The 288,358-nt window shown below is 36.2% G+C and overlaps 1 protein-coding gene across 14 annotated transcripts; it reads left to right on the forward strand.

Annotated features, from left to right (window-relative positions):
• The first annotated feature begins 66,019 nt into the window (after positions 1 to 66,019).
• SLC16A7 (solute carrier family 16 member 7) lies at positions 66,020 to 240,359 on the forward strand. 14 transcript variants are annotated; one of them, XM_059936371.1, is made up of 8 exons: positions 66,021 to 66,419; positions 110,197 to 110,335; positions 122,515 to 122,612; positions 167,329 to 167,460; positions 174,646 to 174,892; positions 220,233 to 220,376; positions 223,952 to 224,770; positions 230,699 to 240,359. In XM_059936371.1, the coding sequence occupies exons 5-8, from the start codon at positions 174,676 to 174,678 to the stop codon at positions 230,983 to 230,985; spliced, it is 1,467 nt and encodes a 488-aa protein (XP_059792354.1). In that variant the 5' UTR covers positions 66,021 to 66,419; positions 110,197 to 110,335; positions 122,515 to 122,612; positions 167,329 to 167,460; positions 174,646 to 174,675; the 3' UTR covers positions 230,986 to 240,359. The 14 variants fall into 14 exon arrangements, with proteins under 14 accessions (XP_059792363.1, XP_059792354.1, XP_059792352.1 ...); XM_059936369.1 differs by having other exon boundaries at positions 66,021 to 66,414; XM_059936368.1 differs by lacking the exon at positions 66,021 to 66,419 and adding an exon at positions 103,422 to 103,580.
• The last annotated feature ends 47,999 nt before the right edge of the window (positions 240,360 to 288,358 follow it).

A 288,358-nucleotide genomic window follows, 5' to 3' on the forward strand; every position in this document is an offset into this window, starting at 1 on the left:
GATCATCAATCTTCCCACTTTCTGTACCCTTCCCATTATTATATGAATAGGCTCTACTATGTTCTGTCTAAAAGTGTCCTTCCCCAATCCCCAATCTCCAAATTTTACCCGATTCCCTATACACTTTTACTGTCAAGATTTTCAGAAGTAGAATAGGCCTGAAAACTGTCCATTGGGTTGGACCATATGGAGAGCACTTCACTCCTCATCTTGTCAGCCCTCTCTGAAACCCCCGACAAAACTGCCCATCCCATCCTGGAAATTCTAGCTGTTTTTTGTTTCCATGACACCATCACTGTTCTAATTTCTTTTCTATTTCTCTGGCTTCTCCAGCTCAGTCTCACTTCCTCACTCCTTTCCTGCTTAACTTTGTTTCTCATTCTACACTGTCTCCTTATGGGAGCGCCTTGATGGCCATGGATTAAAATACCATCTTTGTGCTCAAAAAGACCACATGTATATATTTTCTTCCAAGTTCTCCCTTCTGTATTGCTACCTGCTCCTCTGTAGTGTTCCTTTTCTCATATGGCCCTCTATCCTCTCCTCATCCAGTTGCTGAAGAGAGAGAATTAGGAATCATTTTCAACATAGCTTTGTCCTGATGTCCTCGCTCATCCAGTATGAAGCTCAGATGATTCTAAATCCAAATTTATTTTTTAAAGTACTCTCCATTTCTACATCTCTGTTGCCACTCTCAGTTGGTCTTATCCAACCTTTCTCATTTGAACTACTCCATAACCAAGCTGGCCTATGTACACAACACTCAGAATAATCTTTTAAAATGTAAATTGTACTCTCTTTTTCCATCTACATTTTAACAGTGAAAAATTGCCCCAAATCTTTTATTTTACCATCAAAGGCCTCAGTGATCTGGTCACTGATTCCAACATCATATTGTACTACTCACATCTTGTCCTCTATGCTGGCCACACTGTCCTTCTTTCAGTTCCTAAAGGACCAATTCTTTTCTGCCTCATAGACTTTCTCATGGTATTCCCTCTACTGGAATGCTTTTCCTCTCACTCTTGACTTTGCTAATCTTCCTCATACTTTATATCTTAGCTCAAATGTCATTTCTCTGGATAAGCCCTCTTTGAGTACCAAATTTAAATTACATTTCTCCTGCTATTTTTTTCTCTTGTAGCATTTATCACAAATTATAGTATAAGTCAATTTATCTCTTTGTCTCTTAAACTAGTCTGTGAATTCCATGGGGGCAGACCCAAAGCATACTTTTTTCCACCTCATATCTAATCCCTTGTAGCCATTTAATACATAAATAAATAAATGTATGAATAAATGTGTTTATCAGCAAGTTACCTAACCTCTTTGTGTCTCACCTGTGAAGTTGATGTAAGAATTTCTTCCTTATCATTTTGTTTTATTAACCAATAGAGCAAATCTTACTATATAGCATGAGTTTGTTTCAAAAAAGTATTGCTTTCTCTGTCCCATCTTCTGCCCCATCCAAGCCAGCAGCTGGACTTCCCACATAGTGGAAAGTTTGATGTAACTAGATTTAATTTGTTTATTTTCCAGTCATTACCTGTGTAACTCTGGTAAAGTTATTTAACATCTTTGAGCCTGTTCTCTCATCCATAAAGCTGATATGATAATACCTATCTCCAAAAGATTGTGGTTAAGGTTATATTCAATGATATGTACAAAGCATCCAGTACGCAGACATTCCATAGATGTAAGTTCCCAGTTCCTAAATACCCAAGATACCATATATAGTGTAATTTCCCAAGATTTTCATCCAAATCCCCATCGATTTTTCACATGTTTAAGCTCAAATGTTATTTTAGAAGGCAAATAAACCTGAGAAGTGTGTCAAATCTCTTTCTTCAGAAGGCACATGAAGCACCTGGGGAGCTTACTCAAAATGCAAATTCCAGGGCCCCCACTCACTGACATTTGATTCAAAAGACCAGGAGCAAACCCAGGAATCTGCATGTTGATAAAGCCAACAAGGTGAATCATGTTCCATTAACTTCATTCTGAAGACCAGTTTTATAATGCATCTAAGTCTGGGACATAGAAATATTTTCAACCCTCCAAGTGTTTGAGTTTGCTAAAAGTGACAAATGAGCGGACGCTTCCTCAACGTGCACATTTATTTCATTAAGAGTTGAGGGTTTATTCATGCTGCTTTATGAAATGAACTTAGCGTTAAACTTAGGAGAAATAGAGCAATTCCCTTCCCAAAGGCACCTCGCATCAGGCTATAAATAGGCCTTCTAAGTTGTACATGAATCTTAACCCCTATACCTGTACTTACTCTCTAGGAAGTCTACCTACCAATGAGAAGAGTGATATTATAGATTTATATGTTTCAGAAATAATACATTTCCTGAAAAAAAATCTACTAGTTCTCATAAGACCGACGTGTAAGCTTATATTTTATAAAGGATATACATTAGAATAAGCATTACTACATAGTAATCATGGGATATAAAAATACCAAGAACAAGAAATGAAAGAGTGATGTAGATAAACATTTTATGTAACTTAAAAAAAATTCGGACTTCACTGGTGGCACAGTGGTTAAGAATCTGCCTGCCACTGCGGGGGACACAGGTTCGAGCCCTGGTCTGGGAAGATCTCACATGCTGCGGAGCAACTAAGCCCGTGCGCCACAATTACTGAGCCTGTGCTCTAGAGCCCGCGAGCCACAACTACTGAGCCCGCGAGCCGCAACTATTGAAGCCCGCGCGCCTAGAGCCCCTGCTCCACAACAAGAGAAGCCACTGCAATGAGAAGCCTGTGCACCTCAATGAAGAGTATCCCCCGCTTGCCGCAACTACAGAAAAGCCCATGCACAGCAATGAAGACCTAACACAGCCAAAAAAATAATAATAAAAATTTTTTTTTAAAATTCAAGAAAGTCACAAACATCTCTTTATAAATCAATGCCAAACCACCACCTTATTTTTTTTAATGATTGATATTAAACATTTTAAATATCAAATACTTCATAGGTAAAAGTCATTTAGTTGTCTCTTTTTAAAACCAAAAATGAAAAAGAAAATTGAATATCAAGTTACTATAGGCATAAAAACCTATTAAGACTATAAGAAATAACACCCAGATGCCATATGCATGCAACAAACATCCCAGAGTTGCTTTGGCTTTTTTATAAATATATGATTGATTTTTGCTTACTCCATAAAATATTTTTAAAAAGATGATTAAAGTGCATAAATGTATAATACTTACATTGATAAGTATAAATTTAGTCTGTAAGACATGAAAGATGAAATCTATATGTTTTATAGGGATCTATATATTCTATAGGGATGTTTTTCTCCAGATAGGTGGAATAGTGTTCTGATTTTTGCATTTATAACTAACATGACTCAAAGACATGTTGTCTTTGATTCTTGAAGTGTCAGAAAAAATATTTTAACCTCTGGAAGTTGTCTTAGATTCTTGCTTCTTGCTGCTGAAACTAAGGCAAATTTTCTCTCATGTAATTTAGAGAAACTGAAAAGTAAGGCTGAAAAGAATCCTGGTCCTTGAAGGGCCTGCTCCTTTCCATGTCTGACTTTAGAAGTCTATCTGTCCTTTAGGATCCAATAGAAAGGTTTCCTCCTATGAAATCAACCCAGTCAAAAGTATTTCTGAACACCTTTAACAATTTTTTTTTAACACAAATGCCAATGCATTGCCCTAAATATTCTAAATCACCCTTGCTCTATCACAGACCATATCAAATTGGTCACCAAACCCCAAATCTCAAAAAGATCTCATCTATCTATTCTCCACTTGCCATTCTCACTGGTGTGACCTTTGCGCCAACACTCTCTACTGACCTCCTGAAATAATGCACCCATCTCTTACACACCCCTAGGCTCTTGGTCTCTCGTATTGTGTATTCTGTCTTAACACTGCAGTCATCTTAAACTATACTAAAATATAAAAATGGACACAACATCTAGTCTTCATGGTCCAGCCCATGCTGCATCCATCTTCTCATGTGCTAACATACACCAATCTACTTTCTCATCTCACAAAGCTCCTTGCCTCCCAGGACACCCACTCAAGGTATTGTTTATTTTTGCTTTTTTATGAATGACTTTGCATATTATATTTTCTCTCCCTCAAATGACAGTATTTATTTTATTTATCATCTATCCTGCAACTCCCTTGGGAAGTTCCAATGAATATTTCAAAAGAATATTCCGGCATAACGGATAGCAGGAACAAAGAACCTTAAAAAATGAACTTAGTATCTTCAGAGTTATTACAAAAAGGAGGCTGGTAAGGCTGAAGTAGAGTGAGCATGAAATGAGAAGAGGAGGGAGAGGGGCTGAAATAATAGCTGAGATTTGAAGATATATAGTTTTGGAGATCATTATTTTATTTTTCTATTCTGTAAAATAACAAGAAGGAGTTGGAGGGTTTAAAACAGGGAAGTGATGTTATCTAACATAGATTTTAAAAATCACTTAAATTCTGTGTGGAGAATAGATTGTAAGAAACATAGGGAGTTGTCAGTGAGGAAAAGGGAGAAATCAACGAATATTTATAATTTATACTCTTCATCAGTATCACACTGCAGAAAGACATATGTAGACAGGAGTCAGTTAGTTATTCAGTGCAATGATATTAAGTGCTTACAATGAATGAGAGTCTGTGCTTGGGGGAAAGAGTGTTTAACTTGGAGTTGGAGAGGTATGATTCAACTCCTGGCTCCACCGCTTGCAAGCTATGTGACCCTCGGAAAATTATATAACCTCTGAAAGCCTGAGTGTCATCACCTACAAAATAGATGCAGATTCGATGAGGATTAAATGGACAGATTTAGCACACTGCCGGGCACATGATAATTATTTTGCTAATTTAGTGTAGTAGAACTACACTAAATCAGTGGCAGTTGGACATTTTATCAGTTTTTAGGAATGCTTCAAGATGCAACAAACTCAATGAAATTACTGCTCTTCTCAGCATACATTTAACATCCTTGGTTCTATAGAAAAGATCAAGAATCATGACTTGCTCTTCATTTTCATTTTCCTTGGGGATTTTTGTCATTTTTTGACTATGACACATTAAAACAAAGGAAAGAAGTTCTTCTGTTTCATGCTGGTTGAGGATAAATATATGCAAATAGAATTGAATTTGATGTACCAAATTTCCACATAAATTAGACTTCAATTTTACCATGATATTCTTTCTAATATCATAGAATTGGAGCATGGAGAAAGAACTAATAATACACTGCCACAAATGTCTTTTTATTACAATTTTATACAGCTCAATAGTGGGACTTGTCCAGAAAATTTTATAATTTTTCATATAAAACATAACTGGTAGTATTCCAGAAAATACATATTCCTCTTTTTGATAAAACTATACTTGAAATGAAAACATTTTAGAAGTATAAACTTTACTGTAGGATGTTCATTTTGCATATTAATAATTTACATGTAAAAAGAGTTGCTTATTCTAGAAGAAAAAAAGATAATTTTCTGTTAATTTTTGAAGAAAAATAATGTCTACAAATAAATGCCAAAATTTTAAGACCAAGAAACAATTATGGAAGCTCTAGTTACAAGCTTTGTAAGAAATTAACTAAAAATGAAGGAAAGGGCGTTGTTCCCTTGGCCTATCTCTAACCCTACCCCATGCCTTGTGCATGGAAATGGGCACCAGGCACACACATTTTGTGTTCTGAGAGGCATGTTTCCTTCCACCTGGGCTGTAGGCAGGAGCAGTGATGACCCGGGGTGGGGGGACAAAGAAATTGTAAAGTGAAGCTAGAAGTGTATGGATTCCTAAAGAAAATGAGTCTGTGAATATTTATGACCCTGAAAAGAAATGGGAAAGGAGAACATTCACTTCATTGATTATCCAAGAAAAATACAACTAGAAGAAGATATGACAGAAGTAATTTGTGGAATAGCTGAGAGAGATTTGAAGTGGCCAGATCCAGAAGAGGTGTAAGAGCACAGTGTATGGCCAGGAACAAAGGACTCAAAGATTGGAAGATTCATTGTCTCTCCCTGGTAACTCTGAGGTGAAACGCATTCTGGGACTTCAAGAAACTGTGTGACCCAGTAGTACTGTATGTCACTGTAAGACTGTAAGACAGATTATTCATTATTCCCTGGCAAATTTTGTGTGAAGAGCGCTTACAAATGTAACACTCCCAATCAAGTTGTCCAACAGAATGTGCTTTTGTTGCACAAGTATTGTTTCTATCCTACCATATGCCAAAGCTCCTATAGGTAAGAGGCACCTCCGGTAGAAAAGAAATGTGACTATAATTTTTCTTTATTAGTTATCTATTTTATACATATTAGTGTATATATGTCAATCCCAATCTCCCAATTCATCCCATGAAACGTGACTATAATTGATGCACTTGAAGAAATATTTCTGGAAGAAATATTTCCCATCATGGACCAAATATTATCTGCTATCAGTTGTAAGGGATTTGAAGATTAAAATATATCTTCTCAGTATCTTCCATTCTTTTAATGAGTTTGAGAAATAATGCAAAAAATTCTTGACTTTATGTTCAAAAGCCCCGATTTAGGTTTACAACAGAAAAGGTTCTGAAAGACACATGATCCAGTGGTTTGTGTGCTACCCCACACACTAAACTCAATATACCTGAATCTTTTTCAGATTATCTCTAGATTCTGTTCCATATTCTACAATTATTAGGACTTAATATATAGTCCAAGATCTGCAAATAGGTGCATCAATTTGGATTAGGCAGGTTTTGGGGGATGCAATCTTATTTTGGATAATAAAGGAAGACAACTATGGCTGACAAGAATTGAGGAATGATAGAAAATAGGTAATTATCCATGAGTGTGACATGTGTTTGGAGTGAAATAACTCAACATAATAGGGTTTCTTGATTAAAATGATGAATTCAAATATAAGTTTTGTTCTTAGTAGGTGTATGGCATTACTAAATTTACTTAAATAATTTACTTTAAATTTACTTATCATCTCAATCTTTTAAGTAACATCTGGAGAGGGAGGATTTACTGAGTTCTTTGATTGGTTTTAAATCCTCTGACATTAGGAAATATGTAAGTCTTATTCATCCCTATAGTTCCAATATCTACCAAAAACACCTGCCCAACGTTCAGCACAGTTACAGAGTCCTTAAAATGGCCTATAAAGTCTTAGATGACTTTCTCACTTTATCGCCTATTCTCTTCCTCCTTTACCATATGGGACTCTTCCTTTATCTCAAATACATCAAACTTGCCACTACCTCAAAGTCTTTTATTTGCTGTTGCCTTCTCCTGAACTCTCTTCACCCAAATATCTAACTGACTCACTTCCTTACTTCCGTTAGACACTGCTCAAATGACATAATTATCACAAGGTCTTCTCTGGAAACTGTAAAAAAGCACCTACCACATACTTTAAACTTCCTTACTCCCTATTCTTCTTACCCAGTTTTATTTTTTCATAGAGCTTTAAAATATATGGTATAGGGCTTCCGTGGTGGCGCAGTGGTTGAGAATCTGCCTGCCAATGCAGGGGACACGGGTTCGAGCCCTGGTCTGGGAAGATCCCACATGCCGCGGAGCAACTGGGCCCGTGAGCCACAGTTACTGAGCCTGCGCGTCTGGAGCCTGTGCTCTGCAACAAGAGAGGCCGCGATAGTGAGAGGCCCGCGCACCGCGATGAAGAGTGGCCCCCGCTTGCCACAACTAGAGAAAGCCCTCGCACAGAAACGAAGACCCAACACAGCCCATAAATAAATAAATAAATAAATAAATAAATAAATTTAAAAAAAATATATATATATGGTATATTATATATTTCTAGTTCATTAATTCACTGTTTACCACTGGAATATAAGATGCCAAGGCAAAGTATTCGCTAATTGATTTGTATCTATTATCACTAGTAAATGGAAAAGCCAGGATGTAAATATAAGCTTGATTGAAAAGCATGTATCTGTGTGTGTGTGTTCTGAGGTAATACAGTTTCCCGTAATTTCCTAGAGTGAAACATTTCCAATGCTTTTGTGCATTTATATCATATTGTAGCTATTTGAGCTAAAATATCACCTCTTATATATCTACACAATACTTAGAACAGTATCAAGTAATAGTTTGTATTTAGTAGTATATATTGACTGAAAGAAATTAATAAATGATTTTCTTCTGGGCCTTTTTTACAGAAATAAATTACTATTATAGTAGAATATTTCTATTTTATGATACTTCTGTGCCTTAAAATCCATTCTCTTAAAATTTCTTAAGTACTCAAGAATGATTCTTGAGAAAGAGAGACAGAGACAGCTCCAAATATCTTCAAAGGGACTTTTGAGGCTTTAGCTGAATATTCATCACTGCATATGTGTGAAGGAACTACTGAAGCTGGTAAAAGAATGACTAGAAAAGATTTGAGAGACCAATCTCTGGATATCTCACAGGGCTGAGAAGAGTTCCTGCTCCCACTAGCCATAGTGGAAAATCTCATGATTTGGGGGTATTGGGGAGAATACCCAGAAGGGTTTTGTTTCAATAGTGGGAAAAATTAGGCTTGTATGAAATGTTATTCTGGCCCTGCTTAACAAAGTTTAAAATCAACATCTGAAATTAATAATTAAACTCTTCCTGCTAGGTGAATCCCAGAAAACTGCTTAAGAGTTATTTATAAAAAATACCTTTACGCAATAAGGTAAAATTCACAATGTCTGGTCTCCAGTAAAATATTACCAGGCATGCAATGAAGCAAGAAAATGTGGCCCATATGAAGAGAAAAATCAATCCATCAAAATCAACCCAGAAATGTTGCAGATAATAGAATTAATGGAAAAGAACAATAAATCAGCTATTATACCTGGAATACATAAATGAACAGTTTATGTAGAGAGATGAAAATCAAACTTCATCTCCAGCAGACCTGTCATACAAAAATATGTAGTAGAAATTCCCTCAGCCAGAAGGAAAATGACAACAGTTGAATATCTCTATCCACACAAATGATGAGCATCAGAAATGGTAACTACATGGGTAATATAAAAGATTTTTAAATTATTATTTACATCGATTTAAAAAATTTAATGTAGAACAAAAGTAATATAACCTATGTAGAAGTGAAATGTACGACACGTATAACACAAAATCTAGAATGCGAAAAATGGAAGCATAATTTTGAAGGTTGTCATACTAAAGGGGAAGAATATAACTTGAGTGTAGGCTGTGATAAGGTAAAGATGTGAACAGTAACACTGAAGCAACCACTGAGAGAGTTAATAATCCAACCAAGGAGATTAAATTAACCTATAAACAATACTCAATCCAAAATAAGGCAAGAAAAAAAAAAGAAAATGAGAATTAAGAAAATTAAAAATAAATAGAAAACAAATAGGAAAGTGTTATAATTAAACTTAGTCTTATTAATAATCACATTAAATGTAAATGGTCTAAACACACCAATGCATAGAGCTTTTCAAAATGGATAAAAAAAAAATGAAGACCCCCACTCCATACTGCCTACAAGAGATCTTGCTTTAAATATAAAGACACAACTAGCTTGAAAGTAAAAGAATGGGAAAACATGTTAACAGTAATCAAAAGAAATCTGGAGTGTATATATTAATATTAGACAAAATGTATTTGAAAATGATATGTGAATCAGTTCATACAGACAATACAACTTCTAAATAATTATGAACCTAATAAAACACATGAAACAAAAACTTATAAAACTATAAAGAGAAATAGACATATCTATAATTTTAGTATAAAATTTCATACTCCTCTCACAATAATTGATAGAAAAAGTAGTCACAGAAATTGGTAAAGTTATAGGATATTTGAACAACATTTCAACCATTTTAACCCACTTCATATTTACTGAATGCTCCACCCAGGAAAAGTAGAATAAACATCTGTTAGAAGTGCACCAAGTACCGTAAGCTAACACATATATATGGAATCTAAAAAAAAAAAAAAAAAAAAAAAAAAATGGTTCTGAAGAACCTAGGGGCAGGACAGGAGTAAAGACGCAGACATAGAGAATGGACTTGAGGACACGGGGAGGGGGAAGGGTAAGCTGGGACGAAGTGAGAGAGTGGCATGGACATATATACACTACCAAATGTAAAACAGATAGCTAGTGGGAAGCAGCCGCATAGCACAGGGAGATCAGCTCGGTGCTTTGTGTCCACTTAGAGGGGTGGGATAGGGAGGGTGGGAGGGAGATGCAAGAGGGAGGAGATATGGGGATATATGTTTATATATAGCCGAGTCACTTTGTTATACAGCAGAAATTAACACACCATTGTAAAGCAATTATACTCCAATAAAGATGTTAAAAAAAAGAAGTACACCGAGTAAGATCATATTCTGTGCCATAAAAAGACTAAGTAAATATAAAGGCCTTCATGAAAAGCTCAAACACATATCTACCGTATGACACAGCTATTACACTCAAGTATTTACTGAAGAGAAATGGAAATGAATTTCTATACAAAGAATTGTATACAAATGCCCATAGCCATTCAGTTGTTAATAGCCCAAACTGGAAGCATCCTAAATGTCAACAACATGTAAATAGATAAATAAATTGCACTATATCATTATAATAAAATACTTTTCAGCAATAAAAAGCAATGAATTCTTGACACACACAAAAACATAGATAAATCTCAAAATAATTATGCTGAGGGAAAGAAACCAAAGAGAGTACATATTGTGTGATTCCTATTATATAAAATTCTAGAAAATACAAACTAACTAGTAGTAACAGAAAACAGATCAGTGGTTGCTTAGGGAAAAGAAATAAGGGCAGGAGGAATAAATTGCAAAGAGGCCTGAGAAACCTTTTGGGTGTGATGAATATTTCATTTTCTTGATTGTGGAGTTAGTTTTATGGCTGTACATATAAAACAAAATGTCAAACTATACACTCTAAATATGTGTAGTTTATTGCATGTCAGTTATAACTTCAATAGAGCTGTTTTAATAAAATAGCCATCTATATGACCTCCTGAAAAACATCATCGAGGTATTTGAAATTTATACACAAAAATCTAAAGAATACCATGGTCAAAAGAAAGGACCAACAAAATACAGGATCACTTATTTTCTAAAGTTGCCCCTTCATTAACTTATCCAGAAGAAACAAAAATAATGGAAGGATTTTATCATGATACTTATGAAATATTCCCTGGGAATAATTCAGGCTTACAGGAACATGCTTTCATGATTTAAACCTCTAGTGACATTAAGTGCACAGCAGAAGTAATTCATTTAATGGTTCCTCAGTGACCTAAAAGAATGAACACACCTGTCAAGCCTTCTAACCAAGTCTTATGTCAGAAGAAGTAAACTAACTGACAAAAAAAAGCTTTTCCTTTTTAATTTTCATTAACTCTCACAAAATTACAAAGGCATATGAGTCTAATGTAGTTCCAAATTTACATGAATTACATGTAGATTAACAGTGCTTATTTATTTTTTGTGAATTCCTGCATCAAATTACTTTTGTTTGGGAGTTGGATATAAATTTTGCATTTCTTGTAAGTAATTAAACATAGGTTTTCTTTTCTTAGATTACTAATGTACTTTGGATCTTTTAATACTTTGGATTTTAATCTTTTAATACTTTGGATTACTTTGGATTTTAATAAGCTTGGTGACTTTTCCTTGTTTAGCTCTCATGTGCCAAATGCTGAATTCTCTAATGGAAAGATAATTAGAAGGAAAAAAAATCCTGATGGCACCAATAAGATTTCAAACAGGTTTAATAATGCCATTCTACCAATATTCAGCATATCTTTTGCTACTATATTTTAAGATCTGTATCCTATACGTAAAGATGCCATAATTCAATAGAAAAATATGAGTAAATAGTGATTTAATGAATGTTTGTGGAACAAACTAATAAAAACATTCGACTAAAGTATAAATTTCATATTTATGGCTTAGTAGGGCAGAACTGGACTAGGTATTAAAAGGACTAAATTTTGAACCATGATTTACCCTTTATAAGTTATGTGACTGAGCAGTGCAATATGCTATTGCCATTCTTCTCAATGTCACAATCATTGTTTTAAGATTATTTCATAATATTCTGTTTCATGAATGTACCATGATTAACTTCACAACTCCCCTAATTTGGGACATTTAAGTGATATCCAAGCATTACCTCCCCCACCCATAGAGTTACAAGTAGTAATATGGTAATTAGTTTTCATAGTGGTCTGTACACAGCAATATTCTCATTTCCATAACATTCATATATCAAGATAGGCCACAAATCCCATTGACATGATAATGAGACTCATGGTCCGTCAGAAAACCAAAAGCTCCTCAAGATAGAAATTAAACAAAGCACATATGACCCAAAATGGTTCCACCTCTAATTCCCGATTCTTTCATCATCGGCCTCTCCAACACCATGCCTTTTGTTCCCTAATGGGCCATGATCTTTCATGCTTCTGTGCCTTTGCACACGTGGCATCCTCTCTCCTAGAAACCACTTCCCTACTCCTCCACTCCACGTGGCAAAATATGACTTATTTTTCAAAGTGCAGCTGAAATGTACCTTTTTGATTACTCCCCAGTTCTCCAAATTGATTTAGTTCTTCCTTCGTTTTCCTCAGTTTTTACCACTCATATAATCTTATATGCTCAATAAGACTTAGACCAGATTCTTTGAAACAATGTATGTCTAGTTCTGAAGACTCACTAGTCCTGCAGCTGAATAAAAGTCAATGATTTTAGGACTTCCCTGGTGATGCAGTGGTTAAGAATCCACCTGCCAATGCAGGGGACATGGGTTCGATCCATGGTCTGGGAAGATTCCCCCATGCCATGGAGCAACTAAGCCCGTGCACCACAACTACTGAGCCTGCACTCTAGAACCTGCGAGCCACAACTACTGAGCCCGTGTGCCACAACTACTGAAGCCTGTGAGCCTAGAGCCAGTGCTCTGCAACAAGAGAAGCCACCGTGATGAGAAACCCACGCACCACAAGGAAGAGTAGCCCCCTCTTGCTGCAACTAGAGAAAGCCCGTGCAGCAACAAAGACACAATGCAACCAAAAATAAGTAAATAAATAAAAATTTTTAAGAAATGTCAATGACTTTAAATTTAATTTAATTGGTGTAATGGACTGAATGCTTATATCTCCCTCAAAATGTATCTGTTGAAATCCTAACCAAATGATGGTATTATGAGATGGGGGCCTTTGGGAAGTGATTAAGTGGATCCTTCATGAATGAGATTAGTGCTCTTATAAAAGAATCCCAGAGAGCCCTCTCCCCCCTTCTCCCACATGAGAACACATGAGAAGATAGCCACCTATGATCCAGGAAGTGGACTCTCACCAGACACCAAATCTACCAAATCTGCTGGCTCCTTGATCTTGGACTTCCCAGCCTCCAGAACATGAAAAATAAATGTCTGTTGTTGCTTAAGCCACCCAGTCTATGAAATTTTATTATAGCAGCCCAAACAGACGTATTGGTGATTGACCCAAAAAGAAAGGAGAGGAAGAGATGAGATAAGGAGGCAAAGAAAAGTTTATTATCCTGCAGGGTGATTTGTCCTACAGGGTGGAGTCATTCACATTCCCTCCACACTAGTTCTTAGAATATTTTAATTTGTTTGTCAATGTAAAAATCTACTTTTTCAGAGCCTTAAAAAAAAAACCAAGTCAGAACTTTTTCTTCAGTGTCCACCAAATGAGCAAAAAAAAAAAAAAAACCCCGAAAACTATCCTCTAACATTGAAATCAACAGTGCAGAAATCTGGGGGTGAAAGTGAGGCTGAAGGGGGGGGACAGAGCAGGAGAGCAGAAACATGATTATAGACCACAGACAAGCTTGCCTTTTCCCATCTTCCAGGAGAATGTGAGTGTCAAGAACAAAGCCTATAATATTAGTAACTGGACTTTGGAGTATGGAGGGAGGAATAATGGGTATGATTATTAAGGCAAGCGATGACAGTTATTTCAATTAGCACAGGCACCAATAAAAACAAAATTGGAAATAAAAAGAAGACAAAATCAACATGAAATTAACAGAAGTAGCCCCTCCCACTCTTACATGTCAAGAGTGTAACCTTACTGGTTTCTGAGCTGATAAACTGTCCTCAGAGTTGTATACTTTGCTTTATAAATAGGTCTGCAGTTTAACCCAAATCTTTAGTAAAACAAGTTTTACATTTATTTTTATAATAAGCTTATTATTTGTTTCTGTCTAGAGCACCTATTTAAGAACCAAATAGATTTAAGGTTCTTAACACCTAAATGTATAAGACCCAATCTGATGACTGCAACCATACCTCAGAAAAAGCCAATTGCCCCTAATTTGGTTGATAGTTATGGAAGACCTGAAAATTGATTAGGTGCAGTTATGGAAGCCTGAAGGAGTTTCCCAGGGGAAGCCATATATCTAGATAATTTCCAAGAAACTTGAGTTTCATAAGAAATTATTACTGAAGAGTTTTGGGAACTAATGGTATTTATTATATTAACAGAAAACACATAAGCTCTATTTGTAGGTCAGAAATTAAGATGGGAAACAAGGAAGTCTGCTTCTTCTTAGAGAATCTTACAGTACAGATCTTACAAAGTACAGAAAATCTCAAGTCTGAGATTTAAATTTCTTATCTGTGTTCTAAAAAATACAGAGTCAAAGTCATATGCTGCTAGGAAAAAGTGGTCAAAATATGAACCTTAGAAAAGGAGTATTGCATATTTATGGAGAATAAATTTTATACTGTAAATTATAAATAATGTACTATAAATTTATTTAATATGATAATGTTTTAAGTACATTTATCTTTATTATGTATTACATAATACATTTTAATATAGGAAGATAATTTTTTATTTAAAGTTTGGCCATCCATCAACGATTAAAGGCTTTTTAAAAATCTGCCTTTTTGGTACATGGTTTTTTTTTTAAATCTCAAGATAATGTATCTGTAGGTCAAAAACTATCAAATATCTACAATTTTTACATGGTTTAACCCCCAAATAATAATCTAATGAATATAACTGCAAACACAATAAAAATAATTTTAGAATATATAAAAAGAAATTGCCCTCCAAGGAGGACAAAATGAGAATGTTGAGGCAGCTAAACTGAATAATTACAGAAAGCCAAAGGCCAAAATATGTTCTATATTGCATTAATATTTATAATATATTCTAAAACTGAATTGTATAGCTGAGCCCATGGGTTGCATTTTAAAGAAAGAAAGAACCTGATAAAAATCAAATTTTCAGTATTTCCTCTGCTTAGGGATTTAGTCACAAAACTGTCAATATCATCATTAAATCAGCATCAACAATATGAAACATTTGTATTTTACATATTATGTCATGAAGTGGTTCATAGTAAATCTCTCAGTGATAATGGATTCCAAAGTGTCAGATATGTTAAACATATTTTCCTCATATACTATAAAACTTATCTGCAAACATAAGAAAATTATACCATGAATTGTGTTAAAAATTGGCTAACTCGTTGTTTTATAAATCAAGTCATTCATATTATGAGAAAATAGAAATTGAATTTCAAATAATAAAAAGTATATATTTGGGGGCTTTTGGTTACATACAGTTTAAGAAGATCTTTTAACCATAAATACACAGTTTGTCTTTCACCTTACATGTTTTAATTTGAGCTAGCCACAAAGGACCTCACTTAAAATGTCCTAGGAGGGATATTCTGTTTTATTTTCACTATATTAAAGTTTTTCAAAGTTTTTCTTTTGCCATGTCTACAAGAAGGAATCCCATTACACAGCTACAGGAAGAAAGACAGGATATGAGAGAGAGGGCAAAGTAGGAAGGAGACCTTCTGAAGTCAGGTTGCTTTCATAGGCAAAATGTTCCTTCGTAGAAATAAAAATGGTGAAATTATGGTGATATGTCACATTTATCTAGCACTCAATTTTCAAAATACTTTCTGTACTCTACCTTATGTGCAGAGAGGGTTAGATGTATAGTACGTTATCAAGTATCATATGTCAACATGGCAAACGACAGACAAGGCACTGGACCGAGATACAAAACAAATAGGTAGATAAGTAGGTAAGTGATAGCGGAGATTTCTTCTAGAGCCTACACTAGGACATAAAAATTGGTTTGCCTAGAGCATGAATTAATACTATATGTTTTTATATACTATATGGCTATATGCAGTCATACACAGTTAATTTTCTATATTATGTTTTAACACTTTATACTCACATGTAACAGTTATTTTCTACCCCCAAAATTAGAGTACTCTTGGCATTAATAATTAACCAAAGCTATCTAACACAAACACATAGCATAACCTAGTCTTCATAATTAAACATTAAATCCAAAAAAATCTATTTATAATTGATTATAAAAGATTTTAAAGTTTTCCATTTATAAAATTTATCACAAATATCTTAGAATATTAAAAAATTGTACCTTAAGAGACTAACTTTAAAAATAAAATTACAATTTTTATTGTCATAGATAAGAACAAGTAAAATACTCTTTCACTCAGGAACACAGCATTTGTTTCCCAAGTTTAAAAAATAAGAATATTATTCCAATAATTTCCACATTTCATAGATTTAATTTTTTATTGTAACATTTCTGGGGAATTTGATGTGTCACAAATCTGAAAATATACACTAATTTGATAAATCAAGTTCTCGATATATTTTTCCATGATGCCCCACTGACCTTTAGAAAAGATACGTTATTTTCTTTCTAACATCTTATCTGATCTCGAGAAGAACATGAGTAAAACACAAAAAGGCTTTGCACTCTGAATCTCAAGGTGACATTTAAGACTGACATCCAGCTAGCAGAAGAAGATCTCAAAATGTTTTCCTTGTCCCATGGGGATAAGCAAATCATTAATATGAGAAGGTATCAGGCTATTAAGTGCTTTAAATGTCAACAATAAAACTTTAAAATCAGTGCAAACCCTGACAGGAAGCCAATATGAAAACTGGAGGACAAAAGTGATGTACTTTGAACAAGTAAGTAGCCTCACACTGTGTGAAAGAACTGAACCTTAGAGACTGATTTATCAAGAAATTGAAACATCAAGATGTTGAACCAGTCCAGGCTCAGTGATTATCACATTGCAGTAGTTTCAGCACCATTTACTAATCTTTGCTCTACCCAAATGATGTGCTATAGAAGATAACTAGTTCTTAATAGATTTTAATCATTTTACACTGAAACCAATGACTAGACTCAAATTAATAGTAACACTAACCTTCATCCCAGCTTACCCTTCCCACTCCCCGTGTCCTCAAGTCCATTCTCTACGTCTGCATCTTTATTCCTGTCCTGCCCCTAGGTTCTTCAGAACCATTTTTTTTTTTTTAAGATTCCATATATATGTGTTAGCATACGGTATTTGTTTTTCTCTTTCTGACTTACTTCACTCTGTATGACAGACTCTAGGCCCATCCAACTCACTACAAATAACTCAATTTCGTTTCTTTTTATGGCTGACTAATATTCCATTGTATATATGTGCCACATCTTCTTTATCCATTCATCTGTCGATGGACACTTAGGTTGCTTCCATGTCCTGGCTATTGTAAATAGAGCTGCAGTGAACATTGTGGTACATGACTCTTTTTGAATTATGGTTTTCTCAGGGTATATGCCCAGTAGTGGGACTGCTGGGTTGAGAGAGTAGCATGGACTTATATATACTACCAAATGTAAAATAGATAGCTAGTGGGAAGCAGCCGTATATAGCACAGGGAGATGGGCTCCGTGCTTTGTGACCAGCTAGAAGGGTGGGATAGGGAGGGTGGGAGGGAGACACAAGAGGGAGGGGATATGGGGGTATATGCATATGTATAGCTGATTCACTTTGTTATAAAGCAGTAACTAACACAGCATTGTAAAGCAATTATACTCCAATAAAGATGTTAAAAAAAAATAGTAACACTAACCTTTGCACAATATCTTATAGTTCACAGCATTCTTTATCAAATAGAATTCTACATAATCAAGGAATAAGGAGATTCACAATTGAAAGAATATATTTACACACTTACTTTTGTGCTATTATTATGATAATGAACTTGAAATTGTTGAATACAAATGTTAAAAAGTGAGAGTTATGTGGTTCTAAAAGTTACTCCTGGTGTGCAAAATTTATGGAGAATAGTTCCAATTCCTTTTCAATATATTATTTTCCATTTCATACCTTATGTAATCATAATAATAGAATCAATAATATTAGTAACAATAATAGCTAACACTAACTGACCATTTATTGTGAGACATGCATTGACTGATTTAATCACAATTGTTACTACCCACATTTTACAGACGAGGAAACTGAGGCAGAGACAACACGAAGTGACTAAGATTTCACAACCTGTAAATGTTAGAACTAGGATTCTGACCCCAGAAACTACTATATCACATTTGTCATATATACACACACTATTTTAATATATATGCTAAGGTATTCATATGTGTGTGTTTGTGTGTTTAACTTGAAAATCATGATATAATTGTCATATTGCAAATAGTAAAAAAAAGCAAAGTGAGAAGTAAATATAGTCTGCAAAAAATACCACCCTTTTCTGAGTGAAAAAAATCTTTTGATGCCAGTGTTCATACACAAGTGACTAATGCATACATCATTCTATTGGGCTTCGCTTTATTGCTCTTTGCAGATATTGGGTTTTTTTGTTTGTTTTTTATAAATTGAAGGTTTGCGGCAACCCTGCTTTGAGCAAGTCTGTAGGCAGCATTTGTTTCTGACTTTGTGTCTCTGTGTAACATTTTGGTAATTCTTGCAATATTCCAAACTTTTTCATTACTATTATATTTGCTATGATGATCTGTGATCAGTGATCTTTGATGTTATTACTGGAAAAAGATTAGGACTTGCTGAAGGCTCAGATGATGTAATAAAGTAGTTTTAAATTAAGGTATGTAGATTTTTTAGACATAATACTACTTAATAGACTACAATGTAATGTAAACATAAATTTATACATACTGGGAAACCAAAAAGTATGTGACTCTCTTTACTGCAATGGTCTGCAACCAAACCTGCAATATCTCCAATGGATGTCTGTATTTCAAATGTCAGTGACTGGAAAAGTAGTTCTGTGGGCTTTTTTTCTTTTCTTAAAAGAACCCTGCGGAGTGTGCTTGCATTTATTACATAGGATCGGATAACTGCAAAACACACAAAACTCCTCCAGGTGTACTTACATAAGCCTTTGTTAAAAGTAAAGGATGTGGTACAACAGAAGAACGTGCAGGCAATTGTCCAGGGCTTCCAGCCCCAGGGTCCTTTCTCAGTCACATAGAATGTACTTTGTTTTCATAGTATAAACTGCCATGTTATGTACCAAGTACCTTGATTTCAAGGGAACTCAGGGAAAATTTACTCAGGGTAGAGCTCAGGGTCTTTCATAACCTGCTACTCAGGTAAAAAGAGCCAGGCTGTGTAACCAATTAAAACAGGTACAAAACATCAATATAAATGTTTCTATACAGTGTAGACAAGCGTGCACCCGGCGCCTCCAGGAAGTTTGAACTTTTAACATCACATTACGTATCACTAATTAATACATCTCATCCTTACCTTGGCCAAGGATCAGTTGCAGATTTCCAGGCATCCACAGACATAAGTGTAAAGCTTTCCTAGTCCAGTTGTAAGATAACAAGATCTAACACAGAGCTCACTGTTGAGTGAGGCAATTTATCGAGCAAGTGCTCACAAAGTACCAGGGGCTCTCTGGACACTTAACTAAAACAATAACTTCTCTCTCTTTTGGTCCCATGTCCTGTTACAAATATATCACCCTCCTTTGGAAGGAGTGATGGCAAAATTAAGAAGTCGGTATTTACTACAGATCTAAGGGTGGGGGGAACGTCCACAGTCAAAAAAATGAATGACAAAGTGAAACCCATTAAAGAGAGGGGAAAAGTGAGAACATGGGAGAGAGCGCCCTATGCTGGGGTTGGGAGATGCAACCTCAGTGCCCCTTTTCTTTGCTTCTTAGACAGATGCAGACACAAAACTAGATGATGGGATTATCAATAGGAAGAGACAAAGCATGAGACAACCCATGTGAGCAAGCTGGAAACCGAATATTCACTTATTGCTCAGAAACGGTAACATACAATTCATGGTCTTCCAATGTGATTGGTGTCAATATAAATTACATGACAGCTCAGAAGCATAATTTTTCCTAGATGTAGAAGAGGAGTTACAAGTCAGAATGTTGTTATGGTCACTTTTTCTCTGCACTGTATGTAATAAACATGTTGCAATCACCGCAATCCCTACCTTAGGATGCTGACTATATGTTACAAATTGACTCTACGTTATTTATTTATTGCTGATGCGGTAAGCTTATTATGCATCTGATAAATATTATAACATTCCCTTTTATTTTAAAATAAATATTATAAAGTGAAATTCAAAGACAGTGAGGCTTTTTCCCCTGTCGTTAGGGCTGGGTAGCTCTATAAGTGTTCAAGCCTATTGTTCAAGAAGGTGGAGGTTGATGGAGGTGGTAGACGCATGTAGGTGGTATGCATGGAGAAACTAAAATGGAGACACACGATCCTTTAAAAAGAGTGAAATGTGCAGTCAGACTATCATCTCTACTGTTACTTATAATATGAATTATATCTTTTATAGTATATCTTCCAATGAACTTGTTATATATCTTAAAGGAAGCTGAAAGTGTTAATATCAAGATTCATACTGACCAAAAGAGCTATGATAAAAGCAGCAAACTGTCTTTACTGCTATAAAATTTCCATATCCCCATTCATATCAAACCTGAACGTGAAACAGCAGGACATCAAATTACTTTTGCCTTCCTACAGCCACTCGTGTGAAGTTTATGAAAAAGCTTGAATACTGATCATGCTACAGGGAGTGTGCAGAAATGAGTCTTCTAAAGTAGTGCTTATAATCAGTGAGCTACATCTTTTACTATCATCTGTTCATGCTGATATCTTCTTGGTAAGTAATTTTCTATTTCTGACTTTACTCATTATAGCTGGTGTTGAGAGCCCTACAAAAGTAGTCAGTGGAGGTCCAAACAGTAGGAAGTAGAAGAATGGGTAGAAAATCATCCAGGAAATGCACACGAGGGATATATATTAATAAGTAGTGGGCATCCATCCACAAAGACTGGAATATGAGGCAGAAGTCATGATCTCTCAAAAACATTAGATACTTTGGAGAAAATACCAACCTCCCTTCCCAGGTGAGCAGGAGTCAATTTGGTCTTGATCATCAGGAACAAAATCTGGGCAAGGGAGTAGATGAGGCAGGTTTGGTTGTTGTTGTTGTTGTTTGTTTTTGGGTTTTTTTTATAGTAGGTTGGAGGAAAGATGAAATGAATCATCCTGCCTGGGTCAGAGGGTCAACAACAGAGATGGACTGATATATTGAATGTGGTAGGATGGTGAGAGAACAAAACCTAGATCCCAACTGAAGGGTCTACAGCAGAACCAGACAAGTTAGTAAGGCTTTAGGAAGTACAGCGGGGGTTTAACAGAGGAAAATGTAAGTTGAAAGTTGGAGTAGGAAGACTTTATTAAGTACCTTGGATTGTAAAGTAGCTGTGAATAGAGCTGAGAGTAAGGCAAGACTGATGTCCCAGAGAAAGGGGAAAACTAATGTGGAGTTAATTACAGGAGAGGAGGCAGAGATCAAGTTACTGGAAGCACGAAATAAACTGAGACTAAAGTAAAAGAGCTACTTTTAAAATATTACTTACAGTAATATTAAGAATAGGTAAAACTAGTCACTTATACTCCACCCAATGACTCTCTGACAAATTGTTCCTGCCTTTAAGTAGCTATTTCAAAACAAGAGGAATTCCTTTAAAGATGGAGAAATTTTAGAGCACTCATTTCCAAAACAATACAGTCATTCATTGTTAAGTTGGAAAGAATTTCTTAAAGATGAATGTCTCAGATACATATGCTTGCGTCATTTCTAAATAACATAATCATATTTAGGAAATATGTTTGCCACAAGACTGAACATGAAAGTGTCTGTAATTATCTATAGATACAATATATGGAAAAAAATAAGGGACACAACCAGACTTGAAGATCCAGGAGAGTTTGTATCTGTTTTAATTGTCTTTTTACCCTGGAGTAATATTGACTTGGTACAGGTACAGTAATATTGACTTGAAAATGGTTTACCATTTTCAAAATGTTTCCCAATTTTAATGCCATTTTAAAGTTCTTCTTTTAAATATGTGGCAAGCTTGAAATTGCAAAGCCAAACTATCAATAAGAGAAGGATAAACGCCATAAGAGCCAAACTAACAAAAAAGCTATCTTTGCCATCTTGTACTTTTGTTACTGAGAAAGAGAAGATAATGTGTAAAGATCATCTGAGATGAAGACGTTAAGAAAGGGATAATTAAATGAAAGCATCTGAAATACATCTGGTAGTTCATTAAATACAGTATTCTGTTTTAAGTAAAGACATACATGATGCTCTAGAGTGGTGCTTGAGATGTGGCTACTGGAACTGAGGAAGTGAATTTTTATTTAATTTAATTTAATTTTAAATAGCTACCTATTGAACAGCATAGGTCTAGAGAAAGTAAAAGTTGATCTCTAAACAAAGAGAGGAAACATGTTGTTTTCTTCATGTAGCACTTCATTTAAAAGTTGAGAGAAAAAATTTGAAAGCATCTTACAACATGCTCAAAACTCTCAAAATAAACTGAAATTAGTAGGAAGAGTGGTTTAAGTCAAACATACATGTCAAAAAGTGAGCACTGGGGCTTCCCTGGTGGCGCAGTGGTTGAGAATCTGCCTGCCAATGCAGGGGACAAGGGTTCGAGCCCTGGTCTGGGAGGATCCCACATGCCACGGAGCAACTGGGCCCGTGAGCCACAATTACTGAGCCTGCGCGTCTGGAGCCTGTGCTCCGCAACAAGAGAGGCCGCGATGGTGAGAGGCCCGCGCACCGCGATGAAGAGTGGTCCCCACTTGCCGCAACTAGAGAAAGCCCTCGCACAGAAACGAAGACTCAACACAGTCATAAATAAATAAATAAAAGAACGTGAATTTCAAAAAAAAAAAAAAGTGAGCATTTTGCTATATACTCACATATATGGGATTATAGGAACATTTTACAGAATTGCCAAACATCAAAAGAGAGTATGAAAATTTAGAAAATATGAGATATCAACATTAACACCATTGCGTTTATTTGTAAATAGTTTTTGTGAAACACACTTGCTGATCCTAGCTCTGTTATGAAGGGCAATATCATTACACAGTGGTTTAAACGTTCCCAAAGTTACAAACTGCCCATCTAAAACCTTCAATCTTACTTGAAATTGATATCTTTATTCAAGCAACAGCTCTTGATTTTTCACTATATGCACACCTTTGTACCAGATAGTGATGGGAACGGCAAGAAAGAAAGAAAGAAAAGAAAAGGAGGGAGGGAGGGAAGGAGAAAGAAAACTAGAAGATATGGAGCATTGGTTCCAAGAAGTATTTATCATATAAGTAGGAAGCCAAAATTTACACGTCTCAAATGTTTGATGAACTCCTAAAAAATGGCATCAGTAATAAGGAAGTGATATGCAAAGTACCTGGGAGGGTTTGCAAGCTGTAGCAGTAGGAGACATAGCTTAGTGCTTAAAAAAGATGAGAAATGGGGGTGAACAAACAAACAAACAAAAAAAAACCTGGGTCTTTTAAAGCCTCAAATGCACATATATGTGTACTTCAGCATGAGTACAAACACCTATGAAACAGTCCATCCTCCATAATTTATCTTTCTATAATCTGCCTTTGACCTAAACACGAAATGGTGAAATCTGATTAGAGTTGACAGACACTGAAGTGAGAAATAGCGTGGGTTGTTATTGCTCCTTTAAGCCTTCGTTCCTTTGTTTTGTTTTTCCACTTGAAGCACAGGCAGCCAAGGTTATGTTGTGACTGAAATGCCTTTCAGTGAGCCCTCTGCCTGACAATCCCTATCACCGAAACTTTGTCTCAGATCTGAATATAAAAACCTAGGTTATTATTAGGTTGAACCATTCAAAGTTGCCAATACTCAATCATTTCTTTATCTACAAAAATGTCAGTTTCAAATATTGCAATTTATAGAATCAGTAGGTGCAATTCAAAGAATCTTGATTTTAATAATAATAATCAGAAAAACAAAATTATACATTATTGTTTCAAACAGAACATTGAAATAAAAGCAGTTTTTATTTTTGTATAACACTGTAAATTGTTCCCATTTGCAGATTTTATTATTAAAAAATAGAAAATATTCAAACATGTTCTCAATTTCTTGTCTAAGTCCTGCTTTCGTTTGTTTGTCGTATAGTTTAATACTCCCTCCTTCATAAAAGAAAGACCTCGGTTTCCTAAAAAACAAAACTAACCAGGTTCTTTGGAACTTCAGCTTTCTTAACTGGATCATCTACTCCTTAACAATATTTTTTTAAATACTGTAATACATTGTGAAGTATTATCAAATATCAGTAATTTAATAACAGAGAAAACCTTTTAGCTAAAAAATAGAGTTAAAAATATTTAAGGAGGGCTTCCCTGGTGGTGCAGTGGTTGAGAATCTGCCTGCTAATTCAGGGGACACGGGTTCGCGCCCTGGTCTGGAAGATCCCACATGCCGCAGAGCAACTAGGCCCGTGAGCCACAATTACTGAGCCTGCACGTCTGGAGCCTGTGCTCTGCAACAAGAGAGGCCACGATAGTGAGAGGCCCGCACACCGCAATGAAGAGTGGCCCCCGCTTGCCGCAACTAGAGAAAGCCCTAGCACAGAAACGAAGACCCAACATGGCAATCAATCAATCAATCAATCTTAAAAAAAAAAAATATTTAAGGAGTGGTAATGCATACATCACAAATATGAAAAAATCTTCAGGAAATATTAAATGACAAAAGCAAGGCACAGAACAGTGTATGGTTTGCTATATTTTGTGAAAGAGAAAAGAGAAAATAAAACTATATCTATAAAACTGCTAACAGCATGCACAATAAACTAATAACAGTGATAAAAAGGATGAAAGCAAGAGTGAGAGGAAAAATAATAACTGTGTATCTTTTTATATTGTTTTGATTTTTTGAACCATGTGAAGGTACTACCTACTCAAAAAATTAAATTAAATGTTAAAAAGTATATAAAATAGGCACCAATTTGCCCTTGTATTGTTTTCAAAATAAGAGTACAGCAGTTACAAAGATGCCTGGGTTTAACTATAGCAGCAATTTAGGAAAGAAATTATCAAAAATGTTAGGTAAAAGATAACTAGTATATAGTACAGCAGTTCTTAAATTTTATTGTGCATAAAATATCCCAGATGCTTTGCTAAAAAATCCATAATCTAGGGGCCTAACTCTGATTATAAATGACTATGTTTGAACTGGAGTTTAAGAACGTGCATTTTAACAAACCCTAGGTAAGGGTCATGTAAAAATTGATTGACCCTACTGTGAGTAACCTTGTTTTAATGTTAGGGTATCTAATATCTTAAAATTTTATGCTATTACAACATTAAAAGATTCTCAAATATACTAAAATAGTATTTCTGAAAATAGTAATTTCCTAACAGGCATGATTTTCCTTTTTAAATTTGATATGATTTTATTGTGTTCATTAGTTAATTTAAAAAGTTATTTGTGGGCTTCCCCGGTGGCACAGTGGTTAAGAATCCGCTTACCAATGCAGGGGACTACGGGTTCGATCCCTGGTCTGGAAAGATCCCACATGCCTCGGAGGAACTAAGCCCGGGCACCACAACTAATGAACCTGCGCTCTAGCGCCAGCTAGCCACAGCTACTGAAGCCCGCGTGCCTACAGCCCGTGCTCTGCAACAAGAGAAGCCACTGCAATGAGAAGCCTATGCACCACATAGAAGATCCAGTGCAGCCAAAAATAAATAAAACAAATAAAATTTTTGAAAAAAATGTAAAATAGTTATTTGCAAGTCCAAAGTTTTCTTTATATTTAATATTAACTGTTAATTTTATACAGTAAACCGTAAGAAGATACTAAAGAACCTTGTAGGTTTATCATTAAAAACAAAAACAAACAAACAAAAGGCTCCATATCAATTTTAGAGTGCATTTCAAGCTTTTTTAAAGTGGAGTAGTAGCTATTGTTAATCTTTGTGATCACTCATCTTCTGATCCTCATTTCTGTTTGGGAAATTCTCTACTTTGTGAGTTTTGTTGACAGGCAGAAACTACCTTTTCATACAGAAGCTGAATACTCTTTTTTTCAAAACAGTATTTAGAACCGCAACCAAACTTCACTCAGGTTCAGGGTCACAAAGACAAGAAACTGCATTGACTGCATGGCCTCCGAGTCTGGTTCTCTGGCCCTACCAGACAGTGAGCTCCCCAAAATCCCTTTAATATACTCTTTTTCTGCTTAAAAAACCAGAAATATGTTGGTTCTGATTTTTTCTTTTTTTTTTTTTTTTTTATGTCTAAGAACCCCAGCTGATACCTGTGGGCTTAGGTTTGAAAAAGCAACTGAAATATCACATAGAAGAAATAAGACTTAACAGCAGTTCATGCAAAGGAAAACTAAACATTGCTGATTTCAACTTAATACAAGTCAACAATGCTAATGTGCTTGTCCCAAAATATTCATACAGACTTGGGGAGGGAGGCAGCACTGAAAGGATAGAGACCAGGACAAGAGAAAAAATGGTAAGACTGATGCTACAGCTCTGCCCGGGCTTGTGCACATTTGGTGCAGAGTTTTAGGCTCTGGGTCCCACTTCTTAGAGAAACCTTTATAAATGTGTGTTTCCAGTGAAAGGCTTGAAAATTATATAACTGTCAAAGCAAACAGATATTTAGCAGTTTAAAGACAAGATTTGATGAAGGATATAAGAGCATCATTTTTCAATAATAATCCAGAGATTTTCCAAAGAAATTAGAAATTTAAACTGGTACCAATGGGGGTATTTTCACAGGATATTATCTCTTTGTGAGACTTACTTGACAGTTAAAGCTACATAAAGAAAGAAATAATAGAATTCAATTAAAGAAATTAATAGCAATAATAGAGGCCTAATGATAACTTCTCAGCATGTTCAAAGGACAGATGTTACCACGTAATGAAATTTACTTAATAAACCCCAAACTTAATTGTCTATTTACTTTGTCTACTTTACATTGTCTATTTCACCAGAAGATATATTTTTTACTCAAAAGCTCTTGCCACAACACTGGAAATGAAAAATAAGCTTATAAATCTTTCCCATCGTACTAGTGCTGAGGCCATGAGCAGCCACTGTCATCACAAAGTGACAAGTTCAGTCCACACAGACCATCTGTAAGTTTTTAGGATGAGGTAAAGGGTTTCTGAAATAGTCATGTAGAGTACAGTTCTGGAGGATCTATGAACAGTTTGGTACATGAGATTTCATTGGAGGAGGCAGTGTCACTATGTATAAGGTGATGGGCAGGACTCAAGAGTAGTAGGGCTTCAGCCAATGGAGAGGGCACTTGAAAGGTTATGGCTGAGTGACTCACAAAACTGAAAGTGGAAAGTGTGAAATACAAAGAGAGCTGTAATTCAGCAGCTAACGTTGGAAGCCAGCGGCACTCATTGAGATACAAAATGTTGGGATCTGCTTGTGAGTAAAGGGGTAATATGGGGCTCCGAAGATCAGTGTTGAGATCCATGACCTGGGACCTGGGTTCTGTTATCTGGACATGTGAAAAATCCAAATTCGTGGGAGGATCAGAGACTCAAAACCAGGTTTAATTCTTATGTGCTTAAGTCAAAGAGTGCTGATGAGATGAACTTCCAGAGTCACGGACACCACTGGATTCAGGAATGAGCCCAGAATTCTTACCAGCACTTATGCACTCCTTTGATGATCTCATCTAGTTCCATGATTTAAAAACTATCTCTGTGTTTATAAATGTATCTTGAGGCCTTGGATATTTAACATGTATCTCAAATGCAACATATCTAGAACTCCCAATTTCCATCTCTATAGTTCTATATATTAATTCAAATAAGAGCAACGGTTTTCCCTATAGAGAGTTCTGTATGGTTTTCCATCAGTGGCAGTACCAGAATTTCCATACAGGTGTCCCCTTGGAATAATAATCTGATTGGAAAGGGGAGGTTGGCTAGGGAATTTGGGAAAGATGTTTTAGAAGCATTGGCATTGCAAGCACACATTTTCACTCAAATTGTATGTTTATTTTAGTGAAGAGAGATTGGGGTATGATGTTGAGATGCCCCCTACCTGCACCTACCACTTTGCATACTTGAATGAATTACCATTGAACTTAAAATAAATGAAGTATTACATTTTATAGTTTCCCGGGCACTACTTGTGCTGGCCTCTTGCCTCCTTCTCTGATGTCATCTTGATCCACCATCCATCCCCTGCTTCACCTTTGCCAACTACATTCCAGCTAAAATACATGTGTTGCTCACACTAGACCTCGAATTTTTTCAGCTTTTTTAGTATTCCAAGCACATTCCTGGTTCAGGACCTTTCCACGAGCTGTTCTATCTACTTGGATTACTTTTCCTTCCACTTTTTGAATAGCTGTCTCTGCCTTGTTATTTAAGTCCATTTCATTGTCACCTCTTTCTCAGAAAATGTTTCCTAACCATCTAATCTGAACTCTCTTTTCTCCCTCATCTAATATTCAAACCTGCAATTTCTATCATATCACTTTTTTTGTTCATCCTAGCAGTTATTTATTTTTGTGTTAACTAGTGAATTTTTGTATTTCTCTATCAGAATGTAAGCTTCAAGGACAAGGAGATGGTGTATATCAGGTTTAACACTAGACTCCCAAAATCTAAAACAGTCAATAGCAGGTGTTCGATAAACATGTGTAGAAAGACTAGAAAAAGCAAAAGTAGGTAAATATGCAAAAGGACTGGTAAATCAATTTTTAAACATTAAATACAAGTTATTACAATGTTAACATTTTACTTAAAAGGAAGGGCTAAGAATTGAAACACTGTAGTGTCAGAAACCCTTTGATCTGTGTTAAAGGTAATGGGTAACTCCTGATAGTTATTTACTTGCTGACATGGTACCCATTACTTGAACATCTTTTCAGCATATCATTTCACACAGGGTAACAGTGAAGTATTTCCTGCAAATGGTTGCAGTTAAATGTCTATATATTTAGTTTCTCATTGTTATATACTATAAATCGACATTTAACTTATGATTAATCTTCCTTTGACAATAATTTTTAGTTACTAACAGATAAGGGTTTTTTCTCCACACCTTGTCAAGAAGTTAATTACACGAAAATATTTTAAATATGTAATTGGTACTTCTATTTTAACATACTTTGCTTAAATATTTTTAAGTGAAATAAGCATAATTTATCTGTGAAGAGAACTATGCTAGAATGTTTCACGAATGTTTTCATAAAATTTTGGTTTATGTGGAGGAGAGAAGATGGCGGAAGAGTAAGACGCGGAGATCACCTTCCTTCCCACAGATACAGTAGAAATACATCTACACGTGGAACTGCTCCTACAGAACACCCACTGAACGCTGGCAGAAAACGTCCGACCTCCAAAAAGGCAAGAAACTCCCCCCATACTTGGGTAGGGCAAAAGAAAAAAGAAATAACAGAGACAAAAGAATAGGGACGGCACCTGCACCAGTGGGAGGGAGCTGTGAAGGAGGAAAGATTTCCACGCACTAGGAAGCCCCTTCGCGGGCAGAGACTGCGGGTGGCAGAGGGGGGAAGCTTCGGAGCCACGGAGGAGAGAGCAGCCACAGGGGTGCGGAGGGCAAAGCGGAGAGATTCCCGCACGGAGGAGCGGTGCCGACCAGCACTCTCCAGCCCGAGAGGCTTGTCTGCTCCCCCGCCGGGGCGGGCGGGGCTGGGAGCTGAGGCTCGGGCTTCGGAGGTCGGATTGCAGGGAGAGGACTGGGGTTGGCGGTGTGAACACAGCCTGAAGGGGTTAGTGCACCACAGCTAGCCGGAAGGGAGCCCGGGAAAAAGTCTGCAGCTGCCGAAGAGGCAAGAGACTTTTTCTTCCCTCTTTGTTTCGCGGCGCACAAGGAGAGGGGATTCAGAGCGCCGCCTAAACGAACTCCAGAGAAGGGCGCGAGCCGCGGCGATCAGCGCAGACCCCACAGCAACAGGAGCACAGAGGAAAAAACGGAGAGACTCCCGCACAGAGGCTCAGCGCCGAGCAGCGCTCACCAGCCCGAGAGGCTTGTCTGCTCCTCCGCCGGGGCGGGCGGGGTTGGGAGCTGAGGCTCGGCTTCGGTCGGATCGCAGGGAGAGGACTGGGGCTGGCGGCGTGAACACAGCCTGAATGGGTTAGCGCACCACAGCTGGCTGGGAGGGAGACCGGGAAAAGGTCTGCAGCTGCCGAAGAGGCAAGAGACTTTTTCTTGCCTCTTTGTTTCGCTGCGCGCAAGGAGAGGGGATTCAGAGCGCCGCCTAAACGAACTCCAGAGAAGGGCGCGAGCCGCGGCGATCAGCGAGGACCCCAGAGATGGGCGTGAGATGCTGGGGCTGCTGCTGCCGCCTCCAAAAAGCCTGTGTGCGAGCACAGGTCACTCTCCACACCGCCCCTCCCGGGAGCCCGTGCAGCCCACCACTGCCAGCGTCCCGTGATCCGGGGACAACTTCCCCGGGAGAACGCACTGCACGCCTCAGGCTGCTGCAACGTCACGCCGGCCTCGGCCGCCGCAGGCTCGCCCCGCCTCCTCTGTACCCCTCCCTCCCCGCGGCCTGGGTGAGCCAGAGCCCCCGAAGCAGCTGCTCCTTTAACCCCGTTCTGTCTGGGCGGGGAATACAAGCCCTCAGGCGACCTACACGCAGAGGCGGGTCCAAATCCAAAGCTGAACCCCAGGAGCTGTGCGAACAGGAAGAGAAGGGGAAATCTCTCCCAGCAGCCTCAGAAGCAGCGGATTAAAACTCCACAAACAAATTGATGTGCCTGCATCTGTTGAATACCTGAATAGACAACGAATCATCCCAAATTCAGGAGGTGGACTTTGGGAGCAGGATATATTAATTTTTCCCCTTTTCCTTTTTTTTTGTGAGTGTATATGTATATGCTTCTGGGTGAGATTTTGTCTGTATAGCTTTGCTTTACAATAGCTTTATTTTACTTCACTATATTATAGCCTCTTTCTTTCTTTCTTTCTATTTTTTCTCCCTTTTACTCTGAGCCGTGTGGACGAAAGGCTCTTGGTACTCCAGCCAGGCATCAGGGCCGTGCCTCTGAGGTGGGAGAGCCAACTTCAGGACACTGGTCCACAAGAGACCTCCCAGCTCCACGTAATACCAAACGGCAAAAATCTCTCAGAGATCTCCATCTCAACATCAAGACCCAGCTTCACTCAACGACCAGCAAGCTACAGTGCTGAACACCCTATGCCAAACAACTACCAAGACAGGAACACAGTCCCATCCATTAGCAGAGAGGCTGCCTAAAATCATAATAAGGCCACAGACACCCCAAAATACACCACCAGACGTGGATGTGCCCACCAGAAAGACAAGATCCAGCCTCATCCACCAGAGCTCAGGCACTAGTTCCCTACACCAGGAAGCCTACACAACCCACTGAACCAACCTTAGCCACTGGGGACAGATACCAAAAACAACGGGAACTACGAACCTGCAGCCTGTGAAAAGGAGACCCCAAACACAGTAAGATAAGCAAAATGAGACGACAGAAAAACACACAGCAGATGAAGGAGCAGGGTCAAAACACACCAGACCTAACAAATGAAGAGGAAATAGGTAGTCTACCTGAAAAAGAATTCAGAATAATGATAGTAAGGATGATCCAAAATCTTGGAAATAGAATAGACAAAATGCAAGAAACATTTAACAAGGACGTAGAAGAACTAAAGAGGAACCAAGCAATGATGAAAAACACAATAAATGAAATTAAAAATACTCTAGATGGGATCAATAGCAGAATAACTGAGGCAGAAGAAAGGATAAGTGACCTGGAAGATAAAATGGTGGAAATAACTACTACAGAGCAGGATAAAGAAAAAAGAATGAAAAGAACTGAGGACAGTCTCAGAGACCTCTGGGACAACATTAAATGCACCAACATTCGAATTATAGGGGTCCCAGAAGAAGAAGAGAAAAAGAAAGGGACTGAGAAAATATTTGAAGAGATTATACTTGAAAACTTCCCTAATATGGGAAAGGAAATAGTTAATCAAGTCCTGGAAGCACAGAGAGTCCCATACAGGATAAACCCAAGGAGAAACACGCCAAGACACATATTAATCAAACTGTCAAAAATTAAATATAAGGAAAACATATTAAAGGCAGCAAGGGAAAAACAACAAATAACACACAAGGGAATCCCCATAAGGTTAACATCTGATCTTTCAGCAGAAACTCTGCAAGCCAGAAGGGAGTGGCAGGATATACTTAAAGTGATGAAGGAGAAAAACCTACAACCAAGATTACTCTACCCAGCAAGGATCTCATTCAGATTTGATGGAGAAATTAAAGCCTTTACAGACAAGCAAAAGCTGAGAGAGTTCAGCACCACCAAACCAGCTTTACAACAAATGCTAAAGGAACTTCTCTAGGCAAGAAACACAAGAGAAGGAAAACACCTACAATAACAAACCCAAAACATTTAAGAAAATGGGAATAGGAACATACATATCGATAATTACCTTGAATGTAAATGGACTAAATGCTCCCACGAAAAGACACAGGCTGGCTGAATGGATACAAAAACAAGACCCATATATATGCTGTCTACAAGAGACCCACTTCAGACCTAGAGACACATACAGACTGAAAGTGAGGGGATGGAAAAAGATATTCCATGCAAATGGAAATCAAAAGAAAGCTGGAGTAGCAATACTCATGTCAGACAAAATAGACTTTAAAATAAAGACTATTACAAGAGACAAAGAAGGACACTATATAATGATCAAGGGATCGATCCAAGAGGAAGGTATAACAATTGTAAATATTTATGCACCCAACATAGGAGCACCTCAATACATAAGGCAAATACTAACAGCCATAAAAGGGGAAATCGACAGCAACACAATCATAGTAGGGGACTTTAACACCCCACTTTCACCAATGGACAGATCATCCAAAATGAAAATAAATAAGGAAACACAAGCTTTAAATGATACATTAAACAACATGGACTTGATTGATATTTATAGGACATTCCACCCAAAAACAACAGAATACACATTTTTCTCAAGTGCTCATGGAACATTCTCCAGGATAGATCATATCTTGGGTCACACATCAAGCCTTGGTAAATTTAAGAAAATTGAAATCGTATCAAGTATCTTTTCCGACCACAACGCTATGAGACTAGCTATCAATTACAGGAAAAGATCTGTAAAAAATGCAAACACATGGAGGCTACACAATACATTACTTAATAACGAAGTGATTACTGAAGAAATCAAAGGGGAAATCAAAAAATACCTAGAAACAAATGACAATGGAGATACGACGACCCAAAACCTATGGGATGCAGCAAAAGCAGTGCTAAGAGGGAAGTTTATAGCAATACAAGCCTACCTCAAGAAACAGGAAACATCTCGAATAAACAACCTAACCTTGCACCTGAAGCAATTAGAGAAAGAAGAAAAAAAAAACCCCAAAGCCAGCAGAAGGAAAGAAATTATAAAGATCAGGTCAGAAATAAATGAAAAAGAAATGAAGGAAACAATAGCAAAAATCAATGAAACTAAAAGCTGGTTCTTTGAGAAGATAAACAAAATTGATAAACCATTAGCCAGACTCATCAAGAGAAAAAGGGAGAAGACTCAGATCAATAGAATTAGAAATGAAAAAGGAGAAGTAACCACTGACACTGCAGAAATACAAAAGATCATGAGAGATTACTACAAGCAACTCTATGCCAATAAAATGGACAACCTGGAAGAAATGGACAGATTCTTAGAAATGCACAAACTGCCGAGACTGAACCAGGAAGAAATAGAAAATATGAACAGACCAATCACAAGCACTGAAATTGAAACTGTGATTAAAAACCTTCCAACAAAAGCCCAGGACCAGATGGCTTCACACGTGAATTCTATCAAACATTTAGAGAAGAGCTAACACCTATCCTTCTCAAACTCTTCCAAAATATTGCAGAGGGAGGAACACTCCCAAACTCATTCTACGAGGCCACCATCACCCTGATACCAAAACCAGACAAAGATGTCACAAAGAAAGAAAACTACAGGCCAATATCACTGATGCACATAGATGCAAAAATCCTCAACAAAATACTAGCAAACAGAATCCAACAGCACATTAAAAGGATCATACACCATGATCAAGTGGGGTTTATCCCAGGAATGCAAGGATTCTTCAATATACGCAAATCAATCAATGTGATACACCATATTAACAAATTGAAGGAGAAAAACCATATGATCATCTCAATAGATGCAGAGAAAGCTTTCGACAAAATTCAACACCCATTTATGATAAAAGCCCTGCAGAAAGTAGGCATAGAGGGAACTTTCCTCAACATAATAAAGGCCATATATGACAAACCCACAGCCAACATTGTCCTCAATGGTGAAAAACTGAAACCATTTCCACTAAGATCAGGAACAAGACAAGGTTGCCCACTCTCACCACTATTATTCAACATAGTTTTGGAAGTGTTAGCCACAGCAATCAGAGAAGACAAAGAAATAAAAGGAATCCAAATCGGAAAAGAAGAAGTAAAGCTGTCACTATTTGCAGATGACATGATACTATACATAGAGAATCCTAAAGATGCTACCAGAAAACTCCTAGAGCTAATCAATGAATCTGGTAAAGTAGCAGGATACAAAATAAATGCACAGAAATCTCTTGCATTTCTATACACTAATGACGAAAAATCTGAAAGTGAAATTAAGAAAACACTCCCGTTTACCATTGCAACAAAAAGAATAAAATATCTAGGAATAAACCTACCTAAGGAGACAAAAGACCTGTATGCAGAAAATTATAAGACACTGATGAAAGAAATTAAAGATGATACAAATAGATGGAGAGATATACCATGTTCTTGGATTGGAAGAATCAACATTGTGAAAATGACTCTACTACCCAAAGCAATCTACAGATTCAATGCAATCCCTATCAAACTACTACTGGCATTTTTCACAGAACTAGGACAAAAAATTTCACAATTTGTATGGAAACACAAAAGACCCCGAATAGCCAAAGCAATCTTGAGAACGAAAAATGGAGCTGGAGGAATCAGGCTCCCTGACTTCAGACTATATTACAAATCTTCAGTAATCAAGACAGTTTGGTACTGGCACAAAAACAGAAATATAGATCAATGGAACAGGATAGAAAGCCCAGAGATAAACCCACGCACATATGGTCACCTTATCTTTGATAAAGGAGGCAAGCATATACAGTGGAGAAAAGACAGCCTCTTCAATAAGTGGTGCTGGGAAAATTGGACAGGTACATGTAAAAGTATGAAATTAGAACACTCCCTGACACCATGCACAAAAATAAACTCAAAATGGATTAAAGACCTAAGTGTAAGGGCAGACACTATCAAACTCTTAGAGGAAAACATAGGCAGAACACTCTATGACATACATCACAGCAAGATTCTTTTTGACCCAGCTCCCAGAGAAATGGAAATAAGAACACAAATAAACAAATGGGACCTAATGAAACTTAAAAGCTTTTGCACAGCAAAGGAAACCATAAACAAGACCAAAAGACAACCATCAGAATGGGAGAAAATATTTGCAAATGAAGCAACTGACAAAGGATTAATCTCCAAGATTTACAAGCAGCTCATGCAGCTCAATAACAAAAAAACCAACAACCCAATCCAAAAATGGGCAGAAGACCTAAACAGACATTTCTCCAAAGAAGATATACAGATTGCCAACAGACACATGAAAGAATGCTCAACATGATTAATCATTAGAGAAATGCAAATCAAAACTACAATGAGATATCATCTCACACCGGTCAGAATGGCCATTATCAAAAAATCTAGAAACAATAAATGCTGGAGAAGGTGTGGAGGAAAGGGAACACTCTTGCACTGTTGGTGGGAATGTAAATTGATACAGCCACTATGGAGAACAGTATGGAGGTTCCTTAAAAAACTACAAATAGAACTACCATACGACCCAGCAATCCCAATACTGGGCATATACACTGAGAAAACCATAGGTCAAAAAGAGTCATGTACCAAAATGTTCATTGCAGCTCTATTTACAATAGCCAGGACATGGAAGCAACCTAAATGTCCATCGACAGATGAATGGATAAAGAAGATGTGGCACATATATACAATGGAATATTACTCAGCCATAAAAAGAAATGAAATGGAGGTATTTGTAATGAGGTGGATGGAGTTAGAGTCTGTCATACAGAGTGAAGTAAGTCAGAAAGAGAAAAACAAATACAGTATGCTAACACATATATATGGAATCTAAGGGAAAAAAAAAAAAAAAAAAAAAGGCCACGAAGAACCTAGTGGCAAGACGGGAATAAAGACACAGACCTACTAGAGAATGGACTTGAAGATATGGGGAGGGGGTGGGGTGAGATGTGACAGGGTGAGAGAGTGTCATGGACATATATACACTACCAAATGTAAAATAGATAACTAGTGGGAAGCAGCCGCATAGCACAGGGATATCAGCTCGGTGCTTTGTGACCACCTAGAGGGGTAGGATGGGGAGGGTGGGAGGGAGGGAGATGCAAGAGGGAAGAGAAATGGGAACATATTGTATATGTATAACTGATTCACTTTGTTATAAAGCAGAAGCTAACACACCATTGTAAGGCAATTATACTTCAATAAAGATGTTTAAAAAAAAAAATACCAAAAAAAAAAAAAATTGTGGTTTATATACTAAGTTTTCTCAAAAGAAGAGTAATCATTGCCATATATTGCATTTTAAAAAATGAATATATTCAGGTGACCCCAGAAAACATGGATTATGATATAATTACACATAATATTACGGACTTAAAATTGTCCCAGGCTCATAGAAAAAGGAATATTGTTTCAAAAGGAATCCAATTCAATAGATTTTCAATACAGGGCTTTCTTATTGTCTTCACATGAGCTATTGAAGAATTCTCACTGGGAAATAAGTAGACATTAACAGAGCCTCAGCAATGAAAAATCCATTTAGACCACTTTAAATATCATAGTAGATGTTATTAGACATTTATAAAGTGAATCATGTCAACCCTCAGGAGTCCAGATTTATTTATTTTACATAATAAAAATACAACTTTCCATGAAAATTTGATGCAATATAAGAAATCGTTCCGAAAATTCAGTTTGCCTAATTTAAAAAATTCCAATTGACTTACACCTTCCAGTAGAAATATTCATAAAGTTGTCAGTTTGTGTAAGTTGCATGAGAAAGATGATATAAATTTTCAGAGAAGGCAAATTTAACATACCATTTATAACAACTTTTCTTAAAGCCATAGTCTAAATATTCTATTTCTCATATTCACATTTCTTAAAATCCAATCCTGATGAGATATGGATTAATAAGAGTTATAGCTAAATATGCTTAAAAACTATTATGTTAATTTAATTTTGATGAAAGCTAGTAAACTAGAGTTATTTTACAAAATTCAAATTCCTAAGGGATGTCCTTTTAGACTCTCTATCAAACAATAAAACACTGATCACTACATGCTAATAGACAATGTCTTAGTTCAGCGCTGGTTTGTTTAAGTATTGGGAAATAACAACCCTCCTCTTCTCTACTGTCATTTAGAGGAAAATGTCAAAATTATATAGTGAATAAATGATTTATAAAATGTTTTTCTACTGTGTACTCTCTTTAAAGGATGATAGCATTCCTGAACTAGAATTAGAAAATCTGAACTCTAGTCCCCAAATCATCTTTTAATAGATTACTCTGAATAAATAACTTTAGCTTTCTGTGCTTTCCTCTTTTTACCTATAAAATGGTGACAGCCACATTGTCCTTTTTAACTCATAAACTATTTTAATGGTAAAATAATTTTTAGGGTCAAATCATGTCTATGATTTATTAATGGAGACATGGGCACAATCCATGAAGAATTTGCTGTTTCAATGATAAAAAAGGAGAAGACATTATTTTGGATACTGGTTCAATTTTTAGCTACTTTTATTAAAATATACATACTGGCATATGTATTTTTTTGAGTGTGTATATGTTTTATTGCATAAGAGTGGATAGGTTTTAGTTCTATGTCATGCAAACTATGCATTTTGGACCACAACTTCCACATAAGACAATTTTAAAACTATACAAAATATTTGAAATACTTTCCTTAGAACATCAAAGAGCAAACAACAATAACTCTTATTGTTGACAAGTAGCAACAGACTGACAGCTATCTCCTCAATAGCAAAAAGGAAGTCAAAAGACTGGAATAATTTACCAAAATGCTGAAACCAAACATTTTCTATCTAAAAAAAAAATCTCTTTTTAGAATGAGACCTGAAATAAAGGTATTCTCACAAAAACCAAAAAGCAAAGAATTCATTACTAGCAGACTGTTAAAAGAAATTCTACCAGATGACAAGTTAGTAATGCAGAAAAAATAAAGATCACAGAAACTAATAAACATGTGAAAAAACTAAGTTAACATTGGTTTGTAAACCAATACATATGCCCACAATTTCCCATAAATAGATAATTTCTATTATCTATTTCATAATAGATATAATAAAAATAATGTTTAAATGCATCTAAAAGTATATAATGTGACATTGGCCCAGGGATACAGAAACAGATCAATACGATAGAGGATCTAGTAACAGATCCAGCGATCTATAGACACTTGGTATATGTCAAAGATGGATTTGCATAGCAGTGCAACAATAGTCCCCAGATAATTGAGCATTCATGTGGAAAAATAATATTTGACCTACTTCACATGGCTAATATTTATAGAATTAAATGTGGAAGAGAAAATAACAGACAATAAACAGTAGAAAAGAAAACAATAGACATAATAAAGGAGAATATCTTCAGGATATTAGGGCAGGGAAATACTTCTAAAACAGGACACAAAAATAAATAATACTAAATAAATGATTTATAAACTGGGTTACATTAAAATTAAGACTGTTTATCAACGGCACCATTAGGGATGTAAAAAAATGCAAATCACTTAATAAGAGAATACAGTTAACAACATATGTAATTGACAAAAGTCTTGTATCCAGAACATATAAAGAATATCTACAAATCAGTAAGAAAAAGACAACCCAGTGGAAAAATGGGAAAAATGAGGAACTGAAATTTCACAAAAGAGAATGTGTAATTGGCCATTATACATATGAAAAGGTACAACTGCATTATAAATCAGGGTAACTCAAATCTATAATGAACTATCACCTTGCAAGCACCATAATGGATGCAATGTAAATGTCTGATGATATCAAAGTGCTGGAAAGAATGTGGAGCAACAGGAATTCATACAATGCTCCTAGGAATATAAACTGGTACAACTACTTTGGAAAAAAAAAAACAAACCTGAAATTATCTCCTAAAGTTGAAAATATGCAAAGCCTAAGGCAAGCAAACCTATCCCTGTGTATTTAGCCATGGAAATTATGGGCATATGGTACATTAGGGAATAGCACCAAAAAAAAGTTAATAGCAACATTATAGGCATAAACTAAAAGTCCATTAATAGCAAAATAAATAAATATATTTTGATTCATTCATGCAATGGAATCAAGTAAAGTGAAAAAAGTGAATGGACCCGTAACATTACCAGTGAAATTATAAAAAGAATGCTGAGCAAGAGATGTTCAACACAAGCAATACACATTGTATGATTTAATCGATGTAAAGTTTTAAAACAGCAAAAACTAAATTATAGTGCTTAGGAATGCATTTTTGGGGGTGCAGAAATTATACAGCAAAACAAGGAACTGTTTACATAAAAGTCAAGAAAGGGAGGTGAAGAGTTGAAAGAGGCAAGTGGGGAACTTCTGGGGAGCTCACAATGTTCTCTTGACCTGGGTAGTTTAATTGCTGGTCACTTTTTAATAATTTGAAGCTGTATACATTTATGTTTTATGTACTTTTCTGTGTAACTTTATCACATTTAAAAAAGATAAAAATTGTAATAGAAACAGCTAAACTCTGGAAATCAAATGCTTAGACAAAAAGCTAAAATGATGTAAAGAATGAGAAAATAAGGGAAATCAAGAAATTATATGACATATATATATGACATATTTCAAAGGAGATTGATAGATCTAAAAAGGTAAATTAATGCCTTGTTTGAATAGAACATTTAAAACACCCTTAAGATGTCACAGGAAAATTGTAAGAAATGTTTTTCAAATCTCAACTTTCTGATTTAATAAACATATGGGAAGAAGACTCTGAGTGCATCCAAGAAAATTAATTTGTCTTCCACAATGAAAAGGGATTGTGAGAGGGGGTAATATAAAGAAGCTACAACTAGAGAAAAAGGGTTTATGGCATTAATATTATTTTTAATGGTAAATGCAAATTAGGATAATAAAGAATCATGCTTTTGTGATTAAGTGGTGTCTGGAGGGAAAATCTTAGACCATAAATGCGCTATCTAAAACTGACCAGAAAAAGTAAAATACATTAAATAAAATGGGCAGAGATAATGCTGTAAGAGAACAAGGAAAATTTGCACATCGTATTTTTAAAAGATAGATATATGGAATTAATACAAACTGTGTGTGGCATTTTCATCCATTTCTTCAAGAAGGAGAAAATAATTGTAACTATATACAATATTAAATTTCCTTTTACAATAAAAAGTGTGAACATTAAATGAGGATGAAAGAAGAACTGATACAGTAAAGTGAATAGTAAAGGGCTGTTAACAAGAAAATAGGCTCAAAATGGAGTTGCTTATGCTAAGCCCCAACTCACCAAACTGAGACTTAACTTAATTACAGTTTCTGTTCTCCCAGAAACAGACTGTTAAACTGTCTATCAGGAAGCACCAGATGAGCACAAGTTAGTTAATCTGCCTGATGGACCCCTTGCTGTGCCCCAAAGGAAGGCAACCTTGCAATAAGCAACCAACTTTTTTTGCATAGCATAGCTTCTTTGTTCTTGCTCCCTTCTGCCTATAGGAGTCTTTCATTTTGTACAGCTCCTCATAGCTCCTTTCTATCTGCTAGATTGGAATGCCGCCCAATTTACGAATCATTGAATAAAGCCAATAACATCTTTAAAATTTACTTAGTTGAATTTTTTAAACAGGGCCAAAGAAAAAATTTTCTTTATCTTCCAAGGAATCAACCTCTATCTTCCCCTACCTCCATGAGAATTCCTTATTTAAGGGGTTTCTGCTCCTCTGCTACTCCTTAAATGTACATCTTTTCCATGGTTCCATCCTCGAGCCTCTTCTGTTTTGTCTCTATCTGCTTTCCTCATCCTTTCTAGTGATTTAAATCACTTACATATCATTGATTCCCACAGTCCTTATTTCTTTCTGTTGTTCCACTTCCCTGCTGGATATTTCCACCCAAAGCCTCAATTTTCCATTTCCAAAAAGGAATGCATAACTTTTTTCTTAAGACAGAATTACATGCCTGATTTTGGCAAACAGCATGACTATCCATGTAGTAATCCAATTAGAAATTTTGAAAATTTCCTTAGCTCTTTTTTCCCCTTAGGAACATTTTCAACCTTCTTCTGTGCATACACAGAGATCATCATCATCACCATCAGTCTCCAAATAATTCTGTTCTCTATTATGCTGCCAAAGTTCCTTTATTAAAAGCAAGCCTGAATATATAATATAGTTGCCCACTTAACATTCTCTACAACTCCATAATTCTTCCAGTTGACAATTACAGAATTTTTGACACACCATATAACAATCTAGTTTTATACTTTGTGTACGTGTCTATCTCCACCAAACTGCAGATTCTTCAAGAACCAATCATAGGCTTCAATCCTTAGAACAATCAGTATTGAATACAATAAATATTTATGGAATGAATGCATTTTTTTGCATGGCTGCTCGCTATAAATTCAGCATGCTCTAATTATTAACCAAAGGTCCTTGGATCCCCATGGGATCCATGTATAGAATTTATGAGTCATCAAAGTTGGATCAAAAGATACATACTTAATTTTCACTAACCTCTGATGAAAGTGAGCATTGTCTTCAAACCGTAAACTACAGTAGTACCTACAGCTTTGACACTAATAAAATTGGAGATTTACTCATATCAGATATGAGTTATTACAGATATATTAAAATATCTTTAAGACCATAACAACTTTGGAATATGGCAATTATTAGATCCATGCTATACCATTCTATGTAATATGTTAACAAACACATGCACATATATTAACGTATGATGATTTTAAATATTTTGGTAAACATATTCCAAACCAATACTTTTCCTTAATAACACTATGCATTTAATTTTATTTATTTAAACCTGAAAAAGAAGGGCTCCATAGGTTTCAATAGATGCCAAATGGTTCATGACACCAAAAATGTTAAGAATCCCTATTTTAAAATGAAGTGAATAGAACACACCACTAAGAGATTTATTTTAATTCTTCTATTAGATAAGGAGTTCATCCTACTATTTAAGAAATCACTGAAGATGGACCAGCAAATCAGTTGGGGGGAAAAAAAAAGAGAACGTGAGGGTCAACAGTGCAAGTGGAAAGGAATGGCAGTCCTATCAGTGACTGAACAAGGAGACAAACAGAGGTATGAATAGAAAGAAAGGTAAAATATAGAATTAAAGTTAAAATATAAGAATTTATAATAAGAACTGAAAACTCTTGTATAATGAAAATGATTGGACATTGAGTATTTGATTAGAATATCTAAGTCTCCTGGAAAATATAAAACAAAAGACAGAAGTATTACCACAGATAATGGTTTGCTGAGATAAAAATATAAACAATTTTGAAGCACTTAAGAAGAATACAGGTGAAGACCAAGAAAAAAAATAAAAAACAAAATAAGACAAAACAAGTAAACACAGATATAATTTGTAAGTTGTGAACTTTTGCAAATTCCACGTGGAAAAGAAACTGGTTGCCAAAAAACAAATTGTAATTATATATACAGGAATATCACAGTTTATTGCGCTTTGCAAATACTGAGGTTTTGACAGTTTGAAGTTTTGTGTCAACCCTGCATTAAGCAAGTCTATCAGCACCATTTTTCTAAGAGTGTTTGCTCACTTTGTGTCTCTGTGTCACATTTTGGTTATTCGTGCAATATTTAAACTTTTTCATTATTATTATATTTGTTATGATGATCTGTGATCAGTGATCTTTGTTGTTACTATGACAATCATTCTGGTGGGAGGGGCCACAAACTGTGCTCACATAAGATGGCAAACTTAATAAATGTATGTGCTCTGACTGACCCATGGACTAGTTGTTCCCTGGCCTCTCTCCCTCTCTTCAGGCCTGTCTGTTCCCTGAGACACAACAATATTGAAATTAGGCCAGTTAATAACCTTACAATGGCCTCTAAGTGTTCAAGTGAAAGGAAGATTCTCACATCTCTCACTTTAAATCAAAAGCTAGAAATTACTAAGCTTAGTGAGGAAGGCATGTTGAAATCTGAGTAGGCTGAAAGCTGGACCTCTTGTGCCAAACAGTTAGCCAAGTTGTGAATGCAAAGGATTCATTGATCTTGGAGGAAATTAAAAGTGCTACTCCACTAAACATACAAATGATAGGAAAGCAAAACAGCCTTACTGCTATATGGAGAAAGTTTAAGTAGTCTGGGTAGAAGATCGACAACTTCAAACCATTCTCTTAAACCAAAGCCTCATCCAGAGCAAGGCCCTAACTCTCTTCCAATCTATGAAGTCTGAGAGAGGTGAGGAAGCTGCAGAGGAAAATTCTGAAGCTAGCAGAGCTCGGTTCATGAGGTTGAAGGAAAGAAGCTGCCTCCATAACATAAAAGTGCAAGATGAAGCAGCAAGTGCTTATGTAGAAGCTGCAGCAAGTTATCCAGCAGATCTAGCTAAGTTAATTAACGAAGGTAGCCACACTAACCAACATAGTTTCAATGTAGACAGAACAGCCTTATATTGGAAGAAAGATGCCATGTAGGACTTTCATAGCTAGAGAGGAAAAGTAAATGCCTGGCTTCAAAGTTTCAAAGGACAGACTGACTCTCATTAGGGGCTAATGCAGCTGGTGACTTGAAACTGAAGCCAGTGCTCATGTACCATTCTGGAAATCCTAGGGCCCTTAAGAATTATGCTAAATCTACTCTGTGCTCTGTAAATGGAACAACAAAGCCTTGGATAACAGCGCATCTGTTTACAACATGGTTTACTGAATATTTTAAGCCCACTGTTGAGACTTACTGCTCAGAAAAAAAGATTTCTTTCTAAATATTCTTGCTCATTGACAACACACCTGGTCATCCTAGAATTCTGATGGAGATGTACAATGAGATTAGTGTTGTTTTCATGCCCGTTAGCAAAACATCCATTTTGCAGCTCGTGGGTCAAGGAGCCATTTCAACTTTCAAGTAATACTGTTTAAGAAATACATTTCGTAAGGCTATAGCAACCACAGACAGTGATTCCTTTGATGGATCTGGGCAAAGTCAACTGAAAACCTTCAGGAAAAGGTTCACCATTCTAGATGCCATTAAGAACATTTATGATTCATGGGAAGAGGTCAAAATAGCAACATTAGCAACAGGAGTTTGGAAGAAGTTGATTCCAACCCTCATATGACTTTGAGGGGTTCAAGACTTCAGCAGAGGAAATAACTGCAGATCTGGTGGAAATAGTAAGAGAACTAGAATTAGAAGTGAGGCCTGAGATGTGACTGAATTGCTACAATTTCATGATAAAACTTGAACAGATGAGGAGTTGCTTATTACAGAGGAGCAAAGAAAGTGGTTTCTTGAGATGGAATATACTCCTGGTGAAGATGCTGTGAAGATTACTGAAATGACAACAAAGGATTTAGAATATTACATAAACCTAGTTGATAAAGCAGTGGCAGGGTTTGAGAGGATTGACTCCAATTCTGAAAGAAATTCTACTCTGAGTAAAATGTTTTCAAATAGCATTGCAGGACTTCCCTGGTGGTGCAGTGGTTAAGAATCTGCCTGCCAATGCAGGGGACATGGGTTCGATCCCTGGTCCAGGAAGATCCCACATGCCACGGAGCAACTAAGCCCGTGCGCCACAACTACTGAGCCTGCGTGCCACAACTACTGAAGCCTGCGCGCCTAGAGCCCGTGCTCCACAACAAGAGAAGTCACTGCAATGAGAAGCACGTGCACCACATCAAAGAGTAGGCCCTGCTCGCCACAACGAGAGAAAACCTGCACGCAGCAACGAAGACCCAACACGGCCAAAACTAAATAAATAAAATAAATAAATTTATATTTTAAAAAAACAGCATTGCATGGTACAGAGAGATCGTTCATGAAAGGAAGAGTCAGTCAATCAATGTGGCAAACTCCACTGCTGTCTTATTTTAAGAAACTGCCACGGCCACCCCACCCTTCAGCAACCACCACCCTGATCAGTCAGCAGCCATCAACTCTGAGGTAAGACCGCACCAGGAAAAATTACAACTCGCTGAAGGCTCAGATGGTGGTTAGCGTTTTTTTAGCAATAAAGTATTTTTTAATTAAGGTACATACACTGTTTTTTAGACACAATGCACACTTAATAGACATATAAGTATATGTTAACATAACTTTTATATGCACCGGGAAACCAAAAAAATCGTGTGACTTGCTTTATTGCGGTGGTCTGGAATCAAATTTGCAGTATCTCTGAGGTATGCCTGTAGTTTCCTTAAATAAAGCTGCTATTAGTTTTATGCATTTAACTAGACTTAGTAAATTAAACTTCAATTTTATTGTCAATGCTACAGAATTATTTTCAAATTTCCTGCTTTAATTTATTCACATTCAAGTATAGGTCAACCACTCTAAGCATCTGGTATTTACTCTGTTTACCAGTATCCAATGATGAAGTATTCTTGAATCTTTTTATCTCTTGGTAATATCTCTTATTACCAAGGTGAACAGAGAATGGAGAAGAGATGACAACATGGATTTACACAATGAAACAGGGGCTATTTCAAAAACACTGGGAAAATATGAGCGACTATACTAAATTATTATTTAGGGAATAGAAATATGCCACATACCATTCGTTAAAATCACAAGATATATTATGTATTATTCTGCGTCTGTCAAGCTCTGTGTTAGATACCAATGATTAAAAAAGAAAAAATGATGACACCATCAGTATCTTCATGAACCTACCATCTAGGGAGAAGGAAGAATTTAATCAAATTAACACATAGCATATAGTTTAATATGATCAGTGCTACAAGCACTATGAAGGAAAGATACATTCATGTAGGACAGGGAAAATAAACTAGTCTAGATCTGTAAGGAGACAATATTTGAGCTGAGATCTGAATGATGAGTTGGCTGGAGGATGAAGGAAGCAAACTATGCAATGAGGCAGTACAGACTCAAGACAGGAAAGAACTTGACATGGTCCAAGAAGTGAAAGATAATCAATGATGTGTACTGAGCATGAGGGAGGGGGCAAGAGGGCAAGAGGGAAGGCAGGGTATACCACATAGGACTTTATAGATAGGATAACCATATATCCCAGTTGCCTAGAATAGTCCAGGTTTAAGATAAGTAATAATTAATAATAATACTTAGTAATTAATGTTGTCCTTTTCCACTCTCCTAAGTGTCCCAGTTTGGTGACATATTATTATTCCACTTTAAATGAGTAGGGTAGGATCATGGTATCAATTAGCAACTGCACTTAGCTGATAGTATCCCTTGTCAAAAACAATAAGAGCTTAAAAAAAGATACAGGTTTAATTTTCTCTCATTTAAAAAAAAAAAAAAAAAAAAGGTACAAAGGTAGGAAGCCCTGCCCTGATCTGACAGTTATCTTCTATATTTGTGTCTCATCATTCCTAGGTAACAGCTTATCCTCATGTCATCTCATGATTCAACAAGACTTCTTAAGCCTCAGCCATCTGGTCCACATTCCAGGCAAGATAAAGGAAGAAGGAGGAAAGAACAAAAATGTCTACATCCTATTAAGGAGCCTTCACAAAAGACCCAGACTAAAAAACTTCCATTTACATTTTATTGGCAGGAATTTAATCACACAGTATCACTTAGTTGCAAGAAAGGTTAGAAATTGTAGTTTTTAGCTGAGCATATTGCTACCACACCAAATAAAATAGGGTTATGTTATTAAGGAAAATGGGGAGAATAGACATTGGGTAGGGAATTAGCCATCTGTGCAAAAGACATACTAATAGTTTAAAAAATATATATATTCTAAGTGAAATGGAAGCCATGAAGAGATTTATGCAGGGTAGTGCATAACCTGATCATAGTTTTAAAAAATCTTTTGGCTTTCATATGGAAAGTAGACCTGAGGAGGGCAAGTGTAGAAGTGTGGAGATCAGCCAGGGGATTTGAATTGACATGATGCAGAAAAATATGAAATAGAGCAAATTCTACTGGAGATAGAGAAAGTGTGTAGATTAAAGAGTGATTATGGAGGTTGACCAAGAGAAGACAATTATTTGTGGCTTATAGAACTGAATGAATAGTGTTACCATTTGAAGAAATACGGAACCTTGGAAGAGACACAGATTAGAGGCTAAAGAGTACAGGTTTAGCTCTGGACATGTGAAGTTGGAAGTGCATTTGAGATATTTAAATGGAAATATCAAGTCAGTTGTTAACATATAGGCTTAAAATAAATTGGGAAATTATTGGCATATAGATGATAACTAAACTTGCAGATATTACCAAGTTTACAGAAGAAAGGCATATATAACATGAAAAGATGGCCTAGGGACAACCATAAGCAACTACAACATCTAATTGTAGAAGATGATCTTACAAGAAGACTGAAAATATCTGGCAACAAAGTTGGAGGAAAAACAGGAGAGGGCATTGTAATGGAAGCCATGGAAGAGAGAGTTTCAAGGAGAGAGTTTACAGGTGTCACATTCTAGTGAGATATCAAATAAAACAGCTGAACAATATCCACTGGAGTTAGAAAATGAAGGTTATCAAAACTTGCTTCAGGAAAGGGGACGTGAGAAGCGAGTACACATTATCGAGGAATAATTGGAGGTGAGGTGATAGAGGTAGTAGACACGGGTAGGACAAATAACTTCTGCAAAGATTTACATTGCAAAAATGTTTAAACATTGTGTAGAGAAAAGTAGGATCTAATGAGTATCTTCCTTTGGTTCTTTTTTTAAATGGTAGAGTTTAAAGCAAGTTTAGATGCTGCTGGGAAGGATTCTATAAACAAATGGTTTATTAAATGAGCAAAACGTGATGGTACAAACAATACATTGTTTCATATTTCTTATTTCTCTCTTCAAATACACCATGTCAGTTTTACTCTCTGTGTTAAGGACATCTCAGGAATATCCCACATTTAGCCACCACTTTCAAGCATTAAGAAGTCTGATTCTGTCTTATATTAAACATCCATCTCATTCAAGTTAAAGTTTCTTCTCGTCCTTCAATGTAGGCCTATCTTTTTTGCCTGGGGACCTGCTCTGGCAAAGAAGTAATTGATCTGGTTTTCCTTCACTTACTTTTCTGCTATTTGCAATGTCAGGAGCAGAGTAGGGATTGAAGGAAAGTAGGCAGAAGTTCTACTTAGTGTTATTTAATCCAGCCCTGTGTGAACTGTTTCCTGATGTGGGCAGATGCACAGCTGACTTCTTGCTACCTTTCTTCAGCTTCCGTCTCCTGGAGGTATTTACATCGTAGAGTTTCTTAAGTGGGGTCCCTTTGAGACAACTCAAGCCCAGGTACATTCCCTGGCATCTGATTGACTTGTGGGGGATCTTATGTATCTTTGGTTTACCAAATGGTGGATGTATGGCTTCAGAAATTAGCACTCTTTCATTCTCTTCCCTGCTGTCTAAGTTTCCTTCACCAGCTTCAGCTTCAGACTCCTGCAGGCAGGAAGTAGGTACGGGTTTCACTGTTTCTAAGTTCATATACATTTCCAAGTATTTGAGAACCTACGTCCAGCCCTCCCATAAGTACTCACCAAAACTCTCATAGTGTACAATTAAAAGGTCAGAAGAGGGAAAACAAAAGTGTTCTCTAGTTTTACAAAGTCTCCCTTTAACAAACCTCCTTTTAAGTTTCTAGTCTTTCATCTAAGCTGTGGAGGCTGTGATCACTGTGTCCATTTTGTCATTTTGTAGTAAGTTCTTCACAGGTGTATCCCGTCCTGTTTTCCAGAATTCTGAGACTACTAGAAAAGTGGATTATGTCATGCTATAAAAACAGTCAAGATAGCAGAGAGAGGGCACAACAGATATATTGGACTGCCAAGAAAGTGCAGAGTGAGTGGAATGATTCCCCCTCAGAAAGCCAGGATCATTCTGTGAGGGATTAGACACGGAGGTTCATTTGTTTTTTTAATGTGGATTTTGTTCTACTGGTATCATGAGACTGTTGAATATATGGTCTGTGAACTGAAAGATTCAAATATATTCTTTAAAATGAAAATGAAACGGGGGGGGTAGTGTGTGTAGTGGGGAAGAGAGAGTGTTATGGGAATAATTTAAAGGGAGTGGTAATCCTTAATAAGACAGAGACAGTTGGAAATGAGAAGAGAAGGTAGATTCAGGAGAGATTATGGAGTTACAAATGGCAGGACCTAATGACCAGAGGAATATGAAGAAAGAAATAGGCTTAAAGGCGGTGGTAGGAAAAGGGAAATTCAGAGTTGATTTTGTTTATCACCCAAATGTTATGAATTTGAACTAGTTTTGTCATATGTGTGCTATGAATTTAGATGCAAATATTACCTCTCTGAGTCATAGAATTTTACTTTAAAATTTAAATCACTTCCATAGTGACTTGAAGGCTCTAAATTCACAAAAATTGCTAATTCCTACCTCATTTCATTTTTCTCCATGTTCAAAGGAAATTTTCTTCCTGCTTTTTAAGCTCCTGTTCAAAAAATTTTTTAAAACAAATAGACAAATAGTATGTGCCAGGCATGATTCTACTTGCTTTATAAATATTGGCTCTTCCAGTTTTCACAATTGACCCTATAAAGCAATTGTTATCACCTACATTTTGCAGATGAAGAAATCGAACCCCTACAAGACGCCCAAGATCATGCAGCTAATAAGTAGCAGAGCTTGGATTTGAATTCAAGTAGTTCATGCTTGTAATTATTGTACTGTACTCTGATACTTTTCTCTCCCACAAGAAGCCATCCTTGATTCTTTCAACCACCAGCAATTGCTCCGCCGTCCTCCCACCCCCAGCCTGAATTGCTATACTGCTTAATCTGGACTCTTATGTTGGTCGTTTCTTTCCACCTTGAGTCATAATTATTTATATAAATGTTCTAACTAGATTATATACTAAATTCTCTGAGGTAAGGACCACTTCTCATTCATCTTTGTACCTATGGCCTAAAAGAGAATAGTACTATAGCGTGCTGGGCTATAGTACAGCACAAACCCTAGAATCAGACAGATTTGAGTAGAGCGGATATTACTGAGTTGCTGTGTGACTTGAGCACAGTCCTAAAATTCACATGATTCAGTCTCCTTGTTTGCAAAATGGAGAAAAAGTCTTTCTCTTGTGTTTGTTATGAAGATTAAATAGATAATATAAACATTGCAACCTAGTTCCTGATACATAGTGAGCCCTCATGAAATACCTATTGTTTCCATTTTTATTGCACATAAACCCTCAGCAGATATTTGTCGAATTAGTGATTCTGTTTTTGAGATTACATACAGATCTGGCTGGTAAAAAACACAGAAGAGGCCTTACCTATTTTAAGTCACAGGAGAACTGTTTTAAAATTTAATTGCAATCAAGTGTTTCTACGTTCAGGCATGTTGATTAGTCATCCATTCAAGTTTTAAATTGTAAGGAACAGCTGTCAACTATTACCCAGTAGTTTATCCTTGTAAATACAAAAATTATGTTCATGAGATCATATCAGATAGGAAAGACAAAGGGGCAGTTTTGTTTCAAAATTTACCCAGAATATTGCAACATTTCCATATGTAAACAGAATAATACATCAAAACTCAAGATTAAGGCTAATTATATTTGTAATTTAGAAAATGAAAATAAGAAATATTAAGCATAATTGTTCAAATTAAATCAGTTGGGACTAAGAATGAATGGGTTCATGAGCTGTTTGTTGTTCTTAATAGCAACAAGAAAACCAAATGTTTTCTATGAAATAGTAGCGGATAATTATTTTCATCCAGCCCTGAATTACAGACTTCGTAGACTGCCCTCCTTGGATTCTTATGTGGAAACACTTAATGAAGGATGTTATGACTCAATAAGGCAAATAGTATTGCTTACTTGAACTTCTTTTCTCAGACTATGGAAAGGTACAAGAACATATGATTTCCCTAATCTCCAAGTAACACTCTCCTATTATATTTATTTCTGGCTGGCTGGGAAAATGTTATATGAACTACAAATTGTTGCTATAATGGAATTGCAAACATTGTATGTCTATATTTTTTCCTTGAAAGGGCTTCCCAAAAGAAAAGCTCTTGTATTACATTTGGTGGGGAACAGAGGCATTGCTTTAAGTGAATCTGCATACCATTTAAAATGTCGCACAGGTGGTTTCTCTCTAACCTTCTCTTTCTAATCCTTCACTTTCATTGGAAGATTTTAACAGGAAGAAAGATAATACTGATGCCTTTGCAAAGGATAAAATGCTGGAGGTGGAATAACATTAGAGATAGGGCAATCATTTTGAAGAGTATTTTAATCATCCAGGTGTAACTTGACGAAGTCTTGAATTAGGATTAGTTTCTATTATATAAAAATAAACTTTTTATCCTTTATAATTTTTCAGTTCAAGTTCTAGTAGTAAAGATGTTTCCTATTAAATGGACTTATTGTTTAATGAAGCAGTAAGCCATTTAAATCTAAAACTTATAGGAAGAAAGTAGGTGATATACTCAGAGCCACTAGAGTTGAAACATAAACTCATTTGATTTCATGAGTCCTGGAGCCTCTATGTGATTACTCAGTTCAAGTGGGGAATCTTTGAGAACCTTAAAGCAATGAACTCTGAGAAAGGAGGAGCTAGCTTGACTGATTGGAAAAGGCAGAAGATAAAGCCCCAGAGCTAGGTAATATGGAAGTGGGATTAACACATCATGTCATGCAGCAGCAGAAATGCCCCTCAGGTGAGTATAAGATGTTCCAGAAAATGCAAGGGAGCCGTTTCCTGAGGGTTTGCCCTGTTGACACTGAATTGGAATCAGCCTAAAATTCCGGGCATGATGGTGAAAGAGGATAAAGTGTCAAAAGGAAGGAAAAATGTTGCAAATTTTATCAACAAGATAAAATGAGTAAAACGCACTTGAGCTCACCTGCTCTCATGAGCACACCCAAATCACAACTAACTGCTGAACAACCATCAATAAAAAAGACTGGAACCTACAAAGAAAGATATTCTACATCCAAAAGCATAAAGAAGAAACCCAACGAGATAGTAGGAGGGGGGTGTATTTACGATATAATCAAATCCCATACCATGCAAGTGGTCGACCCACAAACTGGAGAACAATTATATCGCAGAAGCTCTCCTACAGGAGTGAGCGTTCTGAGCCCCATGTCAGGTTCCCCAGCCTGGGGGTCTGGCATTGGGAGGAGGAGCCCCCAGAGCATTTGGCTTTGAAGGCCAGTGGGGCTTGAGTGCAGGAGCTCCCCAGAGCTGGGGGAAACAGATACTCTACTCTTGGAGGGCACACACAAGGTCTCAGGGCAAAAGCAGTGACTTCACAGAAGCCTGGGCCAGACCTACCTGCTGGTCTTGGAGGGTCTCCGGGGGAGGTGGGGGGGCGGCCGTGGTTCACTGTGGGGACAATGACACTGGTGGTGGAGGAACTGGGGGAATATTCATCAGCTTGAGGTCTTCTGGAAGTCGCTATTTTGGCAACAAGGCCTATCCTCACCCAACAGCCTGTAGGCTCCAGTGCTGAGATGCCTCTTGCCAAACAACCAACAGGCAGGAACACAGCCCAACCCATCAGCTGACTGGCTGCCTAAAGACTAAAGAGCCCACAGCTGCCTCTGGACACGCCCCTAGACACGGCCCTGCCCATCAGAGGGCCAAGACTCAGTTCCACCCACTGGCCCCTCCCTCCACGAAGCCTGCACAGCATCTTAGACCAGCCTCACCCACCAGGGGGCAGACACCAGAAGCAAGAATACTACCAACCGGTAGCCTGTGGAACAAGTCCGCAAACGCAGATCAGAGTCTACCCTGGGACCAGCTGGTCCCTGGCCCTTGGGAGACGAGAGGGGAGTGCGCTGCTGGGACACATAGGACATCACTACAGAGGGCTGCTTCTCCAAGGTCAAGAAACATAACTAACCCTCCACATACATAAAAATAAAAATCGAAATCTAGACAAAATGAGACAGAAAAGGAATATGTTTCAGACGAAGGAAAAAGATAGAACCCTAGAAGAACAACTAAGTGACGTGGAGATAGGCAATCTACTGGAGAAAGAGTTCAGAATAATGATCTTACAGATGATCCTTCTCTTGGGAGAAGAATGGCTGCACAAAGCGAGAAGTTACAAGAAGTCTTTTAACAGAGTTAGAAAACATAAAGAATAACCAAAGAGAGTTGAAAAGTTTCAGAGTGAGTAAAAAATAAATAAATAAAAGAAAACAGTTAAAAAGAACAAAACCAAAACCCTAATCAGTAGTTGCCAGGGACTGGGAATGGAAGAAGTGGGTTGATGACTTGATTCTGGTGTGAGTTACAGGACTGTACACGTCTGTCAAAATTCGTAAGACTATTTACCTAAAAAGGGTAAATTTTCCTGGAGGTAAATTATACTTCATTAAACTTGAATAAAAAAAGTTAAAAACAAACATTATTCACTTGGAAAGATGAGCATGCTAGTAGAAGTAAAAAACAAAAAAATTATGTGAGTGATTTAATTCACAACAATTTTAAATTATAGCATGTGGATTAAGAGATGACCAGAGTTTCAAAAGAGGAAAGGGATGGGAAATTGTATATTAACTTGACTTTTCAATTGCTGGCTTGGTGAGACTGTGTATTCTTTATGTGCAGGAGTTTCACACAATTCTGTGTCTTGAATGTGGACCCTGAAGGCAGAAATAAAAGGAGATTGTGCCCAGTTTGCCTTTATAAACTGGTATGTCATAGGTTAGGTGCTCCAGAAGCAAATGCCACCACTGCATTTAGTGAGTAACGTGTTTATTAGAGAAGGGGAAAGGGGATAAGCAAGATTGGGTAGCAAGAAATTCAGTTGTGATGGACCCAACAAAAACTTGGCCAATTCAGCATGGAGCTCCAGAGAGAACTCAGGTGATCACCATGGACATCTATTGATCCTTCCTTAACCAAATGTGACAGTAAACAGGTAGGTCCACCAACCCCAGGCTGCCTAACATGTCTAGTGGTCCAAATGGCCGGGGCTTTCCACCCGTCCCTGCCTTGCTCAGTCTCTAGGTGCAGGTGAAGCAGTTTGCTGCAGCTGAGGCAACTCTGAAGGAACTGACACTGGGAGGCTGTCTGGTGATGGCATCCCCACAGCAAGTCGGTCTCTGAAGAGCATCTGGGTGGTATAATCATCACATCTGTCACAGTTCACCCTTTGTACCACGGGCATCTATTTCTCCATATTTGTTCAAGTAGCAGCTCCTAGTCGAGCAGGATTCTGCTGGGTCTCTCCCCTGAGGTATCTCTTAGAAGTGGGAGGTCAGTGAGACAAATGAGACAAATGACAGCCCCTCTCACAGTAGTTGGGCATGGAGCCACAACTGATATTCAATTGGAGTCTTCTCTTTACCTCAAAGACCAAGGATCCAGTGTGGGAGTTGCTCCAACTGTCCAGTGTTAAAATCCTGGATCAGAAATGACCACTGAATGAATCCATTAACTTAGTGAACTCACTATAAGCTGGATCTTGGCAATACTCCATTTATTATCTGGAGCTCACCTGTCCAAATTCTAGGAAGGGGCATGATGATACTTTGGGTCTTTAGTTGTCAACGTCCACTCATTCACTCTGTCCTTCAGTCTGCATAATATCTAGGTTTCCCCGTTCCTGCTTTCCTTTGGGGAAAGACCTGGGGAATCATTCAAATATAATTGTCATGTTGTTGCAGGGTTGTTTCTCCTAAGAACCAGCCATCTCTGTAGTCAAAGTGTTCCAGTTCTAAAAACTGGCTCAGGTCTGGAAACAGGGCAAAGACTTATGATTTTTTTTAATGGGGTGACTTCCTTCTACCTCCCCACCCAGTGATCCAACTTTGATTTCCTCTGCTGGTTCAAGATGAGTAGTGCCTTTGTCAGCTGTCCATCTATTATGCCCTTTTGTATGCCATGTTCTATGAATCATCTTAATAGCTTTCTGTGGATGAGCCCCTCTAGGATGCCAGACCAAGCTTATTAGTCATTGCAGTAGTCTTTGTATCCTGATTTTGGGTAGTTAAGCACTGCTATCTGAATTACACTGTTCTGAGGTCTTATCAGCCCCATTGTTATCAGTGAGCCAAGTTCTGTAACTGCCTTGTCTAAACTACAGAGGAGAGCCACCACTGAACATTCTAGTGATGCTGGTGCCCCTTGCACCAGCACATTCCTTATGGCCTTGTTAATTACTGTGCTCTATGGGTCTCCCTATAGAATATAATAACTGGTGAGTCTTTTGGTAGTATATAACATCTACATTCCTGCAGAGTCACTTCCCTGAGCTTTTAATGATTTCCTTCACCATCTGCCATGGAAATTCTGGCATTTCAGCTTTGCTCATCGTGATGGTTAATTCTATGTGTCAACTTGACTGGGCTATGGGAGCCAGTTGTTTGATCAACTGCCAGTCTAGATGTTGCTGTGAAAGTATTTTTTAAATGCCAAACATTTAAATCAGTAGAGTTCTTAAAATTATAGCTATCTATATCTATATCCATATCTACATCTATATATATATAGAGAGAGACATACTGCTTCTCTGGAGAACCTAACACATTCATCTGTGGGCTATTGCTTTTTCTGTATTTTTCTAGGAGACTTTCTAGTAGAAAGTTCACATCATCTCCTGGGGGTAGTTGCCAGTGTGTTAAATCCTGTATCAGGAGAAACACTGCCAAGTTAATCAACTCTTTCCTATCTAATTTTAAGTTTTGACCCCCTTGATTAAGCATTCTTAGTATCCAGTGACACAAGTACTCTACCAGCTCCACTGGCTAAGTCTTGTAGCTGCTTTGGGGGTACAGTCTTGTAATCCTTAAGATACCAGTTACTCCATACATCTAAATAATCTGATACTTCACTTTCACTAGTGCAGAGCTTCCATTGGTATGCCTTCCAACATTGCTGAAAAGTTTTAATAAATGAACCACCACATTGTTCCAGAAGCTGTCTGTGTTGGGGTCCTCCAGCCAGGTGATGAATAATGCAGCTCTAAAAGTCTGTAGTTGGGCTTCCCTGGTGGCGCAGTGGTTGAGAATCTGCCTGCCAATGCAGGGGACACGGGTTCGAGCCCTGGTCTGGGAAGATCCCACATGCCACGGAGCAGCTGGGCCTGTGAGCCACAACTACTGAGCCTGCGCGTCTGGAGCCTGTGCCCCGCAACGGGAGGGGCCGCGATAGTGAGAGGCCCGCGCACCGCGATGAAGAGCAGTCCCCGCACCGCGATGAGGAGTGGCCCCCACTTGCCGCAACTAGAGAAAGCCCTCGCACGAACCGAAGACCCAACACAGTCAAAAATAAATAAATAAATAAAATAAATAAAGTAGCTATAAGAGCACCCAAGCCCTTACATTAAAAAAAAAAAAAAAAAAATGGGTAAACGGGCAACAGTTAACCCGAAAGTTGTTTCCTATCAAATAAGTCATGTCAAATAACACCACTTAAAAAAAAAAAAAATTAAATAAATAAATAAATAAATAAAAGTCTGTAGTTAACATCTGCTTTCTCAGACCCTTCCTGGTACCAACTTTCAAAGGTTGGATTACGTAAAAGCAGATTCTGAGAAGTTTAAGGTGCAACATATTTATTAGCAGTCAACACGTAAGAAGGGAAAGGGGAATTAGCATGACTGGGCAGCAGAGGAAATCAAAATGACTGGGTTTTAGTACATCTGCCACCCTTGGTCACCAGATGCAGCCTACCCAAAACAGGAGGTGACATCAGACAATGTGACTTCCTGCAGCTAAGGCAGAACTTGAAGTTGATGACATGTGGAGGCTTCCTGCTAACCCCGCTCTCTGCATCTGGGCTGCATCTGGGGTCTAAGAAACACAACTGTGTCTACCACATGGAATTAAATTTTCAAAGGCAGGAGATAAAACAAAAAAACCCAAGGAACAAACAACAAACCACCTACCTCTTTCTCTCTATATCAGACCTGACTTTTCTAAGGAAAACTATAAGCAGGTCCATTTGTTGTTTAGTAATTTTTTACTAGCATTCTTCCACTGGTTTCCAGTTGGAGAAAGTGATAGAGAAAAAGAGCTAAGGAGGAAAGTGTGGCAGACTGCATTTTCCAAAAATGGCTGCAACAACATCTCCCACCCCACATGCTTTCCAAAAATGTATATTTGCTATTCCCCCTCTAAAGGTGGAGTCTAATACCTCTTCTCTTTTGTGGTAGGTAGAATGACTTCCCAAAGATATTCCTACTCTACCCTAGAGCCTATGAATATATGTTGTTCACAGGGCAAAAGGGAGTTTGCAAATGTAAATAAGATGATGGGCCTTAAAATAGGGATATTATCCAGGTGGGCCCAATATAATCACACACATTCTTAAAAGCAGAAAACTGCTTTTAAGAGATGGAATGAGGAGGAAGTCAGAGAGATTCAAAGCATGAGAAAGACTCTAGGCACTGTTGCCTTTTGAAGATGAAGGAGCAATGTGATGAGTAATAGAGGTGACCTTCAGAAGCTGACAGCTGCCATGGAAATGGAGACCTCAGCCCTACAACCGCAAGGATCTGAATTTTGCAGGTAACCTGAATGAGCTTGGAAACAAAATTTCCCCTAGATTGTGAGACCCAGAGCAGAGGAATCAGTCAAACGGACTCAGACTTCTGACTTACAGAATGGTGAGTTCATAAATTTGTGTTGTTTTAGGCCACTAAATTTGTGATGATTTGTTACAGCAGCAATAGAAGACTAATATTGACTTGTGACTTGCTAGTGACCAGCAGAACAAAATAGAAGAGACACTGAGTAACTTTTGAGTTTAGGTGAACCTCTACCTGGGTCTTGGAAGGCTAGCTCTCAGTAGGCTGCCTTTAGGAACACAGCAATCACACTGTAAGAATCCCAAGCCATAGGCAGAAACCATGTCTCAGTGCTTCAATAAGGAGACCCAGGAGAACCTAGCCTTTGAGTCATTCCAACCCAGAAACCATATATGTGATTGAAGATGCACCTCAATATATTAGGACCCTGTGCTCCAGTCTTTCCACTTGAAGCTACAGACATTATGGAGCAGAGACAAGCCATCCCTGTTCTACAAACAGAGTACATGGGCATAATGAAATTGTTGTTGGTTTATACCACAATTTTAAAATTTTTACACAAAAATAGTAACTGGAAAAGAAAGGAAGGGGAAAAAAATCTCTCAAATAAAAAGAGGAATAATTTTTAAAGATCCCATACCTGGAGTGAAAAAGATATACAATTCTCTCTAGAATAGTTATGAGGAGGAATTTTATTCTCAAGTTATATCTGGTTGAATGACAGAGGAAGAGAATATCTTTTTATGCTCTACTCTACAGTGGGGTCTGTAGCTCCCACATGATAAATGGTACTTCTTGCAGTTAATCTTAACTGAATAGATATTTATTTAAAGTAAGATGCCAGTGAAGTGATTAATTTTTCTATATAAAACTATTTCTGGATTTTGCAATTGTCCAATTTGTTCTTTAAAAACTGATTAAGGAGATAAACGTAAATGTCAAATCTTTTTTAATTTAATTTTTTTATTGAATGAGATTCTCTAAATTCTATAGTGTTTATAATTTTCAAAAGTTTCACACACATGATTTCATACAATCCCATAACCCCTTTTCCCCCCTACCCCTATGTTGCTTCTCCCAGCTTCCCTCTCCCCACTGGCAACCACTAGTTTCTTCTCTATATCTGTGAGTCTGCTTCTTTTTTGTTTTATTCACCAGTTCATTGTATTCTTCAGATTCCACTATTGGGTTGGCCAAAAAGTTCTTTCAGGGTTTTCTATAAGATGTTACAGGAAAACCCGAACGAACTTTTTGGCCAACCCAATATAAGTGCTATCATACAGTATTTGCCTTTTTCTGTCTGACTTATTTCACTTAGCATAATGCAAATATCAAATCTTAAGTAATATTACATTTTCTTTTCTCATTCAAATTATGTCAAATCAATTTGCTTTACTTATGTAACTTTATTTCTGAAATACTATTTCCTAAATATGTACATATTTTGCATATGATAATACCACCTTTCATTTTTGTTAAGTTTTACAATTTAGAAATCAATTCCATTTATTATATCATCTGGTTGACTCTTCTTAATAATCAAATCAAGTTTTTTATTTACAAAGAAAGTAAAATTTAAACATATTTGTGTCTTTGCCAAAGTAGTGCATTAGTAAAGTGCCCAACTAGGCCTATATCCAGTTATTCAGATGCCTAGTATCTGAAATACTAATTTCAGACATTGTATTGCTTTTTTAACACATTTTTTATTTTATGTATTAAAAATCAAACTTCATATGATAACATATGTCCACAGAAATATTTCTATTTAAATATTCATGTAAGTATTTAAATAATAAAAATAATCCAAATATCCTTCAACATGTGAATTGATAAAAAAAAATTGTGGCATTTCCACACAATACAATACTAACCAACAAGGAAAGGAAGAACTACTGATGTATACAAACAACTACATGGATGAATTAAAGATAAGTATGCAGAATAAAAGAAGCCAAATAAAAAAGAACACATATGATGTCATTCTATTTATATACCATTTTAGAGTACAGAAAACCAACTGGTCTATGATGATAAAAACCAGATTAGCAATTGCCTGGGCTTCAGGGAGGACTGAATAAAAATGGCATGAGGGAACTTTCTGGGATGATGGAAATGCTCTATATCTTGATTAGAGTGGTGATTAAATGGATATAATAATTTGTCAGAATTCACCAAACTGTACACTTAAAATGCATGCATTTTAATGTAACTTATATGTCAATAAAGTTTATTTAAAATAAAATAAAGCTGGTATATTGACAGAGAAATCCACAATTGTTGTTTGAAGTCTTTGGCATCATGAAAGAAAGCTCATTCTCCTTCATAAAGGCTTCCGAGGAAAAAACTCTACATGTCTTTTTTGAAACATGTTTCTGCATCTCTGGATAACCCTTCAACTCAATACTGTAACTAGGATAGTCTATTCCAGTTCAGATTGAAAAAAATTACGAGGAATATCATTCAAGAAAACTAATATACCAATATTTATACTCTGATTTGTACATACGTGCAAACATAATTATGGGATGGGTGTAATCATAGCATTAGTATCATAATAAGTATGAAAATTAAAGAAATAGTGTATAGTCTGCTTGAGAGAACCACTACTTACATCCAAAAAGCTTATCACAGTGCCTATCATGTAATAGTTGCTTAATAAATATGTCTAATGAATAAAACTCATGAAGATTGAATTCCATGACTCAGGACATGCATTGAGAAATGAAATTCTGGTGAATCAAGGAAAAAAAATACAAAATCAATAAACTTCAGGTGACCATCTACATTGCTAGGCTCCACCACAAACCACAGGGCTGGATTTGAAACCTACATCACATTTCATATAACAAATCTTATACAGATTATTTCTTGGGAAAAAATTTATAACAAGTGATAATTCAAGATCACAATCAACAAACTCCCAGAAAAATGAACCAACATTAAGAAATCAATTAGAATTATACAGCAAAACAGCACAAAACAAATAAGCAGTTTGAGTCAATGCCTGGCAGATGGAAATCAGCAGAAAAGCCTCTGAATGGAAGACAAAATGGCAAAATGGCTCTAACTTTAGGCAAATAAAACAAAGTAAGGGCAGTTGAAAATCTAGCTTACTGAGAAGCAGGTAGCTGAGAGTATTTTAGCCTGAAACTATCTTGTGACCTATGAGGCATTATGTAAATGCAAACAATGACTAACCCTTCAAGGACAGTCCAGGCACAGGGCAAGTTACACCAGGTTACAAGTTAAGCAGGTAACTTTATGGTCGCATTCTTATGCATCTTGATCAAAACTACTCTCCAAAGTATTTACAGTAAACAGTTATATTTGGTTAATTAGAAAAAAAACCCTCACCATACATAAATATTTTCTTCATTTGTTAACAGTATGCATAATATCTGTAAATCTTTGTGCCCTTGAAGAGCTTGAAAGTACCAGGGAGTTCTAAAAAGTGAAGCTAAAGTTAGTAGACCCACCTAAGACCACATGTACAGGAAAAGGCACTGAAACCTAGGTTCCTTGGTACCATATTCATTCATCATTCATTCATTTGATAAAATTCATTAAATATTAAATGCTTATAAGCCATTATTTACAAGACCCTGCTAGGAAAGTTTATAGTTTATTGTAAAAATTTTTAATCCAAGTTTTTAGTTTTATATGCTTTCAGAATAATTAACATATTCAGATGAAGGCATCTATAATTAGGTTTATAATTAGAATTCATTAAGCTTACTTTATGGATAACATTAAATAAATTGTAAAATTAGAAAAATACCAGTGGACAGGACTTTAAATGCAGAATCCACTGAGAGATTTTTGGAGCCTCAAGAGTCATTTCTTTTGACAAAAGACCTCTCTGGGCTCTTGTATAGTTATTGAAAGGCACCCCATACAACCATGTCCAACATGATTGTTTTCCCATTTTTTATTCTTTAAAAACTGAGACTAAGTTTGCATTCTCCACAATTCTATGGGAGGCGTCCATAGAAGAGATTTCCAAAGTAGCTGATACGGATGCACTCAAGATATAAATCGAGAAGCAGTGGAGTGATGTCTTTCATATTTTGTATATTGTATGAAACCAGGTCAGAGCAATCATATTCACAGCTGCTAGCCAGCTACAATCTCAGTCACAGTATGCTGCCACTAGATGCTGGATGGCAGGTGCACGTTCATTTTCACTCAGGCTGAGGGGAATACTGGGACATTTGGTCTTTTGTCCTTAGTTAAAACCAATCTATTGTGTGTAATTAACACACACACACATACCCCTGCTTTGGTCTCACAGAGTCTTGCCAAGAAAAGGTTGTTATATGTTAAGTTGGGGTTGTGAGGATATGTATTTTTAGCCTTGACTTAAGAACACATTAGAGCATTCTTGTAAGCTCAATGTTTCATTGGCTTGTTATGCCATTATGATTTTTAATCTTATTAAATAGCATCTTGTATTGGTCAGAATAGGCTAGGCTATGTTCTCATGACAAATTCTGAAATCTCAGTGGCTAAACACAATAACGGTTTCTTGCTCACACAGAGTCCAGTGCAAGACAAGCAGCCTTTCTTTATCTTTTAGTGACTCCATGTTCTAGTGACTCCATATGAAACATGAGGCTATTAGAGCAGGGAAAGGTGGGGAGAAAGGAGAATTACTGGTTCTTAATGCCCTTCAGCCAGAAATCACATAAGTTGCTTTCATTCATACTCTATTAGTTAGAACTTGTCACATGGCCCCAATATAACTGTAAGAGAAGCCAGGAAATGTAGTGACATGCAGATCATGGATACTATTAGTGCCAACAGCCTCTACTACATATCTGTTGCAAAAAACTCACACTGTCATCTCTTTCCTCCCTTGGGCAAACATTATTGATTACCTTATATCTACAGGAATTTGTGCTGGATGCTGGAAGATTACAGGGAGGAGTAAAAGGTCATCACTACCCTCCAACAGCCTAAAAGATAGGGGAGACAAAAGAATTACAATATTGCCATACTGTGAAGCAGAAGAAAATCCCCCAAATAGAGGCATACACCATGTACTATAGGAACATGGGAATTAATTCTTATTGAAGGAATCCTTGAAATGCTACAGAGGTGATGACATTTATGCTGGGCCTTGGAGGACATGCTTAATACAGAAAAGAGGGTGGGGAATGAGAAAAGACATAGCATGGCTGAGGAATGAAGGGGCAGAAAAACTGGAAATGAGGCTGTGGGTGTGTAATATAAGTTTGGGCTTTATTAATTTGTATGCTATGTATGTATTCACTAGTTCACTTATTTATGGAACAAGAGTTGCTGGAATATTTAGTATATTGCTATCTTTTGTTTCTCCCATTGTTATTTCACCTATGAGTAGAAATCAAGGCAGAAATTTTACCATAAAAATTTCAAGTTTTGATCACATGATTTGCTTTTCCCCTAAATTGTATTTTTTCCTCAATTTCTGAAGAATATTAAGACTGCAAGTCATAAGAGAAATTGACTGGATTTATTCCCACCTAATTCTCTTTTCAGATTCCTTTCTAAGCCAAGCAAATATTTACATAGCATACCTAGCCATAGCAACAAGGCAATTTAGAAATGAACACCCAAACACTAATACTGGGGCAGTAGATAAATTGGATCCAGAGTTTTAATCGTTGGAAAAACAAGACTTAAAAAGAAAACTTGCTACAGTTCTGATATAATACTATGGGTAGTGATGTTTAGGAGTTTGTAAATAGGTTAAATAGGCCAAGAATATGAGGCTGTGAAAAATACAGGATGAAAAAGAAATATAGGACAAAAAAGAAAAATCAAAGAGAAGGAAAAGGGAGAGTAGGGTCAAAATTCAGGAAATATATGGTCTTTCTCCTTCTTTCTGTTCTTTGAAGTAAAATAAAAATGATGTATGAATGGGAAAAACGTCAGTAACGAACACTCAAGAACATGACTTTGAAGCGTGTATCTTAATGTTGTTTCTTTTTAAAATTTAGCATTCTTTTTTGTAATGAAAATGAAGCATTTATAGTCACTGCTAGACATTCCATCATTATCAAATGTCTTATTATAGCTTATACAAGTGTCAATTTACAGATTTCTTCCTTAATATAAGTCTAAAGTTCTTCCTGGAGTTTCTGTCTTAGTTCCTTAGTTTCCAAACTACCCCACTCTCTGTAATACTGTCTTCCAAACTTTCTGATGTTACTAATAATGGCCACCATTTATTCAGCTCATATTATCTACCATAAACTTCACATATATCATTTCACCTAAATCTTCTGACAGCAATAAAAAGTTGATATTATTACTATTTTGTAACTGCAGAAACTAAAATTCAAGCCTACAGACTAGCTGTGGCAGAAGTAAGGCAATGTGAATTCAGCCAAATACTTAATTTGTTTCCAAATTTGTAAAATGTGAATAATCTGCCAGCTACAAATGGGCACTTGCCACCTACCTCTACAAGATTGAATCATGAGCTGCTTGCTGCAGCTGCTGACCTTCAACACCCCCTGAAAGGAGTTCAGGGTGGAGATCAGGAATGAGGTACTCTGTGCTCTGGGAAAAACTGGCAGAACAGGCCTTCAGATAGATATTTTCAGGAGAAGATTTTATGAGCCTGATTTTTGCATCTCCTCATATCTAGAAAAGCACTAAAATCCTTCATGGTGATGACTCCTCCTCATGACTAGCAGAAACCTTCTGCAAAAAATATGTGCTTGATTGCATGTACCCCACCTTCACCAAAATCACATATATACTGACCTTCCCCCCTGCCTCTTCGGAGCGCTTTCTCCGAGCTTTCTGAAACGCTGTTTCCTGGGCTATAGACTTCATTTTGCCCCAAATAAAACAACTCACAGCTCTCATGTTGTGCATTTTTTCCAGTCAACAAATCTAATACGGCTACTGTATTAATTGAGATAATCTATATAAGTACTTAGAACAGTGCCTGACAATGATAAGCACTTAATAAATAGTAATTATAATGAATATTATTACCAGATTGCCATTTTGATTCTTTGTCCCTTGGACTTCAAAATTCCACTTATTTCAACTAAATTATCTTGGCTTTTTAGAAATGATTTAATTTCTAGAACAAACAAGAAAAGCTTCTAAGAAGTTATATTTTTATCTAAGGTTAATGCAACATTTTATCTTTCTCACTTTTTTGGAGCAGGAAAGGGGGGTGGGTCAGTTAAATGGACAGAAAAGCTGGAATATGAATTCTCAAATATAAGCCCCCCTTTTTTTCTCCTGGATTGTTTCTTTTCCTCTAAGTAGTACTTCAACTTTAAAAACATTAGAGGAACCAATGTAAAGGTTCATTTCCAGCCCTTCTTCTTTCCAACTTCCCCCAAAACATGTTCTAGACACGGGGGAAATATAAAGGTAGAAGAAATCAAACCAAGACTGGTATTACCATTATCCCTAGCGCTATGTATTGTCAAATAACTAAATTCTATTTTGAAGAATTAAGTAATTTGAGAAACTAAAACTGAATCATTTATAAGTGACCTTCTTTCACCTCTTTCCTATTTTCAAGTTCTTGCGCTACTCCTCCACCCCCGGGGGGTAAATTTTATTTTTCCCTTAGTGTGAGGGACTTGGTTGGCAAGCCTAATCTCCAACACTGCAATCGTCCCTCCTGCCTCCCTGCCCCGGGACCCCCCAAAGACCTCCACTGAAAAAAGTCCCAGCACTTTGCCTGCAAGCTCACAATGAGACTCTTCTCTTCTCCCTGCCTTCGGCCAGGTTCCTCTCCTTTTGCATGGCTTTCCTCACCCCTAGGTTGCACCACTCCCTGCGGTATCTAAACAGAGCTACCACACACCTGGCTCCTAGGTTAGGTGCCAAAGTACTTCGGGTAAAGCGTGTCCCAACTGATCTGGAGCAACAGTTCTACCAGCCTTGCGGCTTTCTCTCAGGGTCAAAACTAAAATCTGAAGTGGAGCGCCCCGAGCCACAGAGAAAGCGTCTACAGCGTTGACAGTGGCCTGGAGCATGCTCAGTCCGCCTGGAGTCACTGGGCGGCGGCCGGCCACCACTCGCGGCCCCCGGACTCAGGCAAAGCCGCGGGCGCTCGCGGCCACCCTCCTCCTCCTCCTCCCCGCACCCCCCTCCCCCCGTCCCCCCCGCCCCTCCGCCTCCCCCCGCGGCGCGGCGCGCGCTCCCGGGCATCCACAAGGGAGCTCAGCCGCCTCGCCTGCCCTCCCCGCCGCCTCCACCTCCTCCTCTTCCACCTCCTCCGGCTGCGGCGGGCGAGGACTCGTCCGGGGACATAAATAAATAAATAATTCCATTCACCCGGTGACAGCGTGGCGAACCGGCGGCGGCCGGCGGGGGACGGATCGCTGCAGCGCCCACCCTGTGCCGGAAACCAGGTAAAGTAAGTTAACACCCCGGGAGGAAAGGAGCAGAGGACGGGGCGCCGGCGGAGAGGAAGGCGAGCGCGCATCCGTCACCCGAGCTGCCCGGGGAACCGCACGCGTGTGTGTAAATAATGGCCAACCTGTGACACGCACGCCAAAGCCGTGAGCCGGCGAGCCCTTATATAGACAAAATTCCCCCAGGCGGCTGCCGGAGGAGAGTTCTCGTCACACGAGCGCGGACCTCAGCCGGGTGCAGCCTCGGGGCGCGCGCGCGCGCGTCGGAGAGGGGGGCCAGAGGGGTCCGGGGCGGAGAGCGCTCCGCGCGCCCGCGTGCTTCCGGCCAGGCGACGCCAACGCTCCGAGCTTCTGCACAGAGGCTCTGCCGGCGCGGTGCTCCCCGCACCCCCGTCCTTGCCCCACGAGTCCCCCCGGCAGGTTCCCGCCTGGCGTGTCCCGCTTGCGCTTCTCAGCAGCACCCCGGGGTGGCCTCGGCCGCAGGAGCTGGGGGTGGGGGGGGTGGTGAGAGTGTGTGTAGGGAACATCTTCTCTTTTAGCGGATGGTGGGGGCTCGGAGAGGCTGGAAGGAGAGGACGAAATACCAGGGGGGGGGGTCCAGTTTTGTTCTTTTTCGGTCTCCAGGTAGCGTGGCGGGGGCGAGGCCAGTCGGGGGCAGAAAAGGAGTGCGACTTGACGGAGGCGGAGGAGGGTCTGCGCCTCCCGGGCTCACGCTGGGTTTCCTGCGTGAGCTGCTGCGCCGCGCTGGGGGTGCCAGGCCCGGCCAGGTAGCGCGGGAGGCTGGCGAGGCTCCTGTTTCGGGCGGATGCTGCTTGGCGGCTTCTCCCTCCACCCCCATTTTCTCCCTTACTTCCGCGAAACGGATTGCAGACTGCCTTGGCAGGGGCGGTTGTGACCAAGGCCACTTTCCGGGCAGGGCTGGAGAGGGAATTTTGTGGTCGACGTCAGGGATGTTAAAATTACACACACACACCCCCCCACACACACGAGAGGAAATGTGCGGTTTCTCTCTGCCTCTCCCTCCTGAAGTAGTTCTGAGTGGGGTAGTAGTTCGAAAGCTAATATTTCGTGTCTTTCTCCTTTCTTGGGTCTGTTAAGGGACGCAGCAGAGGAATAAAACCACGCGCAGTGATGAGGGTGATGTGAAAAAGCCTGGAAACAGTGGGCACTAGGTGCCCTTTACTGGCACCCCATGCTTTATGACTAAATCCAAACTGGGAACTCGGGAGGGCTGCAAACTTTCAACAGACACGTTGGCTTGAATGTGCTGTGTCATTGAAACCTCAAGAACTACGTGTGCATTTGGGGGAGAGTGGCTGAAAAATTAGAGCTGGGTGGTGGCCGCAGAGAATGATGATTGAACAAGGTGACCCTTATTTGGCCCTGGTGAGGCAATCCTAACTCCACTTTCTGCTTCTGACCACATTGCATTTGAAGCAGTCTAAGTCAGCTGGCCTGAATGATCTCAGTAAAAGGGGAGGATTGCCTTAAGCAACTCAGTGTGTTGCGTGACAATTCATAAAGTCAGAAATTCGTTTTTGCAAAATTCATAGCAACAGTTTGCAATTAAGTACTGCTCGCCCCACCCCCGCCCGGACTGTTTTAATAATGGTCAGCGATCTGAAATTTTAACACCTTTTTCCCAATGTCCTAGTTAGTTCACCTTCCTTTAAATGCTCAGTTTATTTCTAGACATGCATTTACTCTTCTATAATATCTGGCTGATATCTTTGGCCTTGAGCCCTCCTGAAGGGAAAGAGGGCAAAGAGACTTAAAGAAACATACTTTATCCAGAGTTATATTCCTGGTTCATGGATCTAAAGTAAAAGAAGTCTCCTGCAATTGCTTTTCATTCTATATTCATTTATCAAACATGTTTTTGAGACATTCACATGGAAAGAGGTAATTAACTTTAGAGTTAGACCTAGATTTCAAGCTCAGTTCTGCACTTTTGTAAGATTAATTATTTAACAATCTCATCCTCAGTTTTTCTTATTCATAAAATGGGATTCGTGGTATCTACCCTGAAGTGCTATGGTGAGGAATAAAGTATATGGAAAACACCTAATAAATAAACTAGCTATTTCTGAACCCCTAAAATCACCCCAGACCCTGTACTGTGGTTCCCAAGATGAAGGAGGTTGGAATTCTGCTCTCCAAAAACTCAACGTCTAGTCATCTAGGATAATCTTCCTCCTGTCCTCTTTGCCATCAGTCAGTTTCCTCTCAGTGGAAGAAGCATATGTCTCAAATAATTTGAAAGGGATGTAGCAATTTCAAGAAATTAAGATGTGCTAAAAGGCAAATTTGAGAAGGGCACCTTGCCTCAGAAACCTGTGTGTTCAGCCCCATCCATTTGCCCATTGAGAGTGACCCAGTATAAACAGGTAATGGAGGATTTTCTCTTGTTATGAGGGCAGGACATCCCTTCCCTGAAGAAGGTCTTTGCTAATGAATTGATTTCCATTTTTTTGAGAGACTGAGCAGCAAGTTTTTTCTGCACTTTGGACAGACTAATCCACTCACTCTGAGAAGCCCAAGAGTATAGTAACTGTAACAACATCTCTGTAATGCTACCATGTTCTGGGCACTGTGCTACCACTGTCTATTAACTCCTTTTATCTCCTTAACAATCTTAAGAGGTAGGTCTGTCAATATCCACATTTATAGAAGAGCAATTGAGGTACAGAGAGTTAAGAAATTTGCTCAATTTGCACAGCTGGCAAGTGGCTGAGATGGGGCAAGCACCCAGGCAGGCTGTCTGATTTTAACCACTAAGTAGTACGGCTTATGCTGCACGAAGCTGAACGAGGGCAGGGACTTTGTCGTGTTCTCTCTTCTCAGTGCAGTGCCTGGCAGGTGATAGTCCTGAACAACTGATTATAGAAAAAATGAAGCAAGGAGGGATGGGAGGAGAAACAAACAAGGGAAGAGTGAGCCTCCTTTCCCTGCCTACAACTCTAAATCTGGCAGGGAATCCCTCACGGACTCTGCCTGGGGGACAGGATAGTTGAGGATCTTCTGAAGAGTTGTTTGCCTTGTCCCGCATTATTTATTCTGTGTGAGCACACGCATAGAAATAATTCATGGTAGCTAGTGTCAGGTGTTAAATGTTTGGCGTTAAGGCTACTAGGTTGTTTTAAGGTTCACTGGCTTGTTTTTCTTAAAAGATTTTTGGGAACCTTTTGAAGAACCAAGTTTCTCAATAGATGGCATGATAGTGCTGGATTGCATAATAAGCCACTGAATGGACTCTCATTGTCTGAGAGGTCATCCTTGTTTGTCCGAGGCTTTCTCAACTATTTGGATCAAAGTGTGCAGGAAATGTGTTGGGAAACGACTGCACACTAAGTCTCAGGGAGTAATAGAATTTTTTTTTAACTGACGGAGCAAGCTTCATTTTCTCAGTTGGTCCCTTAAGTGGTGAATCCAGGGTCCTAATCTACCTACTTGGAAGATCCAGTAGTTTTTATTAACCTTTATTGAAATCCCAAATAAGTTCTTGAAAATTTTACAGGGCATTTGGGTGACAACTACAAAATGCTGGTGTAAAGATATTTTTGTTAAAAATTTTGTACACTTAGGATAGCCCCACAAAAAATGACATACTGTGTGGCTCAGATATCTGAACTGGTGATTACTGTTTGGTAATATTTGGCATTAAAACAGAAATTTTCAGTGGAAAATATCTAGTATGGGTGGTAACACAGAGAAATATTTGTTTAAATAAATAAAGATCTGTACAAAATGTTGGTATTTTTAAAAAGCAGTTAAATTAAACATGGGCTGTTTCCTCCCCTAATAACACAATGAAATGTATTCTTATTAATCATGCACACCCCTAAACAGATTCTGATTAGAGCTAATATGCAGAAGAGTTATGAATTATAAGAAGCTGCCCTACTAAATAATTTACTTGAAGACCTATTTCTTTTGGAACTAGATTAGATATGAAAAAACAGTAAAACTAAAAGGCATGCATTTGCTTGAAGAGTTTCTAAGGGATGAACTGTATTAATATTTGCCTGTTTTTGAAATTGATTCTCCAAAATTTCAGAATCTGAAGTTCTATCAATTTTTCTCAAATATACAAAAGGTGCATTCAGTGGTAAACAGCATTATGTGACAGTGTTTCTCAACAGGTGACACTATTGGCATTTTGGGCAGGGCTCCTCTACATGGATTAGGAATGCCTCTTTTATTGCAGGACATTTAGTGTGTATGGCCCCTGTCCTCCATATGCTGATAGATTCCCCTCAGTCATAATTACTGAAAATGTCCCCTGAAATACCTTTTGGAAGAATAGTACTAGATGTGATTGAAAACTGTTGGCCAATAAGATCAAATTGAGAATGTTTAAGGAAATAATCCTTGAAATGAGTGTACCTTCCAATAAGAAATTCTTTTGTTTTTTTCTTCAAAGGCTAAAAAGAGTAATCTCCTGTGAAACTACTTTGATTTAAAGGAATGAGTTCTTCCCTGTAAAGTATATTAAGTATTAATATTTCAGAATCAGGTTATAATTGGCCTCTGAGGGTCCAAATCTTCATTCGCTTCACACTGTCAACAGCCTTTAGTAAGGTTGGCCCTGCTGCTTCTTTAACTCTTCTCTTGACTTCTGTGTGCTCTTGGTGCTGTTCTTACTTCTCTGACTGCTCATTGGTGGCTTCTTCTTCGGCTTTCCTTTCATCTCCTACTCACTCAAGTATGTGTTCCTCAATTTCCGTTTGAGTTCTTCTCTTATCTGTATTTGATCCATTGGCAAAGCTCATCCTCTCTTGGCCTGTGTTTTGACCTCAGTAGGAGTAACGCCCAAGTCATTATCTTCAGCCCTGACTTTCACATAGCTCTGGGCAGCCCTTCCCAAGTACCTGCTGGACAGCTTACCTCTTCTGTGCTTCTGACACGGCTAACACCCTGTGGTCTCTTCTGAACACTGTCTTCCTTCCTTCTGTTGCCCCTGTTGCTTTTATTGGTATTAACATTCTAATCTAGAAGCTTTTGAGACCCTCAACACCCCCAGCCTTACGTCTTACAGTCAGTTGCTAAGACCTGACATCCAAAATGCTTCTTTCACCAGTTTCCTCTTTTCTGATGCTGCCACAGAGTTCAGGCACCTTTGACATACTACCTAGAATCATGTCCTAGTCTCTTAGCGGGTCTCCTCATTTCTGGTCTCTCACTGTACCAGTTAATTCTGTACGTACCACGAGATACTCTTACTGAAATACACCTCCTTTTCCTATTTGTTAATAACACTTTGTGACTCCCATTACCTAGGTCTAAGGACCAACGTTTCAATCTCTGTAATTCCAAGAAGTTTTTCCAGGCTCGTCTCCCACTGCCACCATCCTCGAGCCAAATTGAACTGTCCCCTGTGCCTCATTTATCTTCATTCTATTTCCTGACACCACACCTTTGGTCTTGCTGTTCTTTCATCTTAGAATGCTCTAGCCTCCTGCTATTTTTCATGTCTAGCTTCAACCTTCAAAGCTGAGCTTAAACACCACATTCAGATTTCCTCTGAAGCCTCTGGATAGGTAGAAGAAGCTTTTCTAAAATTTCAGTAACATTGCATTGTAATCTGTCTTGTGTGTTTTAAACATTGTATTATAGTTGCATATAGATTTGTATATCTTTGGTTTCTCTATATACTACAAATTTCTGGATGTTGGGAATAATAACATATCCATATTTACATATCCTTTAGCACTTTGGTGGATTACGGAGCTACATGGGACTTAGAGGACATTGGTTTCTGCTTTTCTTTATTGTTTCTTCAGCATTTTGAATATACCACCATCTATTTTTATTTTAAGTATGTTCACTGAGGCAGCCTGTTCTTTTAAAGACAGTTCCAGTTGTGACTGCATTCTTCTTGCTTCTACCTACGACCCTTACTCAGCTTTCCAGGGCCACACAAAATAAATCTTTTTCTGGGTTGATTGAGAGCCTGTACATACGTGGTGACAGCTCACATTCTTGCGTTTTCTCTATGAATTTAACATATTCCGTTTTTCTACCTGTTCTTTACAGGACCTGGTGAAGCTATTTTTTAAGGCCATTGTGTTTCTGGAAGCATTCAAGTTTAGGAAAGTCCATATATGTACAAAATAGTTCAAGGATGAAAATGGTTGCTTATGAATATAAATGTTTGAACCCTTGTTCATGAGCCCATTGGTCATCAATATTATCTCTTTTCAGATGAAGTCAGAAGGTGGGAAGTAAAGGCAAATAGAGGGACCCACCTTTGGAAGAACCCACTGTTACCTCAGGGCTGAACATTTTCTTTCCGTGGCCCTCAGTGTAGTGAATGAATGAATAAACCACCGAAAGGAAGGAAAGAAGGAAAATTCACTTTAAATTTTGGTTACAATTAGATATTAGCCCCTCAGTTAAAGTATTTGCCTTTGTAGATTAATGCCGTAAGAGGTAAAGCACCTAAGATGCTGTGTGTGTGTGTGTGTGTGTGTGTGTGTGTGTGTGTGTAATAAGTGAGTTTAGAGACCAAAGATGTGGCTATTAGGTAAAGCTATAGAGATCACTTTGAGGAAAAATAGCTTGCCTTTATCAAACACTTCTATGTGTCAGGCATCATTTCACATATTCATTTTACACATTTTAACTCATTTAATCCTCCAAACGTTATGAGGAAGCATTGTTTTGACCCTCATTTTACAGGTGAGGGAATTAGGGCAAGAGGTTAAGTATCTTGCCCAAGCTGTGTACATCTTGTCAGTGGAGGGATCTGGACTTGAATCTATTAACCACAATACACCTTCTCAATATTAGTATTTTAAAATATGCAGTTCTGCAGTAGATTTTAAGAGATTCTAGAGGAAGGAAGTTTGAGAAATGTTAAAAAAAAAAAAGACTAGTCAAGGATAACGAGTCTTGATCTGTTAAAACACAGTCAGCAGAATGATAAGACTTCCTTACTGTTTAAAGGAAGTATCTGGAACCAAACTAAGAGGCTTAGAAAAAATAATGACCTCTTATTGCTTGTGGACTCAGGGAGGCTGGGGAACCATTAGGGACTGAAGAAACAGTAAGTCCAGGATGTGATCCCTTTAGCACAGGTAGCAAGATGATAGGGGTGGAGTGTGCATGGGGTGGCGGGTCTCCTGTGGATACCCCAGGCTGCGGGCATCAGTGGGTATGTGAACAGAGTAGTGTCTGGAGAATTCCCATGGATGTATATATGTCAGATCTGCAGTGAAGTGGGCTTTTGAATAAAGCCTATGACGTATTTCAAGCCAGAGAATGTAATCCTTTAATAACAACTATTTATTCATCCACTGTGCTCCCAGACACCATTCTAGATGTTAGAGATGGCAAACAGGTAAGCTCCTTTTAGTCTTGAGTCCCACAGATAAAGGAACATATTCTCAAAACAAGGTTAAGCAATTTATGTCCTTCAGTCAGCTTTTTGTAGACCTCCAATGTCATCTTCACTCTGTAGTTTGTCTCAGTCTGTGGTTCTCTCTTTCCTTTTTTCTCCATCACAGTGTCACGTGGTGGATCAGAGGCTTTGCGGTTAGTTAGATAGACCTTGATGGAACTTTGACTTAGCCACATCTCAGCTGTTTAACTAAAATCAAGATATGTGAACCTTCAGAGCCCCAGTTTCCTCATTTTAAAAAATGGAAACAATAAAACCTATATCACAGGATTGTTGCTGGAGAGTAAATAAATAATGCAGGTAACTTATAAATGGTAATCATAATCATTTTGTTTTTATCTCTACCAGTATTTTTGGTGCATCTTGAGGCAGGGCCTCTTTATTCTTGAGGAATTCTCTTCTGTGCACAGGTATTTATGAATTATAATATTACTGTTCACAGCCTGAGCCCAGTAGGAGATTCATAAAACAACAACAACTCATTGACTTTACAGTAATGTGGGTCTTTCCCATATAGACAAAGCTCTGGTTTTTGGTACATATAGGAAGACAACTCAACACTGATATTGATGCTGCAAAAATATTTCAGTGCTAAATTTTTCACTTAAACACAATGTTAGTAACATCAATTGGGACTGTATCCCAAGGGCATTTTAAGATGGAACTTTCTTACCTTCCACTTAGAAGTAGCAGTGCACATAAGCACATTTAAAAGCTATGACAAAGAGAAAAACAGTAGTCATTCTATTATCACTACTTAGAGACATTTATTCATATTAAGATGCAAACTTATAGCAACATAATTATTGATACCATTTAAGTGCTTCTTATGTGTCTGATCTTTTAAAAATAGAATTTCTATTCCTCATTATTACCAAGTAAGATATATTATATTCATTTACAGGTAGAATAAAGACTCAGCAAGATGAGGCTGCCCATTACAGAACCCCAAGAGTCAATGTCTCAGTAGATGTTTCAATGTAGGTAGGACGCTAATGGCAACTAGATCTTGCTCCCATATCTTAAAATCCCATATCTTAAAATCTTTAAATCAGTAAATAATTAAGCATTGCTCCATGAAGTAATATGCACAGAGACCTGAAAAGATCATGTATAAGACATCTTTCCTGACCCCCTGAGGAGACTCTAATTTCAGAGACATTCTCTATGTGTGTACAGTTAAAGGTACAATCCAGAGTAGGATTGAGTGTCAAAATAAAATGATAAAGCAGTGATTGTCTACAGCAGAGGTTGACAAAGTATAAATAACCCTTGGGCCACATCTAGCCTGCTACCTGTTTTCATAAATTAAGTTTCTCTGGAATATAGCCACACCCATTTGTTTCTGTATTTTCTGTGGCTGATTGCCTGCTGCAGACAGAGTTGAGTAGTTGTGACTAAGTCTGCAAATCCTAAAATATTTACTATCTTTCAGTTTAGAGAAAAATACTTGTTGACCCCTGCTCTAGGATTCCAGAAGAAGGAGACTTTACTATGTAACGGAGCAATCAAAGAAGGGTTTAATGAAAGAAGTGGAAATGTTTTTAGAGCTGAGAGATGAATAGTCTTTAAGTGAAACGAGGAGATGGTCATTATAAGTGCCACAAAACTCGAGAGTAAAAGCAAAAAACACATGGATAAATACAAAAGTCTGCTGGAGTATAAGGATTATATTTCTGTATATAATTTCATATAATATTCATTTATCTATGAGTATACTTTTTGTAAGTATTCTTCTAGAACTGTGATTCTTAAACTTGATGGGACATTTGAATCAATTGGTAAAAAATAAGATTTTTTTTTTTTTACTCATTGATCTGTGATACTGAACTGTGGAAAATCACTAATCTAGAATACTTATTCATTTGCTATTTTCTGTTGAGGACAGAGAATATTTTTTTCTCAAATGGTATCTCTGCCTCCTTAAACTACATGCATGCTGGACATACATTAATAATTTTGCTAATCACTAGTTATAATAAAAATAATACTAGCTATTGAGCACACATCTAAGTGCCAGCACTATGCCAAGAGCTTTTTATACCTTCTCACATTAAAAGTTTACAGTAGCCCAATGAGGTAGATGTTATTATTCCCATTTTGCAGAAGAGAATACTAAGAATAGATGGAACAAGTGATTGCCTTTATACTACAGTACTAGTAAATAGACCCTCTTTATCTAATATCACCAAGAAATTGACTCTTAAAAAGAGAAACTTTTTTTTTAAAGTGTCTTTATTTTTTTTTAATTTATTTATTTTATTTTATTTACTTTTGTCTGCGTTGGGTCTTTGTTGCTGCGCGCGGGCTTTCTCTAGTTGTGGTGAGCGGAGTCTACTCTTCGTTGTGGTGTGCAGGCTTCTCATTATAGTGGCTTCTCTTGTTGAGGAGCATGGGCTCTAGGTGCGCGGGCTTCAGTAGTTGTGGCATGCAGGTTCAGTAGTTGTGGCTCGCGGGCTCTGGAGCGCAGGCTCAGTAGTTGTGGCTCACGGGCCTAGTTGCTTTGCAGCATGTGGGATCTTCCTGGACCCGGGCTCGAACCCGTGTCCCCTGAGTTGGCAGGCAGATTCTCAACCACTGCGCCACCAGGGAAGTCCCTAAAAAGAGACTTTTGGAGGTAGGGCATAGATAGGAATGGACTTTCAGAAATTTAAAAAAAGAGTGAATTTGCCAATTTGTTCTATTATGTGACTTCTTTTCTTTTAAAAGCATTGTGCCATATTTTTATAAAAGTTGAGTCTGCTTTCATTACAAATTATTCTACAAATTTTTATTGAACATACTGATGTTTTTTTGGACTGGAACTTTCTGTACCCTTTTTGTTTATCTTGTTTCTGTCACTTTCTGTCCATAGCTCTTAACCTTGTCTCTTAAGGTTCAGTTATTTGTAATGTCCTTCCTTTCTTCCTTCTTTTTCTGTAGTATCCCTTCCTAATATCATATAGATTCCAGTTACTTATTGCCTGGTGTCTTCAATGTAGCAATAAAATGCTTGAATGCATTTTCCTAAAGCCATGGCCTCTTTCAGAAGAAAAACAAAGAATCAATGCAACTAAATACCAGTTTCTTTTTCTGAACTTAAAAAGTGGCGGATACTGCAGGAATATTTGCATATCACTAATTGGTATGACAACATAATAAGTAGATAGGAAAAGGTGAATGATTCAGAAGAAACCTCAGGGAATATAAGAAAATGTAAGTCCATCCCCTGTGGACCACATTAGCATCTCTGTGGAGAGTCACCTGGCCGCTGTGTCCTGGGGAGAACATTAATTACACTCAGTAATGGCCTGCTACTGGAGGATTTACAGATGTCAGATCTCAAGCTCATCTAAAAATTATCTCCCTTTTTATCGTTAATTTTCTTAGTAATATGTGCTGTAATTTAAGGGAAAAAAAGCACTTCAATGAGGAAGCATGCAAATTTTTATTGCTTTAAGTTTATTTTTATAAATAACAGATTTATTACTCTATTGAGCTATCTGGGCCCATTATCTACATTTATTTTCAGATATTCCAAAAAAAGGGCCTATGTACTTCTATAGCTGTATCACCAAATTAAAAATCTTATTTTAAATGCTTAGAAACCTAATTATTACTGTTCATTGGGTTACTTCATTATTGATGAACAAAATTATTATGCATATTTGACCTATAACTTTCATTTAAGAGTGAACGTTCCATCCAACTTTTTTAGTCTATAATCTATTTTAAATTATTTCACATATTATTAGAACTCTTAGTTTACTAGCTTTTGTCTTGAAGCAGTACTACTAATGTCTCCTCAGCTATACATTCAGATATTGAGTTGTGGTCTATAAAATCTAAATTTAAAAATGTAATTTTTTGGTATTCTCTTGGTGTCCAAAGGATTTACACACTCAGATTTTTGGGATTGGGAAAGCGAAAAGAGAAGACACATATCATACTTGGCGCTGGCTGTGTGCCAGAGATAAAGCTGTGGGCGCTTTACATGTATCACCTCACATAATCCAGAAAGTCATTGTCTGACAACTTCAGCAGCCCTATAATATGGGCATCTGGCATTGTTATCACTAATTTAGAATGAAATGAAGTATCTGATATCTCAAGTAGGTTAGGTCACAAAGCTCTATTTTCAAAATCCACATTTTCCCCTGTGTTCCATGTAGCTGTCCCAGGTAGGAGTAGATTCCTCCCTCTTTGCACAAACATTTTATAGAAAAGGGAAATTGTAGGGAAGATAAAAGAGAAATACTTAGGATTCTGTCCTTCTGAAATGTGCTACTTTTTAAGAGCCATGTTTTTAAATATCAAAATCACACCTGGAAGTCTTTCACAAAAAAGCAAATGACAAAATTAAAAGGACAAGAAAAATGTTGGCAAAATTGTATTTTGTCCCTCTGCCACATTGTCTCAGTCTGTTTGGGCTGGTATGACAAAATACCACAGACTGGGTAGCTTATAAACAACAGAAATTTGTTTCTCAGCGTTCTGGAAGCTCGAAGTCAGAGGTCAGGGTGCCAGCGTGGTCGGGTGAGGGCCTGCTTCTGGGTTGCAGACTTTTAGTTGTGTCCTGGCATGGTGGAAGGGACTCTGGAGCTCTGTGGGGTCTGTATAAGAGTACTAATCCCATTCATGAGAGCTCCATCCTCATGACCTAAGCACCTTACGAAGGCCTCAACTCCTGAAACCATCACACTGGGCATTAAGATTTGATCATGAGTTTATGGGGCCGCAAGCATTCAGACCATAGCACACATACATAATCCTTCTTTCAAAAATGTCAGCTCCATGAACTGTGTATACTGGGACTGATGTTAGTGCCAATATCGAGTAGGCACAGATAACACTATTGAATTAAGGCTATGTTTAAATAAATTGGGATCCGAATATTGTTTTACTTTTTTTCTAGTACTTGATTATGCTCTTTTAAACAGGTACATTCAGCTCCAATTATACCTTAATAAGAAAAACAATTCATGACACATTTAAAAAAAAATCTTAGTAATAATTGGTTCATTAAAGTACTGTAACTTCATTATAACTTGAAATTCAGTGTAAGAGTTCCTCTTACACAGAGTCCATTTCAAAAGTCTATTTCAAAAGGACTTTTCAGAAGGAAGTCCCCCACTATAAGCAATTTAGCTCTTTACCTTAGCCTTGTTATAGGAACAGGAGCATTCAGCTGTAGCACCTTGAAGATGGTGCTGTAATGAAATCCTAGCATCATTGTTTTAAAATGTATTCCTTTTGTAGTAGAACAACTTCAAAATATATGATTGAGGTACTACATGTTTTAAAATGTGAAGCAGTTGAATTGAACGCTATGTCTTGTTTATCCAGTGTCTGATACCCTTACAATGTGAATGGGACTTTTCTTTACAGTTAAAAAAAGAATATAATTTGTTCATTGCAATTAAAATGTCCCTTCCTTGACTCCAAAAAGATATCCAATCAAGGAGGTGTGGGAAAATTTATCAGGTATTATTACCATCTACTGAACAGTATTTTATAGAACAGAGTTGATGGGGAAAACAGGAAATGCTCCATTGTTAATTGAACACTTGTATGGACAGTTTAAGAGCACAGACAACGTATTTCTTAGACAATCTATAGCATTTAAGTTGTAGTTTACCAAAATCAAGAGTCTAAGGCCAGTAATTCAAACAAAGAGAAATTATGCAACTAAGGTATTCCTGTATGCATAGGGCCTCTTCCACAACGGTGGAACTAGAGATTCAAGTTGAAAACACACAGGATTATGATCAATAATCCTATTAAGAATTATTAATTAATCCTGAACACAAACATAATATCCCCAAATAGTCTATTGGGGTTAGAAAAGTTTCTACATGGACTGTTTTAGCTCCTAAAAAGGGCCATCTTTTGTAATCAAATCATTAATGATTTCAAAGGAAGTGGTTCTGATATGCTCTTTATGTTATTAAAAGGCATCAGAATAATATAAGGTAGTTGAAGTGCAATGATTTTTTTAAATTGAAATACAGTATAGTTGATTTACAATGTTGTGTTAGTTTCAGGTGTACAGCAAAGTGATTCAGTTATATACATATATATATATATATTCTTCTGCAGATTCTTTCCATCATACCTTATTATAAGATACTGAGTATAGTTCCCTGTGCTATACTGTAGGTCCTTGTTGTTTTCCTATTTCATGTATAGCAGTGTGTATCTATTAATCCCAAACTCCTAATTTATCACCCCTCCCCCTTTGATAACTATAAGTTTGTTTTCTGAGCCTGTTTCTGTTTTGTAAATAAGTTCATTTGTATCATTTTTTTAGATTCCACATATAAGTGATATCATATATTTGTCTTTTTTTTAATAAATTTATTTATTTATTTGTTTATTTTTGGCTGCATTGGGTCTTCGTTGCTGCGTGTGGGCTTTCTCTAGTTGTGGCGAGCAGAGGCTACTCTTCTTTGTGGTACTCAGGCTTCTCATTGCGGTGGTTTCTCTTGTTGTGGAGCACGGGCTCTAGGCATGTGGGCTTCAGTAGTTGTGGCTCACAGGCACTAGAGCACAGGCTCAGTAGTTGTGGCGCACGGGCTTAGTTGCTCTGTGGCATGTGGGATCTTCCTGGACCAAGGCTTGAACCCATGTCCCCTGCATTGGCAGGCAGATTGTTAACCACTGCATCACCAGGGAAGCCCCCATATATTTGTCTTTCTCTGACTTACTTCACTTAGTATGATAATCTCTAGGCTCATTATTTAACTTTATTTCATCAGAGAATCAAACTTTGTTTTAAAAAATTGTGTATTGAGGAAACTTGCACAAGCCTCTTAGATAGCCTCATCCACCAGAGGGCAGACAGAAGAAGCAAGAAGAACTACAATCCTGCAGCCTGTGGAACAAAAACCACATTCACAGAAAGACAGACAAGATGAAAAGGGAGAGGGCTATGTACCAGATGAAGGAACAAGATAAAACCCCAGAAAAACAACTAAAAGAAGTGGAGATAGGAAATCTTCCAGAAAAAGAATTCAGAATAATGATAGTGAAGACGATCCAGGACCTCAGAAAAAGAATGGAGGCAAAGACTGAGAAGATGCAAGAAATGTTTAACAAAGATCTAGAAGAATTAAAGAACAAACAGAGGTGAACAACACAATAACTGAAATGAAAAATACACTAGAAGGAATCAATAGCAGAATAACTGAGGCAGGAGAACAGATAAGTGACCTGGAAGACGGAACGGTGGAATTCACTGCTGCAAAACAGAATAAAGAAAAAGAGAATGAAAAGAAATGAAGACAGCCTAAGAGACCTCTGGGACAACATTAAATGCAACAATGTGTGCGTTATAGGGGTCCCAGAAGGAGAAGAGAGAGAGAGAAAGGACCTGAGAAAATATTTGAAGACATTATAGTCGAAAACTTCCCTAACATGGGAAAGGAAATAACCATCCAAGTCCAGGAAGCACAGAGAGTCCCATACAGGATAAACCCAAGGAAAAACACACTGAGACACACAGTAATCAAATTGGCAAAAATTAAAGACAAGGAAAAATTATTGAAAGCAGCAAGGGAAAAACGACAAATAACATACAAGGGAACTCCCATAAGGTTAACAGCTGATTTCTCAGCAGAAACTCTACAAGCCAGAAGGGAGTGGCATGATATACTTAAAGTGATGAAAGGGAAGAACCTACCACCAAGATTACTCTAGCCAGCAACGGTCTCATTCAGATTCGATGGAGAAATCAAAAGCTTTACAGACAAGCAAAAGCTAAGAGAATTCAGCACCACCAAACCAGCTCTACAACAAATGCTAAAGGAACTTCTCTAAGTGGGAAGCACAAGAGAAGAAAAGGACCTACAAAAACAAACGCAAAACAATTAAGAAAAAGGTAATAGGAACATACATATCGATAATTACCTTAAACGTGAATGGATTAAATGCTCCAACCAAAAGACACAGGCTTGCTGAATGGACACAAAAACAAGACCCATATATATGCTGTCTACAAGAGACCCACTTCAGACCTAGGGATACATACAGACTGAAAGTGAAGGGATGGAAAAAGATATTCCATGCAAATGGAAATCAAAAGAAAGCTGGAGTACCAATACTCATATCAGATAAAATAGACTTTAAAATAAAGAATGTTACAAGAGACAAAGAAGGACACTACATAATGATCAAGGGATCAATCCAAGAAGAAGATATAACAATTATAAATATATATGCACCCAACATAGGAGCAGCCCAATACATATGGCAACTGCTAACAGCTATAAAAGAGGAAATCAACAGTAAGACAATAATAGTGGGGGACTTTAACACCTCACTTACGCCAATGGACAGATCATCCAAAATGAAAATTAATAAGGAAACACAAGCTTTAAATGACACAATAGACCAGGTAGATTTAATTGATATTTATAGGACATTCCATCCAAAAACAGCAGATAACACTTTCTTCTCAAGTGCGCACGGAACATTCTCCAGGATAGATCACACCTTGGGTCAGAAATCAAGCCTCAGTAAATTTAACAAAATTGAAATCATATCAAGCATCTTTTCTGACTACAACGCTATGAGATTAGAAATCAATTACAGGGAAAAAAACATAAAAAACACAAACACATGGAGGCTAAACAGTACGTTACTAAATAACCAAGAGATCACTGAAGAAATCAATGAGGAAATAAAAAAATACCTAGAGGCAAATGATAATGAAAACACAATGACCCAAAACCTATGGGATGCAGCTAAAGCCCTTCTAAGAGGGAAGTTTATAGCTATACAAGCCTACCTTAAGAAACAAGAAAAATCTCAAATAAACATTCTAACCCTACACCTAAAGGAACTAGAGAAGGAAGAACAAACAAAACCCAAAGTTAGCAGAAGGAAAGAAATCATAAAGATCAGAGCAGAAATAAATGAGATAGAAACACAGAAAACAATAGCAAAGATCAATAAAACTAAAAGCTGGTTCATTGAGAAGACAAAATTGATAAACCATTAGCCAGACTCATCAAGAAAAAGAGGGAGAGGATGCAAATCAATAAAATTAGAAATGAAAAAGGAGAAGTTACAACAGACACCGCAGAAATACAAAGCATCCTAAGAGACTACTACAAGGAACTCTATGCCAATAAAATGTACAACCTGGAAGAAATGGACAAATTCTTAGAAAGGTATAACCTTCCAAGACTAAACCAGGAAGAAATAGAAAATATGAACAGACCAATCTCAAGTAATGAAATTGAAACTGTGATTAAAAATCTTCCAAGAAACAAAAGTCCAGGACCAGATGGCTTCACAGGTAAATTCTATCAAACATTTAGAGAAGAGCTAACACCCATCCTTCTCAAACTCTTCCAAAAAATTGCAGAGGAAGGAACTCTCCCAAACTCATTCTATGAGGCCACCATCACCCTGATACCAAAACCAGACAAAGATACCAGAAAAAAAGAAAATTACAGACCAATATCACTGATGAATATAGAGGCAAAAATCCTCAACAAAATACTAGCAAACAGAATCCAACAACACATTAAAAGGATCATACACCATGATCAAGGATCCTTCAATATATTCAAATCAATCAATGTGATACACCATATTAACAAATTGAAGACTAAAAACCATATGATCATCTCAATAGATGCAGAAAAAGCTTTTGACAAAGTTCAACACCCATTTATGATAAAAACTCTCCAGAAAGTGGGCATAGAGAGAACCTACCTCAACATAATAAAGGCCATATACAACAAACCCACAGCAAACATCATTCTCAATGGTGAAAAACTGAAAGCATTTCCTCTGATATCAGAAACAGGACAAGGATATCCACTCTCACCACTATTATTCAACATAGTTTTGGAAGTCCTACCCACGGTAATCAGAGAAGAAATAGAAATAAAAGATTCCAAATTGGAAGAGAAGTAAAAGTGTCACTGTTTGCAGATGACGTGATACTATACATAGATAATCCTAAAGATGCCACCAGAAAACTACTAGAACTAATCAGTGAATTTGGTAAAGTTGCAGGATACAAAATTAATGCAAAGAAATCTCTTGCATTCCTATACACTAATGATGAAAAATCTGAAAGAGAAATTAAGGAAACACTCCCATTTACCATTGCAACAAAAAGAATAAAATACCTAGGAACAAACTACCTAGGGAGACAAAAGATCTGTATGCAGAAAACTGTAAGACACTGTTGAAAGAAATCAAAGATGATACTAACAGATGGAGAGATATACCATGTTCTTGGATTGGAAGAATCAATATTGTGAAAATGACAATACTACCCAAAGCAATATAGAGATTCAGTACAATCCCTATCAAATCACCAATGGCATTTTTTACAGAACTAGAACAAAAAATCTTAAAATTTGCATAGAGACACAAAAGACCCCAAATAGCCAAAGCAGTCTTGAGGGAAAAAAAACAGAGCTTGAGGAATCAGACCCCCTGACTTCAGACTATAGTACAAAGCTACAGTAATCAAGACAATATGGTACTGGCCAAAAACAGAAATATAGATCAATGGAACAGGATAGAAAGTCCAGAGATAAACCCGTGCACGTATGGTCAACTAATCTATGACAGAGGAGGCAAGGATATACAATGGTGAAAAGACAGTCTCTTCAATAAGTGGTGCTGGGAAAACTGGACAGCTACATGTAAAAGAATGAAATTAGAACACTCCCTCACACCATACACAAAAATAAACTCAAAAAGGATTAGAGACCTAAATGTAAGGCCAGGCACTATAAAACTCTTAGAGGAAAACATAGGAAGAACACTCTTTGACATAAATCACAACAAGATCTTTTTTGATCCACCTCGTAGAGTAATGGAAATAAAAACAAAAATAAACAAATGGGACCTAATGAAACTTCAAAGCTCTTGCACAGCAAAGGAAACTAGAAACAAGACGAAAACACAACCCTCAGAATGGGAGAAAATATTTGCAAACGAATCAACGGACAAAGGATTAATCTCCAAAATATATAAACAGCTCATGCAGTTCAATATTTAAAAAAAACCCAATCCAAAAATGGGCAGAAGACCTAAATAGGTATTTCTCCAAAGAAGACATACAGATGGCCAAGAAGCACATGAAAAGCTGCTCAACATCACTAATTATTAGAGAAATGCAAATCAAAACTACAAGGAGGTATCACCTCACACCAGTTAGAATGGGCATCATCAGAAAATCTACAAACAACAAATGCTGGAGAGGGTGTGGAGAAAAGGGAACCCTCTTGCATTGTTGGTGGGAATGTAAATTGATACAGCCACTATGGAGAACAGTATGGAGGTTCCTTAAAAACCTAAAAATAGAATTACCATATGACCCAGCAATCCCACTACTGGGCATATACCCAGAGAAAACAGTAATTCAAAAAGGCACATGCACCCCATTGTTCATTGCGGCACTATTTACAATAGGTAGGTCATGGAAGCAACCTAAATGCCCATCGACAGACGAATGGATAAAGAAGATGTGCTACATATATACGATGGAATATTACTCAGCCATAAAAAGGAACAAAATTGGGTCATTTGTAGAGACGTGGATGAATCTAGAGACTGTCATACAGAGTGAAGTAAGTCAGAAAGAGAAAAACAAATATCGCATTTTAACGCATATATGTGGAACCTAGAAAAATGGTACAGATGAACCGGTTTGCAGGCCAGAAATTGAGACACAGATGCAGAGAACAAACGTATGGACACCAAGGGGGGAAAGCTGCGGCAGGTGGGGGGGGTGGTGGTGTGATGAATTGGGAGATTGCGATTGATATGTATACACTGATGTGTATAAAATGGATGACTAATAAGAACCTGCTGTATAAAAAAATAAATAAAATAAAATTCAAAAAAAAATTGTATATTATTTGCTTATTCAGACGTCTCCTTTCTACATTCCTGGGAATTCTCTCAAATTCCTAGAAATCTGAAAATAAAAACATACACAACGTCATAATTTCTCAATTTGACAATGTGATTTTTGTTTCTAATATGTCAGTGATCACTAATAAAAACTTTCTTTTCCTTCGCTTGACATTGACTTTTACCTTTTTTTTTTCCCCCCCACAATCTCCTGTAGCAGTAGTTTCCTGATAGGATTGAAAAGAGGTATGTGGAGAGAAGTGTGTGCCAAGATTGGCAAGAATTCAGATGCTGCATTTGTTGCCTCTGTGAAACGGGTGCACCGTGTAGTCACATAATTGCGCCAATAATAATACCAGCGAAGTGACCAGGCATTCTTATCTTTAGTGACTGTTCCTGTTCTCGGAGTGTCACGGATGCTGTTGCCATTGCCCCAGAAATCTGCCTTTGGCATGTTGCTCAAACAGTGTCCTAAGCAACATAAAGACATTTGTGCCGCTGACATTTGTGTTTTCTGAACACCTAAGATGTGGATTTTTCTGTGAGCTTTAAAGCTCTGGAGAGTCTAAAAAGATTCGCCTCCTGGAGCCTGCTTGTTGCCTCATCCTGGACCCAGGCCTCGCTCCTGCTCCATGACTTGACTTTGTTGGATCTTGGCATTGACTCTGGCCAGCACCTAGTGACTGTCCCCTGAAATGCCCTTTGGTTTTACTGGAAGGAGGAACTACAAATAATAGTCGTGGGAACCTAACAGTTGCCAGAAGCCAGACTGACAAAGAAAACCATAAAGACCATGCAACACCATGCCTAAAGGAACTGGCTTTTAGCTTTACCACCCTGGGCCTGTAACCTTTAGCTATAAATACATAGAGTAGGGATTTCATTGTACAGCATTTTACTTGTCAGAGAACAGAGTCGGAAGCACTTATTATTTACTGAAGGTAGGAAGCACTCTGATAGTACCTAAATAACATCTTTTTATGGGAATTATCTTGTTTGCTTCTGACCAAACCATTTGATCATTTACTTTGAACAAAACTAAAAAAATTAGATGGCAGCAATAATCATTTGTCATGCAATTCAGATATTCTGGGTAGACCACTAAAAGTGTCAAATTTGTATTTATCCTCTATAAGTAAGCTCTTAGTTTTTCCTGAGTTTATTTTAAATTTTGATAGATATTTTAGTTTTTTAATGAAAAAAATTCCAACAGCTATTTTTTCATAAATATAAAAAAGAAATATTGTGAGTTGATTTTAAAGTTATCTTATTTGCCTTTTATTGTGTAAAAATTACCGTTATCTTCTTAAGACTCTGCTTGATTCTGTCCTTTAGTTATTTAAGTTGTCTCAAGTCAACTGTTAATAAGGGTAAAAAATAATGTTCAATAGACCGAGGAAGGGGAACTGGGTCACTTTTATTCTGGAGAAAAGTATAGTCCATAGAAATTAAAGGAATTTCAGCATTTACAGAATAAGCCTATTACATGGGCAGAGCTAAGCTACATGTAATGTATTTCCATATTCCTGTAACGTTCATTATTTAAAAGGTAACTAGAACTCATTTCTATTATTATACTTAATAGCATATTTTCTAGCATCATTACCCAGTTAAAAGTTATATTCTGCCTGGGAATTTACCTAAAATCAGTGAGATTTTGTAGATTTTAATTGTTATATGTTTTGGCATAAATGTATTCTTTGGCGAGGTGGCTGGCTAACTTTATTAAATAATTAATTTGATTTTTTTTTCTACTGCATAGTATTTTGAGTTAATAAGTAGGGTGAATGAAATCACTTTTTTTTTTTTTTCTAGGATTATTAGTAGGCCCTCTTCTCCGTAAAGAATGAAATAAAAAATTTAATCTGCACATGTTATTGCTCTATTCTACAAGTCTTTAGTCATGTGAATATATCACCTAAATTAGTGCACATTCATAAGATTTATAAAATGGTTTATTCTTATTCAATATATGTACACTTCTCATCCATCATTATTAATGTACTCATAAAATGCTACTTGGCTTTGGACAGGCACTAGCCTCCAAACTATAGTCTGTTCAGGGAATGCCTAAATTCAGAATTTTCCAAACTTATTTGATTACAGATGCCATTTTTGAACAGAATTTCACAGCGTTGGAATTTAATGGAACACCATTGAGAAAATATTTCCTTGAGGAAAAGACCTAGGTGTTTAAACGAAATAGAATTTTGAAACTATTATTCATAAAGTCATGCCTGTGCCTGAAGAGTAACTGAATTTGGATTTCATTTTCATAGTTCAAACATGTGATATATTCTCAGGTATTTTACGGTGCATATCAAAGTAGGTAGCCACTGTCCCTGTTTTCATAATAACACTACCAACATCAAAATCACATGGGTTGGGCTTCCCTGGTGGTGCAGTGGTTAAGAATCCGCCTGCCAATGCAGGGGACACGGGTTCAAGCCCTGGTCCAGGAAGATCCCACATGCTGCGGAGCAACTAAGCCCGTGCGCCACAACTACTGAGCCTGCACTCTAGAGCCTGCGAGCCACAACTACTGAAGCCCGTGTGCCTAGAGCCCGTGCTCTGCAACAAGAGAAGCCACTGCAATGAGAAGCCGGTGCACCGCAACGAAGAGAAGCCCCTGCTCACCGCAACTAGAGAAAGCCCACGTGCAGCAACGAAGAACCAACGCAGCCAAAAATAAATAAATAAAATAAATAAATTTATTAAAAAAAATCATATGGGTTACTAGGTCATATGGGTTACTAAAATTTTTATATTAATATAACAATAATAAAAGCAAAATAATGTATGGAATTATTGAGGTGGGGAATTAATTGTTGAGACCAGGGCTCTGGCCTAATCTATTTTAAATAATTTAAATATAACTTCATTATTAGGGAGCTAAATGAACACTTCTCATGTGAGGTCACTATGGTTACTTTGTTTATTATTCATAGAATCACTCTGCCTTCCCAAACCTTGAGGTTTTAATCATTAGAAAAACATTTATTTTACTGACATCTGGTTCCCTTATTTCTATGGATTGCCACATCATACATAGAGGCATTCTAAAATTTTGAACGCCTTTGCTAAAAGCTCTTAAATGAAATATAGCTTTATTTTACTATTGTTAAGTAACTGACCAAATTTTGTGCAATCCTTGAGGGTTTTGTGGGTTTTTTTTTTTCTTTTTTTGCTTCACAGGAAGCAAAGACATTTACTGTGTATTGCAGAAATATTAAGAAAAAAAATATTGGAACTATTCCCTGACATCTGTAACCCATTTTATCTTTCCTTTTACAGCTATAGCATTATAGCTTGTGGCCATGTCACTGAGTTGCTTAATTATCAATACCATTTATATGCTTATCTGCTAAATAGACTTCATAGATTTCCTTAAACACACGACTCAGCATCCCTAGATCATTTTTCTCACCATATTCTAAAGCTTTATTCCATATATTACATACTCAAACATTTGTTAAACTACATGGCTAACCAACATAGATTGCTATGTTATTTTATACAATAGATTTAAAAATACAGATGCTTAGTATTTTTTTGCTAATTGTGTTTCCATGTAAGCTCATTCCATCTTTTCTAGCATGACTGAGACCAATGAAATTAAAAATATTGTTGTACTCAATAATGGGGTTAAAAGATGAGTAAAAGTCACCTGCATTCAAGCCCACAACAAGGCTTCGTAAATTTTGACTAATGTTTGCCGGTCTACGGAAACAGCACACTGGACTTTCCTTCCACATTTCCTGTACCCTTCAAGGAAGGGTGAAAATAAAGATTATGCAAAAACTAATTCTTTGACAGTAGAACGTTCCCCTCCAAGTCTAAAATGCATGACAGTTAACAGTACTAATTTTTCAGTAATCACACCCTTATTGTGTGTGATCTTCCTTTCTTAGTAGTGCCTCTGGTAATAAAGTACACATAGATATTAAGGTCGAGAACTTCCAAAGAGAAATGGTTGACTCTTGACCACTGACACCATCATCCCCATCTTCCTACCCACAACTCACTTTTTTCTTGGTTTTGTGGGAGTCACCTATCTACAATGAAATTTTGGTATAATAGTAGAAATGATAGTAGAAATGCTGTTTTACTTGGAAGTTGGCTATGTTTTCTATGTAGAATTTTATGCTGATATAATTTTGTGATTTATATATATTTTTACCTGTTCCTATATATTACCATTTACAACACCTGATTATAAAGAAAATTTTCATGGAAATTTTATTTTATAAATTAAAAAAAATTTTTCAACTACCCTAAAAACTCTACATGTTAGATGTATCTAAACTGAGCATTTAAAGTCATTGAGTGACTTCTTACTAAAACATGAAGATTTTACCAGATACTTTCTATTGAAGTGGGCATTTAACCTTTACCTAATCTGATTTGTGAGGTAAACCCTTTTCCTTTTCAGATTTGTAGGATTCAAACAAAGGCAAATTTAAATTGCAGACTTGTATTGAAGACTTCCAATTTTACACACTCTGTCTGTGTAAACTGAATCATTTACTCAGAGAAACTTAGAGGTTATTTAAGCACATTATTTCACCCCATGTATTAATCCTACTGAATCCATTAAAAGTGATTATCTAGCTTCAGTTGATTGCTTTGCAGGCATATAGTTACTTACCATCTTACAAGCAGCTCATATTTTTCTTAGCCAGCTTTGTTTGTTAGTAAGTTTATTTTAATATTAACCTGAGAGGGAAAGTGCCTATGAATTTTATTAATCTATGAATTGGAAACATTCACACCAGAAAGGCAGATCTTTGGCTCCCTGCTGACAGATCCTGAGGGAATCTGTCCCTTTCCACAGCCCTAGTGAGGATAGCCATGTGTACATCACATGACGTGGGCTGAGTAAATCAGAAATGATGGGCGCTGGAGTTGTAAGAAATCAGTAACTCTGATCTAGTGGCTATGTTGGCACGTGTGCAAATAGAGGAAGCTGCCAGGCAGAGAGAACACAGAGCATATGCTCCAAAGAAGCAGTTACAATTACATTATCATAATGACTTTCATTTATTGAGCGCCTACTGTCTCAGGCACTGTCCTAAGCCCTTTACATGCGTTATCTTGTTTAATCCTATAAGAAAAGTAGTTACTACTTTTTTACAAAAAAAGGAACCAAGGCACTGAGACATTAAGTGACTCACCACAGTTCACAAAGTTAGTAAATAATAGAGATAATGTTTGAGACTAGACACTCTAACCTTAGATTCCACATTTTATCACTTAGATTATACTCAGCATCTGAACCCGTTCAGGGCCCTAAAGAGACAGAGGAGGCAGCTGCCTAACAACTCTACAGTTGAGTTCTGTGTTGATATTGTTTTGTTTTTTTTTCTCCCCTTTTCCTTAAGCTACACTGAGTGAATTTTGATTCCTTGCAGCCATAGATCCCTGCCCATGAAATGGATTTGATTATTCATGTTATTCTAGGTTTTGCCCGCATAAAGAACTCTGAGTGTTATAGGTTCATTGCTGGGATTCTAGATGCAAAGCAGAACACATCAACTTGGAAATTATTTACTGCTTCATATAAAAACCCTTTTTTCTGAAAAGGTCCAAGTAACTACTGAATTTATAATGAGATGTGTTTATGAAAAATTTGCACATGAAAGCAGCACAACGTGGTCTGCATTGGAATTAATGTTAAGGATGCAGACATCAACCAAGTGGTCTTACCTATGGATTGAGAACAGTTTTCGCGATGTGGTGCTCAAGAAGTTATAACATTTCTCTTGGCTTTTTCATTAGTCAGGAACGTTGATGACGAAGGCCCTTCTAATCACTTCCTGTTCTCTGTTTTGCAAAAATATCTGTAATTTTACCACTATAAAAACAATATTGAATTAGACATGTGTGTCTTCTTCAGAAGGCACAGAAAACAGGAAATTGGCAAGAGAAAATGAATCAGAGCATGTGTAGCAGAGGAGAAAGTAGGAGGCAAACATTTGTGAGGAAGAGAAATCAAGTGTGCGATAAGAATACATCTCAGAAGGGAATCACATTGGATTATTGATCAGAACACAAAATTATGTACAAAAGTCCACCCCCTCCAAACTGGGAGATATATTTATAATATTTTGCTGTTAGTCATAATATTACTTTAAAAAAATTACCCTTCACACCAATGTCTGAGTTTATGGCCTTTCGTCGGCTTTCCTTAGCTATGCAGTTGGCCCACTGATTGTATTTACAAACCCAGCCCAAACATATTCTGGTTTTGCAGGCCAATCTGAATAGAGGCAGATGTAATTAGTCTCTGCCCAGGAGTCTAGGAAGTGGTGAGGCTAAGCTGGAATGGGGTGCCCCATTACTGACAATTGTGTCCTCTAATATTTAATATGACTTGAATGTCCCATTCTCTGTGCAGATGTCTAACACTATTCACCGTGTACCAGAATTCCCAAGCTACTAATTGTTTTCCTCTCATTCTTAGATTACAAAGACCTTGAGAGGTGAAATCACGTCATAGTTTCTTGAGATCCACATACAGAGTGTTCCCCATTGTTTCTTTCTTTCTGACAGACTGAGTCAACTTCTAGAATCATTGGCCCTTACACTGCCTTGTCTGAGTGTGAGCAAACTATCACATGTTACTGTTTGGTATTTTGTGGTACTAATTGATAGCTAGTTTAAACTTTTTTTGAAGTTGTTTAGTATTGTTATTGTTTTACCATATGTCAGAATAAAAGTTCAACATTCCTTTAATGCTTCTCTTACAATTTGGTTAAAACTAAGACAGTGCAAATTAGACCATTTGGGTATGTGGTGTGAGTGCAGTTTTGTTTCAGTGTTGAAGGCACATAAACATCAGTTTTACAAATTTGTTTTATTAAAAAAAAAAAAAAAAAAAAAAAAAAAAAAAAAAAAAAAAATAAAATATGAAAACTTTTTTTCTACATAGAAGCTAGGAAAGTATGATTTTTTTTTTTTATCCTGTCCATTTGGGGGAGGGTAAGGAAGTGGATGGTGCACAGAGAAATACCTATTCATGTTAATTCAGGGATGAAAATTTATCTTTGCTTTGAGGAAATTGCATTTTAGTTGTATTTTCAGTATTTCCTCATATGTTTATAACTTTATTTCCTTTACCATTCCATCCTCCAATCACACACGTCTTTATGTTCTCTGACTCTTCTGATTGAAGTAAATGTGAAATTAATGGCTTAGTCACCACATTCTACACTCAGAGTGAGAAGGTGGTATAAAGGTACTATGTGCCTCCCACGTATGTGTGCTCAAATAAGGTAAAGACAAATTGTTAAGTAAGCTAGAGAACTATCTTTTAATTAAGGATAAGCTAACATTAGAAGTATCTATTGAATTACGTGTTCAAACATAATGATCAACCTACTTATATGTTGCTAGGATGCTGTCCAAACCAGTATAATCTTCCTTCCAGGCTGAAAAGTATGTTGTTGTTCCCCTCTTACTCTTGGTGATTTAAAATAGAACACAGAAATTTGTCAAACATTTCAATCTAACCTACTCCATATATTGATAAGATAAATCAGGCTATAATTATTTTTTTCGGTCATCAAAGAGAATGAAGTACCTAAGTCTTTTATCCATTTTTCTATGTGATTATCTTTTTGTTGCTTACAGTCTTTATATATCCCATGTATTCTATATATATATATAAATATTACAGATACCTTCCTTCAAATTAAGGCTTTCTTTTTCATTTTCTGTATAGTGTCTTTTGACAAATGGTTCTGAATTTTAATAGCTGAATTTATCAGTTATTTTCATCCTTTTTTGCTAGTTTGTTTAATCTATTACTCCTTGCTTAATACATCCCTTCCTGACCCCAAGGTCATAATGATACTATCGTAAATGTCCCTCAGTACTGTCCAATAGACCTTTCTGCACTGGTCGAAATATTTCATACCTGGCACTGCCCAATGTGGTAGCCACTAACCACATGTTACTTTTGAGTACTTGAAATGTGAACAATGCGACTGAGGAGCTAAATTTTAAAATTTAATTTCAATTAATTTACATATAAATTTAAATAGCCCCGTGTGGCTGTTGACTATTGTATTGGCTAGCTGAGCTATGGCTTTGTTTTATCATGAAGGGTGATTCACCTTATGTTCATTTTTCTGCAGGGTGTGAGGGGAAAACCTAGGGTCATATTTTCCCATATGGATGACCAGTTGGCCTAGAACAACAGTTTTTTCCTACTGATTGATAATACCAGTTTTGAAATAAAAATAAATTATGTGTGTGCGTGTGTGTGTGTTTCCTGGTTTTCTGTTGTGTTCCTTGATGAATTTATCTACCCTGGTACCTGTGCCTCTCACTGTCAGGCACCAAAGCTTTATAATAAGCCTTGATATTTAGTCATGCTCTTCCCACTCCTTTGGTTCTATTTCAGAAATGACTTTGCCATTCTAGGCCTTTGATCTTTCAATACATTTTAGATTCAGGTTTTCAAGTAAAAAAAAAAATGGCATTTTTCATTGCATTTGAATCAATACATCTACGTGGCATTTTTATGATATTGAAACTTTCAATTCATGAGCGTGATTTATCTCTATTCATTCAGTTCTTCTTTCACGGGCTCCATTTGTTTTTAATCTACAAAGGATTTGGTACATTTTGTTGTATTTTAAAGGAAGAACTATATGTTGAAGATACTATGTCTGTTGTCTTTTTAAAACCACATATTCAAATCTCCCAAACGGGTAACATTAAGTATGATGTTACAGATTTTTGTTTAGTTTTTTGTTGTTTTTATAGATAGCAGATTGAGGAATTTTTCTTCAATTTTTAGTTTGGTAGAATTTTGAGATGATTTTAAAATTTTTCCTTTATTGTGGTGAATTACAGTAATTGGTTTTAAAATATTTACTTTATTATTTGTCTTTTGGCCCTCAGGTATTCAGAATTGAATTAAAAACTAATCATAATCTTTAGGTTGTGACATGCTCTCATCATTCATAGCTATGTTTAATTATTTGTTAACATAATGAAAACTAATGAACCCACCAACGAATTCAAGAATTAGAATATTAACAAAAATGTAAACTTACCTATGTGCATCTCCCTGGTCTCATTCTTTGATACTTATCCACCCATCCCCCAACCCCTTCCCAGAGCTAACCACTATTAGAAGTTTTGTATTTATTATTCAATTGCTTTCTTTTTCTTTTGTTCAGTTTTAGTAAGTTATATTTGGGCAAAAGTTTTTTTTTTTTTTTAATGTTTAGTTCTTGTACAATTCTTCGTGGTCTCTTACTGTTTAATTATATTTTAATCCTTTTCTGTTTAAAGCATACTCAATTTATATTTTCTGGTTGATAATTTTGCTATCTAATGTATTTATGGACCAGATTCTACTATCTGTAGTTTCTCCTGGTTCTTGCTTAATAATGCCTTGCAAATGAATATTACTTGGATCTTCATCATGCAAGAATTATTTGAAGCTTGGACTAAGCTGGATTTTTAGTTGAGAGAATTTGTATTTCCTTTTTCCAGGGCCTGGGACATTACCCAATACTATAAACTGTTTTTAGATGTTTGAACCACCTTGATAGTACGAAATTGGAGGGCAAAGTCATGTGAGGGATTACTGTTGGTTATGAATCCTCAGGTGATATTTTTTGTTCCCTGTCACCAGTGCCAAATTTAGAGGCAGACTGGTTCCTTTGCAGTTGCCAGCAGTGTGTAGTGTGTGCGTCTGTGTGTGTGTATCTGTGTGTGTGTAGCATTGCAAACTTGCAAACTTATTTCTGGTACAATGACAGTACAGTTTTATTGGGTCACAGGAGGGAGTATCACCTTTTAGACTTTCCATCTCTGGCTGACCTTGGGCCTTGTGATCTATTGCAACTCTTTGGGCTGTGAAACCCCAAGTCCAAGTCTACTTAGTTGATCAAATGTCCCAAGAGGAAACCTGAATAAAGTACTCTTCTTAACCACTTGGTTTCCACTTTCAGTTAGTTTCGTTTTCTGGATGTTTCTTACTTTCTTCTAGTTTTCCTGTTTTATGTACAATTTTTTAGTTGCTTTCAATGGAGGGATTTTTATACCATAAAGGACAGAGACTTGCACAAATTAACTCAAGTTGGAAACACAGGGGATTTTCTTGCAGCCTAATTTCAGGAAGTATAGTTAGATCTGACTGGAAGAGGAATGCAGCCCTGATCTTCCCCCATGGCCTACCGATTTTCCTTTCTGTGGCAGTGCTAAATGACCTCACACTTCTAGTGTCCAACACCATCCAACTGACTCAGTCTTTCCATGTATCACCTCAAATTCTTGAGATAGAAGATAAAATTGTCTTCGCCTCACCTATAGATGGTAGTATGGTGGTATACTATCTAAGGACAGCATGCCACAATGGTTAGAGCTTGGGTTCTGCAGCTAGACTGGCTGGATTTGAAGCTCAGCTCCAAATCTTGCTAGCCTTGTAATCTTGGGAAACTTCCTGTGACTCAATTTCTTCATCTGTAAATGGGGATGATAATAATATTCCCCACCTCACAGTTGTAATGAGGGTTAAATGAGTGACTGCATGTGAAGAGTAAAGAGCAAGAGCCTTGGATATAGTGGCTACTCAATAAGTATTAGTTATTTCTTTCTCCTTCTCACTCGATGTAAGCCCTGGTCTAATTGGCTATAGCCTGGGGTTAGGATCATGTGGTACCTAGGTATGTTCTACCTAGCAGGTCTACCTAGGTATGTTCCTTTATCATCATTGAGAAGCAGACTGAAAGAAAGGAAGGCAGTAGCAAATGTGCCTAATATAGATTGGTGAAAAAGAAGCAAAACAATTTGTCAGTTTGGGAAAAACATTTTTTAATATAGTTTGCTTTATATAAAAAATATACTTCAATGGTAGAATTGTTACCTAAAGAGACAGTTTTTTTTTTTAAATTGGTGTATAGTTGCTTTACAGTGTTGTGTTAGTTTCTGCTGTACAGCAAAGTGAATCAGCTCTATGTATACATATATCCCCTCTTTTTTGGATTTCCTTCCCATTTAGATCACCACAGAGCATTGAGTAGAGTTCCCTGTGCTCTACAGTAGGTTCTCATTAGTTATCTATTTTATACATAGTAGTATATATATGTCAATCCCAATCTCCCAATTCATCCCAACCCCCCCTTCTCCCCTTGGTGTCCATACGTTTGTTTTCTATGTCTGTGTCTTTATTTCTACTTTGCAAATAGGTTCATCTGTACCATATTTCTAGATTCCACATATATGAATTAATATACGATATTTTTCTCTTTCTGACTTACCTCACTCTGTATGACAGTCTCTAGTCATATATACAGTGGAATATTACTCAGCCATTAAAAGGAAAGAAATTGGGGCATTTGTAGAGGGACAGATGTATTTAAAAAATTACATTGACTGAGCTATATTATGTAACATGTTACACCTGGAAATTTTCCTGTTGCAATTAATCATATGCTTATTGACAATCTGCTGTGTATGAAACACTATATTATATGGGAGGAGCAAAAAGGAGGTAAAAGCAGAATATGTTAGTAGGTGTAATTACAGATTATAGGGGTAGAATCATGAGCATTTTACAGAAGAAAGTGTCATTCTTTTCCTAAATATTTCTAGGAAAACCTTAAACATTTCAAGGAATCATTTTCACTGTCCTTTTAAGTTCCTCAGGTTTCTTTGTTTTTTGGCTTTTTTTTTTTTTTTGATTGCTTTGTTTGTTTCTTAAGAGAAGAGTATGTAACATAAAAGTGAAGGTCTGGACTCAACCTAATTCCCCACAGATTAGTACATGCAATTGTGTTCTGGGTTATTTCCAGGCCCTTGGTAACTTAAAAATGAATAAATAAAACTAACCATGATTTCATTTGTACAGTCTTTTATGATCAACCCAGTGTTTTCATTGATTCATCTCGTTAATTCAGTGAGGTGGATCAATGCGATAATTCTCTCCATTTTACGGATGAATACAACTGAGGGACTGTAAGTGACTCACAGTCACATAACAGATACGCAGGAGAAAGAGCCTGACTCAAACATAGGAGTTCCTGCTGCTTGCCAGCAACCAGTCCTGTCACAGAAATGAATATACTGCTGGCAGTGTGTTAGAGGGTGCTCCTGAGCTCAGAATTTTGCCTATGGATTCAGGCTCACAGCTGATGACAACTTGGTCAGATTGAAAAACAGGGAAAGCAAGTCTGGTAAAAGCAAAAGGGATATAAATTGGAACAAGGACAGTTTTAACTCCTTTGACACTGAATAAAACATGTTTAAACTTTCCATCTGAATATATGTTATATGGGAGTTCAGTGTGTACCAACAAGAGACTTTGTTCTTATAACATTTATAAATGTTATTTAATATTGGTTTTTTCTAGTCTCAAGAACATGGAGAGAAGTGCTTGAAAGTACTTGACCTTTAAATGCAGAGTGTATAAATTAATTCATGTTATTACTTCAGCTGAGTTATCTTGTAAATAAAACTTTTTCCTCATTAGAAAGGAAGCCAATCTTGCAATTCCCCATAGGTCTCCTATCACTTTAACCATGCTGTGCTTCATACATTGACCTGGAACCCAAGAGAATTTATGCACAGTTCGTGATTTAAACCAGAAGTAATTTCCTGTGGCATTATGTCACAACATCAACTACGGAACCAAAATCCATTCTTTTTTTGTTTCATTAGAAAAATTTAAATAAATTCCTTCAGAAGTTCATAAAATTTGATAGGCCACTGTTTAGAGTTCTTGCACTGTATAAAGTGCAAATCCATTTCTTATGTAAACCGTGTTATCATGCAGTTATCTATATGTGTGAGTGTATGTACCAATCTTTTGATTTTTTTTTATTTATCTTGATGTCTGATGTTTGTCATTAATTTTTCTAGAGAGAAACTTTAGCTTCCTGAGGAAAAACTCCTTACCTTGAAGTAATGAAATGTTTTTGCTCACAAAGCTTCAGAGAAAGTAAGATTAAATATGGGGACTTTCTCTGGATAAATTTGTCATCTTTACTCAGTTCCTGCTTTTTTTACATTTTTGTACATTTAGACAATCTCCCTCCCTGCCTTGGTCTTTTTCCCAGACTTTGCTTTTTCTATCACCTAACACTGTTTGTTTCCAAAACCTCTGCTGTTTTTCTTTCCTTGCTCATAATTTCAGTAACATGTCTGTCTTCAGAGTTTCAGCTCCGCCCTCTAAGCTGGTGGTTTCTGAGTCTACAGCCCTTACCCTGACTGATCCCTTGCTGCAGTCCTGCATGGCCATTGCCTGTATGATGTTCTTCCATTCATACTATGACAGTATTGCAAATCCATTAATATCCACCCAGTCTTCCACACTGGGAACACAAGGTCCTTCTTGACATTTCTTACCATCTAGTACAACCACATTTTCATCAAACCCTTAAGACTCAAGCTATATCCTTGAATCCAACATTTCTTCCCATTCTTGTTGCCACTGCTTTAGTCGGTAACTTTACCATCTTCTACCTGAACTACTCCGCAGTTCTTCCCTGCACTTTGTAATTCTCCCCATTGCCCTCAAAGCAATTTTACTGAAAAACACATCTGATCATATCTTTCTCATGCTTCAAAACCTACAGAGACCTCCCTTTACTGTTGTGATCCTTAGCTTTCCTTTTGCTGTCACGCACCATCGTATGTTTCCAGTCTCGATTCCTGCTCCTTCTGAACAAGCATCCAATGATTCAGGGCCATCGTTTGCTACATCAGGAATCATACCTTTGAACATTCTGCTCTTTGTATCTGAAATGACTTATTCTTCTTCTCCAACTGAATGTCTTTCATGCCTCAGTTCAATTCTCATTTCCTCTATGAAATCATGCCAGAGTCCCATAGGAAGCATTTATTGCTTTCATAGGAACTTAATCTACCCCTGCTGTAGCTTTTATCACATTTGACTGTAATTATATGCTTATATGTCTATCTCCTCCACTATGTAGTGAGGAGAAAAACACATCATTTCTTTGTGTGTGTGTGTGTGTGTGTGTGTGTGTGTGTGTGTATTTTAACCCAGCACCTAGCTTAGGGCCTTCCATATGGGATGTCCTCAGTAAATAATAACTGAATAAATAAATGAATCAATTAATTAATGTCCCACCCAGCATTCAGATTAAATTTTCCCATACTTAGGTTAGAGATATAAATAACTTTTTAAGACTACATTGATTCTCAAAAGACTCTTCTCTATCTTCATTTATATAACAATTTGTTTGTTGGTTGGTCTACTTACCTATTTATCTGTCTTAGCTCAGGCTGTTATAATAAAATACCATAAACAGGTGGCTTAAACAACAGACAATTATTTCTCACAAATCTGGAAGCTGGGAAGTCCAAGATCAAGGTGCTGGCTAATTTGATTTCTGGCATGAGCCCTGTTCCTGGCTTGCAGATGGCCATTGTCTTGCTGTGTCCTCCCATGATGCATGCACACGTGTGACTGAGATTGGGAGCTGGAGCAGGAAAGGGAGAGGGAATAGATAGATATGGTTTTCTGGTCTCTTCTTATAGGGGCACTAATCCCATCCTGAGGACCACCCCACCCATGACCTCATCTAACCCTAATTGCCTCCTAGTGGTTCTACCTCCTAATATCCTCACATTGGGAATTTGGGGGGAACAGAGACATGCAGTCCATAACATTTTTCATCTAACTGTATCTATCTGTCTCCATTTCAGCATTATACAGTGATAGAACAATACTTGGAGAACTCAGATTTCTCAAATGATAATCAAATTTTCTATCCAGAAGCTATATGCTTAACTATTAAAATGATATGCTCTTCTCGTACTTGTTTAAAATATTATATTATGACCAGTGTACCTATTACATAATAAACTACAAAAATTATCTACTCATAAGTAATAAAATGAAAGAAAATAAATTCATTTTTATGAGCAACTTTAAAATGGAAGTAGTTGATGGTATTTATAAGTTGTTGCTATAAAAACCTTCTGCTACAAAGCATTTAAGAATGTGTGCCTATGTAGAATTTCTTCAACTTCAAATTTTATTGTCATTTCCCAAATATGCTTATATGCCTTTCTGCATCCAAACTTTTGATCTCTGAATTTAGTATATTTTCTTTTGCAGTCTGTATCTATTAATATTTAGCCTGTCCTTCAAGGGCAGTTCAAATTCCACCCTTTTCAATACTGCCTATCCTGATGACCCCAGCTAGAATAATCTGTTTTCCCTTTTGAATTTTCATAGCATTCCCTGATTGAATAATGTTTTTGGAACTCATATATTATCTTACTTTTCAACTTTCTATGCATTGCATGTAAACTTTCTGAAGAAAAACATGTTTACACCTTTCTATGCTATGCAATAGTCACTAAAGTGTCATACACTGTAGGCCCAAATCATCAATTGTTGAAACAAGGGACAAAGGAGTGAGAACTGGATTAACTTTGTGGGAATTGTGATACCTCATGGCTCTCCCAGACTTCTCTTTTTATACACCACTGATACTCCAGCAGAATGATGGCTCCCTGCTGTGGTCTCTTTCCTTGACGGTGTGCATTTCCTCTTTGGGAAGCTCATAGTCCTTGCTTTACCTTGAACGTTATTATGCTTAACATCAAGTGGCATATATTGGTTCACTAGTGGAACACTCAAAATATGAGCAGATTTTCTGCCTTTCATAGGTTAAAATGTAATACAGAACATTCTTCAGATAGCAGTATTTTGACACAGTTGGAAGATAATACTTAAGAAGCACTGTTTACCAGTGTTATGAAAATTAGCACCTTGCTAAACCTCTTCGGAGCTGTTTCCTTATCTGCAAAAGGCAGGTGGTGAAACCTCTCTTAGCAGGATTGTTACAGCTGTTGAAAGAAACACACATAGAGGTTACTTGGCTTATACTGGGTGCTCCAAATAAGTCAGCTCCTTTCTCCCAACTAATGGCTATGGACTAAACAGTGAAAATGATTCTTACTTAGCATAGAATCAGCTAGCACTATGAGAAAACTTAATATAGTAGTTTTGTTACCTCGAGTTTTGAAAGTTATGTTTATGGAATATACATGCATTTAATCTTCAATGATTTTTTCATGATAACTGTTTCGTAATAAACTTGTAAGATCAGAATTGCATCTTTCCAGCTGCTAGTTAAACATTAAGCTAATTCTCTGATAAGAGGATTAAATGATTAAAATCAGTGGTTTCTTGGTATCCATGAGGGAAAGCCTTCAATTTCCTTTTTGTCAAATCACATATTTAGAAACTAAATATATAAGACATTTGTTTCGAGGACAAATAGCTGGGAAATTTGATTGTATGTGTATTGTATCCTTTTTCAATAGAAGATATTTATAGCTATGTATTAATTACTTAGGTAGTCAGTTTATTTTTGGTTAAAATTCAAAATTAGAAATTTTGAATTCAGACTAGTTTTAAGGTTGAGGGTGAGGTAGAGAGTGATGGAAACGTGTTTTCATGCTGCATCAGTTTGGCTTCCTGAAGAGTTTGACATACTACAAGGCTATTTCTTCAGCTTTTATTAGGAATTGGATTTATTTTCTTCCTGAGTTTAGGCTCATAGCTCAGGCAAAGACATAAGCTCTTCTGCTGCTAGAACAGGTCTTTGGGAAGAAAATACATTCCATTCTGTGCTTTTGTTTATAGCAAAATGTCAAGTCAGTTACCTACTGAACACAAACCTCAAGAATTCTGGGATCTCAAACTTGAAATAGATGGACACATCTGCCAGGAGAAGAAAATTGGTACTGGATTTGACAAGGCCTAGTAACGCAGTGTTATATTTAGATTCAGATAGCCAACAGGAAACATTATGGTTCATGCTATTATGTATTATTGTATATAACTGCCTCGTTGATCCAGTTAAAACATATATTGAGTTCTCTACATGTTCAAAGCACTGTTCTACATAGAGGTTCTCGGGAAAGTAAATATAAAGAAAACCTGATTCATGACTGTAAGGAGGTTAAGTCAGTGTGTGTGTATTTGTGTGCATGTTTATATGTGTGGGTGGGGGAAGGTAGGTCAGGGATAGGGAGAATTAAAAAGGCAAATAAATGACTATAGTGTAATATAAGTTACAGAGAAAGATACACAAGAGAGAGAAACAGATCTGAGAAGGGAGGAGTCACATTTTGATGGGAAGGTACCCTTGCATCTGCGCCTTAGAGGTAAACAGGGTGAGTGAGAGATGCACCAGCAGAGGGAAGGCTGGGGCCTAAGTACAAAGGCCAGGAAGGAAAGGGTGGAATTCATTGAACTTCATTGTAGGCTATGTGGATGGGAGTAAAATGGATTAAAGCTACATGGTAGAATTTGGTATTATTTCACTATGAGAGACGTTAGATTTAACAGAGTGTGATTTTAAATTTGTAACCTAAAGTGGAAAAGGGAGGGAATCATGTTTCCAACCCTGATCTTCTTTAGATTCTTTAAACCAGTCTGGGTTTCTCAGCCTCAGTATTATGGGTATCTTGGATTGGATAATCCCTTTTATAAGGATGTTTAGAGGCAACCCTGGCCTCAACCCAGGACTGGGATTAAGGGAGGCAAGGGAGGCAGGTAAGCCATGGTTTTAAGGAGGCACTCACTCCCAGGGCCCTGTGAGCTTTAATCTTGTGTCTGGGTGACCCTAAGGGTGAGTGAGTGCCTCCTTAAATTTTGAGCCCCAGGCACCTCCCATGCCTGCCACAGTCCTGGCACTGCCTCCATCCACTAGAAGCCAGTAACACCCTCCCAGTTGTGACAGCCAAATAAGTCTCCAAAAACCTCCCAGGTTAAGAAACACTGCAGTCTTAACTGGAATAACTCAGCAGATTTCTTTTCCATTTGTAAAATGCCAAGAGGAGCAGCCAGCAGTGTGATGGAATTCAACTGAAAGGTAGCAGCTAAATACAGGTACAGTTTGGGCTGAGACACACTGGGGGAGTAAGATTTGAAGAGAGAGCTGTGGGAAGAAGCTGCTGTGATTAATGGGCTGATAGGCATTGGCATTAGGAAGAGACAAGGGTTTGTATGAAAGTTACCTGAAGGTGAAGGATCCATTCTGCTGTTAATAATATACCTGACTTCTAGGCCTTGGCTGCACTGAAGAATAATAATTCTGCTGTCAATCTTGGGGTCGATATGACAAGACTTCCAAGTATGTTTTCCTGGTGCTCATACAAATGCTCAAAAAAAGTCTACAGCGTGCTTGCACTTTATTTTCTTTTTACAAAATTAGGCTGTCTTCTTGGTTAATACGTCACTGTGCTTATATTTGCTGTTATCAATTCTACTCTATTCTGTTTTCTTGGGCTCTGGGGAAGCTGTGGCACTTGGTATTGTGCAGTTTGTGCAGCGTGGTTGCTAAGATTGCAGATACATCAGACCCTAGTGGACTACTAACCATATGAGTTACTATGAGATCACAAAGGCACGTAATATTGTGTGTATTTTCATGGTAGGGGTTAAATACAAGTGATATGGTTAATTAATGTTTAGCAATAGAGTTTAAAGCCTGAAATTCCAGGTGTCTCACATTCAATAATGTGTCAACAGCACATAGCTCCATATATTTTTGTGGCACTTAACCACAAAAGTTGGTATGTGATAATAATAACAACAGTTGAGTTTTATAGCTCACTAACATCTACCAGGTAGTGTCCTATGTGTTTTATTTGCATTTATTGTTCCAATAACCTTTGGTGGTGGCTAATATTATTATCTCCATTTTATGGATATGGAAACTAAACTTAACCAGATTCATTAACTTGCCCACAGTCATACGGTTAGGATCACTTGATTCCAGATCTGCCAACTCCTGAGTACGTGTTCTTAAATATTGCTTCAGGGCTGCCTGTAAATGACCTTGTAGGTTGTGCAGGGCACAACTCCAGGTGTCCGCATACACATTGTACACATTGTGAATGCTCCAAGACTGTTCTGGTAGGTGCACACACAAAGAAGTGAATTCTAATGCTTTTAAGTGTTATTTACTTTTACATTTTTATTGCATGGTATACAGTGAGAGATGGGAACCTGGGCAGGGATTTCTTTCCCTCCCTCCCTCCTTCCTTTCTCCCTTCCCCCCTTCCCCCCTTCCTTCCTTTCTCCCTTCCTTCCTCCCTTCCTTCCTTCCTTCCTTCCTTCCTCCCTTCCTTCCTTCCTTCCTCCTTTCTTTCCAGCAAGGACATGCCTGGATGTAAATTCCATTGAGGAAAGGAGGGAATTCAACTAAAAGGTTGTTTCTTGCCTATTGTTATTTCCCATATTCTAGTGCAGCTAATGCTCTTAGGAGAATGAAACTACCCCTTTAGAAGTCCTCCTTCAGGTAGTGTTAGTGAAAATCGTATAATGCCACCCATTCTTTTTCTGAGGCCTGAGGCTAGAATATTCTCTCACTATTATTTATTATTGTCATGGAGCCATTAGCTTTTGCCATTAGAAGCTATACTTATACGAAAGGTGTTACAGCTGGATATATGTGCTCCAAATTCTCATTACATGCTGCTGACCTCTCCCTATAAATCTCAGCTTGGAGTTATCAGCCTTCTACTCGTTGGCTCTAATTGGAAAGCTCTCTGCTATATCCAGGTACAGAATGTACTATCAGAGCTTGAATTTCTGCCCCTTATTAACATTGCCTTTGTGACTTATTTCCTCAATTCTCTTTCCATTGGCAATCCGGCTGAAACAAATTCCTCAGTTTTATATACAAAGTGAGCTTGTGGTAGAACACATTACAAATCATGCAGTGCAATAAATGAGAGCACAGTCTAATACTTTTACCATTAGAGAATATTAAAATGTCCTTTACTAATTAATTACTTGCACAGCATTTTTTCACTTAATAATTTAGAAATAAATTCATGCATTTTTCAGCAGTTTGAAACTCATTTTACAGTTGAAAATCCAAGTGTCAAGTATGCAATAGGAAGTTTCATGAAGAGTTTGTGAGGAGTTGTGTTATAATTTCCTGAAACCTATCTACACTTCAGATGGTTTCTAATTTTATGGATATGGAAACTAAAGACTTTTGTGTAATCCAGAGGTGGCAAAGGGAATGTTTGTGACTTGATTCATCTATCCATCAGGAAAAATATTTCCTGAGAGAATCCTTTAGATTTCCCATATATTTAAGCTGGTGAATTTTCCGATGGTGTATCATTATATCCTTTTTTTGAAGTAGGAAGCCTATATACCATACTTAGAAACTCTTAAACACTCGAACATTTCTGTTCTAGGTTCTTTACATATGTTAATAATGACATACTAGAAATCAGTGTTACTCAGAAAGATTCATCTTAAGTGCATACTTAGAAGTATTTTTGTCTTCAGTAGATATTTAAATATTTAAACAGTTACTTCTCAAATTTCAATCAAAAAGCACTTACTCTGAAATAATTGTGTAGGGTATGCTGAATGTGAGTTTTGTTCTCCTTAGGTTTTAATTTATTTTTTCTATTAAAAATTGATTAAACAGTTTTCAAATAAATGAAGCTCAAGCTTCATGAGGCCACGAGGTAAAATGATCAAAACTGTATAATTTCTAAGTTAAGATCTATGTAGAATTATGATACTTCCAAGAAATTAAACACGAATACTTCCTTTTTCCTCAAATGAACTTATATTCCCTAGCATTAATATCAAGAAACAATCAAATAGGACAAATTTTAATTTAGAAGAATCTTCATTATTGAAGTTTGAGGTTAAATAATCATCCTCTTTTTGCTAATGTATGGAACAAAATTTTTCCAGGCCTTTTCTGATTAAGTTATTCTACAGAACATTTAGACTATGTGCTTCTCTTATATTTGGTGACAAAACATGTGTACAAAATAGGAATTTATTATTGGATGTTGCTACTTTCAGAATTATAGGGGTGCTGGGCAAATTCAGCTGAAGAGACAATGGGTATATTAAAAGATTAACTGAGGCATATTAAAATTCTTAAGAATTTGAGCAAAAAGCTATCGGAATTAGCACCAAACCAGAAGAGGTTAGGAGTGCTCCACCAACAGGAGCCTAGGAGACACTTTTATAGAGAAAAAGCAGAAGCAAAGTAAGGAAGTTGTTGGCTGGCTACGGCTTACAGCCTATTGGCTGCTTGTGATTGGTTGTCTTTAGTGTTTTGGTTTCATAACCATGAGGCACTTACAAGCATAGATTTTGGTTTGCGTACATAGACCTCCACAGCATTACAGCCACCACAGTCTAACGGCCTCCCTGTTGAATTAATTTAACAAGAAGTACCCACTTTGGATATGTATTATATTATGAATTTGATTGCATGGATTTAAGAGAGATTTCAGTTTTCATGTAGCATCAAACACACTGTGTTAATCCAAATGTTACTCTCTGAGCGCATAGACCTGACATTATTTTTCAGATAATATGTAGATTGTGAGAAAATAATTCCTAATTTTGAAAACTTAGAAAATTTTGTTCCTATTTCCAAAATGGATCTGTGCTAGTCGAGTACCACTGACCTCTTTGCTCATTTCTTTATATAGAAAATGGAGACCATGGTTAAGAATAGTCAGCTTTGGGGCTTCCCCGGTGGCACAGTGGTTGAGAATCTGCCTGCTAATGCAGGGGACACGGGTTGGAGCCCTGGTCTGGGAAGATCCCACATGCCGTGGAGCAACTAGGCCCGTGAGCCACACTACTGAGCCTGCGCGTCTGGAGCCTGTGCTCCGCAACAAGAGAGGCCACAATAGTGAGAGGCCCGCGCACCGCGATTAAGAGTGGCCCCCGCTTGCTGCAACTAGAGAAAGCCCTAGCACAGAAACGAAGACCCAACATTGAGCAATCAATCAATCAATAAATCTTAAAAAAAAAAAAACAAAAAACCAGTAAACGTAACATTTAAAAATAAAAATAGTCAGATTCTACCTTTTGAGTATTAAAGAAGAAACTATCACCAAGTCACACCGCTCAATTGTAAATGTGGTCTTTTCTGGTTTAGTAGAAAGGTTATCTTTGTTTCAACCTCAGATTGCCCTTAGTAAAAGAAGCAGCTTCCATTCTGATCTTTTTGGGTGCACATTGGAAGACAAAGGAAGAAATGTGTCACAAATATTAAAAACTGTTAAAAGTGCATAAACTTAGGATACCACTAAATGTTAATCTGTAATCTGTAATACCCACATAAATGTCTCGGGCTCAAAGGACACTAACAGAATGCATTTGGGGACAAGAGAATTTTTTCCCCAAATACTTTTAATACAATAATAATCTGATATTTTATAGTGACTAGTCATTTCCGCCTCTTTGCCTCCCTGCTCTTTTATCATTCTATTTCTCCGTTTCCTCCTTCTTCTTTCTGTCTTGGCATTCCCCTAAAAATAGGAATGTATTCTATTATCGTGGTCATTGCCTTTTTTTTTTAAGTTGCCATTATTTTCCAATCTTGTGATTCTTATTTTATAGGAACTACAATTCTGGATGGAAGAAGAATTTTAAAAATAAAGTTTTTAATAGTACTTCCTTTTCTGTTGTATTTCAATGGGTTAACACCTTTTTCTGAAAAAAATATAATTGATAGTGCTATGTGTTATCAAGTGCTAAGCTGTCTGCAAGTAGTATATCATTTTATTATTTCAATGACCTATGAAGTATTTCTATTTTGGAAAGGAAGAAACTTTGACTTTCAGAAGGTTAACTAAATTTTCCAAATTCACATAGCTTGTTAGTGGTTGGCCCAAGAAAAGACAGATCCTGACTCTTAATTCTTAAATATTCTGCAAGTAATTCTTGGATCTCTTAGAATTAAGCATTACTTAAATAGTTTCTCAGTACATCAACTATAAATATTAAAACCTCTTCCATGATAATCTTTTAGAAAAAAAAGTTTATACGTTTCTAAAAAAGTGTACTAGAATCTCTGATAGCTGTGTTTGCTTATAATTAACATAGGAAACATAGTATTAAGTACTTGTATGAATATCAAATTATAAGAACAGCAAAAGTATTTTCATGTGTTCATATTTCTGTACCTTATCTATTAATACATGAGTTGCATTATACCTTGGTTGTTGACATGATCTGAATTAGCATAGTTCTGTTTTCAGCTTCAAATACTGATTTAGTAGTTTGCAATCCAATCCAGTTTTTATCTATCATTGGGAAGTATCAACTCAGTAATACACACCTGACCAAATTTTATAATCCTTTAGGCTCATGGCCTCTGACCTTGAAGCCTTTAAAAAATATGTTGGTTTTGTTTTCCAAAGATTCTTAGCAACTCCAAGACTTGGTCCAGGATTTGAAAGCTGATTTTTCATAATGCTCTTGCAATTCTTAGCGTCTTTCTTTGATTTTATCATTCCCTATCCTGGAAATTAGTCTTTAGTTTGCTCTGTTAGTTTTTGTTTGCTACAGTGTATTGTTGTGCTCCTGTCTTATTCCTCCTCTTATAATGTTCTTACAGATATTACTGTTTATATGCAATAAAACAAACACAAAAACAACCCAAAACTACAACACAAACTCTTTGTGATAGTGAGGGAGTTGAAACCATGCTGTATGACCAAAGTGATCTAGGAAAAGACAGTGTTGCCAGCAAAGAATGGCAGCCATTGTCACTGGCTCATTCTCATCATGGGCTTAAACTTCACATTTCTACTTACAGCACCATCAGCAGATGCTAACCCATACCTCAGCCTTGTGCCAAATTGAAATGCTTGTAAGGAAACTCAGAAATACTGCTAGAAACGAAGGAGGCATTAGACTTACGCAATTTGTAAGCAGACCGAAAGGAAATTTGTGATTTACTCTTTGTTTTTAATATTTGACTTTTGGGGGAGGGTGGATTTCATGATTGCAACTTATACGTTCTATTTAAATTTTGGTGACTGTCCCTTTTTTGTCATTGGAAATAATATGTTAACTTGAACTCTGCACTCTGACAGAAAAAAACACCTTAGAATTTCATTTTTCCAAACATGGAGATTGTTCTTTTCATCTGCTACAAGAAATTAAATGACTGAGATTCTGAAAATAATGTAGTGCTTTCTCTAAAATACTCTTGGATTCCATCTACCCAAATAACACAAGGATCCATGCCACCGTTGGCTACTAAAGCCATTTATCATGCCAAATGTTTGCAATTGTGTAGGATTTATTTCAATGATTCTTTTTTTCTTTTTTACCATTTGACTGACAGATGTAATGAAAGTCATTGGCAGCCCCTATCAAAAACAAGTGCTGCTGTGTATTAACAACTGAAAATACCCCTTTCATCTTGGCAACCTAATAGAGAGCCTGATACTCTAAATGTCTTCTCAAAAAGAAAAAAAAAAAAAAAGAAAATTTTAAAAAGAATATTTTGGTGCTTAGGCAAAGTCTCCTCAGAAACCTTTAAACTTCTGTTGTACAGGTTTTTTGAGAGGAGCCGCACGTATGAAAAATGACTTACATGGGCAAATTGAGAAGTCTAAAAAGGTTTCTAGTTGAACAAAACACTGAGGGCAACATTTGTATAGAAAAATTTTGGGTATATGTTTGTTTATGTATTTATTTATTTTTACAGTTGACCCTTGAACAGGGGTTTGAACTGCGCTGGTCCACTTCTACAGGGATTTTTTTCAATAAATACATACTAGAGCACTACACAACCTGTGGTTGGTTGAATCTGTGGATACGGAACCTTGGATACAGAGGAACTGCAGGTACGGAGGGCCGACTATAAGTTATACTGGGATTTTCAACTGCATGGAGGCTCAGCGCACCTAACCCCTCTGCATTGTTTAAAGGTGGATTGTATACACACGTATTACTTGAAACAATCTTGTATAAACTCTTTAAGCTTTTTCTCTGCCTTTAAATCGGAGCTGTGGTAGCTGCCAGGATACGTTGTAGTAAAATAGCACACACAAAGTATTTACTTAGGTAAATCTGTATCCTGCACCCACCTCTTCCATCTCAGAGGCCTTCCCTAATCAATTAGCTAAAAGAACCATTTCCCCCAACCCCTTATTCCTATGATACTTTTTAAAAACTTTACCTCATACAAAGCAATCCTTTTAATTTGTCCATTTATATCCCCTACTAGGGCAGAGTACATTGTGTGTTGATTTGCTGCCAGATTCTCCTGAGTCTGGTCTTATACTTAACATGCATTCATGCAGTATTCATTCATTCAAAAATAATTCTTAGTACTTACTTGTCTTGAGATGGGGAAAATGTGACGAACAAAAAAAAATGAAGTCCCTGCCCTTATGGGACGCAAAACTCTTTGTATTAAAAAGTAAAATTTTTTGATAGTTCCAGATTTATTCTATAACTGTGCAATAGTTTCTAGGGCTCTTATTATATATGTGTCAGAATAGAAATAAAGCTAGTCTCTTTTTTTTTAATGTTCCCTTTATAACTTTTCTTCCAGGGAGTCACTTTAGCATGGGTAAACATTATCGGTTATCATTGTTTCTTACTTTCTCCATTTGTGAAAAGAGGGAGCCAATTCCAATGCTTTTCTATAGCCTAGGGCTTAATAAACCATTATCGATTGTGCTTTCCAATGTGTGTCAGTTTCCCTTTATAGAGAGCCTTTCTGGCCTTTTCCTAGGTGTTACTAATAAGGCCGTTTAGAGTTTTGTTTGGTGGGAAGATGTGCAGTAATACTAATAGTCCACCGTTTTGGAATATCAGTATTCTATCCAAGTGACCTGAAACACTGAATAAAAGTCTAACAAAACAGACGTTTCCTAATGTTGCTTTAAATGGTATTAAGAAAAAAATGTTTGAATTTACAGATTTTTTTTTAAATTAAATTTATTTATTTTATTTTTGGCTGCATTGGGTCTTTGTTGCTGCATGCGGGCTTTCTCTAGTTGCAGCAAGCGAGGGGCTACTCTTCGTTGCAGTGTGTGGGCTTCTCATTGCAGTGGCTTCTCTTGTTGCAGAGCATGGACTCTAGGTGTACGGGCTTCAGCAGTTGTGGCGCGGGGGCTCAGTAGTTGTGGCTCGCGGGCTGTAGAGCGCAGGCTTAGTAGTTGTGGCTCGCAGGCTCTAGAGCACAGGCTGAGTAGTTGTGGCTCACGGGCTTAGTTGCTCCACAGCATGTGGGATCTTCCCAGACCAGGGCTCGAACCCATGTCCCCTGCATTGGCAGGCAGATTCTTAACCACTGAGCCCCCAGGGAAGCCCTGAATTTACAGATTTTTAAGATTGTAACCTTAATTTATTTTAACTTAAACACAGTCTAATATAAAACCTTTCCTACCCATTTTTGTGCTGGAGTAATACTTTATGAACTGATGTTACAAGAGTTGCAAAAGTTGCTGCCTTAGCGTTTCCTGTATGAATACACTGTCATTTGTTTCTTTGCTTCATACTGACCCTTGGGCCTGGAATGTCCTTCCCCTTTTCCTTTTAGTTCACTGGTTCCTTTCTATCTTTTAAGAAACATTGCTTTTTCTAGGATTCTGTCCCTGTCCTTACTTACCTGAGGCTGGTTAGTTATCATAAAGCCATGCACATTGTTATTTCTCAGTGTTTTCATAAAGCCATGAGCGTAGTTATTTCCTGTATCACATTTTTCATAATTATTTATTTCTAGCTTTGCATCCCCTAATTAGTCTGTGAGCTCTTTGATACTAGAGACTTTATCATGCTCTGGTTTGTAACAATCTAACCCAACACAGTGTCTGGCACATAGATTGTCGCAGACTTTTCGGGCAGCTATAACAAAATACCACAGACTGGGCAGCTTATAAACAAGAGAAATTTATCTTTTATAGTTCTGGAGGCTGGAAGTCTGAGATCAGGGTGCAACATGGTCAGATGAGGGCCCTCTTTCAGGTCGCTGATTTCTTGTATCCTCATATGGTGGGGGAAGTGAGCTAGCTTTCTGGAGACTCTTTTATAAGGGCCCTAATCCCATTCCTAAAACCCTTCCAAAGGCCCTAACTCCTAATACCATCATCTTAGGTGTTAGATCTTCAACATAGAATTTTGGGAGACACAGACATTCAGAACAGAGCATAGATCATGCACAGTGTATGTCCATAAATGGATGAATAAAAATTAAGGATTAAGATTGGATCCAATTCTTTGTGCAGAGGATAGAGCCTCAAAGAAGGTATAGTCCAGAATGGAGAATACAATTCAGCAATGATTACTTTTTCCATTGTGATAATGGTTGAAGTTATGAAATATAGGGGCAATAATGAAATGAAAGTTGACTAGGGAAGAGCATGCAATTTAGGCCAGAAAATTGAACTGACAGTGAATTCAGATTATGGTTATGGGGACCAATTGAGAAGGATTCTTGAATGATTATGAAGAATTTGCAAGGAGTGTACAGAGTAAAGAATGATGAAACTTAATTGAAAATAACTTGCTGAAACTTTATAATAATTGGGAAAATAGACACGAAGGTGTTGGAAAATTCATTTTAATGCTGTAAATTATTGATGAATTATCACTGCTAGCATATGCTCAAAATAGATTTATGTTGTCAATTTTTAAAAGCCCTTGGATAATTTAGATTAATATAATTCACTTAAAATCTATATAAAATATTAATAAGTGACATTACCCACCACATTAAGACCTTGCTCCATGTCATGGGCTGTGCTGCATACTTTTGTATGCATTATCTTTAATACTTAATCCAGTGCAATTGTTCACATTTTACAGATGAGAAAACAGAGGGTTAGAGAGTTCATTCCACTTGTCTTTGATCACACAATTCATTAAATACCAGATCTGGCATTAAATCCATTCCATTTGAATTGAAAGTTTGTGCCTCATTGCACTACACTGTAATATATGCCAATGAGTCTCTGAAGTACGTATACATTTTCAGCATGAGTTTAAAGTGTCAAGCATAAGTGTATATAATTTAGTTATCTTTTATGTGGTCACTCATTCATTCATTTATTCATTCATCAAACATTCATTGTCTCTCTAGGCACTGGGCAAGGTACTGCATATAAAACACATTCGCATGCTCTTTTGGAATTTACAGTGGAAGAGAAAGGCATTTAGAAATATAAATAACTATGTAATAACAATCTTGATAAATGCTATGAAGAAAAATACAGTGCCCTTTGTTAAGTAGATTACAGAGCAGGGTTCACATGTACTTACTTTCCTGTGGGCAAATGTAATTAGATTTACAATATAGCTTACTGTAACTCAAGAAGATGCTTAAAATAGCTCTAGATAAGTGGTACCGCACCAGTGTAATCAAGCCGAACAGTTTGAAAACATTGCTCTTCCAGCAGTCTTTCGACAGTACAAAGGGAATTTTGGTGAATTGAAGTTGTGACGTTACACCTAACAGGTTTTGAAACTTTGCCAAATGTCATGTCTGTATTTCATCTTTGGAAGGTGACTTTGGAACTATCTCTACAATGACCTACATCTGTTCACAAAAGATAATAAATATCCATGAAGATGATTATTGCACTGCCCTTTAGAGAGCAGTTATCTATCCTGCTGCAACTCTGAGTACGTGGGAGATTCTGAACTAGAAGCATTGAGAGAGTATTCGATAAGTTTGAATATTTGGCTTCATGTATTGCGAACATTTGGCATAAAATCTGAAGAGCAGTAAAACAGGAGAATTTATATCATTTAAGACCTAATAAAGCTGAATGGTCAAACTAAAAAAACATTTTTAAAAGGCAAACAAAGCAAGGCAAAACAACGTGAAACTTAACCAGATGTTAACAGCAACTTAGGTCCTGCCTTTATTGTAGTTCAAAGGTTATGACAGCCTAAATTTCAGTTTCAGAAGTTACCTTAGGCCTGTGTTATAATGATGTTATAAGTAACTGGCACTTAAGGAATTTGTGAAAATTGCAGAAAAAGCAAAGTCAATGATCTCTGTTGTTTTTTTTTTTTCTCACCAACAAATGTGTGTTGTAGTTTGACTTTTCTTTCTGCCTTCTCCGTTCAAAATCTGTTCATAAACCGATGGAAAACTGGCAATTTCCTGACAATTGGAGGTACTTTTGTAATTATCTGTAAATCTGAAAGGCTTGAGACTCTATTTATTAGCTCTCAGGGAGCCATTGAAATGCTTTTCATGAAATAAGTGGAAATGTATGTTAAAGATAGAAGTTAAGCAAGAAATCCGATATCATAATTGAAACTCATTGTCATCTATCAACTCTATAGGTATTGTAAGGCTTCCCTATTATCACCTTTCCTGAGAGTTCCTTATCCTGTCAGTACTTCCCAGTATCCTCTCCCTTGTCTTTCTTTCCTCCTCTCACAAAAGAGGAATTGTTAAGTTGGGTCTTGAGGAATAAATAGGAGCTTTGCTAACAGAAAAGTGAGAAAAGGATTCCTTGATAGGCACTGACTTCTACCAAGGCAGTAAAGACATGAAGGTATGAAACAGCATGGGTTAAGCTGAAAACTGAATTAATTCAGTGTTGTTAGAACATATAGTGCAAGGGAAGAAGTGACAGTAGAGGAGAACAATGGGGGAAGGGGTCAAAACAGATGGCAAAACCATCCAAGATCAAGAAGAACTTATCGTATATTAGGTGAGGGTCTATTTGGTGACCAGGAAGGGGCTTACCTCTACTACCAGGTCAGGAGGGAATGAATGAAGGACTAATGGAGATACAGAAATGTGCACAGATAAGAACACATTTGTGAGATTTCATGCCTGGTTTAATGGTTTTCATTTTCTTTGCAAATAAGAAGCCTGGTCAACCACAGGTGATGACAGAGTGGTTAGGAAACTTGAGGAGAGGAAGCAGTTTAGAACTGTATTGGAAAGGAGAGGAAGGTACCAAGAGGTGTGAAAAAAGCTTACTGGAGAGGCACTGAGAGTCCTGCTAAAACTGAAATCTATGAATGTGTATTGGCATCCATCTGTGCAGTTAATTTATTTTTTTAAAGCTCTACTTAGTACTCTAATTGTAGGGCCCATTTTGAGTTTGGAATTTTCAGGTTCCTTGTTGCCAGAAGACAAAGTTGACCTGAGCACATTGATGATTATAGATGATATTAATATTTAGTGAGTGCTTAATGTGCTAGGAATTGTGCTTAGTATGTTATGGACATTGCCACATTTATTCCCCTCTTTCCTATGAAGTATAAGTATTATTCCCATTTTAAAAAACAAACTGAGAATCCTGTTAAGGAATTTTCCCAAGATATTTTACCAATGAGAAGCAGAACTAGGATCTGAATGAAGATCAACATTGCAGCTGAGTAGAAAAAAAATTGAGGATAAAAAGCTCTAATAGTTTGGGAGAAGATATAAGTGTCAAAGCAGTGGAAAATTTCAAGGAAATTCCAGGACAGAATTGATGGAAATAAGGTTTTTAGTGTTGTATAAAAGATGGGAAGCTAATTGGGAATTGGAATGTCAATGTTTAAGACTCCAGTAGTGGGGGCTTCCCTGGTGGCGCAGTGGTTGAGAGTCTGCCTGCCAATGCAGGAGACACGGGTTCGAGCCCTGGTCTGGGAAGATCCCACATGCTGCGGAGCCACTGGGCCCGTGAGCCACAATTACTGAGCCTGCGCGTCTGGAACCTGTGCTCCGCAACAAGAGAGGCCCTGATAGTGAGAGGTCCGTGCACCGCGATGAAGAGTGGCCCCCGCTCACCGCAACTAGAGAAAGCCCTCGCACAGAAACGAAGACAGACCCAACACAGCTAAAAATAAATTAAAAAAAAAAAAAAAAAAAAAAGACTCCAGTAGTAGAAGCATTCAGAGTGCCCATTAGCTTCAAGTTGGAAGTGAGTTACTGAAAGGAGAGTAGAAGTGGAGGCTGTGGATTCTCTGGCTAGGTTATTGATCACAGGGCATGATTATTGATCATCAGTATTGATTATGGTGAGACTTTGGAGTGAAGAGAAGTGGATTTTGAAGAAATGATCTGAAGGATGATAAGTTTTCAGGATGATATAGCTTGATGAAATGAACTTAAATGAAGAAAGATTTCTTTGTATGAGTTGAAACAGTAATGACAATAAGATGTAGAGTGGAACTAGGATTATGGTGAGCCTCTGTTCTGGACCTAATGGTATGGAATAAGCATGTATTCAAGAGGACTCAATTTAAGTCAGGTCTTCAAGGAGAAAAGATCGTGGAGAGAATGCAATGTCTAGGTTAGGAATAAGGAAATTTATTTGAAAAAATGGGAGCTCTAGAGGATACAGTGAAAAATATGGGGAAGGACATCAAGAGGGGTGGGGTAGGGTGGAGAGTATGAACCAATAGGAAAAAACACCCAGTGTAGTTGTGTGAGTATGAGACTGAGAAAGAGGATTAGTGATGAGAGGAAACAGTTAATTTAGGGCCTGAGAGTATGAGAGACAGAGGCATCAGTGGAATTTGATGGCTTCAAATTTGTAAATGGAGCTTTGGTTTAAAGGTGTTTCACTATTTTGATTCCAAATAGTGCCATGATTTGACTTCAACCACATTAATATTTGAGCTGAGTGTGGCGCTGTCCAAAGTTCTGTAGGTGTTGAGCTGATGGAGGTACCTTGCTGGTCAGTCGTTCAATATAAGATTTGGATTAAAAATAACTGGATTTATGCTTCTGGTTCTGTCACCTGCTTAATAATATTTTACTTAAAAAATCTAATACTGATATTAGTACATATTACTTAGGCATATTTTTCTAATATTTCACTTATTCAAAGCATCACACTGTATTAATATTTAGTGTTTAGGACTGTATATCATCATCTTTTGATTATTAGGACAGGTTCCTACTTAATGATGTTAATTTCTGTTGCTGTATTTAAAAACAACATAGTCTTACCTAAGCACTTGAATAACTGTAACACAAATTAAGAAATATAAATGGGGTCTGTAGATTTACTTTTTCCAAAATGTACGGAAAAGAAAGGTGGCTTATAGAAAATAAAGGAGATACAACATCATCAAGTGGATTTTCTCCAAAAATTCATCAGATTTTAGCACTGGAAGTGTTTCTACACATCACATAGTCCATCCACTCATCAGTGCAAGCATTCAAGGTCTTTTTTTTTTTTAACATCTTTATTGGAGTATAATTGTTTTACAATGGAGTGCTAATTTCTCCTGTATAACAAAGTGAATCAGCTATACATATATATATATCCCCATATCCCCTCCTCTTGCATCTCTCTCCCACCCTCCCTATCCCACCCCTCTAGGTGGTCACAAAGCACCAAGCTGATCTCCCTGTGCTATGTGGCTATGTGGCTGCTTCCCACTAGCTATCTATTTTACATTTGGTAGTGTATATGTGTCCATGCCACTCTCTCACTTCGTCTCAGGGTCTTTTTATGAAAGATATATCTTCTAACTGTATGGTAGTTGTGGAAAGAGTGAGCAAAATTGAGGCTCCTGCCCCTAAAATTGTGTAACCCTGAAAACTTGGCTTCTCCAAGCCTAGTGTTCCCTGTTCTATAAAATGGGAATGCTAGTATTATCAAAAAGTAATGGAGAGGATTGCAGCAGCCCATTTAACTTTTAGACACCTCTAGCTATCAGAGGTTATATTTACATGGAACAAAACTCTGTCTCTCTGTATTTTTCTAATGTATTTGCTGTACTTCAACTTCCTGGAATTGCATTAGGAAGCTGAAAAATCATCTTAACACTACGTTTCACACAGAGTTTAATTTTTTATGTTTATGCAGCAATCTGGGCTTTGACAACTCAATAATAACAATGGTTTATTTTCCCCAAAGATAAATATTGAACACCTAACATATATCAGGCAATGCTATGTGGAAGCCCCCCCCCCCCAGGCAAAATCAGTCATCGGAGGAGTCACGTATATCCCAGGAACCATCTGCTTTCATGTCCCTGCTGTGCTCAGGTGCAGGCTGGGAGCAGCCTGTGGGAAGTGTGAATTCTGTGCAAATCCAGCAATGGGTTTCAGAGCTCAGCAGATTGTGCCCTTGGTCACTTACACTCCATCTAGCTGGAGGTCTTGGAAGCACATTGTTAAGGACACCACATCATATGTGTCCACCCTAATCATATGTAAAAATAATATTGCTAAAGGGTCTGGTGTACACTTTGTTTCACAGAATAAAAGAGAAATGTAAATTTGGCTGTAGGGAAGACAGCAGCTAATAGGAGCTCCTATACGTTTTGCTTTCTTCACATTTCCCCATGCCAGCCCCCTCATAGCCACCTCCACCTGCATCATAAAAGTATGGTGACACCAACAAGACAAACTGATTAAGACATGCTTTTGCAATGTGGTTTGGCTTCAACCTTCTTCATGGTTAATTTTCAATACAATACTTAAAAAAATTATATTTGTTTTCAATACTGATCAATTTTCTTTCATTTTTGACTTCTTAATTATCAGGCTGGTGATTTACATCTCCATAACAAAGATACGTGAGCAAGAATTGTGCATTCGATATTTTTGCTGAAGTTCTGCAATCACAAATTTCTGTTCTTCTGTCTTTCACTTTATGTTTATTCTAAGATGGTTTAAGTCATTTCCTTGAATTATGTAATTTTGTTGTACTTGTTTACAGATTTTAGGTTATACTACTTATTAAGGAGTGCAATAGAATTTCTGGAAGTCGGCCATGAAAATGGCTACTTACAGTAGCTGTAGATAGTGTTCCTGTAGTTGTATGTTACAAGGTTTTGGGGAATCTTCCCCCTGTGACTTTCAAAGATCACCCTTTGAATAAGAAGGACTTATTCTTTAGCTTTGTCCTAATGCCTTCACATTCTACAACCTTGGGTCAGTGAGCCCCTTATCAGCTGATGTGATTTTACATTTTTGCCTTGATCATTAATCACTCACTTTAAGTTCTCCTTTTGTAATGTTTGCTATTTGCTTCCAAAACAAACATGCTTTCTGCGCTTGTGAGGAAAGGAAAGGAGAAAGAGATTTAAAAGAAAATAGTAGGTGGGTTCTCAGTTATTTTTTGCTTTATTGCTGATGCTAACTACTGTCATAAAGTTTGGAATTATGATTGAAGTATTCATGAATAATTCATTCAAGGAACTTTTTCTTAAGCCCTAATGAACACTGAATATTTCCAGATATGATTGGATGATGCTATTAAGTTAAAGGGGAAAACTCTCTCCTAGGAGAGTAGGTTTATCTGCTGTTTCTTCTGAAAATTTGAATGTGGTTTCCATAGTACTAAATATTCTTTTTAGCTCTACTATGTTTTCTAAAATAGCTTCTTATTTTTGGAGGGTTTTTTGTCCATTTTGTCAAATATATCAATAAATTTACCTATTTTAACTAATGTAATTTTTAATTTTTATCACGCAATAGGTAGTAACCAACCATGTGTAAACATGAATGATATGTTTTCCTCCTCTACATCACACTTCTTAGCCTCTTTAATAAGAACCTTTATAAAAGTAAGATCGTGAACCCTGGGTAATGTATTTTAGTTGCAACAAAAATTCCTAAGTTAATTAATTATGAGATGACTGTACACCAGACACAGAACTTCATGACACCAGGAAGTATTAAAATACTGAAATAGCTGCTGGTTCTTTCTAAAAAGTATGGCCATTTAAATCACCTAAATAATGGCCTCTGAAATTACAGAATTAAAAAATTATATTTTTTCTACCTGATAATTGGATAAGAGATTGGAAATTAATATAACCTTCCAGGCGCTGAGAGATTCCTGGGTTTTTTTTTACTTCCTTTTCTTGTTTATGTTGATTTTCACTATAATGGATCAAGGAATTTCTTTTAGCTTCTGGACTTTTCTAGAAGTGCGCTAAGTTTTGGGTATTGGTTTTATAGTAAGGGACCTATAACACAAATTGTTTTTTTCAATAAGTAAAAGCCTTTGTCAAACTTCTCTGTGATTTAGCCATGCATGTTTCAAAAGGTCACATATACTAACTTTTGTACAAGGTGAAGTTTACTCAGAAGGTCAAAAGGCATGCCAAAACAAATAGAAAGCATTTTATTTCATTTTAACTACATCTCTTTTAAAAAAAAAAAGTGTTTATTTAATGGATATGATCACATGACTGTCAAATTAGTCCTTTCTTTTTTTTTTTTTTTTACACATATCAGCTCACAAGCACGTACCTTTTAAGGTCTGTGGCCTGTTTCTGTTTAAAAAAAAAAATAATAATAGTAAAAGTACACAATAAAGCAAATGAGAAAACTTTTGCTGCCCTATTTTTCACAACAAAATACTGTAAATTAAGATAATTCTGGTACTCTGATGTTCTAGAGTCAAATCAGGGAATTTCTAAACTCAAACTGTTAAAATAAGTTTACAGTTAAGATACAAAGGAAAAGAAAGAAAACTTCCTTATCTCATTCTCAAATGTTAGTAACATTATTTTATCTCACATGAGAATCAAAATATGAGAGACATTGCTTTTGGGGCATGGGGTAAATAACGTAATTATGCAGACAAAAGTGAATTACTCAAATAATACCAGTATATCATCATATCTACACATGAAATGAATTCAAAGTTATGTATTTCAGTGGTAGTCACTGAAGCAAAAACTTAAGTGTAGTAAGGTGTTATGTTCTTATAAATTTTACTTATTGTGGTATAATAATACCAATAATTTTGTAAAATATATTTTAATATTGATTCTAAATTCAAATAAATTTAATTGTCACTACAAGGAAGTTCTTCACATGTATTATAGAATTGACAAATTTTTATGGGATATTTACTAAATGAGACAGTTATATGTGCATAGTCTGCTTTTTATAGTCTTGGAACTTCCACAGTAAGCAGATTGACTGCCAGTGTGAAATTCCTTCCATTTTAGACTACAATGACAAAGTTCTCCGGTCAAACCGGGTAACATTGCAAGTGCTATCTCAGTGACATTGTATTATCTCTGTTCTCTCCTCTTAATCTTTGCTCCTGTGAAATGTATTTCAATAATCTTTGCACTACACCATACTCTGTAAAACAATCTGATTTCTCTGGATCATATCTAAAAGTTGATTAATTATATTGGTTAATAATAAGACAAATAGGACTTATGTACATAAATAAATGTCATATTTTTCAAGTCAGGAATAAGCAAGGATCTAATATTTATTCATCTATATAAACTAATATTTTTCACTGTTTCAAGTACCAACTATTAATAATAATAATAGTTCTTATTATATTCTTCTTTTTCTTCTTCTTATTTTGTTGCCAAACACTATGCTAGTATTTTACAAAATATTAACTGACTTAATTTAGTAGTCCTGATTCTGAGTTAAATACTACTACATCCCCTTTTTTTTCCAGGTAAGGGGATTGGACAGAGAAGTCAAAAACTTGTCTTAAGGTCTATACAATGAAAGAACATACAAAGAATTGATGGTCAAATTTTGACGATCTTTTACAAATTTTTCTGATTTATTGTTAGAGCTTAATAATCTTACTGAAATTCTCTTCAGTTTTCAAATTAATACATTTAATGTAAATAGCCTTAATGTATTTATGTAAAAATTTCAAGTTATTGATTTATAAACATACACATACACACACATTTATTTATTATCCTACCAAAAGTGGAAAGAAAAGTCTCGCAAAAGTTAAAGACAAGTTATTGTTTGTTTTGAAGTCCTAAATACTTTGGGCTGAAGTGAATCTCTTTGATGTTTCCACAGGAATTCCTCTACACTTTGGGAAATATGACTTAGGACAGAAAATATAAAGGCACGCACCATAGTTATGACGGGTTAGTGGTGATATGAAGTAATTTAACTAAACAGTCTGTCCATATCTAAAGAGGGCCTTGAAATAAAACCTTGGAGATTTAGAAAAGGCAAACAGCAATTTCAGCCAGTGCAATAGAAAGCTACATGCTATCAAGTCTTTCAGAGATGGAGTTGGATACCTTTTTCATTTTTCTTTTTATCATGCATCTCGATATTTAGGTGGTTATTCTTTCATTCTTTTAGGAGTCACTCTTAAGATGTGATGCTTTCCTGTGAAACCTTAGACACAGGAATCTTGGAAACCAAAGGACTCTAGGACTCTGTGCCAATAGAGCTGCTTTGTGAGTACCCTCAGTGTATAATAACGTTTTCTTCTGTCTGAGTCATTCTAAGTCATGCCGCTTGTGGAATTGGTGGATCTTAATGTGAACGGGAATGTTAGCTTGGCTAGTGTTTAAGTCCATTTTCAAAAATAGAACGGATTTTAAAGTTGGCACTTTAGCTTTTAGTCCTTCTATGAGTCTATATTCTGTGTGATCTTGGTCAAGAGATTAAGCTTCAGTTTCTCTGTATATAAAATAGAGCTAAATATACAGACTTCCTTCACTGAAAGGATATTATAAAAGTAGTAAATGATAAATTTCAATAATAATAATTATATTATGTTATTATTACTAATATGAATGCAGGTTTTAAAATAAAGGTGGAAGCTTTAGGTATATACTTTTATTATTATCTTTGTCATTTGCATCCTTTAAAAAATAACTATATTTTGAACAAAAATGCTTATGTGGGGAGTTCTCATATTCATATTTTATTTGTATTGATACATAGGCTTTATTACTCACAAAGATTTAATCTAACTTGACCCTCAAAACAATCCTGGTGTAAAGAAGGTCAGGGATTATTATCCCCACTGTGCAGATGAGAAAACTGACCCTCAGCACTGTCAGTGTCTTGTTCAAGACTGTATAACTAGTAACAGAGAATCTGAAGTCAGATGTTCTTATAACCAGTCCATGCTCTTTTCAAAAACTATATTTAATTGGCCAAATTTCCTTTTTGCATTTGGATTGCTACATACTTTATAAGAGTATTGTGATAAATTTACAAAGTCGTATCACCTGTTTGTCAAGAACAGTTCCTAGACCAACTGTATGGTTACATTCTGCCTTCATTCTCACGTTCATGAACACATCTTCGTATGTCCAGGTGGTAGGCAGAATAGTGGCTCCCCACATCCTAATCCCTTCACCCTGTGAATGTTATGTTGCATGGCAAGGGAGAAGTAAGGCTGCTATTCAGATGACCTTGTGATTATCCTTGATTGTATGTACGGGCCCAATGTAATCACCAGGGGCCTGAGAAATGAGAGAAATAGCAGCGTGAAAAGGATTCAGCCCAGTGTTGGTGGCTTGAAGATGGAGGAATGCAGCCACAGTCAAGGAATGTTGGTGGCTTTTAGGAACTAGAAAAGGCAAGGAAACAGATTGTTCCCTTGGCCTCCCACTAACACCCTGATTTTAGCCCAGTGAGATTTCTGACCTCCAGAACTATGAGATAATAAATTTGCATTGTTTTAAGCCAGTACATTTGTGGTAGTTTATTACAACACCGATAAGAAGCTAATACAACCTGACACTGTGAGATTAGGTGACGAAGCTTGAGAGTAGAGTGGTTTATGCCAGGGTGACTGAAGTCAGTCATGGGGGAATTTGCCTCTTTGATGTGTTCATTTTTTTGTCCCATGCTAAGCATATAACTGTTGAAGTAGGTTGTAATATGCCATATGGTTCCTTTTGGATACATTGCTTACTAAGGGAACTGACTTGTCCTTGCCTATTCCTTATGAGTTAAGAGCACAGACTATGGATCCTGAGTATATGAGTTCACATCCTGGCTCTGAGTCTTACTACAGGCATACTTTGTTTTACTGCACTTTACTTTATGGAGATTCCCAGATATTGCATTTTTTTTCAAATTGAAGATTTGTGGCAACCCTGCATCAAGCAAGCCTAGGCACCATTTTTCCAACAGCATTTGCTCACTTTGTAACTCTGTGTCACATATTGGTAGTTTTCGTAATATTTCAAACTCTTCACCAGCAAAATGATTACAACTCACTAAAGGCTCAGATGATGATCAGAATTTTTTAGCAATGAAGTAGTTTTTAATTAAGGTATGTACATTTTTTTAGACATAATGCTATTATTGCACACAATAGACTGCAGTATAGTGTAAACATAACTTTTATGTGTGCTAGGACACCAAAATATTTATGTAACTTGCTTTATTTTGATATTCGCTTTATTATGGTGGTCTGGAACGGAATCTGCAATATTGCTGAGGTATGCCTGTAATTATGATCTGCCAGAGCATTCGACTTTTCATCTGTGAAGCAAAGACAGTAAAAAGCATCTTTTTCATAGGGCTGCTGTGAGAATGAACTGTGTTAATTTATGTTATGTACTTAGAACAGTACTTGGCACATAGTAGGAGCTATATAAATATTAGCTATTGTTATTATTATTACTTTTATTCCTTAAATACTGTATTCTCTAGAGTCACAGTCTTTGTTTTCATGGATAGACAGGAGAGTGTCCAAAATCTTGGGGGGAATGCTTTTGGGGTAGAAGCATTTTAATGAAACTAAATTCTGTCAATTTCATAATTTATTATCTAACAGAATTTTAAAAAATTATATATATTTGATAACTAACATTTAATATATTTAAAAATAACATATTTTACTTTTCTTTTTTCTTTTTTTAATTGAGGTATAGTTGATGTACAATATTATATAAGTTTAAATGTACAAAATAGTGATTCACAATTTTTAAAAGTTATATACTCCATTTATCATTATTATAAAATAGAGAGATTAAAGTCTTTTACTTTTAAATAACTCCCTTCCTTGTCTGCTCTCATTATCACAAACATGTAGATGGGGCAAATTTTGCATATTCTATAATAATTCATGTCATTTGTCTTTCTATTTTAGGCTCTATTGTGAGTCTTTAGGTTTGTTTTGATGTCACTGTTTAAGCATGCAAATTTCTAAGAAATTTAAGAAATCTAAGAAAAGTATGCAGCACCCTGTAAAAAAAGGTCTTAGATTTAAAAAAAATACTTTGCAAGTGAGAAAAACCTAGTCTGAATTTTCAGACATTCTATGAAGAGAGGAGCCTCTGAACTGGATGAACAGAAATTGCTACTTCATTCACTGTGTCTGGCAGTGGTGTGGTGGGTCTTCTAAAGGCCTGGTAGCATATATTTGATTACCTTTTTAGACTGTGGCCACAGTAGCTATATTGCAAGGCGCAATATATTAATTAATTCAGCCAACATATGTTACACATCTCCCAATGTCAACAGATAAATGATGTCTGTTCAAGGCTTTCCCAGGACAGTGGGGAAGAACCGATGATCCCTGAAATAGCATCGTTTCTAGTAGTAGAGTTAGGCAGGGATGCAGGATCTGTTTATTCCATCTACCGCCCTACACACGGAGGCCAGTAGCAGCATGCCATGATTTCTTACATAGTTTTTAATCATGCATTGTTCTTATGGAATAGCTTGTCTCTGCCTGTTTTCTGACTCCCTAGGTTTTCTCTGGTAATTGGATACTTAAAAACTATATCACAGACCTATTGAATATGTGGTTTAAAAACACACCAATAATCACATTGTGTGCTTTTAATTAAATGTTATTTCTATTTTCCCTCAAATTTATTTGGCATCTTTGTGGTGTCCTTTAGTCTGTTTCTTCAACTTCTAATTTACAGCCTCACTCCTTCTACGCTTCACTAATTGGCATCTCATTTGCCTGCATACCGTTAAAAAATCACAGAAGATTGGGAGGGGCTTTCCCCAAGGCACTTAACTATGTGGAAATATATAGATCTTTGTGTGACCTCAGAAACTTTTGAACACTGAACATACAAAGGATATCACTCTTTCCTAACTCTGCTTTCATTTTAATCTGAGATTTGACAGAAGGGTAGCAGAAAAAAAGAGAAATTATTTGAACAAAAAAAGTCACTGGAATGAGTTAGTGGAAGGTTTCAAGAAAATTACATACCAAATACCTTGTCATGTCTTCTTTACCTCTATATGCCTTTCTACCTTGAAATCATATCAAGAAATCAGAAGGGAGGTAAGCTGAGCACACTCCACAGTATTCTCCCATTAAAACTAATGCCACTTACTCACTCACTGTGTCCTCATTTCTTTTCCATAGACTGTGGATTCTGGGGGTTGATGTTAATGCTGAGAGCAAATATTCAGGCTGAATTGGCATGTATTTTTGGCCGTCTCTTTAACCCGATTTTTAAATTAAATATTTAGCCTTCGCCATTCATGTTACACTCCAGAAATAATGAATTGAGAATTCCTGTTAAGAGTAAATCACTCACCTTTGCTACTGTATCCATGAAAAATGTGGTTAATAATGAGTACATTGGTTTCAGATACAGGGGAATATTTCTAAGATATTAAATTCTGCTAATCAAATCCTAACATTGCCTAACAGCTTTATGATGTTATGGCAGATGCCCTGAGCAGATAATTTTATGATTATGGTTCTTATCTATAATATGCGAATGTATGTAGAGATGAGTTAAATCACACAAGATTCTACAGCGTATGACAACTCTCATAATACTTTATATCTCTATTTTAGGTTTAATAATTAGGCCTTGTTAACTGTTTAATTTAATTTTCCACCATGGAAGAGGGACTATTTGAGAAAAGAGAACCTGTTTTATTTATCTTGGCATTCCTACTATTCATAACATAATACCTTTTGTATGCTAACTGCTTACTAAAGGTTGGTTAAATTGATTAACACAAGGGAAGAATAGATTGGGCTATCCCTTTGACTCATTTAATTATTAAAATTGATGCTAACGTAGAGAATGTGGCTTGGCTATGTGGTCAAATGGAGTTTCTTTTTTTTTTTTTTTTTTAAACATCTTTATTGAAGTATAATTGCCTTACAATGGTGTGTTAGCTTCTGCTTTATAACAAAGTGAATCAGTTATACATATACAATATGTTCCCATTTCTCTTCCCTCTTGCATCTCCCTCCCTCCCACCCTCCCCATCCCACCCCTCTAGGTGGTCACAAAGTACCGAGCTGATCTCCCTGTGCTATGCGGCTGCTTCCCACTAGTTATCTATTTTACATTTGGTAGTGTATATATGTCCATGACACTCTCTTACCCTGTCACATCTCACCCCACCCCCTCCCCATATCCTCAAGTCCATTCTCTAGTAGGTCTGTGTCTTTATTGAACTTTTCTCCAAAATTTAGGCTTTCCCTTTGTAGGAGCACAGCCTGCCCTAGTATATACATGGTATAAACCAGACCAGAATGCAGCTCCTCTGTAGGAAGGCACATAGGGAAAAGAGAGCGCCCAGAAATGTCTGTCCTAAGCTTGCATAGTTTGTTTGTTTGTTTTTTCTTTTTCCAAATTCAGCAATCAGATGTGGAACAGACTGAAGTGTTATTTTACCAGAAGTGTCTCCGTAAGGAAACATGAAGCCAGTAGGTAGGTGAGAAGCCTGAGACTCAGAGAGGTTAGGTACTTTGTTCAAGGTCAGAAGTCAAGTGTAGGTCTGAACCTAAGCTTTCTAACACTAAATCAAATACTTTTTTAAAAAAGAATCCTTTAGAATAGGGTGAAGAAGAACAGCAAGGAGTTATGCTGCACCACAGTAGGAAATAGCTGGTTCCCCAGGGGGAGGAAGCCTAATGATAGGCTGGGGCTCATCACAGGGCCAAACAAAGGCAAAGAAGGTCCATGTGCTCTGTCTGTTGCTGAGGAGGACACCAAGAGAGTCAAGCCCACACAGGGAAACCAGAGACAAATAAAATAATTGAAGCCATAGGATTTTCATCAAGCCCTAGGGTGTGGTGGTGACTCCTATAAACTTTACCTTTGTCATATGACTTTACATTACTTTTCTTTTTTTCCAGCTCTACTGAGATGTACTAATTGACCTATAACATTGTGTAAGTTTAAGGTGTACAATGTAATGATTTGATGCACGTATATATTGTGAAATTATTGTCATAATAAGGTTAGTTAACACATCCACCACCTCACATAATTATCATTTTGTTGTTGATATGGTGAGAACATTAAAGCTCTACTCTCCCAGCAACTTTCAAGTATACAATATGGTATTCTTAACTATAGTCACCATGCTGTACTTACTCACCAGAACTTATTCATCTTATAACTGAAAGTTTGTACTCTTTGACCACCATCTCCTCATTTTCCCTAGCCCTCAGCCCCTGGCAACTGCCATCCTACTATCTGTTTCTATGAGTTTGATTCCACATATATGTGACATCATACTGTATTTGTCTTTTTCTGTCTGACTTATTTCACTTAGCATATTGCCTTCAAGGTCCATCTATGTTGTCACAAAAGGCAGAATTTCAGTCTTTTTTACGGCTGAATAGTATCTAACATACACTTATAATATATATACCACATTTTCTTTATCCATTCACTTCTGTATCTTGGCTGATTTGAATAATGCTGCAGTGAACTTGGGTGTGCAGATATCTCTTCCAGGTAGTAATTTCATATTCTCGGGATGTACACCTAGAAGTGGGACTGCTGTATCATACAGTAGTTCTATTTCTAATTTTTTGAGGAACCTCCGTATTGTTCTCCATAGCGGCTACACGAATTTACATTTCCACCAACAGTGTGCGAGGACTCCCCTTTTTTCCAGCATTTGTTATCTCTGGTCTTTTTGATAATAGCCGTTCTACTTTTTAAATTTATATGTCATGGCATCAACAATTGAAGATTTTATACTTTCATTTAAAGTAACTTTAACATGTTTAAAAGTTTTTGTTAACTTTTACTAAGGATATAAACTTATTTTGAGGTGTGGAAAAATCTCATCCCTGGTGAGATGTGACTGGGCCAGTGGATGTAATGTTGCCTTCAGCTCTATTTACTCATATCTTATATTAATGTCTAATGCCTTTGTAGCATTTTATTTAAAACCAGGAGAAATAATGGCTTCTAATTTACTAAAGGCAGTGAAAAGCCAAAGCACATTAAAACTCCAATGTTAGTATTACTGACTATAGTAATAGATGGAAACTACACACTTGATCATATTATCTTATAACATATCCCCCAGGTATACTTGTGTGTGTGTGTGTGTGTGGGCGTGCATGCGTGCACAAAGATGGCTGTGGGTTATGAGGGTTGGAAAGCGGCAGTGAGGAGTTATTGACCACAGTGCCATGGTCTGAACTTGTACTAACTGTCCAATTTAGGCAAAGATACTGAGGCTTTACTCAAGTAGAGAAATCAGATGCTGGTATAACAATTGGAAAGCTACCAAATTTATTGAAATAAAATGGTACCTGTGGGAAAAAAGGGAAGGAGATGGATTTGAGTCCTTGTGGAAGTAGACTCTACCAGGATTGGTAATTTGATTTGATGTTAGAGAAGGGGAGACAGGATTGGTGACTCTGACTTTGAGCTGAGTCACTGGCAGGTGCTGCTGCGTTTACTAGAAAGCTATGAGGCCATGTGCACGCTGAGGGCAATGACAGGGAGCTAAGAGGAGTCAGAAGTTCTGAGCTAGAAGGGTATTTCCGAAGTACTCTCTCTCTGAATGTGTTTCCTGTATTGGCTGAATATAGTAAGATCTATTAATTGGGTAACAGTCAAAGAAGGAAGGGTCTTAAATGTTCCCTATACTCAAATCATGCTTCCAATAATTCTGTTCTATTAGTGAGCCGCTGTCATCAGCAAAAAGAGGGAAATCCGTGGAAATGGTAGAATACCTCTATATTATATGTTTAGGACCTCTTTGATCCCATTGTATTTTCCTGTGGTATTTTGAAACCATAAAGGAATTATTTTATGCAAGCAAATTTAACTAAAGACTTATTTTCCTTTTATGCTTATCAAGGTTAAAAAAAAAAGGATTTCTTTTTACATTATAACTCCAAAGGATAATTAACTCAGAATAAATTTGGGTTGTTTTCTTCTATTATATGCTGATTTCAAACTCCATTATAATTCTAGAATTCAGAAAATAACGGGATCACAGTCAATTATGCTAAATGAATGTTAAGATTACAGTACTCTTTCCAGGAAAAGAATAGGAAAAAAAAATTATCCAAATGAGAAAAGCCATCCTTTAAAAGATTCCCATTATGTTTGTGAGGTGTTTGATTAGTCTTTTGACTAGTTCACTGCTTTTCCTCACCCAAATATCTATATCTGAGCTTTCCGCCTTGCAGAATTTCTTGCAATTTTTATTCAGATGAAAAACTTGGGTTTTCCCCACGAACTCAGTTTTCACTCCTTAGTCATAATGCGAAAAACATCAAAATCTCACAAGGGAAATGTGCGAATGCTGCATAGAACTTGGGAATAATGTTATAAACAAATTCATTGCCAGGAACTCACTGTCATATTTCAAAGGCAGAATTAATAACCTGTTCCAAGAGCACACATGCTGTTTATCAAGGTTTTCCTCTGAGACCGTTTCCTCTCTCTCTCTCTCTCATCCCCGAATTATTGAAGAATTTTGGAAACTGGAATTTTAAAAAAAAGCTCACATTACCACATTTTTGGAATTACTTTGAGAATTTGTAACCTTGGCAAAGGTTAGTCACCTTCAGCCATTTTCTCCCCTGGGCTCATGGTGTACAAGTCTGTTTTGTATTTGGCTTTTCTTTCTCAAAGGTTTATGTAATAAACATCACTGTCTTTGAATAGTAATTTCTTAAGAATTTAATATTGTTGTAACAATAAGCAAAATCATACAAAATAAGTACAAAATGTACTGTTCACACATGTGAACAGTAATGTAATGTAATGTAATGTTCCTGCCAATTCTAATTTTTTTAGATCTTACGTTATCAGGTTATTTTCTTGATAACGTAATTTTTACATATCAATCTTAGAATATGTCTTTGTATTTCTCTTTTTATTTAACTTTAGAACTTTTTGTAATAATACTAAGTAAAAATATTAATCACACATATGAGAGCTTTTTAAATTTAACATTCTTGGTATAATTAATGGCCTGTTTGCTTAATAAAGTTAATAATCATTTATTTGCATAGAATTAAGTCTTATTGTCATTTGGCTTTATATAAAAGTAGTTGATGAAGCAAATGACTAATGAAATTTTATTCTACCACCTTTTTTGAAAAAAAAACTACTTGAGGTATATCTACAGAGTACAGAGTGAAGTTATTATTAATTGATTAGTCACCTATGTTGCATCAGGTAATTCTATCCTAAATAAATGCATTGAACACTTCCTAGCTACTAAGCACTTTGCTGTGTTGGGACAAAGGTATTTGAAGAGTTCTCAGTAAAGACGTCATCTGCTTTTGATTGCTATATGTACTATATAATTGTGAAATCCACATTACAGTTTATTTAGTGTGTTAAAACTTCAGTGTATGTCTAATTTTGTACAAGGCAAAATTCCCTGAATGCTTTTATTTTGTTTCATTATATTTTTTGAACTTAAGGTTTTAATAGAAGACATAAAAATATCACGTCTTATTTTTAAAGGCATTTGCATTATTTAGCTAAATAAATTAGAGGAAATGTCCAGAGATTATTTGTTACTACCTGGTTATTGTAACCATTATATATGTACATTTAGAAACGCAGCCTATTAAAATCTTTGGGAATCATATTTTACAAGTCATTGCTTATTGTCTAAGTCTAAATAATGGCATCTTTCATGTAGGAAATCAAATTCTCCTCATCCATTGACCATAGAAAGGCTGACCTGCTGTTCAGCGGAGAGGAACATGGACCTTGGACCCACATAACCAAAATTGGAATCCAAGACCCAATGTTTACTAACTATCTGACCTAAGTAACCAAACTCTGAGCCTCTGTGTCCTCATACTTTAAATATGTATCATAATGTCTATCTTATGTGGTTTAAAGAATGAGGTCATGGATGTAAATTGTTTGGTACAATAACCTATGTAGAATATGGGAAACACCCACTAAACGATAGCTCTTCATTTCTCCAGAACTTATTGTAAGTTCTTCAAATCCAAAAATGTCAACACTGACCCACCATCAGATTCCCCAGTTCCTGTTTTTTTTTTTAATTTATTAATTAATTTATTTATTTTTGGCTATGATGGGTCTTCGTTGCTGCGTGCGGGCTTTCTCTAGTTGCAGTGAGTGGGGGCTACTCTTTGTTGCAGTGTACAGGCCTCTCTTTGTGGTGGCTTCTCTTTGTTGTGGAGCACGGGCTCAGTAGTTGCGGCTTGCGGGCTCTAGAGCACAGGCTCAGTAGTTGTGGTGCACGGGCTTAGTTGCTCTGCGGCATGTGGGATCTTCCTGGACCAGGGCTCGAACCCGTGTCCCCTGCATTGGCAGGCGGATTCTTAACCACTGCACCACTGGGGAAGTCCCCCCAATCACAGTCTTAGGGGAGGACCCTTTGTGACAGAGGGCAGACATTTACAGAATGGCTGGCCAAGTAAGGCATGTAGTATATGATTAGGCAACAAAATGAAATTATCTGCCTCTCAAGGGATTTAACACATGACCTGGGCCTCTTTATTATTGTTCATAACTGATCAAGTTATCTAGTCAGACTAGGTGAAGATTCATTGACAGTTTAATTTATATATTATATTACTTTTGCAATGTGTTCTATTCATGATATTAAACCACATCATGGTACATCCATTTGAAAATGTGGTTATATAAACATCAGAGAAAGAGATTCAGAAGGTTAAATTTAGCAGAAATTTAATCAGAAGATTAAATTTAACCAAATTACGAGACTTAGTTACCTTCTTTGACCCAGAATGTAATTTAAGCCAAGTTAACTTTACACTATAAAAAGTATGAATTAATGGTGCATGTCAAAGCAAGACCTTCAAGAAGAGATAGAGCTACCTTTCCCCTAATTTGAGAGAAGAAAGAGGGGAGGGCAGAGCAGAGAGTCTCCTGAGATAAGTGTGCAAGTTTGCTTCCAGCTAAAAGTTAATGATCAGTTGACTCTCTTCTCAGTTCTGAGCCCTGAGAAGTGGCAAACTCATGTTCTCTCTCTATTCAGGTAACTTTTAAATTATACAACTTGTACCCATGTTAAGCTACACTTTATTTCTTTTTTTGAATTTTATTTTATTTTTTTATACAGCAGGTTCTTATTAGTTTCTATTTTATACATATTAGTGTATATATGTCAATCCCAATTCATCCCACCACCGCCCCCGCCCCCTGTTCCCCCCTCGGTGTCCATACTTTTGTTCTCTACATCTGTGTCTCAATTTCTGCCCTGCAAACCGGTTCATCTGTACCATTTTTCTAGATTCCACATATATGCATTAATATATGATATTTGTTTTTCTCTTTCTGACTTAGTTCACTCTGTATGACAGTCTCTAGGTCCAACCATGTCTCTACAAATGACTCAGTTTCATTCCTTTTTATGGCTGAGTAATATTCCATTGTATATATGTACCACGTCTTCTTTATCCATTCATCTGTTGATGGGCATGACCTGGCTGTTGTAAATAGTGCTGCAATGAACATTGGGGTGCATATGTCTTTTGGAATTATGGTTTTCTCTGGGTATATGACCAGTAGCAGGATTGCTGGGTCATGTGGTAATTCTATTTTTAGTTTTTTAAGGAACCTCCATACTGTTCTCCACAGTGGCTGTATCAATTTACATTCCCACCAACAGTGCAAGAAACTAATAAGAACCTGCTATATAAAAAATAAATTAAATTAAATTAAAAAATAAAGCACAATGCAAGATGGTTCTCTTTTCTCCACACCCTCTCCAGCATTTGTTGTTTGTAGATTTTCTGATGACACCCATTCTACCTGGTGTGAGGTGATACCTCATTGTAGTTTTGATTTGCATTCCTCTAATAATTAGTGATCTTGAGGAGCTTTTCATGTGCCCCTTGGCCACCTGTATGTCTAAATAGAAATGTCTATTTAGGTCTTCTGCCCATTTTTTGATTGGGTTGTTTGTTTTTTTAATATTGGCTGTGTGAGCTGTTTATATATTTTGGAGATTAATCCTTTGTCTGTTGATTCATTTGCAAATATTTTCTCCCATTATGAGGGTTGTCTCTTCATCTTGATTGTAGTTTCCTTTGCTGTGCAAAAGTTTTTAAGTTTCATTAGGTCCCATTTGTTTATTTTTGTTTTTATTTCCATTACTCTAGCAGGTGGATCAAAAAAGATCTTGCTGTGATTTATGTCAAAGTGTATTCTTCCTATGTTTTCCTCTAAGAGTTTTATATAGTGTCCGGTCTTACATTTAGGTCTGTAATCCATTTTGAGTTTATTTTTGTGTATGGTGTTAGGGAGTGTTCTAATTTCATTCTTTTACATGTAGCTGTCCAGTGTTCCCAACACCACTTATTTAAGAGGCTGTCTTTTCTCCATTGTACATCCTTGCCTCCTTTGTCATAGATTAGTTGACCATAGGTGCGTGGGTTTATCTCTGGGCTTTCTATCCTGTTCCATTGATCTATGTTTCTGTTTTTGTGCCAGTACCATATTGTCCTGATTATTGTAGCTTTGTAGTATAGTCTGAAGTCAGGGAGTCTGATTCCTCCAGCTCCGTTTTTTTCCCTCAAGATTGCTTTGGCTATTTGGGGTCTTTCGTGTCTCCATACAAATTTTAAGATTTTTTTGTTCTAGTTCTGTAAAGAATGCCATTGGTAATTTGATAAGGATTGCACTGAATCTGTAGATTGCTTTCGGTAGTATAGTCATGTTCACAGTATTGATTCTTCCAAGCAAAGAACATGATATACCTCTCCATCTGTTTGTGTCATCTTTCATTTCTTTCATCAATGTCTTATAGTTTTATGAGTACAGGTCTTTTACCTCCATAGGTAGGTTTATTCCTAGGTATTTTATTCTTTTTGTTGCAATGGTGAATGGGATTGTTTCCTTAATTTCTCTTTCTGATCTTTTGTTGTTAGTGTATAGGAATGCAAGAGATTTCTGTGCATTAACTTTGTATCTATATTCATCTGTGATATTGGCTTGTAATTTTCTTTTTTTGTAGTGTCTTTTTCTGGTTTTGGTATCAGGGTGATGGTGGCTTCATAGAATGAGCTTGGAAGTGTTCCTTCCTCTGCAATTTTTTGGAAGAGGTTGAGAAGGATGGGTATTAGCTCTTCTCTAAATGTTTGATAGAATTCACCTGTGAAGCCATCTGGTCCTGGGCTTTTGTTTGTTGGAAGATTTTTAATCACAGTTTTCAATTTCATTACTTGGGATTGGTCTGTTCATATTTTCTATTTCTTCCTGGTTCAGCCTTGGAAGGTTAAACCTTTCTAAGAATTTGTCCATTTCTTCCAGGTTGTCCATTTTATTGGCATAGAGTTGCTTGTAGTAGTGTCTTATGATGCTTTGTATTTCTGCAGTGTCCATTGTAACTTCTCCTTTTTCTATTCTAATTTTATTGATTTGAGTCCTCTCCCTCTTTTTCATGATGAGTCTGGCTAAAGGTTTATCAAATTTGTTTATCTTCTCAAAGAACCAGCTTTTAGTTTTATTGATCTTTGCTGTTGTTTCCTTCATTCCTTTTTCATTTATTTCTGGTCTGATCTTTATGATTTCTTTCCTTCTGCTAACTTTGTGGTTTTTCTGTTCTTCTTTCTCTAATTGCTTTAGGTGTAAGGTTAGATTATTTATTTGAGATTTTCCTTATTTCTTGAGGTAGGCTTGTATAGCTATAACTTCCCTCTTAGAACTGCTTTTGCTGCATCCCATAGGTTTTTGGTCATCGTGTTTTCATTGTCATTTGTTTCTAGGTATTTTTTGATTTCCTCTTTGATTTCTTCAGTGATCTCTTGGTTATTTAGTAACGTATTGTTTAGCCTCCATGTGTTTGTGTTTTTTATTTATTTTTCCCCTGTAACTTATTTCTAATCTCATAGTGTTGTGGTCGGAAAAGATGCTTGATATGATTTCAATTTTCTTAAATTTACCGAGGCTTGATTTGTGACCCAAGATGTGATCTATCCTGGAGAAAGTTCCATGTGCACTTGAGAAGAAAGTGTAATCTGCTGTTTTTGGATGGAATGTCCTATAAATATCAATTAAATGTATCGGGTCTATTGTGTCATTAAAGCTTGTGTTTCCTTATTACTTTTCGGTTTGGATGATCTGTCCATTGGTGTAAGTGAGGTGTTAAAGTCCCCCACTATTACTGTGTTACTGTCAATTTCCTCTTTTATAGCTGTTAGCAGTTGCCTTATGTATTGAGGTGCTCCTATGTTGGGTGCATATATATTTATAATTGTTATATCTTCTTCTTGGATTGATCCCTTGATCATTATGTAGTGTCCTTCCTTGTCTTTTGCAACATTCTTTATTTTAAAGTCTATTTTCTCTGATATGAGTTTTGCTACTCCAGCTTTCTTTTGATCTCCATTTGCATGGAATATCTTTTTCCATCCCTTCACTTTCAGTCTGTATGTGTCCCTAGGTCTGAAGTGGGTCTCTTGTAGACAGCATATATATGGGTCTTGTTTTTGTATCCATTCAGCAAGCCTGTGTCTTTTGGTTGGAGCATTTAATCCATTCACGTTTAAGGTAATTATCGATATGTGTGTTCCTATTACCATTTTCATAATTGTTATGGGTTTGTTTTTGTAGGTCCTGTTCTTCTCTTGTGCCTCCCACTTAGAGAAATTCCTTTAGAATTTGTTGTAGAGCTGGTTTGGTGGTGCTGAATTCTCTTACCTTTTGCTTGTCTGTAAAGCTTTTGATTTCTCCATCGAATCTGAATGAGACTGTTGCCGGCTAGAGTAATCTTGGTTGTAGGTTCTTCCCTTTCATCACTTTAAATATATCGTGCCGCTCCCTCCTGGCTTGTAGAGTTTCTGCTGAGAAATCAGCTCTTAACCTTATGGGAGTTCCCTTGTATGTTATTTGTCATTTTTCCCTTGTTGCTTTCAATAATTTTTCTTTGTCTTTAATTTTTGTGAATTTGATTACTATGTGTCTCGGCGTGTTTCTCCTTGCGTGGGACTCTGTGTGGGACTCTCTGAGCTTCCTGGACTTGGGTGGCTATTTCCTTTCCCATATTAGGGAAGTTTTCAACTATAATCTCTTCAAATATTTTCTTGGGTCCTTTCTCTCTCTCTTCTCCTTCTGGGATCCCTATAATGTGAATGTTGTTGCGTTTAATGTTGTCCCAGAGGCCTCTTAGGCTGTCTTCATTTCTTTTCATTCTTTTTTCTTTATTCTGTTCCATGGCAGTGAATTCCACCATTCTGTCTTCCAGGTAACTTATCCGTTCTTCTGCCTCAGTTATTCTGCTATTGATCCCTTCTAGTGTATTTTTCATTTCAGTTATTGTATTGTTCATCTGTTCTTTGTTCTTTAATCCTTTTAGGTGTTTGTTCTTTAATTCTTCTAGGTCTTTGTTAAACATTTCTTGCATCTTCTCGATCTTTGCCTCCATTCTTTTTCCGAGGTCCTGGATCATCTTCACTGTCATTATTCTGAATTTTTTTTCTGGATGTTGCCTATCTCCACTTCATTTAATTGTTTTTCTGGGGTTTTATCTTGTTCCTTCATCTGGTACATAGCCCTCTGCCTTTTCATCTTGTCTGTCTTTCTGTGAATGTGGTTTTTGTTCCCCAGGCTGCAGGATTGTAGTTCTTCTTGCTTCTGCTCTCTGCCCTCTGGCGGATGAAGTTGTCTAAGTGGCTTGTGCAAGCTTCCTGATGGGAGGGACTGGTGGTGGGTAGAGCTGGGTGTTGCTCTGGTGGGCAGAGGTCAGTAAAACTTTTATCTGCTTGTCTGCTGATGGGTGGGGCTGGGTTCCCTCCCTGTTGGTTGTTTGGCCTGAGATGACCCAGCACTGGAGGCTACAGGTTCTCTGGTGGGTCCAATTGCGGACTCTGGGAGGGCTCACGTCAAGGAGTACTTCCCAGAACTTCTGCTGCCAGTGTCCTTGTCCTCACAGTGAGACACAGCCACCCCCCACCCCCCGCCTCTGCAGGAGACCCTCCAACACTAGCAGGTAGGTCTGGTTCAGTCTCCTATGGGGTCACTGCTCCTTCCCCCTGGGTCCTGATGTGCACACTACTTTGTGTGTGCCCTCCAAGATGGAGTCTCTGTTTCCCCCTGTCCTGTCGAGGTCCTGCAATCAAATCCCACTAGCCTTCAAAGTCTGATTCTCTGGGAATTCCTTCTCCTGATGCTAGACCCCCAGGTTGGGAAGCCTGACGTGGGGCTCAGAAGCTTCACTCCAGTGGGTGGACTTCTGTGGTATAAGTGTTCTCCAGTTTGTGAGTCACCTACCCAGCGGTTATGGGATTTGATTTTATTGTGATTGTGCCCTTCCTACCATCTCATTGCGGCTTCTCCTTTGTCTTTGGATGTGGGATATCTTTTTTGGTGAGTTCCAGTGTCTTCCTGTTGATGATTGTTCAACAGTTAGTTGTGATTCCAGTGATCTTGCAAGAGGGAGTGAGCACATGTCCTTCTACTCTACCATCTTGAACCAATCTATCCTAAGCTATACTTTAGATTATAGACATTTTTTATTCCTTTAATATCAACTGATTTCATGTTCTGAGGTTAATGAAAGACAGTGAGAAAGTCTGTTAATGTTAGCTGATAGAAAAAGATTTTGCTTTTGAGTGGTACTGAGTTAAGGCTAATGAGGTATTCTATGCTTGTATTAGGAAAATAGAGTTTTTAATGTTTTTATAAAACTAACTGTTGTCATTCTTAAACCTCTTGGCTGAAAGATGTATTAATCACACTTACACTATATAGTACATTATATAGTCGGCCAAGTCTTCCTTTGTAAGAAAATCTAAAATTTTACTTAACACTGGAATTTTGAAAGTAACTCTGAATCTTTAATCCCTAAAATGTCATTCTAACTTGATATTAGATAACAATATCAAAAGTAATCTTATTTTTCTTATTCTAAATCATAATGATTTATAAATGTCTATGTGTACTTTGCTAAGAAACTGTAAAAATGAATTGGGTTTTATTATGAGGCTTAGGTAATTTGTTCCCAAAACGTTTGGGACTATATTATAGCAAGATTTGAAGTTATTGTGGGTGATGCTATCTGTATAATTTATATGTAATTAAAGACATTGCTTATTAATTTTACAGTTTTCCAAGCTGGTTTCTAAAAATAAAAGTATCTACTCTATACATTTACAGAGTAGTCATATTCTGTACTGAGTTCCCAACATAAAGAGATACATTACTTATGCCACCGGAGCCATAAATTAGATAAATGTATATATTTTCTGTTCTTTCTAAAGTGTCTGGCCATTGTTATCTTTATTCAGCAAGTATCCAAGGCCAGGAAAACTTGTTTTGGTTGTATTTGGACTCACACGATAAAGACAAGTAAACCTCAAAAGCTAAATGTTATTGTGGAACTACTTATTGCAGATTTCCATTTATATTTCTCCTGAACTGAAATTAAATGTCAGACAGTGATCGATGATCTTGCAATTGAAATTTGGAACTCATAGAAACCTTGAAGAACCATCACATTTTATATATGAGGATCTGGATCCAGAGAAGGAAAGTAACAAGTGCTATTGAAAGTGCTGGCACTGGTATCAAAAACTCTATTTACTGGGTGACAAATAGAGTTAATGGTTTCTTAGTGTTCATGCTGTTTTTGAAAAGGAAATCATTCTTTAGTCCTCAATACATTTCCATTTGGAGGAATAGCTAAATAAGTACTGGCATTTAAGGTGTAGTTGTGCAGTGGTATTTTCCAGATTCACCCTAAGTGTGGCTGAAACTTTTCTTATCAATTTATTAAAACTTATATAATCCAGTCCTTTGTCTGTATATGGATTTGCTTAGGTATGTTTATGTTCTTAAGGTTAGAGAAGAGAGTTTTGCCACTTCTCCTTCTGCCATACACTAAAGCCATGCTGACAGGTTCATAATTTATAACTTAAATATTCAGGTGGCTGAAGTTTCACTAATTAAGGAAATTTTAAATATGAGTAAAATCAGCATATGCACATATATATGAAGCATCTTCATGTAAAGTTTGAAATAATCTTAATTCAATCTAAAGATAAAACAATTATTTGACTATGATGGTCAATAAAACTAAGTTTGAGACCCTGACAGTGTTTTTTTAAAGTTGGGTATGTATAAATGTCTTATCATGTTTTAGCATACTCTTCAATTCATCTTTGATTATTAGATATTTATATTCAGAACCTGGCTTGCATGTATTAATATGTAGGTGCTAGTCTAATTCACTGTGTCCATTGGATATTCACCTACTTCTCAGTTTTCTACTGAGAGTATGCAAATCAAATTACCATCAAAAAGTTTGTCTCTGTTCCTTTAGCTCATTCTCAGATCTACTCCATGAATTGCTGAAGAGTTCACCAAGGTCCTTTGACAGTTACCCATAAATATTAACACACACACACATATATATATACACACATGCACACACACATGCATGCATGCATACAGACACATAAGATCCATCTAAAATGGAAGGAAACAGAGTATCAATGCTTTCAATTCTGTAAAGGGTCTACACCCTAGGTGTTGGAAAACTTTGCTTAAAGTCCCAGCATCGCAGTTAACTCGCTTTGCCAATCATGGGTAAATCACATAACCTGTAAGAGCCTCTGTGAAGTAAGCTATAAATGGGGGTTATAACAATAATAGGGCTTCCTTCACTTATTTTGTATGAGAATCATGTAAATTTATATAAAACTTTAGCTGGTAGACTCTAAATCCTTACTGAGCACTTCCTAGGGCTGCCATAACAAAGTACCACAGACTAGGTGGCTTGAAACAACAGAGAGGTATTCTCTCTCAGTTCTGGAGACTAGAAGTCTGAAATCAAAGTATTGACTAGGCTGTGCTTTCTTGGAAGCTTCTGGGAGAGGATCCTTCCTTTCCTCTTCTACCTTCTGATAGACCCAGGTATGACGGCATAACTCCAATTTATGCCTCCATCTTCACATGGCATTCTCCCTGGGTTTCTGTCTTCACGTGGCCATCTTCTTATAAGGACATCTGTCATATTGGATTAGAAATCCATCATACTCCAGTATGACCTTATCTTAACTAATAACATCTACACTGGCCCTATTTCCAAATAAGGTCATATTCTGAGATTGGAGGTTAGGACTTAAACATATCTTTTTTTGAGGGACACAGTTCATCCCAAAACAGTTTGCCTTCTGATACTCCCAAAACTCATGTCCTTCCCATGTAAACAATATGTTCACCCAATCCCAGTATCCCCAAAGTCAACCATTCCAGCATCAACTCTAAGTCCAAATTTTATCTAAATCAGTTGTGGGTGAGGCTTGGGGTATGGTCCAGCCAGGGCAAAATTCCTCTCCATCTGTGAGCCTGTGAAGCCTAGAAAACAAGTATTCTGTTTCCAAGATACAACAGTTAGACAGATACGGAATAGACATTCTCCTTTATAAAGGGAGAAATTGGAAGGAACAAAAGGATCACTAGTCCAAAACTCTAAAGTAGCTTTTCAGCTTAGCTGGACAAATTCCATTAGGCTTAAAACCTGAGAACAATTCTCTGTGGCTTGTTGCTCTGTCCTCTGGACCTGCTGGGGTGACCCCACCCCTAAGCCCTGCCTCCTAGAATGGGGGAGGCAGCTTCACCCTCTGGAACTGAAATGGTCCTTAGCTGAGACATCTCCATCTGTGGTTCTCCCCTCAGAGTCATTCTTCCTTGATTTCATCCTACTTCTGTTCCTTTGAATCCATGCTGACAGTGTTTCTGCTGGTACAAAATGTTTAGATCTTTTCTGGATTTCTGCATCTCGGTCCCTGGCTTCTGATGAGTTGGTTGATTGGATCCGTGAGTCACACACCTAATCCCTTTAGGAAATGGTTGTTCTTGACTGTTTCCAGAGTACACTATTTGGATAGGCTGCGGATTTTCCAAATCATCACGTCCTGGTTGCTTCTTGCTTAACAATTTCTTCAATTGCTTCAATTTTTGTCTTCTCCCATTGTACTATGCAAAGCAAGGAGTGACCAGGCCATGCCTTCCACACTTTGTTGGAAGTGACATCCTCAGCTCAATGTCCAGTTTTATCACTTACAAGTTCTACTTTCCACCCAAAAGAAGAACACAATTCAGCCACGTTCTCTGTCACAAGGATCATCTTTCCTTCAGTAACCAATAACATATTTCTTATTTCTATCTGAAACCTCAGCAAAGGCATCTTCAACATTCATATTTCTAGCAATATTCTGGTCAAGACAATCTATGCTTTTACAGTCAAGCTCCTCAGGACTCTTCCAGCCTCTACCCATTACCCAGTTCCAAAGCCACTTCCAAACGTTTAAGTATTCTTCACAGTAACTTTCCATTTCATGGTACCAAAATTTGTCAGGGTTCTCCAGAGACACAAAACCAAGAGATTAATTTTAAGGACTTGGTTCACATGATCATGGAGGCTGGCAAGTCTGAAATTTATAGGGCAGGCTGGCAGGCTGGCAATCCATGTAAGAGTTGATGTTGCAGACTTGAGTCCAAAGTTCATAGGGGCAGCCAGCAAGCTGGAGACAGACAGGATTTTTATGTTACAATCTTGAGGCAGAATTGTTCCTCCTTTGGGAAACCTCAGTTTTTGCTTGTATGGCCCTCAACTGATCAGATAAGGCCCACCCACGTTGTGGAGGGTAATTTTCTTTACTGGAAGTCAATTGATTGTAAATGTTAATTACATCTACAAAATACCTTCACAGCAATATCTTGACTGGTATTTGACCAAACAGCTGGGTATCATAGCTTAGCTGAGTTGATATATCAAATTAACCGTCACACGGGGGTAGTATAAGAGAAAGGATATGGAGAAGCATTTGATTTTTTTTTGCAAAATGCTTCTTTCTTCCTGTCATTTTTTTTTTTAGATAAGAGAGTTGACTGGAAATTTTCTAGGGAAACTAATATTTTGCCGGCTCAGCCTTCCTTCCTTCTTTTATGACTTATTCTCAGTGTGATACTGGCTGCTTAGAAGGTATTGGAGACTTGAATCTGTATATTGGAGACCAAAATCCATGTATAATACATTTTTCTATCTCCTACCCGACCAGATAGTTCTGTTAAAATAGCTTGAGCATTATCACTATTAAAGAATAGTTATATAACTTTTAACTTTTAATAGTAATATAACTTTTTATTGTTTACTGTGTGCCTCTACATCTCTTTCATTTTGAACTTGTCACGCACACTGCAGCCTCAGTACCTTTGCATATGTTCTTCCCTCTACCAGAACTCTTCTTCCAGGCAACCTTATATTTTATACTGACACCTATTTTTGGTTATTTGTTTAAAAGTCACTTTCTCAGTGAGGCTGTCCCCGGGAGGCATTCTTTGACCAAAAGATTTAACATTGCACCATTCTACCCCCAGCTTTCCATTACTCCCTTTTGGGTTTCATTTTACTCCACAGAGGTTATCATCATGGGAAATACTTTTCATTTAGTTGTTTCTTCTTTGCCTTCACCTATTTTTCTACTAGAAGGTAAGCTCTGTGAGAGTAGCAGTTTCAGCCTGGTTTTTTTTTTTTTATCGCTATTCTCAGTGCCTAGAATAGTGCCAAGCACATAGAGTGTACATAATATAGTTACTTGTTGAATAATTAAATCTTATCTTAGTTCCGTAAGTGCTAATACTTCATAGATGCAGATGGAGACCCATGCTTTTCTCCTCTGCTATTGCTCCCCTTCTCTCCTTCCCTGTGCCCTGTAATAACAGCCTTGCTGAATTTGGAGTTTATCATTCTCATTCGTGGTTTTATATTATTACTATATATGAATGTTTCATATATAATATTTAATAAAGTTTTTATTAGTTATCAGACCTCATATATTGGTGTACTGAATTTGTCCTTTTACCACATGCTTCGTTTATTTGAGATGACTCAAACATATAACTTGAGCTCATCCAATTTAACTCTGTATATTCCATTCTGTGAATATACATACTTTAATTATCATTCTCCTATTGACAGACATTTAAATTCTTTCTAATTTTTTAAACTCTTACTTCCACACTGCTATAAACATTTGTTTACATGTCTTCTTGTGCAAAAATGTGCACACCTAGAAGAGAAATTGATGATTGTAAGATATGCATAGCTTCAACAAGCAGTTTTTAAAGTATAGGAGAGTAACCACTGCTCCACATTCTGTGCTTGTTTGGAAACTATAGACATCTAGGATGTAAGCCATGGAGTAGCTTCGTTTGATTTTTGTTGCAAAGTTATGCCTGGGTCCCATTGACTCCAATGTAAAAAAAAAACAAAAAACAATTGTCCCAGGTGGTGATGGGCAACAGTTTTATTTTTTCTTCCTCCATTCAGGAGGGATTAGAGAGGGTATGGAATACAGCCCAGACCAGCACCTGGCTTACATCAGTGAGCCAGACTCTCTTGTCTCCCATTTTGCATGGAGTCCTTTAAGTCCCCTCTATCATGAAGAAGATGAACTTCTGCTTCATTGATGGTTCCAGATTCCAGCAGCCTTATTGTTTCACCACACTATGCTTTTGACATGGATACGTTTATTGTTGTTGTTACTATAATTATCATTTGGTTAGTTATTTAATTTGATTATCTCTTTTCAGATTTTATTTTTCATCACCATTATATCCAAATGAAAATTTACAGAAATATCTTGATCTGTTGACTGACTTTTGACTAAATTTGAATAGCAGATAATTAAGACTAAAGAGGTTGGCAGTTCTGTATTGCCTATTGTAATAAGGTAGATCTGCTTTGTGTTCTAATTATGTGGGTTGCAAAAATGACATTATCATATAAAAATCAAAGAGCATTACTTGTATTCTTACCTAGATAGAAGGCTGTGCCATGTCTGTACTAATATGGTTTTGCAAGAGTAGTTTACAATAGTACAAGAGCTTTAATTCAAATGCAGTTTTGTATCTAGTCAGCTATTTGAACCAAAGGTTTAATAAAACTGTGGAATTCTGCACTATAAAGCATAAAAAAGTTGACTCTGACTTGGGATATTTTGTAAGCAGGAAGTTTCCATTTCTATTACCTCTATCATAAAATAACTTAAAAGGCTCTTATAAAATTTAGGAATTTTGAGCAGTGTAGTGAGCATGTCAGGATGATTTCGCTACATAATCTTCCCATGTATAATGAACCTAACCTGTTGGATAGAATTTTTAGCATTTTATATCTGAGTGTAGAAGAGCAACAACCAAAAATGATGAGTTAGTTTTGGCATAATTAATATTGAGCTGATCTTTCTGACAGTAATTGGTAAATAGATTCACTTGTTTCTCGAGACTAGTTCTGGAATATACTAGTAGGACCAAGTCATCAACATAGAATAAATACTGAAGATGAAACTCCCATGATGTTGAACAAAGTTAAGCCTAACTCAGGAAGGAGATGCACTGTGTTACTTATAAACTAGACTAGTTGCCAGTGAATATGGTGTTTTTGGTCCACTAGTGGTCCTTATTAGTGTATTTAATTTTTTTTAAGCAATAAAACATTTTACATTAACGTTTATTCATACTTTTTTCTCTTCAGTGTAGGCTATAATGATAGAAATAGGCTAAAATGATAGAAATAGTGAATAACTGTCTCATATAACCTAGGAGGATATTGGCAACAATGAAGAAGATATCGCAATATCCATTTCTTACCCATAACACTGAACTTAATATTGGTAACACTTTATAAAGGTGAAACTATGTGTTTCATTCAGTGTATCACTTCTTCCAAGTGACTTCAGGCTCTTTTGGACTCTGCTGTAATATTTTCTGCAGCATCATTCGTTGTCTAACAGAGAGTCAACTTTATCTGTTAGCTCTCTAAGTATCTCTCTTACTAGGAACCTTTGCAAAATATTCTTGTCAGAATCATTTTTTCTTATTTCTTTTCACTTGACTAAATCATCTCATCATTCAAGACTCAACCAAAATACATTTATGATCTCCTCAGGCTGGTTTAATTGTACCTCCAAATACAATAGTTATTATCATAGACCAGTTTTCCTCAACTAGAGTTTGATGAAAAAAATTAAACCTTTGATGAGAAAATTAAACCTAATGACGTAAGTCTTAGAATGGATTAAATTAACTTATCTCCCATGCATTAAGGTGCATAATATTTATGTAACATCATTAGGAGAACTAAGAAAATGGTCACTCAAATCATTTTCTGTGTTTGATGGTTCAGATAACTATAATTTTCCTCCTTACTTGTTGTTGTCTCCAAATAATTGTATACTCTGTGAAGGAATGGACTGCATCTTGTTCCATCATTGTACCCCTAATGCTAACACATTGAACTCCTTCCATGTAGGAGTTGTTTGATAAGTATTTGTGAAATGAGTGATAGAAAGAAAGAAGGTTCTTCTGGAAGAACTTTGATGGTAGAACTGTATAAGGTGATTTATATCACAGTGTCCAAGGAGGGATATGTGAGCCTAGGTCACATATGAAGTAGTGTTAAATTTGAAGGGTCCGGTCAGGTGGGGAGAGTGGCTGTAATCAGTGGTTACAGTCTGAGCTCTCAGGTCATGTTACTCATAAGTGAGCTAGTCTGGGTCAGCAAGAATGAAGATGGGACAAGACCACATGTCTCATTATCCAGCAGGCTAGCATTGGTTCCTTTCAGGGTAGTGATGACAAGGGTTCCAAGAACAGCAGGAGAAGAGGGGCTCAAATACACAAATGGTTTTCAAGTAACTACTTGTTTCTTATTTGCAATTGTCTCTTTAGCCACAGCGTCATGGACTGAATATTTGTGTCTTCCCCAATTCGTATGTTGAAGTCTTAACCCCCAAAGTAATGGTATTTAGAAATGGGGGCCTTTGGGAGGTAATTAGTTTATGAGGTTGGATAAACAGAGGCACCAGAGAGCTTAATCTCTCTTGGTCTGTACCCATGTACCAAGAAAAGGCAGTGTAAGCACACAGTGAGGAGGCAGCTTTCTGCAAACCAAGAAAAAGGCTTTCAGCAGAACCTAACCATGCTGGCACCCTGATCTGGGACTTCTAGCCTCCAGAAGAGTGAGAAAATAAATTTCTGTTGTTTAAGCCACCCAATCTGCCACCCAATCTGTGATATTTTGTTATGGCAGCCCGCACAGACAAATACACATAGCAAGTCACGTGGCCAGACCCAGAGTAAATGTGAAGAGGAATCATTTAAAGAGGTAGATACTATAGGGAGGGGAATAATTTGAGGCCAATTTTGCAATCTATCATAATTGCATCATAGTCTTTAAGTAAATATGATGCATGTAGGTATCATAAATTAACGAATTACGCTTCTTTGGATGTAAACTTTTTTTTTTTTTTTTTTTAAAGTGAATCCTTTAGAAAAAATGACCTGGAGTCAGATATTCTGATGTTCTTCAGTGCTTACACATTATGCACTTACTTATAAAGTGTGCTTCAGAACTATTACGTGTTTTACCAGTTTTGCAGGCTATCCCATATTTCCCGGTGGATACCTACATGAGACCAATTGACAATGCAAGCTAAATTACTCATTAAATCCGCCTTCACATAATCTGTTCAGAACTTAAAGTTTCTATTATTTAATTGCCAATTGACCTTCAGGCAAATCGTTAAGAAATTTATGAGGGTAGCACCATGAATATGTGTTCCAAAATGTCTCTTGGGTAAAATATGACTCATGGTTTTCTTGCTCCTGAAATGATTAAGCATGAAACCTGAAGTTGAGAGCAGAGTCATTGTACAGATTGATGTTTTCAATGACTAATATTTGACAGAGTTTGCTTCTGATTTATTATGCTGCTAGGTAAAAACAATTTACCTCATTTTTTAGTATTTTTACTATGCTCTTTCACTAACTGGATGAAAAAATTCAATTTCTTTTATATTGAGTAACATGCATTTTCAATAAACTAATCATTTTAAATTAAGCTTTAATTTTTAAAAAGTATAATTTTAATGTGTTTTTTTAGTAGGTTCATGTGGTCCTACTCTTTTCTTTTTTGATGCCATGTAGCTCCTGCTTTTCTTTTGCTTGTTCCTAACAGTAAGCCTAATACCTATATAAAATCTATTTAGTAATTATTGGATTTTTATTATCATTCATTTATTCAAGCACTGCAAATATACTTGAAAAACAATCATAGACAATTAGGTCAACCTTTACTAATAACTGAGCTTGTAATTCCTGGAAAATAGAAAACTAGGAAATCATTTTTCTCTTACTCCTTAAGAGTACTTTGAATAATTACAGTGTTTTAAATTTATGTTTTAAAGAATTAAAGTACATTACGTTAAGAAAGGAAACAATGCAATAAATGGAAATGGAGGGAGGGAAGATAATATACAATTACTTGCTACAGTATTTTCATCTACTAACCAGACAAAAAAAATTATTATTTATTATACAGCTTCTATACTGCATGTATTTTTGATAATTACAGATTTTAAGTAACATTTACATAAACTAGAACATTTCTTAAAGCTGAAGTGAGTCTCTTATAGGCAGCATATAGTTGGGTCTTTTTTTGTCCATTTAGCCATTCTATACCATTTGATTAAAATTTTAATCCATTTACATTTAAAGGAACTATTGATGGATGAGGACTTACTAACACCATCTAGTTAATTATTTTTTGACTAATTTGTAGCTCCCTTATTCCTTTTTTCTGTCTTGCTGTCTTCTTTTAGGAACTGATGATTTTCCTTAGTAGTATGTCTTAATTTAATTCTCTTGACCTTTTATGTGTCATCTGTAGGCTTTTGCTTTGTGGTTACCATGAGGCTAACATTAAACCTCTTATAGATATAATGGTCTATTTTTTGATGATAATTTAACTTCTGTTGCATACAAAAACCCTTTACTCCTCATTCCCCACTTTACGTTTTTGATGTCACAATTTACCTCTTTTTATATTGTGTATCCATTAACAGATTTTTGTAGCTATTGTTATTTTTAACAAGTCTGCCCTTCTTCTCTCTGTCCCCATGGCTACTGCTTTGTGATGGCTTTTCTAGATTACTGCAATAAAATTTAACTACTTTGTTGATACATCCTCTATCTCCCTTCAACCATCTTCTCTGACCTATCTCTAGGATTATTTTCTAAAATGCAAACTAACTAAATCATTCCTTTGCTCCAAAAGCAGAATATAATTTCCAAAACTTTAAGATGAATAGACTATGTACCCTTCTACTCTCATTTCTCTCCAATCATATCATGGTGTCATGCTGTCTCTCATTTCTAGGACATACCAACTGGTATTTTTTTTTTTGTCATCTAACACTCGCACTCTCAACCCATCTCAGTCCATCCCAGGAGAGGCTCCTGTTCATCTTTCAAGACTCAGCTCACCCAAATCAGATTTACTTCAACTCCTCTTGAGACTGTTTCTTGACTATCACCGTGTAGTCGAGGTTTTCCTCCTCTTAGCCTCATAGAAATCTGAATTTAGCCATCTAATGATGTTTACTGTAATCATCTACTTCATAATTTACCTACTAGATTGATTGAGTTATTTTATAGGTCTGGGACAATATCTTATGTCTTAGTCATCTTTATATTTCCAATGTCTGGCCCATTCTTTGGCATGAAATGAGATGCCCAGTAAATGTTAAGCGAGTGAATGAATGAATGAACCCTGGAAACAAGATATGAAAAACAATGTTCTACTTTGATTTCATCATCAGGGCAGAATTAGAATAAAGGAAGAAGCTTGGTAAGGTTTATCGCTAGGAATAAGAGCTCAGAATAGAAAGAGCTCATTTCCACTTTAATTATCATCTCAGAGAGAGGCAGGATCTGTATTGAAGACCAGACCAGCACAGTTAATACAGCATAAGCAGTGAATCTTATACATTTTAATAATTTTTACTATTTCCATGTGTTTCCCCACAGTGATGATTAGTAATAACCTGAAAAAGAAAGGAGGAATCAAGGAAAAGCAGGTTTAGGGAGACTATCCCACTTTGAGTTCACGACTGCAAAAGTAGAACTTTTACAAAGGACAGAGAGGCAATGGGACATGAAGATTAGAAAACAGGCTGAGTCCCTGGGACCCATAGCCAAGAAAAAGTGAAGCAAGGGAGAAGTGAGTTTGTCCTGAGAGCTTTCAAGAACACTGGGGCTGAGCAACATAGAGCGTGGGGGGCATTTTCCAATATAGTGTTTCCATATAATAGTTAACCAGATTTGAAAAACAACCTTGAACTTTATAGAAATTATATCTAGTCTTATTTCTCTTAGACTGAGAATGAATTATCTTGATTGCTGTTGTGTTTTGGATTGAGAAGAAGGCAGGGAGGAAAGAAGGGGGTTCTTCAACTTCTACTCTCTAGAAGCAAGTAAAACAAGAATTCCTTCACGTTTTACTTTTATCGGCTACAATATTTGCAAACCCTTTTTTGTTTACCCCTACCCCTGGACAAGTATTCTCTATCATAATACCCTGTTTATATTTTTATACAAGGCATCAACCTGTAATTATCTTGTTTATATTTGTAACTTTCTTTTTGCATCTCTTCTTCACTAAAATATATGTCCATGGGTCAGAATTTGTTTTGTTCAGCACTGTAGCCACTGTACTTGGCACATAGCAGGCTTTCAGTTGATATTTATTGAATGTTGACTGAATATGGAGTCAGATTGCTATTAATAATCTCAGTTTTTCTGACTCTTCACCCTTCACTTGACTTCACAAGGACCTTGAATTCTCCGAAAAGTCTCCTACCAAATATTTCTGGGAATCACGTGAGATCAGAGGGAGATCAAATGAGTTTTCCACTACTGTTTCTCACCATTTCTAATGCCCTCAGTGGAAACATTGCCGATAGAAAGGACCTTATTTCCTGATGCCTCCACAGTAAGTAGTTCCCCAGGACCCAAAGCTGGGGTACAGGCTATAATGGCCAAATTGCCCCCTGTCTAAATCTTCACCAAATTTTATCATCTGAATCTTAAACCATCACTGTGTAAAAGCCTCAAAATCTCTCAGGAAAATAGTTGCTTTAGCTTCTGTCTTGAAACTCTGTCCCCTGGAACCTTCAGGCTGGAAAGTGTGGGCACCATGCCAACCATCTTGTTTATTGTTTACTCTCTCCTGGGTATCCATACATTCTTTCTCTGCCTATGGCCACATAGCACAACAAATAAAACAAAACAAAATTGTCAATTCATGCAAATAGATTCCTAGAATCATCTTCAGTTCACTAGCTCTGTAAGAATAGTTTGGAACCTCAGTTTTACCTGTTTCAGAACAAACTCTCTGCATAAATAAATATACTGTTCTCCTCTGAATCTAGAAACCTTCATGGCTCATTGCAAACATTTAAAAAAATAGAACTGCTTCAAAAATTGTAGAAAAATTGTTAACATTTTTTCCTAACCAAATTATCTACAATAATAATCTCCCTGTTCACCAGGAGGAGCATACAAACTAGAGCAAGATGCAAGCATGGTGGGGAATGAAGAGGGATGAAGAGTAGTTCTCATTTTGCAGCCCCTTTTAAGGTCAAGTGTGACAGAACATAATATTGCAAATAGTTATTCAACCTACAGCATTTCTTAATCTCTTATATTTGGATGGGGATCTCTCTGTTACTCCTTTGAGAGGGTCAGCTGTGGGAATAACTGGAACCAATGACATTCAGGTCATTTTTTTCTTAGGTCCCTGAGGAACATGGCTTAGTCAGTGCAAACTCCTCCCAGGATAGGGTTAGGTTGAGAGATCTAATTATTACCACTACTTAGAGGGGCCTGCTTAGAACCAGATAGAGTCGTGAGACTCCAGGAATCCCTGAACACAGCTTCATTCCTCAGAGTCCTTGGTGATAAATTTTGTATGTTTGAACCTAACTGAACTGGGTGAAATTAATCCTAGAAATTCCAAAACATTTGACAAGAACTCAGCTGGCCTTTAATAAAGCTTTTTGTGAGACCAAAATTTCTTTATCTAGTTTTATTTAGTCCTTTGTGAATCCTGTACCCCATTTACTGAAATAAATTCAACCTTTTAAACTAAATCCATTGAATAGATCTAAGCTTCATCATTATCTCCAGCTAATGATTCTAGCACCAATGTCTGTTTTAGGATTGCATGAGTAACTAACTACATGTTAGAGTTATTATGTTATATTTAAGGGCTAGTTTATATAATTGAATGTACATGAATTTCTCCATCCTGAGGGCTAGAAGAAGTGAATTATTATTTTTAAAATAGTGTAAAGTTTTTCACATCCTAGAATACTCTGCTGAAGTTACTGGGATAGGCACTATAGAGAATATAACTATGACTTATTTGTGGTTCATGGTCTCAAGATACTTACAGTCCCCTATGCGAGAGAGACGTGAGTAATTTCAAAAACAGAATATAGTATGGTATAATCAAATAGCTTTATTTGAGAATTTAGAGAAGGGAGATTTTCCTTTCTCAGAAATAATTTTATGATTTTATTTTAAAAGGCATTGTTTATTTGTGTGGAAGGAAGTGTGTGATTTCATCACGTGACAATGTAGGAGGGTTGGGTAAGTGGAGAGAAGGTGGATTTCTCGGAAAGAAAGCTTTCTGCACTAAAACAAGTCTGGGAGTTCTTCATTCTACAACTAAAGCAAATTGAAATGCCTGTCAGCATAGTGAATATATTAATAACAAGACTTCGAGAAATTGTGAAATAAATACACCATCTAGTAAAGAATTTCTCAAGTCTTACCTGATTATTTACATGTACTGCCTATAAACATCCCGTGGGATGGGTGTTTCCTGCTATAGTGTTATGCAGCTTAAAACATAGAGAATGGTAAAAATGAGCAAGACAAATTTAATGTAGTCAAATTTTGTAATGCATTAGATTCAAGGCTATGGGGTTCCACTGAAATTTTTGAATGATGGAGTAACCCAATCTGAGGGGTACTTTTTTTTTTTTTTAATGTAACCACTATTGTATTAATTTTCCTTTAAAAAATTCTTATTGAAGTATAGTTGATTTACAGTATTGTGTATGAGAAGTACTTTTGGGAGATTAATTCTGAAGAGAAGCTTGGTGTATGGAGAGGTGTGGGAGGGAAGGATGGGAAACTGAAGTTGAGAGAGTCCCTTAGGGGACTGTGAGGGGAACAGGGGTGTGAACCATGGTGGTAAAGAAGAGGAATGGAAAGAAAGACGCATTCAAGAGCTATTAAAGAAGAAAGGCATATGCAAGAAAGGGGAGGAAGAAAGGACTCAGGGTCTTTCAGCCTAGGTACCAGCTCTTATTACAATTAACAGACTTAGGGGCATTCAACATTTCAGTGGGGGCATCCTTCTGAAAATGTCTAGGAAGCTATAAGAAATGAAGAATTATAACTTAGGAAAAGGATTGACACAGGGGATGGAGAATTGGAACACACCAAGTATAAAACATTAGCTGAATTTATAAAGGTAGAAAATATCACGGAGAGCATATAAAGAGAGAAGAGAGTCAACAATATAACCTTTACGAGCACTTACACATGTTGGACCTGAAGAGAAAAACTAGCCGTGGGAGAATGTGTAGGGATATAGTGAGATAGAAGCCAAAGTCTCAAGTACAAGGTCCAGTGAAGTAATTGCTAAATACCATATAAAATTTTAATGAGATGAGGCCTAGTGGCTTTGGAGATTAGGAAGTCATTGCTCAGCTTTAAGAGAAAATTTATTCAGTGAAGCTTGCAAGAGAAGGTCTTACATTACCAAGGAATTAGGAGTAGGTGGTAAGAAAGAAGAGGTTACAGACAAGGACGGCCCTTGTGTGAAGTTTTGAAGTGAAGATGAAATATAGTGACAGCACAAGAAAAATAGAGGTTCTAGAGAAGGTTATGCTTTCCTACTATTTTTAGGCTTGAGGAGATTAACATTTTGTAAGCGAAAGAAAAAAAAAACAGAAAAGGCATTAATTAAACGTGTGAAAATTATTGGAGCCAAATCCCATATGACAGGCAAGAGAGACTTCATTAACAATGAAGAGAAATGTGATATCGCTTATATGCTGAATCTAAAAAGAAATGTTACAAAAGAACTTACTTACAAAACGGGAACAGACTCACAGACTTAGAGAAGGAGCTTATGGTTACGGGGTGGGGGGGAAGGGGGGAAGGGATAGATTGGGAGTTTGGGGTTGACATGTACACACTGCTATGGAGGCTATGTGTGGGAGGGGATAGGGGGATATATGTGTGCATATGGCTGATTCACTTTGTTGTACACCAGAAACTAACACAGTATTGTGAAGCAATTATACTCCAATAAAGATCTATTAAAAAATAAAAATAAAATGGATAACCAACAAGGACCTACTGTATAGCACAGGGAACTCTGCTCAATATTATGTAACAACCTAAGTGGGAAAAGAATTTGAAAAAGAATAGATACATGTATATGTATCACTGAATCACTTTGCTGTACACCTGAAACTAACACAACATTGTTAATCAACTATACTCCAATATAAAATAAAAAGTTAAAAAAAAAAAGATAAGTAAATGGATAGCACGAGAAAACAAGAGGGATGCCTTTTTCTCTAGGACCCAACTGGAAGGAAAGGTTTGTTTCCAATGGCGGTAAAAGATAAGAATCCCCTTCCTGTTTTTCCCAGGTTTGGAATGTTGGCATTCCTGTGAGCAGAGCAGAAAGGATGGCAGCCTGTGACTCCTCAGCTACTTCCCATGCTGTCTGTCAGACTGGGATGTGTGGGACTGGCAAACAAGAAGTCAGAGAAAGCATCGCACTCTCTTGTGGAGCGTGAAGGAATGTAAAGGAAGTGTTAGGGCAAGGAAGTGAGAACTCTTCATCCAACCTGCAACAAAGTTAGAACAAACCTGAGTGAATGGCCTGGAACAGAATGGTCTGCAGTCAGGCAGGAGCATATCTGGCCTAGGAGAATGAGTTGATGCTAGGATATAAGGGGAAAGGGCAAGGCGGAAACAAAATTAAACTAATAAAATAATTAAAAGGTAGAGAAATTAAATTAGGATCAAGATGATGCTTGGGCTTATTGATATCTTCCCTGCCCAGTTGGCAGCCAAACCTGAAAGAAGGGAGCCTGCAGGCCCTTGGGAGAAAGCTAAGGGGGAGAAAGATGGATGCAGCGTGCAAAGGTGAAACATTTCCCATAATTTCATTCCTTCTAATTTGGTGTAGTACAGGTGTGTCATCAATTCTCAGAGGACTGTGTTTGTTTGTGTATTTTTGTGGGATTCACAGTGTTGACTAGTACAGTAAGGAAGAGGGAAGGAGAAAGAGGAGTTTTTCTTTTCTCTGTGTTTGGGATGATGCTTCTTTCTGGTGACCTTCTAGAAGTGACAAGCAGGATTGAACCAATTGATTTCTTTTCAGCGGCTCCTGTAGCTCTTATCTAGGTTATATTTAACTTTGGGTTCATTTTTGTTCCAGTCAGCACCAACTTCATTATCGGTGTTCAGTGAATATCATAACAATAACATCCAATTCTAAATACGAGGGCTTGAAATAGCGAATTCTGTGGAGCTTCACAGGGGGGTTTCCTTAGAGAGAACCTTCATGGGGAGTCTTTACAATGTCATAAAACGTGACGAAAGTGATCACTTAAAGCTCTGCCTGTTTCAGCGAGGTTTTATCGATCTTTCATAAGAAATGACTGCAGTTAACATCCCCACGATGTCAGTGTCATAAAATTTATATATAAGTTTGACAAGAGGAATACCTTTTGGCATGTTTGTAAATAGACAACTCATACATTATTAATGATATCTTTAGTGACTATTTAAATTCTATTGAACGTGATATTTTTATCGACAAATATATGATTGACATGATTCCCATTTGGTAGTTGTACGATATAATTTTTTTTATTTAAGTGTATAAAATTTGGCAAATATGGGAACTAAAAACATAAAGTGTATGAATTGAAATATTACATCATTCTTTAAAACATTTAAAATATATAATATGTGAGGTGCTGTTTTCATTCTATCTTTGAAAAATATCTTCATGTGATTTATTGGCAACATTGAACCAAATTGTCCCACTTTTATGGGAACATATTCTGTTAAAGAACATGAAAATGTGCTTCAATATTTATCTTGATAAATAAATGAAAAACTATTCAAATATATACCAGTTCCTTTGAGGATCTTGTACAATAACTTTATGGGAACTAAATTGTGATTTGGGAATTGAATAAAATTCTAAGCACACTTAAGGAACTAATACATGGCCTCTAGAAGCCTCTGTATTTAATTAAACACATGACCCTGTCTGTGTATGTAATGGAATTCCTTCAGATGACTCTTTCAAAAGAACTTTTCTCATTCAGCCCATAGTTTGTAGAATCTTGGAAAACTTGCTCAATTAATGTCTATCTGTTCATTACTTGTTTTTGACCAGCAGTAGATTTTTCCCAGAGAAGGGAAGAAATTTGTATTTCACATGTTAAGAAAGTCTATAAAATAGAACTATGTGTTTTAGTATCATAGAATCAAAAATGAGCTGAAAGGGACCTCAGATAATACTTAATCCTGCTCTGGCTTTTCACAAATAAGGAAACTAAGAGCCAATGTGAATGTCACTTGCTTATAGGGTTACAACACTTTCGTGGCATTTATTATATGTATTTACATTTTCCATGGTATTATATCCTCTACGTGACATAAAGCAAGTTACAAGATATTGGAGTTATTTCAATCACTTGGTCATTTGACATTTCCAACAGTCACTATTCCTTTCTGTCCAAGCTGATAGCACATTTTATAGTGTAATGTTTTGAAGAGTATCTTTTTAATTAGTTGATTTCAGTTAGTGCAAATAGTAACACTCACTTCTCTGCGAGGCTCTAAATATACTGAATTATAGAAAATCTGAGTTTGTTAGAACTTCAGGGACTACACCATTGGTCTCTTTTCTACCCCCACTCCTAAATATTTTTCAAACTGAAAGAATTTACTGGGGTCTGACTTAAGCCTGTAAGAGATTCTAAGAAAAGGTACAAAAGCCACACTGTTGGGTTGGTCTTTTCCTTGCTTTAGTAACCTTTGGATTTAGTTTTTGCCCTGAGGGAGTGTCTTCACTTGAAAAAGTTTTACCAAGCTAAAGATGGGTGGGGGGCTGGGGGATGTGTCTTTCAATCCTGCAAGTCCTGTAATACATGCGTTGTGCCTTTTCTCTTCTCATCCCTGCTTGCAAACAGATCAAATCTATCATGACTTCATTGTCTCTCCTAGTACTTATTAAACAGGGCTAATAACCACTAACTAACGCTGCCAACATTTTTTCTTCTTATCTCTTGTCCCAGAACCCCACCTGCATTGTGTGTATTTTCTGCCTCTTTCAAGATATCATGGGCAAAAGTTTTACCAAATATTCCACCAGCTGTCCATCTCTAAAGCCAATGCCACATATTTTAGGATTTTGTTTTAAACACCCAACCTCAAATTTTGTTGGGGCTGACAACAACAGATATTTATTTCTTGTTTATGCTACTTGAAGGCTATGGATCAGCTATCACTCTGCTTGTCTCTGGTGGGCTTGGCTGACCTCCAAACATACTCTTATTTTTAGCGATCCAGACTAAAGGGACACGTTCTCAGATTGGAAGGTAAAGACTACAGATGTCAAGTCAAAACATGCAAACACTTTAAGCTCACTCTTGGACATGGACTATACATCATTGGCTTATATTCCATTGACAAAACAAGTCCAAAGTCAGGGGGTACGGAGTATACTTTGCCTGCAAAGAAGCATGACAAGGATGGGTAGGGAGCAAATAATTATGATCAAAAAATAAAATTAAAACTTTAATTTACTTATAAGTGTATAGTAGAAGAAACAACTGATAACTTGACTAGTTTCCTAAGAGTTTCACAGCCCTTCTCTTTGAAGTTTAAATCCTGACTACTAATACCAATTTCTTGAATCCACTGAATGGTTACTCTTCTGTGGGCTCCAGCTTTTGTTTCCTCTTCCTATTTTGGCAAAATTACCAAATTAGCAACTAATTGAGTGTCTCCTGAAGTCTTTGGGAAGCACACAGCTGGAATGGTTGGGGGGCAGAAAACTCAGGCAAGTGAGCACAAGCAAAGCAAGTATTAGGCAAAACACAGGAGGGTGCAGAGGGGGTGGCGATATGAACACTTCAAGCAGTTCATGACTGAAAATTAACATGAAGACAATAGAAAGTGTATAGCTCTTAACTCTGCAAGAGCCTAGTTCAAAACAAATGCTGCAGGTGGACTTAAAAGATAGTTGACATGGTTGAATTTCATTTTCATTGTCTGAAAAATGGAGGTAATAGCTACTAAACAGAATTACAAGAGAATTTATGTTAAAGTATCAACTGTCTTATTCAGTGATGCTTACTTGTAACAAAATAGGTAACAATAAATGTTATTTATATAGGTAATTGGTAATCAGCTAATGTAATTTATATCTAAATTTAAGTGTGGGGACCATCTCGGGGTATATTCTTTACACTTACGCAAGAGCCTCATAATCTCATTTAGGCATAACTAAAAACAAAATGACATAAAACAAACAAAAAGGGAACTTAAAAAATGGAGGTGAGATCTTTAAATAAAATACAGCTTCCAATTTCACTATATAACCTTACATTTTTGAAATGGTCGTAGACTAGTTAAAATTAAAATATTTTTCAAAGTAGTTATAAAACCCCAAACTAGGGCAAATCATTAAATGTATAATATTAACTTAAAGTATTTTATATATCAGGATATTACAGGGGACTTCCCTGGTGGTGCAGTGGTTAAGAATCCACCTGCCAATGCAGGGGACACAGGTTCAAGCCCTGGTACGGGAAGATCCCACATGCCATGGAGCAACTAAGCCCGTGCACCACAACTACTGAGCCTGCGCTCTAGAGCCCGTGAGCCACAACTACTGAGCCCATGTGCCACAACTACTGAAGTCCGCGCGCCTAGAGCCCATGCTCTGCAACAAACAAGAGAAGCCACCGCAATGAGAAGCCGGCGCACCGCAACAAAGAGTAGCCCCCACTCGCCACAAGTAGAGAAAGCCCACGCGCAGCAACAAAAACCCAACACAGCCAAAAATAAATAAATGAATAAAGTATGCAATGTGATAAATCAAAAAAAAAGATATTATAATAGTATTATCCCAAATTTGAATAGAGACATATAATTTTTCTACAATCCTCACCCTTTTACTATGTCCTATTTTTTTTCTTTTTATGTATCATTTTTGTCACATATTTTGAATTTTGCAGACATATGAGCTTTTCATTAAATATTATATAATAAATATTTCCAATGTTATCATTATAATTTTCATAATTATCACTTAATGTACGTATAATGGTTTATCAAGTGGATGACCATAATATATTCACTCACTTTCCAAATTTGGGTCTTTAGGTTGTCTTTAGTTTTCCCATACCATAAACATGATCATTCAAGAGACATAAGGGGCAGCGGTCATAGAATCATGAGGCTACAGCTGACAAAGTGATATGTCATAGATGGAACTGAATATGTTCAGGATTCTGAAAAGAGCAATGGTTCCCAGGTACCTACAGCCGTTCGGTAGGCAGAGGAGTCAATAGACCATGATGGCTCAAGAACTACAGAGAGTTTATTATATTTATTGCAGCCAACACTTGTAGGTGTGTTGGAGGAAGAGTGTAGACCAGCAACTTTTAAACATTAGTGGGCATCAGAATCACCTGGAGGACTTACTAAACTACAGTTTGCTGGGTCTCACTTCCAGAGCTTCATTCAGTAAATCTGAGGTCGTACCCCAGAATCTACATTTCTAAAAAGGTACCAGCTTATGATTATGCTGCTAAACGGGGGGCCACACTATGAGAGCTACTCCATAAGATCTGTAAGCAGGGGCCAATTCCTTTTTTACCTTATTTGATTAAAATTTAGCTAGCAGGAAAAAAAGCAGTAGAAAAAAATTATGAAAATCCTATGTAAAATACAAATAGAAGTACCTGCTACAACTCACAACCAAGTTAACAACTAAGGGGATATATTTATATTTGCATAATAAAGTTTTGTGTTTCAGCATTTTTGTAAAGTTTTGAAAAGAAAAATAAGATATACTTATTATGTAACTAAACATTTCAAAAATATATAACTACTTTCCAAAGTCACCTATTAATAGCTTTTCAAGTATTGTTCTAGATAATTTGTATGCAAATAGAAATATATAGACCTAAGTCTTCATGTGTGTATTTAAAATAAATGGAATCATATTTTTTATAGTTTGCTGTTATTGCATTTGTTATACTTTTAACGATATTATATATCAGTGCATATAGATCTACTTCATTCCTTTTACAGTTGTGTAGTACTTTATTATGGATGTGCAGCAATTTACCCATTTTCCTAGTGACTTTCAGTTTGCCACAGTTATAAATGATGTTCCCCTGCACATCCTGTACATGTTTCTTTGCAGAGTTGTGAGAAAGTGCTTATAAGAGAGACATCTTTGGAATTGCTGGGTTCATGACTTTCATGAACGATGTCATCACTACTGCTGTATTAGTTTCCTAGGGCAGCTGTAACAAATTACTACAAACTTGGTGGCTTAAAACAGTAGATATTTATTCTCACACTTCACAAGGTGTCAGCAGGACCACACTCGTTAAAGAGGCTCTAGGGGAGAATTTGCTCCATGCGTTTTCTAGCTGCTGGCACCAGTCAACATTCTGTGGCTTGTGGCTGCATCACTTTCTGCTCTGCCTCATTTTCATATCGCTGCCTACTTTCTGTGCCTTCCCTTCTGTGTGTCTGTCTCTAAACTCCCTTTGCCTCTCTCATAAGAATACATGGCATTTAGGGACCACCTGGATAATCCAGGATAAACTCCTCTCTTAAGATCCTTACTTTAACCACATCTTTTGCCCTCTGGGCTGCTATAACAAAACACCATAGACTGAGTGCCTTTCTGGAGGCTTGAAAGTCCAAGATTAAGGTGCTAGCAAATTCGGTGTCTGGTGAGAACCGGCTTCCTGGTTCATAGGTGGCCATCTTCTCATGTCCTCACATGGCAGAAGGGAGCTTTCTTCGGCCTCTTTCATAAGGGCAATAATCCCATTCATGAGGGCTTCACCCTCATGACCTAACTGCCTTCCAAAGGCCCCACCTCCAAATATTATCACACTGGGGATTATGTATCAATTTATGAATTTGGCGGGGGGGGGGGGGGGGAGGGGACACAAACATTTTCAGTCTGTAGCATTCCCTATCTGGTCTTCTAAAATTCATGTCCTTCGCACACACAAAATATATTCATTCCATCCCAATAGTCCCAAAGATCTTAACTCGTTCCAGATTCAACTCAGATTCTGAAGTCCAAAGTCTCATTTGTATCATCTAAATCAGATATGGGTGAGACTTAATGTATGGTTCATTCCGAGGCAAATTCCTCTCCATCTGTGAACCTGTGAAATTTTCCAAATATAATGGTGAGACAGGCATAGGAGAGACATTCCCATTCCAAAAGGGAGAAATGGGAAAGTAGAAAGGGGTAACAGGTCCCAAGTAAGTTCAAATTCCAACATTAAACCTTAAGGATCAAGAATGATCTTTGTCTGGATGCTCTACCTTCTGGACCCACTGGGGCTTCAGTCTCACCCACGCAGCACTCACGGGTCTTAGTTCCCTGGCTATGACTCTCCTGGGTATGGAATCGCATTCCAATGATCTTAAGAACAGCTCCGTCCCCAGGGTACACTGGGCATCACCCTAGTTGGGGCTTTCTGTAGTAGCCCCACCCCTGCAGTTCTCTGCCTGGGCTCTGCCCCTGCAGGATGGGCTCTTGTACCCATAGCTCTCCCTGAGTGAGAGCTCTGCCAGGCATCTTTTGGAATCTAGGTGGATTCAGCTATGCCCCCATGGCTCTTGCACTCTGTACACTGGCAGAGATGATGGGGGAGTGTGGACACTGCCAACGTTTGCCGCCTGTGTCTTCCATAGGGGTGGCCACCATGACACCAAACCACAGCCCATTGGATCTGCACCTGAGGCAGCCAAGGAGCACAGAGCTGGAGTGCAGAGAGCAGAGCCCATGTTGTGAGGCAGCACCTGGCAGCACACCCCAATGTCCCATAGGTTCAGGCAGCCCCTCCTTTGAATCCAGTGTGCCCTTGGAGCCCTTTTACTCTGGGCCTGTGATGGGAGGGGCAGCCCTGATGATTTCTGAATTATCTTTGGGGTTATTCTTCCATTGTTTTCCACAATAGCTCCTGCTTCTGCTGAGATGGCCGACTAATCTTATCAAATGGTGTTTTGTCCATACACTGAATTTCTTCCAATCATATATGCTCATTCTGTTCAATATGGATGGGCTGAGAGTTGTTCAAATCTTTAAGCTCTGATTAACAATTCTGTCCTTTTGTCATTTCTCTCTTCTCTCATTTTACTGTAAGGCGTCAGGAGGAACCAAGGACACTCCTTCAATGCTTTGCTTAGAAATAGCTTCAGCTAAATATCCAATTTCATTACTCACAGTTCGACACTAGAACTCGAAGATGAACACAATTCAGCCAAGTTTTTTGCCTCTTTATAATGAAGATCGCCTTTCCCCCATTATCCTGTAACATATTCCTCATTTCCGTCTGAGACCTCATCAGAATGACCTTTACCCTCTATAGTTCTACCAACATTCTGTTCAGGATTACTTAGGAAAGCTGAGGTTTTCTCTATAGCTCTCCTCTTTTCTTTCTTGGCTCTCACCAGAATTGCCCTTAATGATCGGTCCACTTATGGCCGTAGCCTTTTTCTAGCATGCAGCTCAGAACTTCTCCAGCTTCTACCCATTACCCAGTTCCAAAGCCATTTCCACATTCTTAGGTATTTGCTGTAACAGCACCCCATTCCCAGTACCAACTTTTATCTTAATCTGTTAGGGACGCTATAACAGAATACTATAGACTAGGTGACTTATAAATAACAGAAATGTAGTTCTCACAGTTATGGGGGTTGGGAAGTCCAAGATCAAGGTGCCAGCAGATTCAGTGTCTGGTTGGGTCCTCTTCCTTATTTTTAGACATCGTCTTTCAATGTATCCTCAGTTGGTGGAAGGGGCAAGGGAGCTCTCTGGGGTCTCATTTACAAAGGCACTAATCCCATTCATGAGGGCTTCACTCTGATGACCTAACTGCCTCCCAAAGGCCCCACCTTCAAGTATCATTAGGTATCAACGTATGAATTTTTGGGAGGGTGGGGGTGGAATATAAGCATTCAGTCTATAGGATCACATAAGGTATATTACAGGTCCTGGAAATTAGGACATGGACATATCTTTTTGAGGGCCACTATTCAGCTCACTACAACTGCTTTTACACAATTCTAAAAGTATAGTATTATAAATCAGAGGAATTGTCTGATATGGGATATTCATTCAATTCTTCATAAATAATTAGGTGCTGGTTCATATTATTTTGTCTAATTCTCCCATTACAAAAACATCTTTAGTTAGTTTGACCCTTGTTATCAGTTAGCATTCTCAGAATCCTTTAACTACAGCACTAGTTTACACCTAAAAATAGGTTTTGTGTTACTGACATTTTGGGGGCTATGCACTATTGATATCTCTGCTGTCTAGTTGTCAAAGTAAATCAGTCGGTAGGATGTAAAAGGTGGCCCACTTTGAAGAATAAAATAACCTCCCAGGATTAGATTCCAATTTTAATTCAATTACATGTTGGAAAAGAAAAGAGTTGGTTCAGTTTAATTCCCATTATAAAACTGAGTGAGTTGTCACCATTTAAACATTGTACATTAATTTGATGTTACTGTATCCTTTGTATAAGAAAGAGGGAATGGAGAGCAAAAAGACCAGTTCATTATTCTCTAAGGAACGTACTAATTCCTATAGGTGAAAACATAGTTCACTTTATAGGTAGGATGTGAAGAACAACTCATGCTTTATCTATAGGCTACCTAAAAGAATTTATAGTGAAGGCAATAGTCTCCAAACATCTATTGATTTAATTTGGGACTTAGTTTGCTAAGTACATTATTTCTGGGCTATTTTGAAGCATAAACTTCTGGATTGCTTAGATTGTTGATAAGGGTTCATAAAATTGATACAGCCTGGGGCTTCCCTGGTGGCGCAGTGGTTGAGAATCTGCCTGCCAATGCAGGGGACACGGGTTCGAGCCCTGGTCTGGGAGGATCCCACATGCCGCAGTGCAACTGGGCCCGTGAGCCACAATTACTGAGCCTGCGCGTCTGGAGCCTGTGCTCCGCAACAAGAGAGGCCGCGATAGTGAGAGGCCAGCGCACTGCGATGAAGAGTGGCCCCCACTTGCCACAACTAGAGAAAGCCCTTGCACAGAAACGAAGACTCAACACAGCCATAAATAAATTAAAAAAAAAAAAAATTGATACAGCCTGGTTAGATTTAGGAAGTTGAAGAATTATTATTCACGAAGTATATAAAGGCACATTCTGATATTCTGTACAACTGAATGAGAAAAGGGCCTTGAATATCGCACTAGGATCTAAGCATTGACCATCACTTCAATAGTTACTTTACTCCTTTGTCCTACACCTTCTTCTCCATAGATTAATCAACCCATATTGATTTCTAGAAGGGAAGGCACAATTCTTGGGCTTCAGCACATCCTACCACATGAAGTTTTTGAAAAACACTTGAAGTAGACAGATGTTTTCGGGAGTCATCAAGCCACCTTTTTGTTAACAACAATGATATATTATAGTCTATATACTCAAAAACGTTATAGAAAGGACATGTAAATAAGCTGGAATAACGATCCATTTTCTAAAGACTTTGAAGGATAGTTGGCGTTTAGTATTCCAAAGAACAGGTATTTGAATTCTGATGGACAAGACAGACAAGGATATGTGCAAGAATAGAAATTTGGGAATTCACCATAAAAATAAAACAGAAGGAGTATATTTATAAGCAGAAAGAGCAGCCTCCAAGTTGGTGTGTTAAGGTGGAATCAGTAACAATGGGCCTAACAGAAAGATATTAGTCATGGTATCAGTGTGATCACTTACTGAATATTACACTTTGGAAAAATCACTTCTTACCTCCGATTCCTTATGCTCTTATCTATAAATGTGATTAAAAATACCACTTCCTCTTAGTTCGTGGGATTATGATAACTAATGGAATCTTTTAAAAAAATTGAAAGCTCTAAAGCATTTTTTAAGCTCCCTGTTATAAGTAAAACCCATCATAAAACATGTGGCATATATGTGAATTGCTAAGAAACCAAACTATTGATAGCTGATACCACAGCCCAGCTTCTAGCTATAGTAATTAACACTGCTTTTGTAGGGGAGAATAAGCTTTAAGCTTTATGCCTACCTGGACTCAGTCTCCAAAATAGTTTTTTTCCTGAATTAAAGGAAAGCTTTCCTATATTAAGGATTGTTGTTTCTTCTATTGGTTTTTTCATCAGACACACAAATTTTAAAACACTGACTTTCATTTTTAAAACTAAGGACCAATATATGCACTGTCCAAGTTTATTTGCTTAAATGTGTATAAAAATATGATAGTTTAATAAGTATTGAGAAAGAGATGTCAAATAGATAAATATAGTTATAACTATCACAGAGGATTCCTGGATTATTGGTCAATTTGTTGAAAAAAGCTCTGGATACGGGTTGGTCTTTCTGGAGGAAACTAGACCAGTCAGGTTAAAGCTCTGTGACAATTTTGTAGAAATGTTGGTGAGCATTTAAAATGTGGCCTTGTCATGTTCTCTTGTTCTGGCCCCTATGCTGACCTCCATGAACCATGATGATAATTAAGCATAGATGGAGGGTCAGAGCCCAGTTGTCAGGAATGCCTGAGGCTTTCCTCTGAGGCTTTGCCCTAAACTCCAGGCAGCTCTCTCTGCCAAAGGAAACTGACAGAAAATGTATTTCCTCCAAATATATGAAGGGTTTTCTGCATTTGGATGGGCCGGTTACTTGTGGTAGGGTGGAGCTGCCACCCTTGAATTACTCGGCTTAAAAAAGTCACAAAGGCTCCCAAGCCTCTTGGTAGGTCCAGAGCAGATGTAAGCCTCTTCTCCCTGCTGTTATCCCAGATGTAGGAGACCTACTGAGTGTGAACTCTCCATTCCTAGCATAAGTTAAAACTTTAATTCTGGCCTTATCTATTTCTCAGATTTTATCCATGACTTTCTAATTCCACTACTAATCTTCATTCTAATACCCACCCTCAGTTTCTCACTGACTAGGCAACTAGATCACAGACTTTCCTCATCCTCTCATACAAACCTCATTTGGCCTGGTGGTTGCATCGCCTTCAACACTTTAGTATAGGTGGCCCTGGATGCAAGGCAGGCAACTGGGTATTTAACTGACAGAGTTAATTTTTCCTTAGCTTTGATCTAGGCAAAGAATGCTTGACCCAAGCAAAATAAACCCTAAGTACTAGCATCTATATACTCAGTACCAGATTTAAGTTGAAATAAAGGCATTTGATGTATTAGGGAGATTTATTAGCATATTCATCTATCACCCAGATCAGATTAGGACATTTGATTTCTAAATCATAAGATTTCTAAAATACTTTTTGTTTCATTTTCATAACTCAATGTGTCTCATTGTAAGACATGTATATTATTGATAGTATTTCTAATAATTCTCTTTTAAATTTTATATTTATTTTCATTGTCAATAGATATTTTATTTAGTTGAATTTTAGAGCAAATTATTTAAATGAGTATAGGGAATTATTTGAGTGACAGCTAATGAATGCCAATAAATTTCCTTCTCACAATGGTAGATATGTAATTTACCATTATTTATTTTAAAAAAAACTAATCTTCATTTCATACTTCTAATTTTTTTTCTCCTGTACACATTTCATCATTTTGTTCATACCTAATAATTCTATCAATAGATTGACAAATATATATGCACATATATATTTATATATATATTCAATTTTGTTAATTATTAAAACAGGGTCAAAATTTATTGGATGAATTAAAGGTAGTGACTCTAATGAGGCTTCTGGACCTCAGTTAAACATGTATCCCCTGTTTTTCTATTTCTTTAGATAATCCAGAGTCTGCTCTACCTCTCTTCCTTTGTATTGCCTTCAAATATCACACTTCAAGCAATAGTGACAAAGCTTAACAATATCACACAGAATCCAAAGAAATCTGTTCAAGCGAGCATCTGTCAACAGGTAAAATTATACTTTTCACTCTGTTTTTCTTGATTATGCCCACAAATAAAAGGAACAAGACACGACAGCCATAAGTTGTATAAAATATTACAGAATTGTGCACAGGAAAATAACGTGAGGCCAATGAGTGTATATGAATTGGGTCTGAACTATTGGTTAACTGAAGAGTTGTTAATAATGAACAGGTGATAATCTTGGAAGTGGAATTTTTCAAGGGTTAATTGATTTTTGTCAACTTTGCAATGATTCAGCTAAGAGAGCATAAGATGTCAATTTAAATGGAAGAAACAAGACAGCTGGAGATAAGGAAGCGAAGAGGTATCTGAGTGGTGACTTGCAACCAGGAGGATGCAATTATAATTAAAATCAAGTAAATATGCTGGAGAAGGAGTATAAAAGATCATATACTGAGATAAACTGGTGAACTATGAAAACATAATACAAAAAACAAAGTATTGAGGACAAAATAACTCCATCATATAATGCTTTTCTAAAGGGCACTTCACTTTTCTATGAGCATAGATTTCTGTCTATAAAATGGAAATCCCAACATTAACCTAGCTTGTTAGTAAATTTCAATATTAATAGTAATAATATGATTTGAATATTAGTAAACTTCAATATTTATATTGATATAATGATTTTAAAATAATGGATTTAAGATTATTTAGAAATGTTATTTATGATTTGTGAAATGGCTGAAAAATAAATCATCCAGTTGTATTTCTAAGTGTTTGCTCTAGAATATAGAGGTGATAAAAGCTACAATAGTTTAAAATCATAAATTAATAATGAAAGATGTTTTAGATTCCTTTATGCAAGCGGGAAAATTGCAGAATGAGGACTTTAAACCTCATGGTAGTTTTTACACTCTGATAATACAACAAAAAGTAGTTTACCCCTTACAAGTGCCATTTGGTATTTCTTTAGTATTATTCTAGATTTATTTGATTTCCACACAATAAGAAATTTGACTACTTTAAAAATATAGTAACAAAATTCAATAGTATATAAATTCAGATTATTTAGACAACTTTCAAAGACCGAGTGCTATTTTCAGCTGGTTTAACCAATACTTACAATCTGTCTCTTTCCTTCTCTGTCTTCCTTAAGTATTATACTTTTTAAAAGATGCTATTTCCAGTGCTCATATGCTGTAAATCTATCATGTTGGATTAACTGATGACCAAAGAGAAACCAAATTACATAGATAGATGATAGGTAGATAGATAGATAGATATAGATAGACAAATTTTTGTTGTTCCCAATAAAGCAAAAATGATTACAAAAGCAGACCATAAACATTCTGAAGACATTCAAATCTTTTCAAAATCATTCTTTGACAGGGTACAGTGTTTTGGATCGATCTGAACAATTGGCATCTGTAGAATATTAATGAGCTTGCAGAAGTGTCCCTGCTCTGATGTGTCCATTTTTGAATAGGATCTACACTGTGTGCATTATTTGTCTGTGGTGAAAGCTTTTCATTTGACCATAATGCTATAGTTTTCCTGACATTTTGGGTAGGTTTCTAACATATAAATGTATCCATGGAGAGAATTTTTCAAGTTATTTTCTTACAGTCTTGAAAATCATCTTTGACTCTTTTGACCCATAAGAATATTTTAGATATGCAGAGAGGACATAATAAAAAATACCTAGGTTTTTTTTTTTTTTTTTGCTTGTTTCCTCTTCTAAATACATTAACCAAGAGTATTGGTTCTAATTCTATTTATGTAATTTTAAGAGTCAGCAGTGATTAGTGAAATCCAGTCCCTGACATTATTGTTTTACTTGGGTCTAGTTTCTAATATTTCCTGAGCTTTAGTATTATTTAAAAGATAGGGACAGCATCTTATAGGGCTTTTGTGGAAATTTAACTGAGCAAATAAATATTTAATAAGCACTTAGCATAAGTACTCAATATTTGAGTCAGAGATCCCTTTATTCATTTTTGTATACCTATAGATTAGGTTATAGGTTAATTAGATTATAATACATTTAAATCAGTAAGGTAAGAGACAAGCAATTTGAACTTTTGAAACTATTCCATCTAGTTAATGTCACTATATCTAGAGCCATATTGTCTGTGTGTATGTAGTCAGAGAGAAGTAACTTGTTATCTTGCTTTTATTGTATCTTCTTGGAAAAATAAAATGGATTTGCCTTCCCTCTACCATTTAAAACTTTTTAAATTATACAACATTTCTATTCACAGTCCTTAATAAAATGGTAGATGCCTTTGTCATTTCTAGCCCAAATTCTGAAACAATAATTTGAGGTGGCTTTCCAAACAGCACTTCTAAATGTATGGGTATAAAAACAGGTGTAAATAGATATAAAAAGAAAAAACGGGAGGGAGAAGATACTTTCTCTGTAAACCATGGTGGCAACTGAAGATTTTATTTGATAGTATTTTATTCTGGTTTATACTTTTGCATTTTCCATATTTTGTAAAAATTGGAATGCGCCACCTATCTAACCAAAAAAAAAAAAAAGAACTTAAAGACAATTAATAAAAAATAATATTGAAAAAGGAGTATACACAATTAGATCTATACAATCTATATGATCACAATATTATTTAAATTCATCACAAATATAGGAATATAGAAAAATAATGAAAAGAGATATGCAAAATTACTAATAATATTGTGTAAGGATAGTGTGATTATGTACAATTTCTTTCTTTTCTTGGTTTTCTAATGGTATTCTATTACAGGGATCAGCAAACTATAAGCCTTGGTCTAATTTGTAAATAAAAGTTTATTGGAACAGCCACACCCATTTTTTTTTTAGTATTGTCTGTGGCTGCTTTTGCACTAAAACTATTAAGATGAGTAGTTATGAGAGAGACCATACAGCCTGCAGAGCCTAAAATATTTATTATCTCACCCATTACAGGAAATGTTTGCTGATTCTTGCTTTATAACTATATCAGTGTTATAAAGTGAATAAAATAAAATAAAATGTAATTGTTGATCTAATTCAAAAGTAGAATAGAACCTTTACCACAATTATCCAAAAGGAGAAATAAAAGAAGGCAATAGAAGAAGCCAATAGATATGCCAAAAACCTATGCCAGGATCATTCCATTCCTTGGTTCAGCATTAAACTGGAAGGAAAATCCAGAACTATAAGTATCAGTTAATGAGATCAGGACAAACAAATGGTGATTAAGTACTCAAAATCCTAGTCAGAGCAATTAGGCAAGAAAAAGAAATCAACATCCAAATTTAAATGGAAGAAGTAAAATTGTCTGTTTGCAGATGACTTGACCTTATATTATAGAAAACCCTAAAGACTCTACCAAAAAACGGTTAGAACTAATCGACAAATTCAGTAAAGCTGCAGGATACAAAACCAATATACAAAAATCAATTGTGTTTCTAAGCACTAACAATGAATTATTGGAGAGAGAAATTAAGAAAACAATTTCATTTACAATAGCATCAGAAAAAAATAAAATACTTAAGAATACATTTAACCAAATAGGTGAAAGATCTATACACTGAAAATTATAGCACTGATGAGAGAAATTGAAGAAGACAGAAATAAATGGAAGGATATTCCGTGCTCATTGATTGGAAGAATTAATATTGTTAAAATGTTCATACTACCCAAAGCAATCTACAGATTCAATGCAATCCTTATCAAAATTCCAATGACATTTTTTGCAGAAATAGAACAATCAATCCTAAAGTTCGTATGGAACCACAAAAGGCCCCGAGTAGCCAAGCAATCTTGAGAAAGAACAGCAAAGCTGGAGGTATCACACTTCCTGATTTCTAACTCTATTACCAAACCAATAAAAACAGTGTGGTATCGTCATAAAAACAGACACATAGATCAGTGAAACAGAATAGAGAGCCAAGAAATAAATCCATGTATTTTGTCAATCAATTTTTGACAAAGGTGCCAAGAATATACAATGGGGAAAAGATAGTGTCTTAAATAAATGGTGCTGGGAAAATTGGTTATCCACATGCAAAAGAATGAAACTGAACCCCCATCTTACACTATACACAAAAATCAACTCAAAATAGATTAAAGACTTGAACATGACCTGAAACCATAAAATTCCTAGAAGAAAATATAGGGGGTAAGCTCCTTGACATTGGCCTTGCTGATGATTTTTTTGGATTTAACATCAAAAAGCAAAGGCAACACACGCAAAAATAAATAAGTGAGACTACTAAACTAAAACTAAACTAAAAACTTTCTGCACAGCAAATTGTCCACAAAATGAAAAGGCAGCCTATGAAATGGGAAAAAATACTTGTAAACCACATATCCAATAAGAGGTTAATATCTAAAATATACAAGGAACTCATACAACTCAATAGCATAAAACACAAATAACCCAATTTTAAAATGGACAAAGGACCTGAATAGATATTTTTCTAAACGAGATATATAAAAGGCCAACAGGTACATGAAAAGGTGCTTAACGTCACTAATCATTAGGGAAATAAAAGTCAAAACCAAAATGAGATATTACCTCATACCTGTTAGAATGGCTATTATCAAAAAGACAAGCAATAGCAAATACTGGCAAGAAAGTAGAGAAAACAGAAGACTTTTATGCTGTTGGTGGGAGTGTAAACTGTTTCAGCCTCTATGGAAAAAAGTATGGAGGTTCTTCAAAAAATTAAAAATAGAACTACCATATGATTGAGCAGTTCTACTTCTGGGTACATATACAAAGGAAAGGGAATCATTATCTCAAAGAGATATCTGTATTCCCATGTTTACTGAAGCATTACTCACAGTAGCCAAGATATGGAAACAACCTAAGTGCCCATTGACAGATGAATGGATAAAGAAATGTATACACACACACACACACACAATGGAATATTATTCAGCTTTAAAAAATGATGAAATTCTGCCATTTGGGACAACATGGATGAACCTGGAGAGCATTATGCTAAGTGAAATAAGCTAGACAGAGAAAGACAAATTCTACATAATAACACTGTAGAGATGGAGAGAGGACGGTAAAAGTGTACAAACTTTCAGTTATAAGTTGAATAAGTTCTCAGGATCTAATGTGTAATATGGTAACTATAGTTGATAATATTGTGCTGTATAATTGAGATTTGCTAAGAAAGTAGAATATAAAGTGTTCATACCAAAAAAAGTAAATATGTGGGGTGACAGATGTATTGATTAACTTGATTGTGGGAATCCTTTCATAATGTATATATGTATATCAAATCATGTTACACATTAAATATATTACACTTTTATTTGTCAATTATACCTCAGTAGAGCTGAAAAAACTCAAGAAAAAAAATGTGATTAAAGCTGAATGTCTGAGAACTTCCTTGCAGATATGCCTGACTCACATAATGTAAAATAAACATTTTAATCTTCAGCCCTGTTATCTGTTAATTGCAGATTATATCGATTTCCCTTCATCTATGAAATACTGTAAAATATTATGTTAAAAAGGCTTAAGTATATTTGCCAAAATTAACATTCAGAAAAAGAGTGAAGGTAATAGTTGTCCATATTGTTACTTCCATTCTAATACTCATCATCATCGTATTTATTCTAGGGAAACAGTGCTCTACCTATTTTAAGTTTCATTTTTATCATTTTGCCTGTATGAGTTTCTGAAGGCAAAGTCCTTGGCTAGAACTATGGACAAATTAGAAAACTTTAAAGAATGTTTTCACTCAAAATCTGGAAGGGGCATATAGAAGATCACCAAAAATATCTTAGACACAGTTTGACATCAAACAAAAATTAAACCTCTGTGTCTGTTCATAGATACCTGTTTAGTTTTTGGTAGGTCTCCTGAATTAGTGGCAAATTTAGCTTTTATTTGCTTATTTTCTATATTGTCTTACCAACAGACAAGCGTTTCCTTTTTCCTCTACATTCCAATTGAAAAATATTCACAAATGGAATGAGAGTAGTAAAAGGAAGATGCTGAGAAATATTGGCGATTACAGCTAAAGGCCAAGCAAGCAGCATCGCTCTACAAAGAAACACTGATGTTAGGGAACCAAGATTTGTTTAATTTCATTTCAGTTGTATTAAGCTATATGTGATCATTTCTTCCACAAGAGAGTGGGTGCTCTATACCATAAAGCTAGCAGTTAAGTGTTCCTAGGCATATCCAAAAAGAAAGTCCCTTTCTTTGAATAAAAATAACATACCATCCATTTGATTGGGAGCATATCATTGCTACGAAGAATTCATAAAATGTATCATTCATAAAATGATAGGTATCACCAGTTTTGGAAGTGCATTAAAATTAATTCATTAGAATCACACAATTTCTAATCCTATAATTTTAGAAAATAGATCTCTGCTAAAATGTCTTTAAGTATTGTCAATTATTAAAAGTGGAGGACTTCCCTGGTGGCTCAGTGGTTAAGAATCCTCCTGCCAATACAGGGGACACGGGTTTGAGCCCTGGTCCAGGAACATCCCACATGCCACAGAGCAACTAAGCCTGTGCGCCACAACTACTGAGCCTGAGCTCTAGAGCCCACAAGCCACAACTACTGAGCCCACGTGCCACAACTACTGAAGCCCGTGCCCCTAGAGCCCACACTCCACAACAGGAGAAGCCACCGCAATGAGAAGCCTGCACACTGCAACAAAGAGTAGCCCCCACCCACCACAACTAGAGAAAGCCCGTGCACAGCAACGAAGACCCGATGCAGCCAAAAATAAATAAATAAATTTTTTTTTTTTAAGTGGAAAAATTCTAAAATATGCTTACTATTTAATTCTGTAAAATTCATCAGATGTAATATAAGGTCCTTTTAACCTTTGTATAGAAAATCTTAAATGTTTTGGATTAAGAAATTATTCTAAGTGATGACAGCTCCATTTGTCTTAGAAATCAGATTGAGATAGCTCTTGTTTTTTGGTTGGTACTTTAGTATAATCTGAATTCTCAACTTCTCTTTGAGTAATTGTTTCCATAAACAAAATGCTTTCAATTTTTAACCCGTAACAAAGTTACATACATCACTCCAACTTTTTGGTTAATTTTCTGATAACTTTCTGAGTACCAGAGTATTAAAAAATATTTATGAAAAAATTACATAGTTGTAGTTAATAGAATAAAAATATTATAATAATATTATTTTGATAACTACCAAGAGTGATTTATGAAAATGGAAATATGGCTTAAACTGTTATTTCATTTTTTTAATGCAGGTTACTTGAATTTCAAGTAGAGGAGTGGAAATGCCACCCCCAGCAGTCTCCCCACCGCTACATCCACCTCCTGATGGAGGATGGGGCTGGGTAGTGGTTGGAGCAGCTTTTATCTCCATTGGATTTTCATATGCATTTCCCAAAGCTGTCACAGTTTTCTTCAAAGAAATTCAGCTAATATTCAACGCTACCTACAGTGAAATAGCATGGATATCATCCACTATGCTAGCTGTTATGTACGCAGGAGGTAAGGTTCTTTGGACTAAATACAATTCTGGTTTAAGAAAGCAATTGCTCCATGCCACAGTATTTTACATGTAGTGCCTTGGTACATTAAAGCCCTGTTTTCATATTATCCTCACTTAAAACCAACCAGAAGTATAATTAGGACTGAATTTTTAGTGATTTTAGTAATTCAACATCTTAAACTATTCACTTCATTCTGAGTCTTACTAGAGTATTTATTTGAACGAGGATGTCTTTGCACAAACTAAGATTTACTAAATTATGGAATTTTCAAGGGTGGCACATTTCCATTTAATTTGCAATAGAGTCTATACTATAATGGTAGTATCGTTTCCTAATATTGCTACAGTTGCTTTTTTCTGAATGAAAAACTCAAGTTGCTGACAATCTATAAGCCTAGAAAGTAATTCACTTTAAGTTGCAAAATAGAGTGTTATCATGTATATTCTGGATCCATTCAAGTTCATGTGGATAAAATAATTCCTTATCTCTGTAGTACTTATTAAATATGACATTTTTTAATTTAAATGGTTGCCTGACGATTATCTTGTTACATTCCATGTTCAGATGAGGGTATGATTCATAAGGGATAATGAATAAATAAGTACCATATTACTTCTGTTAAAAATTATTGGAATTATTAGTTCATTGCTGTGTCACCTATCTGCTTTAAATCAATCCTAACAGCAGACAAGACGGTCTACAGATTTTTTTTAGTCATTACTTAAAATATTTAGATTTTAGGGTTTTCATTTTCAACTGGATATTTGACTTTAAGATACAGATATACACTCAGAATATAAGCACTTAAAGAAATTATACAAATCATCTTTCAATGTCTTACTCTACAGGTGAGGATAATATGGTTCATAGTGATGCGGATACACCGTTAGGAATAATATCCAACATGTGTTCATATTTACTTTCAGCTAAGGCCTCTCTAAATGCTTGCTATGCGTCATAGGACCTAATTCTTTTAACATTCTGTGAAATAAGAATTACTTCTTTCCATTCTATAGCCGAGGAGATAGATAAAGTACTTTTCCCAGGTCAAGCAGCTCATTAGTGGCAGATAGAAATTGAGACTCCACACATGTAATCACTATGCTCTTTTGCCCTTCTCTTACCTCCATAAAGTAAGTGACAGAGCCAGGTCTGTGCAAGGCCTTCCAGAAAGCTGATTCAGCTACTGCCCCACCAAGGTCATTTGTTTAGTGGCATAATAATTATTCTTTAGGGTATTGTCTTCTTATTGTACTACCAAGGTAAAAGTTTGATCCCCAAATAATCCTGTGTGTGTGTGTGTGTGTGTGTGTGTGTGTGTGTGTGTGTTGGTGGGTATTTTCTACTTTCTGTATGTCAGTGATTTTACATTAATCCACTGTATGTCTCCATTACCTTTTTGGTTAGGTTAAATTGATGCATTTCTGTTCCAGTACCAAAAGGTAACTTTAAAGTGCTATTTGGATATGTCAATGAAAACCTTTGCTTTTAAAACACTTTCTGAGATTCTACACTGGACAGTTGCTTTAAAGGTTGTACCTGTGTTATCTCTGATGACTGTAGAAACAGTAGATACTGTACGCTGGTCTTGTTCCTCTATCCCATGGGTCAGGTGTTCCTTAATCATGTTCTGCTAAAGCAATGCAGAAAGCCATCTTGTCCTGAATTCCAAAATATGCTAATATGTCATTTTTCCCCCTTCTTAAATATAACTGAAACAGATTCCTCTAGTGAATTTGTGTAAGTCTATTGAATTTGGATTTTGGGTTCCATACATTAATAATTGTCAGTTGAGCTGATCATTGACTAACTTATAAGCAACACAAAAATTTATGTAATTTTTTAATTAAGTCAAGTCTCAGTTGACTTTATTAGTTTTAAGCAAACAACCTCAAAGTCCCAGGGTCTTAAGGGAATTCAAGCTTTTTTCTTACTCAAGTAATGTTTTATCTAATGGCTGTGCCATCACCTAAGGCTTTGTAGTCTTTCCTAAATGTACTCCATCCAGCTGGACAGAGAATGAACACAGATAGTGTGGAACATCATCTGGGATATTTTAGGGGCCAGGCCTGGAAGGGTTAAACGATATTTCTGTACACCTTCCATTGGTCAGAACTCTTACACTGCCCTACCGAGAGGCAGGGGCAGGGTTGCTGGGAAATTCAGGGTTTCTAGAGGAAGAAATAAAATAACATAGAGCAAGTCTCAGATAGAGCTTGATAGATACCCCAATAATCAATCATTCTCCATCCGATGAAAGCAGGTTGTATTTATAGACGTACCATGATCATATGACATTCTTCCACTCCCAGGCTGGCTCTAAAAGGAGGCTTAGAATGAAGAACAACGTAATTACTTTTCTCAAACCAATAAATCTCAATGCCAAATTGTAAATAAGTAAATAAATATTTATCATTAAATAACTGTTTTTATTTTATTTGTGCTCTTATTTTCCCATTTTTAATACATACAATATAAATGTTAAAAAGCACAAAAGAGAAGTCTTTTGAAGTTCATCAAGAAAACTGTAGTTTGGTAAAATAGCAATTTAGAAAAACCTGCCTTAAAATGTTTAGGGTAATAGATGAATAAAATAGGTATAAATTAAAGATCCACAGGGATTTTGTATCTAGTTGGTTTAAGAAAGCAATGCTAGACACATGACAATACTTAGTAGGTAGTGATTGAAGATGGTAATATCTAGGTGAGTTCTGAGTAAGTAGTTGGAAAAAGTGCTTAGAGTCCTTACTCATTAGAGCTGAGACATTTTGTACATCATCTCTGCCATGGAGAAAAGTCATCAGAAATTCAGCTACCCTTTGGTCTTTCCCTTAAAAGTAGAAAAGTAATTCCAGGTCCATTGCCTGCTGGATAGAACTGTTACTACCTGCCATGTCCACTGTTGCATGGAGAACTCATACACTTACATGGTTTGTTGGAAATAACATCCATGTCTTACCTTGATAATTAGTTTTTAATTTTTCTAACAAGAAATATTGGTACATTTAAAACTGTAATCTCATTATGAAATCAATTCCCCTTATGTGGGTGCAGATAACTTTTTTCAGAAACATAGTAGCTATTTAAAACAAAAAGTCTGATAGACTCAATTAATCTAAGACACAGACATTGGTCCTGTTACTAAAGTGGCAGTGCTTTTCCACGTATGGTCCACAGATTTTCTGCTTCTGAATCATGGGTCTGTTATTAAAAATGCATAGTTCTGGGTCTTATCCCAAACCCTTTTTTATCCGAATTTCTGTTGGTAGAGTCCAGAAACTTACATTTCAACAAGTATCTCTGAACTGTTGTAAGAGCAAATCAATATTTGATTTAAAAATATTGTATTTAAATTTTTCTCTAATATTTGAAAAATCTCTACTTATAGAGGCCTTCTAGGCTGATGATTATTAAATAAATTTAAAGATGTAAAGCAAAAAGGCATATAGTTTACTATGAAGTATAATGAGTCTCTCTACCAAGTAACTGAAATATTGTGTTCAACATAGTGCTAATTACATTAGCCTAGAGAACATCTAAGATCTGACACTCATTAGGGCTTAGCACTCAACCTATTAATCACCGTGGTGGGGTCACTGGGTAAGACGGAGTGTGTTCAGAGGCTTGGCCTGTGATGTCGGGGCTGGAGTCTCTTGTAATAATTAGTTGGCATTTGGGCCTTGGTAGCAAGGTATTATCTTCCCTTCTTATGTCTGAATTAAAAATGAAACTAATAAAAGGCATGCAGGATGGATGGAAAAGAATGCAAATTATGTTTACCCTTTACTTCATCCTTAGAATAATGGCATTAAATTACAGTACCCCATCTGGCCATCCATATGGTCTCCTGGAGCTCTAACGAATTTCAGCAAATAGGTCGAGGAGAGTGGTCACCCCATTAATAAAGCACTAATTAGAGGTAGAAAACATACTACGATTTAAACTTTCCACATTGTTTAGACAGATATAAGGATTTATTTTGTAAACAGTGATTATGTTGGACTATCTTTTAGTGCAATGTGTGTCTTTGTTGCTATATCAAAAGATAATGTGAACATGGTTAGCTACTCAATGACAGAACACAGATTTGGCGCTGCCAGTCTCTGTGAGTACCTCATGTTATTTTTCTGGTAATATCTGTTATGACTTGGAAGAATCAGCCATTCTGAAGTGGAGAGTTGGCTTTGTCTCCATGGCAACTTACTCTTCTGTTTTATGTGAGCAGTAACTGCCGATTGTGCTAAAGGAAGGGTGATGGTTTTATGATGGACTACTTTACCCAAGGGACCAAGCATCAGACCACTGAGCTTATTTTACTGGAGGCCAACAAGCAAAAGGTTTTAGGCATAGGAGGTTGGTGGCCATAGTATATAATGTGTATTTTTCTATTCTTTTTAAAGTCTAAATAAGCTCACTATATTATTTTGCTCTGTGCTCTAAATATGTTTGCAGAATGAAGGAGACTATGAAAATAAGTCATATAGTGCTGTATCTTAGCAGCAATTAAGACAGAAAAGAAGTTCATTCTAACCTTGCAATTAAGATACCTAGGACTTTCAGCTTAGCTTTACAAAACCCAGAAAGTACCAGGTACACTTGGACAGCCCTGTGCAAGCAGGTTGTGTCCTTCTTATACCTACACCATGGTGGGTTATTTTTTCATCCATGAATGTAGATATTGCTAAGGTTTTCCTAGGAAATATGGTCCAGTGTGGCAGAAACCATTTTGCTCACCAAATTTCCATGTGCTCTTGAATATTTCCCAGCTTCCCTTTTATTTATTTATTTATTTATTTATTTAATTTTATTTTTGGCTGCATTGGGTCTTAGTTGCGGCATGCAGGATCTTCATTGTGGCATGCGGGATCTTTTGTTGCGGCGGAAGGGCTCTTCATTATGGCACACAGGTTCCTCTCTAGTTGTGGTCTGCAGGTTTTCTCTCTAGTTGTGGAGCGTGGGCTCTGTAGTTGTGGCGCGCAGGTTCCAGAGCATGTGGGCTCTGTAATTTGTGGCACGCCGGCTCTCTAGTTGAGGCGCGTGGGCTTAGTTGCCCCATGGCAGGTAGGATCTTAGTTCCCTGACCAGGGATAGAACCCGTGTCCCCTGCATTGGAAGGTGGATTCCTTACCACTGGACCACCAGGGAAGTCCCCACGTGACTAGTTCTGACCAATGAAATGTGAGTGGAAGGATGTTTGTCATCCCTGGACACCTGGACAAGGCAGTTCCAGCTGGCGTGGATCTTCCTTTTCCCTTTTCCCCACAACCTTATTTCATATGATATGGCTACAAGGGGAAGATCCTTGGTCCACTTTACACTTTGAATGAGTAAGAAAGAACTTTTTATTAAGCTTCTGCAGTTTTGTTATGTGGAATAAAACCTAGATTATACTGATCAGTACAAACATGAAGGCTTAGATTGTTGTGCATCTACAGTATAAATTATGTAAATTTTAAGTAAGGGCTAGAACAAACTATGGGATGTCCTTAGTCATTGAGCTTATATTATGTCATGAGAAGGTTTGTACATATGCTACTTTTTCAGATCTCTGTTAGAGAAGAGGAAGCCTTCAGTATCTCAAATGAAAAAGGAGTCGTAAGTGGAAATCCCATTGCCATTTTTCATGGGAATACAAGTGAGAGGCAGGCACTTCAAGGCACAGAAATAGGGATCAAATAATGCCCATGGAACTTTCTTTGTCCCTCTCAAGGCAGGGATGGAGGAGGCAGGAATCAAGGGCAGATCCCAAGTATGCTTAGGCCTTTGAGACTATTCAAGGAGATACTTTCGCTACAGAAGGCTGCTAATCCAGTCCACATACTATTGGATTATTACTAAAGGTTATTTTCAACAGAGAAAATTTAAGAAACTTTACTGAAATCCCTTTTGATATGTGTGCTTTAGACAGTGAACATTTTACTTACAGACTTAGGAAAAGAACCTACTTACTAATTTATGGCCTGGCAAGAATAAGAATATCTTTCCTGATTTTGGGCTTAAAATTTCTCTAAAATACACTATTTTCTCATTACATATTTTATGCAGATGTGTTTTGGTTGCAAATGACAGAACCCTTATTCAAACTCCCTAAGGTCTAAAGAGAAAACATTCCTGCACACAGGTCAGAGGAGGGACTCGGGTACCAGCATCTTCCAGGTTGACTAGCGCAGGTGATTTCCATCTGTCCATCACATTGCTCTCTCCTTTCTTCTGGTGGGGTAGCCTTGTCTATTTACTTCGGTATCCTCCCCCCGACACAAGGAAGATGATTACCGGCTTCTCCATCTCATATTTCAGTCTCAAATTGGACATGAGAGAGATTGCCTCTCTTCCCTAAATTATACTTAGACAAATTCTAGGGAAGACTGCTAGGGTCTGGCCTCCTTTCGTCTGCCCCTGCAGGCAGTGGATGAATGAGGAGCTAACATTGGCAGCCTGAGTGGAACTCTGTATTTGGTATAGGAAAGGAACAGTTCCCTAAAGGAAGGATGACACTCTTCCCAGAGGAAGGAAGGCTTCTGAAGAGACAAAACAATAACTGCTCACTGCCCTTTTAAAAATAGAGTAATATATGATTTCCCAAGAATAAAACCACGTGTTGCTTTTACTAATCACTCATGAGTAACTTTACAATTAGATAATTTCTCTATAGCTAAGTGGCTATCTAGGTATATGTCAAAATGCCTATACCAGATTGTCTAATGAAATATAACATTTAGTAGCCAACCAGAGGACTCAACTGTACCTGACAAGAGTTGGCCCCTTGAGTGGAGCTTCGAACTGCAAAGTCCTGGGATCTCCAGAGGGTTTATTAATGGCTTAATAGCCCCGTGAGAGGCAGAAGAACATTGCCATTAAAATAATGAGCTCCAAGATAACATATATGAAATGTGGACTTGGCCACTTTGTTGTTTGGGCCGCGCATTTGACCCTGGATCCTCAGTTTCCCCGTCTGTAAAATTGCAAACGAAAAATATGTTTGCATATGTACATATGGTATCCACTGGTCAGGGTTGTTGTCATGAATAAACGATTATAATGTATAGATAGTACTGAGTTCCATGCTTAGGAATTTTTAATATTTGATTCGTGGTAGTTGTTCCTGTGTTCCTGTGTTGACCTTGATATTAACTATTATAGAATGAAATTGCAGATTAGGTTCACACAAGATAGTAAATCTGACTAGAGCAACCTGTGCCAATAAGGTTTGGAAACAGAGGGTGAAGCAAGAAATAAATAGGTCAATAATCATTTCTAAAAGAATACTATGGCTTTTACTCGTATTTGCTGTGGCATCTCCCCTATGCCTCCTACTACTCAGGTGGTGAAACGGACATAGATCATTCTTTGGGGCCATCATATATCTCTGAAAATCCTTCCTGTAAATAGGGGATTCCCAACTTTGTGATTTCCTGCCTCCCCAGGTAAAAAGCCAGAAATTTACTTTCATAGAATTCCTTTCACCTAGAGTACCCAGGACCCATTAACCCAGTGTAGCAAGGCTAGGTTTGATTCAGAAACCACTGATGTGAAGAAACAGATGCCCCAGAGAACACATCCAGATGAGATGGTTGCAGATAGTCCATGATCCAAAAGCAAAACAAAAATAGTGTCAGTGTTGGGAGTCGGTGGGATTTGTGGTATAGGCTGTAGGGTCTGTGGTCATTGGTGGAAGCAGTTGGTATGCCTACTCTGGAGCAATCCGTTTTATAGTTTGATTTAAGCTGTGCTGAATTGTGCCTTCTCTGCAAATTCATAGCAGAAATCCTAACCCTCAATATCACTGTTTGAAGATAGGGCTTTTAGGAGGTAATTAAGGTTAAATGAGGTCATAAGAGTAAGGTCCTACTCCAGTAGAATTGGTGGCCTATAAGAAGACGAAGAGACAGATCTCTTTCTCTCCATGCCCACACACCAAAGAAAGGCCATTTGAGGACACAGCAAGAAGGCAACTGGTCTGCAAGCCAGGAGGAGAGCTCTCATGAGGAATCAAGTTGGCTGGCACCTTGACTTAGGACTTCCAGTCTCCAAAACTGTGAGAAATAAATTCCTGTTGTTTAAGCCACCCAGTCTATTGTATTTTGTCATGGCAGCATCCAAGCTTGTTTTTTTGTTTCTTTTTTTTGATCCTCCCTTATATTCTGTGAGTTACTTTTCATGTCCTTGTTGAATGCTTTCTTCTTTAACTAACTAGAAAAGATTTATGATAGATATATGTGGGTTAAATTTCTAAAAGGTCCTAGTGAGGTCTAGCATGAAATACTTTCCTGAACTATATTGGTTAATTTGCAAACTATTTCTATGAATGTTTCTTTCAAAAGAAGGAGCCGTTCTCTGCCCCCTCAAACAATATATATATTAGGATTGGGAATATACAACAGTTTTTTTTCAATTAACTACTTTAAAAGGACATTATAAAAATTAAATTTCATATTTTCATGTGCTGTGAGTGACTTAAGTTTGACAAATTATGTTAGAAAATTGGAAATACCCTTTGAATACTTTTTTCTTTATTTCTTACAAAAATAGTGACTTTGGCAGAGTAATTGATCTATTCCAGAGAGATTTTTAAACAATTAATCTAGATGGCTGTACTTGAGCAAGAATTTGCTCCGCCAGTTAGAATTACATATGCAGATGTGTGATTCATGGATCTGACCCTAAGATGAGATCCCCAACTGTGGCAGAAATACCAATTATGCACAGTATTTGTTTGTGATCATCAGAGGTGGGGATGTGTAGGTAATCCAGTGTCATAATTGGGGACTAAACCTTATATAGTTTCATTCATTCATTTATCCTACAGATGTACATTGAGCATCTACCATGTGCAAAGTAGTGGCTTGGCACTGGAAGGCCACACCAAGCCATCAGACACCAGATATGCTTACAGAATATGAAATAGATATTTTCACCTTTCTCTAATAACACTTACGATACACATGAGTAAAGAAACATAGTAGTTGCCATGAAACTATGTAAAAAGGAAAAAGATCTCAAAGCTGTGATCAGGAAATGTTTCTTGAGCTGAACTTGAGGGTGAGGATACAGCATTGATCAAAGGAAGGGAAGTATTCCAAGCAGAAGAAATACTATAAATGAAATCCCTAAAAAGGAAGAGTTATAGAGAGTTCTAGTAGCAAAGGAGGTGAATGGGATTAATACATGAGGGCAAGATGGAGAGAGGTGTGGTTGATGGCCTAAAGTCCACTGAAATGATCCTGGGAAACATATTTTGTGTCCATACAGACAGAAGAGATCAGAAGATGGGCATCTAGGATACCAAGATCACAACTCTGAGTACTCTCCCTGCTTTTGTTCTATTTTAAGAACATATTCATAATCCTAATGTGCTAAGATACAGTTGATTCTCATTATGCCAGTTAGTTAGTTATGTTCTATGAAATTGACATGGACACGGAAGTATTGATTACTAAGCTCCCGCTCCTAAGAGAAATACAGGGTTAGGTTCCTACAAGCCGCTGGTCACAGTTTCATCAATCAATCAATACATAACTTTGTTTTATGTGCGTTTCTGTTTAAAGACACCTTATTTAATATGTATCGTTGATTCATTAACATGGAACTCATGACAAACAGCATTATAACTCATGCCTGAAAGAAAAATATATAACATATATATTTTCTCTGTAAGGCACATCACAGTCTTCTTGTGCTTAAGAACACTAGCCAGCACTTCAGCACTATGCTTGAAGGCCATTTCAAACAGCAAAATCACTAATAAAAGTACAAAAGTGTGGAAAATGTGGCACTAAATAGGGAGACACTTGTTTATAGTGTGAGAGCTGGAAAAAGATGGCAGAGTGTCACCTTCTTTGACCTCAGCTGGGAACATGTGTAGCTGCTGGTTCCAGTTTGTCCCCAGTCTGCACATCTCTGTGGATGACAATGAAAGCACTGCGAGTATTGATTTGGGGGTTACGAATACATTTTAGTGAGTACGCAGGTTCAAAAATATGGAACCCAAGGATAATGAGGATTGACCGTACCTATAGACTTTCTGTGATAGAATTACTGTTTCTTGTGCTGTATGAAAAGATCTGAGTTACCCAACATTTTTATTATAATTGTTTTATCTGTTGTTTTTAAGAATGCAATAAGCCTGCACAATCACAAAGCTAATTTACATTAATGTTTATGATTACAGTGATGCATATTGATTATCACCCTCAATTTTACTGAAGTTCTTACTAGAGGAATATAAATTTCTCAAGCTATTAAAGTAATAATAATTACACTTAGAATCGTTCTAGTCACTAGGGGGGCATTAAGTGGAAAGCTTTGGGCAGCTTCTGTGGGAGCTTTGATAGATTTTGGAAGCAGTGCTCTCTAGCCTTACACTGTTCTCCTTAGGATGTGCTCTGCACTCCCTAGGAATGTTTGATGGTTATAGCGTGTTTTTGATTCATGCCATTCTTCTTTGGCCTCACCTCCCATGCAATCAGTGATTGGATTAAAGATTCATCTGAAGGACTAAATGGAAGGAACCTATATATTTTCTCAGCACCCCAGTAATGAGTGTGCATTTCCGGAAAGCTAAATAGGAATAAACCCAGGAAATAGAACTTTGATCTACTTTGGATTCATCTGTTCTCTTCAGATGATGAGTGAAAAGGATCTGTGAATAAGAACATGAGTGAAATCCAGATAATGAAAGGAGAAACATTATGTGTGTGTTAGTGATTTGGAGTTTCTTTTAATTTTTCCAGATTTCTACCAGGTGACACAATGTTCAGGTCCATGACTTATGTTGATGAAGAAGAATCATCTAGAGACCAAAAACATTTAGAGCAACATTTTAGTCCTATTAATTAGAAGGAAAAAAAATCAGAGTAAGGTAAAAGTATTTGAGATTTTATCTCATTGGTTGAAAGCTGTTATGATATTAGTGGAAAGATGCAATGGTACGTGCTGTGGAAATGACAGTTGTGAAATCCATGTGGCAGAAATAACAGACAGTTGCTTATCTGACTTCTGGGCTAAAGAAACTGTTTTTGAAACAGAGTTCTTTCTCAATGTTGCAGATTTCTGTCATCTTCCAGAGTGGACATAGATCTAGAGATTGAGAAACTTTTTAAAGTTACTCAATTTCTTTGTCCCTTGTTGTCTGGAACAAACTTTTCTTTGTCCCTTGTTGACTGGGACAAACAGACAACAAGGGACATGTGGGATGCGTGAGGCGCCAAGTCCATCACAATTGCAGAGAAGTTGTTGTGTGCCATCATCTTTTGCTGTGAATGGCTGCTTATTGTCTGAACAGATTTTAACACGCTAGACACACAAAGTGAGCACCATACTTGGTAACATAATGCGGCCAGAGAAAATTCAAAACAGAGAAGCTAAAAGGATGAGAAACATATATTTGTTTTTGAAACAGAGAATACCTCTTCTATCAAGACAGACAAATCAGATTTTGTCTTTATAGGGTGGAAATACCAAGTCTAAAAAGGGAGATAATAAAACAATATGAAGTCCTGAAGGGTATGGATTATGTGAATAGTTGTAACTAAATTCCACAATATTGGAATTGCGGTGTGAGAGAAGGAAATGTAGGGCCCAAGACAGCCTGAAAAAGGGAAATTTTATAATATGACAATGATAAGCCAATAGAATTTATGATCCCAATAAAAAAATGAATTAGACCAAAATTTTAACAGAATCAAACTTTAGATAAATGCACGAATGGTAGATCTAGATATAAATGAAAACAAAGGTATTTAACATATATTCCTTATCAATTCACCCATATTGGGGTTGTTGAATTGTGAATTTACTGGGAATAAGATAGCATGTTAATCTTTCAAGAAAACGGGACTCATACCTTGGTCTCTATGACTTTCATGCTCATATTTCTGTTCACTTTTCTGTTTTAGTGATATGAGAACCTTATCCTTTTCTTTCCTGCTCTCCAGGTTAGGGTAATGTGCATCAGCCATATATTCCATCAAATGCATTATGGCATCACTGTCAAAAGAATACAAAATTGGAAGGAGAGTAGATTTGTCCTAGTTTGGAATTTTCTTACTTTACTGTTATTTGTATATTTATAGTTGACTAAAATTTCTTATTACGTCACTTTTTTTTTCTTGTAACATACGTTCATGAATTTGGCCTATGTTTTCTTGAAATAGAATATGGTCAAACTTGTGAAGGCATAATTAGTTCTCATGCCAATAGAAATATATCTTTCTATTATTGAAAAGGACCTGTCATGGTAGTATGAACTTCCTATGTCACTAAAAAAACAGAGAGAGAAAAGTATAACTTTGAAGTCAGATAGGCCTAGGAATGTCCAGTTTCTAATTTCTCCTGAAGCGTGTTATCTATCCCCTCAAAGCTTTAGTACTTTCTCTAGAAAATGGGAGGACGTTATGGATTCCAACCTGGACACTTTGTTGTAATAGAAAAGGTAGTGCTGGAAGTAGTGGTTACCATCATCATCATGATCACCATCATCATTCAGCCCCCCTCCAGTGAGAACCTAACTCCGATGTTCACATCCTTAAACTTGCCATTACCAGTAACTTTTAAACCCTTCATAATCTCAATTTTCTTGTATTTTACTCTCCAACACTAGGTTCTATCTCTCAGCCCATTTCCTCTAGTATCCCAACTCTAGTAATCCTTCAGCCCACTGGTACCATCCATCTATGTACTGATACTGCCACACTTATCAGTGCTCCCCTCATGCCATCTTTACCCTCCTTACTTAGCTAAATAGCAGATTCAATGATTGTCACTTCTTTGCATACATTCTCAACTTGTTTACCTACCTACCCATTTTCCTGCATGCCTTGATGAAACCAGAATTGGTTAAAGCTGGCTCTTCACCTGCTCAGTGCCTGCATCTTCACAGCTCAATGTAATTGAAGAAAAACATGCTGCAGGATGTACTGGTCTCTTAATTGATGATCGGTAATCTCAAGAAGGCCCTTAAGCTGCCTGGTAACCATAGTTCATACTTTAGGCCTATGTATGAAGCATCTCTTCAACAGTTCCACTCAAAAGCCTCATAGGCATTCTCACTTAAGCTATGTAAAATTGATCTCCTGAAATTCTTCCCGAAACCTGTTGATGAGGCCAAGAAGATTGGAGCCATCCTTGATTTCTCTGTTTATTATTTTTTTTCTTAATCCTACTTAGCCCATCTTTTGGTTCTACCTTCTAAACAAATCCAACATTTGATCACCTCTCACTGCCTCTGCTGCCATTACCTGGTCCAAGGCATGATTATTTGTGGTCCAGTTTATTATTGTAGCCTATGATTTGGTGTCCCTGTTTCTGAATATAGCTGCCAGTGAAATTCTGTTGGAACCTAAGTCTGATCTTGTCCCTCCTCTCTGCAGACCTACCCTAAGCTTCCAAAGCTCCCCATCTCACTCTGAATATGACATCTCCTTCGTTACTTGCCTGACCTCATCATTCTCCCTTTTGCTCACTCTGCTCAGCTACACTGATCCACCTGCTGTTCCTAAGATGTGCCAGCCTCATGGGGACATGCTTTCACCTCTGGGATTTGTACCTATTCTTCCCTTTACCTGGAATTGCATTTCCTTGATGAATATCATTTATAGTATGGCTACCCCCATGCCTCCACTTCTTTCAGGTCTTTACTCAAAATTCATCTTCCCAGAGAGGCCGTCTAGAGCTATCCTATCTAAAATTTCAACATCACATCCACACAGTTCTGTCCTCTGTCCTTGCATTATTTTTCCCCTCTGTAGCACTTGTCACAATTAGTTTTTTTATTAGAAAGCTTTCTGTGATGATACAAATGTCCTTTAAATCTGATTGTCCAATGTATGTTATCTATTAGCCACATGTGGCTACTGAACACTTGGTATGAAGTTAGTTTGAGAAAGGAACTGAATTTTTATTGTATTTTATTTTAATTAATTTAAATTTAAAAAGCCTCAGTTGGCTAATGGCTATCCTGTTGGACAGTGCATGTTTAAAAGATAAACTTTCACCCCCCCCTCCACTGGAATATCCTCATGAGAGCAGGGATTATTTTCCCTCTTTTGTTCACTGTTATATCCCCAGTGGGTAGATATGCCCTAGAACGTAGTAGTTTCAAGCAACTTGAAACTCCTTTGGGAAAGGTCTTTGGAATATAACGAATAGCTATTTTCAATTGGTCAAACTGTGTTTTTTAATCAATATTTTTAACTGTTTTGAAAACAGAATATTTAAAGTTTTTAGGTATATATTGATAGACATACTAAGTATATGGCTTTTTTTTTAACATCTTTATTGGAGTATAATTGCTTTACAATGGTTAGTTTCTGCTTTATAACAAAGTGAATCAGCTATACATATACATATATGCCCATATTTCCTCCCTCTTGCATCTCCCTCCCACCATACTACCAAATGTAAGTATATGTCTTTTAAGTAGATGTTCCAGTTTAAAAGATAGGAAAGAAAAGGTAGAGAAAAAAAGGAAGAGAGGGAAAGATACTGATTTCAGAAATTATGTTTCTTCTCACTAATCTCACTGCCTTTTAAGTAGCTTGATATCAAATTATATGGTCTAAAATCTTATTGGCCAATTTCTGATCCACTGGATGTTAATGACTCTGTTAATAGTGAGCAAGTTAGTAAATAATATTGAAAATTAAAAGGATACTGAACTGGGCACCAGGAAACCTGACTTCTAGTCTTGGATCCTCCATCTTCAGGCTCTCAGCATAGCTGGCTGTGATGGTACAGGTTGTGCTCTGCTCCATTTATCCTAAGACCTAGTACCCTCAATTCAACTCCTCCCAAACTCACCACTCAGTAATCATTACTTACATTTCTGAAAAAAAAAAAAAAATTGGGAACTTTGTATGATACAATATTTGGAAATAAGATTGTCCAGAGATTTATATTTTATGGCCAATGCATAAATGGATCAGAATAGAGATATGCAAAGTCACCTTAAATAATAAGAAAGAACCTCTAGGCTCTAGTAGTAATCATACTAAATCCTTTTTTTCATCTAAATAAGAATGATACTCAAAAGGAGTGGTCATGAGGCAAAACTTGTCTAGTATCTATCCAAACACTGTCCAATGGTGAAGGGACTTTAGCCAACTGATACTGAGTATTACACTTCTGTTAGCAAGATTATTGAAAATGTGAGGTGGATATAAATGTTGTATTGAGAAGGAATATGAGTGCATGTTTAGGTAGAGTCTGGTGTTTAGACATGGAAAGGTGAGTTAATCCCTGTGATGACTTCTCCGGTCTCCATAGGCTGACTGTGGAGAGGTGGGTGCTCGAAGAGGGAGGACGGGTGCTTTGAGGACAGAGGGAGTGGTGTGTGAAATCCCAGAGGGTGGCAAAGCTGGATTATTAGAAAAGTATATAGCAGCTCTGGGACACTGTTGAGATTCCATTTGCAGTTTGAGATCATGAAATTTAAAGGCACCAGTCAGGACAGTTTTATGATTTTTCTACACCAATCTTCAGGTCTTTAGTGTAAGTGTGGGAAGGGGAACCTGCCGGGAACCTGCCTGAGTTCATGCTGAGTTAGGTATTTTCCAGATAAACATTACGGAGGAAGGAGTAAATGAGTCAAGGATGCTTTGGAAGGAGTTGTTATAAGCATTAGCCATCCAATTTAAAATCTACAAGGGAAAGAAGTGTAGGAGAACTTGATAAATGTTGGAGGTTGGAGGGGGAAGCAATAGCACCTACAGATTGGAAACCTTGATGAGACTGAGAAATTGTTAATAGCGAGAGTAAGAGCAAGTGAAATGAAAGGTTCAAGTTGGTGAGGGGGATGTTTATACTTGAATTGTGGGGGGAAGGTAATGCCGTATTGGTTGATGACAAATTCCAACTTATGACCATTCAGTGCATCATTGAGGTAGAATTCGACAAAAAAAGAGAAAGAAAGTGAAAAGGTCAGGGGAAATAAAAAGGTCAAGAAACTACAAAGCTACACGTATATTGATGTTCCTAAGAAAGATGATCGGCAGTGAAGTAGAGATAGACTCTTTGCCAGGAGCCAGCCATGAAAGTGAGTGGGTGAGACCCAGTTGACAACAGACAATAGCAAAAAGGAGGTTGGAGAAGTTGCTATAACTGGATGGAAATAGCTTCAAAGAAGCACAGATTTATAAAAGCTGGATAGGGAGTTTAGAGGTTGATAGAAAACAGGGAGAACATATATGCAGCCTCCTGGCCCTGAGTACTTCCGTGGGAGATAAAACGTTTTGCGATTGAAAGGGCATCAAGGGCTGTAGTTTTATAATGGAACAGCCATGACATTCGATAAAGCCAAAACAACAAAAAACAAACAAACAAAAAATGGGAGCGCCATAGTGCACAGGAGAAAGGTAGAAAATAGAGTATCAGGTGATAGATTTGATAGAACGGCAGGGCTATGAAAGATCACTTCTCAGGTGATTAGAATGAACAAGGATTTGATGCAAATTGGATTAGGACCAGACAGAAGAGTGCAGGCACTCACTCAGTTCTAGTTCTCTGTTCCTAAATATTTCGTTTTGTGACATGGAGGCATCCACTGCATATTCTCCTCTTTGCTACACACAGGGTATATCCCTGATGGCTGTGTTAATGGCTGGCAGCATTTAACAGTCTGTCAATAAATGATGATGGCTTGAACTAGCATGGCAAATAGTCAAAATGAGTTTGCCCAGAGGTGATGAATATGCTCTTAGATTACTGACAAAAATAGAATTTGAGTTTATAAGACTCAGAACCTATCCTCAAACATGTTCTAGATTATGACAGCCATGCTGTGAGACCTATGGGATGATATTCAGCCATATTTTCCCCTGAAGGGACCCACACTTCTATATATTGTGGTGTACTTTTCTTTTTCTATTACACAAGAAAGTAGAAACCTAGAAATTTTGAAAATTTACCAACTTCTGAAATAAGGAAATATCAAATAGGTACATGCCCTACCTAGATATTTGTCTGAGATTGTTTTTCCAGTTTGTCTAAACTTTTACCTTAGAATTCACTTTTGTAAATTAAAAATTGTGAAGTACTTTTCCACTTCAGATTGTTAGTGGTGCCATTAAGTTGGGTGAAAGTCATGCCCCATATGTATCATCAGTGGATACTTAACACATTCTCATTAATCATGCCTGTGCGTGGTTTGGATAATTAAGTTCATAATTATCCAATTTTCCCCTTAAAGTCGCTTTTTCTTAATTTTGAGCTTAATATTAAAAGCTACACAATTTTAGAAAACCCATAGGAGGTGAGGGTATCTATTGGTATTATAACCAATAATAATATTTGATTACCAGGCAGGTCAAGTGGGTATTTCCTTTCCTTTTCCCATCGTCTCTTTCTGACTTCTTTGTGTAAGTCTTCTATGGCAAAAAAAGAAAAATTATTGTCTGGAAAAATGGTGTCTTCACTCTCTCTGTGTCTCTTTTGTCTCTTTTTATTAAATGTCATTTTCTAATTCCCATATCATTATTAATTCAACATTTTCATTCTTTTCATTTGATTATAATTTTATAGCCTTAATTCTTTAATTATCTGTGAAAACTAAAGCTTTTATGACTCACCTTTCTCTACAGGAAGCCCAACTTTTTTTTTTCATCCTAGTAAAGTTGAAGAGTTTTATAGTTAGAAGGTGTTATTAATCAGATGCCTTTATGGTTTTTAAAGTGGTCATGTAACAAAGGGATGAATCCTCACCTTGTAAACAGATTTGTTTCATTAATTTTTCACTTAGACCAAGTTGCTAATCGTCACTTAAACTCAGCCGGATCAAAGCAGGCATCTGAAAACAGAATGATAGTTCAGGAGAAGCTAAACACAGCTTTCAAATAGCACGGTAAGCCTTGCTGACACCGTAGCTGACTTTGATACCTGGGTAGCGCTATCCAGTTGTCTGCTTCTGTGAGAAAAGTTAAAAGTAGGTCTGGAAAGAGATTCATTCTTTAAAATTATTGATAATTATTGAGAATCTACTTTTGTTGTAGTTGGTGGCCTGCAAGCTTTCACATTTGCAAAGAAACTCTGCAGTGTCTACACAGAGGTCAGTTGTGACCCAACTACTTGTGGGAATCTAGATTAATTTTCAGGAGAGAGGTTCTCAACCGTTAGCTCCACATCTACCAGGAATGATCGAAGGCTTACCCTGCAGGTAGGTGTCCACATCACTTATTGTTACCACATTTCCTTATTATAGTCAGTGCTCTTTGGGATCCTAATACAAAAGGAAAAAATCCTGCGACACTTACTTAGGTACATCTCTGTGAGCACCATCTACCAAAAAGAACTCAATCTGTTAGTCCCATCCACATAAATATTCTTATATCTGCTCTAAAACCCTGGGCTCTCTAAAGTTAGAAATAACCAGGAAACACAGCTCCTAAAATGATAAACTGCTGGAGTTTCCAAAATTTTTCTCTATATCCTATGCTAGTATATAAATACATTTTAAGTGTGAGAATTAGGTGAGTATATATTAGACTCACTGTTATGTAGTTGCAACTGAGTAAAATATTGGTAAAGCAAAAAGCAGTATTATTAAATAAACCAAGGAGGTCACCAAAAAGCACAGAGAATGACTTAGCTAAGGAGCACTAGGTTGATGGCCATATTTCAGACAACATTTTTCCTGAGTATCTGGACCAAGTCCATATATTTTACTTTTTCTTTTCCTAATTTATTAAGAGATGTATCCAGATTCCAGGTGGCATGTTTATGCTCAGCAACTCTCTCTTGAACTACATGCTTCTCAGAATGGAATGGTTTAGTACTTTTCTATTCCACTGAAATATGACTCTAAAAAGAGCTAAGGAACTTTCAAACTCTGAAGTCTCTTCACCACCTATGCTATCTAGAGCAGTGTCTATCCATCCAGCCTTCCTACATAGAGCCCAAGACCCATAGAGAGCTTTTTTATAGATCATAAGCAAAAGGGGAGGAAAATCTATCACTCTACAAAATAAATCATCATGAAAGTGTAATCTAAAGCAAATAAGTTGATTAAATTTCTGCTGGACAGGTTCTAAATATCTTTAAGCCAAGTGTCTTTTCTTGTTTTGTTTTGTTTTGTTTTGTTTTGTGTGATGGAGGGGCCGATCTAATTCCTTTTATAGAATAAATAGTTAATAATGCATACTACAAGTTAAATGCAAAATATTCAAGCTCAAACATGTTTAGATATTTTATTCTTATATATGTTCAAAACTGAGTCAAAGAAGAAGCTACCCTTAAGACTTTTTCAGAAAACCTTAAATTAAGTGACAAAAAGCAGTGATATTTTATATTTGTGTAGCATTTAAAAATTTTTAACATTCTTTAATATGCATTACCTCATTTGAATTTTGAACAACTTCTGAGTTTGGGGAAGGATATGATCATCATTTTCTAGGTTACAGAACTGAAGTTTAAAAGGTTAAATGACTGGCATAAGATCACAGGACTAGTTGTAGGAAAGCAAGCCTCGTAGCCCCAAGCTCGGTGCTTTGAAGTCTTTGGCAGCAGGATAAGAGTCCCAGATATGTCTCATCAACTTTTATCTCTACTTTTTCCAATCCTTGAGTTCATTGGCTATCTAAGCACTTTAGACTTAAAATAAAAAGACTACATTTCTAGCCTTTACTATTGGTTAGCCATGTGACCCTCATGCAAGGCACCTAAACTCTGAGCCTGACCTATTCATCTCTACTGTGGTTAGAATGCAGTTCCTGGCTCTTTACACAGAGATCATGTGACGCACACCCAACCCAGACCGTGCTCTGAAAATGACTGGGTGCTGCTCTTCTAAAATATAAATAAATACTATTTCCTAGTACTGTACATTTCATCTTAAGGTAAAAGTCATAGGGTCAAACCTCAACTCCACCTTTGGGAGCTGTGATTCCAGACAAGTCCTTGAGCCAATGTGAGAATCTGTTTTTTTCCACTGTAAAATAATGATTTTTCAAGTGATATTTATTTATTTTTAATTTTCTTCCAGTTTTATTGAGATATAACTGACATACAGCACTGTATATGTTTAAGGTATACAGCATAATGATTTGACTGACATACCTCATGAAATGATACCACAGTAAGTTTGGTGAACATCCATTATCTCATATAGATACAAAATAAAAGAAAAAGAAAAACAATTTTTTTTTCCTTGTGACGAGAACTCTTAGGATTTATTCTCAACAACTTTCATCTATAACATACAGCAGTGTTAATTATATTGATCATGTTGTACATTACATTCCTAGTATTTATTTATCTTATAACTAGAAGTTTGTATTTTTTGACTGCCTTCATCCAATTTTCAGTGATATTTATTCATTACAGATTGTTGTGCGAAGTCAAATGGAATAAACAAAAGAGTAAAGGTCTTCATACACTGAAAAGGTGCTGCCATGCAAATATACATATATTGGAGAAAGGCCTCATTAGCATGTAGTATGCTTTAAAATGTTACATTTTTGAGTCCGTATGTCAGAAATGTAATGGTTCTTGAATCTTTATGGGTTCTAAAGGAAGTAAGCCAAAGCAGGTACATGAAAGGGTGGAGGAGGACCGTCTATGACTAAAGCATAATGTGTGACTTTTAACTGGCTTGTCTTCATACTTTTGCCCTTCTCAGGGAGTTTCAACCTCCTCCTTCCTTTATTTCTTAATTTTCTCAAATACCCAAGGTTCTTATTTTTCTGCTGCTTTATAAGGGACTTCATGAAAGTTGAACTGACATTCCATACTGACCCCTCCCTTTATGATTCATCACGGTTCACTCCATGAAAGTGACTGAGTGCTTGAGAGCCAGTTGCCCTCCTAGGCTGGTTAGCTCCAGGCCTTCTTACCCACTCTTGCCAGCATCTATCTTGCAAAAGAGAGGGTGTTGGATGAAGAGCTAATTTCTGTAAGAGTTGACATATGAGATCACTCTTTTAAAAATTTATTTATTTTATTTATTTATTTTTGGCTGTGTTGGGTCTTTGTTGCTGTGCGTGAGCGGGGGATACTCTTCGTTGCAGAGCCGGGCTCTAGGAGCTCGAACTTCAGTAGTTGTGGCACATGGCATGTGGGATCTTCCCAGACCAGGGATCGAACCCATGTCCCCTGCATTGGCAGGAGGATTCTTAACCACTGCGCCACCAGGGAAATCCCAGAGATAACTTTTTAAATGTCTTGGTTGAAGAAGTATGCAGTTTATTCTCACTAGTATGTGACAGATATCCCTGAGGTTGGCCACACTAGGGAGACAAAAGAAGGGATCTAGGAGGTGAACAAACATATTTAAATGGTAATTTTACACCCTTAATGTGCAAATGCTGCCAGTTGTCTCAATTCAAAGCTGACTTTCTGGCTATAGAGGGAATTCACACAGTAATCTGAGAAATTCAGGTTAGAATCACAGATATTCCTAAAATTTCCTTAAGATTATAATTGGTGATGTGGACTTGGAGACTTTGACGGTTTAGATTATTGTAATTTTTTTATTTATGTAATTAGATACTGTTCAAAAGTTATATTTGAAAGAAAAATTATGAAAAGATTAAGAAGAGTTGTTTCATGAGATTTACAACCATATGTCTTTTAAATCCTCATATATTGCTATAAATTCATACATTCGTGCATTACTCTCTAGTTTCTTAAAATTCAGCTGGAAGTTTCCTTTTCTATGACACCAATAATAAAACCCAATACATTTCCTGTATAATTAAATCATCTTGAAAAGAGTTTAAAACATGATATAAAAGTGAAAGCAAAATTGTCTTTTATAGCTCATGAATATATTTTGAATGGTCTCTGTGTGCTTTGTGATCTAGGTGGCAAACAGCTAACGTGTAAGTAGTATACCGCTGCGAGGTTCCTGAAAAGTCATTTTGATTCGAGACATATTTAATTTCTACCTCAGAAACATAGTTTTTATAATAGAAGAAATGCTTTTGCCACTAGGAAACCTAAATAATATTCTCATCACAAGCATAACATGCTATATATCCTTCATGAAGTCGGTGTATTTCATTGGATCATTTTAATGTGCTTTGGCTGAAGAATATCAATTTCATTCTTCAGATGAAAGGAGTTTCCAGTAATGCCTGATGTCTAAGCATCATTTGTAATACAAATGATGGGGAGCCTGTGGCTTAATGGCCACTAATTTATTTTGAATTTATGATGCATTGCGGCCATTAGAAGTAAGCTGCTTTACATCAGCTCATGGGGAATAAGAGTTCTCTTTATGGTGGGTTTTATTTCTTGATGCCACACAGGAAAATGTGCCATTTTAAAATGAAAAAAAAAAAAAAAGGAACAAGTCTGCAATAAAGTGAGATAAAGTCAGAAGTCTACCAATTCCATGTAACCATTCTCATATATCATGCACATCACTGTGCCTTATCATAGGTAACAATGAGGGGGGTATTTTTAAAGGAAATACTGTGTGGCCCTCTGGTTTTGCATTATATTCAAACATAAATTTAACATGCAATTTCCACTGGCTCTTTTAAATGCTGTTTCTTAATATATATTTATCATGGACTATTTCAGAGTAAGTAAAATATAAATTTTATGTAATGGAGGTTACCATATATTTAAATACACACCAATATTAGACTAAAATTAAACTCTCAAGTAACACTTATCAAGTATAAACTCTCAAGTGACACGTATCAAGTATACTATTCTATGATTGGTACCACAGGAAAAGAGAGAAGCAGAATGCATTCATTTGCCCTTCAAGGAGATTACCATCTACTTGAGATAACAAGATTTGTGTAGGAAAGTAAATTTTAAGGCATGGTTTTAATAAGAACTCAAGGCAAGAGGTGGTGAGATTTATTCCCACATTTGACAATAGGTGGCGTCAGTGGTTGGAAACAGGAGAGCAAGGCTCCAAGGACGGACCCTCACAGACATGGTGGAGTTTGAGTCTTAAAGGAAGAGCAAAACATGAGTAGAAACTTGAGTAGAGAGCAAAGGATAAGAGGAAGATAATAGATCATGAAAGAATGTAAAAAGCAAAGTGGAAAACTGTGAAGTTGAAGACAGGTAACATGATGAATGGGCCATATCTCATTTTTAGGTATTTAGTCTTTATTCTGAAGCTGATAGACAACAGTTTTAAGAAGAAAAACCATGATCAATAATAAGCTTTTTGAAAGATCACTCTGGTCATCTATTTGTGTCTTGTAATAGGCAGTGCAGACTTCAAGTAAGAAAACAGAACAAGGATGGAAGAAGAAAATGGTTTCAAAGTATATTTAGGAACTAGAATTGGCAGTACTTTGTAATTAATTTGATGTCAGATATGAAACACAAGGAGTAATTTAGGATGATGTCTAGCTTTTTGGCTTGATTGAATGGACAGTGATGTCACTAAATATAATCAGAAATACAGGAACCAAGTAAATTTTATTTTAGAGGCTTGAATGAAACTATATTTGTGACTCAACCAATTTTGAGGTGTCAGTGATATACACAGCAGAAATGCTAGAAAGGGCTTGCTGTCCTGTTCTGTAATCATTAAAGAGTTCTAGTTTGGACTTTTGGATTTGGAACCTCTATAGTAAAGTCTAAAGAAAGCTTAGAGAGTAAAATAAAAAGATGGTTTTCACATTTAATGTTAAGCCGAGCAAAAGCAGACTGTAAGTTAATGTATCTTACTATCGTTATCTTCATCAAGAGGCTCCTTAAGAGTATCCCGGTTTAGTTCTAGCTATACCGGTATTCCTCAGAGGCTCTACACCCCTGCATTTGAATCTAGCAGGAAATTATTTTAGTTTTCCTTCAAAGAATATTGACAAAGTAGATGCCAGAATAATTAGGGATTTCATGGATGAAGATGTCCTTGCAATGATCTTTTTCCCCAAAGTCAGGCAAGCAATATTTAGTGTTCTTTGTGTTTAAAATGAATGACAGTTCACTACTAAGAAATATACATACATACATATAGTTACATAGTAATATGAAAGAAAGGCTCTAAAAATTAAGTTACCATTTAAGCAGAAATTACTACAACTATTAAACTATCTTATAATAAAGTCATTGTTGTGCTACATATTTGAATAAATCAATTATTAATTACAGTTGACCCTTGAACACAGGTTTAGGGGCACCGACCCCTTGCATGGTCTAAAATTCAGACTTCCCTAAAACTTAACTACTAATAGCCTGCTGTCGACTTACTGATGACATAAACAGTTGATAACCCATATTTTGTATGTTATATGTATTATATACTGTATTTTTATAATAAAGTAAGCTAGAGAAAAGAAAGCATTAAGAAAGTCATAAGATATATACACTACCAACCGTAAAATAGATAGCTAGTGGGAAGCAGCCGCATAGCACAGGGAGATCAGCTCGGTGGTTTGTGACCACCTAGAGGGGTGGGATAGGGAGGGTGGGAGGGAGGGAGATGCAAGAGGGAAGAGATATGGGAACATATGTATATGTATAACTGATTCACTTTGTTATAAAGCAGAAACTAACACACCATTGTAAAGCAATTATACTCCAATACAGATGTTAAAAAAAAAAAGAAAGTCATAAGAAAGAAAATACCTTTATAGTACTGACTGTATATATCGATACTGTAAGTTTACATCATTTGTTTACGAGATGAATCATCTGTCAGTACCTCCATCAACATTTGTCTTACACTATACAAAACACTGTAGCTGTTATATGTATTACTAACAGTAGATATCAAAAATGAAAAGATATTGTGAAAAAGAAATTCATATTTATTTACAAGTATATTCATGCATTGATAATGAAGAAGTAGCAGTATGATTGCTTTATGGTAGCCTAGTGTAATTAATATGATTGCTTCACCATAGCCTAACCTATACACAACTGAATGTGTATTATAAAATTTTTATGGCTATGTTGTTGCGATCATATTTATAATACAGTATTGGAAACATTGTTACAATTTTTTAGAAAACCACTTACCTGTGATGATAGGCTGATATGCAGGCATACTGTACAATAATGTAATTCTTTGAAAGCCAAGTCATAAAACAGTAGGAAAATAACATTATTAATTTTATATTAAATATTACTCACCTTATGCCTATATAAGAATAAACCAGTATCTACATATAGTTTAGGCATTCATGACATACGTTTTTCTTAATTTTTTGATATTTCTAGGCTATATGGTTCATCTGCAAGTTTTTTCAAATCATCCCAAATCTCCAAAAATTTTTTCAATGTATTTATTGAAAAAAATCCACATATAAGTGGACCTGCACAATTCAAACCTGTTTTGTTCAAGCCAGTTCTATCAGCTAGAGACATATAACAATGAAATTATCATTTAATACAAGGATTCAAAGTATATATATCTCTATGGAAAAATAATACAATATATTTATAATTTTTTTCTAATTGTTTTCTAACTCAGTGTTCTAATGAGTTAAAACACTAGACTGTATCTTCCTATTCCCTGATCCCCACCACATACCTAGATCTTGTGATCTTACCCCCTTCTGTCTGGCTGAATGGCACAAATCCAGTAAGAAAAGAGGAACATAGAAGTAAAACATCATGAGTAAGAGGATGCAAGGTGCCTAGTTCACATTTTTTAAAGCAGATGATATCACCAAATAGGTTCAATCCATTCTCAGACTCTAACCAATCAGGTTAGTAATTCCTTCTCTCTAGGTCTGGCGTAGGAAAAGTGTAGATGGAGCTGTATAACTGAAAAGGGTGTAAGCAGAGGTGATCTTTGTGTAGGAAGGGGAAATAGAACTTATTTCTTTAACAATTGCAAAACTCTTTCCTATTCATTACCTCATTTGATTCTCCAAAGATCCTGTGAAGTAGTCTATAGACCATAGACCGTAGAAAGAACACTGAATTTCAGAGGCGCTGTAATTACCCTAAGTCACTAACTTACAAAGTTGATCTGAGATTTGATGATAAAGATTTCCTGATTTTTTTAAAAGCATTATATCAGAGTGATTGTGCTGTGTGCTATATTAATATACAGACTTCACTTTCCATCAGATACAGCATATCCATAAGTGTGTACCTTACAGTTAACTGATTTGGGGGCATCTATGTCTGAAAAATAAACACGTCTTCATTTGTTAGACTGCTTTAAAATAACATATTATTTTATGAGTATTTTTTTCATTTGGGGGTCTTGTTGCTATTTTTAAGGCTGTCAAATTTATTATGTAATTTGATATAAAAATATTCTTGGGTTAAAGACCAGATTTTTCATGACTCTTTTGGATGGATTTTTTTCTATTTAAGGAATGACTTCTCTATTTTCTAAAAGTAGATATATTTTAATCCATTGTGTGATAATTACTGGCTATGAATATAATGACAAGCATGTAACTTGGAACTTTTATCCTTATTCAGAATGGTAAAACTAAGCAAACATCCTATCATAGTATTCACGATAAAGTGTAAAGAAGTATCTAGTACATTACCTAAATTAAAATCTGTCTATCCATCTACCTACCTATCTGTAGAGTTCCACTTTTCATATGTGATTACATTCTTAGAAACATTAAAATAGTACCCTATTTTCTTATTAACCGAGTAAAATTCACTTCATATGTATGGGCTTTTTTCTTAATACCTTTTGGGCATAATTAGGTAATTATTAAATTATAAATTTCACTTATGTTCCATTGTTCCTGCACAAGTTATTAGATGAAGGAAAAAAATATCCAGACTCCAAAAAAGGGATACAGTTTTTTTTAAATAAATAGAAATCAACATCTCTCTAGAGACTTATGGATTTAAGACTCAACAAGAAATATTTTATTGGATAACTTTGGAATAAATCCAGAGGAAAACATATTAATTCAGTATGCTTTGATGTTCTGCCTCTGAGTGACAGAACAATGGTCTGTTTAGGGGTGAATTATGCAAACATTGAAAGCTGTGTCTTTTCAGCAGAATTATTTTAGGTCAGTTCTTATAAACTTTTTGTTTCTTCAATTGTAGTAGTTATTAGCATAACATTAAACCTAGCTATTATGTGTTTCTAATGAGATTGATTTGTGGATCAGAAATAGATGGCCTGTTGTTTTCAGTGGCCATAGAGAAACTAAATGTTTTTGTTAGTACCCTGGGATTTTTTCACCTCCGTGGACCACATTAGTTTAAAAAAATCATAGATTATAGTAGTTAAGAAGTACACAGACAATATAACTCTGCTATTCCAAGAACAAGACAGTCCAAACTTAGGTTTTGTGAAACTAAAACTGTCTAATCTTGAGATTTTTATTTATATTGCAGACAAAAAATACTGGCATTTCTAGGAGTAAATCTAGATTTCGTTGTTCCTGAAATATTGTATCTTCTGGAGGAAACTCTTTGAAAAAAAATATAAAAGCATCTTACTTTTCATATTTTACTAAGCATATGACCTTGTGATTATATCTCTAAGCCCTTAGGCCTTGCAAGGAACCCATGCAAGTGCAGGGCTCTGGAGCTTAAGCTGCTTTAGCTTTACAGTAAACCTACATTTGGAAGTAGTAAAAAGATATGAATCAAGAAGTAGATTGGTTAATGGCTTCATCACTATTAGTTAAATATTTGATAACGTTGTACATGGATTCTCTTGTTAAATATTAAACCAAATGTATTTGTAACCAGCTAGTTCCCAATATTTCCAATATTTAACTCCATTTGTAAGAAATTCAGATGTCTCTTGACAATATGATCTTTAATTGCAGGGATTACTACAAAAGATGCTTGTATTTGCAGGTAGAATATTTGAAACTTTTCTTGATCTCTACAGCCTTCATTCAGTGCAGCTTAGTCAGAGTGAATCCCAGGAACATGGAACTCTTCATTGTTAAATAATCAGTAGATAAGATTTAGGGTTTTTTGTTTTGTGTTGTTTTTTCTTTTCCTGTGTTAGAAACATTTGTGTCCTCTCAATGTCTAACAATAGGTCTGTAACTCTTCAAATATTTGGTTGATATATTTAGTACTTAAGTTCAACCTGGGGGATATACAGAGGCATTCTTTATTATTTGTAATGGAACATATAAAATCTCAATGCATTTGTGATTCTCCCACTAGTAGACTGTTATAAAGATGTCAAGTTTGTTGCATCTGAGTCTATTTATTCAACCCTTCTACTTCCTTTACCTTTGTTTGGCTAACATAAATTATTTTATGTTTCTTTTTAACTAAGCAGCATAACAAATCTTAACATACAGTTTTATTTGAAGCATAGATTGCTCTCTAGAACACATACCATGAGTACCTGTGTGCATCAATGAACACCTGGTACTTGGCATTTCTAGTTAAGCAATAACTATTCAAGTGAACAATTCACATTCTTAGCAAGAAACAGAAGAAAATGCCGGATGCCGAGTCATAATTCCTTGGAAATAACAATGCCAGAATGCCCAAGGAAACTCTGGGCAGGGCTATACATTTTCACATATTTCTCTATTTGTTCCCTTGGTGTCAGACCTCTAAACCAAATTCAGAGCATTTGCATGGTGTTGGGGCATAATTCCAATATTTACTCAAAGAGAAATTCTGAAGGTGGTCATTCTACAGAAAGAATAAGTAGGATGGGGCTTAGGCTTGTTGTGTTTGGTCTTACCAGTTTTGCTCACTATATTCTGCTGAGGGGCTTCTTTCTTTCATTCTTTGGGCCCTCACCATATCACCCCCATATAGGATGGGTGGTACACTTTAGCTCTGGCTGAATTGTTTTCTAATATAAACTGACTCAAGCTAACACGTGAAGAAAGTTTACCAATCTACTGCTTTTTATGAACTGTGTCTAACTTTGGAGTCAGAGTTGCTCTGGCCTTAATTTTGGGGAAATTCCATAAATTGTGTATCTTAAGCCAGACTGCCATGGATAAATAAGAAGCCTTTCTCTTTACACCCTCTCAGAATTCATCATTGAAAGCTTTCTTATTAAGTTGTTTCATTCTACCTTGAATATCTAAATGGAATGTCTCAAGATAAATTCATAATTACATTTTCTTTATTATAATAGTATGTATATAGTATGACATTGACTGTGAATTGGATGTTAGGTTTTATAAAATTTTGAAAATCTGCATCTGAGCTTGTGTATTATTTCTATGTATGCTTAAAATTAGCCAGTGACCTTGCAAAATGTCCGTTAGACACATTCACTATCAAGCAAAAATTCCCAGAGCTCAAACATGTCTAGAGGTTTTCTTAGAATTTTCTCCCTACTACAAATTATTGTACAAGGAAAGAATAGAAATAGTGACTTCTTTCTGAAGCAACAATGGGATCTAAATACCAAATGATTTGATGACCACTGTCATTCATTTAAATGAATGAATGAGCATAGGACCATGAAATGGTAAATTTTGCATTCTGTCTTTATTTGAACTTATATTTCTCTTGTACTTCTGAAAATTATTTTTGTGTTTTTAAGTATTTCTAATCCCTTTTTGCTTTCTTTGCAAAAACATTGCATATAAATCTAAATTTTTTTTTTTAATTTTCTGGGATCCTAAGGCACTACTTGTTAACAGGATTATTCTTGTTGGGCTTCATTATAATATTATTACAGCAAATGTGATCAAAATAAGATAATTACTAAACAAAAAGTAAACATTTAGTGGAAAGGTGTCTTTTAATGAAATAAATGGGCCTCCTATGTATCTCCAGATAATAAATATTCTTTGTTGCTAGCTAAGCAGATACAAGTTTTAGTCTCAATTATATTCCTTTTTTGTTTTGTTTCATTTCTAAAAAAGTAAGCACTGAGTAAATTGTTCACATAATAAAGTAAACAATAATGGAAATTATTTGATTTTAGCAATATCAGTCAGTTCTTTGAATTTGCCAAATGTCACATAATGGTTTACCATCAAAAATTGTTTGTAATGATCTATTAGCTAGCAATTCAATTAAGTCTTCCCTTAATTTTATGAAAAACAGAGAATTGGAAAGCATCTCATTTACAAAAGGATTATTTTTCAGTCAATAAGTTTCTCAACTTCTGAGAAGTTTACCAAAAACATTTACCAACATTTACCAAATAATAAATATCTACACTGCTCTTTATCATTTAGAGACAAATTTTTAATCCAATAAGCTTATGAAGGGTAGAGAAATTAAAATATACACCTTTTTCAATACAGTATTTGTAATTAAAAGTTTTGTCTGTCACATGTTTTAAGTCTATATTTGTGAAAATTTTGGACATGCAGACTTAGCTCATTCAATGTGTGGGAAAATGATGCCCTCTAACTTAGTTAGCAAAGCCAGTCCCTACTCTCAAACTGATCAGCAAACTAAGATTTAATTTGTCCGAAAATGTCTGAATTGATTTTTAAATTCAAATAAATACTTTAATATGCTTTTGAGGATTATTGTAAAAGCACTGAAAATCAATATAGTATGCATCTTGTAAAAGTTAAGTAAAATTAAAATGATAACATGAGCTCTAACATATTCATGTGTTTTTGCAAAGAGCTTAATAACAAGAACAAATCTATAGGCTGTTTCTGATATGTATTTTGAAATTATTTGGTGCAATATGCAAATAAGATTATTATTTATTTGTGAAGTAAGAATATGACAAAAGACACAATATTACTTTAGTAAATATGTATCTGAAAGTGTTTTAAGAATCAGGTGTAAACATTCAAAAATACCTTACTTTATATATACGTAATTATGAAGAGATTGCAGTTTTCTCTAATTATTTCCTTATGTGTCCAAACCACTCTCATTTACTAAACTCAGTTCCTTTAGAATATGACCACCACCACCCTTTTAGTGTGAGGTAGGGTCATTTTACCCCCAGCAACTAAGGAAACTCTTAAAATGTCTAGCATGTAACCAGCGCTATCTATATTTGTTGACTGAATAAAGGAATTCCAGAACAAGTTACAAGAGCATAGGATTGTCAAACTTTATAAAGAAAGCTTAAAAATCACTTAGCTTAGTGATTTTCAACAATCATTCAATCAAGTGAACGGAACCCTGACAGAAATAAAAACACTTGCTTTTTCTGGGATTCTTGTAGATGTGAGAACCCACCTCTGTTTGAAGATAATATCCCCATGATTGCTTGAGTGCAGATGGTTGATTGCATGATAACTGGGGATATTCAGAGATATGCCCAAGGTTGTAAAACCACAACCAATTTTTTGCTACCTTACTAACCCACATTGCCATTTATTCATTTCTTCATTTGAAACGAGAATCTAGTCATCCACTACGTAGTTTCTCACAGAGCATCCCCCTCACTACCTTCCCAACAGAGTGATAAACATCTAATTTTTGATGAGCAATTAATTAATGGAGTCAATTCCTATTAACTTAAACAGGAATGAACTGTGAATGTTCCAGAATCTAGGAATTCACTTGCATCTTTTCAAAGTTCTGTGCTTTTCTAGCATTCTTTCATAATCATGTTATTTTTTAATGCTACAAATGAAATTATGATAAACATGTAATGAATGATAACCGTTAATACTAAAATAGAAAGATCAACAGAAGGTAGAAAAGCTGATTTAACACTTTACCTAATAATGAAACTGAAGATTGCATATTTATTGTAGGAAACAATTTTTGATAAGTAATGTGCATTATTTTTTTAAGAAGTGTAAGCCGCTCTGGTAGGCACCATAGCAATTAAACTTAAAAACTATTTCAAAACTAGATACAAATTAGTCATATAAGAAATTTATAGTTTAACATATTTTAAATTATAGCTTTTATTAGTAACATATTTTAAAATTCTATTTGAAAATCTTGATTGAAAAAACATAAATGTCTAACCAACCTTCAGTTCTTAAGTCCCTCTACAATATTCTTAACATGTGGTCACATACTTCTGCTTGAACAGTTTAAGGCCAAGTAACTCCCTTTCAAATAACTGGAAATATCTTTCCTATACAAAAATCAACCTTCTCTAACTTTTGTCCTGTCTACTAACTCTCAATTGAAAGTTTTTCAGATAATGAAAGGAAGCTATTGTTTTTCCTAAATCATCCTTATCCAAGATATATACATTTTTTTCAAACATTCCTTATATAACATTATATCAAGTGTTCATGTGTGAAATAACTCTCCTCTTCAAATAATCCACTTCTATTTATCTAGCCCAGAGTATTTCAGTGGGGGCTTAATGGAATTTGGGTTTGGACAAGTCTTTGTGTTATGGATCTTGCACATTGCAGGAAGATTAACATCTCTGATCCCATCCATCAAACACAAAAAGTGCTCCAAATTCTAATGAAAACAGATGTGTTCTCTAACATTGCCAACTGTCCCCTACAAAGAATAGATTTTATCTCAGTTAAGAAGCTCTGATGGAAAAGAATATATATCAAAACCACAATGATATTATCTCACAACCCTTAGAATGTTTATTATCAAAAAGACAAGAAATAATAAATGCTTGTGAGAATGTGGAGAAAAGGGAACCCTTGTACACTGCTGGTGGGAATGTAAATTGTTATAGGCATTATGGAAAACAATATGGAAGTTCCTCAAAAAATTTAAAATGGAACTACCATATGATCCAGTAATCCCACTTTTGGGTACATATCTGAAGGAAATAAAATCACTATCTCAAAGAGATATCTGCACTCTCATGTTCATTGTATTATTCACAGTAGCCAACCTAAGTGTCCATTAATGGATGAATAGATATAGAAAATGTGGCATATATATAAAATGGAATATTATCCAGCCCAAAAAAGAGGGAAATCCTGTCATGTGCAACAGCATGGATGAACCTGTAGGACATTATGCTTAGTGAAATAAGCCAGGCATAGAAAGACAAATACTGCACGATCTCACTTATATGTGGAATCTGAAAAAGTTGAACTCATAGAAGCAGAGTGGAACGGGGGTTGCCAGGGGCTTAGGAGAATGGAGGAAATGAGATGTTGGTCAAGGATACCAACTTTCCATTACAAGTTGAATAATTCTGGAGATCTAATATATCACATGGTGACTTAGTTAATAATAAGGTATTGTACACTTCAAATTTGCTAAGAGAGTAGATCTCAGGTGTTCTCTCCACACATGCACACACACGCAAACGGTAACTATGTGAGGTGATGGGTATGTTAATTAGCTTGACTACGGTAATCATTTCACAATGTATACACATATCAAAACATGTTGTACACCTGAAATACATACAGTTTTTAAAAATCACCTCTGATAATGTAGGTGGGGTTTTTGTTTTTCTGTTTTGTTTTTGCTTTTGGTAGTCACAAGATCTCTGTTACTTCAAGTCAGCACAAGGATGTTGACCTGGGTGGGACTTGCCGATATTAATTGGTGGACCACAGAACACTTCCTATAATCTAGGTTAATATTAATCATTACCGTTCTCCTAATATATCTATTAGTCCTAAATTCAACCTGTATTTTCCATGTTGTGTGTTGGAATTTCATTAGAGATATGGTAATATGTCTTGAAAAGATTGATGTGCTACTGTCTGTATTTCTTTGACATGAATGTACAGAAAGAAATGATTTTAGCTTTAGTTGATAAACATGCTGGGTGATCATAGTTTCTTATTCTAGATTTTCATAAAAATTCCTTTAATAATCTATTCTAATCTGTTCTTAGAAACCCTCAGAATTTATGTGAAATTCATTAACCTATGAAAAACATACTTTTGTTTGTTTTGGAGAAGTGGATTTTATATTTCCATTATTCTGCTTTTCTCTAACATATTCTCTGTTCTTTATACTTTAACACATTGATTTAATTACCTTATCAGCATCTATCCATGCTTAGAGATACTCCTTTTTCATAGTTCTCCATAAAAATCTTAATTTTCTGAGATTTGATTCTCATGCCTATCAAGTATCTCAGGTGTTACACATTTGCCCGTCTTGTCCCTTCTCTGGGTTACTATTCACAACTCTAGTTTTAACTTCCTCAGCTGTATTATCACTCTTCTCTTCAGTTTCCATTTCTACTCCAAAAGTCCACACTTGGCTTCTATTTTAGTGATCTTAAACTTATTTTGTATTTGTCTAATTTCTCCCTTTTCTGTATCAAATGATTAATATACTTCTCAATCTAAACTCATATTTCTAGATGTTTACAGTTACTCCTTTGTTTTTTATATTATTTCCTACATTCTGTATAGGATTTTAAAAATCTTTTTAAAATCAAAATATACTACAAATACCTTTCTCTTTTCCTGGAGTATTGTGATGTTTGCTTCTGAAAACCAGTGCTTGCGTCTCATATATCCAGTTAATTCTCTTTCTGCGTGTCTTCACTGCAGGTGCTGTTGCTACAAGTAGCATATGGTATTTTCTGGAGCTTGTTGATTCCTCATTCAGAACATACACAGTTTATTTGTTAAAAATGGGGTTTTTTCATTCATTCATTTACACTTGCTTTGTGAACACTAATATAGCTGGCTCTGCCCATAGAGGTTCTAGATGATGCCAAAAGATATAAAATGTCTTAATGTAGCTTTTTTGGATAATATTGTTTCTGGATTAACAGCAAAGTTACATAGATTAGAAAGTATATGTCCCACAATTAATTATAAATAATGAGACTTCAAAGACCATTCTTAACCTTTTAAAAAATTGTATTGTGAATTAAGTGTGTGTGAGAGTGTGTGTCTGTGTGTGCATGTGAAGATAGTTTGTATAAAGAGGTTAATATAAGCCAAACACAATGTCATATTTTATTTAAATCTCCATGAAGTTCAGAACACCAATAAACCCTTGTCAACTTAAAACTCTCATTTAATTTATGAATGTGTGTAATGCAATAAATTTGCATGCCACTTATTTCAGGAAACCTGTAAAACAAGCTATCAAACAAAATACCCAATTCTTCAAAGTAAAATTGAATAACAGCTTCTCAGTTGGACATGTGATTGAACCAAACATTTTTGTTCTAATTATTCTTGGTATTTCCAAATCTATCCTTCATTATACCACAATATTTAAGGAAAAATCATCTATTTTACTACAGGTTTATCTGCTGGGATGCTTTCAAGGTAAATACTCAATAGCCTTCCACACTAACTAAATACATTACCTCATTTAATAAGAATTTTAAACATAGGGTAACCATAGAACGGCATCATTCGGGTTCCAAGTCCACTGTGATGCTCTTGGAACTGTTAGCTTCTGTGTTTCAGCTTTTTCTTCAGGCCAGCTCTCTTTCTGTTCACAGGACAGACGGCTGTTGTGGTTCAAGGCAATGTATGCAAATGGGACAACATTTAGGGATTCCTTGGTAACTCTTTTTAAGCAAAGGAAAACTGTTCCCAGAAATTGCTAATAGATTTCCACTTATTGGCCAGAACTGTGTCCTAAACCCAGCCCTAACACAGTCAGTGGAGAAGGGAATGAGATTGCCATGATTGGCTGTCTTAGTGAATCAGGAGTGACTCCCACCTCAATACAGAGTTTAATTCTCTGAGCACATGGCTGCACAGTAAAAAGCAGATTCCTGGAAGGAATCAATGTTCTCCCAAAAGGGGAAGTAGGAGAAAATGGAAGCACAATCAATAACAAGGAGTGTTAGCCAAGGGAGGACTCATTTAAATATCAGTTATGAATTCTCTGATGATGACTATTTATACTCTGGAATAAGTAGAGAATACTAACTGTTATTACTCCATGGAACTTTATAGCATGCTAGAACTTATATAAAATGTGCACAAAGAATACTTGGAGCACTTTCTTTTGGTACTATGTCCCTTGGATTGACAGCACACACACCCACACACAAATACACCTGTTTCTACACTGTATACACAAATACTGTAGTAGATACTGGCAGGGCTGTTGGAGCAGATGCGTCTCATACCTTTAGTTAGGAATTTTGATTGCTTAAAACTGGTCATTACTCATAAACCAAGGCACTTTTGAAGAGAAGACTTAAGATGAATGGAGATCATACACACATCTCTAAAATGACCTTTAACCTGGCATATGTGCTGTATTTTTGTTTCCTATATGATTTAGGTAAAAAGAGAAAGGATATAGATTAAATATCCCCTTTTAAATCTTGTCTGCTATGATAAATCCTGATATCATACCAATGTAGTGATGGTGGCATCATATGAAAATCCTAGATGAACTTAGAAAACAGTTTAATCTAATTAAATTAAATTTAAAAATTACTATCTACTATGTGAAATATATTTATCCTATGACTAAATAAATTATAACTGAGTAATATTACACCCCTGCCCTCCAAGAGCTGAAATTCTAGTGATTAATACAAATATGCAAATAAATATACCACAAAGTAGAATATCAATACTATCTTTTAACAGGGATAGGAACAAAGTAGTATAGCAATTAAAAGGTTAGGGATTACATTAGACAGATGGGCTCATAGAATGCATTATGGCAGTGTTATTTAAAACTAATTTTGAAGAATAGAGGGAGGGAAAAAATATAAAATATCATAGGACTTTACACAATATCCTATGCACAATAAGAGTTATGAGGGAAAAATATCCATGAGCAGAAATGTATTTTAGCATCCTTTGGAAATGGCCATATTGCTTATTAGTTGCCTAAAACAGATGTGAATCTTCAATTTACAAATTGTATTTTCCTGACTGGCTAATGAAAATATATACATATATATATATATTTTGAAGATACATTCTGAATTACATATTCATATTTCAAAATCCTATTGAGATTAAACTATTCCAACATTTAATTAAGTATAAAAAATTGGAAACATGTCAGAATCACTTTAAATGTTCTACAGTTAGATCACACTGAGGTAATTCTTTGAAACTAAGTAAACTTTCAAGCTTTAGAGGAAAAGAAGGTATTTAGTAGATGTTAAATACTAAATGCTCATGTTCAAACCAGCATTTGGTAATGGGAATGGACCTATCATTACTGTCTTATAGTACTTGTGATTCACTTCCCAAATGTTAGACCTGGGGTCTCACAGAGGTATGAAACCAAATCAGGATTCAGTTAGGAAGAAGAAAGAGGGCATGACCCTTGGGTAGGTAACCGACAGTTACTGCAATACAGTCTTATTTTTTCTGTATTCCTAAATATTATTCCAAAGAGTAAGGAATGTGAAGAATAAAATTTGTGAAATGTGGTATTAAATGTAAATTTTTATTTTAAAGAATGAGCTTTATACATGTAAAAAAGATTGAATCATTCCTCCCAGGAAAATAAAAAATAAAAATGACACTTTACAGGAGTGTACATAGCTGGCATAGGCAATTACAGCACAGTGCTTGAGCAATCCTTAAAAACTGCTACTATGCACCTCAGTTTCCTTATATAAAAAATGGGAATGAAGTAATGGTAGCAATTTTTAGAGGGGTTGTAAGGATTAAATGTGATTTTATATCTAAAGACCTTGGAAACATGCCTTGTCCTCAAGAAATGTTATTTTTATTATTATGTAGCCATTGTGCCAGCCTTAAGTGAGAGTGTCTTTCTGGTTGAGAATAATGTAACCTATAAACACAAAGGAAGTGCTTAGCATTTCTGTCCTTGGGCATGGAAAATTAAAATGATCACTTTCAAATCCTTTGATTCGTACTAAAAGATTTTGATAACATGTCAGTGTGCCGCTTTCCCCAGCCCATCCCCATACAAGTAGCATCTTCCTTTCTAAACAGCTGTGACGATGTCAGGTTGCAGCAATCTGTGGTTGAATGAATATGGAAATGGAGGAGTCCATATAGAGAGAGGAAAGGATGAGGAAACACAAAAATAACTATCTTTTCGTTTAAAGATAAAAATTCAAGAACTTTTCTCAAAACCAGGCCAATGGCAGAACAAGCATTCAGATACATGAAAAAAGAAAGATATTTAATATAAAAGATATGAGAAATGAGCTTTAGATGTAAAAGTGTTTTTTTAAATTACCTGTAGTCTCTCATTGAAGTTTGGTAGTTTCATCTACTGGAATGGTGAGAAGTCTCTCTGAGGAGATGATACAACTGCAGAGACCTGGCTATGAGAAGAATAAAACATTTACGTATAAGGGGGGAGAACATTCCAAACAAAGGGAACAGCAAATACAAAGGTGAGTTTGAAGACCACCTCAGGCTCCAGGACCCTCTGTCCCTCTATTGCAACTAGCATGTTAATCAACCCCTTTCTTGATTTCTACAACAACTCAAACCATTCATTCAAAACCTTTGTGTGCCATCTTATACACTTAAATACTCGTTGAATGTTGAGTGAATATACGATGAGTGTCTTCACCTGACATAAAGATTCATCCTGTGTAGAACTGGCTGAGCTCTAGTCAATCAAACTGGGACAGTTATCACTGAGCAACGTGCTCCTTGAAGATGATTTACCTGTGTAACATTTTTATCTTCATCCTTTGTAGAAGCAGATGCAATAGCTGCTTCCTAATTATCAGGGACTCTCCCCTCATGTTTTTCACTGACCCCGAATGAAAGAAGATCACATGGAGAGAGAAACCAGGTGGATTTTCAGTCCCAGCTTCAGTGCAGGGATAAACCTCAGGCATATGAACAAGTAGTGAATGAAGAGGATCCCACCCTCTGTCCAAATTAAAATAGGAACAGTTTTTTAATTCAAAAAATCTCTTTGAAAAATATTTCAAATTTAGAAAGCCTCTGTTAGTAAGAAAAACACTGTTATAGTAAACACAGATAAATTTCTGTAATTGCAAACAACTTTGTCCCAGTCCTGCACTAGTGCTTTTTGTCATTTGACTTGACAGGATACCACATATACAAATTTGAAATAAAGCAAATGAAAAATAAATTATAGCAGTTTATCATTTCTTCTGTTACTGTTTATGCTATGCATAAAAATCTTATATAGTTCAAATTGATAGTCAATCCCAGTTCATGGTTTTAGATTGATCAAATATATTTTATGAAATGTTCATTACATAACATACTCTTCAAATTTTCTCACATTTATCAAGTACTCATGCAATATTCAAAAGAAATAAAAATAAGCACTATGAGTTCATCTTTACAGAACAGAATAACTATATACCAAAGAATAGACCAGTTCATATATTCATATATATATGTCGTATATTTAAAAATATGTAACACAAATCATCTGTTTAAAACAATATATACAAGGACTTCCCTGGTGGTGCAGTGGTTAAGAATCCGCCTGCCAATGCAGGGGACAAGAGTTCGAGCCCTGGTCCAGGAAGATCCTACATGCCGCGGAGCCACTAAGCCCATGCACCACAACTACTGAGCCCGCGCTCTAGAGCCTGCGAGCCACAACTACTGAAGCCCATGCACCTAGAGCCCGTGCTCTGCAACAAAGAGAAGCCACCGCAATGAGAAGCCTGTGCACCGCAACAAAGAGTAGCCCCTGCTCGCCACAACTAGAGAAAAGCCCGAGCGCAGCAACGAAGACCCAACGCAGACAAAAATAAATAAATAAATTTAGTTAAAACAAACAAACAAACAAAAAATATATATATATACAAAACTCAAAATTAGCAGTAGGAGAGATATAGTATAGTAGTTTTATTCAGAGTCCCCAAGACCACTCCGAGGTTTGATGATTGGCTAGAAAGAGTCACAGGACTCAACAATGTCTTTTTCATGGCTATTGTTTATTTATTTATTTATTTTTAATTACTCAGCCATAAAAAGGAACAAAACTGGGTCCTTTGTAGAGATGTGGATAGACCTAGAGTCTGTCATACAGTGTGAAGTAAGTCAGAAAGAGAAAAACAAATTTCGTATATTAACACATATATGTGGAATCTAGAAAAATGGTACAGATGAAGCTATTTGCAGGGCAGGAATAGAGACGTAGACTTAGAGAAGGGGCATGTGGACACGGTGGGGGAAGGGGAGGGTGGAACGAATTGGGAGATTAGGTTTGCCTTAAATACACTACCATGTGTAAAATAGATAGCTAGTGGGAACCTGCTGTATAGCACAGGGAGCTCAGCTCGGTGCTCTGTGGTGACCTAGATGGGTGGGGTAGGGGGTGGGTGGGAGGGAGGTCCAAGAGGGAGGGGATATAGGTATACATATAGCTGATTCACTTCATTGTACAGCAGAAACTAATACAACATTGTAAAGCAATTATACTCCAATAAAAAAAAAAACTAAATTGACAGGAAAAAAAATCATGGCTATTGTTTATTAAAATGAAAGGATACAAAGTGAAAGAATCAGCAAAGGGAAAAGCATGCTGTACGAAGTGTGGAAGAAACCAGGTACAAACTTTCAACAGTCCTCTCCTGATGGAATCACAAAGGATGGGCTTAATTCCTTCAGCAGCTAGTTGTGACAACACATGTGAAGTGATGTCTACCAGGAAGCTCATTAGAGACTCAGTGCTTAAGGTTTCTATTGGTTTGCTGATGACAAAGACATTCTCCGTCCAGCAGGCACCAAAATTCTAGACTCCCAGAAGGAAAGCAGGTGTTCAGCATAAACCACATTGTTTGTAAGACAGTGTAGGCATAGTGAGCCACTCTTATCCATTAGGGAATGGTGGGAACATTTCTGAAATCCAAGTTCCCAGATGCCAGCCAAGAGCCAGCCTTGCAAGCAGGCCCGTCTAAGGATGGCAGTCCTAGCTCTGCTATGTTAACTGTTTTCTGCACAGTAGTTAAAAGGCACAAGTTTTATAATCAGATGACTCTGGGCTCATATCCACACCCTAGCACGTATATTGATGTTGACCTTGAACAAGTTTTCCAAACACTTTGCATGTCTCAGTTTTATCAATTGTTAATAGCTTTAATTAGGCAATTAGTTAATTAGGCCATGAAAATCATATGCAATAATGCATGTAGAATTCTCTGCACGATTCCTACAAAGAGTAATAACTCGATAAATGTTGATGTTGATGAATAATAATAGTATATGTGGCAATTACCTTCATAGAGCTTAGAACAGATTATATGAACAAGTCTCACACAAATGAAATAGACAGCAAGTGTTTCTTTTTGTTCATGTGTGTGTTACTGTTAAGTGCAACAGGAGTTCTAAGAATGTAATTTATAAAAACCCACAAAAGCTTCCTTGCCAGAATGAGTATTCTTTTGCTAAGTGTTATGGTGCCTCAACCATAAAAGACAGAAGTAGCTGACAGAAATAGCTATCAGAAGACAAAGAAGTAGCTGAAAAATAGGGACAATATTTTGATCCTTACATTGCTTTCTGATGAACCCGTCCTTTACAACTTCATAGCTAGCATGAAAGTGGCCATTGTACACGACACTAAAGATTTTGAGATAGATTGGAAAGCTGCATCAGGAGAAATTAGTGGCTAGATCAGTCTTATTTAGACACAGTCTGATACTTTTGTGTATGTTTTGGGAAACAAGGCATTATTATTCTTGCACACTGTTTTTTTAACTGCTTGACAAGCAAATAGAACAAAGCATTTTGATGAGCAATACTTTTGCTCTACCAAGATATGGGCTCAGATGTAACTCTCAGCAGGTGGAAGATTTTCTTTTTCTTTTTAATAAATTTATTTATTTTATTTATTTATTTTTGGCTGCGTTGGGTCTTCCTTGCTGTGTGTGGGCTTTTCTCTAGTTGCAGTGAGCGGGGGCTACTCTTCATTGCGGTTTGCGGACTTCTCATTGCAGTGGCTTCTCTTGTTGCAGAGCACGGGCTCTAGGTGCGTGGGCTTCAGTAGTTGTGGCACGCAGGCTCAGTAGTTGTGGCTCGTGGGCTCTAGAGTGCAGGCTCAGTAGTTGTGGTGCATGGACTTAGTTGCTCTGTGGCATGTGGGATCTTCCCGTACCAGGGCTCAAACCCATGTCCCCTGCATTGGCAGGCAGATTCTTTTTTTTTTTTTTAAATATATCCCACTGTTTTTTTTTTTTTTAATATATATTTATTTATTTATTTATTTATGGCTGTATTGGGTCTTCGTTTCTGTGCGAGGGCTTTCTCTAGTTGTGGCGAGCGGGGGCCACTCTTCATCGCGGTGCGCGGGCCACTCACTATCGCGGCCTCTCTTGTTGTGGAGCACAGGCTCCAGACGTGCAGGCTCAGTAGTTGTGGCTCACGGGCCCAGTTGCTCCGCGGCATGTGGGATCTTCCCAGACCAGGGCTCGAACCCGTGTCTCCTGCACTAGCAGGCAGATTCTCAACCACTGCGCCACCAGGGAAGCCCCTTGGCAGGCAGATTCTTAACCACTGAGCCACCAGGGAAGTCCCAGATTTTCTTTTTTGACATAACTAGTGATTAAGTACCATGATTACTGGAGAAACACATGCTGAGTAAAAACTTCCAGAATGACTGAATTAATAAATAAATAAATGAATGAATGAGTTCAGAATATAATTAGGCCTAAGATTCTTCAACAAGGGACACCTGTGAGGCTGGTGCATGTTTAATAAAAATCATGTGTGATGAGAATTTATTTACTTGAAACTTCATTTTTCTTGTTAATACAATAAACCAAGTTGCTTTTAAGGTTGGAGAGAGATGTCGGATGGTGTTGTGTTTTACATCTAATGTTAGATGTGTCCTCGGGCTAATATTAAGCATTTAGAGATTCTTTACATAATAAGCTTATTTTATTCTGTATCATAATTTTAATTTTGCCTCCACAACTATTACAAAGTAGAAATAATTTATGACATTTTATAAGCATTTAATATTAAGGGGTACGGAGTGTTGATTATTTCTAAATAAATCACTTATTAAGTATATCTTTTTTGTGCTAGAAAAAGATTATACATAATTATGTAAACATATCCCTTACAGGATATCATTTAACTAAGATATATAATTTAAAATAAAGTTACTTGTTAAAATTAGAACTCTCATTGCATCTTGACTGATACCACTGTAGAATTTATCAAAGCTTGCTCAAAAAAAGTGCCAGCACCTCTAAATGTTTTCTTATGTGGCTACTCTTAATCAGTCACAGTAATGGGACATAGCTTTGATGTGGTTATCCCAATCTATAGCTATAATTATTTCCCATACATTGCAAATGAGGTTATGATTCATAGACTATTTTCAAATTTAAATTTACACTATTTAGGCAAACACATTTATAAAATACAGTAATCAGTCAGCCCATTTGTTACTTATCCAGGCATCACATAGAAAATGGAATATGTAATATCAGTGATACTGGGAAGAAATCGTTGTTATTAGTCCAAGTATTGATAAATGCGTTTGAATTCATTCTGATAATCTAGTATTTATCAAAGCATCCACCACAGTTCTTAAAATAACTTGTTGATTATTTTTTCCTCTGGAACATAATGCATTGAGGATTATAGTTGTGCTTTTATTATTTTATCCTTGGTGTCTGTCAACTGGCTTTATATCAGGAGCTCAAGAAATACTGCATTGAACTGGTCTGAGTTGAATTGAATTGAACTGAATTGGTTGAGTAATTTTAAGAAAAGGAATCGACACCTAAATTCAGTAATTAATCAAGCTAATCAATTGATTCTGACTCTCCCCCTCTCAGAAAGGCTATTTGAATTTAACTTCATGCTTTTAATTAAAATGTTCATTTCCTAAACCAATGTTTATGTTATAATAAATAACTATATTTTATATATAATAATATATATTATGTATATACATAATTTCTTCAGATGAGTTTTACCATATTAGGGACAGAATTCTATTCTTTTCACATCACCTTGTACAATTTTCATTGATTTTTTGCCTCTAACCCTGCTGTTCTTATAGAGCTGTCTTATATATGGCCCTTTTTAGGTTTATTTTGTTTGGTGTTAAATGCAAAATGTGGTATTTTGTTTTTGAGTTCTTTTTCTAAAATTATGTGTTATTACCAATATCCTTTCAAAAGATATTGTGGAGTAATATTAAAGACTATTTGGCCACGAGTATTTATATTTATAGGTAAAGAATAAAAATATTAAGTGTAGTTGTGTGAAAGAATAAGGTTGTATTGACAGTTGAATCTCAATGTGTTTTAAATACCATCCATGTAGAAGTTCTCAAATGTAATGCAAATTTTTAAGTTTTAGTTTAAAACTTATTTAAAAAGTTTAAAAATTATTTAATTTTTTCTAGGCTAAAAATTGGACTGAGAATTCTGACCTAATGTAATTTTTTTCCTCAAAGCAGTGCCCCTAGTTTCAGATGAAATATAATTTTAAGTTAAGAAGGAAATGTCAAAGCAAACAATTTACACTTGGACAGGTCTTATAAAGTGGTATGGACTTTCAATGAATCTAAGATAGCCTCAATTGTTAAGTTGCACCACTATTTTATGAAGTACCACTAAAGAAAAAAATGCTGCACGTTAAAATAAGACACACCAACTCTTTCTTAATAAATTACCAAAAGAGCTTTTTTAGACATAAACATAGATTATTTTAATCATTTTAATCACTCCTGAATATTTATATGCACACACACACATACACATACATCAGAAAATGTATGTTAAACACATTGCATAAGGCATTCCTAAAACTTCATCCTATTTAGTATCTGGCTCTTCTAAATTAGTTTTTGAGTCAGAGTGCTCGATGTTCATGTTTCCCACATTAAGATTTTTCCCTTTGCTGGTGAGGCAGCCTGTCTTAATAGAGAGAGCCACCATTTTCTCTGGCAGTTCTATCTAAACTGCTGCACCCATTCTGTAAATTTTGATGCTGGTACTTTCTTGACCTTACCAGAATGTATCAACAGAAGCTTTTTCAAACAACAATCAGGATTCATATTCATATTCCTTTTTCAAATGGTCCTTAAATGGTCTGATTGAAATGTGAGGAATTTCCATTGTCTAACCAAGCCACAGAAATAACAACCAAATTCAAGCATACCTAAGCCATGGTAGCAACATACTACCTATGACTGCCCCCTGATGGACAGGGATTGTTAAGAGACCATCAGTGTAAGACATCCTCATCTCTAATATAATGAGGTATGTAAACAGTTGGTGTCTTATAATAAAAAAATATAGTACTAAAGAAAAGTCACAGTGGAGTATAATAAAAAAAAAATTTCAGCTGCAATTAAGGATATATATGTGTGTGCACAAACATACATTATTCCAGAAAATAAAATTCTAACAGACAAGTCATTTATATAATCCCTAGATTTTTGTTAGATAAATTTACCTGCATTTATTAGGATATTTAGGCAGTTTAGCTATGTCCTGTTGAAAAACTTTTCCATCAAAAGTTGAATAATTATGGTCCTAACAAACTCTATGTTAAACAATTCTAATTTATTATTTTATGTGCTTGTATATATATGGGTAAAGATAACCAGTCAAATTGATTGGAAAGTATTAAAAAGTTTTCATGATATTCCATGTGAACTAATATTTTTCTTTAATCATTAAAATGTGCTTTCTCAAATTTCAAAATTAACAAATGTTATAAATAATAAATAAATAAATAAATAATAACCCAGCAACTGAATATTTCTTAATGTCCTCTCTACCTCAGGTCCCGTAAGTAGTGTTTTGGTGAATAAATATGGTAGCCGGCCAGTGGTGATGGTAGGAGGTTTGTTATGCTGTTTGGGAATGGTCACAGCCTCTTTTAGTACCAGCGTAGTAGAGCTTTACATCACCATGGGATTCATTTGTGGTAAGTCAAGTTTTGTTTTCAGCTTATTTTCTTCTTAACAGTTCCTGTTGTTTACAAAGCTCTGTCAGAAGCATGAGCAATAGAACATTCTTATTGTTTTCTTTGAATTTCTTTTTTATATCAGATGCTATCTTAAAGTATTGTCATCTGGTACATCAAAATACTGGCTATAGGCTGGCCAATCAAATTTCAAGCAATGGAAACAGCAAGTTATCAGACATGTTATGTGTTATGATATAAATGTCAAAAAGAAAACCTCTTTGGTTTGTTTTTACTGTTTCAACATTTAATATTCAGACAGTGAAGATGGTATTGTGGACACAGACTTTCTGGCATATAAATAGCTTCATTAAAAAAATATATTTTCATTACTTATTACTATTAGTGTCTGACTTATCACTCATACTAGGTTAAAAATGGTGCCAAAAAAGATATTTCCTGGATTCACTGATTAGCTTTAACAATAGAATTGTTGTTGCCTGTATTTTGATTAGTGGTAGAGCTCTGCATGGATATCCCTTCTTTTTCTTACTAAAGGATTCTGTTTAAAAGCTCTAAAAGGCACATTTGCCACTAAAGACAAATATTTTAAAATGACATCCTGTCACTTGATTATAGTTGTTTCTCATGCATGTCTGTAGACTCTAGCTGACCTGAATATGTACATTTGGAAAACACTATCTTTATTAGCCTCAGCAATAAATTGCATTAAACAAATCTACACTCAAAATTTTAAGAAAAATTAGACTTCAACATGTAAAGAAATTGAATCATTTCCTTTTGCCCACAGATAAAAAGGTAAATGTATTTCTCTTTTTATGACTTTAGATCAGTCTAACCTTGCATTAATGTATTATTTGATTAAAAAATTAGATGTATTAAAGCCTACAGTAAGAGTGATGTTAAAATCTTTCTCTTTACAACCTATGGACAAATCTCTTCTTTTTTGATATGGTAAAACACCTTTGACATTTTTAAAAATATTTATTTATTTATTTGGCTGTGTCAGATCTTAGTTGTGGTATGCAGGATCTTTCATTGTGGTGCACGGGCTCTTCATTACGGTGCGTGGGCTTCTCTCTAGTTGTGTCATGCGGGTTCTAGAGCACACGGGCTCAGTAGTTGCGGCACGTAGGCTCTCTAGTTGCAGCGCTCAGGCTCCAAAGCATGTGGGCTCAGTAGTTGTGACCTGCGAGTTTAGTTGCCCTGTGGCATGTGGGATCTTAGTTCCCCGACCAGGGATCGAACCTGCGTCCCCTGCATTGGAAGGCGGATTCTTAACCACTGGATCACCAGGGAAGTCCCTCCTTTGACATTTTAAATGAGAATCTTCTTATATCTAAGAATTGTCATGGTGGAATGAATGCCCTTTCCTTTGTGCAGAAATACTACATACAGGTGACCTTGAACAACATGGGTTTGAACTGCAGGGGTCCACTGCACTACACGATCCATGGATCCATGGTTGGTTGAATCCTGAGGAGAGCTGGCTATAAATGATACATAGATTTTTAGCTATGCAGAGAGCAGGCCCTCCTAAACCCCACATTGTTCAAGGGTCAGCCATATGTCATTTGGCCATAGAATTCAGGCAGAGCCCACAAGTAGATGTATTAGGGAAAAGGTGGTTTTGATGTTACTGTGTCACAAATATCAATAGCATTTTATGTTATTCTAACTTCAGTTCCATTCCTTTGGGTCTTAAAGGCTTTGGTGCTTCTAGTCAACCATTAAATATACCTATAAGGGATTTATCTTAAGTCATTATCAGCCAAAACTTCTTGGTATCTGAAATCAGACAGGTCTAGCTTTTAAACCTGACTCAGCACACATGAGCCGTGTGATCATGGATAAATAAACCCCCTTATGCCTCAGTCTCTCTGTCTTTAACATGGGAAAATAATACCTCTTTCCTTTGGGAGTTGTCATGATTAATGTAAAAAATGAATATATGGTACTTTACAGAGAGTACCCAGCATTTTGTCACTTTTAAATTAATATTAGCATATAATAATAATCACAACATCATTATATAACATCTTAAAGTTCTAGACCTTACTCGATTTTAGCAAAACCCTTTTTTGTTATTGACGGAATTGGAACTCAAGAAGACTAAGTATTTACCCAGTAGCACACATAGGTAAGTAGTCGAGGCAGATTTAGATCTTTTGATTTCAAATCTCATGTTCCTTTTACCATGCCAGACAGGAAATAGATGACCACAATCTCCTAAGAAGAACTTGCATTAACATCTGAAAGCAAAATTCCAGGTGACAGAATGGGGGCACAGGGAGGGAGGATGGCTTAAGGTAAAGAAATTTGAACTTGGAATCACAATTCCTGGGTTTTAATTTGGGTTCTTCCACTTACAAGCTGCTGACCATAGTTTTATTATTTAAATGTTGGATCTAATTACACTCATTCTGCATATCTCACAAGTATAGCTGAGGTAGAATCAGGGAGCATACTGCCCTGTCACTCTCCAAAGCATGTTCTTGGTTCCTTCTTGTCAGTTTTTAGAAACCCTATTACAAATATTTAATACAACTATTTGTATTAATTTGTATTAGAGGTTTGCAGTAAGTATTTGTACTCAGAACTCAGTGTTCCAGAATCTTAATACTTAACCAATTTGCAATACTGTCTCAATTTACATAAACTGGTAAATGCAGAAAAATTCTTACTTCTATAGTTCCTAAAATAATACAGAATAATGCCCAGGCTAAAGGGGAAAGAGAGGTATCAACAGTTTGTGTAAATCAATTGTATTTACTTTCTAAACAAACTTATTTGTTTCTGTTGCCAAATAGTTCCTTGGCGAGCTATAAGAAGTAATTCATTTCTCAAAGGCGATACTCAACACTGTCAAGGTGTCCCTAGAAACAGTAGAAACTTTTGACTTATATAAACAATCAGCTTTAATCCCTGAAATGAGAATATGTTTCAAGCAAAACAAAAGTTACTTATTTTTTAGTTAATACGCATGTACCTCTGTACTCATGAAATGTGAAATGTGAGGGATGAATAGCATGAAATCGATGGCATGAATTGATTACTGTTTTTTATCATTTGCATAGCTTTGAAAGAACTATCTCTGGGAGACCTAAGATTATTTATAAATGACAACTTTTTTAGTCTGTTCACTCTATTCCACTCTGAAAGAAAGTATTCACATTTTAAATGCACTCTTGCCTACAAGGAAGATATTTATTCTCTATATGTGTATATAAATATAGAGAGAGGTTAATTTGTTTGTGGAACAAAGAACGAATGAATTCTGTCCCGGTTTCAACCTATTCTATGATTATTGCAACAGAAGTAGAAGTTTTTGGTTTTATTTTTGTATTTTAAAAAGAAAGGAATATGAACCTGTCATGCATCTCAGGTGCCCAGTTATGAGAACCTTTTTGTTTACGTGCCATCCTATTGATAATACATAATTATTAAAAATTACTACGTGCTGTTGCATTTTTAGTTCTGCCATTTTCACTTAAATGTACATTTTGAGGAGTAATTTCTTTTGTGAGTGGCATAATGTGTTTGTGTTTTTCTTCCTTTTGTTTTGTTTTTTTTAGGTTTAGGTCTAGCCTTCAACCTGCAGCCCGCCTTAACAATCCTTGGCAAGTACTTCTATAAGAAACGGCCTATGGCGAGTGGCCTTGCAATGGCAGGAAGTCCTGTTTTCCTAAGTACACTGGCTCCTTTCAATCAGTACCTCTTTAATACTTATGGCTGGAAAGGAAGCTTCTTGATTTTGGGAGGTTTATTGTTGAACTCCTGTGTGGCTGGGTCCCTTATGAGACCTGTTGGACCCAAACTAACTACTAAGAAGTCTAAAAATAAGGTTGGTGTAAGAGCGACTGATCCAGGCATGAAGAAAAAACATAAGAAGAAATCAATATGGGCAAAAATTGATAAGTATTTAGATTTCTCCCTTTTTAAGCATAGGGGATTTCTGATATACTTATCTGGAAATGTCATTATGTTTCTGGGGTTCTTTGCCCCCATTATATTCTTGGCTCCATATGCTAAAGACAAAGGAATTGATGAATATTCTGCAGCTTTCTTGCTGTCTGTTATGGCTTTTGTTGATATGTTTGCCCGACCTACTGTAGGATTCATTGCAAACTCCAAATTAATCCGACCCCGAATCCAGTACTTCTTCAGTTTTGCGGTTTTGTTCAATGGATTGTGTCATCTCTTATGCCCGTTGGCTGAGGACTACCCAAGCCTGGTGGTGTATGCTGTATTTTTTGGCCTTGGATTTGGGAGTGTTAGCAGTATCCTCTTTGAAAGTCTCATGGACCTTGTTGGTGCTCAAAGATTTTCCAGTGCTGTGGGTCTCGTCACAGTTGTGGAGTGTTGCCCCGTCCTTCTTGGTCCTCCTCTTGCTGGTAAGAATATTTCTCATCAAGGAAAGCAAAAAGCATAAAATTAATATCCATTAGCCAAGACTTTCTTTGTAGTGTAAAATGTGGTTTGTAATAATAGATACTAATTGCCTAAAAGACTGTGGGTGTGTTAACTTTAGCCTTTACTATGTGTTTTTAAATTTCCTAATTAGTCTATTTTAGACAAAAATTTCATTCAGAGCCTGGAGTTATGAACTTAAGAATTTAAATTAGACTGATAATTAGCATAATTTTCAGGTTTTTACCTATATCAACTTGTTTTATGTTTTTAAAAAATGTATCATAAAAATAAAATTCCACTTTATTTTATCATTGATAAACAGATTTTTCTTCTTTTTTATTAAAATGAGTCAAAAATTTGAAGTAATGCTCTCAAAAGGTCAAGATCTGTTTTCTTATTGGTTATATTAATATGGAATTTGTTACATGCTTAAGGAAGGAATACTTTTATAATTTCACTAATTGGAATATATGAATAGGAATGCAAGAATGAAGGGAAGTTCATTCAAAGTCATTTTCTTGATCAGATACTTATATTCCATATTTATAACAATAACCTTTAGATTTTAAGATCTAAAATACTGTCAGTGATGCCTATAAAAAATCTCTGCTAAATTATCTAGTAAGGATACTGAGTAAAGACATATGTATAAGTTCATTTGTGAAGTTAAGACTTTGTTTAGTCTTAGACTTCAATGTTATAAATATTAAATACTTTTTGTTGGCCAGTCTTTTTCAGTAATCACTGTATAGCATTGCTTTAGTTAATGCTAAATGTAGGTATTTACTTAGACCTCTTGGCCTGCCCCCTAATGGTCACAATAATTGCTGGGCTAAACATAAATTTTTTGTGTGTATTTAAAATCAGTGTTTAAAGTCTTCCTACATGACATCAAGGAATCATTTTGAAAGTGGGAAAATTCATGCTTAAATTGTTAATCTTAAGGCACCATTGACATTTACCTTTAGCTTTTTCATTTGGTCAGGAATGAGTGGTATAGTTGTTGACTTTTTCTGTCTACCAGGACTGTCCTCTGGTATCTAGTACAGATGCTTTGGGTGGTATATCTCGCTTTATAGGTATGCCAGGGCACCAAAACAATTTTCAAAGTGAATGAAGCCAGTAGGTCTTATTCATTTTGGCCAATATATGCCTATCTTTTCATACAGAATTAGTTTTACCAAATGGGTTTTAGAAGCCTATCCATTACCAATAAAATTCTTGCTATCAACAGAGAAAAATTTATTTCACCAGCCATGGTGGGATGAAAAAAATCAAGTCAGGTCAATAGGCATAATGGATGGGTGCTATGGAAATGAATGAATCTGATTTGGCCATTTCTACCTGGGCTGAGACCTATTTTAATAATAATTACATCAATTTCAGTATCCTTGAGGGCTTATTGTGTTAATATTGCCAAACTATTGCACCAGTGGGATCAGTGGCAATAACTGATTTGGGGCTCATTGTTGAAGCTCTCAGACTATAGCCATAAAAGAGTAGCCATTTTTTTTATCCTGTTTCTGCCTCCTGTTATCCCTGATACTCCCTGACTTTTAGACTGGCTTTTCCTCTATAGCATTCAGTCACTACTAGCATGGTGTCTGGCATATAGTAGGCACTCAATAAATACTTTCGAATGAATGGGTGTTGTTGCAGTTACTTCTTATACGGTTGCTGCTACTGCTACTAGTCTTGTTAGTACAACACTGAAAGGCAGGGAGAGCATGATTTTTATTTTTATTTTTATTTTTTTCAACTCAAACTTTCACTGCTACATTCAAAAAGAGCTGAAACTTTAGTTCTGGAAATCATATCTGCTTTCTTGATGATGCTAAAAATTCCCAAAACATTTAGAAAGTATGTTGATTTGGCAATCCAAAGGGATGATATAATTCTGATGGGGCAAAAGACCTAATGTTTTTGTATTTAGATATGTAATAATCATTGTATGAATAGGAATATTTGACTAAAGTTAGAATGAAAATTAAATTACACAATTTTTGTTTTGTTTTTTATGTATATATCGTACTTACTCAAATTAACTCAAATAAGTCCATTCTAACATTTACCTAATTAAAGCAGAGAACTTTGTTGAAGTAAATAATTTCACAAGTAGCTAAATTTAATACCAAGCCACTAACTAGATTCTAGTCAGAATGATGGAAATTCTTTTTTTTTTGAATTTTATTTTATTTATTTTTTTATACAGCAAGTTCTTATTAGTTTCTATTTTATACACATCAGTGTATACATGTCAATCCCAATCGCCCAATTCATCACACCACCATCCCCACCCTCCCACGGCTTTCCCCACTTGGTGTCCATACGTTTGTTCTCTATGTCTGTGTCTCAACTTCTGCCCTGCAAACAGGTTCATCTGTACCATTTTTCTAGGTTCCACATACATGCATTAATATACGACATTTGTTTTTCTCTATCTGACTTACTTCACTCTGTATGACAGTCTCTAGATCCATCCACGTCTCAACAAATGACCCAATTTCGTTCCTTTTTATGGCTGAGTAATATTCCTTTGTATATATGAACCACATCTTCTTTATCCATTCGTCTGTCGATGGGCATTTAGGTTGCTTCCATGACCTGGCTATTGTAAATAGTGCTGCAGTGAACACTGGGGTGCATGTGTCTTTTTGAATTATGGTTTTCTCTGGCTATATGCCCAGTAGTGGGATTGCTGGGTCATATGGTAATTGTATTTTTAGTTTTTTAAGGAACCTCCATACTGTTCTCCATAGTGGCTGTATCAATTTACATTCCCACCAACAGTGCAAGAGGGTTCCCTTATCTCCACACCCTCTCCAGCATTTGTTGTTTGTACATTTTCTGATGATGCCCATTCTAACTGGTGTGAGGTGATACCTCATTGTAGTTTTGATTTACATTTCTCTAATAATTAGTGATGCTGAGCAGCTTTTCATGTGCTTCTTGGCCATCTGTATGTCTTCTTTGGAGAAATGTCTATTTAGGTCTTCTGCCCATTTTTGGATTGGGTTGTTTGTTTTTTTAATATTGAGCTGCTTGAGCTGTTTATATATTTTGGAGATTAATCCTTTGTCCATTGATTCATTTGCAAATATTTTCTCCCATTCTGAGGGTTGTCTTTTCGTCTTGTTTATGGTTTCCTTTGCTGTGCAAAAGCTTTGAAGTTTCATGAGGTCCCATTTGTTCTTGTTTTTACTTCCATTACTCTAGGAGGTGGATCAAAAAAGATCTTGCTGTGATTTATGTCAAAGGGTGTTCTTCCTATGTTTTCCTCTAAGAGTTTTATAGTGTCTGGTCTTACATTTAGGTCTCTAATCCATTTTGAGTTTATTTTTGTGTATGGTGTTAGGGAGTGTTCCAATTTCATTCTTTTACATGTAGCTGTCCAGTTTTCCTAGCACCATTTATTGAAGAGACTGTCTTTTCTCCATTGTATATCCTTGCCTCCTTTGTCATAGATTAGTTGACCATAGGTGCGTGGGTTTATCTCTGGGCTTTCTATCTTGTTCCATTGATCTATGTTTCTGTTTTTGTGCCAGTACCATGTTGTCTTGATTACTGTAGCTTTGTACTATAGTCTGAAGTCAGGGAGTCTGATTCCTCCAGCTCCGTTTTTTTCCCTCAAGACTGCTTTGGCTATTCAGGGTCTTTTGTGTCTCCATACAAATTTTAAGATTTTTTGTTCTACTTCCCTAAAAAATGCCATTGGTAATTTGATAAGGATTGCATTGAATCTGTAGATTGCTTTGGGTAGTATAGTCATTTTCACAATATTGATTCTTCCAATCCAAGAACATGGTATATCTCTCCATCTGTTGGTATCATCTTTAATTTCTTTCATCAGTGTCTTATAGTTTTCTGCATACAGGTCTTTTGTCTCCCTAGGGAGGTTTATTCCTAGGTATTTTATTCTTTTTGTTGCAATGGTAGATGGGAGTGTTTCCATAATTTCTCTTTCAGATTTTTCATCATTAGTGTATAGGAATGCAAGAGATTTCTGTGCATTAATTTTGTATCCTGCAACTTTACCAGATTCATTGATTAGCTCTAGTAGTTTTCTGGTGGCATCTTTAGGATTATCTATGTATAGTATCATGTCATCTGCAAACAGTGACAGTTTTACTTCTTCTTTTCCAATTTGTATTCCTTTTATTTCTTTTGCTTCTCTGATTGCCATGGCTAGGACTTCCAAAACTATGTTGAATAGTAGTGGTGAGAGTGGACATCCTTGTCTTGTTCCTGATCTTAGAGAAAATGCTTTCAGTTTTTCACCATTGAGAATGATGTGTGCTGTGGGTTTGTCGTATATGGCCTTTAGTATGTTGAGGTAGGTTCCCTCTATGCCCACTTTCTGGAGAGTTTTTATCATAAATGGGTGTTGAATTTTGTCAAAAGCTTTTTCTGCATCTATTGAGATGATCATATGGTTTTTATTCTTCAATTTGTTAATATGGTGTATCACATTGATTGTTTTGCGTATATTGAAGAATCCTTGCATCCCTGGGATAAATCCCACTTGATCATGGTGTATGATCCTTTTAATGTGTTGTTGGATTCTGTTTGCTAGTATTTTGTTGAGGATTTTTGCATCTATATTCATCAGTGATATTGGTCTGTAATTTTCTTTTTTTGTAGTATCTTTGTCTGGTTTTGGTATCAGGGTGATGGTGGCCTCATAGAATGAGTTTGGGAGTATTCCTTCCTCTGCAATTTTTTGGAAGAGTTTGAGAAGGATGGGTGTTAGCTCTTCTCTAAATGTTTGATAGAATTCACCTGGGAAGCCAGAATGATGGAAATTCTGACTAAACAAATAGGTCTATTTCAGAATCACCTGGAATATGCATGATAAATAATATGGATTTGTGTATACTAAATTTTGCCAGTAATAATTATTGTTAAGAATTAGATGCCTGCATAAGCAAAAGGCAAAACTAAGTATAAACAGTATAAACTGAAGCATGTTTAAAAGTCAGTAAGCTTTGCAATTATATGGCACCAGGCTAGTTTTTCAATGTTCTCAATAATCAAATGGAACAAAAACTTTCTTCCTGATTAGTTTGGCCTTAATAATTTAGATTCAGATAAAGTGAAAAACTGTGATTAGCCTAAAAAGTGACATGACACTTAACCAAGAGGTTTGGTGAAGCCATTTTACAGAGTAGTTAAGAATACAAGATGCAGACAGACTGGTTAGAGCCCAGATTCTGCCACTCACTCACTGGCTACGTAACCATGGTCAAATTACTACGAAGTGATCTTGTAAGGATTAAATGCAAAATTACAAATAAAGCGTTTAGCCTAGTGCTAGGCATAGAGAAAGCATTTAGTAAATATTACCCCCACTAGGAACCTTATAAAAGCCTCTGAATTTGTCCTAAAGAATGTAATTTTTCCTCTTTATCGAAAAGATAGTAAATGTGGAAAGGTTGAAGCAATCTCAATATGTGTGCTATAAATCTATTCATATATATGTTTACATTTGTAAATACGTATATGTATTTCTACACATGTAGGTTTAAAAATGTATCTCACACATTTATGTATCTATGAATATATACACAAACACATATATACCTAGCTTGTCTTGGTTGTCCACTTTTATTAAGGGTAGTAATTTTCAATAAATTTAATATACTCATAATATAATGCAGAATATGTCTATAAATGCCTTTACTATGCATATGTGGAAGTAAATGTGGAAGTAAATGTGTCTGTAAATGCCTTTACTATGCATATGCCTTTACTATGCATAATCTAGAATATTTTTTTCTTTACTAAACGCTCATTTATTACTAACTTAAATAAGAAATAGGTATGCAGTGTGGAGAAGAATTTATTTGCAAATGTTAACATTTTATGGCTGATTTATTATGCTGTCTTAAAAGACATTCTTTGTCTCTTAGGTAAATTGGTGGATGAAACTGGACAATATAAATACATGTATGTGGCCTGTGGGGCTATTGTGGTCCTAGCCAGCATGTGGCTGCTCATTGGCAATGCTATCAACTACAGGCTGCTCGCAAAGGAAAAGAAGTTGAAAGAGACAACGAAGAAAATACATACACCTGAGTCCCGAGAATCTGAATCCTTGAAGACATCTAAAAGTCATGATGTTATTGTCAAAAGTATCAAAAGTCAAAAGTCAAAAGGATCAGGGGTTAATCCCTCAGAAAGAGAAACTAATATTTAACAAGAATCACATCTCTGATTTCAGTGTGTATGACTTTCTTAGGAGTATTTTTTTTTTCAACATATTAGAAGGTTTTTAGTTGAAATGAGGAGTCATAATTAAGGATGGAAAAGAGATTTTCCTTAATGGCAAAATTTTAAAAACTTTGTTTTTTAAAACTTATTTGGGCAGTTAAATTTTGAGATCATGCATATAAAGAATTCATGAAGTGGGCTTATTTCCATACATGACTCTGGTTGTGGTGGTTAAAATGATTTTAAAGTCTTCCAGTGACTTCCAGTCTTGGTTATAGAGATCTGAATCCCAAACCACTGGTTTAAGTAGTTAGAAGGAGTATGTTTAATCCTGTAAGAATATCCTCTCCACATTTCATTTTTTATTTGATATTAAAGTGTGAAATGGAATTGAAGGAAATGAATTTTTCCCAAACATACACACACTGACTTTCACACACTTAAGAACAAGCACACAGGGCATCTGGAGAAAAAAGACAAGTTCAAAAAGAATATTATCACTGTATTTTTTTAAATCCATGGAGAATAAAGAAATGTGTTATATCTGCATACTACTTTACAGTGTGGATTTTAAAGATAAGACCATGGGTGAAAATGAGGGTGGCCTTAATTTGAAAATACACCTAACTGCTATAAAAAAAAAAAACATGCATATATGAAATAAATTTGAAAAGACTCCATTTTAAACCATTATTTCTGAGCACTGTCCGACTTGATTCATGCATGCACATGATATCTTTGAGGAGGACCACCAGTATCTGGTGCTAGTGAATAAAACCCTCAAATAATTTTCAGAATTTACTAATATGTAAATCAAATTAAAAGCCTAAATGACTCCTAGCAATGAGCTGTCTATTGATTTTAAAAGGATTTTAGTTAGTAATCCGGAAAGTAATAACCAGGGACTTCTTTTAACCAAACTCAATCCAGACTCGCTGTTATACTGAGACATCAAAGTGGAATCAACCGGAATCCTGGGTGACAGGCTTACATATAGGCAAAATTTTAATTTTTCCCAACATATAGTGGTGATCAGAGGGTTATTGTTATGAGTAATCCATCTGAGTAAAGCTAACAGTGGGAGGTGCTTATAGTGAGCCCTCCAAGCTCTCTCATTTCCCTCTCCTCCATGACAAGCAAAAGCAAAACACAGAAATCCAAACAGGCTTTTTGCTCAGCCACTGAAAATATCTCATATTATAGGAAAGGTAGCACTTGAAAATTCCACCCTCTACCGATAAGCTTTCCTGCTGCCTGCGAGCATAACTAAACCAGGAGACTTAAAAACGGCTTCTAGAACTGGAGGTTGTGTATGATTTGATATATACTTGGAAAGTGTAGATTTAGTCTATAACTTGATAGAAAGAAGCCTGCAACATGCCAACCCAGGTTAATTTAGCAGTTTCTCATTTTCATAACTATGTGAAAACATCTGGGACTGAATCACTCTTGAATACAGAGGCATATGATAGATCTGTGCATTCAGAACTATAAATACCATTTTGAGTAAGTACTTTTAAACAAGAAAGAGTTTATACATTAGGTATAAAGTTATAAATATTCACCTTTATAAATCTGAAGTTTAAATTAAGGTCATGATTAATAAAAAGAATTTAGTGCTTGATTATTGAAATAATGTCATTCTTAAGATGTCAAAAGGAATTTGCCGTTCTTCTTACTATTATTATTCCAGTGGAGGCAGGTGCTATTCTTATTTCCTTTAGGATTGCACTTGGATTCCAAGCTTTTGTGATAGTTAACACTAGGGATTTGATTTGTAAACTTTAGGCACTGTTTGAGCATGTGGCTCATGTTTAGCAATCTATAAAAACTTCCATATTTCAATTAATAGTCACTTTTTTGCATAGAGAAAGGTGTTTGTATTTTTAAAATATTAACTAAAACAATATGTGCCAATACCATAGGTAAATAAACCAGGGAAAATGTGACAATATATAGTTGTTCTTAATTTAGTTTCACCCAATCTTGAGTCTTGAATGAGCTATTTTCATATTATTAGTGTTTGTATTCAACTCTGACTTGTCATAAGAAGTGTGACATCATAAATTGTTCAGTAGCTTTCCAATCTTAAATGTTTCCAAAAAAGTGCCTTGAATTCTCTGAAGATACATATTTAAATTAATATAGATAATAGACCTCTGGGACAAGTAATGATCATGGGGTTTTAGGGCTAAGGCATAGTCCTTTTTATCACCTGCTGGTGGGTGCATTCCAGTGGCTTTCTCCATGGAAGGAGGTTTATTTACTTGCTGCTGAGGTTCTTGTCAAGTCAAAACCAATTTGTATTTGTTCTATTGCTCTTTGATCATCTTCTTTAACTTTTCATTTCTAACACTGATTATATTAAATTGTTAAAAAAGAAAGGGAAGTGAAATTGCACATTCAAAGCACATGACATGATGTATACAGTCATGCCTGGCAGTAGCACTGCACAAAGTTACAAATATGGATGCATCTTAATTCCTATACATAAATGTTGAAAGTTAAATCACAACACACTTGAAACAGTGATATAAACTCACACACAGTTTTCAGAATTGTTTCAGGGTAAAATAAATGTTTCAAGTTGTTTACTCTCCCAAATCCCTTGAACTTGTTAGAATATTTGTTGCTTGAACAGAATCTTTCAGAGATTGAGAAGAAAATATCAACCTAGAACACTTATTATTATAAAGTTGCCTAAATGAAGGAGAAAATATAGTTGGCTTTCTGCAACAATCAGTGATTAGTCATAAAGTATTTCTTCCTCAAGGGAATGACAGGTTTTAGATGGTCAAGATGAAGCATGAAGCAAAGTCAGAAACCATTAAAATACCTTTTAGTCCATTTTTCTGTTATGGAATTGTGCAGAAGGAAGGTTATCATAAACCTGGGTACCAAAATAATTCATGATCACTGGCTAGTTTAAGTATTTTTCCATTTGTGATAACAAGACCCCTCGTATTTTTCACCATTTAATCTTAAATGTTCCTTCACTAATTTATGAATGCAATATGGGATATAGACATGTCCTGACACATGCCCATCCTCTTTCTTGATCCTTTTTGGAGCCAACCAGCACACATTTAAGAGGCAGTTGGGTCAGGTTCTGGTGTGCTTCACATTAGAAGACAGGATGTTTTCTCAGTGTAAATTGACATGGCTCATAAATTTCACTTCTTTAGTACCAAGTTCTAACCACCTTATCTCATGGGTCTCCCCTGGACACTAGGAAATAAGTAAAATAATTTGGTTTGATATATTTGAATGTACACTTTAAAAATCTAGGTATTTTTTACTCATCCGTCTCTGGCTGTACTTGGCAGAAAAAAAGACCATAAGATGTATGCTGAAAATGTAAGTTTTTATATTGATGTTATAAAATGTAGAGGTATACTTAATCAGTTAGTTGAAACTTATTTTCCATCCAAAAATACCTTTAAAAAAAAAACCCCTCTTACATGTACAATGTTGCAGGCTTTTAATAAAACAAAATAAATAATCATGATTGTTAGGCTCAAATTAATAGGGAAAAAGGATGTGAAGTGGGAAGGGAATGGATATTTATGTTTCCTGCATTTTGCCTATTTGATATTCAAATCGAATCATAGGTAGAGGCTGTTGGCCTGATATAATAGACGAGTGAAACAAAACAAAAAACAGATATACAAAGAAGTTCACAAATTACCCAAAGTTAAAAGGTAGTATGTGACAGAACCAGAACAAAAACTCAGGTTTACTTAAAAGCAGAAGGAGCTCCTAGGGTGTTCCCTGCCATGCCACCTCCCCCTAGAAGCTGTAGATACAATGGTAGATAAAATATAGATACAAAAAAATTAAACACTATGTGGTAAACCAATTAGATTCAACTGCAATCTGTATAATGATTTATTTAGTGTTTATTATAGACTGCATTTGCTATAACCTGAATATATAATTTCAACTTGCCTGCTTTTCTAACCAATGCAAATTATCCCAAATAATGTTAATGATTATATAATAGCTGTAATTGCTTCACTGTGACTTTTTTCATAAAAATAATGAAATATTTATATGACTCAGGCATAATATATTTTCCCTGAGGTTGGGTTTAGAGGAAAAATGCTATTTTCCTTATGGATAAGTAATTCCCATATTAGTTGCTATTTATTATGACTCAAAAATAAAAAGTACTTACTATGAAACATTATGTTCAGAATTATAGTGATTCTCACTTATAGGATTATCCCAAGCTACCAAAAATTTGTAAAAGTCTTATGAGATACAAAAGATTTGGTTCATCTACACAGTGTATATTTATTTGCATCACTTAATGCAACTGCCACTACACTGTAACTAATTTTTCAAGTTTCCTGAACATCTGTATTGTTATTCTCCTTTCCGTCCCTTTCTTCTACAGAGAGAACAAGTGCCATTGCTTTTGTCTTCTTCTTCTAGACTTTTGGCATCCTTAGAATATTGTTCTCTTTAGCTCTGTTTCAGATGGTGCACTTCTAATGTCATACATCTTTCACAAAGTCACTCATGCTGCATCTAGTCCTATATATTTGGTTTGCAGCAATGACCATATTCCTGGAGTCATCAGTGTATACTTTTGGCTAAGACCACTCATCTTCACCAGTAAGGGAACTCATGTGACTGTAGGCTTGAGGTTTCCTGGATAAGGAAGGTGCTTATATTATAGAAGATTTTTTGTTATTATGAATCTTCCTTATGCATGATAAATCGATAATTGAATATGACTTTTAAGAATCTAGAAAAATCGATCTTCCTGTCCTTGACATTTACTATTCTGGATGTTTGTAACTCTCTTAAAGTGCCTGAAATTTTGAGAAACAAAGCTTACCATCACAGCATAGCATCATTATATGTCATCCTGTAGGCTTTTTCAATGCAATTACATCACAGATACATCATAACAACTAGATTCTTGCCATGACAATTCACAATACCAAAAAGCATCAAAATCATTGAGATAAAAATTGAAATTACAGTCTTTACTCATCCTACTTATTTTTTAGGTTTTGATTTCTACATATTTATGTGCACGATCTCACATTTGAGAAATGCACTTAAAACATGAAAAGCCCAATTATTAGTAATTAATTATAATGCTTGTATAATCAAAATCACAAACTATCTTTATTGATAGTTTTTAAAAAATGAATAATTTGCTGAGTTCACATTCTTTTCTGTAGTTCTGATTTTCTCTTCTTTGTTATCAATTGTACACTTTAGGTTTTAATGCTTCACAAGGTCCTATGATCTGGTCTATCTTAGTCTTCTGCTTTGCCTTCACTTTATTTCACTTATGTTCAGTTCATGAAAGAATTATTATAGCAATGAGAATCATAACTTTAGGTCTCTACTTTAAGAGGAAAAGGAATATTGCAAAAAGGAATTTTTTACTCTAGTGGGACATATGAAAACTTTTAGACCAAATTATTTATCCCATCCCAACCCCATGCTGTGTACATTCCTCCCCTCCTTTTTTTCCTATGATTATTTTTTAAAATAATTTTTAAAAATTCTTTTTCTTTCATCATTTTTCATAATGTCTAGGCCAACTTCTTTAGCATTTTTTATCTAATTATGGACATTTTTAGTGCAGCATGTTTGTTTCTTTGGTGGGTTTAGTTATATTTCCACTACTTGCATAATCTCCATGTTTTTCAGTCTTCATATGTACTTGTTAATAAGGTGAGTAATATTCAGGAGTATTTCAGTAGGCTATGATTCTGTGACCACAAATTCATTACCATATCAGCAAATATTTTTCTTCACATGGTTAAAAAAAATTTTTTTTTGTTTCAAATTCAAATATGGCAAAATAAGCTAGAGAGCTCTGTATGAAAACATTGGTATTCAACATTCTATTAAGACATAAGTCAAAAAGTTCTGTTCAGATGAACAAAAGAATGGGATTCTTACTGCGTATGAATTTCAGGGTGAAATTTTCAAACATATTCTAAGTGTTTTATTCTGAGTTTTTAGTTGTTGTTTTACATTTATATGCATCTTAAAAAAAACGTTTTTAAGTTAGACTCAGTTTATATAACTTGTTCATTCGAGTACAAGTTTCTGATATGTTATTTAATGGACTTTTTATTTTTCTGCCACGTGCTTTCTATTTCTAACTAAAGCATGAATATTCCTGGATTTAGTGAGAAAGGACATGTAAACTAAAATGTTTATTTTCTAAGCATTAGATGTAATTGTGTTTTGATTTGTATTGCATTTTGGTTTTGATATATTAAAGTTAGGTTTGTTAGATATCTGCATTTTGACAGACTAAGACTAGAGCAGGTAAGGTCTTTGCCTAAACGTATATATGTCCTCTGAGTAAATGCAGACGTGGAAATAGAACCAGGTCTTTTAACTTCTAACCCACTTTTTTCTCCATTAGCCATCCTATTGGTAATAGTGAACTTTATAGGCTAAATACATATTTTCGTGGAAACACATATTCTAACTTTACTTGATAAATCCTTTATTTCCAAAATGAATACATTTCTCCTAATTGAATCATCCTTTGCAAAATGACGTTTATAAATGTAATTTGAAGAATATTTGCTGATTCCCACAGCAGATAATTCTAAGTGAATTGGACATAATAACTACTGGGATGAATGATTTTGCACAATATCTGTTGTTATAGCAATATGTAAGTCATTAAAATAATACTCACCAGTAACTAGTTTATAGAATCCATGTGTCCATGTTCCATTAATTCCTTTTATTTTGCTTATGTTCATATTTTGTTTTAGAAGCATCATTCACTCACTTCTTTTCTAAAAGTATAATGCCAGAGCACAGTGTGCAATACAAGTTTGCTAAATTATTAATTTGCGAGAAATTTTCGCTACTGTGTAACCTTGAGGAGAAGGGAACACCCCAACCATATTTATTGATCTAAGAATCTGAGGATGAGTTAATAAAATTAATAGAATAAAATCTATCTCAAAAATTCTTGCTTTTTAAATGGTCATTTCACCTACTTAAACAATTCTGAAATCTACAACAGGTGTCTGGCAACAGTAAGACTACAGTTTCTTTTATTTTAGAGATACCATCTACTTGCAGCCCCATCTTATCTAGATCTTATTTCTAGATTTTTCCCTTTTGCTTTCATTCAAAAAAAAAAAAAAAGAAAAACACTCCTAAATAAAATCCCTGGTGAAGGGAAAGAGTGGTTGCTAATAGGAATTCACTCTGTAAAAGTGTAAAAACAGGAATCTGTACTCAGTATTTGTTTGCTTAGTTCATCAAGGATATTTACACTAAGAACATACTTAAATAAAAGTTTTGATAAGCTGATGTGTCACAGTAAACTTTTTCATAAACAGGGCCTTAAACACATTTACAGACAGTGACATGTCTGGACGTGTTTGCTTAGATTCAGCTAAACTGACATCCAGATGCTAAATGTGCATTGTCATTGTGATGGGGGGGAGTCTGTAGCTACAGTGAGTACATCAACTTAATAACATAAGATTCTTTCTTCGTAATGATGGTAAAAATGGCATTGCACATTACTTAGATATTCGGCATAGAAATCCCTCTTTCGAAGATGGAAGAGCAGGATCTTTTCAAATATTTGCTAAACTTTTACATTCTATTTGAAGCTTTTTATTTAAAAGCACGTTCCCCCAAATATTTTAAACGAGCATGTTGGTTAACATTTCCTAGAATGAATAATTCCCCATTTTTAAGGAATTTTTGAAAACATTTCATTTACTCCTTATATTTCTTCAACACATGTTTTTTCTTATCCCATTATTACATTTGGGCAAATATTAAAAGTAAGATTATTGGGATAAAAGTTATACATAATGACATGTTTCTAATAAGACAGACTAAGACATTCCTTGGCAATAGCTGAACCTAGATAACTTTTGCAAGAAATCTTTAGGGATTGGATTTAGGGGTTAATCTATAGAATTTTTTTTTTAATATAAATTATATTCTAGGCTGTATTTTTATGATTTTTAAGTGAAAAAAATTTAAACCTAAATCATCACTATACATATTTCATTTTCTTAAAAAAATCAAAAAGCTATAAAATAATTCATATAAATGCCTGTCAAAGTTTAAAAATAGAACCCTCTTCTTTTTGCCTTCTTACAGATGAATGTACTTAAAGTGACTGTAATTTGATCTTGGAATATATATTTATGTCTGTACTTTTTGTACATGTAGTAGTTCTGAACTGGGCAAATAAAATATGTGGGACAAAATTAACCAAAAATGAAAGAACTGGTATTTTCATACAAATATGTATTTTGTTTTTAATGTAAATATAGTATAGATTTATTTAAATCAGGAATATATTATATTGTTGATCATTTTAAAAGTTTATTTAGTTCAATATGTTCCGACTTCATTTTTAAGCAAGCTTGTTTGACTACTGAACCATTTATTGCCTAACTTTCATTTACACTATGATGTTATATAGACAAAATGTTTTAGAAAAATCTCTATTGTGGTTTTTAAGTTTCACTATATAACTAACTTGGAACCAAATGTTGAATTACTCTGTGGGAGTACATATTTTGCCTGTGGTTTTGAATATATTTTCAAATTCATCTATTTCTTACTAGACTGTGAGCTCCTTGTGGACAAGGATATTATCTTAGTTATAATAACTTTAATGCCTAGCAAAGTGCTAGGCACAAAATAATTCCTTAATTGAAATGAATTGATGGACCTAGATTATTAAATGAATACTACAGTATTCTATGATGCAGACTGAATATATATTAGAAAAATTCTCTGGCTAATTTTCAAAGACTCAATGTATATAAAGGGAATTCTCTGGCTAATTTTTAAAAATTGGGAAAGCAAACATGTAGCATTTGCTTTATCTTAAAATTGATACTCTGTTTTAAAGGTTTATTTTTATTTTATCAGTAAACATTCTATGCAAATGCTGAAATATGCAACAGCTAAACTTCATGGTACATATTAACTAGTTTTATTTTCTTTACAAAATCAGAAATGCTCAATTTAGGCTTCCTGGAAATAAATGTTGACAATCATTTTATTAACCAAAGGTGCTACTTATTTTCCAATATTTACCTTGATCATAAGTGCTCCTGTCTGCTGAGCTTTATTTCTTCCTTTCTGGAGGGAGTTGCAGGGAGAGGAGTGCAAAAAAAATTACATCTTTTTTGTCTGAATTATGCAATTTAGCACTGTATGTGTTCCTTTGTACTCTATTATTATTGTATTTTAATTATTATTTCTTACTGCTCACTAATTTTTATTTCAGGCCTAGGCTGTTTCTTAGAAAGTATATGCATGTATATTTATATAATATGTAAGAAAAAAACCTGTATTGCTTATTAACTTAAAATTAAAATGACGAATAAATGTTTATGTTAAACTTTGAAATGAAATCTGCACTGCTTTTTTTTAAGGACCATTAAATGTTATGCTAAACTATGCTAATCAAAACATAATTTCCCACATCACCTCAGTTGTTAGGGCACTTCTTTTTTTTGAATGTACATAACCGATTAATGTCAATGGAAGTCAGACACAGCCAAAATGCAAGCCATTCCTAAGGGCTGAAATGAATGTCTATTGTTGTTTTCACGTATATACAGTTTACTAGATTTACACAGAGGGGACACATTCAGTTCAAGAAGAGAACATTACCTGCACCACAGAAGTTTCCCCTCAAATCCCTTCCCGGCCTACTCTCCCTCCTTTAACTTTTTCTTTAATAGACTTTAGTTTTTAGAGAAGTTTTAAGTTCACGGCAAAATGGAATAGAGATACAGAAATTTCTCATATATGCCCCGTCCCACACATGCATAGCCTTCCTCATTATCAGTGTCCCCTCTTAGAGCGGTACATTTGTTACAACTGATGAGCCTACATGGATGTGTCATTATCACCCAAAGCCCATAGTTTACATCAGGGCTCAGTCTCGGTGTTGCACACTCTATGGGTTTGGGCAAATTTATAATGACATGTATCCACCTTTATAATATAATACAGAGTAGTTTCACTGTCCTAAAAATCCTCTTTGCTCTGCCTCCCTCCCTGGAAAATGTAGATAAGGTAACATTTGCATAAAAACCAGAAGGCGGTGAAGGAATAAGACATGCAGATTTCTGAATGAAGAGCATCCCAAGCGAAGGAAACTGTAAGTGTGAAAAGTCTGAGCCAGGAGCATGTCTGGCAAGTTCAAGAAAGGGCAAGATGTTCAGCCTCACTGGAACAGAGAAAATGAAGAGGAGACACAGCAGATGAGATCAGAGAAGGGATTAGGGATTGATTTTAGAGACATACTGGTCAAAGGATTTTGACTTGTACACCGAGGGATAGTAGCATTTTTTAATAATCATTTTTCATCAAGATAGAAGACAAAAATAAGAAAAGTAATGCAACTGTAGAAGAAACCTACAACCAAATCAATAATGTTCTACCATCTCCCTCTACTATACTGCTGCACTCCACCTGTGGTCTCTGTTCTAGTTTACATCGGTCTTTACCAGTCTATTTTTAGTATATAATCCCCTAGTCCATTTTCTCCAGTATCGCTAATCCTCCAGTCCATTTCCCCTTATATTTATTCACATTCTAGCCAGATGTCTATCAAATCACTGTCACCCTCACAAATATTCAATGAACTCTCCGTTTTGTGAAGGAAAAAGATTAAAGTCCTGAGCATGGTATTAAAATTCTCGTTACCTACCACCACTTACCTTTCCAAACTTATTTCTTAATAAATCCTTTTATAATTACTAAAATATAGTCACATGGGTCTCTTATTTTCATAAATCTGCCAATTTTTTTTTTTGCCTCATGCTATTCCATAAACCTATGTTTTTTCTCATTCCTTGACCTAATGAATTCCTACTTATAAAGGTCCAGTAAATGTTTTTCAGTTACTGACGTTTACTATAAGACTTAATTATTTACTAGACTTCAATTAAGATGCAAGCTTGAATATACATCTATACATATACATCTAATTCCACCCATTCTAAAGTCTAAATAAAACTGTCAATACACTAAGAAAAATAATCTACACTTGTATTTGAAATAGGGGAAAATTATGTAAACATGCCATAAACTAAAATTTCTTCTAGATAAAGGGTAGAATGGCTATGTGCAAAATGCATAGGAACATTCCTGATGTTTGCTCCCTATCAAATATCCCTTACTCCTTTAAACAATCTCCTACCTTACTCATTCCTTAGTGTAGATATCAAGCTCACATCTTTCCATAGACTTTCATCTCTTGGCTAATAATCTTTCTGGTTTTAGCCCTTTGTTAAGTCACTATTTCCAGACTCTGACTTTTTTTTTAATCAACCTTGAGATATACATGACCAAAAAAAAAAAACAAAAGCCTATATTTAAGGTGTACAATGTGATGTTTTGATATACATCATGAAATGATTACTACAATCAAGCTAATTAATATATGCATTGACTCACATAGTTCTATTTTGTGGTGAGAACACTTAAGATTAACTCTTAGCAAATTTCAAGTATACAATACAGTATTTTTATCGACACTCACCATGCTGCACATTAGACCTCCAGAACTTATTCAGCTCTCAAAACTGAACCCATGCATCCTTTTACCAGTATCTCCCCATTTTTTCCATCCCCCTGGCCCTGGCAACTATCATTCTACTCTCTGTTTCTATGAGTTTGAGTTTTTTAGATTTCACACATAAGTTAGATCATGCAGTATTTGTCTTTCTCTTTCTTCCTTATTTCACTCAGGATAATGTCCTCCAGTTTCATTCATGTTGTCACAATGGCAGGATTTCCTTCTTTCTCGTGGCTGAATAATGTAATAATGTTCCATTGTATGTATACTACATTTTCTTTATCCATTCATCTGTCCATGGACACTTAGGTTGCTTCCATGTGTTGGCTTTTGTGAAAACGCTGCAATGAACACGGTTATACAGATATCTCTTTGAGATACTGATTTCATTTCCTTTGGATATATATGTAAAAGTGGGATTGATGGATCAGGTGGTAGTTCTATTTGTAATTTTTTGAGAAATCTGCATGCTGTTTTCCATAATGGCTATACCAATTTACATGCCCACCTACAAAATACAAAGCTTCTTTTTTTTCCACATCTTTAATCAGCACTTGTTAACTTTTGTCTTTTTGACAATAGCCATCCTAACAGATATGAGGTGATATGTCACTGTGATTTTGATTTGCATTTCCATGATGATTAATGATGGCGAGCACTTTTTTACATACTTGTTGACCATTTGTTTGTCTTCTTTTGAAATATGTCTATTCAGGTTCTCAGCCCATTTTTTAATTGGGTTAATTTTTTTTGTTGTTGCTATTGGTTTGCTATTGGGTTAATCTGATATTAACACCTTATCAGACATATGGTTTGCAAATATTTTCTCCCATTCTGTAGTTAGCCTTTTTACACTGTTGAATGTTTCCTTTGCTGTGCAGAAGCTTCTTCATTTAATGCAATCCCGTTTATCTATTTTTGCTTTTGTTGCCTTTGCTTTTGGTGTCATACCCAAAAAAATCATTGCTCACACCAAGGGCAAGAAGATTTTTCCTTATGTTTTCTTCTAGGAATTTTATGGTTTGGCATCTTAAATACAAGTCTAATCTATTCTGAGTTGATTTTTATATATGGTATAAGATGTGTGTCCAGTGTCACTCTTTGGCATGTTAATATCCAGTTTTCCCAACACCATTTATTGAAGAAACTATTTTTTCCACATTGTGTGTTCTCTGCAACCTTGTCAAAGATCAGTTGACCATAAATACATGGATTTATTTCTGGGCTCTCTAGTCCAGTCAGTTTAAAACATAGAGCATCTCTTTCTAGTGGTTCCCTCATAAGCCCTGGGATTCTCTTTGATTGCATGAACCTGGGTCATATGCTCATCTTTCAACCATTCCCTGTATCTAAAGCAATTTGTTTGTCCAGGCTAAATCTCAATGCAGTCTTGCCTCTTCTCAACCTTTTTGTCTGGGTGTGAGTGGAGTATATTTTTTCAGAGGAAATCTGAAATGCTGTACTGAAAAGGAGAAGATGCTGGGTAGGCAAAACCAATAATGGCTACTGTATATTGAAAAAAATTGGTGACTTCTAGTTGCTATGTTTGTACTGATTATATTTTTTCATTTCTAATTTGCTTTCATTGTGATAACTGATGCCTCATGAGGTACGAATTAAGAACATTATCATCATTATTGTATCAACCTTCTTGACTTATGTATGAAAGGCACACTACTAAAATGAAGTTTGCTCATTACCTGAAGTTGAAACTCATGTAACTATTTCCTATTTTAAGGAATAATTGATTATAAAGCATAACTATATTTGCTATCACAAAGTTAAACTTTCACACTGTATTTCACTCTTCAAGCTTAATTATCAACAAGAATATCTACTTCAAGAAATTTTCCATATTTTCTTCTTTATAAATATGGTTTATACAACTTTTCATTTTAAAATTAAGAAGTCAATTTAAAGCTTGAATTTGTTAAGTTTTATATAATATTGAGTTGACCAAAAAGTTCGTTTGGTTTTAAATAAAAATAAAAGACACATTTTTCATTTTCACCAAGAATTTTATTGAACAATGTATTCACTAACCGAATGAACTTTTTGGCCAACCCAATATTAAAACCTGGTGTTCTAGCAAGTGAAAATTAAATTGAAAACATAATGATCTGATACAAATCATTTGAATACTCTTTTCAAAAATATATATAACCAAATTGTATATGTACATAAGGAAAATAGTGGAATCATACATATTTCTCTAAAGTGCTAATTACTCTGTCACAGAATTTTTCATACAATACATTAGGTAACAGGTACTTTAACATAAATAGTATGTAGAGAAAGAAGTTGTTTAGTGATATCACTAACTAGAGCAAAGTGGGGTAGAAAGATGCAGCTATCTTCAGGCTTATATCTATTAAAAAATAGCCTGTGGAATATAAAAATAAAGTCAGACTTATAGAAATGGAGACTAGAAAAATGGTTGCCAGGAGTAAGTGTTGGGGGAAATAAGGAGAGATTGCCAAAAGGATACAAACTCTCAGCTGTAAGATGAATAAGGTCTGAGGATCTAATGTAAAACATGGTGACTGTAGTTGTTAACACTGTGTTGTGCAATCGAAATTTGCTAAGAGTAAAACTTACATGTTGTCACACACACACATAAAGATAAATATATGTAGTAATGGATGTGTTAACTAGATGGGGGCAGTCCTTTCACAACGTGTACCTGTATCAAATTGCCATGATGTACACGTTAAATATTTTATCATTTTATATGACAATTATACCCAATAAAGCTGAAATTTTAAAAAAAGAAACAGATGAAATATGATGTATGCTTTTGTCCCCAGGAAAACTTTCCCAGTCACTTTTAGACTGAGTATTACAGAGACCAAGGTGTTTTTGCAGACAGTAGAGGAGTCACTTCTGGGACAAAGGGAAGTCCAAGAAGGTAGTTACAAGACCAGGATGCTCTTTACCTGCTTCCATCCATGCAACTATTTTTTGTTAGAGGAGGATCCATCTACTATTGTATTTGAAAAGGATTCCACTGTTTTAAATAAAAGTTTGAAGACCAAAAATAATAACAATTATCTGAAATTCCTAATAATTGTATTAACCATTTCAGTTGAAAGTGATTGAGGCCCAACTGGATCCAGTTTAATTAAAAAGAAAATTTATTGACATGACAGCATACAAAGTTGAAGGAAGACCTGTAGGTATGAGGATATCTCTGACATATTGAAACTTGACACCCTCAGGATAACTTGTCTCTCATCTCTTCTTTTTTCTGTGTGTATCTTCATTCTGTCTGTGTTAGACAGGAGTGTGCTTAGGTGTTATATACACACAACTCTGACCACAGGTAAAAGAGATATCCCTCATCCCCTACACATGCATGTGTACACAATACCCCCAACTCCAACACACAGGCATGATAGTTCCAGTTAAAAATCCAGGGGAATGATTCCAATTGTCCTTTCTTGGGTTATTATGCCCATCCCTGGACCAATGTCTTGAATCTATTTTACGAATATTCCAACTTGGGTCACATGGCTGCCCCTGGGATTGGGGACCAGGTTCTATTATCAGAAGGAGGGAAAAGGACTCTTGGGCAGATAAAGACAATAGGCACTACAATAACCAAAGAAAAAAGATTGATTAGAATAATTTGAATAATTGCTTTAATTCCTTATTTATTTTTGCTTCCCTCTGGGCCAGAAGTGTAACAAATTATTTAAGTACATAACAAGCTTTGGAGTTAATGAGGGCAAGACATGAGGGGAGTGAGCATGGAGGGAGGCATGTTGGAAACTTTGAGGGCAAATTTAATTTCAAAAACTATTTTCAAAATTGTTAGTAGCTTAATGTTTATTCAAATATTTAGTCGTTTTGCAATTTCAAATTTCATTAAATGAAAGATTCATATTTTTATGTTTATCAGAAGAGTCCATGGGTTTGTAAAGATTTAGAAAATTGGTGTAACAGGACTTGTTCTGATGACAAAACATAAACTCTCAAATTGATCCCAGTGTAATGCTTGGAAACAAATTTGCTAAAAATCAGTAAATAAACAAGGATTAAATTTCTACTCATCTGCCATCCTATATCTAGGGAATATTTAGTAAATCCTTTGGCTATTGCTCAATGACTCTAATTTCTAATTGGACGTGATTACATTTCCAATCTCTTTTCTTTTGTCCTTATTGCATCATGACTAAGAAAAATAAAAAGCACAATAATAGCAGCATTCCCAATAGGATTCTCAAATACTTATTTCATTCCTTGCACTTCTTTTCAAAGTTTCAAATTATACCAATTTAGCTTAATTTTTACTTATTGAAGATACATACTGAGAGAAGGATTTTAATGAGCCAATCCAGCTCCTGAAATATTTAACACAATTTTGCACACACATTTGCATTTGTGCTTGTTTGTGAACACACATATGTAGAGAGGGGACTCAGCTTTTATCAAAATTACCGAGGCATTAGTGGAAACAAAAACAGCTTAAGGATCAGTAAGACTGTGGGAAACAGAGTTACTGTTTATTTGAATAGAAATATATCAAGAATTTTAAGATTTTGGTCCTAATTCATTCCACTGGGGCCTACTAAATACTTTGAATATTAGTTCTATTCAATCATATTCTATCATATTCACAAGAATATGTCAAGTGCTTGCTATGAGTTGGCCTCTGTTACATTCTGTACATTAACTAACTTAATACTTGGCACCAACTGTGAAATAGGTATGATCAACCTCATCTAGCAGTTGAGAATATTCCAACTCAGAAAAGTGAAGTACTTGCCAAGATCACATAACAATGAGTGAAAGAGTCAGAATTGGTATCTATTTCTGATCCTCAACCCCGTCATCTTGCCAGGAATAAATACAGTAAACACTCAATAAACATGAATTGAATTAAATGAAAAATTTGACATGAGGAATGTGTAATAGGATAAGAATGGAACATATTCACCTCTCATTAAACTGTCCTTCAAGTAAATAAACTATACTGTTCCCTTACTCCATCCCCATTCCATAAATACTATTTTTTCTGTTTTGCAATATATGATAATTTTATTTAAAGCTATCTCATCATTTTGATCATTTAGAAAAAAAAATGAGTCTCCAGAGTGAGGCAGAAATCTCTAGAAGTGCAGAGAGCAGTTGAACTATTACATCCTTTCTTCTGTGCTCTCTACTTCTATTAATGTACCTTAAAGTAACATTAGCTCTTAGTCATACATATCACATTGTTAATTATAGTCAAGGAAACCTAATTCATTTTCATGTAAGATTCTGTAAAACTACATCTTCTTCATCTATATACTTGCAGTAAGTTTTTGGATACAACTATAGTATTTTACATTTATTTCTATGACATATTCAAATATTAGATTCAATTCAATTCTAACCTAATTAGAACTTTGAGATGCTGGATGCTACATCCATATTAGTATTCCTTTTTTAGAGCAAAATGATTGGATTTATAGACTAATCCAAATCAAATAGAGATGCAACTTTGGAAAGGGAGAAATTGTGATTATTATCTTTTTCATCTTATTACTACTAGTTACTAATACTAATTACATCTAATTACTACTAATAAAAAAACTTTTTGTTTCCCACATTTCTACTGGCCATTCTTAAACTTATTACTACTCATTACTACTAATGATGAAATCTGTAAGTAGTTATTTAGATAATACCTTCTCATTTGTTCGCAGAGGAGAGAGAATGATCGAATCTATCCACCTAGTAGAGTTAGCCATAAAACATGATTTCATTGCTCCTTGCTGAAGACGAAAGAAAGAAAGGAAGAAAGAAGGAAGGGAGGGAGGGAGGGAGTAAAGAAAGAAAGGAAGGAAGGAAGATAGAAAGAGAGCAAGAAAGAGAGAAAGAGAGAAAGAAAGAAAGAAAGAGAGCAAGAAAGAAAGAAAGAAAGAAAGAGAGAGAGAGAGAGAGAAAGAAAGAAAGAGAAAGAGAGAAAGAAAGAAAGAAAGAAAGAGAAAGAAAGAAAGAAAAAGAAAGAAAGGAGAGAAAGAAAGAGAAAGAAAGAGAGAAAGAGAGAAAGAAAGAAAGAAAGAGAGAGCAAGAAAGAAAGAAAGAAAGAAAGAAAGAGAGAGAAAGAAAGAAGGAGAGAAAAAGAAAAGAAGGAAGGAAGAAAGGAAGAAGAAAGAAGGAGCAGGAGGAAGAGGGAACACAGTGTTGGAGAAACTCCAACAGGATTATGGGGTGGCTGAGGTAATAGAGAGGGTTGTAGATGAAGACATCACCTATGACTATTTTCTTTCCATCCCTGCTATACCCCTGAGGCAGCACAGACAACAGGGACTGATTAGACTTCGGCTTATTTTAAAGCCATGTGAGAAATTAATTAAACTGTTAGAGTCATTCCCAACTCGAATCACCAAAATCTCCTGCAGGCAATGATGGGAATGGAGATTAAATATGTATTTGTCATCTTCCCAGGGGCTGTCCCAGCCCAAGACACAAGAAACGCAAGTGGAAAAAAAAAAAAAAATCCATGGAACTAGTTTGAGAATTACATTTTACCTGATAAATAGTTGTCAGCTGTCAAGGGACAAGAGCCAGAGTTGAATAAAGTGTGGGTGGAGGGGAGGAGCAGGGTGCTGTCTCAACCTTCTAGGTGCCTGCTTTTGAGCTTGACTAGGGAACATATATATATTTTAAATGCACCCTGCAAAGATAAGATAGAATTTGGAGAGACATAACCTTGGCGGCACAGATAGGGAAGTATTGTCAGTATTAAAATGAGAGATTTAAAATCCACAAAGTTAAGGATACATTTTATTAAACGTCTCCTTAATCTCCTTAATATCCTGTCTTAATTCTTAACTGAAAAACTGTGTTTTGGAACTGGGAAATGAAGAGGCAGATGTTTGGGCCTTATTTTAACTTGAAGATAAAAATAGATCTCCTGGTTTAAAATTAAGTTGGAAAGAACACGAACCATAGAGGTATCCCTCTAATATGGTTTTTCTATTTAATACTGATACTTTAAATACTCATTTATCTTTCACTATAACTGAATTTGGAAAGGGACAATTCAATACCTTATGGAATTGCACATATGTAAAATATGTAGCAAGTTCACACTGAGAAGCTATTTGGATCAGTTAGAAATGGTCAACAATCTATTTAATAGAATCATGGCCTTTAGCCCCGTGCCTTTGGTAGATGTTAAAAATATATAATCTCACATATGCCCTTCATCTTATTTTCAGATGAGATAAATAAAAACCATTCACTCATAGATGAAATAAATAAAACAGAGAGAAGTTACATGGCAGGCTCAAATTTGCAAATCATGAAAGAGAAAGAATTTAAATATCCAGCTTCCTCCAAGTACACAAAATTGCCTCAATTTTTCCATTTAGTTGCAGATTGGAAAAGGATAACAGAGAGATAATATAACTACCGATTCTAATTAATAACTCATACTTGATAGAAATACAATATTTGCTTTGTTGACTGAATGAAAATGTTTATGTTCTTTAGCGATGAAAGAAAATAGTAGAAAGAAGCTAGGATAATCAAGAATATTGGGAAACCATGGGAAGGAATACATTAAAGGACAATTTCCATATCAATTAACTATTTTTTTTTTGGTCTATGTGTATAACTCCAGCAAGAGCTATTTGTAATAGCGAGGCCAGAAGAAATTTAGGTGTAAGTCTTACCTTTTAACCTCTTACTGTGGAGCCGAGCATTAATAAGTTAATACTAAATATTAATTTCCTGTGGGGCTCTCCAGGTAATAATCTTTAGAATTATCATCTATTTCATTAGTTAATAAAACATCCTTAAAACTGACTTTCTCTTTCAATTTTTAAAGCTTCCCTCTGTAATGTAAAACTGGTGATTAAGAATTTATTCTTATCCTTCAGATTTCTCCCCCTGTACAGGCACAACTTGGAAATATTGAGGGTTTGCTTCCAGACAACTACAATGAAGTGAGTACTGCAATAGAGTGATTCACACGGATTTTTTGGTTTCCCAATGCATATAAAAGTTACATTTATATTATACTGTGGTCTATTATGTGTGCAATAGCACTATGTCTAAAAAAAAAATGTACATAGCTTAATTAAAGAATACTTGACTGCTAAAACATGCTAACCATCATCTGAGCCTTCAGCGAATTGTGGTAGTAACACCAAATATCACTGACCACAGATTACCATAAAAGTATAATAATAATGAAAAAGCTTGAAGTATTGTGAGAATTATCAAAATGAGACACAGAGACACAAAGTGAGCAAATGCTATTGGAAAAAATGGTGCTGATAGACTTGCTCGATGCTATGTATCTTGGATCCTTCCTCAGTTAAACAAAACAGTTGGTCATGGTAAATACGATAATAATATGATGACATGTATTTTTAATTATTTATTCTATTATTCTCTCAAACACCACTGAGATAAATAGTATTTGCATAATTTATTCACTCAGTTATTTACTGAGTCCCTAAAGTGTGTCAGACACTGTTCTGAGGGTAACACTGATATCAATGTGCCATGGTTCCTGTCTTCAAGGAGTTCATGTTGTAGTAGGGGAGATACAGAACAGGTTGCCATGATAGGACAACAGTTAAGCAGTTGGTCTTTGTTCTTCCACAAAGTACATTCCCCTGAGTGGAGGCATCTGCTCTTCTTTGGGTGTTTAAAATACAAAATCAGGAGAAAAAAGGGAGGTATAAGAGGAACGCTTCTTTAAATGCAACAAAGCTCAAAGACTGAAATGCGGGGCCAGAGTTTTAATGGGGCTACACAACTAACAGTAACAGGTGGTGGTATTGCAGACATATAGATAAGGAGTTATGGATTTTCAGAGAAGAAGATAAATATTGCAACTTTGAGGTGTAGGGAGGTCTGTGGGAGAATACAGAAGAATGATTTGGGACAGAGGGATTAGCAAAAGCTTGGTAGGTGAGATAGCATTTCGCCAGTCCTTGTAAGACATATTTTATTTCACCACGTGGAGTTGAAAGCAAAGGCACCCCAAACAGAGGAAACAGTATGACCCTAGAATCTTTAATGAATGGGATGTATGTATACTTGCAACAAAATGTAAAATGGTTCAGCTGGAAAAATTATCGGTGGATAAATCAGAGTAGTGGGAGTTCAGTTTGGAAAGGTAAGTTGTTAGGTAATTTCAAAACAAATCATGAAATTTGTTCATGCAAGGTCCAGAGAGTTTGAGTGCCTTACTGCTGAATTGTGCACATGAGCTGCTCAATTTCCCTTTAAGGAAGGGCTTGGCACCCAGCTTCTGGGAGTGCTATCAACAGCCGGCCCATTTTGTGGCAAAAGTTGTACAACAATGAATGTATGCCCATGGGATTCACTAGTTCTACCATACAGCATATCACCCAGTGGTAGCCAGCCTGATGGAATGTTGAAGGGATCCTTACAAAGCTTATCGATGGTGCCAGCTTAGGGATGTAGAGTGGTGGTGCTGTTCTTTGTGACGTATGCTGAAACACTGACACATGACTGTTGTGCCCCAAATAGTTATAACACGTGGGTCTGGAATCAAGGGGTATGCATAGAATTAGTCCTCTTGCCATTACTCCCTGAGACCCACTTGGAAATGTGTCTTTCCCATCCCCCATAACTTTAGTCTCTACTGAATTAGAAGTCCTTATTTCCCAGGAGAGGAACAATTCCACCACTGGACACAATAATATTTTCACTGAAACTGAAGCTATTATAGCTGCCTGGTCATTTGGGGTATCATATGTCAGTAGACTAGCGGACAAAGAAAATAGTTACCATGCTGGTGAGGGAAAAATTAACTCTGATTATCAAGAAGAGCTAGACCCACTGCTACATAATCAGAATGGTGAGGAGATCTTGGGGAGCTATTGAAGCATCTCTTGGAGCATCCATGCCTGATAAGAGTGAAAGGAAAATTACATCTTCCACAGCTTGACAAAAGCAAAACAGCCGCATGCTCACAACTTTCAGGAATAAAGATCTGAATCAGGCCACCTAGAGTATGGAGACTTAATAGATCGTTTGTCAGCAACCAAACATTGATAGGAAAACGGCAACCAAAGTCTCAGACTCCTCAAGGAAGAAGCTCTCCATCATCTGACTGGACAAATACCTAGATCAGCTGCAGTGCTGGACAAAGGTAAGAACAACCTAGAAAGGGCAATATAGAGGATGCAGATAATAATCATTATTTACGGCCTCGGGGAAAGCTGCGGCAATGGGTACTGGAGCTTGTGTCATTAATCTAATTGCTTAGTCTTATTAAGAGAATGTAATTGGTTGCCACCTTGAAGAGTAATTGACAGAGTATAATTAATGTGGGTTACAAGTAGATCTTCGTGGTATAAGGGTGGGTTGGAGCAGATGCTTTTGCTGGCCTGAAATATATCCTCTTACCCCTGCCCCCACTTTCAGTTGCAGGGGCGACAGACATTTCTGTGTGTGCTGACAGCACCCCGTCCTCCAACATGAGCCATTCGTCTTACTGCATTTCTGTCCTGTAATTTTCACTGAAGATGCAGAAGCCGACTCAGCTCACATGCAGGCATTGCCTGGCAGTACAGTAGCGTTCATGTTGGAGAGTTTGGGATCTTAAGCATAATTACCCTAGCCATCCTCTCTGTGGACACTGTTTGGAGACATTTTGTATATTTATAGGAGGACCTGGCTGAGTTGAGCCCCTGTTGCCTACAGCTGTGACCTCGAGAATGTGCCTTTTATTGGCTTTTCCTACTTTATGTCACATTTCCCTTTAACAGCTTTCTGGAATGTACTCCCAAGTGAAATACCTGTACCAAAATTTGTGTCTCAGGTCCTGTCTATGGGAGAACTCAACCTAAGACAATTTTGATGTAACTTTGTAAAACAAGGATATGTATACATGGTAGATTGCATATAGAAACGAACTTAGGTGTCTGGTAAGCCAAATAGGACAAAGAATAGCAAAGTACGATTATTTCACAGGAATGAAGAGTTTTACGTAAGTTGGACAGTCAGGAAGGATTTTAGTGTTGGGAGAAAAAGTCCATCTGTCATTTGTGTTAAGATGTTTATTATTAGTTGTCCTACACTGCTGTGCTTTGTGTACAAAACTAAAATGGATTGAGCAGAACAACTGAGAGCCTCTTATCTCCTCAGTGTTTTTTTTAAAAATACAGCATTTATTGCTTGTTTTCCTATTTATAAAGTGATATATATTCACCATAGAAAATTTGGATATTACAAAAATATATAGAAATATTACTTGTAACCCTACCATCCAAGAATTTCCATCAGGTAGTGTGAAAGAAGTTTAAAGTTGTATGCTATCTATATTTCAATTCTGTATATGTAAATCTAGGATGGTATTTATGCCATGTGGATATAAAGTGAAAAGTCCATATTTCAGACTCTGTGAATGTGAAGCTCAAATACTGGACCTTTATTCCTTGTCCAACATCAAAACCCCTGTCATAAACCTGAAAATAGTATTTCAGCCTACAAATATGCCATCGTTTATTGACCTACTCGTAGATGATCGGGATTTTTTTTAGTTTAATTAGTTAATTATTATTATGTGGGCAAATCTACAACGAGACTAATAGGTGAAAAGTTAGAAACATGTTGTTTTTAATAACATTGCCAAATTGCTTTTCTGAAAGACTAAATCAATCACCTTTCTATCAGCTAGCAGTGAGTGAACCCTCCCACCCTCACCAACACTAGGTTTGGTTTTATTTTTCTTAAACAGTGATAGGCCTGGATCATCAGGGGTGTCATATTAAGAGGATATTGCAGACAAGTGATTTTAATAGTGTGGTCCTGGGCCTTACCAGGTTCTTCCTGGTAAGAATGAATCTGAACACTTTATGAGACCTTCACATGGTACTATTGTGACCTGAACTAATCAATGGGGTCTACATCTAATTCATAATCACTTACCTATTTTTATATGTATAAATTTGGTTTTACAACAGAGAAATCTATTAAAAAATATGAACTTAGGGGTGTGACATTTTAATAAGAATTAAAACTTTAACTTAAAAAAAATAACCAGATCATCCTCAATGCTGTTTAGGCCTCTGAGTCAAACTCAAGCCCTCTCTCATGAGTAATGCTGTCCTCATTAATTTTCTTTACTGCCAGATGGCTTGCTAATTTAAAATCCCTGAAGTGAGAGGTGTTTTATTATAGACAACCCACTTGGTTGGGAAAAGTAAGACTGCAGCCTTTCACACCTTCACTGATGAAGTTAATGAGTTCATATCAAGTTTATGAAACTCATTTCACTTATTCAGGCTTGCAGAATTGGATTCAGGGAGGATGAACATGGATTTCAAGTTCCAGGAATAGTTTGATTAAGTCCATCCAGAAACAGATATGGAATCAAGAGAAAAAAATATATAATATACTTTTCCATTAACATTACCAATATTTTTAGTAAAGGCCTTTATTAACTCACAACCAGTCTATTATCAAAGGTTCTTATTTAGTTTTCTGCTGTTAATCTCTTGCTTCTCCAAACTACTCTTCATATGGTCATCACAATGATATCCCCCCAAATGTCTCTAATATGCAACTGACAATTATTTAAGGTCAAAATCTTTGGCCTGTCATTCAAGTCATCCATCCCTAAATTACCTTTCTTGAATTTTTCTGTACAAACCTGTCACTTTTGCCAAGATGAGTCTACTCACAATCCAGTCATGTTAATTTTGACCAGTTCAACTCTTTTGCTTATATTTCTGGTCTTGGTTTTTCTACTCCTATTTTACTGACACCATCTGAAGCCCAGCTCAAAGGCCACCTCTCTTATTAAGCCTCCTTTATTTCCTCTTCTAGGAGTTATCTCACCGCTTCTATCTCTTACAGAACTTGTTTTCTGCACCACCTATGGGTAACAATTGACATATTGTCTTTTATTGCACTTAGTTAAATTTATATGTGGTCACCGCAGATTACAAGTTGTAAGAGTGCAGGAAAGCAGGAAATATGGTTTATGGATTGTTTATATTCCTTATTGTACTTGCAGAGAACTTGCAAAAAGTAGGTGACAGATGAATATTTATTTATTGCAAGTCCAGATGTATTTTCTAGGTAATGCTGATAATTGTTTAATGACTCATAATAATACAGAACAGTGAGTTGCTTATCATGAAACATTCCAATAAAAATTAAATAATGTACTTTCTCAATGGCACTGCTAACTCAGGTGCACAAAGTAGTTTTCTAATAATGGATCTAATTCAGGCATGTGGATAATTTTTTGTTTCATGTGGATAATTTTAAAGAATTTAAGTATACGCTTAAAATAGTTCAGACCAATATATGACATTTCAATGAATAAGATACCACAAAATTAGTTACAGCATCATTGTGTAACTCAGTTGCAAGTAGAGAAAACTATACTTAAAATTATATAATTTCAGTTTACTGAAACAGTGTTTTCCTTCATTAGTTAACTATTACGGGGAGGTTCAGAATTTTTTCAGGAAGTTTTTAGAGGGCCTGTATCTCTTTCAACACATTTTAGGAGAGCTCTAGCCTAATTTATATACTATGATAAGTTTAAACACAAAGGTTCTGCCTCTTTTTTCTACATCATTTACATCTTTATCCAAAAATTGTGTTCCATATTAACTATGTATTATTGCTGAAATATTAGAGTATAAATACAGAAAACCATTTTTTAAAAAATATTTATTTACTTATTTATTTGGCTGTATCAGGTCTTAGTGGCAGCACACAGAATCTTCATTGCCATGTGCGGGATCTTTGTTGCTGCATGCGGGATCTTTAGTTATGGCATGCGGGATCTAGTTCCCTGACCAGGGATCTAACCCAGGGCCTCTGCATTGGGAGCACGGAGTCTTAACCACTGAACCACCAGGGAAGTTCCTAGAAAGCCATTTATCTCATGAACTTTGAAATAAACTCCTTGCTTATCAAGAACTTAGAAAATTAAGGTGATCAAATATTCATTTAACAACAAATGTTTATTGGGCATCTATATGTACCAGGCAGTATTTCAAATGGCAAAATATTTCAATTGTAAACAAAAGGACAAAATTTCTAACCATGTGGAGTATATATTATAACTGGGTAAGATAGACAAAAACCCAAAACATAATAAATAAATTTATAATACAATACAACAAGTACTTAAGATAAAAGAAATAGAAGTAAAATTATTAGGAGTCCGGGGGGAGTACAGCTTACAAAATTTCTAATTTTAAGTCTTAGTTCATGATTTCATGTATTCACCCAGTACAAAGTAAATTTTTAAAAAGTATAATTATGTTATGTAATATTGTGATATATAGCCCTGAAAACAGTAGTGAGTCAGCAAGGTAAAACAAATTACCAATACGTCTTATTCATTTATACTTTATTCATGAAATATTTGTTAAACACTTACTTTTTACTTGGTACTATTATAAGTGTTAAGGGTAGTGTGATGATAATAAGACAAGTTGTCTGTTCTTTTAAATCTTATGATCAGGTCAATAAATATGTAAGTAAATAAATTAGCAATAAAACATCATATGAATAATAATATTGTACCGCGAAAAATACTGTTATGGTTATAAAATAGAGAATAATTGGATGGTTACCTAATATTTGATGGTTTGGGTTGGCCCCTCCCAGTAAGTGAGGTGGGGCATAGCATGAGATCAGGTCAGAGTTAAACAGAGTCAGATGCCAGAAGCTGGTAAGAGGGGTATACCATAATTATATTTTTGTTTTAAAATACTACTTTGACCACTATGCAAAGAATAGCCTGTTGAGAATACAGAAGGCCATTACAGTAATGAGGCAAGAGATGATGGTGGCTTGACTGCGGAAGAAGTTAAAGGGATGAGGAGAAGTAATCAGATATGTTTCAGAGACAGAACCCAATAGGACCTGCTCATAGTGATAAAAAATAAGTGACAAAAATTAAAAGATAAGAAATCAATTAAGACTCCTTGGTGACTGACTTAAGCGAAAGAACAATGCCATTTGCTACCCAATGGGAAAGACTGAGTGAAGTACAGGATTGAAGGAGGTTGGTATAGAAATTAAGAATTTCATTTTATAGAGTATAAAATGGTAGTTACCAGGGGATGGAGGGGTGAGAGGATAAGACTGATGTTGTTTAAGGAGACAAACTTGGAATGAGTAGTTATTAAGTCATATAGATTTAATGCCCAGTATAATGAATACAGACAATGACATTGTATTATAATTATGTAATGTGATAAATATCACTACAATGGCAAACATATTACAATATGTAAATATATCAAAGCAACATGTTGTACAACTTAAATATACACAATGTTATATGATAATTTTTTTCAATTTAAAAAAATTCTGTTTTATCTGTGTCCCCTTTTTAGGTCGTTAGACACCCATGTCAACAGGTCAAGTAGTGAGTGACCCATGAACCTGGGATTCTGGGAAGAAGTCAGGGCTGGAACTCCAGACCAAAATCAGTTTTCTAAACTAAATAAATAAATTGATTTCAAATTTATATTAGAGGTTTCTTTTGGAAATTATAGGTATATCACTCTGAATATATGCTCCCATAACTGCACAATTTGTGGAAAATCTTGGGCAGGAGGCACTTCCAGGGAGATGACAATCAAAGGCTATTTTTTAAATTGATATCATATGGTGGGACTGAAGAAAGTGATCTTACAACTGCAGTTGTCCTTACCACACTTATTGTTTCAGAATACAAATGAGTTGTCTATATAAATTCAAACATTTTTTATAGAGCCTTTAACAGTTAGGTGAAAATTTTTAATTTTAGCAACCTTTAAGGTTTTTTTGCGGGAAAAAATAAAATCTTAACTGAGGAAATGTAATCAGTATTATCAAAACCAAAGGAGAAGAACTGAAATACTTTGTATTTCAATGAGCTAATGCCTCACTGAACCCAACTTTCAATGGTTAAATCTATTTGCTTTGCTTTGCTTTTTTTTCCCTTTGAAAGAAAATATTAAATTCTAAGCTCGTCAAGGGGAAATTGTGTTCATGGTGTCAGTTCATTATTCAGGATATAAGAATTATTAATACTGCCAGGATTGTTTTTCCTAATTAATCACATTAAGTTTCATATTCTTCAGAACTCTCACTTTTTTTTTTAAAACACACTCTCTAGCAAACATCATTCTCAATGGTGAAAAACTGAAAGCATTTCCTCTAAGATCAGGAACGAGACAAGGATGTCCACTCTCACCACTATTATTCAACATAGTTCTGGAAGTCTTAGCCACGGCAATCAGAGAAGAAAAAGAAATAAAAGGAATACAAATTGGAAAAGAAGAAGTAAAACTGTCACTGTTTGCGGATGACATGATATTATACATAGAGAATCCTAAAACTGCCACCAGAAAACTACTAGAGCTAATCAATGAATCTGGTAAAGTTGCAGGATACAAAATTAATGCACAGAAATCTCTTGCATTCCTATACACTAATGATGAAGAATCTGAAAGAGAAATTATGGAAACACTCCCATTTACCATTGCAACAAAAAGAATAAAATACCTAGGAATAAACCTACCTAGGGAGACAAAAGACCTGTATGCAGAAAACTATAAGACACTGATGAAAGAAATTAAAGATGATACCAACAGATGGAGAGATATACCATGTTCTTGGATTGGAAGAATCAACATTGTGAAAATGACTATACTACCCAAAGCAATCTACAGATTCAATGCGATCCCTATCAAATTACCAATGGCATTTTTTACGGAACTAGAACAGATCATCTTAAAATTTGTATGGAGACACAAAAGACCCCGAATAGCCAAAGCAGTCTTGAGGGAAAAAAACGGAGCTGGAGGAATCAGACTCCCTGACTTCAGACTATACTACAAAGCTACAGTAATCAAGACAATATGGTAATGGCACAAAAACAGAAACATAGATCAATGGAACAAGATAGAAAGCCCAGCGATAAACCCACGCACCTATGGTCAACTAATCTATGACAAAGGAGGCAAAGATATACAATGGAGAAAAGACAGTCTCTTCAATAAATGGTGCTGGGAAAACTGGACAGCTACATGTAAAAGAATGAAATTAGAATACTCCCTAACACCATACACAAAAATAAACTCAAAATGGATTCGAGACCTAAATGTAAGACTGGACACTATAAAACTCTTAGAGGAAAACATAGGAAGAACACTCTTTGACATAAATCACAGCAAGATCTTTTTTGATCCACCTCCTAGAGTAATGGAAATAAAAACAAAAATAAACAAATGGGACCTAATGAAACTTCAAAGCTTTTGCACAGCAAAGGAAACCATAAACAAGACGAAAAGACAACCCTCAGAATGGGAGAAAATATTTGCAAACGAATCAACGGACAAAGGATTAATCTCCAAAATATATAAACAGCTCATTCAGCTCAATATTAAAGAAACAAACACCCCAATCCAAAAATGGGCAGAAGACCTAAATAGACATTTCTCCAAAGAAGACATACAGATGGCCACGAAGCACATGAAAAGATGCTCAACATCACTAATTATTAGAGAAATGCAAATCAAAACTACAATGAGGTATCACCTCACTCCTGTTAGAATGGGCATCATCAGAAAATCTACAAACAACAAATGCTGGAGAGGGTGTGGAGAAAAGGGAACCCTCTTGCACTGTTGGTGGGAATGTAAATTGATACAGCCACTATGGAGAACAATATGGAGGTTCCTTAAAAAACTAAAAATACAATTACCATATGACCCAGCAATCCCACTACTGGGCATATACCCAGAGAAAACCGTAATTCAAAAAGACACATGCACCCGAATGTTCATTGCAGCACTATTTACAATAGCCAGGTCATGGAAGCAACCTAAATGCCCATCAACAGACGAATGGATAAAGAAGATGTGGTACATATATACAATGGAATATTACTCAGTCATAAAAAGGAACGAAATTGAGTCATTTGTTGAGACGTGGATGGATCTAGAGACTGTCATACAGAGTGAAGTAAGTCAGAAAGAGAAAAACAAATATCGTATATTAACGCATGTATGTGGAACCTAGAAAAATGGTACAGATGAGCCGGTTTGCAGGGCAGAGGTTGAGACACAGATGTAGAGAATGGACATATGGACACCAAGGGGGGAAAACTGCGGTGGGGTGGGGATGGTGGTGTGCTGAATTGGGCGATTGGGATTGACATGTATACACTGATGTGTATAAAATTGATGCCTAATAAGAACCTGCAGTATAAAAAAACAAACAAACAAAACAACTAATACTAAACTTTCATTGGGTTATTTGTATGGAAATATGTTAATATAAATGTTTCAGACATTACATGAAATTTCTAAAAATCTTATATGTTCTGGTATAATGTTACAAGTCATAATCCTAGTTATTACCTTAAAATGTATATCTCAGAAATAACTAATTTTCTTGTCAAAAAAAAAAAAAAAAAAAAAACACACTCTCTAACCACAGATCAAATGGGTCTAGGATAATATCCTCATTATACTATTTCTTTCATTTTACTTCTGTTTGACTCTAACAAAGATCTCATTGCTGCCAATTTTAAAAGAATTAATAGCTTTATACTCTATCAATGTCATTAAAAAAAAAAACATGAGCTTTGGAATATATTTAGAATTAAGAGTCACACTAATTTTGCTAATTGAAATCTTTAGCTTGAAAAAGTGAAAAGTACATGTTTTAATGTGTTATCATTTACAAAACTTTTTTTTTAAGGCTAAAACATTCTGTAAACTGTAAAACTTAGGGGGATGTAAAACAGATTAGAAAGAAACCCTGTGTTTAATATATTTGATTCCTTTAATCTTACTGTCACCAAAGGCAAACTTATACTCATTAATTAATGACTATGAAAAATATCTGATTGATGGTAAAACACTAACACTTGCAGCACTCACCTCCAGAACAGAGATTATGGAGCATTTTAGGTTCCTTTTAATCCCTGCAACAAACACTTGCTGTCTATTGGTATATAGTTGGACCATTCGCTTCCATCCCTTTATTCTGTTCTGTGACTTTTTAATTTTTATTGTATGTTGTATATTCCACTACTTTGAACCCATTGTGATGGCCTTAGAAGAATCAAAACAATGAAAAATTTAATATATATATGAACGAGTGCTGTTTTGAGTAGAGAATAGTCATTTTTCTGTGAAAAAAAATGTTTTTGTCTTTGTAACCTACTCTTTTTGTTTACTTCCCCCTTCTCCACAGAAGATACCAACTTTAATGCAAGTCAGTAGTATAGGTAGAGGAAATTTCAGTTTTTGTTCTTTGTTTTTAGATTTCCTATTTAATTTTTATTTAACCTTATCCAAGTAGGTCTAAAAGTCTTATCATAGATTTCTATGTATGAGATGCTAATGAGATATCTGGTATGTGCAAGAGAAGTTTATTTTCCCCCTATTTAAAACTAAAAATGACTTTTATAGTCTAATTTTCCTGAGGAAAATATCAGGTATTTAGACCTGCTTGTTATTTATGAAATTATCTTCTTTTTGTCATAAATAAAACATAATACATTTCTATGAAACAACTGGCTTCAATCAAAATGAAATTTCATATTTTTAAAGGTATATTTAAATTAAAGGTAAAGATATATTTTAATTTATGTGACTTACAACAGGAAAATTAATGGGAAATAATTAATAGTAAGTCTACTAAAACCTTTTTTTCAAAGCAATATAAACAAAAATTTAATGTTAGACCAAACTTTTTATAAGACTCTGAAAAAAAATTTTTTTTCCATTGAGTGACATAGCAAGCTCAAATATAGGCCCAGCAGTTACACAATTAATGTGTTTTTAAATATCTTCTGTAGAAACACACACATACACAAATATATAAAGCATTATTTTTAAACCAAAAATAATTAATTTACCTTTTTGCTAAGAACCCCTTGCTTTATTTATTTATTTATTTATTTTTTGTTGCAGAATCAAACTTGAGATAAGTACAACACAAAGATCTCATTTTCAACTGACAGGAGATTATTTCTATCTTAACTTTTGGTTCTTGTTAAGAATAAACTTGCAGAATTCAGGTCTTTTGAGCACGAGCCTCCCATTCTCCTTAAGTGGCCCTTGGAATAAACCTTTCTCTGCTCCAAAAACAAAAACAAAACAAAACAAAGAATAAACTTGCTCACCCATGTAAGGGTTGAAAACTACAGCAAATCGTTCAGCGCTTTCCTATGAGTAGCAAGTTATTCTCCTTTCACAGAAATTGAGATCTTGTCTTGGGACAGATTGATAAATTTTGCCTTAAATGTATGATCAGACAGCAGTTCACAATTTCTTCCTCTTTTCTCCAAGTAAAGTTCCCAGGCTGAGAAGATTCAAAGAAAGGGTTGTCACCATGTTAAGCACTTACAGGGATAGTGGGTTCTGGGGGGTGATGCTGTTCTTTTATACTGTGGCTCCTCCAGAGAGTTTTTAAAAAGACTTGAGAGCCACCAATATCTCTCCTCACTCTTGGGACCAAGAGGCAGTGGAAACATTTCAAGATTTCCTTTTGCAACACAATTTTTCAAAAGATTTCGTTTTCTTTCAAATCTGAGACTCTCATCACTTGAAGTCAAAACATTTTCTGAAGAGCCTTATAGGGGCTTGTTCAACTGATTTATATGATAAAAAATGTGTGCTGAGCAGACAGGTTTTTGTAGGCATTCTTCATCTTCAAAACACTCATCAACATCTGCAATTTACCTTTCAACTCAAACATTCTGGTAAGAATTCTTCTGCTGCTAAACCAACAGATAGCTGTCGGCAGCGGGAGAGTTCTGAGCTCTTTTCCAGGTTTTTGCAGGGTTTTTACAGCATTCCCAAGGGAACAGCCATTGTTTAATAAAGTCAACCATTTTTGTACCATCATCCACATGTTAAAAAATCTTCATTTCCAAGAATATCAGCACCTATCTGTGAAGAAAGCAGTGTGTTGTGACATTATTTTACAGGAGGTGAAATGTTTCATGAGGTCAGTCATTGGATGGACACTAACAATACAGATGCCAACCCAATTCCTCCAAGACGAATCTTTTGTTTATGAAACTTTAAATATATCTTGCCTTTGCTTCTTTCATGCAGTTCTTTGCAACAGAAAAGGTTTTCTTGAATTTCAACATCATTTACAAATCTTATAAATGCTATAGCATGACATTTATTGGTGAAATCTGTTGACTCATCAACCTGGAGAGAGAAGCTGTTGTTTTTCAGTTTATTATATCCAACCTTTCCGGCATGATGTGATGCACCATCAGTACATCAACTGATTTACTATTTCAAAGTGGAATCTTTCCATGTTATCATACTGTATCTTGTCATAGCATTTTACTCTTTCTCAGTTTACATGCTGGCATTATTAGTTTTCCTTTTCTGGGCAATAAGTTTTGCTGTTACTAAGTAAATTATTTCCCATGCCTTTCAAATCTAGGCTTTTATTCTATTTGTTTTGGGATTCCAATAGTTGTTTAAAATGATCAGCACCTTTATTTATCAAATGGCTGTGAATTTGGTGGAAATATTAGTGTATTTGAAAGTTGTTTTCCATAGACAATGTACAATGGAATAGGAAGACCTGAATTACCAACCCATGTAAAATGCGTTTTTAAGTAACTTTCATTGTAGAAACAGGTGATTTTGTGTCTCCTGTTTCATTACTGCATTAAAATGACACATAAGATTTAAATTCCTCATCATTACCCTCATCAAAATTTCCCAGAGGCCTACACCTAGAATCCTCCTCTTCTGACACCTCATCTTCAAAAATTGTCACATTAGACCTCATATGTTTGTAATATTATATGTGTATGTCATATGTAGCTAATTAAATGTGAAACAATAGGGCATAATAAATAACTAAACAAACAATTGCCCCCAAAAATACAAAGTATTCAAACTATAATTTACTTCTAACTGACACCATCTGCATTGTGTAACATTTAATTTGAGTAAAGAGGCAGAGGAGAGTTGGGGAGGGTAAGCAGATGAATTGTGACCCTTAAGAATTTCTTCTAGAGAACACAAATCTCTGTCAGGTCTCTGACCTCACAAACCATCTCTTGGTTGCATGCACCTGGGTTAAAATCAAATATATTGGTGCCAAAAAGTCTTGCTACATTTAACATAAACATGAGGAGTGAAGGAAGACAGGAATCTCCTAAAGAAAACTCTGAGCATTCCATATATTGTTTAAGGAGAGCCTACTTTAGGACTGGAGGGAAATTCCTCTATTATGCTAGCAAATACTTTATAGTTTCCATTGCTTTTAATGAGCTGGAATTGGAATGTACAGAAAGCCCTATTGGAAATATTCAGGAAAGCTACACAAGAAACCGCAAAACTAGACTCCCCTACTGGCTCTCAACAATCTAGACTTCAGTTCTCTCATCCATAAACCTAGTAGGTTAACGGATGAGGGAACTTCAAATCCTGAGATCCTATAATTTTGCTTCTTTGTCTCAACAGGAGGCTTAAATATATGAAAGAGAGCCCATTTCTCCCTTTATCATAAACTCAGATTTTGTAAAACATCCCACTTAATGCTACATTGAAGAATACCACTCCATCTGCTTTGCTCCTTGTAAAATAAGGAGGCTTCTAAACTGTGGTATGCAGTAACAGAGAAGGAAAGGGTTATAGGCAAAGTGTCGCAGAAATTAAACAGACTAGCTGTGGTCTTGATATCACTTCTTCCCACTACTCTTCTGCCTTAGGTTTCAGATTCTGCATTTTCACATCCTGGAAAAGACGTGGGGAAAATATCATTTGAAATGTGCTTGCACATAGGTACTCAGCCTGTTTGTCTAGGACAGTCATGTCATGGCTCAATCCTAAAACTGCACGACTAAATATTCAGCATCTGTTGTACTCCCTCACACTTTATTGTTGATTGGAAGCCAAAAAAATCATGCCTTCCTCTCTTCACACAACAGAAGGTAAACTGCTGGCACTCAGATGTTAAATAATGTCATTATAAAGCATGTTGTGTTTGAAACATAATTAAAAAATAAACTCATAAACCACTTGAAAGGTTTTTTTTTTAAATGTTATGCTATAGTAAAAACAAATAACTATTGATCACTTTCAAATCTCTCCTAGGTGTATTAACCAAAAAAGCAGGAGCTTCAAAGTTAAACTTCATGTTAGTAAACTTATTTTTTGAGCACCCATTCACTCAGATTTGCCCTTTAAAAACACTGGATTATTTATATTCACTGACGTGAATAAAAGGTGGAACATCACCTTGTATATTTCTCTCTAGCTCTAAGATTGTATCTAACTTTTAAAATTAAGATTTAATAGTTGAACTTGGAGGATATTCTGACAAGTTCATTAACAATGGTTATACAGAGGTCAAGTAATAATAAATGCAATATCCTATGTGCTTTTATACTAATTTGCTAGTTGGTGGGTGCAAACTCCATTCAAAGCAGTAGTCTAATAATAAAATTAGCACCAATAATTGTCATAATATAAACCCAAGTATTAGAAGGTTAATATAAGAAGAAGGCTCAAACTTATATAGGATAGTAATAAAGAAGAAAATCTGTTGTCGGATATGTTGGGTTTGAATCCCAGCTCCATCTCTTACACGCCGAACAAGTTATTTATAGTTCTCTCATCCTCAATTTCTTCTTTGCAAAAGCAGTGATTAAATACCTCTCTCATTGGGTGGTTTAAGGATTAAAGCACACGTGTATCTAAAGTAGTGTCACACTGCTTGGTACTTAGAGAGTGTGCAGTCTATGGAAGTCGATTTTATCTGCTGCTGCAGATCATGCAGCTCTGTAGAGAAGGGTCAGAATCCCACTAACTTTTGTATTTTCATTGTGTAATCTTATGTCTGACACATAGTGGATTTGCTCCTGTTAATGTTTTTCAACTCACTTTTCTTTTTGTATTCTGTGGCCCCACCAACATTCTATATTCTAAAAATAAAAGCCCTAACTCTTACTACATTTTCTTCGATTCTTTCCTCCAATTGAGACCAGTTCCTAAGAATATGGAGAAACAAAGAAACACATATTTAGAAAGAGGCTAATAGTTGTTTTTCTAATCAAGGACATTCCTGAGAGTATGGCCCAACAGTTGGTTTCTAGCAGCCCCTGGGTTCACTGTCCTGGGGAACTAAATATATGAACCAGTATACTTCCAACTTCGTGCTGAGTACACACAAGAAGAAATCACATTTCTCTCACCTATGTATCTTTAATAATTGTTTCTTTGTAATGTCTCCTTGATTATGAACCATGTATATCAAGCATAACACTTGGCTATAGCCCTGCAAGGCTACACTTGTCAGCAGCCCTTGATACCACCTCTGACACCCAGGAGCTTGGATGCCAGTCTGAATGGTAACTAATTACAAAAGTTAAATGGTAGCCGGATTCCCCTTTCCTCTCCTTCCTGTGTATCCGAGCTAGCTTCCATTCTTTATGGATGAGTCTTTTCTTGAGTTCCCGGAGAGTTACTGTTTTAAACTTTCACGGCCAGTGCTCAGGATTGGCACTACTATGGTGGCTATTAGGACTTTCACCTAATCACTACTATTAGCAAAGATGGAGGAGCATTTCTCTCCCCACCTACTTTTGGGTTCTGTAACATTCACGTCTTGTACCCATGGGAAAGAGGACATGCGTGCTGAAACCCATCCCACACTCCACTGATGAAGCTCTGTGCCCTCCTCAAAGCTATGCCCAGCTGGAGGCGTCACCTTGTCACAATTTCACGGAGCCTCCTGGGCCACTGATGTACCTGGTTTCTTTCTCCCTGACATCAATCCCAGAGTAAGGACAGCTATCAACTTAATTTTAATGGATTGTTGTTTAAGTCACAAACAACTATTTTTGTCTAATCATTAATTGTTACTAGTAATGAAAGCTTTTTCCTTCCTCATCTGCTAATTCGTATCAGTGCCCTAATCTTAGAGAGGCAGAATCTTTTGAATTTGGGGGAAGTTATCTGATTATATACTTTCTGACACAAATTCAGTGCAAACCTGTTTCAAAGAAACACAGTTTCATAATTTTTATTGGTATTGACATTAAAGGTATGAAGTATGTCTTCTCAATCTCCTCTCCAGCTTGCCTTCTTCTCTTCTCCACAGTGTTACATTACAAAATGGAAAAGGAAACAGTTTCTGACATAAAATTCTTAGGCCAATTCAGAATTCTTGATTCCACAAATGTTTTATAAAGTTCCCACCTATATACATTTTTTTCTCATTTCAAAAATTAGCAAAGGGGTGATCTGTCTATCTATCTATCCATTCATCTATCCATCCATCCATCTATCTATACATGCCTACATGTATATTCTCTGACTTTCCCCAATCTAGTTCCTGAACCACTGTAATTCTGGACTCACTGAGAAAAGTATTTTCCATGATAAAAGACATGTTCAGAATAAGCTATTGTGAACTTAGAACTTAGAATAAACTAAGATAGAGCTCTAGCAAGTCACTTGCATTACCTTGAACCAGCAAGTCATGGTCTTCTTTCAATCTATGCCTTTGTCTATATGGTACTGCCTACCAAGGAAGATCCTTTTTTATGCCTCTCATACTCCTCTACCTTTATCTTCACAGGATTCCAAATTTGGGTCAGGGTTCTCTTCCTTTGAGAAACGTCCCTGGGTTAAATACTGCTCTTCTGTGATCTGAGACTCCCCCATGCAGATTTCTACTAAAGCACTGGCTTTCAGCTTCCTAAAAGCACTAGGGCTATAGCTTTGTGCAGAGTTCTTTATCTCATCTTGCTATTATTCATGTCTTCATTTAGTAAGCATCTATTGAACGCCAGTCCGCTATGTGGCTTATAGGGGAGGAAAATAATTCTCCCTCTACCCTTTTGAGTTCTTGGCTGAGACCCCTGTAATAAAAGACAGATTAACAAGAAAAAAATAAACAGATTTATTAACATCTATACCTCATGTATACTTGGGAGATATCCAGATGAAAATTAGTAACTCCCCTGGGGTGGTTTAGAATTCCAGCTTATATAGCACCTTAAACAAAGCTTAATAAATTTGTGGAGAAATGACAGGACAAAGGAAAGCAGTCTCAGGCTTCCAGGGGCAGAGATACAGGCTAGTTAGTAAAGTTTATTATGTAGATTCCTCTGGTGCCTTCTCCAGGCTGACAGGGTCTAAAGGTGTCCCTGAGGATTAACCTTTGTTCTTCATGGCACAGAGGGGAGAAGGGACACCTTTGTTAATTTATGCCCTGCTTTTCGGCAGATTGAGAGAGGACACAGAGAATTTCTCGTATCTACTTCTTCTCAATTGCCTTTAGCTCAAGACAATCCTTATGCCAACGTGGCATATTTTTGGGCATTGGGATACAATGTTAGGTGCTAAAGGGATAAATATGAACAAATAAACCATAGTCTTTGGTCTCAAGAATTGATTGTCTAGGACCAGAATTTGGCAATTAATAGAAGTGGTAATAATAATTCTAATACTAATGTAATACTAGTAACAATGAAAAAATATGTCTACTATCTTTTACTGAGAACATACGCCATGTGCTATGCTTATTCTTTTTCATGCATTATCTTTACTGAATGAATGACTTGTCTACTTGATTCAGCAGTTACCATAGCATCCTGCCACTTTCCTGTCCCTCATTCATGGTGGTGTTTAGTTGCACTTGTGAACTTTGTGTACCAACGACCAGGCCTATTTGAGGGAGAGCGTAAAGGCAGGAAGTCCATCCATGGAGAAAGGGCATCAGAATCGCCTCAGTGATGGACTCCTTTGAAGTTCTCCATACACACATACTCCCACTTCTCACTTTCTTCTGACTTTTTTTGCCAGTTCTTGATCTTCCACTTTTGGCCACATGCCTTATTTTTGGAACTTATTGTCTTTGCAAGTTGCAGTCTCATATTCTCTTCTCTTTTCATCATCTGGCCTTGAAATCTCAGTAGCCATGAATTTCTCTCTGGCTCTGACATATTGTTCCTCTCTTTCTTTCCCTAGAGATAATGTCCACATGGTTTATTGTCCTCTCTTGGATCCTGTTGCTAAGCCCACAGAACAATGCAGGCTCTCTGAGATTGACAAATACCATACCTCACCTAGAAATCCTAAAATCAGAGAAGGCACTTTCCACCTACATAATAGACTCTAGTACTGGAATTATCTTTCTAATAAGAACTGCTTATGCTTTATTCGTGATTAACATGATACACAACTTTTTTTTTTCCTCAACATTCGATGATCCTTTACCCATTTTCAACTTCCAATTTAATAGACTCTCCATCCTCACTTTGGCAAATTATCCATTTTAAGAACTTGTCAGGCAAGTAACTGGAAATACATACACTGTTTTATCTCATGCTTGGGTTTGCAAGTAATAAGAATAGCATTTTAATACTTTATACTTAAATGCATACATTGTCTTGACATGTCTCTCTCTCCTGCTTTGGATAAAAAGCAGAGAATTGACATTCTTCCAATTTAAATTTACTCTTGTAGACAGTTTATCTCCCAAATATCCTTAGTCAAGAGTTGTGGAAGCTTTATTCTGTCTTGTAACTCTGTTCTATATATTTTCAAACTAGGAAACTATCTCCACCATGTTCAATTGGATTGCCCTCTATAACAAAGTGCTCTACTAGTTCAGCGAGATTTCTCTTTAAGCATTTCCCACTAAGCCCTAGATTTTGATATTAAAGATACTAATTTGGTTTTCCAGTTCACTGTCTTACTGACTAAATATATTTATGCAGCAAGCTGCTTTTACCATAGGCTCTTGCTTAAGTCTGAAGCCTTTATCCTCCTCTCACAGCAGCCTAATTTGCTGACTTCATTCTCCATGATTTGCTTTCATAAACAGGCTACCACATAAAGGTCAATAGTAAAAGTGTAACATCCTGAAATTGAGCACATGATTATTATTTAATGTGCCTCTTTTTCTCTGATTCAGGTATGATATAAACCTAGTTTGGAGATAGGATACAAGAATATTTTGTTTTACCATATGGAACAAATATGTTTGCTAAGAGCTTAGGGCCTGAATGCTTTTACCCCCAGGATCCTTTATAGATGGCCAAAGCATCTCCATTCCACAATTCTCCCCAGATAGAAACATTACAGCACAAAAAGATACTTTCTATTATAACTGGCATTTTAAAATAAAAAATTAAGGGCTGGGAAGAGATGCCAAATGAACCATGATTTGGCCTGCCTGTCTGTAGAATAAGGCACATAGCATTGAAGTCAGGCTTCCCTGCACAACTGTCCCATTTTGCTTGAGTTCTGATCCAGAGGGATCATTGCTGAGAATGAAAGGGCCGGCCGTTTTCAAAGACCATTGATTACTTTGTTGCTCTGTTGAGGACTTCCAGTTTCAATGTCATGTAGAAGAAGGCACACTCCAATTCACTGGGCCCTGCATTAAGGCCAGTGTGTTTCCCTCAACAGACCATTAAACAGATAAGCTCTAATATGCCGTTAGGCCACTATCGCTCTCAGAATTAAGCTGAACACAAGGAACCTGGGACTGTAGGAGCTTGTGTCACTTGTCAAGGAAAATATATATTAGTCTTGATAAAAACAGATATTCTTATGGTCAATGAAAGTGCAAAGGCTCTTTAACATATGAGAAGCTAGAGTTATATAAGTAAAGGTATCACGTTTCAAATTGGGTGTTTTCTGGGACTTTCCTGGTGGTGCAGTGGTTAAGACTCCGCACTCCCAATGCAGGCCGCCCAGGTTCAATCCCTGGTCAGGGAACTAGATCCCACGCACATGCCTCAACTAAAAGTTCACATGCCGCAACTAAGGAGCTGGCGAGCTGAAACTAAGACCTGGCGCAACCTAATAAATAAATAAATATATAATTTTTTAAATTGTGTGTTTTCTTTGGTTTGCTTCTCCCTCAGAAGATCAATAGATTGGAATGAGATTAAACTGATTAATGACTGGGCTGAATTCCTCTCAAGTAAACCTTTCCATCTATTGTTTCTCACAATAATCTCTGCCCTTTGGCATCCGTGATTTTTTTCTCCCATGCTTTCATCTGCCCGAGTTATTCCTGTGTTCATGCCCCTTCTTCCTTCTCCCTGCTGATTTCCCTGAACGCTCCTCTTTTGTTTCTGCATTCCTTTAGCATTTATTAAAGGGCAGAAACGTCCAAGGTGGAGCTGATTTGGATCCTTTTCCAGACACTAAAATAAGGTACTGAATGTGGTAATGATGAAATTTAACTAATAGCAATAATAACTAACACTGCAAAAGTACTATTCTAATAAGCATTTTGCCTTATTCACTCATTTAATCCTCATGCTAATCCACTGAGTAGTTGCTAATCATTATTCCCATTTTACAGAGGAGAACAGTGAGGCACAGAAAAAGTAAGTGTCCCTAAGTCCATGCAAACTAGAAGGTGGCAGAGCTAGGATTTGAAGCCAGCTAGTCTAGGGCCAGAATTCTTATTTATAACATCACATCAAACTAGCAGTTAGGTAGTAATGGTGCCTATCCCACAGAAGGCTACTCAATAAATGTTATTTCTCTTCCCATTTTCTTTCCTCTTTCTGAACTTTTAAAAACAATGTTTTTGTTCAACTAATTCAAACAGTAAATACTGGGTGCCTCCTCTATACCAAGCACTTATCTTCATGCTATAGATAATGCAATGACAAAGGGAAACGTGAATATCACTCATTAGATCATGCTTGTAATATTTTTATTCTCATGAATGACATTTGTGGAATGATGTCTATTCCTCTCCTTGCATTTTACCCACAGCCCAGACACTGCAGGCAGAGAGCAAGCTGTGTGAAAAATGGGCAAGTTATTTAAGTTATCTGCATCTTAGTTTCCACATAAGTAATTTGGGGATAATAGTGCATACCTCTTAGGGCTGTGGAGAGTGTTAATGAGTTAATTCATGTAAAGCACTTACAGCCATCAGCAGCATCTATGCAGGGCTCCTTTGCTCTATTATTGTTCATCCTGTTTGTTCCCCCCACCGCCCCAAGTGCTTTTCACATAGACTTCCTCCAGTAATTGTGGAATAGATGGACACAAAAAAAGAGGAACTACTCCCAGAACTGCTACAGATAATACGATTCTTTGAAAGTTCTTTCTGCTTCGCTAATTTGCTTTGATTTTTTATTTCCTTCAGCACATAATGCTGAACACAGTATATATGTAAAGCTCTGCGTTTGGCCTTTACACACTATTAGTAAAAAGTGAGCTTTCATCATTAATCAGCTAATGAATAAGTGTTCATCCATTGCTGGAGAGCTCTGAACTCAGAAAGGAAAAAGGTTATTCTTTTTTTCATTGTAATGAAACTATTTACATGAGAACAGATCATTATGTCTTTGGTATGAAGTCTGTGCTTTCTGAATAGTCTCTTGAATTTTATTCCCTTTATCAGTCTCTTATTCATTACGCATTCTGTTTGAGAAAGCATACTTTCTTCCTAATGTCCAAGACAACACAGATTCAGTCTCTTGTTTTTTCACTGTTAGCAAGATCACATTACACTTGCCAGAGAATTTGGTGGGGACATCTTTAAACTTGACTTAAATTACTTAATCGTAAAAATTCGCCAAAGTTAAAAGAACTCACTATAAAAATTTCATCCAAATCACCTCTAGGAATATTCATTGCAAGGCAAGCTCTCAAGGGGTCCCTCTGCATTTATGTATAACTCTGTTAAGTCTTCCGTGACAGTGATGGTTTCACATTGGATTTGAAGCAAAATATGAATCAGCTAATAAATGTGAGAAATTTCAGGAAGTATTTATAATCGACCAGAAAACATTATGACATGAGTATATTCATTTAATCAAACACATTATGGCACACATTATGACATGAGTATATTCATTTAATCAAACATATTTCGAACATCTCCTAGGCATCATGCCAAACATTGTGCTAGGTGGTGAGATCAACGATGATGAACTTACATCCTCTGCTCTAAATAAGCTCTCAGAATAGTATGGGGAAGCAGACTTGCTAACTGACTGTTTTTATTGAGAAAATGGTATTTACAAAGATATGCATAAGACACTATAGAAACACCTAACCATCCTGGTGGTGAGAAATATGTCAGGAAAACTTGGAGGAGATAATGCCAAAGCTAAGTCTTATAGGATGACAAGCATTTGCTAGACCAAAGATCTAGCTGGGTAGGCTATAGCATGCACAAAGACACGGAAGTGAGAACTAGTTTAGCATGTCTACAGAATTGCAAGTTGTTCTTTGTCGCTTGAGTATAAAATATACGACATGTCATGAGGTGAGGTTGGATAGGGAGGAAGAGGTTAAATTGTGGTGGCTTGCTTTTTGTTTTTTGCCTGTTAAGGAGATTTAGCTTTAGGCTAAGGGCTAGGTGGAGCTAGCTGTATGTTTTAAACCTGGGAATGACATGGTCAGATTTGCATTTGGATAGATCATTCCATAAATTGTGTGTAGACTGGATCTGAGAAACCCAAGATTGGATGTAGAGGAGCTCATAGAAAGCTGTAGTTTCAAGAGACAGTAAAAGCTTGAAATCAGGCTGTGTAGTTAAACTAGAAGGGAACAAATTTGAAAAGTATTTAGTACATGGAAACAGCAGAGCTCAATGCTTATTTAGATTTGGGGGATGGTAAGTCAAGGATGAATCCAAGATTTATCATTTAAGAGGTTAAATGGATAATAAGTAAGAAACCAAATATTTTAAATTAATTTCTTTTAAGTTTATTATGCAGAACACATTTCTAAACCTTGTCTAAAGAAAACATTAAAACATATATGTCATAATAAGCAGAGCACAATTGCAGAATGGTCTTTTTAATGGTCTTTTTTTTTTTTGGCTCTAATATAAGTAAAAATAGACAAATTGAATACCTAAGAAAAAACAAATTGCAGCAAAAAATTAGGCATTTTGTACAAATGCATGTAAATGTATCCTCGGATAACTGAAACTAAGACATGAATTAGGTGGATTTATCCTGCCAACTGTTGTCTTAATGCCATACTGGCAATGAAGCCAGACTGTCTGGTCTTGGTTTTACACTTTTGCTGCATTGACAAACCATAGAAAACCAAACAACATACAGAGTTTTGATCCAGGTTCATGATAGCTGCAGAGACCTAGCCTGAGGGTTTGTTTGCTATTGCTGGTGTTCACGGTTTCTTCTGATGCTCCAGGTCTGGCTGAATTAGATACTATTTTAGTTGGGTTGAGGTTCCAACTGTGCATTCTTTTCCTCTGATGAAAGGAAATTAATAGCCTTTATTTTTAATCTACTTACAGTTGATATTTATTTCCTTCATTCCTTATAAAAACTCCAGTAGCAGCCCATTATACAGGTAAGTAAATGGAAGCCAGAGACATCTAAGGCCAGAAGTGAAGGAAAAGTCCTTCTGGAGTGAGTGTAAAGGTCCTTAATACACTGCCTCTAACAAGCTTGGGTGGCTTCGTCACTGGGCAGAGAGGACAAAAGAGACCAATTGTCTCCATTTATTTTAATAGATCAAGCAGTTTTTTTCCTTTTTTTTTTTTTTTTCCAAATAAACACTACATTTGTTTAAGTTAAGGGGAAAACAGGATAGGAACTAAAATATATTCAGTGCTAACCATGGGTCTCACACATGAATTAGGAACTGGAAGTTGCAAAGGTTTGTGGAGGTGGGTTTGACTCCAGGTGCTCCTGTGTGGCTCCAGGCATTCATTTAAACCTCTATGAGCTGCAGTCTCATTTTCATAAAACTGAGTGTTGTAAAGACTAAATGCAATGTTCTAAAAATATTACATAAAATAGGTAGCTTCTAAAATTTCTCTTTAACCATTTGTCTGGGTTATTTCACACATACAAGTCTGTAGAACAATTCAATGAGGTACTTAAAAAATTTTTTTTAAATGTTAAGATAACTGAGACTGGGACTTCCCTGATGGCGCAGTAGTTAAGAATCCGCCTGCCAATGCAGGGGACACAGGTTCAAGCCCTGGTCCAGGAAGATCCCACATGCCGCGGAGCAACTAAGCCCATGCACCACAACTACTGAACCTGAGCTCTAGAGCCCGCGAGCCACAACTACTGAAGCTTGTGCGCCTAGAGCCTGTGTTCCGCAACAAGAGAATCCACCGCAATGAGAAGCCCGCGCACCGCAATGAAGAGGAGACCCCGCTCACTGCAACTAGAGGGAGCCTGCACGCTGCAATGACAACTCAACGCAGCCAAAAATAAATAAATTAATTAATTTTAAAAAAAGATAACTGAGACTGAGAGATTAAACAAAAATGTCAATGTTATATTATTAGAATGAAGCAGAAGCAAAATTTAAATTTCAAAGCAATTCCCCAAAGTATACTTTTTCTACTATAATATGAATTAGAATATATTTATTAAAAATAGGAGATCATATTTATTGTTTACTTGAACCAAGCACTTTGCTTAATATTTGATGTATATATTTTTAATTTAATTCTAAAAACAATCTTTTGAGGTAAATAGAATTTTTGTCCTTCTTTTATAGATGAGAGAACTGATTTTTAGGGAAGTTAATAAACCTGCCCAATGTCACACATTAAGAAAATAGTGTGCAATTCAGCATCCTAAACACACTATTGTATAGATACATGCTTTAAAATAGATATCTTCTATGATCAATCTATTTTTGTCAATTCATGTTTAAGACCTGTAAATACTCTAAAGAATTACAAAATTAAGGCGGAAAATTATTGCACAAGTGTCTGTAACCATATATACTCTAACATGTTATTTGCAGGCATCATAAACTGGTTCCAATCCATTAAAGCAGTGAAAAAAAAAATGCATGGAAAGAATATTGAGTAATTTACAGTCTCACTGGGAAGGCTAAGACATGGAAAATCGTCAATAATATGGCAGACAGAGCAACATCCACAGTCAAATATCAGGAAACCAGTTCTGTGAGGCCCTCCTGCTATGAACACTGAGCCCTGCCCTCCACAGGTAGGGGCTTGGCCACCTCCTGAGCTGCCCACAGGCTGCCACTGCAGGACTCATCCCCTGAATTCCCAGGAATGTGTACACCTCCTCTGAAGTTGTACTGCTGGCCTCCAAATTGATTTTCCATGAGCTCTAGCCAGCTTTAGGGGAGACTGGCAAAGTAAGTATCAGGCAATTTAAAATTCTGTTGTTTGAAGTGGTCTCTGCCTCCCTCTATCCTCAGAGGATAAGGGTTAAGATTCTAAGAAGCAGCCCTTCCCTACAAAAAAGACAAATGTCTACTCCACTGCATAAGCAAAAATGATCAGGCAATTCAACTTTATTTTAAATCTGTATCCATCAGGTCTTTCTGTAATATATCTGCCTGTGTTTTGAGTTTTTATTTTTAAGGCTGAGTTGATAATGAATGTACAAAATCATTCTGTAGCATACATTTTTAATTGACCTCATGTGCTTTATTCTGTTTCTTTTTTTTTTTTTTAACGTAACTTGAGAATTTTGGAAAACTTTGTGACTCAATAACAACTAATCCAAAATATTGATGAGTAATATTCATAAGGCTATATATTAGTCAGTCAAGTGACTCATGAGATTCTAAGCATTTAAGAACAAAAAAGTCATTAAAAGTTAGTTATCCTATCCCAACACCATAATTTTTCAAATAAGCAGAAAAAAGCCCAGAAAGGTAAAGCGAATTTTTCTAAATCCTATAGCTAGGTACGGACAAAATAAAAAGCTTATTTATCTTTGTACCCTTATGCCAATCACAGTAGTTGCTTCTTGAACTAAATTGGTGTGATCCAAGTTTTCATGCCTCTCCAACTTTTCCACTATGGATGGTATAATCCTTTAGGTCCTTTTCTCAACTTTTTATACTCATCACTTAGTAACAGAAACTGAAGTGGTATAATTAAACTAACGTCTATATTGAGAGCACAAGATCAGCTAAACCTGTCATGTATATTATCAAGCTCTTGAAGGTACATATGTATAAAGAACACTTATTGTTTCCATAACATATTACAGTTTTGGACTAACTGAACACTGTTACCATAAAAAGAGAAACTTAAGATAAGAGGGAGCTTGCAATCTATACTATCTTACTAAATAAACAAATGTGTGTGTGTATGTGTGTGTGTGTATCTCTCCTTTGAATATCTTACTAATCACAACCATTTCTATAAGCTATAAACTTTCCAGATAGATCACAGAATGTTGAAAGATGCAATCTAATGCTTGAAGGTTAGCATTAAACCTTCTTGGGAGGAACCAAACATCTTTAAAAAAAAATATTCTATCTGTGAAAAAAAAGTTGAGGCAAGCTGGCATATTATCCAAGGGATATTGATTATAGTTACTGAAGCACCCAAATTGCCTTCTTATGAAGCACTCCCACTATTGAGGTGGTATCTTCTCTGGAGAAAAAGATATAACAAAATTCCTTTGAATTCTAATTTTAAACCATGATCTTTGATATTGCTAATTCTACAAATTTAATCTATAAAGATCATTGAAACATGTCTTAATATTGCATTGCGTCTATTAAGGTTATAGTAATCATCCTTCATCCTCACGTAGCCACACCCACAATTCCAATAGTTTAGCTTTATGAAGACACTCAAGATCACTGTGATTATTCTAGAAATCTGTCTCTTCAATAGAGTCTCAAGAAGCTTTATCATTCCATTCAAAAGTCTTCAGTCTTAGTGAAAGCCACTGGCTAGCTATGATAATTCTTTCTTTTTATCTGTAGTCAGCACATTAGGAACAGATTCTTTGTGCTCTATCCTGAAGGTCTATAGCTACATAATCAAAATATATTGATTCAGTCTCCTCTAGATTCCAATACCAATCCCGTCCACAGACATGAAGAAGCTTAATGCTCTTAGGCCAACATTAAAGCAGTTTTGCTTTTAGTCCTATACAATTTTAGTTTCTCTTTCTTGCATTTTTCATTAACTCATTCACCAAAAACTGAGTGCATTAGGTAACGTAGACTAGAAAGACCAAAAATATGGTATGCATGTTGCTATTCCTACAACCAGTGCCCAAGACAGACATCATTAATCAATCATGCCACTTTTGCTAGTGTAATCATCTCAACACACTGTCTCAGATAGCTAGTTACTGCCTGGGAGTTGGATTGCAAGTTGAAACATACTTACCATCCCTGCACTAGATATGGCAGGTGATAAATAAAAAACACTCTGACCACACAGAATAGTGGGGAAGATAGAGCAATAAACCATTACATACAATACCGTACTTAATAGATTTGAACATAAAAATGGCAACACATAAGAAAATTCAGACTTGGGAAGGAAGATGAGAGAATAACAAAGTCTTTTCCCATACTAAGTGAAGCCTGAGTTTAATTTCAAGGAACAGGTTGGAATCGACTAGGTTAAGTGGAGGTGGGTGAAGGGCAATAAAATGTGCAAAGCTAATTAGACCTGAGAGACCAGGGCTCCTCTGGAAGCAGCAGCATGCTTAACTGTGGCTGAGGACAAGGAGTTGTGACAGATTCATCAGAGTCAAGGCATAGCCAACTCTGAAAGCCATGCGAGAGTTTGGCATTTCATTCTAAAGGCCATGGGAAGCCACTGGTAAATGTATGACGAGGAATTCCTAATGGAGAAAGATCACTTTTATGCAGTGTGGAGAACAGGTTAGAAGAAGGTAGAGCAGGAGATAGGGAAACCTGTAGCGAGGCTTTTGTAGTGACTGAGAGGAATGATGTGGGCAGTGATGGACAGAAGAGTTTTTAAGTTCTAATTGATAGAACTTGGTGACCCATTAGCTATGGTTAACAAAAAAAAGGAAGATAAGAAATCAAAGGTGAGTTCCAAGTATGACCCTGGCGCTTTATTTCTGTCCCTGAATTTTAGGGTTCCGTGCACTGGTCTCTAAGACTTTTGAACTCCCACTATCGTCATACCTGTTGCTCTAAGCCCTTAAAGTTTCCCCATTTATTAGAACCTTGTCATTTGAAATTCTCCTGCTGCTTTAGAGTCTCCCGTGATCTTAGACTTGGTTGGGACCTAGGACTAAGTGTACATGTGATCCATTTGCCCTTCTGGCAGGTAGCCTGCTCCTTCAATTAGTGTTGAATTTCCTGACAGGCACATTTTTTAAAATTGAAGAGATTTCAGACACTCAAATCTCTGGTCTTGTCCTGTGTTGCAACCCCTAGTTTCTGCCTTACGTGGTGTGTTTGTGGAGACTCCTCAAACTGGTCTCCCTTGAATTTTTAGCCCATTCGGTTATCACCTCATCCTGCAGTCTTTGAAAGGAACACTTCTATTAAAAAAATGAGAAGTAACTGGTCTTTACAATGATTTTTTAATTAAAGGATAAGAATGAGGTAACAGAGGCCAGCAGCTACCTAGCGCATCTTCAGGAACTGTGTTTTACTTTTATAAGTATAGTCTGCAAAATCATAAAGCTATTATAGAGAATAATGGAGAACAGTTGCCATCATCCCCTGCAGGCAAGTACCTAGAGGAGAAAAACACAAAATCTGTGGTTTCCACAGAGGAGGATGTATCCTCTTATGTCAATTAGGCTTTCTCGGGATTATTGACTGCAGCTGCAGAAAATTTATTTCAAATACTGCAGTGCAGTTACCAACTATCAGAAAGCAAATACAGATTGTTTCTATAACTCACTGCAGGCTTTTCCAGCTAGGTCATTCCTTATCCCTCCATTTTCATGTCACCAGCACCCTTTGTGAGGAAGCCAGAATTTACTAGTTTTCTGACTGCACTAACTGGGTCAGTTTTCAGAAACAATGGAACAGTTTAAGAATACTCCTCCGTTGAGTTTAAAATTTCACAAATGGCTCAAGAGAAGCAAACATGTTGTTTCTGCTGTAGTCTGTCACATGTACGCAATGTGCCTTCTCATACCCATTCAATGCAAAGGAATTGGTTCATTCCTCTGTATGACTGTGAATGGCAGAACACACATCTGAATGCTGGATGAGACAGGGATGCCAAGGAGGTGAAGGTAGAGCTAAGGTGTTGGTTGGAAACCTCTGGAGCTTCCAAGGTGAAATTGGAAACTGCTCCCTGTGCACTGGAGAGCAAGGAGAAAGGGAATAAAGAGACAGACCATTTCAGATTGGTATGGGGAAGGTTTAACAAGCACAGGAGCTTACATACCAGGCTTGTCTTGGGCAGCCACGAGACAAGTAAATCTTCGAACCCGTCACCAGGATCTTTAAAGTTTACACAGAAGTCTTAACTTGTCAGTCATGTACGCTGTCCAGATGGTCTCCACACACCTTAATCTCTCAAGGCTGTGTCCTTGGAACAGCTCCTAGTGTGGGAATGGAGGACAGAACATAATTTCAGAGACAGGGGAGGGAGTGAGGAGCCTCTGATTGCCTGGTTCCAGCTCTGGGTCAATTAGCGGGCGCATCCTCTTGATGACCAACTCCAACACAAGGTTGGAAAGAAGGTGCTTGGGAAAGTAGGGAAGTATTAAGGTCCATCTCAGAAGAACTAAATCTGTACCATTTCTTAGCAGCGCATCTAAATGATCCTCAAAGTGATATTTTGAGAGGCAATGCTCTGTATCAAATAAGAACTAGGCTTAAGTCAACAAGGTAAAGTTGATTCTCTGTTCAAAGTTCAGGATCTTATAGCATCCTGACAATTGGATGACTAAGAAACTGCTTCTAATCAATGAATCAGTGCATAGCCTCAGGTTAAGCCTGGCTTTTGGGGGATACAGTTGACCCTTGAACAATGCAGGGCTCAGGGGCACCTCCGGGAAGTGAAAACCCGAGGATAATTTACAATCAATCTTCTGTATACACGGTTCCTCCCTATCTGAGGTTTCAAGTCCATGAATTCAACCACGGATCATGTTAATACTGTAGTATTTGCTATAGAAACAAACAAACAAAAAAATCCATGAGTAAGTGGACTCATGCAGTTCAAACCCACGTTGTCAACTGTATCTGAAACTCTGGTGTACGCTATGGTAGTAGCAAACTGCATTAAATAAAACTTTTTCTATGGAACTATCAGTAAACAGTACAAAAGTCAGAAAAGTGAGAAAGAAGAATTATACTGTATTTTATTCTGGGCATCTGGGAAAGTCTGACTAGGCAAAGGGGCCCAGATACTAAACCCTTTGGCAGGCAGGTCTATTTCCTTAATCAAAGATAAGTGCCAGGGGCTTACTTAGATTACCAAAATTCTTTTTTCTAATTCTGTATCTATCAAGCAGCCTTCTGATTACAATTTAACTTCCCATGTACTTTCCCAGAGGGCAGAGAATGTAACTGATCTGTGAGCACTTGAGGAAATATAACTGTTTTATTTGTTATGTCCCAATGCTTGAGTTTTTTTTTTAAAGCAGCTTTATTGAGACATAATTCACATACCATGCAATTCAACCATAAAAAATATGAAAAATCACAGAGTTTTTCAATCATTACCAAAATTAAATTTAGATTTTCTATTACTTTTATCACCCCCAAAACTGTCATTAGCTGTTACTCCCTATTTTTTTTTTTAGGATTTTCTTTTCCAGATTTATAGAACTATAATTGACATATAACATTGTATAAGTTTAAGGTGTACAATTGAATGATTTGATACACACATATATTATGAAATTATTATCATAATAAGGTTGTTAACGCATACTTCACCTCACATAATTACCATTTGTTGTTGTTATTATGGTGAAAACACTTAAGATCCATTTTCATAGCGACTTACAAGTGTACAATTTGGTACTTTTAACTATAATCACCATACTCTACATTAGATCCTCAGAATGTATTCATTTTTTTTCACTGAGAGTTTGTACTCTTTGACCAACATCTCTTCATTTCACCACTTTTTACCCATTCATTACTTGATTCGTATTTGGGTTATTTCTACTTTTTGGCTATTATGAGGATTGTTTTTATGAATATTCATATACAAGTTTAGATGTGAGCATATGTTTTCAATTTTGGGGGTATTACCTAAAAGTGTAATTGCTAGGACCTATGGTAACTCTATGGTTAATATTTTGAGGAAGTGCCAAATTGTTTTCTAAAGTAACTGCACCATTTTATATTCCTACCAGCAATGTATGAGGATTCCAATTTCTCCACATCCTTGCCAACACTTGATAAAGTGTGGGGTTGTTTCGTTATTTTTTTTAATCCTAAATATCTGTCTTTTCTATCATAACCATCCTAGTGGTTGTGAAGTGGTATCTTATTGTGGTTTATGATTATTGGCCATTTGTATATCTTTCTGGAGAATGTCTATCCAGATCTTTTGCCCATTTTTAATTGGGTTATTTATTATTTTTTTATTATTGAGTTGTAAAAGTTCTTCATATATTCCAGACACAAGTCTTTTATCAGTTATGTGATTTGAAAGTCTTTTCTCCAATTCTGTATTTTTCTACTTTCTTGATGGTATTAATTGATTCCTACCTTTTCTCTCTTTTTTTTGGCCACGCCACGTGGCTTGTGGAATTTAGTTTCCCAACCAGGGATTGAACCCAGGCCCTGGCAGTGAAAGCACTAAGTCCTAACCACTGGACCACCAGGGAATTCCCTGATTCCTACCTTTTTAAGCTTAGTAGAAGTGTGTCAGAATGCTCATTTTCAGTAAACTGATTATTAATTGTTTCACATCTATTTCTGCAAAGACCTCTGATTGGGGAAGCAAAGACAAATAAGATTTATTCTTTTTTTTTTTAAGATTTATTCTTTTCCAAGGCATTTAGAGTCTTGTAGGGAAGAGGCAAAACACAGGTACACGCTTATAAATAATGTGGAAAGTGTAGTCACGGAGATTTGGTCCATTGTTATTGGAATACTAAAGATGAGATGTACAACTCAGTTTGCGGAGGTCAAGTAAGGCTTCCTGGAGCAACTGATGGCAAAACTGAGTCGAAGGTGAACCAGGTAATTTAGAGGAATATAGAGATTTTAGGTGTGAGCAAAAGCAAGAGAGAGAACCATGAATAGTTTGATGTTGTTGGATTATGACATGAAAGGCAGGAAATGACTGCAAAATGTGATTATAGAGGGATTGGTAGAAGCCAGATACCATCACATTGTATGGCCAGTTTTAGAGCTTGAATTATGTCCTGTTATTAATAGACCGGAACTTCCCAAATTAAAGAATCACATAACTTAAATCTAAATACAAATGCATACACACACACAAATACAAACATATATCTGAAAAACTGCAATCGAGAACTGGCTTAAATTCAACAAAAACATTCAGCTCTTTCTAAATGCAATATCTTCATTTATAAAACTCAATTTGAAAATTACTTTAGCTAATCTACTCTGCTGTATATGACTACAATGAATTTATTCAACATTACTCTCAACAATTTTGATCTTTCTCATAAATTTTTCTTCACTTTTGCCTATGTACCTTGAACATTATGGCTAGACTTTCCCAATTTTGTACATGGTTATTTTCCTGCTTGTTTTGGAGCCTTTAAGAGAGCATATAGTACTGCAGTAATTTTGGCATCTTGCAAAAACCTGGTACTAGGGCAGGTAAAATAAATCTTTGGAGCAAGATGGTTACAGGACAAAGGAGAATCAAATAGATTTATTCTCATTCGAAATGTTATTTGCCTGAGAGACATCAGCAAGATGGCAGAGTAGGAAACTCTGGGTCTTCCTTCCCCCCACAAGCACACTGATTCAGCAACAATACATGGGCAAATTTCCTTTATGAAATTTCTTTTTTTAAAGATTACTTGACCATATATGTGTAGGTTTATTTCTGGGCTCTCTATTCTGTTCCACTGGACTTTGTGTCTGTTTTTATGCTAGTACCATACAGTTTTGATAATTATAGCTTTGTAATATAGTTTGAAATCAGGAAACGTGATGCTATCAGCTTTGTTCTTCTTTCTGAAGATTTCTTTCACCATTTAGAGTCTTTTGTGGTTTATATGAATTTTAGGACTAAGAGAAGTATTTCTTTTTTTAATTAATTAATTTATTTATTTTTGGCTGTGTTGGGTCTTCGTTTCTGTGCGAGGGCTTTCTCTAGTTGTGGCAAGCAGGGGCCACTCTTCATCACGGTGAGCGGGCCTCTCACTATCGCGGCCTCTCCTGTTGCGGAGCACAGGCTCCAGATGCGCAGGCTCAGTAGTTGTGGCTCACGGGCCTAGTTGCTCCACAGCATGTGGGATCTTCCCAGACCAGGGCTCGAACCCGTGTCCCCTGCATTAGCAGGCAGATTCTCAACCACTGCGCCACCAGGGAAGCCCTAAAAGCAATTTGTATCATTTCTTTCAATACCTCTTTATCACGTTCAAGATAACATTCATCCTCCTTAACTTATCACCCAGTTCCATGTGACCTGATGTCTGCTTCTCTCTAATTTCAACTTTTGCTATTCCCAGGCATCAGTACTCCATTTCAGGAAAATCCACTACAATCAACTCCTCCTTCAATTACTGGCTTGGTTGTAAACCTCCATACTTTGGCACACACTATTACATACCTTCAAACCCTTTGGTTGCTTCTTCACTAGGCTTCTCATCATTCATCAAAATATCACTTTACCTACGAAGTCTAGGTCAAAAATTTAATTTAAATGTATTGGATACATACTTTGTATCAGTGTTCATGATTATGCTCTGTTGAAGTATTTTATTGACCATCTCTCCCATCTCTTCCATTCCTTGAGAAGAGTTTCCAAATTGTCAATCTGAGGCTTCCTAAGTCCTAGTACAGTGCTTAACACATTGTCAGTGCTCAACCTTAAGAATAAAACAGCCAGTTATTTTACCAGAAAAATGGGTTTATTGAGGATTTGAAGAGAATTGCAGAGAATTGTAATTTAGGATATAGGCAAGCTATGGTGAATCACAGGCAAGTCTGAAGAACAAAGGAGAGGGAATTGCTTTTACTAGGTTTTAGGAGGAAATTGGGGAAGGTTGTTTTGAACAAAAGTTCACTGAAGAAGAACAAAAGTTCGAGATTGTGGTGGTTGCACTGACTGCAAGCTGTGGTTAGAGCATTGCTGCTGGGTTCGGGAAGGATCTTCCTTTGTTTTCTTAATAGCAGAAGATCAAATTCTCATGTGATTAATGTCCTCCCTTGTCAAAATAATTCTTATCTTTTCTCTTTTTGCTGGTTATGCAGGTTGCAAGGAGTGGTACTAGTGTGAGAGTTGCCCTTTCAGGGCTTCTTCGCTCCATTTTAAATCTTGGTTTCCTTTATTTATTTTCACAGAATAAATATAAATAAATAAATGAATATAAATAAATGAATGGATGGATGAATTGGTTATGGCCCAAAAGAGAGTGAAACAGGAAATTTATATCAATATTTAAAATCTTTTATGCTTCACTCAAAGGCATCAATTAAGATACCTATTTCAACTTAATATTCTGGACACATAACAGGCATTCCAAGTTTACTGAATTGAAACATTTTTTAAGTTGGCAAGAACCTTATGAAATATAAAATTTTATGTTTTGCATTTTTGTTTCATTTTGTTTTTGTTTTTTGGTGGATGGTGGTACTGAAAAATTTATTGATCAAAAACTGGTTACTCAACCTTTGAATTGTAAGCCAAGGGATTACAATGGATTTCTTTCTCTAGAGTATCTTTTACAAATATGACAAATTATTTTTTATTGAGGGTAATTGAGATAAAAACTCAAGTCAATTGTAATCGGTAGAAAAATGCAGTTTTTTTGACTTTTATATATGACAATGATTATGTGTATGGCATAACCATTCAAACAGTTGAATTTCTGTGTGTATGTTTGCCTGCTAAAATGGGTGAGAAAAAAGGGTAAAGGTTGCTCTCTGTATCTGTATCTGTATCTGTCTCCCTGCCTGGTGATTCTGATTTAATATTATGTTTAAAAACACTATATATGTATTTTTATTTAAGATTGTTTGGCTTCTTTTATAATGTTACTATTAGCATATGGCATGAGAATAATATATTTTCATATACAGAACATTTGTGAAAAACAAAGATAATGCAATTAATATATATTAAGTAGAAAGCTTCAAAAGTTTTCACACCTGAATTAAAATTAATCACAATTATGAGTTTTAGCCTCCTGTAATTTAAGTATTTATGACAAAAAATAAGGTTGTGATAAGATATCTGCCAAATCCTAACATTTGTAGTAAAATAAAACAAATAAAGGGTATAATGAGGCAGATTCTTTTTTTTTGAGATTAACTATTTGCTAGATTTCCCTAATACTGAAGAAGATCCATTATAATTACTATGAATTGGCATTTAAAATATTTAACATTATTGTACTCTTTTAAAATCATTTAAGTATTGTTTAGTGGCCTATTTTCAAAAATAAGAGGAAATTTGGAAATGCATTTTTTAATAGAAATGTGATGTTTTTCCCCACAACTCAATCCTGATGAATTCATCTGAGTGCAGTGCTATCTCTGCAGTCAATTAAAATGAAGAACTGGGGTCCATTTTATGGATCACAAAATTGAATGCGAAAGGCCTCCTAGAGCTATAAGACTCAACTATAATTGGTCACCTTATTTTTCAATGAAAAATAAATGTTTGGAGGATAAACTCATTCAACTCCAGCTACTTTAGAGAATAAAATCAGGTCTGACTTATAGCTGAATTTTTCCTGTAATATATGGCTTAAAAATTAGCTGCCAAAATTGAACTATGCTGTTAAAATATCCTTAATCACAGGCCTGATTTGTTACACTTTCATTATAAGAAATTTTAAAAGGCTGATAGAAACCAATACAAAGAGATAATTTGTATTTGTACTGAATTGGATAGGGAAACTGTTTTCCTACATGGGGAGCTATTGTTGATATAGAGTATCAGCTTTCCATTTGTTGTTGTTTGCAGGAAAGATACTTGGTTTGCAAATATTTAAATACTGTCTGATCTTCCTAAGTTTGAGTGATAATAATTTTGTTTTCCCTTTTGTCCCTCTGCTTTATCTCTTTAATTACTCCTCCTAATCATTTCTCCTTCCACCTTTATCCCTTTTTCTCTACCATGCCCCACTCCAGCTTCTCTATTTTCCTTGTAATCTTGCTCTGCACACACTACTTTTCCAGAGCCAATTTGTTTCCCAGAATGGAAGGGACTGCTTATCTCAGGGAGAGGAACTTTGCCCCACAGAGCTGTTCTGGTCAGATAAGCAGGCAGCTGTTGATTGGACAGGATGAGCTCGGCTGTGGTCTCTTCTGGATAGAACTGAGTAGCAGGAGTAGAGTCACCTGATGATGGAGCCCGGAGCCACAGACAAAGTTGAAAGTAGGGGATATCTGGGGGTGGGATAAACATTTCAGAGATTCTAAACCTAAATATGTTTTGCTTGAGTTGGTCATTTTGTCACAGGTTTCTCTCTTTGGCTGCTATTCAGCATATTCCTAATGGATTTCCTATGGTAGCTAAACAGGTGCTATCTCTTGTGCCTGCATTTTGAAAACATAAATCTTCTTCAGCAAGCCCTTAGGAAATACCCCCTCTATTAGCAACAAGCTTCCCATGGTGTCTTATTACTGTTCTTTGTTGAAAAATGGCTCAGGATTTGATTTGATGTATTTTCCACATTTCATAGTTGATAGGACTTTTCATAATGATAAGTTAAATACCAGTGGTTCATTTTGTTTAGGTACATAACAGGCATTTTAATTAAGAAATTATTTGTTTGGCTCCTTGCCAATGAAGATGATGCTTCTGACCCTGCAGCTGTGTGCAGTGGTGGCCAAATCTGCTAATCAGTGACCCTTGCTCATTACGTCACTGCTTGCATACATAAGTTAGCTTGACAACTGAGGTCAGTGCCTCTTTTCTGGCTGCCTTTCATTAATGTTCTTTCATTTTCTCCATA

The sequence above is a fragment of the Balaenoptera ricei genome, chromosome 10, assembly GCF_028023285.1.
Source record: "Balaenoptera ricei isolate mBalRic1 chromosome 10, mBalRic1.hap2, whole genome shotgun sequence".
NCBI classification, from domain to species: domain Eukaryota; kingdom Metazoa; phylum Chordata; class Mammalia; order Artiodactyla; family Balaenopteridae; genus Balaenoptera; species Balaenoptera ricei.

Coding starts and splice junctions, on each gene's coding strand:
- SLC16A7 (XM_059936380.1), top strand. CDS start 174,676: ATGCCACCCCCAGCAGTCTCCCCACCGCTACATCCACCTCCTGATGGA. Junction 220,377..223,951: donor CACCATGGGATTCATTTGTG/GTAAGTCAAGTT, acceptor TGTTTTTTTTAG/GTTTAGGTCTAGCCTTCAAC. Junction 224,771..230,698: donor TCTTGGTCCTCCTCTTGCTG/GTAAGAATATTT, acceptor TTTGTCTCTTAG/GTAAATTGGTGGATGAAACT.